General features: G+C 41.0%; 1 non-coding gene across 1 annotated transcript; it reads left to right on the forward strand.

Moving 5' to 3' along the window:
• The first annotated feature begins 47492 nt into the window (after positions 1 to 47492).
• On the forward strand, positions 47493 to 47599 carry LOC133067488 (U6 spliceosomal RNA). Its single transcript, XR_009695280.1, has one exon. It is a non-coding gene; the product is annotated as a U6 spliceosomal RNA (small nuclear RNA).
• Positions 47600 to 288358: the final 240759 nt, after the last annotated feature.

The raw sequence follows: 288358 nt of genomic DNA on the forward strand, positions 1-288358 counted from the left end.
GAATGGAGAAGTTTTACAACTTTTACATATAAATTAAAAAGGCAAATATTTCTTAAGCAGACATTGATAATGGAGGGCAGAGAAGCTTGGCATGCTACAGTCCATGGGGTTTGCTACAGTCCTGGCAAAGAGTCAGATATGACTAAGTAACTGAATCACAACAGACACTGATACAGGAGATGACTTACAACCATAATAATGAGTGATATTTAAGTGATAAGTACTTTAAATGTCATATTGAATTTTCAAAACATATTGAATTAGGGTTCTTAGTGAAATGGAGCAACTTGTCCACATCACATAACCAGAGGCAGAACCCACAATTAAAACTACATCAGTCTGACTTCAGTACCACACTTTTAAAAATCAGTGCCTCTTCCCCACCACATTCTCAACTGAAATGAAGGAGTCTTGTTTGTCTCAATCTTGTTTATATATTTTGAGATACAGTAAAAGTTGCTTCCTATCCCTTTTCTTTTTAGAATTCACCTAGAATAAGAGAATTTAGTCAAAACTGCTGAGACAGTCTCCCCTGGCTGAGCGAGAGAGTCTGAAAGTTTCTGCTCCTTTTGAGTTGTGCTTGTGTTGTTTCTTCTCACCATCAACAGTTAAGGCAAAAATGATTAGGTATGTTTCAGGATGCATGGTTTCCGTGGACACTCCTAAAGCAAGGAAGAGGAGGGACTGTAAATAAAGCAAACACACAGATGGTGAGAAGCACTGGTTCTTTCCCTAGCGGTGCTCTCCTCACTTCCTCCAGGTACATCCCAGTTTTCACCTGCAGTGGCTGCAGAAACAGGCTGAAAACATGTCCCACAAGAGTGTTTTCTCCTTCTTTCTCTGCTTCTTCATCTCTAAGAGAAGACTCGTTGACAAAGTGTGTGTGTGTGTGTGTGTGTGTGTGTGTGTGTGTATCCGTGTATATATGTGTGTGTGTTACCTCCTGCTGCATGCTGCTGCTTTTCCTGTTTGTCAGCCTTTCCTAGCAAGAGTTAAGACTGAGAACTGAAAATTTAGGACTAAAGCTACTTCCCAACACCAGTTTCACAACAACAGTTATGACGGTGATTGATGTCTCTTGTCTGTCTCTTGAAACATTTGGGAACATTCAGTTCCTTGCCCACAATCCCACAGTTACTGAGAGACACATGTCTCACACACGGGGCTAGCTAATTCTAATGCCTGAGCTCTTAAACACGACTCATGTTGTCTCAAAATTTTGATGGCAAAGGAGGAAATCAACACAGTGTCACAAGCAGAGAGAATCCCTGTATCCATGAAAAATGGGAAGATGGACTGTCTGCCTTGCTCCATGTCCTGTCTGACCTGTAGCAGCTCCTGTCTCTTCCACCTGATGCTCCTCATTGGGGTTCTAGTGACTGCCCACTCCCTTTGTCCTTTCACACTGGGGAGCAAATGCTCCCCACCCTCCATGGTCCCCTGTGGCTTCCCTGCACTCTGGCCACACCTTTGAGCAATGTCTCTTCATTAAACTCTCCCGTGTTCATCTGTTTAATGCCAGTCCCCTACCTGATTCACTTTTACAACATTACATTAAAAATAGAAAACTATATGACATCTATATTCTGACAGTCAAGAAATTTCATATGGGGAATCTGGAGAAGGGAATGGCAATCCATTCCAGTATTCTCGCCTGGAGAATTCCATGGGCAGAGGAGGCTGGCGGGCTACAGTCTGTTGGGTCTCGGACATAACTGAGCAGCTAACTCTACTACAATAAAGTCTTCCCTCCCAGTTATTTAATCCTCCCTTCCACACTCTGCCTTCCCCTCTCAGATTCATTATACTCCAGACTTCACACTCACACCTTTCTGCTCAGCTCTGTGGCTTTGAATCTAGATAATGATGTTCCTCCATTCCCTGCCCATTCCCACCATGGTATACCACCTCTACCCCTTACTCCTAGAACTTCCCATAGAACCATCTACATGAACTAATTTTGTTCACATCTCTTTCAGCTTCAGAGTGCTACCTTAGTGGGGAGTATATTCTTTCAGTATTGATTTCATTTCCCCCTACTCCTACCAAATTATAATGATTCCATCCTTTAAATTCCAAATGAAATTTTACTTCATTTACAAAGCCTTTATTACAGAAACAGTTTCTATAAAACATTAGATTGTTTCACAAAAACTTCAACACAATCAGATAATCTTCTCCAGCAATTCATGCATGTTCCTAATTTGTACACTTGAATGAGTTCTAAATGTGAATTCAAATATGTCCATTTACCTATATGATGCCATATACCATTATGTGAGTTCAAATATGTCCATTTGAGTTATGGACATAAATACGCCCTATACCATCATCTGTTCTTATGATAGCAGTGTGTTTTTTATGTTGTACACTGTCACTGGCAAAGGGTGCTTAGTATCTGTTTAAGAGAAAAATATATAGTTCAGGTTTCATTTCTCTCTCCCATCTCTCTTCCTCTCTCTCTTTTTCTCTCTCCCTCTCCTTCTCCCTTCCTCCCTCCCTTCCCCCGCCCCAACCCATTCTCTTATTAAAAGTGAGTCCCTAAAAACTTCCCCTCACTAGGTTCAGTTTTCAATACATAGGTCATTCAAATGCTTATTCTATGTGTGAATTCAGCATGGAGTGTGTAGTAACAAGAAAGAGAAATATACAGACTCTCCGCGCCTAGCGTGGCAAAGTATTGTGTGGCTTGGGTAGGTATGTCTGGGAGTATCATATGACAGTTACTCAACCCAGACACAGAAGAGCTTTGTATGGCATCCCTCACTGTCTAGCCCCCAATAACAGACCTTCAACTGAGCTGGCTCACATCAACTGTGAGAAGTTTCAGTCTAGTTCCTGAAATATTTTTTCAACTGCAAAATATTCTCTTTTTTTCCAAAAAAAAAAAAAAATCAATTACTCCTTTATCCTCATCTCCAGTCCTACATCATTTTTTGCCTCATGGGATGCAAGTTTACACCATGAATTTAATGATTCAGCTGCCCTGGTTCTCACAACACATGAGAGTGGATGCAGTGCTGGCTTTTAAATATATTTTCATTTCATAATTAGCTACTGTTAATTGTTTATAAATGCCTCAGCAACCTATGAAGTATTATTGTGTCCCATTTCATAAGTGTTAATAACAAGGCTTAGAATGTTGAAAAAATTTGTCTAAGTTCACAGAGTTAATATGTGGGGATTTTGAATTTAAACTCAGGGCTATCTAATTCCAGATACCCAAGTTCTTTACCACCATGATATACTAGCATTCTAGCATAGACCAGTGTTGGTTTTTTAATGAAATGCAAAGCCAAGACAGTTCATTCCAAAAGTGCTCTTAAAACTCTTATTATTCTAAGAAAGTCACCAAGAAAGCCATACCACATAGCAATGGGGTGGATTCATGAGCCAAGAACAGTACTTGTATCACTTCATGACAAAGATAAGCAGAAAATTCTTAGACTTCTTTGTAGACCTTTAGCCAGGAATAGCAAATCTGCCCTGTCTGCTTCATATCTGAAGAAGTGAGAGAGTGGCACTACCTTTGGATCGTGTACCCCAGAAGATTTTCAGTAATAAGGATTTTCCACAATGGAGTCAACTTCAAATATCAGATGTTTAACCAAACATCTCACTTGTCAAGCTTTGTTGAAGAGTTCTGTCAAGTTTAACTGGTCTGGGTGATGGACAAAGTCATCAAAGCCAGTGGGACCAGTCACTTGGAGACAACATTGGCTGGGAGGCTGCACATGAGTAAAGGCCATGACATATGTGACTCTTTGGATTACTGACCAGCCCTTGTGAGTTTTCTCTTCAAACAACACAGCCACAGCCATGAGGAAAAGGACCCAAATACAACAGCCGCAGGAGAATATAAGTTGCCCTCAAACTTGGCTTCCTAACACCAGTGAACGGGAACCAAATCCCATCTATCTCATGTCACTCCAAAAAAAAAAGGGTTTTTTTGCAACTTGTGAGTTTCTTTCCTTTGCCTAGAGATGTGAGAGCACTATATTCAGAGGCTATGTGGTTAATCCCCCCGGCACTTCCCGTTTTGCACAAATGTGGCTATGGATTCCGCTAAAGTATCAGTTGGGACCATTTCATCATGTGCTTTATCATGACAACTTGGGGGAATGGCAAAAATAGCTATATGGTGGTCCTAAATCTTTACCCTAGCTATTTATAAGTCAGCTGCTTTAACTTTCACTGAATAAAAACTTTAAGCATGAGAAATAATTGGAAGGGACCAATCACTATTACTCTCTTCCTGATAATGTATATAATCATATGCATCCATTGTACATGAATGATGGTGCTCTGGATGAAGACATCCAGATTGTGTGATGGAGCAAGGGAACCAGCCCCACTCCACTACCTGGTGCTGTCTTGCTCCTCCAGGAAGCCTGGCCACAGTTCTGTGGTCAGGTTTTTACTCTAATATTGGAGCACCAGGCATGTTAGAGAGGAAGGTGATGTGGTTCTAGGCTGATGGTGCTGATTATACTTTGGGACCAGTGTGAGCCTATAATATGCTTGGAGAATACCTTGTGTGACTACCTCAGTTGTGACAGATGCTGGTTGTTGAACATTTTATCATCCCCAGTGAAATATTTAATTAGTATATTCTCCCCAATGTTTAAGTTTTGGAAAGGAACCAGGCTCTGCCAAGAAAGAACCTTGAAAGGATATTTTTGTAAGAGAGGCCTTGTTGCTGATTGCTATGGGCAAAGATAGCTCTAAGCACAGCTTTCAAGAAGCAAGAACAGAGTCATCCCAGGATTTGTTTCCTGCCCCTGAGAAGAAGGTGGTCAGTGAGTCTTCCAAGAAACAAAAGAATCAGCTGGGAAAGAATCCTAGTGCTTGAAGGACTCCACCAGCATCCCCTGAGACCTAATACATTATCTGCCAAGGAGCCTGACACATGCTGGTCCTTCAAGAAACAGAAGTTCCCTTTATTTCTTATACATTGAAAAAATAATGGAGGAGGTTTTACATGATGATTTATACATGAAGTGCTTAGTAAGTTTTCATTGATCAACATACATCATGTGAGCACCTAGAGAGAAATAAATCCTAGATGAATATTAAAGGACCAAGGAAATAAAAGTAGTCATCTAAAAGTGAAAGTCACTCAGTCATGTCTGACTCTTTGTGACCCCGTGGACTATACAGTCCATGGAATTCTGTATAGAATGAAACTACACAGGCCAGAAAACTGGAGTTCACTTCTCCAGGGGATCTTCCCAACTCAGGGGTCAAACCCAGGTCTCCTGCATTGCAGTTGGACCAGCTGAGCCACCAGGGAAGCCCTGAACCACCAAGGGACTAAATGTTGTCTAAATAAATTAAATAAATAAATCTAAATGTCATCTCTATCTCCTTCCACTCTCATATCATCATGTGTACTTATATAGCATCTATCACAATCTTAAATTATCTGTTTACTGTTCTATCCCAGAATCGAGAACAATGCCTGTCTAGCATATAGTATGTGTTTAATAAATATGTGTTGAATAAATACATACATATGTATAGTATGACTGAATATACATTAAATCAATCAATGAAAGTAAACTATTAAAGGTCCTTTGATACAATAGGTAAGTTCAGAATATGAGTTCAAACAGTCTCTTTCAGGACCCAGCTAAGCCACACTCGGACTATGTAACCTTAAATGGATGACTTGATGTCTCTGATTAAGTTCATCTTATAAACTAACTGTAATACCTTTCTCACCAGATTGCTATAAAATTAAACCATTTAGTACACATGAAAGTAATACATAAATCATAGACACCACTAAAATGATGAATGAACTATAGATATCATGCAAATATTGAGACCTTTAGTGGTAGTAGTGCCTGCACCAAGTCATGTCCCATGTGCACTAAGTCATGTCCGACTCTTTGTGACCCCACAGACATACCAGGCTCCTCTGTCCATGGGCTTTCCCAGGCAAGATTACTGGAGAATGTTGCCATTTTCTTCTCCAGGGGCTCTTTCTGACCCGGGGATTGAACACACATCTTCTGCTTGGAAGGTGAATTCTTTTACCACTGAACCACTGGGGAAGTCCTACTAAGACTTTTAGGGTGAGATAATAAGACTATTATGTATTTAAGAGCCAGGTTTACCATGACTTATAGCCTGGGAAGGAGACCCTCATTCTGACTTCTACTATTCCAAGTGGTCCTTTCAGTGTACGCCTTCCTGCTCTCAGAACGTATATGTGTTCTTCCTCCACCTACATTAGTGATGTGCACAAATAACAGTCTTAACATTTCTTTACCTCTTACTCATCCTTAAGACCCACCTCAGGTGTTGCCGCCTCCCAGAAGCCTTCGCTAATGTTCCCCTGTGTGAATATCCTGAGTACATTGTACCTTCAGCAAGAGTTTCTCATTAGTAATCAGATAGCAAGCTATGCATAGGTCTTTGTTTAGTCATCTGGGACTGAACCATAAACTCCTTGAGAATTATGTCTTCTAATTATCACCTGTACCTAGAACAGTGTCTGATTAAAAAAATTCAGTAACTATAGAATGAATTAATAATGCATGAATGAGTCTTAGGCCAGTGTTCCCATTGGTTGACATTGCAGAAAATCTCCTTACTCAGATCAGTTAATAGTTAATCTTCTAAAGACATTCTAAAGTCTGACTCACAGAACTTCAGGAATGTGTGTCCTTGAAGGGTTAGAAAAATGTCAAGCTGGGCATAACTGTTTATCTATTAAATGATATTTCCCTCCCTTAATTTTCCTTATATGTCTCTTGTAGCAATAAACAGGGTCTCTCTTCTTACTGTGAAGTGAACACAGACTACAACCACAAACTCCACACATTCCTCTTACTGAGGCAACTGTACATGTTTTCCAAATTAAAAAAAAAAAAATAGATGCAAGATGTAGAAGTCATCAGCAGTTTTTTTCTAAGGTCCCAAAAATCCCTGGAGAAATTAACATTTGCAAAATCACTTTGAACTCTGGTGTTCAACAGCTCTTTGAAAGTTCCATACAATGAAAAGTTCCAGTCCCATAAGAGCAGAAGTACCTTTCTGGGCTCATTTCATATCAGAACGCAATAAGGTTCATAAATGCCTCTGTGAAGTTTTAGTGTAATAAAGTTCAGCCATAAAACATTTAATATGTGACAGGCTTCTCAACTCACTGAAGCACTGACTGTGTTTAACAGGGCTCCCTTCACAGCATACTTCATCAGCAACAAGAAGAAACATAAAACAGAGCAAGAAAAATCTATAAATATCTGCAAAACAACCATCAAAGGCTTTTTTACTCTTTTACAGATCAGGCTGAGGCAAACACTTTCACCATCACTCCACCCAGAGTACTTTCATAGAAAGCATGTTACTTCTGTCCCCAAGGAGCGTGTAAAATCCAATTTTTATTTGGATTTGTCATTCAGCAAGTGGTAGATACTCTTCAAGAGCTTCAGCAGTAGCCTTCCCTACAAAACAACTTTTTTTTCCCTTTGGGAACCAAAGAAACAGGTTTTTCCCACCTGTCCCCACCTGTCTGTATACCTCCCCTTCAACTCAGACCCAGTCCACCGCTGAGCCACTACACCCTGGCTGGAGCAATTACATGAACAAAGGTCACTGTGTAATTCCAGTTCGCAAGCTGGGCCTGCAGGCTCAAGGGTCTCTCTTTCCTAGAAATGACCACATCAGTCACCGAGGGGATTCCCTGTTTATTCATACTTCTTCCAGACTAACAGAACAAGATCCACAGGGTTAAAAGGAAAACTCCGGAATTACACCCAAATCGCACTTTCTCTCTTCATTCAGCTTTCTCCTGAAATGCCTTCACCACGTACAGCCATTTCCTGACCACCCTGATTAAAATAGCAACCCCCCCCTCCCGCAATTTCTCTATATCCTCTTCCCATATTTTATCTTTTTTATCACCCCTTGTCATATTGCTGTCTGTCTCTCCTCACTGGGATGTAAGCCTCCTGAGGGCAGGGACTTTGTTTTACCCACAACAGTGTGGGTAAAATTATTATCTCAGGGGTTAAAATTATTAATATTTCTGACACCTGACTGATGCTTAGGACATAATCATAGACTTTAGTGTGAATGATAGATGGTTGGATGAAAAAGACAGGAAGCTGTGGACAAAGAGTCCAAGGGAAGGCTCAGGAAACCCATATTGTAGTCAGCCCATTTTGAAACACAACATACAGTCACAAGCCTCTCTATGACTGTTCATGTTGGTCCCTCTGCCCATGACGTCCTACTCTCTATCTAAGAAGGCCTTGTCCTTAAACACCCAGTGCCAGTTTCACCTTCTCTCTGGACCAGCTTCAGCCCTCACAAGGCAGAATCAATCCTCTTTTCCTCTGTGTTTCAAGTGCAAGCTAGATTTCCTCCTTCCCCATTTGCCTCCTCTGTGTTTTCTAAAGATGTGGCCAAGCAGTTACACACAGATGTTGATCGTCTGAGGTTCAGTTCAGTTCAGTCACTCAGTCATGTCTGACTCTTTGCAACCCCATGGACTGCAGTATGCTGGGCTTCCCTGTCCATCACCAACTCCCAGAGCTTACTCAAACTCATGTCCATTGAGTTGGTGATGCCATCCAACCATCTCATCCTCTGTCGTCCCCTTCTCCTCCCATCTTCAGTCATTCCCAGCATCAGGATCTTTTCAAATGAATCAGTTATTCGCATCAGGTGGCCAAAGTATTGGAGTTTCAGCTTCAGCATCAGTCATTTCAAAGACTATTCAGGACTGATTTCCTTTAGGATGGACTGGTTGGATCTCATTGCTGTCCAAGGGATTCTGATTGTCTGAGGAACCTAGGATATATCTGGGGGCAAAGTAGTTAAACATTCCTAATTTCATTAAAATTATATTCTAATAAATGTGTTTTAAATATTTTCTTTGAAAAATGAATTTGCTTCAGTTTATCTGTCAGTCTTCCCATCCATGAGCCTCAGTGTTTCACTCCCTACTCTCGTTTCCCAAGAAGGGATTTGTTTATTGAATGGACAGCGAGAAAAATGAGTCTTCCTTTTCAGGGGCTTCTGCAAGTAAGTGCCATCACTGAGGTTAGACTAAGAAATCCAGATTTTAGTTGCCCCAAAAATTAAATAATTATTAATAAATAAAGGGAAGGGAGAAGATCAAAGAATTCCTTAGGAACAAGAGTGAGGTCAGTAGCATAAAACTCTCCCACAATTTTAGGGCCACAAGAGGACTCTGAGGTAGACAGCCTTGATCATTCTAGCATTGCTCATTCTAGCTCTGTCCCTCCACTGTGGAAATAAGCATCATGGCTGGTCCCACAACAGCTGTGGAAATTGGCCTGAGAATTTACTACATCATGTGGGTATGAGACGGAAAACTCACTCCTCAGTAATGGCAACTAGTAATTAATGGATGTTGTCACTTGTTTGATATGGAGCTATTTTCATAAAGAAGAAAACATCAAAGAAAGAGGTTTTGTTTTGTCTTGTTTTGTTTTTTTGGTCTGCAGTATTTGAAAGCCAATGGAACTCAACATTATCCAAGAGGTTAGGAAATCAAATCTCTCTTGCATGACATCTACACATCATGGCTCCTTCTTTTCATCACTGACACCTCCTTCCCCTGTCATTAAACTGTCAATACTCATTAAATCTCAAATCAGAACAGATTATGCGTCAAGCAGAAGTGGACTCAAGACAAAAAGTGAAGTTTGAAATCAGAACTGTCTCATAAAATATAGGAAGACGGGCACCCTACCAATAAAAGAATGATCAATCTTATAACCAGCTCTTCAGAGGAACATGAGGAACAGGATTAATGCTTTACCCCGCATCTATCTCCACATCCATTAAAAAAGTGAGGCACTAGTTTCTAAATATTCAAGCAGACATAAACTAAATAAAATAACAAGATTTTAGGACTAGGAGGGATATTAACTCAGTCATCCTTCCAACTAGAGCTTTCATCTTCCTTCTGAGTGAATACCCAGCTTCTTCTTAAACATCTGCAGTAGAGTTACCCTTTGTTCATTTATCTGCAAACTTCTTCTGACATGCCCTGAGGACATTTCATAGCTGATGTTCAGAATCTGCAATGACATAGCTGTTGAAAAAAATGACGGAAAGAAGGAAATTTAAAAGTCTGATTTCCAAATGTTTCTTGAACAGAGAAGCAGGCAGTGAGACTGAATGGTTCACAGCACTGACAAGGTTGGGGCTGTGCAAGAAGCTGGAATCAGGATGGCCATACACAGTACCCCCTGCTCTGTCTCATAATCAGAAGGAGAATTCATAGGGGTTAATGCGATCTGTGTAATGTTCTCAGAGGAGGAAAGGAATAACTTTCCCCCTGTTTTTCTAGCTATTTACCTTCATGTCCACTGGAACCTTTTAAATAACATTGCTTGAAAATCCAGTCTGTAAGCTTCCCTTGGCTCCAAGAATCGTTAAAGAATTTATAAGCTGTTTTCTCTCTTATCCCAGGAGCTACTGCCAGGGGAAGCAAAATCCAGACGTTTGCAACTCAACACCAGTGAGTGCCTGGCTAATCTGATCAGTGAGGAGGCAGCAGTCACAGTCACCTCTAACACAGGGACTCTGACAGGCGTCAATATTCCGCTCTAGCCATTGCTACTTCAGGGCGCTCACCCAGCCCTTTTCCATCATGGTGGGGCTCTGGGCTTTAGAGACTTTCAGGCCCAGGTACCAATCCAGACAAAGCTGACTTCTCGTGTCTGCCAGGACCTCTCTGGAAAGCTCCGGAGTACAGACTGTCTTGGGAGGCTTCTGATATTTCCTGCCAGTGACGTCCAAGTGATGATGGCAATGGAGTGCAATGTCCACCTGAGGCCCTCAGGGTAGTATATAACCTTGTTGATGCAGTTCAAACAAACATCCCAGTTTAATCATCTACTGCTAGTAGTGGCATTTGGGATCTCGTAAATCCTGGGGGAAAAAAAAAAAAGCTTTTTATGCATGAACTCCTCAGAGACTTTCCAACAACAGAACTTCAGCCAGGTCAATGCAAAGCCAAAGAATTCTCTTTAGTCACCTGCTTGTGATGGCAAACCTGAGGAATCCCAAGTTTTGGGCAAAGTTCAGCTGGTACAATTACAACAGCAGTGCAGGCAGTCATTTGTGCCTGAGGGTCATCCTTTTCCCCACCCTCCTGACCCTCAGGGAGGGAAGGGTTTCTCTATGAGGGCAGAAAGGGTACAGGCCACAATGGCTACAGGTCTACAGTCTTTTTAGTTCTTTTATTCCTTTTATATTTTTAATTTTTCTTTCTTCTTTTCTTCACCTAAAGTTTGTCTAAGAATTCATGTGTAAAGTAAGGACTTCTTGGAAGCTTAGAAATTAAAATAAGGCAGTATTCTTTACTCCTCTCCCTGACAAAAAATAAAAGCATGTGCATTAAAGTATGCATACACATGTACACACACACACACACAATTGATTGGCTTGCATCAGCTCTCTGATTTTCACCAGCCATTTGCCTGATTTGTAGTCTTCATGAGGAGGCAAAAGATTGGATTCCTCAGCTGTAAGAACAACAATCCAGCCACAAGATTGTTAAACCAATTTATTTTATTCAATAGGAAGAAAAAAGTGGTTAAAATAGCTCATTTAGTTATTTCAGTAACACACAGTCAAGAGCTTACAGGGGGCTGGGCATGTTTCAAAGAGAAGTATCAAAATACTCCTCAAGAACTAACACCCCATCTTTGTACAAGAAAGTTGTAATGCACTGTAGCTGTCATGATATAAATGTCCCATACCATAAAGACCATTAGGTCCCCAAACCTTGGTCATTCACTATTATGGGCTATTCTCTGCCTGCTTCATGTATAGTCATCTTGTCAAAGCAACTGCACAGCTGGGCTGAAAGTAGGAGCATTCTTCTGCTTTCCTATTTCTGGTAGCGAAATATGACAGTGATGTGTATTCATATCATCCTCCATCAGCCATATTAGGGACTCAGTAAAGGAAAACCCCATCTGTGAAGGGCACATGGCTCTCTGAGATGGATTAAATGCATTCCTAGCTAGAAGAGTGTGTTAACATGTAGAATCAAAACCAAGAGCTAAAAGAGAAATGAAAGTATGTACTAATGATGTAGTAGCTTAAATAGTTAGCTTGTTGACACTCTTTTGTTTCTATGATTATCCTAAAAAAACGGTCTTCATTCTCTGAAATGAAGACCGTGTTCATATGAACTCATTTCCTTTTCCTCCTGGACATACAGTAAACTGTATTTTCCAGGCTCCCTTGTGATTACATGTGGCCATGTGATGGAATTTTAACCAGTGGAGTGTTGGCAGAAGTGATGTGTATCAGACCCAGCTGATGAAACCCTCCCAGTTACAATCCTCTAATTCTTCCCCCAGTCATCAGAAGAATAGAGAAGATTCTATGGATGTCAAAGAGATTGGCATCCAGAGACAGGAGGAACCTAGGTTCTTGAGTTACAACTGGAATTTTCTCTACCACATACCAAAAACTTTCATGAATGAGAAATAATCTCCTGTAATTTTAAGTTTATTGTTTTAAAAATTGGGGTTGTGTGATATATCAGTTAGCCTACCCTGACATCCAATGAAAGCAGATTTCTCTTCTCTGGTCAATGACATGAGCATATATACATTCTGGATGCAGCTCAATTTGCATTGCTTTCTGTTTTCCAATGTTTCATCTGGCTCTTATCCAATTATTTTCATTTATGTCTTCCCTGGTGGCTCAGACAGTAAAGCATCTGCCTATAATGCGAGAGCCCTGGGTTCGATCCCTGGGTCAGGATGATCCCCTGGCGAAGGAAATAGCAACCCACTCCAGGACTCTTGCCTGGAAAATCCCATGGATGGAGGAACCTGGTAGGTTACAGTCCATGGGGTCGCAAAGAGTCGGACACGACTGAGCAACTTTACTTTCACTTTCATTTTCACTCTACATAAAACCCTCGTCCTTTCTTCTAGGCATTACTACAGCTTTCTTAAAACTAAATATGGTTATGAATAACATGTTTTAAATGTCTATGTTCTGTAAGTCTCATTATAAAACTATTCGTAGGGAGGAAGTGGTTCGGAGTAGAGGTGGGAGAAGGAGACTGGAGGCGTAAAAAGTCATACAGAAGAGTCATTCCTGAGAGAAATTAAAAAAACTCTCCTAATCTTTACATTAGAAGTCAGTGATGAACTTCTCTTCTTACTAAAAGAAACTATGGATCAGAAGCCAATATTCAGCACAACACTACTGAAAAATGACTTGGCCTGTCCTTCTACTTGGACAGAGGAAGGAACAGACACATGTCTTCTACTTGGAGAACAACTGGAATTCCACATCCTATTTCAGGAGGCAAATCATCATTTGATTTAAAAGAGAAAGATGAAAACAGGGACCATTTGGGCTTGTGAAGACTGCAGTTGTTACCCAGAACCCACCATTTACTCAGTTTTCTAGGACAGAGCGTGCATATCACTTGTAGGCATAGAAGATGGGAGGAAACAAAAATAGACTGGGGCTTTTGTAACTATGAAGAAGTGCCAGTAAAATTGACTCTCAATCCAGTTTGCTGCAAACTTCATGTCCTTAACACCATCATAAATGAGGAACAGGTGAACAGAATGTCTATAAACATTAAATCCTCAGAAAACAATATTTTTTTCAGTTGCAGAGAACTCAGATTCTTGGACAGAATTCTCACTGGGAGCCAAATCAGCCTGATATGTTGGCATCTCTCAAACATCACGAGTCAATAAAGTAGTTTGTCTTAAAGACTTGGCCAGAGCTGCAGCTGAAGTTCATCAGGCTTTGGGGGAGATTGTTTGTCTAAGAAAACCAAATTCAGAATGCTCCCATTGTGAAACAATGCAAAATAACACAAGGAAAAACCTTGCTTTCCCTTTAATTCCCATGGGGAAAAAAGTGACCTGTCCTATTATTTTGCTATTTTTTTTCAGTGTTTGCAAACTTATTCCATTGTCAGTGGGGGAGGAAAGGGTAACATGAATTAGACTTTCATTTGGTGAGATGGATGTTTTCTACACACACATCTTCTTCATTTTGTCATGACACAGAGTCTGTTTATATCTAAGTCCAGCTCTGGGGAAGGTTGATGTGAATTTATCTCCAGGTATCTCCATACCTCTTTATGGTTCTTAGAAAATGTTTCAATTTGATAATAAACTAATTGGGACACCAATGATAGAAAGAGAATCCAAGCAATCCAAAGTTCTGAGGGGTCTTTCCTAAAGAATTAGATACACAGACATTTCCCTCCAGGTGTGTTATCAGCAGTCATGTTGGACATGAGTGGCATCTTCTCTGAGACACACATTTTTCTTCATTGATAAACCCAAGGATTGCATTGCATGAGGCTAAGAATCAGAAGATGACTTAAGAAAAATGGTTCTGCTGAACTATAAACTGAGGCATTTAAAATTTTTTAAAGTTATCTGAACAAAAGTCACTTAGAATCTAGTGGCACCCAACTGGAAGTAATTAAGAGTTCTCCACCAATAAGAGTTAGGGAGAAACTTGTATAGAAAAAGTAAACCAAAATAAGAAAATTATTGATTGCCTGTTATTTAAAGACTAGTTGGCTGTCTGTGATTGGTTGTCCTTAGTGTTTTGATTTCTCAATCTTGAGGCATTTATAGGTTTAGATTTTAGTTTGCTTATGTTGGTAGCCAAAGCATTAGAGCCACATCAAATCTGATAGCCTCCTTGTTTAATTAATTTTACGCTATACCCAGAAAAAAATGAGTTTAATGGTGGGTTGTTCCTGAGAGGAAGGGTTATCAGTAGGTTTTATTTCCTTCTTTTTGCTGATCAGTATTTTGTTATTAAGCAATGAAAATATATTATTTGAACAATAATATTGGTATTATAAAGAGAGCAAATGTTGCTTTATTTTGTACTTTTCTAAGAGGAAACTTGAGATATTAGTGCTTATTAACTGAAACCTGCAGCCTCTTAGCTCAGGAAAAGGCAGCGTGCTTAAGAAGGGTGAGACATAGATGGCTTTAATAGTGTAGTTAAGGTCAATGTACCTTGGTGGGCTCAGGCTGCAGATCAGAGTCTTTGTCTGTGCTGGCAGCAGGATGTGGTTTGGAATTGTCTGCTACCTTAAGGAAAACTTGGTTGTTTCTCTAAATACTTGCAGGTACATCAGTCGTCCAAACTGAAATCACATCCAGAGGGGAAGACAGCCTGGAAAATGTCATTTTAGGCCCTATAGGTTCCAAAGTCACACACACACACACACACACACACACACACCATTTTTGAAGGAAAATTAAATATATATATATGATTTAGAAAGGAACAGAAAAGACTGGCCCCATTTGAAGATGGTGTGATAGTGAACATAGACAATCCACCTATAAACAAGTACAAGTAATAAGAGAATGAGATAATAAGACAATGCATCAAAATTGATAGATATAAATCAACCTGTAAAAATCAAGTTTTTTTAAAATAGTATTTTTAAGTAGACTTATTGTGGTGATCATTTCACAGTGTATGCAAATATTAAGTGATTACATTGGATACTTGAAACTAATGTAATATCATATCTCAATTATGCTCAATAAAAAACCAACAGTAGTGCTATTCATTACCAATAACTAGAAAATGGCATCAAGATAATATACCTGGTAGTTAAGAAATACTCTAAGCATACTAAAAATGCAGGCAATAAAAGATGTGTAAGATTGGTGGGAAAAATTGTAAAAAGACAAAATTAAAAATGAAAATTAAAAAAATCTAACTCAGATAGAGAGTCTACCTGAAAAGGAATTCAGAATAATAATAGTAAAGATGATTCAAAATTTTAAAAACAAAACAGAGTTACAGATAAATAGACTAGAGACAAGGATTGAGAAGATGCAAGAAATGTTTAACAAGGACCTAGAAGAAATAAAGAAGAGTCGGTCAATAATGAATAATGCAATAACTGAGATCAAAAGCACTCTGGAGGGAACCAACAGTAGAATAACTGCAGCAGAAGAGAGGATAAGTGAGGTGGAAGATAGAATGGTGAAAATAAATGAATCAGAGAGGAAAAAAGAATTAAAAGAAATGAGGACAATCTCAGAGACCTCTGGGACAATATTAAATGCCCCAACATTCGAATCATAGGTGTCCCAGAAGACGACAAAAAGAAAGCGCATGAGAAAATACTTGAAGAGATAATAGTTGAAAACTTCCCTAAAATGGGGAAGGAAATAGCCACTCAAGTCTAACAAACCCAGAGTCCCAAACAGGCTAAACCCAAGGTGAAACAGCCCAAGACACATATTAATCAAACTAACAAAGATCAAATACAAAGAGCAAATATTAAAAGTAGCAAGGGAAAAGCAACAAATAACACACAAGGGGACCCCCATAAGGATAACAGTTGATCTTTCAATAGAAACTCTTCAGGCCAGAAGGGAATGGCAGGACATATTTAAAGTGATGAGAGAGAAAAACTTACAATGCAGATTACTATACCTAGCAAAGATATCATTCAAATGTGAAGGAGAAATCAAAAACTTTAGAGATAAGCAAAATCTGAGAGAATTCAGCACCACCAAGCCAGCTCTTCAACAAATGCTAAAGTATATTCTCTAGACAGGAAACACAGAAAAGTTTTATAAAATTGAACTCAAAACAACAAAGTAAATGGCAATGGGATCATACTTATCAATAATCACCTTAAATGTAAATGGGTTGAATTCTCCAACCAAAAGACAAAGACTGGCTAAATGGATACAAAAACAAGACCGCTATATATGCTGTCTACAAAAGACCCACCTCAAACCAAGGGACACATACAGACTGAAAGTGAAGGCCTGGAAAAAGATATTTCAAAAGAGACCAAAAGAAAGCAGGAGTAGCAATACTCATATCAGATAAAATAGACTTTGAAACAAAGACCATGAAAAGAGATAAAGAAGGACCCTACATAATGATCAAAGGATCAATCCAAGAAGAAGCTACAACAATTATAAATATATATACACCCAACATAGGACCACCACAATATGTAAGGCAAATGCTAACAAGTATGAAAGGGGAAATTAACAGTGACACATGAACAGTGGGAGATTTTAATTCCCCACTTACACCTATGGATAAATCAACCAAACAGAAAATTAGCAAGGAAACAAAAGCTTTAAATGATATAATGGACCAGTTAGACTTAATTGATATCTATAGGACATTTCACGTCAAAACATTGAATTTCACCTTTTTCTCAAGTGCTCATGGAACATTCTCCAGGATAGATCATATCCTGGGCCATAAATCTAGCCTTGGTAAATTCAAAAAAGTCAAAATCATTTCACGCATTTTTTCTGATCACAGTGAGGTAAGATTAGATGTCAACTATAGGGGGGATAAAAGCTATTAAAAATACAAACATATGGAGGCTAAATAACATGCTTCTGAATAACCAGCAAATCATGGAAGAAGTCAAAAAAGAAATAAAAATATGCATAGAAACAAATGAAAATGAAAACATGACAATCCAAAACCTATGAGATTCAATAAAAGCAGTGCTAAGATGAAGGTTCATAGCAATGTAAGCTTACCTCAAGAAACAAGAGTAAAATCAAATAAATAACGTAACTTTACACCTAAAGCAACTAAAAAAGAGTAAATGAAGAACCCCAAAGTTAGTAGAAGGAAAGAAATCATAAAAAAACAGAGCAGAAATAAGTGAAAAATAAACAAAAGAGACTAGCAAAATTCAACAAAACTAAAAGCTGGTTCTTTGAGAAGATAAATAAAATAGACAAACCATTAGCCAGATTCATCAAGAAAAAAGAGAGAAGAATAAAATCAACAAAATTAGAAATGAAAATGGAGAAATCACAACAGACAACACAGAAATATAAAGGACCATAAGAGACTACTATCAGCAGCTATATGCCAATAAAATGGGCAATTTGAAAGAAATGGATGAATTCTTAGAAAAGCATAACCTTCCAAAACTGAACCAGGAAGAAATATAAAATCTTAACAGACCCATCACAAGCATGGAAATCAAAACTGTAATAAAAAATCTTCCAACAAACAAAAGTCCAGCACCAGATGCCTTCACAAGTGAATTGTACCAAAAATTTAGAAAAGAGCTAACACCTATCTTGCTCAAACTCTTCCAGAAAATTGCAGAGGAAGGCAAACTCCCAAACTCATTCTATGAGGCCAGCATCACCATGATACCAAAACCAGACAAAGATGCCACACATACACACACACAAAAAAAAACTACAGGTCAATATCACTGATGAACATAGGTGCAAAAATCCTTAACAAAATTCTAGCAAACAGAATCCAACAACATATTAAAAAGATCATACATCATGACCAAGTGGGCTTTATCCCATGGATGTAAGGATTCTTCAATATTTGCAAATCAATCAGTGTTATACACCACACTAACAAAATAAAAGATAAAACCATATGATTATCTCAATAGATGCAGAGAAAGCCTTTGACAATATTCAACACCCATTTATGATTAAAATAAAAAAAAACTCTTCAGAAAGCAGGCATACAAGGAACATACCTCAACATAATAAAAGTTATATATGGCAAACCCACAGCAAACCTTATCCTCAATGGCAAAAAATTGAAAGCATTTCCCCTAAAGTCAGGAACAAGACAAAGGTGCCCACTCTCACCACTGCTATTCAACATAGTTTTAGAAGTTTTAGCCACAGCAATAAGAGGAGAAGAGGAAATAAAAGTAATGCAGATTGGAAAACAAGTAAAACTCTCAGTTTGCAGATGACATGATCCTCTACATAGAAAACCCTAAAGCCACCACCATAAAATTAGTAGAGCTAATCAATCAATATAGTAAAGTTGCAGGGTATAAAATTAACACACAGAAATTCCTTGCATTCCTATACACTAACAATGAAAAAACAGAAGGAGAAATTAAGGAAACAATCCCATTCACCACTGCAACGAAAATAATAAAATATTTAGGAATAAATTTACCTAAGAAACAAAAGGCCTATATAAAGGAAACTATAAAACACTGATGAAATAAAGATGACACAAATAGATGCAGAAATATACCATATTCATGCATCAATATAGTGAAAATGAGTATACTACCCAAAGTAATCTATAGATTCAATGCAATTCCTATCAAGCTACCAACGGTATTTTTCACAGAACTAGAACAATAATTTCACAATATGGAAACATAAAAAACCTTGGATAGCTAAAGCAATCTTGAGAAAGAAGAGTGGAACTGGAGGAATCAACCTGCCTGACTTCAGACTATACTACAAAGCTACAGTCATCAAGACAGTATGGTACTGGCACAAAGACAGAAATATAGATCAATGGAACAGAATAGAAAGCCCAGAGATAAATCCATGCACCTACGGACACCTTATCTTTGACAAAGGAGGCAAGAATATACAATGGAGAAAAAGACAATCTCTTCAACAAGTGGTGCTGGGAAAACTGGTCAACCACCTGTAAAAGAATGAAACTAGAACACTTTCTAACATCACACACAAAAATAAACTCAAAATGGATTAAAGATCTAAATGTAAGACCAAAAACTATAAAACTCTTAGAGGAAAACATAGGCAGAACCCTCTCTGATATAAATCACAGCAAGATCCTCTATGACCCACCTCTCAGAGTAATGGAAATAAAACCAAAAATAAACAAATGGGACTGAATTAAACTTAGAAGCTTTTGCACAATGAAGGAAACTATAAGCAAGGTGAAAAGACAGCCTTCAGAATGAGAGAAAATAATAGCAAATGAAGCAACTGACAAAGAATTTAGCTCAAAAATATACAAGAAGCTCATGCAGCTCAATTCCAGAATAATAAATGACCCAATCAAAAACAGGGCCAAGGAATTAAACAGACATTTCTCCAAGGAAGAAATGCACATGGCTAACAAACACATGAAAACATGCTCAATATCACTCATTAGCAGAGAAATGCAAATCAAAACCACAATGAGGTACCATCTCATACCAGTCAGCATGACCATTATCAAAAATTCTACAAATAAATGCTGGAGAGGGTGACGAGAAAAGGGAACCCTCTTACACTGTTGGTGGGAATGCAAACTAGTACAGCCACTATGGAGAACAGTGTGGAGATTCCTTAAAAAACTGGAAATAGAACTGCCATATGACCCAGCAATCCCACAGCTGGGCATACACACCAAGGAAACCAGAATTGAAAGAGACACATGTATCTCAGTGTTCATCACAGCACTGTTTACAATAGCCAGGACATGGAAGCAACCTAGATGTCCATTGGCAGATGAATGGATAAGAAAGCTGTGGTACATATACACAATGGAATATTACTCAGCTATTAAAAAAACACATTTGAGTCAGTTCTAATAAGGTGGATGAAACTGGAGCCTATTATATAGAGTGAAGTAAGTCAAGGGAAAAAAAAAAAAACACCAATACAGTACACTAACACGTATATATGGAATTTAGAAAGATGGTAATGATGACCCTATGTGCGAGACGGCAAAAAGAGACACAGATATTAAGAACAGAGTTTTGGTTTCTGTGGGAGGAGGTGAGGGTGGGATGATTTGAGAGAATAGCACTGAAACATGTATATTACCATATAGATGACCAGTCCAAGTTCGATGCATGAAACAAGGCACTCAAAACCCATGCACTGTTTTGCACAACCCAGAAGGATGGGATGGGGAGGAAGTGGGAGGGCAGTTCAGGATGGGTGGACACATGTACACTCATGGCTGATTCATGTCAATGTACAGCAAAAGCGCCCACAAAATTGTAAAGTAATTAGCCTCCAATTAAATAAACTAATTTAAAAATCCTAATTAAATGGGGAGAGTAAATCATGCATGTTGGGCCAAGGTACATATCATAATTTAGATTATAAAATACAGAGCTAAATGGTAAATAACACTGCACTTCAAAATGTGTTGGATGCAGCTAAAGTAGCACTTAAAGAGCAGTGTATAGTTTTTTTTTAACTAATTAATTTTTTAATTGAAAGACAACTACTTTACAGAATTGTGTTGGTTTCTGCCAAACATCAACATGAATCAGCCATAAGTATATATATATATGTCCCCTCCCTCTTCAACTTCCCTCTCATCTTGAAAAATTTTTAGTCTTCAGTGCATGTATTGAGAGAAAAAGAAATAAAACTTAATGTGGTGGTAAGCACCCACCTAAGAAAGAATAGAAAATGAAAATTATAGCAGAAATTAGTGCAATATGAATAAACATATGTAAGAGAGGATCATCGGTTTTCACCAGTTCCATAATTGGTTTTTGGACTTTGCACTTTTTTTCAACTTGAAAGTAACCTCTGCCAAATTAAACAAGAAAAAAGAAAGAAGGCCCTAATATTAGGAATGGATAATTGTATATAACTAAAATTACTGCAGATATTTAAAAGAGAGAGTATTATGAATAATTTTATGACAACATACCTGAAAGCTGAGTTGAAATAGTCAAGTTTCTAGGAAAAAAATATCTCACCAAAACTGCCTGACTTCAGACTCTACTACAAAGCCACAGTCATCAAGACAGTATGGTACCGGCACAAAGACAGAAATATAGATCAATGGAACAGAATAGAAAGCCCAGAGATAAATCCACGAACCTATGGACACCTTATCTTTGACAAAGGAGGCAAGGATATACAATGGAAAAAAGACAACCTCTTTAACAAGTGGTGCTGGGAAAACTGGTCAACCACTTGTAAAAGAATGAAACTAGAACACTTTCTAACACCATACACAAAAATAAACTCAAAACGGATTAAAGATCTAAATGTAAGACCAGAAACTATAAAACTCCTAGAGGAGAACATAGGCAAAACACTCTCCGACATAAATCACAGCAAGATCCTCTATGACCCACCTCCCAGAATATTGGAAATAAAAGCAAAACTAAACAAATGGGACCTAATGAAACTTAAAAGCTTTTGCACTACAAAGGAAACTATAAGTAAGGTGAAAAGACAGCCCTCAGATTGGGAGAAAATAATAGCAAATGAAGAAACAGACAAAGGATTAATCTCAAAAATATACAAGCAACTCCTGAAGCTCAATTCCAGAAAAATAAATGACCCAATCAAAAAATGGGGCAAAGAACTAAACAGACATTTCTCCAAGGAAGACATACAGATGGCTAACAAGCACATGAAAAGATGCTCAACATCACTCATTATTAGAGAAATGCAAATCAAAACCACAATGAGGTACCATTACACGCCAGTCAGGATGGCTGCTATCCAAAAGTCTACAAGCAATAAATGCTGGAGAGGGTGTGGAGAAAAGGGAACCCTCTTACACTGTTGGTGGGAATGCAAACTAGTACAGCCGCTATGGAAAACAGTGTGGAGATTTCTTAAAAAACTGGAAAGAGAACTGCCATATGACCCAGCAATCCCACTTCTGGGCATACACACTGAGGAAACCAGATCTGAAAGAGACACGTGCACCCCAATGTTCATCGCAGCACTGTTTATAATAGCCAGGACATGGAAGCAACCTAGATGCCCATCAGCAGATGAATGGATAAGGAAGCTGTGGTACATATACACCATGGAATATTACTCAGCCATTAAAAAGAATTCATTTGAACCAGTCCTAATGAGATGGATGAAGCTGGAGCCCCTTATACAGAGTGAAGTAAGCCAGAAAGATAAAGAACATTACAGCATACTAACACATATATATGGAATTTAGAAAGGTGTTAACGATAACCCTATATGCAAAACAGAAAAAGAGACACAGAAATACAGAACAGACTTTTGAACTCTGTGGGAGAATGTGAGGGTGGGATATTTCAAAAGAATAGCATGTATACTATCTATGGTGAAACAGATCACCAGCCCAGGTGGGATGCATGAGACAAGTGCTCCGGCCTGGTGCACTGGGAAGACCCAGAGGAATTGGGTGGAGAGGGAGGTGGGAGGGGGGATCAGGATTGGGAATACATGTAAATCCATGGCTGATTCATATCAATGTATGACAAAACCCACTGGAAAAAAATAATAATAATAATAAAAATAAAAAAAAAAGAAAAGTAAATCAGCAGGTACAATTTTTTGAAAAATAAACAAACAAAAAAAAACCCATCAAATGGTTTTACCAGCAAGTTCTGTCAAGTGTTCAAGAAATAAGTAAGTTCAACCTTAAATTCTTCCAGAGAATAGAAAAGAGGGGGAGAGGCTGTTTCTCGTCTTATTTTATGAAGCTAAAAACTGTTGATGTCAGCATTTGAAAAGTCAGTCCCTCTCATGAATAGAGGTGGAAAATTTCTAAACAAATATTTGCCAACCAAATCCAAATATAAAAGGACTGTGGGTCATGATTAAGTTGGGTTTATCCTAGGAATGCATCCTTATGGTAATCTACAAGAAAGCAAAATATATGGGTACAGATGCAGGAAGGTAGGAAATTTGGTGTTAGGAGTCTCTGGAAATTCTCTTCTGAGTGCTTCAATTTTTTTCCAGTCAATTAGGGCAAAATGTTACCGGGTAAATGTGCAGTTAGAGGAGTAAATCTTGAAGATTTAAGAAGAAAAAAGGTACAAAATAGCCTTTAGGAGAGTGGGAGAGTAAATGGGAGAGATATAGTGTAGTAATTGCATTGAAGCCCATCTGAGATTCATGGTCATAAATTTCAAGATTAGTTACTAGAGCCCCAACTTGTTCTGTTTAGAACAAAAAAGGTTTAAGGATTTAAAAGGAAGAAACAAAAGTCTCATTACTTAACAGATGATATGGTTATTCCTGTATAAAAGTGTGTTAGTCGCTTCAGTTGTGTCTGACTTTTGCGACCCCTTGGACTGTAGCTCGCCAGGTTCCTCTGTTCATGGAATTCTCCAGGCAAGAATACTGGAGTGGGTAGCCATTCCCTTCTCCAGGGGATCTTCCTGACCCAGGGATTGAACCTGGGTCTCCTGCATTGCAAGTAGATTCTTTACTGCCTGAGCCATCAGGGAAGCCCAGATTATTCCTATAGAAAACCCAAAGATTACAACAGCAACATATAAAAGTCAGTTGCATGTCTGTATACTAACAGCAAATAGATGGAAAACGTTATCTTACATCAGTTCAGTTCAGTTCAGCCGCTCAGTCATGTCCAACTCTACGACCCCACAGATTGCAGCATGCCAGTCCTCCCTGTCCATCACCAACTCCTGGAGTTTACTCAAACTCATGTCCATTGAGTCAGTGATGCCATCCAACCATCTCATCCTCTGTTATCTCCTTCTCCTCTCACGTTGGATCTTTCCCAGTATCAGGGTCTTTTCAAATCAGTCAGCTCTTCACATCAGGTGGCCAAAGTATTGGAGTTTCAATTTCTCTTTTTTTTTTTTTTTTTTTTTTAATTTTTTTTATTAGTTGGAAGCTAATTACTTCACAACATTTCAGTGGGTTTTGTCATACATTGATATGAATCAGCCATGGATTTACGTGTATTCCCCATCCTGATCCCCCCTCCCACCTCCCTCTCCACCCAATTCCTCTGGGTCTTCCCAGTGCACCAGGCCGGAGCACTTGTCTCATGCATCCCACCTGGGCTGGTGATCTGTTTCACCATAGATAGTATACATGCTGTTCTTTTGAAATATCCCACCCTCACATTCTCCCACAGAGTTCAAAAGTCTGTTCTGTACATCTGTGTCTCTTTTTCTGTTTTGCATATAGGGTTGTCGTTACCATCTTTCTAAATTCCATATATATGTGTCAGTATGCTGTTATGTTCTTTATCTTTCTGGCTTACTTCACTCTGTATAAGCGGCTCCAGCTTCATCCATCTCATTAGGACTGGTTCAAATGAATTCTTTTTAATGGCTGAGTAATATTCCATGGTGTATATGTACCACAGCTTCCTTATCCATTCATCTGCTGATGGGCCTCTAGGTTGCTTCCATGACCTGGCTATTATAAACAGTGCTGCGATGAACATTGGGGTGCACGTGTCTCTTTCAGGTCTGGTTTCCTCAGTGTGTATGCCCAGAAGTGGGATTGCTGGGTCATATGGCAGTTCTCTTTCCAGTTTTTTAAGAAATCTCCACACTGTTTTCCATAGCGGCTGTACTAGTTTGCATTCCCACCAACAGTGTAAGAGGGTTCCCTTTTCTCCACACCCTCTCCAGCATTTATTGCTTGTAGACTTTTGGATAGCAGCCATCCTGACTGGCGTGTAATGGTACCTCATTGTGGTTTTGATTTGCATTTCTCTAATAATGAGTGATGTTGAGCATCTTTTCATGTGTTTGTTAGCCATCTGTATGTCTTCCTTGGAGAAATGTCTGTTTAGTTCTTTGCCCCATTTTTTGATTGGCTCATTTATTTTTCTGGAATTGAGCTTCAGGAGTTGCTTGTATATTTTTGAGATTAATCCTTTGTCTGTTTCTTCATTTGCTATTATTTTCTCCCAATCTGAGGGCTGTCTTTTCACCTTACTTATAGTTTCCTTTGTAGTGCAAAAGCTTTTAAGTTTCATTAGGTCCCATTTGTTTAGTTTTGCTTTTATTTCCAATATTCTGGGAGGTGGGTCATAGAGGATCTTGCTGTGATTTATGTCGGAGAGTGTTTTGCCTATGTTCTCCTCTAGGAGTTTTATAGTTTCTGGTCTTACATTTAGATCTTTAATCCATTTTGAGTTTATTTTTGTGTATGGTGTTAGAAAGTGTTCTAGTTTCATTCTTTTACAAGTGGTTGACCAGTTTTCCCAGCACCACTTGTTAAAGAGGTTGTCTTTTTTCCATTGTATATCCTTGCCTCCTTTGTCAAAGATAAGGTGTCCATAGGTTCGTGGATTTATCTCTGGGCTTTCTATTCTGTTCCATTGATCTATATTTCTGTCTTTGTGCCAGTACCATACTGTCTTGATGACTGTGGCTTTGTAGTAGAGTCTGAAGTCAATCAATCAATGTAATACACCACATTAACAAATTGAAAGATAATAACCATATGATTATCTCAATAGATGCAGAGAAAGCCTTTGACAAAATTCAACACTCATTTATGATTAAAACTCTCCAAAAAGCAGGAATAGAAGGAACATACCTCAACATAATAAAAGCTATATATGACAAACCCACAGCAAGCATCACCCTCAATGGTGAAAAATTGAAAGCATTTCCCCTGAAATCAGGAACAAGACAAGGGTGCCCACTCTCACCACTACTATTTAACATAGTGTTGGAAGTTTTGGCCACAGCAATCAGAGCAGAAAAAGAAGTAAAAGGAATCCAGATAGGAAAAGAAGAAGTGAAACTCTCACTGTTTGCAGATGACATGATCCTCTACATAGAAAACCCTAAAGACTCTACCAGAAAATTACTAGAGCTAATCAATGAATATAGTAAAGTTGCAGGATATAAAATTAACACACAGAAATCCCTTGCATTCCTATATACTAACAATGAAAAAACAGAAAGAGAAATTAAGGAAACAATACCATTCACCATTGCAACAAAAAGAATAAAATACTTAGGAGTATATCTACCTAAAGAAACAAAAGACCTATACGGAGTTTCAATTTCAACATCAGTATATTCCAATGAATACTCAGGACTAATTCGTTTTAGGATGGACTGGTTGGGTCTTCTTGAAGTCCAAGGTACTCTCAAGAGTCTTCTCCAACACCACCGTTCAAAAGCATCAATTCTTTGGTGCTCAGCTTTCTTTATAGTCCAACTTTCACATCCATACATGACTACTGGGAAAACTATAGCCTTGACTAGACAGATCTTTGTTGGAAAAGTAATGTCTCTGCTTTTTAATATACTGTCTAAGTTGGTCATAACTTTCCTTCCAAGGAGCAAGCGTCTTTTAATTTCATAGCTGCAGTAACCATCTGCAGTGATTTTGGAGACCCCAAAATAAAAGTCTGCCACCGTTTCCACTGTTTCTCCATCTATTTGCCATGAAGTGATGGCACCAGATGCCATGATCTTTGTTTTCTGAATGTTGAGCTTTAAGCCAACTTTTTCACTCTCCTCTTTCACTTTCATCAAGAGATTCTTTAGTTCTTCTTCACTTTCTGCCATAAAGGTGGTGTCATTTGCATATCTGAGGTTATTCATATTTCTACCAGAAATCTTGATTCCAGCTTGTGCTTCATCCAGTCCAATGTTTCTCATGACATACTCTGCATAGAAGTTAAATAAGCAGGGTGACAATATAGAGCCTTGACCTACTCCTTTCCCTATTTGGAACCAGTCTATTGTTCCATGTCCAGTTCTAACTGTTGCTTCCTGACCTGCATACAGGTTTCTCAAGAGGCAGGTCAGGTGGCCTGGTATTCCCATCTCTTTCATAATTTTCCACAGTTTATTGTGACCCACACAGTCAGAAGCTTTGGCATAATCAATAAAGCAGAAATAGATGTTTTTCTAGAAATCTTTTGCTTTTTCAATGATCCAGCGGATGTTGGCAATTTGATTTCTGGTTCCTCTGCCTTTTCTTAAACCAGCTTAAAGATCTGGAAGTTCACGGCTCACATATTGTTGAAGCCTGGCTTGGAGAATTTTGAGCATTACTTTATTAGCATGTGAGATGAGTGCAATTTTGCAGTAGTTTGAGCATTCTTTGGCATTGCCTTTCTTAGGGATTGGAAAGAAAACTGACCTTTTCCAGTCCTGTGGCCATTGCTGAGTTATCTTACATAAGATCCCATTAAACAAAACAATAACTATATATATATATATATATATATATGTATGTATATATATATACACACAAAACCTTACAATAAATCTAACAAAAGTGTAGATTTTCATGGAGAAATATAAAGCTTTATTGACTGATATTAGAGAAGACTGGGAGTGCCATAACATACCCGTGAATAGGAAGAATCAGTGTCATTAAGAAGTCAATTCACCTCTACGTTAATGTATAAATTCAGTGAAATGCTAATTAAATCCCTGTAAGGAAACATTGTTGGTGAAAAGGCAAGAGATAGACCTTATCAGAAGTGAGGTTTATTTTCATGGTATAGTAGTTAAAAGGATGTGGTTCTGGTCCAGGGATAGACAAATAGATCAACAGAATGAAAGATAGTTTGAAACCAAACACAGACATATAAGCAGCCTTAATTTATAGTAGATGACAGGAGAAAGGAAGGCACAGTTCAAAAATGGTGCTGTGATAGCTAGCAATCCAGATTAAAAGAAAATTTAATTTCCTATATTATACCATATATAAAAACAGCCACATAAAGATTTTAATGTAAAAACAAAATATTTAAATGTATTATGGAAAGTATAATATCATTTTAATGACACTAAGATACAGAATTTTTTTCTAAATAAGATGGATAATGCACCAAAAGGAAAATATTTGAATTTACTAAAATTATACAGAAATTTCACATATTAATATAAGATAATATGTCTGGGTTCCAGCGTTCAATATAGTTGAATCGAAAGACTAAGATAAGGAAAATGGAAATAGGCTGTAATTCTAGTTTATGTTAGAATCTATACTAAAATAGATCTATGGATGCAATAGAAATGTTTTTTCTGCCTCCTTTTGTTAAGATTGAAGAGCTGTGTTCCAAAAAGCCATGTGTTAAAGACATAGGAGAGTTAGAGAAAGAAATATTGATGTACCTTAGTAGAGGTTGAGAAGATATAGTGATATCCTTGAGAATCCAATTAAGGAAACCAGATCTAAACCATGAACACACTGACAGCTGAAAGAGATGACTTTCAAGGAACAACCAAAGAGAAGCGGACAGATAATAGGCTTAGAATGAATCAGTTCAATTCAGTTGCTCGGTCGTGTGTGACTCTTTGCAACCCCATGGACTGCAGCTCACCAGGCCTTCTTGCCTGTCACTAACTCCTGAGGTTTAGTCAAACTCATGTCCATTGAGTCTGTGATGCCATCCAACCATCTCATCCTCTGTCATCCCCTTCTCCTCCCACCTTCAATCTTTCCCAGCATCAAGGTCTTCTCAAATGAACCAGTTCTTCACATTAGGTGGCCAAAGTGTTGGAGTTTCAGTTTTAGCATGAATAGATGGAAAATAAATCCAGGACAGATTGATCAGCCCTTTATTCAGGTCTTCCTCTGTATTTCCTAACTTCTCATAGCTGACAGCCCCAGGACACACCAAAAGAATGTTAATTTGTGGCAGTTTTCTGCAGTAATTCTAGCAAAGGCAGAGAAGGGTTAACCTCAACTCCACCATTCCTCAAGGCTTAGACTTAAACCATTTACTCAGCCATAACCAATGAGCTTTGTTTTTCATTTAGGAATTTTTATTGGCAGCTAAGAGCTAGAAGGACTATTCTTCAGTGTTTCCAGAAGATATTTTTAACTTTTTATTTTATATTGGAATATAGCCAATTAACAATGTTGCAATAGTTTCAGGTGGACAACAAAGGAACTCAGTCATATATATACATGCATCCATTCTCTCCCAAAGTCCCCTCCCATCCAGGCTGCCACATAACATTGAGCAGAGTTCCCTGTGCTATACAGTAGGACTTTGTTGGCTATCCATTTTAAATATAGTAGTGTGTACATGTCAATCCTAAACCCTCTAACTATTCCTTCCCCCGGTTCTTCCCCCTCTGGCAACCATAAGTTCATTCTCTAAGTCTGTGAGTCTCTTTCTATTTTGTAAATAAGTTCATTTGTATCATTTCTTTTTAGATTCCACATATAAGGGAAAGGGATGCCGTATAATATTTTTCCTCAGTCTGACATACTTCACTTAGTATGTCCATCTCTGGGTCCATCCATGTTGCTGCAAATGGCATCATTTCATTCTTTTTAATGACTGAGAAATATTCCATTGTAGGTATGTACCACATCTTCTTTATCCATTTCTCAGTCAATGGACATTTAGGTTGCTCCTATGTGTTGGCTATTGTAAACAGTGCTACTGTGAACATTAGGGCGCATGTGTCATTTCCACCTACATTTTTCTCTGGGTATATGCCCAGGACTGGGATTGCAGGGACGTGTGGTAGCTATATTTTAGTTTTTTAAGGAACCTCCTTAACTATTCTACGTGGCTTTTTAAGTCAGCTTTACTGCTCAGACCCGGAACCCAACCAGCCCCACAGCTAAATCAGTCCACTCTTCCTTCTGCCACCATCTCCCCTCACCGCTCTGTAGTTCTGACCGGCTCCCAGTATTGGTAGCCAAGCCCTCCTGGGGCCCACTGCCCCACCTACCATCTAGTCTAAAGCTGAATCCTGTCTCCTTCTCTTGCTGCTGGCATATACCACATGGACCCTCTTAACTATCCCCAATGTCTCATTACTCATGGAAGAACTTTCCATTAAGGGGAGCACTTGCTTTAAGGAGGAATACATTTAAGCAAAAAGGAGACACTGCATCTCTGACACAGTTGTCCAAGGCAGCAGTGATAAAACTCATAGATCCCAAAACTCAGTTAGTCCCAGAGCATCCCACTGCTTATAAGAGAACTGATCCAGCAGATCAAGGTATTTGCCTGGGATAAAGACGTCTGATTCAAGCATTTGGGAATGCAGATGCAGTATACCACAGCTGACTCAACAGGTTATCTTCAGAGTTGGAATATCTCACCTTGTGTGTCCACAAACTTTCTGCCAGCTCATCGAGACTATTTATCAGAGGAAAAAACATATTTTCCAAAACCTTTTATAAGTATTCACATGGATAGCTACCCTTGCTTGATCTTATGACTGTTCAGGACATGAGGAGCCATAAAAACTAGCTGGGGCCACTTCAGTGATTGGCTTTTCAGGGAAACTGATGGTATAAAAAGGTAAAAAGAAAACTATGTAACAGGCTGAGTCTTCATGGAAGTATCACCCTGGATCTGTACCAAGAGTTAGGCATTTGCCAAAGTATATAAATTACTCTCCAGCCACCAAGTCAAACACATCAGCTTAAGAGCTGAGTTGGCCCTAACCAATCGAGTGAAATAAGCAAAGTGTGATTGCTTACTATGAGTTGGCCCCTCCTCCACTGTTCTTTATATCATGGGGTCCAGTGTAACCATGTTGATCCTACAAGCCAAATCTCATGTTGCATTATCCCACATGGGTCTGCCCTCTTCTGAACCTTTTATTTCTACTCTACAAACTTACAAGTTTTGGGTTTTCCTTGCTTTTGGTTCATTTCAGCATAATTTTTTTGGCCACCTACTATGATCCAGGCACCATACTAGAGTCCAAAGTACAATAAATTAGATATGCCCCTTGTTCTCAGGAATTAAAGTAGTTCTATTTCTTAAGAAACATGTGGACATCTAAACCTATACTAATCCTTTCATTCATATTTCAGGGTTTATTTATTCCACAAATATTATTTCTATCTTCCACATCTAGGTGGCTCAGCTTGGGAAATATTGGACTCTGGAGTGCTTGACTGGGGCAGGGTGAGGGTTCAGAGACATAGCAAGTAGCAATATCTAGAAATTAGCTGGAAATTCAAATAGAGATTTTAAGGGAAAGTCAGGTCTGGATATGACAATGAGTGTGGCTTCCCTGGAAGAGAAAATAGCTGAGAGCTGTACCATGGACACATTCAACATTCAAAGTGTACAAAGAAAAAGCTAATTCAAAGATTACTGAGCAAAAGTACCAGTCACAGCAGGAGACTCACATGAGTACAGTTATAAGACAGCATCAGCACCCCCAATTAATAACATGTGGCCTTTCTAACAAGGTATTCCCACCTTCTAGGGCACATGGGCCTTGACATCCCTTAAATAATAGCCCATAGGTGAGCAACTGCCTGATCTAGAAGTGAGTTGGGCCTGCATGCCTCCATTGCTAATGAGGATGTGACCAGAGGATGAGGATTCAGGAGTGGGCCGGATGGACTCCCCAGGGAACTAGGCCTCTGGATGGAGGGCAAGGTTGGCCATGTGCCAGGAGTCTGGATTTTAGCTGCTGGCTGAAAATGTGTGCTGCTTCCCCATGGAATGCTACAGTTCTCTGACCTACCCTCAACTCATAACACAGGTCACAATTCACTGCAGTTTTCCATCATGTATTTCTGCGGATGTTTGGAATCAAGAAGCGCAGAGTCAGAGAATAACTGTGCAAGATTTATAGAGATTGCCAGCATTCAAGCTTCTCATTTCTCACAGGAGGAGGCTGAGTCCAGAGATTATGAATTTGGCCAGGGTGGCATGACAGTTTAGCAGAGTGGTTAAACAGGCTTCAGACTCACAGTGCCTGGGAACTTAAGCTGTGTGCCTTGGGCAGGTCCACTAACCCATTAATGTCACTATGTCTCAGTTAACTCTTCTTTAAAATGGAATGAGAACAATATCTGTATCACAGTTTGTAACATAAATGAGGAAATGAATGCAAAGTGGCATAAAGTGGCACTGCTGACTCTCAGAGCTAAGTCTTTTGACTCATGGATCAGAGCTACTTCCCCAAGTCCCACTTCCTCCTTTTTAAAGATAAGTTAGAAATAAATTTACAGAGGCATTGCCAGTGTACAAACTCATCACTACACACCTGGATTATGCATTCATTTTTTTTTAACAAACATCAGTTGGGCATCTGTGTCCTGGGTACTGGGACGTCCATAGCAAACAAAACCCACTAAGGAGAGAGAAGAATATACCTTATGGTACACAGGGGTGAGATGGTTTTGCATAAAGAGTAGCAAGAGTCTATAGAGGCAAAGAGATGAGATGGGAGATTCTTGCCATAGTCTAAACATTGGGGCACTGAGGTCCTGGATGAGTGTGGTGTGAATGGGGATTAAGGGAAAGTAATGAGGTAGAAGGAGCCTTACCCAGACTCATGGTTATGGTTACTATACTATAGTGACTACACTACGATACTACAGTTATTATGGTAATGTGTCATGAAATCTTAGATTTATGTGTTTCTGAAAAGCAGTTTGCTTCCAGAATTCCAAAGTGAAGCCAGCTGGAATTCCATATTCAAGGCAACACTGCTTACAGCTTGATGCTCAGAGAGGACCACTCATTCACATGAAGCTCTAGTCTGTGATCTTACACATAATGGAGGGAGGCCCACAGTAACTACTTTTGGCGCTTCAGCAGTAGACTCATTGTAGCCAGACTATCTAAGGCCATCTGCCTTTCTCTCCTGCCAGATTCATTGAGGGCATGATGGATCTGGTTTAGAGGGTAACAAAGTGAGGAAAGCAGGGCTGAACAAATGCACAAATGTTTCTCTTCTGTAGAAATGTGTATTCGGCTCTGGGGGCTGTGGATTTTCCATTAAAATGTATGCTTGGTCTCAGTCAACACCACAAGTTCCTCAGCCTCTGTGGGCCTAGCTCCATGAGCCAGGAGGCCAGGATAAAACATGGTCATGCTAATGGCATCAAGCAGAAATGTCCACTGGTCCATTAAGACTTGACACCTAAACACTGCCTACCCTGGTCACCCTGTCTCTATTATGGCCCTGCCTTTCCCCCTAGGCCTGCTCTCCTCTCCAAGAAAGGGAGAATGGTTAGCAACTTTCAGAAACTAAAACAAACACCAACATTTGCCAACATTAAACTCTGCTGCACAGTTAAATGGACCATAAAATTTCAGAATTTGGAACAAAACTTCAATTCAACCCCCTCCTACAGGTGCTGTGGGCACAAAGACTGTACAGTATATTCTGCCCTGAAAAACAGTCTCAAATTATTTTTGTAAAAAATTTAAAAAAAAAAGTTTGCCTGGAAGAAAGTTTCATCTTGTACTTAGAAAAATAAGCCCAGAGGCAGTGCAGCCTCCTTCTCTCCAAACTGTTTCCTGCACTCCCAAGAGACAATCCCATCCTACCTCCTGGAAGCCCTCTGGAGATGCTTAAGAAGTAGGACATCTTCTCCTGGGTTTTCAGATGAGCCTCCAGGGAGAGGTGCATGTGCCCCATTCCTGCCTGCAGCCCACCACCTTCTGCAAGTCTCACAGTCAGGATACAAGTGATGTTAGTGGAAAGCACAATCTGAGACCCAGAGGTCTGAGCTCTAGTGCAGGTCCAGCATCACCTTCTTGGTGACCTTTGCATGTCACTTCACCTCCTGGGTCTTACTTTCCTCATGCAAAATGCTCAGGATTTGGACTTAGATCCCTCCTGGCCCTAAAAATCTAAGCAGGAGTAGCATTAATAGAGCAAGCAGATACATGTTTTGCCTCAAGCAGGAGAGATGTGTGAATGCAAAAGTGGCTATTAATAATTATGGCTGGCATTAACCAAGACTATTCTGGGGAACAAGAACCCATGGCTGCTACAGTCCTTGGCACCCCACATTGGGGACTGTCCAGAGATTGCCACTGGCCCTTTCCCCTACTAAAGATTTTGCACCCAAGGGTCCAGTAAAAGAGGAACCAAGAGAGTTCTGAATGTCCAGTGCTCTTCCTCCATTCTCTAGCTGCTTTTCACCCATTCTCTTCCCGCTCTTCACTCATCCCATCCTGGGCTCACCATGTTCTAAGTTAACTTGGCAGCAATGCAAAATGGCTGAGGACCCAGTTCTGGTCTCAGGCTACATAGATCCAAATTGCAATTTCATAATATACCATGACCTTGGGCAAGTTAGTTGAACTCTTAAAACTATAGGCTTTCAAATGCTTCTAAACTGCAATTCACAATAAGAAATATATTTAGTGTAGTATTCTAACAAGCACACATATACTTATATAAATTGAACCAAAAGTTTAATAAAAACAATAGTTATTTTTTATTTGTTCTAAGCACTTACCGACTCATACTTACTAACTTGTCAAACTCGATGGACATGAGTTTAAGTAAGATCTGGGAGTTGGTGATAGACAGGGAAGCCTGGTGTGCTACAGTACATGAAGTCGCAAGGAATCGTACATGACTGAGTGACTGAACTGAAGCACTTACCACTTATTTGATTGATTCTGTTATATATATATACACATATATATTTGCTAGTCATGACCCACTCAATCTAGTTCATGGTCTACTAATGGATTGAGACCCACTTTTTGAAAGGTTCTAAACTTTCGTTTCCTTATATGTAAAATGAGGATAATAATAATATTATCTTTCTCATGAAGTTGTTATGAAGAATGATGAAAATATTCATATAAAAGTGTTTGACTTGGAATGTAATAAGTGCTCCATGAATATTAGATGATATTATGACTCAAAGCACAGCATTGGCAGGAAATTAATCTTGTCATACTTCAAGTACAGGGGGAGAGTCTTGGAAATCATATCTCTCAGGAACCTGAATCAAATGGATTTCCCCATGGGGCATGCATAATGTCAAACAAGTGTGGTTTCAAGCTTCTGTCATGAAGGCAGTTGGGTGAAGATATGATGGTTGGCACTGTGGCAGCAGCCATTTTGCAACCATGACGTGACACATCTGAGGAAGAAAGAATAAAATGATGGAAAGGGCCTGGGTTTTAATGATATTATTGAGTTGCCAAACCAATCCTAAATCTACTACTTCATTCTTTCTTGTTTTTAAATCAATAGAATCCTCTAATATTGAGACTTCATTTTTATGTGTACTGGCTAATAACCTCCAGTGATATCCTTTCTCTCACCAGCAGGAAGTGTCCTGACATGGAAATGGGCCCTCAGCCTGAGAATGAGCATTCCCTAAAACTACATTGTGGAGTCAGGACTCAAACCACAAAGATGCTGCACAGTAGAGAATTCTCCTTCAGTTCCTAGAGATTCTCTCTCTCTCTCTATCATGCCTGCAAGGCTCTTGAGAATGCAAGGAACACCTCAGGCCACTCAGTTAGCCATGGTCAAAGGTACCCCTGTGCTCCCTCAGGGGAAAGATGAGGGACTCCAGAACCTGACCTCCTCTCTCCGGTGGAGGTACCACTGACTTCCTTGATTGCTGACAGCTTATTGAACTCGTCCATGGAGAGAAGACCATTTCAAGATGCAGGGCTAGGCTCACCCTGGCCAGCACTCAGTGGATAGCAGAGGAAAACAACTTATAAATTCTCCAATGTTGCTTGGCCCAGAAGGCAATTAGCTTGCTGGCTGGCTGGCTGACTCTGCAACTACTTTCAGTTAAGAGTTCCAAGGGACTGAAAGGTTAATAACCAGCAAGATATCCTAACACTCAGGACAGAGGAGAATGTTATTTCCACCCTCCTGTGCCTTTGATGGCTGCCTTACAACTCCAGGGCAAGTTCGCACATGACCATGAGTGGTATCTGACGGCTGATCCTGGCACAGAATATGAGTGGATGGCAGCTGAGGGCTTGAGCCTTCCATCTGAATCGTTAGTGATTCCTGCCACTGATTCCAGCCAGGGAAGTCCAAATCTGTCTGTCCTTTCTTTCCCTTATGCTTTAAAATTTCCCTTATTTTAGTCAAACTATGCCAGCTCAGTAATTCTGACAAGCTGAATTTTAAGCCTCTTCAATTTCCAAATAATTAGGACAGAGAATGGGTTTGGTGAAATATGGTGAGCTTAAAATAACTAATTCAGTGTTGCAGGAAAAGAATTCAATCCAAGTCTAAGTGCTTAGCCTAGGACCTTCAGAGGACATATGCCAAGTATTAAGTTATTTTTAAAGGTACACTTAGAGGGGCATTTGATAAAGAAAGGGGAGATGGAAACAAATATTTATCAAACACAGGCTATCAGGCCCTACATTCACTTTCTTTCATGTATATATTAGAAAATACATACACCTTGGTGTTGTCATTGCCAGTTTTGAAAAATGAAAAAGAAAAAGAACTTGACTAAGACCATAAAGCAAGTAAATGTCATAAGGATTTAATGCTTGGCCTTCCTCATACTCCTTCAGTCATACTACTCTGTACCCCTCACCCCCCAGGAAGAGTGAGTAGTGGAAGAGAAAGTAAAGGGGTGGGAAAAGGAGAAAGGGGGAGAATAAAAAAAAGACAAGGAAAAGGAAAGAAATGGTTAGAAATAAGAAACGAGAAAGGGAAGGGGTACAAAGGAAAAGGAAGAATGGGTGATGACTTCAGTTCAGTTCAGTTGCTCAGTCGTGTCCGACTCTTTGCGACCCCATGAACCACAGCACGTCAGGCCTCCCTGTCCATCACCAGCTCCCGGAGTTCACCCAAACCCATGTTCATTGAGTCAGTGATACCATCCAACCATCTCATCCTCTGTCATCCCCTTCTCCTCCTGCCCTCAATCTTTCCCAGCATCAGGGTCTTTTCAAATGAGTCAGTTCTTCATATCAGGTGGCCAAATATTGGAGTTTCAGTTTCAGCATTAGTCCTTCCAATGACTATTCAGGACTGATCTCCTTTAGGATGGACTGGTTGGGTCTCCTTGCAGTCCAAGGGACTCTCAAGAGTCTTCTCCAATACCACAGTTCAGCTCTGCACTCAGCTTTCTTTATAGTCCAACTCTCACATCTATACATGATCACTGGAAAAACCATGGCCTTGACTAGACGGACCTTTGTTGACAAAGTAATGTCGCTGCTTTTTAATATGCTATCTACCTACCTTGGCTTTTTAGAAGAATTTAATGATGCAGAACTTAGAATGTGAAGTAAGTCCCTCTGAATTCTCTGGGGGAGTCAGGATGGTTGTAGGACTGTTCTTCCCCGTGTCCCAAGTGCAAATGCATCCAGGAAATCTTCCAGCCACTGGAAGTAAGAACTGGGAACCCAGCCTATTTTCTTGCTCAGTCATGACCCAAATAAAGGCTCACAGAGTTTCTGATGGTACTGAAGGGGTGACCCTTTGGCTTTCAGTTACCAAAATGGAAACATTTTCAGACCTGCCAATACTGGATCTCATTTCTTCTCTGGCCCCAGGCCTTTGGTTGAGTCTTTTAGCTGCAATGAGCAGGTATTTAGGATTTAACAAAAAGGAGCGGGGACCAAATGCATGTTTACTTTCTGGGTTAACCTAGTTCAGATCTAAGCTCCAAAGTCACCCCTCATTCTTGGCCTTGTGATACTGGGGCTCAGCCTCTGCAAGCTACATTTCTGCTTTACCTGCTGTATTGCCATTAGGGTCTGTCAATAGAGGGCACTAGAAGATGAGAAGGGGAAGCAGGGGTTTGCTCCTTTCTGTTTTCTTGCTGGTCCTGTCAGCATCACCCCAGCAGTAGTTAGTACCATTTTTTTGTGTTCACTTCCAGAACCAGCTTCAGTTTATTCCAGGGACAGTATCTGCTGGCTGGCACCCTTTCCCCAGGTGTTAATTCCTGGCTCTGAGGGTCCCTCCTCTAAGTTCCCAAGAAGCCTGCTCCAGCAAGCCAGGCAGCACCCCTCCTGGTTCTAGTTTTCAGCTGCAAGGCCCACCTCCAAGCTTCCAGATCCTACTTACCATATCCTTTCCCCTTTGTTCGCTCAGTCCCATGACAGTGGTTGCTTCCTCAGTTTGCTACCTTCATGATACTTCTGTGTTCCTCCTTCACATTTTCAGTCCTCAATTCCCTATATTAAACATCCTTTATTAGAAAAACCAGTAGAGACTTCCCTTGGTGGTCCAATGGCTAAGACTTCACACACCCAATGCAGGGGGCCTGGGTTTGATCCGTGGTCCAGGAACTAGATCCCACATGCCACAGCTCAGAGTCTACATACCGCAATGGAGACTGAAGATCCCATGTGCTGCAGCTAAGACCCGGCCAGCCAAATAAATAATTTTTAAAAAAAAAAAGCCATAGGTTCGTGGATTTATCTCTGGGCTTTCTATTCTGTTCCATTGATCTATATTTCTGTCTTTGTGCCAGTACCATACTGTCTTGATGACTGTGGCTTTGTAGTAGAGTCTGAAGTCAGGCAGGTTGATTCCTCCAGTTCCATTCTTCTTTCTCAAGATTACTTTGGCTATTCGAGGTTTTTTGTATTTCCATACAAATTGTGAAATTATTTATTCTAGTTCTGTGAAAAATACCGTTGGTAGCTTGATAGGGATTGCATTGAATCTATAGACTGCTTTGGGTAGAATAGCCATTTTGACAATATTAATTCTTCCAATCCATGAACACGGTATGTTTCTCCATCTGTTTGTGTCCTCTTTGATTTCTTTCATCAGTGTTTTATAGTTTTCTATGTATAGGTCCTTTGTTTCTTTAGGTAGATATACTCCTAAGTATTTTATTCTTTTTGTTGCAATGGTGAATGGTATTGTTTCCTTAATTTCTCTTTCTGTTTTTTCATTGTTAGTATATAGGAATGCAAGGGATTTCTGTGTGTTAATTTTATATCCTGCAACTTTACTATATTCATTGATTAGCTCTACAAAGGAGGCAAGGATATACAATGGAAAAAAGACAACCTCTTTAACAAGTGGTGCTGGGAAAACTGGTCAACCACTTGTAAAAGAATGAAACTAGAACACTTTCTAACACCATACACAAAAATAAACTCAAAATGGATTAAAGATCTAAATGTAAGACCAGAAACTATAAAACTCCTAGAGGAGAACATAGGCAAAACACTCTCCGACATAAATCACAGCAAGATCCTCTATGACCCACCTCCCAGAATATTGGAAATAAAAGCAAAACTAAACAAATGGGACCTAATGAAACTTAAAAGCTTTTGCACTACAAAGGAAACTATAAGTAAGGTGAAAAGACAGCCCTCAGATTGGGAGAAAATAATAGCAAATGAAGAAACAGACAAAGGATTAATCTCAAAAATATACAAGCAACTCCTGAAGCTCAATTCCAGAAAAATAAATGACCCAATCAAAAAATGGGCCAAAGAACTAAACAGACATTTCTCCAAGGAAGACATACAGATGGCTAACAAGCACATGAAAAGATGCTCAACATCACTCATTATTAGAGAAATGCAAATCAAAACCACAATGAGGTACCATTACATGCCAGTCAGGATGGCTGCTATCCAAAAGTCTACAAGCAATAAATGCTGGAGAGGGTGTGGAGAAAAGGGAACCCTCTTACACTGTTGGTGGGAATGCAAACTAGTACAGCCGCTATGGAAAACAGTGTGGAGATTTCTTAAAAAACTGGAAATAGAACTGCCATATAACCCAGCAATCCCACTTCTGGGCATACACATTGAGGAAACCAGATCTGAAAGAGACACGTGCACCCCAATGTTCATCGCAGCACTGTTTATAATAGCCAGGACATGGAAGCAACCTAGATGCCCATCAGCAGATGAATGGATAAGGAAGCTGTGGTACATATACACCATGGAATATTACTCAGCCATTAAAAAGAATTCATTTGAACCAGTCCTAATGAGATGGATGAAGCTGGAGCCCCTTATACAGAGTGAAGTAAGCCAGAAAGATAAAGAACATTACAGCATACTAACACATATATATGGAATTTAGAAAGATGGTAACGATAACCCTATATTGCAAAACAGAAAAAGAGACACAGAAATACAGAACAGACTTTTGAACTTTGTGGGAGAATGTGAGGGTGGGATATTTCAAAAGAACAGCATGTATACTATCTATGGTGAAACAGATCACCAGCCCAGGTGGGATGCATGAGACAAGTGCTCCGGCCTGGTGCACTGGGAGGACCCGGGGGGGTCGGGTGGGGAGTGGGGGTGGGAGGGGGGATCGGGATTGGGAGTGCATGTGGATCCATGGCTGATTCATGTTGATGTGTGACAAAACCCACTGGAAAAAAAAAATTATAATAATAATAAAAATAAATTAAAAAAAAAAAAAAGCCAATGGATATATATTTTCTGAACTGATCCTTGCCTGATTTATTATCCTTTTTGTCTCCATCCAAGATAATGTTAAGTGATATTCTGAGATTGCACTGCATATAACTTCTGATAAGGATATGATTCCTTTAGGAAACCAAAAGCATCATTACTCATGTGTTTTTGTAGCTATCTCCTCAGGCAAGGGAAACAGAAGCAAAAACAAGCAAATATAACCTAATCAAACTGAAAAGCTTTGGCAAACAAAAGGAAATCATCAAAAAATGAAAAGACAACCTAGTGAATGGGAGAATATATTTGCAAACAGTATGTCTGATAAGAAGCTAATATCCAAAAATGTATAAAGAACTCATACAACTCAGTATAAAAAGACAACCCAATTAAAAAATGGGCAGAAGACCTGAATAGGCATTTTTCCAAAGAAGATATACAGATGGCCAATAGCACAGGAAAAGAGACTCAACATCACTGATCACAATAAGTAGAAATTTGTTTATCAAATTTTGGTTGTGTGCCCCAAATTTTATCTTTTGTCAATTGTTTAACGTGTTTGTTTTTGTTAAGTGATTAATTATTCTTTGGAATTTAATACATCAACTAAAATGCCAGGAAATGCTATTCTAAACCAATGGAACTTAAATTTTAAAATAACCTTTGAAAGGAAAGAAAACTATATACATAAATAAAATCAAACAGAGTCTTTCTCCCTCCTTTGTGGAGTGTATATGATCGGACTGGTATGTGCATTCTCTCACACAGGCTGCATGCTTAGGGTTCATTTCTGCAAATTAGATGTGATCAACCATTATTTCTGTGATCTTCTGCCCCTCCTAAAGCTCTCCTGCTCTAGCACCTATGTCAACGAATTACTGGTTCTATGTTTTGGTGCACTTAACATCTTTGCCCCCATCCTGACCATCCTCAGCTCCTACATCTTCATCATCTCCAACATCCTCCACATTCGTTCCTTGGAGGGTAGGTCCAAAGCCTTCAGCACATGCAGCTCCCACACCTCAGTTGTTGCTACTTTGTATGGATCTGCAGCATTTATGTACCTGCAGCCATCATCTGTGAACTCCCTGGACCAAGGGAAAGTGTCCTCTGTGTTTTATACTATTGTTGTGCCCATGTTGAATCCCCTGATCTACAGCCTCAGAAATAAAGATGTTAATGTTGCCCTGAAGAAAACGCTTAAGAGAATATTTTTGTGACCAGACATGAAATGAGCATGATATTTTAGATCTGGTCTTTGCTCATTACATTGCATGGATTTATGGTTCTGAGAGAGCCAATTCCTAGACAGGTTGATGAGAAGTCTGGGGGTCCCCAAGGAGAGAGGAGTCTGGAATTCTCAAGGAGGAGGAAAGGACAATTTTTTTTTTCCTTTACATTCCTTAGTCCTAGTCACATAAAACATTTTTATCTTTAAGCCTGGAACCGATAATTACACAACAAACAACTCAGTTTAAACTCTGTACTAAGGACTATATAACAACAATGCATCCTGCTTGAGGACAGTTTCTCCTTCCTGACAACCTTCTGGCTAATCCTGTTATCTTAAAATATAAATTGTGGGAGTGGGTCTAGTAAAATTTTCACAAACTTGAGACATTCTTTTGATTCATTGTAATAACTAATTAAAAGGCATATAACTCCATTGCTAACACTAGCAAGGGGGCACTCCCCATCCCCCTTCTGATATCTGTGTCAGAAGTGTTCTCTCTTTTATATGTTAATAAAACTTTATTACCCCAAAAAAAAAAAAAAAAAAAAAAAAACCAAACAGAGTCATAGAAGCTTTATGGGCAAATTTCTATCTGAGGAAAAAAAATGATGCAGCTAACTGAAAGAATGCAAACAAACATCATTACACAAAATTGCCTTGTCTGGATCTTATTTTTAACAGCTCCAAAAGTGTTCTCAGGGCCCCTTGCAGTCCATCTCTCCTTCTGCCCCTGTATCCAGGCAACTACTGATCTACTTTCTATCATTTTATGTTACTTTCCATTTTCTATGTTTCCATATATATGGAATCATATAGCATATATTTCTTTTTTGTTTAGCTTCTTTCTTGAAGCATAATGATTTTTAGATTCATCCATATTGTGTGTGTATTAGTGGTTTTTATTGCTAAATGGCTAGTGCTAAGTAGCTAGATGCCATGATATTAATGTTTTGAAAGTTGAGTTTTAAGCTAGATTTTCACTCTCCTCTTTTACCCTCATCAAGAGGGTCTTTAGTTCCTCTGTTTTCTGCCACTAGAGTGGTATCATCTGCAAATATGAGGTTGTTGATATTTCACCTGACAGTCTTGATTTCAGCTTATGACTCTTCCAGGCCGGCACTTCACATGATGTACTTTGCATATAAGTTAAATAAGCAGAGTGACAACATACAGCCTTGTCATACTCCTTTCCCAATTTTGAATCAGTCAGCTGTTCCATGTGAGGCTCTAGCTGTTGCTTCTTGACATAACATCACTATTATGTTGTTACAGCCTCCCTGGTGGTTCAGGCTGTAAAGAATCTGCCTGCAGTATGAGAGACCCAGGTTCCAGCCCTGGGTAGGGAAGATCCTCTGGAGAAGGGAGTGGCAATCCACTCCAGTGTTCTTGCATGGAGAATTCTATAGACAGAGGAGCCTTGTGGGCTACAGTTCATGGGGTTACAAAGAGTCAGATATGACTGAGTGACTAAACTTTCACTTTCAGCCTCGGTTCACACTCAAACACATTTGCATTAATGACTTACATGAAGTTTAAAGATAGTGATGAAAAGTGACAAAAATCTAACTCAAAATCACTTTGCAAATAGAAGATTAAAGCTGTTGGTAAAGTTAACTTATGAGGGTGATGAGTTAGACAAGCAATTTGAGCAAGAAAAGTATGAGCAGAAAAAAATGACAGTGAATTTCCAGACATTTAATTTTAGTAACTTATGAATCCTTTTTCCTATTTGCATTTTTAGTCATGAGTCCCAGTGGGCATAAAAGTGTCAAGGCTTTTGTAACATTATTCAAATAAAGCCCAACAACTTATCTGTAAAATCAATGGAATTTTTCCAACAAAAGATACAAAATAACACTTCATTTTGAAATTAACTTACTCACTAAAGGCTCAGAGAGAATAAAAGTACAAATATGACTTTCACAGTTGCATACCTGACAGCAAAAATAAATAGAACTGACACTATTGGTAAGAAGTATACAAAGCCAACCAGAAAGATCAGTTCAGTTCAGTTCAGTCACTCAGTCTGTCCAACTCTTTGCAACCCCATGGACTGAAGCTAGCCAGACTTCTCTGTCCATCACCAACTCCTGGAGCTTGCTCAAACTCATGTCCATCAAATTGGTGATGCTATCCAACCACTTCATCCTCTGTCCCCTTCTCCTGCCTTCAATCTTTCCCAGCATCAGATCTTTTCCTATGAGTCAGTTATTTGCATCAGGTAGCCAAAGTATTGGAGTTTCTGCTTCAGCATCAGTCCTTCCAAAGAATATTCAGGATCGATTTCCCTTAGGATTGAATGATTTGATCTCCTTGAAGTCCAAGGGACTCTCAAGAGTCTTCTCCAACACTACAGTTCAAAACTATCAATTCTTTGGCACACAGCCTTCTTTGTAGTCCAACTTTCACAACCATACATGACTACTGGAAAAACCATAGCTTTGACTAAATGGACCTTTGTCAGCAAAGTAATGTCTCTGATTTTTAATATGCTGTCTAGGTTGGACATTATTTTTCATCCAAGGAGCAAGCGTCTTTTAATTTCATGGCTGCAGTCACGATCTGCAGTGATTTTGGAGCCCCAAAAAAGAAAGTCTGTCACTGTTTCCATTGTTTCCCTATCTATTTGCCATAAAGTGATGAGACCGGATGCCATGATCTTCATTTTTTTGAATGTTGAGTTTTAAGCCAGCTTTTTCACTCTCCTCTTTCACTTTCAACAAGAGGCTCTTTAGTTCTTCTCTTTCTGACATAAGGGTGGTGTTACCTGGCTATCTGAGGTTATTGATATTTCTCCCAGAAATCTTGATTCCAGCTTATGCTTCATCCAGTCCGGCATTTTACATGTACTCTGCACATAATTTAAATAAGCAGGGTGAAAATATACAGCCTTGACCTACTCCTTTTCCTGTTTGGAACCAGTCTGTTGTTCCATGTCCGGTTCTAACTGTTGCTTCTTGACCTGCATACAGATTTATCAGGAGGCAGGTCAGGTGGACTGGTATTCCCATCCCTTTAAGAATTTTCCAGTTTGTTGTAATCCACACAGTCAAAGGCTTTGGCGTAGTCAATAAAGCAGAGGTAGATGTTTTTCTCTAACTCTCACTTTTTCTATGATCCAAAGGATGTTGGCAATTTGATCTCTGGTTCCTCTGCCTTTTCTAAATCCAGCTTGGATATCTGAAAGTTCTCGGTTCAAGTACTATTGAAGCCTGGCTTGGAGAACTTTGAGTATTACTTTGCTAGAGTGTGAGATAAGTACAATTGTGCAGAAGCTTTAATATTCTTTGGCATTGCCTTTCTTTGAAAACTGATATTTTTCAGTCCTGTGGCCACTGCTGAGTTTTCCAAATTTGCTGGCATATTGAGTGCAGCGCTTTAACAGCATCATCTTTTAGGATATGAAATAGCTCACCTGGAATTCCTTTGCCTCCACTAGCTTTGTTTGCAGTGATGCTTCCTAAGGCTCACTTGACTTCGCATTCCAGGATGTCTGGCTCTAGGTGAGTGATCACACCATCGTGGTTATCCTTTTTGTAGGATGTATCCATAAAAATCCTTTTCGTATAGTTCTTCTGTGTATTCTTGCCACACCTTCTAAATATCTTCTGCTTCTGTTAGGTCCATACCATTTCTGTCCTTTGTTGTGCCCATTTTGCATGGAGTGTTCCCTTGGTTTCTCTGATTTTCTTGAAGAGATCTCTAGTCTTTCCCATTCTATCGTTTTCCTCTATTTCTTTGCATTGATCACTGAGGAAGGCTTTCTTATCTCTCCTTGCTATTCTTTGGAGCTCTGTATTCAGATGGATATATCTTTCCTTTTCTCCTTTGCCCATCACCTCTCTTCTTTTCTCAGCTACTTGTAAGGCCTCCTCAGAGAACCATTTTACCTATTTGCTTTTCTTTTTCTTGGGGGTGGTCTTGATCACTGCCTCCTATACAATGTCACGAACCTCCATCCATAGTTCTTCAGGCACTCTGTCTATCAGATCTAACCCCTTAAATCTGTTTGTCACTTCCACTATATAATCATAAGGGGTTTGATTTAGGTCATACCTGAATGGTCTAGTGGTTTTCCCTACTTTCTTCAATTTAGTCTGAATTTTGCAAGAAGGAGTTCATGATCTGAGCCATGAACTCAGAGTTCATGATCTGAGTCAGCTCCCAGTCTCATTTTTGCTGACTGTATAGAGCTTCTCCATCTTCAGCTGCCAAGAATATAATCCATCTGATTTTGGTATTGATCATCTGGTGATATCTATGTGTAGAGTCTTCTCTTGTGTTGTTGGCCAAGGGTGTTTGCTATGACCAGTGCGTTCTCTTGGCAAAACTCTGTTAGCCTTTGCCCTGCTTCATTTTGTACTCCAAGGTCAAACTTGCTTGTTACTCCAGGTGTCTCTTGACTTCCTATTTTTGCATTCCAATCCCCTATGATGAAAAGGACATCTTTTGTGGTGTTAGTTCTAGAAGGTCTTGTAGGTGTTCATAGAACTGTTCAGCTTCAGCTTCTTAACCAGCTTCTTCAACTTCTTAACAGTTCAACTTAACCAGAAAGATAATGTCTATTAAATGTTCAGAAATAAATAAGAATGAACTATGAAACCAATTACTTTTGCAAATGACTCTATTACCTGTTGCCTAATATCCATGTCATGTGTTGTTTAAAAAAAATTGTTAATTCCTGGTGTATAATAGAATTGCATAAAACATAGTGATGTTAAATATAAAAAATTAAATAGGATTCTCATATGAAGGAGAAGTGCATGAAAAATTTCTCAATTTTTAATTACTGAAATCCCAGGCTACTGAATTAGAATTTTTTTCCTTAGTTGATTCTTGTTTTATGTGATTTATATTGGTATGTAAATGAGAAAGTTTGTAGCAACTTCAGGAAAAGAAGTGGCTTCTGAATGTCTGCCTGCATGTGGTTTACTGACAGAGAATAATCACTGGCCAAGAAAGAAAGAATTTCCTGATCTTCCTTCAGTGTTGACAGAAGTGGTGAGGATGTTTAATGTTATCAACTTTCAGGCACTGAATGTACTTACATTGAGAGCATCATTCAAAGAAAGGAATGCCAGATGTAAACATTCCTTTTTCCACACTTAAATATTCTGCTCTTGAGGAGAAATCTCATTCTTCATTTCATATACATTTTTGAAATGAAGAAAAAGATATAAATATTGTCTCAAGACTACAAAGTCAGTTAAGAATAATACTGATTACAAGGAACATATAGAAATAACATATCCCAGTAATATACTCAGTAGAGTGAACCATCTAAATCCATCTCTCCAAGAAGTGTCAGGATTAAGATTGAAGATAAGTAGTAGAGATTTCTTAAGAAGCCAGATATGAGGGCAAAGAGTTGATTGCCCAATGCCTCTTCCATGGAGTCTGGAGATTTCTTTCACTCTTCAGAAAACGTACTCAGTGACTCTATAGGAGCTTTTAAATACCATATCCAAATACTGCAGCAGATGGTGGCATTTCTGGGGCAAACACAAGCAAACAGTGTATTCCGAATCCATTGCCTCTCTTTCTCAGGGGGAATTAGTTTACCTTCCAACTTTGAGGGTGATATCCTTACCAATCCATGATTTAAAGGAACTCTGACCATCCCAGTGGAAAAAGACTCATTTGAAAACACTAGGAAGACATAAGATTCAAGATATATATACTTGAGCTGGATAGAAATTCCTTATTAGTGCTCGCTTTGGCAGCACATATACTAAAATTGGAATAATATAGAGAAGATTAGCATGGCCCCTGTGCAAGGATGACACACACATTCATGAAGCATTCCATATTTTTTGCAAATCAAAACCACAATGAGGTACCACTACACACCAGTCAGAACGGCTGCTATCCAAAAGTCTACAAGCAATAAATGCCAGAGAGGGTGTGGAGAAAAGGGAACCCTCTTACACTGTTGGTGGGAATGCAAACTAGTACAGCCACTATGGAGAACAGTGTGGAGATTCCTTAAAAAACTGGAAATAGAACTGCCATATGACCCAGCAATCCCACTTCTGGGCATACACACCGAGGAAACCAGATCTGAAAGAGACACGTGTACCCCAGTGTTCATCGCAGCACTGTTTATAATAGCCAGGACATGGAAGCAACCTAGATGCCCATCAGCAGATGAATGGATAAGGAAGCTATGGTACATATACACAATGGAATATTACTCAGCCATTAAAAAGAATACATTTGAATCAGTTCTAATGAGATGGATGAAACTGGAGCCCATTATACAGAGTGAAGTAAGCCAGAAAGATAAAGACCAATACAGTATACTAATGTATATATATGGAATTTAAAAAGATGGTAATGATAACCCTATATTCAGGACAGAAAAAGAGACACAGATGTATAGAACAGACTTTTGGACTCTGTGGGAGAAGGCGAGGGTGGGATGATCTGAGAAAATAACATTGAAACATGCATATTATCAAGTGTGAAACAGATCACCAGCCCAGGTTGGATGCATGAGACAAGTGCTCGGGGCTGGTGCACTGGGATGACCCAGAGGGATGGGATGGGGAGGGAGGTGGGAGTGGGGATCAGGATGGGGAACACACGTAAATCCATGGCTGATTCATGTCAATGTATGGCAAAAACCACTACAATATTATAAAGTAATTCGCTTCCAACTAATAAAAATAAATGGGAAAACAAAAAAAACAAACAAACAAAAAAAAGAAATTCCTTGTTAAAAGGTTATCAAATAAAACAATTATTTTTAATAAATTTTTAAGAAGTTATTTTTATTATTTGTAAATGCTCATATTTTTCAAAATTTGCTTAAAATCAACAGGTTATTAATAAATAGTTAAGTGATTTGGAGATGCTGACTATTTGGAAAGCACTAGTGTCAGGCTTTATTTTGGGGGGCTCCAAAATCACTGGAGATGGTGATTGCAGCCATGAAATTAAAAGACGCTTACTCCTTGGAAGGAAAGTTATGACCAACCTAGATAGCATATTAAAAAGCAGAGACATTACTTTGCCAACAAAGGTTCGACTAGTCAAGGCTATGGTTTCTCCAGTGGTCATGTATGGATGTGAGAGTTGGACTGTGAAGAAAGCTGAGCGCTGAAGAATTGATGCTTTTGAACTGTGGTGTTGGAGAAGACTCTTGAGAGTCCCTTGGACTGCAAGGAGATCCAACCAGTCCATCCTAAAGGAGATCAGTCCTGGGTGTTCATTGGAAGGACTGATGTTGAAGCTGAAACTCCAGTACTTTGGGCACCTCATGCGAAGAGTTGACTCATTGGAAAAGACCCTGATGCTGGCAGGAATTGGGGGCAGGAGGGGGAGGGGACGACAGAAGATGAGATGGCTGGAGGGCATCACCGACTCAATGGACATGAGTTTGAGTAAACTCTGGGAGTTGGTGATGGACAGGGAGGCCTGGCATGCTGTGATTCGTGGGGTCGCAAAGAGTTGGACATGACTGAGCAACTGAACTGAAAGTACTCCAGTGTTGCTGGCTGTTGGGGAAATAAAAGAGATTAATCTGAGATGTTTTAGGGAGTAAAAGAATGTGAAATACAATATTCTTCAATCATAAAGGAATGTCAGGTCACAGTCATACCACTTGACTGGTGACTGTCTCGAGTTTGAGTACCTGGGTTTGCAGATGTTCAGTAAGGGTATGATTTCCTGTTACTCCACATAATGGATGACCCCGGACTGGATCTACTAGGGTGCACATTACTCTTTCATCTGAGCAAACACAGATGAGCCCTTTGGTGCTGCTTAAGCTCCATGAGCCTTCTTAATATCAAACTGAACTCAGCTAAGTTCAGGTGGCTAAAACTGTGCTTTTGTTATGAAAGCAGTAGCCAGAAAATGCGAACTCTTTGAGTCACCCAGCCTAGCTATTTCCTTCAGAATCCAACCCTGAGCCAAGCATTTTTTATTTTGTCTTCTCAGACTAGGTAGCACTCCCTTGTTGCAGACTCTTGGAGAACTGCAGGCAGCTGGGGGCATAGCCCACTTTTGAAGGGGAGTTTTCAGACCAGATTTAAAACTGATTACTGGTCTTATGAAAGTGAGGGCACTGGTAGAGCCCAGCATGAATGGAGTAGGAGGCATTTAGGAAAAGAAGCACAAGCAGCAAAATAAAAGGAAGCCATGGAAGAAACCAGAAGAAGCAGCAACTGGCGCCAAATAGAATTGTTTTCTGACAGAATTTATGGATGTCTTTTTAAAAAAGAAAGAAAAGAGCAAAAGCAGTGTCTTCTTTTGTCTTGGCCCAGTCACATGGCAGTCACACAGGATCCATCCAACCACGGATGTTAATTATTTCCTTTCCTTCATGTCTGCTAGTGTATTCTTCTGCTCAGCCTGGGGTCCTTTTCTGATTTTGTTTGTTCACTAAGGCACAGAGGAAATCAAAGTCTCTGTTCTCAGGCTCTCCTTGAAGGATTGTGAAGAAAGCCGACTCAGGGAAGAAGAACCACCTCACCTTAATAACTTCCCTGCCAGCTGCCTGTCACGCCGCGGGGCCTCAGATGCAGTACTCTGCCTCTTGCTGTAAAAGAAGTTCCAGTCCTCCTCAAAAGCCTTCATTATTATAATCAACCTATAAAGAAGCCGCTTTTCAGTGGCTCTGTAGACATTTAATATTTAAGCTAATTTTCCCATGTTTTGAGGTTGTAAGAATGCTATGCTGCTGCTAAGTCACTTCAGTCGTGTCTGACTCTGTGCGACCCCATCCCTGGGATTCTCCAGGCAAGAACACTGGAGTGGGTTGCCATTTCCTTCTCCAATGCATAAAAATGAAAAGTGAAAGTGAAGTCGTTCAGTTGTGTCCAACTCTTCGCGACCCCATGGACTGCAGCCTAGCAGGCTCCTCCATCCATGGGATTTTCCAGGCAAGAGTACTGGAGTGGGGTGCCATTGCCTTCTCTGTAAGAATGCTATAGGGGTCCACTATTTTCCAGGTTTCCAGCAAATAGCCCCAAAGGGAAGGACCTGATCTTTCATGCTTATCATTAAACAAATCCCACCCTGTGGCGTCTTCTTTCCTAGAAATCTCTAAAACAAGCTATTGTGATAAAGACGATGTGGTTATGACAGAAGGTTGGTATTTTTCCACATCTCTTTACTCTCAGCAATACCGTCTTTCACTTTTGGGCAACATAACATAATGGATGGGAGATAGTTTGATGGGTGAACCAGAAAATCGGGTGAGTTTTTTCAAAACATGGGTTTTTTGCTGCTATTAAAAAAAAGAAAAAAAAAACTTCATCACTAAATATTCAGCATGCATGTGCTCCAAGATAGCTATAAAAGATTCTGATTCTGTATTCTCCAGCAAGTAGGTCAAAGGGTTGGCTTTGAAGCAGAAATACTGGCAGGAAGTCGCCAAGGTTGATTTTCAAAGTCAAAAAGTTCACAGTGTCATTTGCTGAGGATTTTTCAAGATAAGAATGCAAAAATGTGAAAGAGAAAAATCCACCTGTTCAAACTGGCCAGTGGAGGGAGTTTTTTTCACACCTGCCTTCTTTGAGTAAGCATTTCTTTTTTTTTTTTTTTTTTCCATTTATTATTTTTTTTTTTAATTTTTTTTATTAGTTGGAGGCTAATTACTTCACAACACTTCAGTGGGTTTTGTCATACATTGATATGAATCAGCCATAGATTTACACGTATTCCCCATCCCGATCCCCCCTCCCACCTCCCTCTCCACCCGATTCCTCTGGGTCTTCCCAGTGCACCAGGCCCGAGCACTTGTCTCATGCATCCCACCTGGGCTGGCGATCTGTTTCACCATAGATAGTATACATGCTGTTCTTTTGAAACATCCCACCCTCACCTTCTCCCACAGAGTTCAAAAGTCTGTTCTGTATTTCTGTGTCTCTTTTTCTGTTTTGCATATAGGGTTATCGTTACCATCTTTCTAAATTCCATATATATGTGTCAGTATGCTGTAATGTTCTTTATCTTTCTGGCTTACTTCACTCTGTATAATGGGCTCCAGTTTCATCCATCTCATTAGGACTGATTCAAATGAATTCTTTTTAACGGCTGAGTAATATTCCATGGTGCATATGTACCACAGCTTCCTTATCCATTCATCTGCTGATGGGCATCTAGGTTGCTTCCATGTCCTGGCTATTATAAACAGTGCTGCGATGAACATTGGGGTGCACGTGTCTCTTTCAGATCTGGTTTCCTCAGTGTGTATGCCCAGAAGTGGGATTGCTGGGTCATACGGTAGTTCTATTTCCAGTTTTTTAAGGAATCTCCACACTGTTTTCCATAGTGGCTGTACTAGTTTGCATTCCCACCAACAGTGTAAGAGGGTTCCCTTTTCTCCACACCCTCTCCAGCATTTATTGCTTGTAGACTTTTGGATAGCAGCCATCCTGACTGGCGTGTAATGATACCTCATTGTGGTTTTGATTTGCATTTCTCTAATAATGAGTGATGTTGAGCATCTTTTCATGTGTTTGTTAGCCATCTGTAGTTGGAGGCTAATTACTTTACAATATTGTAGTGGTTTTTGCCATACATTGACATGAATCAGCCATGGATTTACATGTATTCCCCATCCCAATCCCTCCTCCCGCCTCCCTCCCCACCCCATCCCTCTGGGTCTTCCCAGTGCACCAGCCCCGAGCACTTGTCTCATGCATCCAACCTGGGCTGGTGATCTGTTTCACACTTGATAATATACATGTTTCAATGCTCTTCTCTCAAAACATCCCACCCTCGCCTTCTCCCACAGAGTCCAATAGCCATTAAAAGGAATTCATTTGAATCAGTTCTAATGAGATGGATGAAACTGGAGCCCATTATGAAGTAAGCCAGAAAGATAAAGACCAATACAGTATACTAACACATATATATGGAATTTAGAAAGATGGTAATGATAACCCTATATGCAAAACAGAAAAAGAGTAAGCATTTCTTAAGCATGCTCAGAGAGAGCATAGGAGTTCTTGCCCTATGCGTCTCTTACATCTGGCTTTTCCTAAGTTGTTTCCTTTCTAATGAACCAGTAATAGTAAGTAAACTATTCCTGAATCTGTGAGCCATTCTACCAAGTTTTCAAGGGGGCATGTGAACTCCCAATTTATAGTCGGTTGATCAGAAGTACAGGAGACTGGCAACGTGCAATTGGCATCTGAAGTGATGGCAGTCTTAACGGGACTGAGACCTCAACCTGTGGGGTCTGCAGTTATTCTAGTTACTGGCAGAATTGAATTGACTTGTAGGATGGTCAATTGGTATCTGGAGAGGTGGAGAATAGATTGGTGTGGGAGAAAAGTCCCACAGACTTGGTATCAAAAGTGGTATTGGAAAGAGTTCAAGAAATACGGACTTGTACCTGGAAGTAATCATCAGGAAGGCTATCAGTAAGGATATTGATTTGTAAGAATGAATTGATTTGTGGCAACAGGAAAGGGACCAAGTTGAGAAAGACATGGAGGTTTGGGGGAGCTTGTCACATGGGAGGAAAACTGAGTAGGGTGGATTAGGGCTGCCTGCCATGGGAACCCACTGGGGAGAGGCAGGTAGAGAATCTGAGAAGGAATCAGGGACTTGAGCATGACCGACTTTCCATGTCACTGAAGAGCATGCAGTACTAGAGGAATGACATGAAATTTGAGAAGCAGAAAACTCTTCCTGGTTGGCCACGTGGAATAACTGGAGAGGGACTTATTTAGGAAACCACTATACTAGTCCAGGTCCCACTCTTTGCTTTTAATGGTAAGGGCTTGAACTAAGGTAGTAGTCATAGGATTGACATGAGGAGATAGCTCAGGAGATATTAATGAGTCAGAATTGATCGTACCTTTGTGGCTGGATGGATGTGGGAGTAAAAGGGAAGACGAAGTCCAGGATGGTTCATTTCAGGCTCGAGTGCTAGGCAAATGGTACCATGCCCAGAGAGAGGGAACATGAGAAATGTGTGTTCTGAGAGGCTGTGAGCATGAGTTGCATATATCAAGTTTAATGCATTGGTGATACATTTAGGAGCAGAAGTTTCAAATCTGGACTAGAGATTCAGATCTGAAAGATACTTGAATATGAAGGCCCCCCGAGCTGATGAAATAGACCCAGGGGCTCAGGAGATGGCAGACAGCCAGCATAACTTCTGATATTTGAACACTGTGTGTGGAGGGGGAAGGGGGAGCAGGGAGGGATTTTCTCAGTCACTGAAAGAAGCTTGATCAGTGTCTCGAACAAGTTCTGAGATGAAACAAGGAGAACCCTGCTCTGAGTTTGTGGATCCCCACTCCCCGGCTGTGAGCATAAGGGATAGATGGATGGTCAGTGCACATGTTGAAACCACACTTGCCCCCAAAGTAGATCATCAGGTATGTTTTTGGAACAGTTGTGCCCATTCTCCCATGCCCCATTTTCTTGCTGGGATGTCCCTTGGACATTTGGAACTCTTTTCTGTCTACTTAGTCTTCCCAGGCCCCTCAGCCAGGAGCCGCTGTTTTCCCTGTCTTCCAGATCCCCTGGGTAAGAGAAGGGATTCGTTTTCAGGCAGGTCTGTCTCCATCTGACTTCAGAGAAATGGCTCATCAGTCTCAGGTCCTCTGATTTTCTAAACCAGGACTACAATCTGTTGAAACCAGAAGCAGCAATCTCTTCTTTCACAAAGTTTATTTTCTAGGGGAAATGAGAGGAATTCATAAAAGATTTACCTCTTCATTTTGACTCACTGTCCTGACTGCAGGACATGATCTCCTTGAAAGGTTGATTCTTACCCTCACAGCCAGATCAATCAGCAGGCAGATCAATCACCATGCGGGAATAACTTGACCCAGGCTCCGAGCATGCAGTGGCCTTAAGCCCTGGGATGAAGGGTACGGCGTGTGATTTCTATTTCTAGAATCATAGCACTCGTGTACAGAAGACCCCAGGAGAATGATTTTAAAGGCACATCTCTTGTCAGGAGTCCTTGCCCTCTAACTTTCCTAAAATTAATCTTATGTGGACAGATGACTCTGCTTTCCCAGTGGGAGTGGCCCTCAGACTTCTAACATGGGTCCACACTATGGAAGAAGCCAGCTCAGGCTGACCATGGTGAGTGCCTGGCAGACGTGGCTGCTGGCTTTGGGTGAGAAAGTATTCCTGATCCATCAGAATAATGACTTAAGCATGTTCTCGGCAGGTTCCCAGTGTGATCTCACAAGGGTACCCCATCCCCTCTGCACGATGTGTTGTACTTGGAGTCCTTCCCCGTTTCAATTTCAGTATCAGTCGGAGGGAAAGAGCAAAACAGCATTCCTTCATGTAGATAACCAGTAGGCTGCTGGCTACTCCTGGTTGGTAACATAACTCCACCAGTGTATTCTGGCAGCTGGGTTTACTTAAGGGAGAAGACAGACATTTCACTGCTCAGACACAGAGCTGCTAGACACGACTCCAGTAGCCTCCTTGCTGCCTGTAAAAATAAAATCCTTGAGGAGAAACAGCAGTAATGGACTGGTGTCTTAAGCACAAACCCCAGATCTGCCTCTTACAAGCTGTGTGGCCTTATTCACTCATTTGTTCATTTAAGAAATATTTGTGGAATACATACCACATGGCAGGCAGGCTCCTTAGACCAGCTAGCTGATTTTGTTATGCCTCAGTTTCCTCATTTGAAAAATGGAGTTAATAATACATACCTCCCAGAGTTTTGTGAGGAAAACATGAGATAGTGGGCATAAAGCCTGTGGCACAGGTGTCAGACAAAGGAAGTCCTCAATTAAGGGTGACTGTGATAGGGATTATTCCCTGTACCCCAGCCCATGCTAACCTCCTACCCCATGAGGAACTCCTGACAATACCTGCACATCTTTCTCAGCCCTCATCTGGTACAGAGCTCACCTTTTTATTCCTTCTGTCCTATGCGATATTCACTGATTTGGAGCTCATTGTCAATGACAGAAGTCACACCTCTGTCCTGGCTTCTGAGCTCACCTTTGCTGGCCATTGCTCACTGTATTCTTCCCATTGATTTTCTCTAGGATCAGGATCTTATTTATATGATAAATTAAATATAAACTAAATATAAAGATAATATGTATCTGCAAGAGACATCTGTAAAGTATACATATACTTCATTTGTGATTCCCAATTAGCACTAATGGTAAAGAACCCACCTGTCAATGCAGGAGGTGTAAGAGACGCAGGTTCAATCCCTGGGTCAGGAAGATCCCCCGGAGGAGGTCATGGCAACCCACTGCAGTATTCTTGCCTGGAGAATCCCAGGGACAGAGGAGGCAGGTGGGCTGTGGTCCTTAGGGTCACGAAGAGTTGGACACAACTGAAGCGACAGTGCGTACATATATATATTTATGGTTTTTACTCACCCAAATTTGAATAGATTTCTCAGTGATGAGCAGGAGAAAGTGATAACTTTGACACAGACATTTGGTAAGGAGAAGTTGACCTGATTAGTACAATCAATACAGAAGCTGAATTAGGCTCCAGCAGATTCTAGCTTTATCCAAAAATCTTCTCCAGCTATTCACCAGTTTATCTGGGCTTAGATTCTAATGTAGAAAGAATAGCAGATGGTACTGAAAACAATATCTATAGTCCTGACCTCCCTTCAGATCATCCAGTTTCACTAGGAGGGATACTCAGGTAAATCCAGGTAGGATAGCAGTGGTGATGCCTGTTAAACCAGAGAGCAGGCCAGACATCACACCAGGCAATGCCAGCCTTCCTACAAACCTCACCAGTCTTCACAGTGGGGTCAGTTGACTTCTGCTTCAGGCACAGGTCTCCCCAAAGCCCTGGACAAAATCCTGGCTCTAATGAGAGGACTTGAAAGCTCTGGTCCAGTGGTTCTGATACAAGTATCAATGGCATTTGTTGTAAAATTCCTCTGTCCTTCTATTCATTAAGCAAATAGTTCTTGAGCTTTTACTATGCACCAGGCACTAGATTTAGTCCCACAGTTCTAGTTGTCTGTCCCACTTCTAGACACCCAATTCGGGGACCTGGGTCCTGTTTCCCCAAGACTGTCTGCCTCAAATCTTTTCTCCAAACCCTGGCTCCCCAAAGGCTTGCTCTCACCCACCTACCCCTTTTCATGGTGAACCCCAGTTCGCGTGGGACTCGCATCACATCTGTCAGACCTCTGCTGATACCACCAGCTGGACTACAGTGTCCCCTCCTTCCCCTTGTGTCCAGATTCCCATTCCAAGCCCCCCTCCCATCTACAGGGGCATCACTGCTGACCCTTTGCTGGGCTGCCCCACATTCAATTACCTAGCCAGAGGACCTGCACAGAGTTAGAGCTTAATAAACATTAAGTGCTCCATTTAGACATCTCACTACTAAAGTGACCAACATGAAAATAGGAACATGCCTGACTTGTTGATGGGTCCCCACCACCTCGACCTATGGTTAGCCCATGGTGAATAATGAAAAAATGCTTGGGCTGAAAATTCATTTTAGCCTTATTTTACTTAAAAGTGTGGAAATGTAACCCTTTGCCAGCCAGTGATAATGCTGAGCTAAAAGCAATAACTGTTGCCTCAGATGCTGCTTTAGATTTAAGGCATCCCTGAAAGATGTGACCTCATGCAGCCCAGAAAACTGGAGGTTCCCATCTGATTCCAAATGAACCACAGGTCTGAGTATTGCAATGCCTCCCTCAGGAGCAGAACAACCCTGAAAATGTGTTTTCATGTTCAGATAACCGGAAATGTGCTTTCCTATTCAGTTAACCAGAATAAAAAGGTGTGTAGATAATAATGTGAACTATTTCTAATGGAATATTGCTCTCCCGTGACTTTTCTCACTGCCAATGTATACAAAAATTACAGAGAGTAATTTCCCTTACCCAGAAACTACCATTTGAAATATATCCTACAGAAGAACATTCCTCTCCATTTCTTTTCTCCCCTCAACTGTCAGAAGTTCTTTGATAATAGGAAGCCATGCGCGAGAAGATAGTAGTTGAAGACTTAAAAGGATTGTACTCATTCATTGATGTGTCACTGTATTTGGAAGATATTTAAAGAGCAGGTAGACTATATCAGGTATTTCTCTGAAGACCTAATAGAGAGTTGGGTAAAGTTTCAAGGTAATAGGGGAAGATAGAATAGATTGGTTTTTGTAGATAAGCCTAATTTTCCTCCATCCAAATGAAATTCCCATTCATTCTCTTCTCTGGCTCATCAACCTGAATTATCCAATTAAATATATGCATTGAGTAGTCTTCATCACCTGTCTGCCTCAAGCATGAGTTGGTCACCAGCTTGTGGAAAAATATACCAAGTCAAGATAGTGCTATATTTCCATGATATTTACACATTAACTATATCTGTTATATTAGTAAGGATGACATTTTAAAAAATAAAAGAAATAGAATAGAGTTTACTATGTGCCAGGCATAGCGCTTGGTACTTTATGTATGACAGTCTTACCTTATTTGCATGATATTCATATGAAGTGGCATTACTCTTCTAGATGTTAAAAAATCAAAAAAGTTTCTGAAAAAGAAAGTAACCTACTTACTATTTCACAGTATTTGTGTTCCTTTCTCCAAAGCAAAATTTTCCGTATTAGTAAAACCACTACTTTCTCTGTATTACCCTGATTCTTTGCCCATAAGTCTACAATAGCAGGTATAAATTCCATTTTATTGTCTGCATACCCATGTCCCTAACTAGGCTTATCTCCCTTTCCTGCTTCATTTTTCTTCACAGAATTGTATCAGGCAGGTTTCTATTGCTTCTGAGAAGCAAAAGCAATAGAAAATAATATGAAGGGGTTTACTACAAGGAATTGGCTTGTGCAATCACGGGGGCTGCCTAAATAATTCCAGTATTTATAGGACAGGTCAGCAGGAAATACAGGGGCTAAAACCAATGTCCACAGAAGAATTTCTTTTTCTCTCAGGGCAGCCTCAGATCTGATTTTAAGGCCTTTCAGCTAATTGAAACTGCTTGCCCATATTTTCTGAGATAATATCTTAAAATCAACAGAATATGGACTTTAATTGTATCTATGGAATACTGGGTTGGCCAAAAGATTCATTCGGTTTTTTTGGTAAGGTGTCTCTAGTGGTATTTAGCTGTCTTTAACTTCATTTGAAACAGTTTTGTTAAATTGCATTGTGACAGCTGTCACATCAGCATGCATTTAAAGAAAATCTTAGCATAACTGGTGACTTTTTTTGTAGCCATTTTAGTATTGAAGATGGAAGGAAAAAAGCAATATTTTCAGTGTATTATGCTTTACTAATTCAAGAAAGATAAAAGCACAACTGAAACACACAACAATGACTTGTGCAGTGTATGGAGAAGGTGCTATGACTGATCGAACATGTCAAAAATGTTTTACAGTTTCATGCTGGAGATTTCTCATTGAGTGATGTGCCACGTTCAGATAAACCAGATAGCAATCAAATCAAGACATTTGTTGTTGTTGTTCAGTCTTTCATTTGTGTTCTACTCTTTGTGAACCTATGGACTGCAACATGCCAGACTTCCCTGTCCTTCACCATCTGCCAGAGTTTGGTCAAAGTCATGTCCATAGTCGGTAATGCCCTCCAACCATCTCATCCTCTGTCATCCCCTTCTCCTCCTGTCTTCAATCGTTCCCAGCATCTGGTTCTTTCCTAATGAGTCAGCTCTTCTCATTAGGTGGCCAAAGTATTGGAGCTTCAGCTTCAACATCAGTCCTTCCAATGAATGTTCAAGATTGATTTCTTTTAGGAATGACTGGCTTGATCTCCTTGCTGTCCAAGGGATGCTCAAGAGCCTTCTCCAACACTGCAGTTCAAAAGCATCAATTCTTCGGTGCTCAGCCTTCTTTATCTTTCAACTCTCACATCCATACATGACTACTGGAAAAACCATAGTTTTGACCATACAGACCTTTGTTGGCAAAGTAATGTCTCGTTTTTTAATATGCTGTCTAAGTTTGCCATAGCTTTTCTTCCAAGGAGCAAGCATCTTTTAATTTTATGGCTGCAAGTCACCATCTGCAGTGATTTTGGAACCCAAGAAAATGCAGTTTCTCACTTTTTCCATTGTTTTCCCATCTATTTGCCATGAAGTGATAGGACCAGATGCCATAATCTTAGTTTTTTGAATGTTGAGTTTTAAGTCAACTTTTTCACTCTCCTTTTCACCTTCATCAAGAGGCTCTTTAGCCTTGATGATATACTCTGCATATAAGTTAAATAAGCAGGGTGACAATATATTGATATTCCTTTCCCAATTTTGAACCAGTCTATTACATTGTTCCATGTTTGGTTCTAACTGTTGCTTCTTGACCTGAAGAACCATCATGCCACACAAGAGATAGCTGACACACTCAGAATATCCAAATCAAGGGTTGAAACTCATTTGCACTAGCTTGGTTATGTTAATTGCTTTGATGTTTGGGTTCCACGAAGGTGAAAAAGAACCTCCTTGACCATATTTTTGCATGCAATTCTCTACTAAAACATAACAAAACCATCCCATTTTTAAAACAAATTGTGATGGCTGAAGAAAAGTGGATACTATACAACAATATGAAAAAGAAGAAATGGTGGGGAAGTGAAGTGACCCACCACCAAGAACACCAAAGGCTGGTCTTCATCCAAAGAAAGTGATGTTGTATATATAGTGGGATCGGAAAAGAGTCCTCTCTTATGAGCTCCTTCCAGAAAACCAAACATTTAATTCCAACAAGTACTCCTCTCAATTAAAGCAACAGAAAATGAAAAGTATCCGAGTTTTATCAAAAGAAAACACATAATCTTCCATCAGGATAGCACAAGACCAGGTGTTTCTTTAATGACCAGGCAAAAACAGGTACAGCTTGATTGTGAAGTTCTGATTCATCTGCCATTTTCATCAGACATTGCACCTTTGGATTTCCACCTACTTCATTTGGTCTTTATAAGATTCTTTTAATGAAAAAATTTCAATTCCCTGGAAAAATATAAAAGTCACCTGGAACAGTTCTTTGCTCAAAAAGATAAAAAGCTTTGGGCAGATGGAATGATGAAGTTGTCTGAAGAAATAGCAGAAACTAGTGGAACAAAATGGTGAATATGTTGTTCGATAAATTCTTGGTGAAAATGAAAAAGGTGTTTTATTTTCACTTAAAAATGGAAGTAACTTTTGGGCCAACCCAATACCTTCACAGCAACATCCAGATTTTAGTGCTTGATTTGGTAACTGGGACTGTAGTCTATCCAAGTTCACAATTATTATTTTTTTTTTTTGGAGGATAATTGCCTTACAATGTGGTGGTCTCTGCTGCACATCAACACAGATCAGTCATAATCACATATATATCCCCTCTCTCTTGTGCATGCCACATTTCACCCCTCTAGCTCATCACCAAGTGCTGGGCTGGGTTTGAGGTAACAATTAAAAGGATAATCACATGCTGGTATCTTTTACTTATTTACTTATTTATTGTCTTCTCACTCGAATGTAAATTTCATGAGGACATCAAATTTTTCAGTTTTGTTTACTGCTGTTTATTTCAGCAACTAGAACACTGATGCATGGTAAGCAGGCAAAAAGTTTGTGCTGAATGAATGAATGGTTTTGTTATAGGAAGGAGCTTCTCATTTCCATATCGTCTCTTCCAGCATCCAACATAGTTCTCCAGAACAGAGCAGATGGTCATAATTATTTTGAATTCACCTGCCAAGAGAAGACTAGCTGGTGATGTGGTGAAGCACATTCTTTCCTTATCTGTAGAATTCCACAGCTCAGGTGGGCTGGTGTGGTAAGGCTGGACATAGGGTCTGGAGGACAGATTACACATCTGAGATTACCAAGAGCTGGGGGATTGGATGGCAGCATCATCACACTGCTGGGGACTCTGACAGCTGAAGACAGGAGGAGATGCAGTCACAATTGGCAGTCATGCTTGGGATGATTTCAAGAGTAGCTTGGTATAGCATTGGCTAAAAAGGAAGCAGGGAAGATCATAGATCATACTGATTCTAGATGTTTCTGCTTCTGAATGAAAGCCCCCTGCTTCTGGGTGACAGTCTGATAGGAGAATCACAATCTTGGACTATGATCCTATGAAGAGGATCCTCATCAACAGAAATGACCATGAGCCCCTAAGGTCAAGCTTCAGTTTCTGCGGCCCCTGGACAATTATCCTTGAAGACAAATAGCATCTGATACCACTGAATTGCTTCTTTGGGAGGCCCAGGGCCATGAGACTCCTTCTCCTAACCACCATGGAGTATTTTTATTTACAGCTGGCATAATTATATGTACCATTCTTTTAATATGGAACACAGTTCCTCCTTTTTACTCTTAAAGAGGAGAAAGTTTTCCTACCAGATCTGTTATTACCAAGTGGTATTTTCTACTTCCCGATGCACACTGGACCTGACAGTCTGCCAGCTCAGCAGATGCACATGGATATGTGCATGCCACACACATACAAACACACACATTCTCTCTCTTTCTTTCTCTCTCCTCTCTCTCTCTCTCTCTCTCTCTCTCTCTCTCTCTCTTACAGGCAGTAGTGGAAAAGTAAGTAAGAATAAAGATGGAAACAAAGGAATGACCAAGGAATAGAGTGCTTATTTAATTAACACACGATCTGATGTGTTCTGGACTGTAAGGAAAATATAGCCAGAAAGGTTAAAAAGTGGGTTGACTGAAACATTTGAAGACATGAGACTACGAATTTGGTACTTAAGGAGGCAATCATATGGAAGTACGAGAGAAGCAGTATACTGAAATATCAGACCAGAGTCAGGCTGTGAATGTCTCTCCTTGTAAAACTCTAGGAAGGAACTAGAGTCAGAACCAGAACTCTGGGAGAAGATATGGTTAGCACCCAACACAGCAGTTACCAAATAATGAAGGCTGGCTACAGGCGAAGTCACAAAACACCTTTTAGAACTGATAGAAATAGGCTGCAAACAGAGAGCACTGTGGGACTGAATGACTTTTCTTATTGAAGTATAGTTGATTGACAGTGTTGTATTAGTTTCTGGTGTACAACAGAGTGATTCAGTTTTATATATATATATATATATATATATATATATATATATATATATATATATATATATATGTAATGTTTCATGTACCTCTCCATTATGATTTGTTGCAGGATATTGAGTATAATTCTTTGTGCTATACAGTAGATCCTTGCTTATCTATTTTATGTATAGTAGTTTGTATCTATTAATCTCATACTCCTAATTTATTCCTTCATTCACTCCCTCTCCACTTTGGTAACCATAAGTTTGTTTTCTATGTCTGTGAGTTTGATTCTATTTCATAAATGAGTTCATTTGTGTCATATTTCAGATTCCATATATAAGTGATATCATATGGTATTTGTCTTTCTCTTTCTGACTTAGCATAATCATGGCTAGGTCCATCCAGGTTGCTGAAAATGGCATTATTTCCTGAATGATTTTTAAACACAGGATAGATGACACCTTTGAAGAAGTGTTGGTTTCTGAGCTCAGTGAAATCTGAGCTGCTATCACCACCATCACAATAATGCCATCGTTCTTTCTCAGACTACTCTGTTGATTGGTTTTTATAGCAGTCTAATACTCAGAAGGGTCTGCTTGTTCTACCCCTTCCTCAAGCAAAATATGATTATCTAACATTATTCTTCAAAATCTAGAGAAACGCTTCAGTGAAGCATTGAATCAATTAATAGAGTGTTTAGACTTTACCCAGAGATATTTAGGAAGACAATACTAATTAGGTTGAGCCTTGATGCTCAAGAATCAGTAGAAGCTGGTCTCTGAATGTTTCAGAGACAATGTAGCGGTTAAAAATTGTTGAATTAATTTAAACATAAATTGAAAATAAAAACAGATCTAAAAACTCAGTATTAGTAGAGGTGGCAGTGATGCAAATCATATTTTAAAATCATTTATGTTGGACTTTGCCATGTTTTCATTGATTGTGAACCAGAGTATTTCTAAATTATAAAACTCTGTGTCAGAGCAGATTGTGCAGCCAAGCAGATCTAAAAAGACTTGAATATTTTGGGAAGTTATTATTTATTTATCTATTCCATACCTTATGGATAAAATGATTTAATAAATTTATAAAGATGCATGCAGTGAAGTAAGACAGTAAATTTAAGCAACTAAGAAAATAAGAGAAAGGGAAAATAAGGCTAACCAGAATAAGATGGAGCTTGGAATGAGGTTAATAGCCAAAAACTAATTCCCTAGACATGTAGAAGGGTAAGAAGACTCTCCAGATTTTTTCTCCACCTCCTGCCATAGTTCTCCAAATGCTGTGGATGGAGCATAAAGCCACAATACCATCCCCAAGCTGACCAGTTCTCTCATTTCTTTCTTTGGGGAAGAGATAGAAATTAATTGGTAGTTACATGAATGTGCAAGGAGAAGGGGGTCTCAAGGGACTTTCTCCCTGTCCAGATTTGTCCCACTGTATAGACTGCCTTCTCATAGCAGTTAATAAATTGGATCAATAAGGATGAGTCTTCCATCACAATCAAGATAGTAGTTGAGACAAGACGAAAAACCAGCAATCCAAGTGTAGATAAGGAAAAGTCAGTGATGCTATCACTTCTAAATATTCCAAGGATTAAGTGATAACATTGTTTCTTCCCTGCGTGAGTTCAGAACCCAGTGAGAGATGGATATAAGAATCAGAAAGATAGAGACCAAAGCATCAGCTTTATTACTGGATCTGAGAATGCAGCATGATCTACAACCAGAATATGAGGCTTAATGAGTTCCCTATAAGTAGAATCTACAGCCTAAAGCTGTATTAAGAAGGGCTATATTAAGAGGAGGTGGCAAGAATACACAGCACAACGGTACAAAAAAGATCTTCACGACCCAGATAATTATGATGGTGTGATCACTCACCTAGAGCCAGACATCCTGGAATGTGAAGTCAAGTGGGCCTTAGAAAGCATCACTATGAACAAAGCTAGTGGAGGTGATGGAATTCCAGTTGAGCTATTTCAAATCCTGAAAGATGATGCTGTGAAAGTGCTACACTCAACATGCCAACAAATTTGGAAAACTCAGCAGTGGCCACAAGACTGGAAAAGGTCAGTTTTCATTCCAATTCCAAAGAAAGGCAATGCCAAAGAATGCTCCAACTACTGCAAAATTGCACTCATCTCACACGCTAGTAAAATAATGCTCAAAATTCTCCAGGCCAGGCTTCAGCAATACGTGAACCGTGAACTTCCAGATGTTCAAGCTGGTTTTAGAAAAGGCAAAGGAACCAGAGATCAAATTGCCAATATCAGCTGGATCACCAAAAGAGCAAGAGACTTCCAGAAAAACATCTATTTCTGCTTTATTGACTATGCCAAAGCCTTTGACTGTGTGGATCACAATAAACTGTGGAAAATTCTGAAAGAGATGGGAATACCAGACCTCCTGACCTGCCTCTTGAGAAACCTGTATGCAGGTCAGGAGGCAACAGTTAGAACTCAACATGGAACAACAGACTGGTTCCAAATAGGAAAAGGAGTACGTCAAGGCTGTATATTGTCACCCTGCTTATTTAACTTATATGCAGGGTACATCATGAGAAATGCTGGGCTGGAAGAAGCACAAGCTGGAATCATGATTGCTGGGAGAAATATCAATAACCTCAGATATGCAGATGACACTACCGTTATGGCAGAAAGTGAAGAAGAACTAAAGAGCCTCTTGATGAAAGTGAAAGAGGAGAGTGAAAAAGTTGGCTTAAAGCTCAACAGAAAACTAAGATCATGGCATCTGATCCCATCACTTCATGGCAAATAGATGGGGAAACAGTGAAAACAGTGGCTGACTTTATTTTGGGGGCTCCAAAATCACTGCAGATGGTGATTGCAGTCATGAGATTAAAAGATGCTTACTCCTTGGAAGGAAAGTTATGACCAACCTAGACAGCATATTAAAAAGCAGAGACATTACTTTATCAACAAAGGTCCATCTAGTCAAGGCTATGGTTTTTCCAATAGTCATGTATCAATATGAGAGTTGAACTATAAAGAAAGCTGAGGGCCGAAGAATTGATGCTTTTGAACTGTGGTGTTGGAGAAGACTCTTGAGAGTCCCTTGGGCAGCAAGGAGATCCAACCAGCCCATCCTAAAGGAGATCAGTCCTGGGTGTCATTGGAAGGACTGATGCTGAAGCCGAAACTCCAATACTTTGGCCACCTGATGCAAAGAGCTGACTCATCTGAAAAGTCCCTGATGCTGGGAGGGATTTGGGGGCAGGAGGAGAAGGGGATGACAGAGGATGAGATGGTTGGATGGCATCCCCGACTCGATGGACATGGGTTTGGGTGGACACCAGGAGTTCGTGATGGACAGGGAGGCCTGGTATGCTGTGGTTCATGGGGTCACAAAGAGTCAGACATGACTGAGCAGCTGAACTGAACTGAACTGACAGCCTGAAGCAGAAGTCTCTCTACTGCAGAAGCAGAGCTCTCCCTGGTACCTCCGAAGGCATGGACAGAGCAGTGGGAGCCTGATGAGAAATGGCTCCCCAGAGAGAGGACTGAGAAGAGGCTGAGTCACATGTGTTCAGCATTGCCTCTCTATCTCACCAATCAGATGAGACTCTCATCTCATGGGAGTTGGTTAACGAATGAGGCAAGAGAAGAAAGAGCCCACACATGTATCTCCCATGATTTTCTATCCTGGATGGGGTGGGACATGAACATTGTCCCTGAAGGACCTCCAAGTAGCAATATCATCCTCACCTACACCAGATGATTTACACTGGGGTGCATAGAAAAGGATGAAAAAACTATGCAAGTCCATATCCAAAACCATGGGTAACATGCACCTGTGTGTGGGCCTGGACAGGTATATGGGGCAGAATGGTTCTGGCTTCTTCTGTCATTAACAGTCTAAAAGGCATGCTGCTGCTGCTGCTAAGTTGCTTCAGTTGTGTCCGACTCTGTGAGACCCCATAGACGGCAGCCCACCAGGCTCCCCTGTCCCTGGGATTCTCCAGGCAAGAACAGTGGAGTGGGTTGCCATTTCTTTCTCCAATGCATGAAAGTGAAAAGTGAAAGTGAAGTTGCTCAGTCGTGTCTGACTCTCAGTGACCCCATGGACTGCAGCCTACCAGGCTCCTCTGTCCATGGGATTTTCTAGTCAAGAGTACAGGAGTGGGTTGCCATTGCCTTCTCCATAAAAGGCATAAGTATGTGGCAAATAGCATATTAATGTGAGACAACTGTCTAGCTCTTTCTTCCTTGTGCTGTCATCTCAGGCTGAATGAAGCATTGGGTCATCCCCCACCCCACCCCCCGCATCAACACTTCAATGCTCTTCCTTATCCTCAGGTTTAAGTTCCAACCTCAGAATATTCTATACAGCCTTATCTTGTGGTCCAGGACCTGCCTACAATTAGTATCTCATCTCTCTTACAGCTCCCTCCTTCACCTCACCTTCAGTCAATGTGTCTAAAGCGTCAGCACTGTCACATGGACAATCCCCATCTCCGGAAACACTCTGATCTGATCCTCTCTCTTCCCCTGGTTAACATCAACTGTCTTTCAAGTCTCCATTTACTTTGTGGGAAGCATCTCCACAAATTTGGTTAGGATGCCTCCCCGTGGGGTTCCCCTGTGTCACACAAGTGATCAGTTCACTGGTCAACTGCTCTTACTAGAATTTATACTTCCTGAAGTCAGAGGTCATGTCCCTCATTGTGTCCTTTATTCCCAGCGTATAACATAGGGCTTGTCATGTCAGAGGTGCTGAGTAAATATTTACTAATTACCTAGTGAATGAGACAGACTGTTTCCCAACCATGGGACCCCAACCCCCACCCAAGTCTCCTTTACCCTCTGCTAAGGAAACTCAAAGTCATGAGAAATATAAATTCCAAGACCCTGCTTCTTAATTAAGTGTTTTTATTGTTGCTGCTGCTATTAGATGAGGTCTCTAAGGACAAGAGAATTTGGAAATCAGCAGTTTCTCCTTCTTTCCTGTCAGGTTAGGGGAATTTCAACTCACTTCTCCCAAAAGGACACCCTCCCAGGTGGCTTATTAGCTCAGACAGAATCCAGGAGCCAACAAGATTGTCTTTGTTTAATTGCACAGTCACTCTCTGTTTCAACCCTTATTAGCCTTGCTCTTAATGGACTGATTTAAGCCCTCCCCCCCTCCAAGGGAGACTTTGATTGAGAGGTGAGTGCAGTTTGTTTGTTTGTTTGTTTTTATCAAAGTGCATCCTCCTAAAATATTTAAAATCCAAAATTTGTTGCTCCACCCTTTGGATTGACTTTTAGGACAACCCCTTTCTACTCCCAGCCCTACAACTCCCAGGGTAGTTCTTATTCTGAGATCAGTGTAAAATGTATTGAGAAAGATTACATTCGCAAAAATCCTCTCTGAGCCTTTCATATTTGGCAGTTAGAGACCCATCTTCTTAATTCAAGAAGAAGTTATCTTCAATTAATAACACAAGTCAAAGCGGTTATTTTCAGATATTTTGACTTTTCTATGCTAAAATAATGAGTGGATAATTCCTTTAAAAAATACAAAGTGCTTCAAGACTTTTTACATACATGAAAATGTTACTAGCAAAGAAACACCATTGCAATGTCCTAGCAGGTAAAGACACAATCCCTTTGCCTTGGAAACTCATCTGAGCTCAGGAGGAAGGTACGAGGCTGTGATGCTGACCACGTCTCTGCAGGCTGACAGTTAGTTCTGAGTTTGGATTTATCCACACACTCAGACAATATGCTACTTTGTACAGTTCTGACTGTGACCACAGACCACAGGCAGCTCCTGTGATGCCGCTCCTCGGGGGCATCACAAGGAAAACAAGCTCTTGAATTGAAACTACACTGACACTCATTATTCTGACACCAGGAAAAGAAATATTAATTCAGGAGTGTCAAGTTTTGAAAAGACCCAAAGTACAAAACCTGAGATTTAACATTTGAGAAAAGAAATAAATAGTACCTTTGCAGGGGCATATTATATACCGCCTGAAGAGAAGTTGAAAAATGACAAATACAGGACCTGACACATCTGGGTCAACAGAATGTATGGCTGGTCTCTTGTACCACCTCAAACATTTTCTTGCAAAGAGAAGAAAGAGTAGAAACTGTCTCTCTGCCACCACAGTACACCATTTATATCTTAGCAATATTCTTGACTTAGGAATGAAGAACATATTTTTGACTCTACAGTTCTGTTTTTTAGGTAAACAAGCTGAAGCATACAAACTTTGTCTATGATAGTGTTTATTATCACTTCCTTTATTTTAAAAAAATTGAGTTTTCTCATTAAATATTACATAATGACTTCAGCCTTGTGAGATTTTGTAAGGCAACTGAATCCCCTTCCCATATCCACTTCCATCCCCCTCTCCGAAAAAAAGTGACCAAAATAGCCCATCATGTCAGGAGAGTTCCTAGTAATGGGAAATGTTAATGAGAATTAAATATTTGTGAAAGTACCTTCAAAATATAAATTGATTATTATCATGTCCCCAAAAATGGAACTTTCCCTGCCCAAGTGGTCACTTTCATCTTGAGGAGTAAGGGAAGGCAACCATGAGACAGAAAGGAAGATATCCTGCAAAGAGTCAGAACCAGGCAGAAGAGAAGCCTCCTTCAGGGAGATGCTGGGAGCTGGCACAGGCGTGGTCTCAGCATTCTGGGGTAATGTTTGTGCAGACAAGGATCAGCATCTCAGCAAAGCCCCACCAACGGTCAGAGACACAGCTGGAACAGAACTACAGTTTCAGGCTGGAGATGCCCCAGACCCAAACTAATGAGTGCACGTTTCCTGCCCAAGTGTTCAAAGATCCTGGCGTTAGACTGAAGAACTGGGTACACCCATCCTGGTTGACTTCCTCCACCAAAAACACTTTCTCCTTGAGGCCTGGCACTGGGATCAGGTTATTTTTCTTATTTAAAAATGTTCTTGTTACTTTCATTACTGAAGTTGTGCTTTGCATATGGTACGTGGTCTTAGTGCTTATGATCACTCATTTTGTAATGACCATAATGAAAATATTCTAAACTTGATTTTTGAAAATAATTGTCTTCTTTGTACCATAACACTATTTTGTAGGGTTTTCAATTTGAAAACAATTTGATTATTTTCTGTCATGGCAGTACCTATGGAATTTTTTGTCAGTGGTTCCTGCCCTCAATTCTACAATAAATACTCCCCTGGATCTAGCAGCTTATCCAAAAATATTTCTTTAAAACTAACTTAAAAGTTGCTCTTCCTATAAAATGCATCTGGTATGTGACTATCTCTCACCACTTCCAGCAGTGCTGTCAGAAACAAGCCACCCTCACCTCCTGTTCTCCTTTGTTTCCTTCTGTTTCCTTTTGTTTCTCCTGTTTCAATCTTTCTTTCTTGACAGGGTTGCTGGAACAATCTCTTTAAAATATTAGTGGAATATTTCCTGCCACTGTTCCCAACCACCCACTCCTAGCCAGTCTATCTCATTCAAAAGAAAGATCAGGGTCTTTACCATAGTGCACAAATCCTGCACTTGGGATTTTCTTTTAATGGAGAATATAGTTGATTTACAATGTTGTGTTAATTTCTGCTGTACGGCAAAGTGATTCAGTTATACATATATACATATTCATTTTTATATTATTTTCCATTAAGATTTATCTCAGGATATAGAATATTGTTCCCTGGTCTATACAATAGGACCTTTTTTTATGCATTCTATATAAACTAGTTTACATCTGCTGTCCCCATACTCCCTCTCCATTTGTCCTTGAATGTCCCTCCCCTTTCTGGGCAACCACAGGTCTGTTCTCTCTGTCTGCAAGTCTGTTTCTGTTTCATAGATATTAGTTCATTTGTATCATAGTTTAGATTCCACATATAAGTGATATCATATGGTATTTATCATTCTCTTTCTGACTTCACTTACTATGATAATCTCTAGGCCCATCCATGTTGCTACAAATGGTATTGTTTCCTTTTTATGGCTAATATTCCATTGTCTGTGTGCACCACATCATCTTCATCTATTCATCTGTCGATATACATTTAGGTTGTTTCCTTGTCTTGACTATTATGAATAGTTCTGTTATGAAGATAGGGGTGCATGTATCTTTTTGAATTATAGTTTTCTCCAAATATATATCCAGAAGTGGGATGGCTGGATCATATTGTAGCTCTACTTTTAGATTTCAAGCAACCTCCATAGTATTCTCTATACTGGCTGCACCAATTTACATTCCCACCAACAGTATAGGAAGGTTCCCTTTTCTCCATACCCTCTCCAGTATTTGTTATTTGTAGACTTCTTAATGATGCCCATTCTGACCAGTGTGAGGTAATATCTCATTGAGGTTTTGATTTGCATTTCTCTAATAATTAGTGCTTTTGAACTGTGGTGTTGGAGAAGACTCTTGAGAGTCCCTTGAACTGCAAGGAGATCCAACCAGTCCATCCTAAAGGAGATCAGTCCTGGGTGTTCATTGGAAGGACTAATGCTGAAGCTGAAACTCCAATACTTTGGTCACCTCATGTGAAGAGTTGACTCATTGGAAAAGACCCTGATGCTGGGAGGGATTGGGGGCAGGAGGAGAAGGGGACGACAGAGGATGAGATGGCTGGATGGCATCACTATCTCGATGGACATGAGTTTGAGTAACTCTGGGAGCTGATGATGGACAGGGAGGTCTGGCGTGCTGAGATTCATAGGGTCACAGAGTCAGACACGACTGAGCGACTGAACTGAACTGAACTGAATAATTAGTTATGTTGAGCATCTTCTCATGTGCTTGATGACCATCTGTATGTCTTCTTTGGAGAAATGTCTATTTAGGTCCTGGATTGAGATTTAATGCTCTACAGTTGACGTTCTGAAATAACAATTTTATCTTTGAATTTGAATTTTGTAAATGCAATCCAGTGAGGCAGTAGAACTTGTGCTCAGGGCTGGGAGCCTCAGCTCTTGCAGAATCCTACCTCCCACCACTTCCCTGCCTCCCAGGACTGGTTTTGGCTGCCCAATCCCTTTTCCCTGGTGTCCCAGGCCCCACTGGCCTCACACTCCTGCCCCTGACACATGACCACTGATGCCTTCCACCAGGGTAATGACCAAATCAGGTGACAAGGTTGACAATGAGAGTCCTACATTCTGCCATGGCCCTCAACATCACCCAGCTGGGCTAGCATCCACAGCACTTCGACAGATGATAGGTGGTGATGTGGGTGACAGGGCAAGCCTTTCGCTCATGCCTAATTCAGGTACCAGGCATGTCCCAAAACAGCAGTTGCCATCCTTTGGGGCTACCAATCCACCACGGTGTGGGTTCATGGGGAGGGGAAACAGCCTGTCCATACTGAGTAGCAGGGCAGGCTCCCCAGGCTCCCATGAGGGTCTGTAGTCACTCCCGAGGATGCCCATAGCCAAGAAAGTGGAATATAAATATCAGACAAAATCATCATGAAGGGTTGAGAGAGACCATGAAAGAACGGAAAAAGGTATGTATTTTCAAACTTATAAAATCACTTTTTAAACTGCTTTTCAAATAAAGGACCCTACCTTTCCATTTTGCACTGAGCTTCCTAAACCATGTTGTCAGCCTTGCCTGTGCAGGGTCAGACCCGTCGGCCTGTGGAGCTTCACCTCCGCTCTTTCTCTCCTATGCTCTGCTCAGCCAGCCTGGAGCTCTTGCAGGACAGGGAGCATGCTAGGCTCCATCCTGCCACTTGGTCCCTGCCTTGCTGTTTCCTCTGCTGGGAACACTTTCCCCAGATCTCTCCGTGGTCACTTCCTCGTGCTGATTTTCTCCTCAAATGTCACTTCCTGATCCTAACACCAAATGATTGCCACCTTTCTATTCACCCCATGAAAATGCCACTCTTTGTTAATCACTCATTGTCTCCTGCGTCAGCCTTATTTATTCTTCTAAACCCTTAGAGTTGGCCAATATATGTTAAGATATGGGTTTGTTTTTTAATTACTTGTTTTTCTCACTAGAATGTATACTCTAGGAGGTTAGGGACTTGTTGGTGTTCATCTCTACCTTCAATGACTAGAATGGTGCCAAGCATACAACTGGTGCTTAATAAATGTGTGTTAATGAATGAATGAACTAACCTATATCCATCATTCTACATTCCTCTTGCTCATAATTTCTCTTTAGAGAAGGCAGAAAACTAGCTCCTAAAGAGAGAGCCTCCCCAAACTGCAGCCTACGGTCCATGAAGTTATTTGTTATAAAGGATCGTTAGACACTGACCATCGACAATGATTTCTCAGTGCCTGTCTTGTGTGAGGCTCTATGTTAGACCCTATGAAGACTCCTCATTAAGACTACCCTCAGTTTTCATTCATCAAAATTGTCCAGAGCCTTCAGTTAATTTTCTAATGCTTCCCTTCCATCGCTCAGATTATGAATTCACAATGTCCTAGGTTCTCTATACACTCACTTTAAGAATAGAGCAGAGTGCTATTAGTCAATTTTGGGGATGGAGACTTTGTTTTCAATTATAACAACTTCTTTTTTTAATATATCATCTATAAAACTCTGCTCTCATCTTGGAGTTACCACCAAAATGCTCCACAAATTCTCCAGGGATGAAATGCCCCAACTGTGTCCGTTTGGGGTAATAATGCCATTAATCTTGGCTCCTTTGCTCCTTTTCAGTGCTGTGACTAGTGGCTGCCCAGCGGCCTCACTTTCCCTTGGCACTCCCCCAGCAGGTTCTGTTCACCATTGTAGATGTCTGCCCCTGGAAAGGAGCCCAAGCTGGGGACTAGAGTCCCTCTGAGAACCTTCTTGGCATCCCGTGCTCTCTGCGTGTTTCCTTGGCATTAGCTGGTACTGGCACCAATAGGTGCTTGTAATGAAATTAGTAAATGACACAAGCAGCCTCTTCCAGAAGCCCCATGGTTCGTTTAAACAGACATGACCCTTCCCTCATACCTCTGGCGCCACATAAGCCAACACCCCCAAGTTTGGAAGCCTGGATTCCACTTGGTGCTTCCCACTGTTTATAGTTTCCTGGCCAAACTCTCAGACCCTGTGAACTTGTTTTCATCCAAGCCAACTGAATCCAGTTTAGCAGGAAACATTTCATGACGTAAAGGAGATCTCTAAATACCTGTTGCCCTCTGCCAGAGCTGGGTGAATTCTTTTGAAATCGGGCCACTTCACGACTCTTGCTGTTATTTAAAGACAAAATGAGTAAAGAAAGATAAATCACCAATCCTGTGGGAAGACAGGAGGAAGCATTCTTGTTTCCTTGCTGGCTTTTAGTGTCTTCTAGTGAAAGAGACTTTTTGCTTGAGACCATTGATATGGTAAACAGAATCTCATAAATACGTCAATTATAAAAATAAATCCACAGCAAGAAAAAAGAGATTAATCTGTATGAGAAAGTAGCCACCCAAAGGACCATAGTCCAGTTTGCTCCATTAATTTTTAAAAGATATTAGTTTATTTATTTGACTGTACTGGGTTATTATTTTAGCTGGGGCACACTGCATCTTCAGTCTTCCTTTCAGCATGTGGGGTCTTTAGTTGTGGCATGAGGACTCTTAGTTGTAGCATGCAGGATCTAGTTTCCTGATCAGGGATCCAAACTGGGACCCCTGCATTGGGAGCATGGAGTCTTAGCCACCTGATCAACAGGGAAGTCCTTCCATTACTTTCTGAAGTCATCAAATGATTACTGTTTAATTCTCAAATAAGGCAATGTAGTGGAACCTAAGTCGTCTTCTTGAGCCATCTCACTGGGATGTGTCTTCTTAAGCCCTGAAGAAGGCCCTCTGCCAAATAGAGCCTGGGAGATTAAGATCACTCTTACAGGCCATTCTGTTAGTGTTTCACTGGTTGATAATCACAGGCTGAGTGGGAGAATTCCCTTGCCAGTCACCATGTACATTGACACCACTGGGCACAAAAGGGATGAAGCTGCAGAGTATGAACTGCAAAGATACAGCATGGAAATAGGACAACTGGTCCAGCAGGTGTGCTCCACTCACAGAGACATCTTGTTGAAGAGCCCTGAGGTAGGAAAAATGGTGATTACTCCTAACATTCCCGCCAGCACTTGAACCTGCCTTGTTTTTTCACTGACCCAGATGGGATAGGTGGGGTCTGCATAATTCCATGCAAGAGAAATCTCCATGAAGGAAAAGAGCAACATTGACCTAAAAATGAGCAGATTGTAATTTCATATCCTTCTTGTATTTATCAGGATCATGATTTCCTGAGCATATGCTTTTGTTGTTGTTCAGTCACTACGTGGTGTCCACTCTTCACAAACCCACGGACTGTAGCAGACCAGGCTTCCCTGTCCTTCACTATCTCCCTGAGTTTGCTCAAACTCATGTCCATTGAGTTGATGATACCATCCAAACATCTCAAACTCTGTTGCCCCCTTCTCCTCCTGACCTCAGTTTTCCCCAGCATTAGGGTCTTTTCCAATGAGTTGGCGCTTTGCATCAGGTGGCCAAAGTATTGGCGCTTCAGCTTCAGCATCAGTCCTTTCAATGAATATTTAGGACTGATTTCCTTCAGGATTAACTGGTTTGATCTCCTTGTTGTCCAACGGCCTCTCAGGAATTTTCTCCAGCACCACATTTCCAAGGCATCTTCAACGCTCAGCCTTTTTTATGATCCAACTCTCACATCCATACATGACTACTGAAAAAATCATAGCTTTGACTATACAGACTTTTGTCAGTAAAGTGACGTCTCTACTTTTTAATATGCTGTCTAGGTTTATCATAGCTTTTCTTCCAAAGAACAAGTGTATTTTAATTTTGTGGCTGCGGTCATCATCTGCAGTGATTTTGGAGTCCAATAAAATAAAATCTGTCGCTGCTTCCACTTTTCCCCCATCTATTTGCTACGAATTGCTGGATGCCAGGATTTTCATTTTTTGAATGTTAAGTTTTAAACCAGCTTTTTCACTCTTCTCTTTCACCTTCATCAAGAGACTCTTTAGTTCCTCTTCACCTTCTGCCCTTAGAATGGTATCATCTGCATATCTGAATATTTCTCCCAGAAATCTTGATTCCAGCTTGTGATTAATCCAGCGTGGCATTTCACATGATGTCCTCTGCATATAAATTAAATAAACAGGGTGACAATATACAGTGTTGTCATATTCCTTGACCAATTTTGAACCAGTCAATTGCTCCATGTCCAGTTCTAACTGTTGCTTCTTGACCTGTATACAGGTTTCTCATGACCAAGTGACTGAACAACAGGAAGCACGTAAGGTCTGGTATTCCCATCTCTTTAAGAATTTTCCATAGTTTGTTGTGATCCACACAGTCAAAAGCTTAGCATAGTCAATGAAGTAGAAGTAGATGTTTTTCTGGCATTCTTTTGCTTTTTCTATGATCCAACAGATGTTGGCAATTTGATCTCTGGTTCCTCTGCCTTTTCTAAATCCAGCTTGAACATCTGGGAGTTCTTGGTTCACATACTGCTGAAGCCTGGCTTGAAGGGCCATAACCTTTGTGCATAACCTTACTAGCATGTGAAATGAGCAGAATTCTACAGTAGATTGTACATTCTTTGGCATTGCCTTTATTTGGGATTGAAATGAAAACTGACCTTTTCTAGTCCTGCGGCCACTGCTGAATTTTCCAAATTTTTTGTCATGCTGAGTGCAGCGCTTTAACAACATCATCTTTTAGGATTTGAGATAGTTCAGCTGGAATTCCATCACTTCTACTACCCTTGTTCATAGTAATGCTTCCTAAGGCCCACTTGACTTCAGACTCCAGGATTCTGGCTCCAGGTGTGAGACCACACCATTGTGGTTATCTGAATCATTAAGATCTTTTTGTGTAGTTCTTCTGTGTATCCTTGCTACCTCTTCTTAATCTCTTCTGCTTCTATTAGGTCCTTACTATTTCTGTCCTTTATTGTGCCCATACTTGCATGAAATACTTCCTTGATATTTCTATTTTCTTGAAGAGGTCTCTAGCCTTTCCCATTCTATTATTTTCCTCTACTTGTTTGCACTGTTCATTGAAGAAGGCCTTCTAATCTCCTCTTGCTATTCTCTGGAACTCTGCATTCAGTTGGATTTATCTTCCCCTTTCTCCCTTGCTTTTCTTCTCCTCTTTCCTCCGCTATGTGTAAAGCCTCCTCAGATAAACACTTTGCATTCTTAGTGTCATGCTAGTGGTCACACTTTTTTTTTTTGCTAAGGTCCCTAGACCACAGGTTTGACTTTGCCTATTAAGAATGAAGTTGTCACCAATGTCCATTTGAACCTGTCTTAAAACCTGGGGCAGTGACATAAGTTGGATTAGAAATCCATAACTTTGTAGGTCTTACACACTCTGATGACGCATTTCTCTTGCCTTTTATTTTTAACAAGAAATCTCACCCCTCATCAGTATAGTAATCCACCTTAGAGATGCATTATTCCTCCAGCCAGCTACCTTTCACAAAAGAATCTGGTATTTAACTGTTGTGAGGTTTCTCACAAAGTGTGTCTGGATACTCTTTGGGTTTGTGCATTTATGTTGGGGCTGGGGCTGCAGATGGAGGATGAAGCAATGGGCAGGGTCATCGGCAGCTTGCCTTGTGTTTAAAGGAGCCTGGTTGTACCTGTGCCTGTGATGGAATTCTCTCTGCTCATTAATCACAGCCGTGTTTTTTAATTCAAACTCTGTTTTTCCCCCGATGAGTGTTAAATAAGATATTTTCCATCCTAACATGAGCAATTAAGTTTTGAGTTGTTTATATATCCTTGTTTTACCTCATTTTATTGGAAAAGGTGAATGACGTGGAATCTGGTTCAAGGATCAAAACAATTGTGTTAATTGAGGCATCCGCTCAGTGGCAAAACTAAAAACTGAAAGTGGAAAACTTGTTTTCACTGTCTCTTACTGGATTCATTTAGAGTGTAGAAAAAATTAAGCAATAAATATCAATATAAGATTAAATTCAATAAAATATTAATGATACTAAATCTCTTTTATAGATAGAAACTTTGTAAAAGATTCAAAATAGACTCATTTAGAGTGTGTCCTTGATCTATCCACCACACCAGAAAGTACATTCCTACTACCCCTTTTCTAAACACAAAGTTCAGCTCCTTCTTTTTCCCTTATTGGTCACAAAAGTCTGGATCTATTCTGTCTCAATAATTTCAACATCTGTTGTATATTTCTACTTTTGCTACCATGAAATATTTTATTGACCCGGGGTTCTCTGTTATCTCTGTATCCAACATGGAGAAGTAATAGAGATCCAAATAACCAACCCTGAAACCTTAGAAGGTAGCTCAAGAAATCAGCAGGGTCTCATTTGCAAGTGCTAATTTGGATCTTTGTTGTGGTTCTGTCACATTACAGTGACCCATCCAGCATCTACAGAAGTTTTCCAGCATCAAACTGACCCAGCCACTGCCCGATGGAAAGGCTTATGCCTTTTTTCCTCCTAGAGAGAAGAATTTGAGATTAGATGTTATGGGAAGAACATGATTATTGTTCTCCCAAAGTGTACAGGTCATTGCGTCTATTTCTCCAGAAGTGTTTGTACCAGTTCATGGCTTTCTGTCATTGTTGTTCCTGCTTGTTCCTTGTCATACTTGTTCCTAAAAGAACAAGTCAGCAAGCGACTAGGGACTTCTGAGACATATGTTCTCCTGAGCATCTCATTCTCAATTTGACCTGTGGTCAGTTTTGAAATTTAATTTACTTTTTTTAAGGTACTTTTTTTTTTTTAGATTAGGGACTAAGATGAAAGCACTAAATTGGGTGGGATAAAATGTGTAATAAACAAGGATGATTCTGATTTGCTTGTTGAGGGAGCTGTGTCCAAAGCTTCATAGAGTTATGACAAGGATGATAGTCACAAGTTGTACATATTCTTTGAGCATCAAGTAAAAGTAATGGATTAACTTTTAGCTGAAAACCAACTAAAAATAAGCAAGAACCTTCTTACTTTAAATTGTCAGACTTTTAATTATGTTAAAGATAAATTTCCCTTTCCTTATTTTTTATTTTTTTTTAACTTTTTTTTTTTTTTTTTTTTTAGTTGGAGGCCAATCACTTCACAACATTTCAGTGGGTTTTGTCATACATTGATATGAATCAGCCATGAATTTACACGTATTCCCCATCCCGATCCCCCCTCCCACCTCCCTCTCCACCCGATTCCTCTGGGTCTTCCCAGTGCACCAGGCCGGAGCACTTGTCTCATGCATCCCACCTGGGCTGGTGATCTGTTTCACCATAGATAGTATACATGCTGTTCTTTTGAAATATCCCACCCTCACATTCTCCCACAGAATTCAAAAGTCTGTTCTGTACATCTGTGTCTCTTTTTCTGTTTTGCATATAGGGTTATCATTACCATCTTTCTAAATTCCATATATATGTGTTAGTATGCTGTTATGTTCTTTATCTTTCTGGCTTACTTCACTCTGTATAAGGGGCTCCAGCTTCATCCATCTCATTAGGACTGGTTCAAATGAATTCTTTTTAATGGCTGAGTAATATTCCATGGTGTATATGTACCACAGCTTCCTTATCCATTCATCTGCTGATGGGCATCTAGGTTGCTTCCATGTCCTGGCTATTATAAACAGTGCTGCGATGAACATTGGGGTGCACGTGTCTCTTTCAGATCTGGTTTCCTCAATGTGTATGCCCAGAAGTGGGATTGCTGGGTCATATGGCAGTTCTATTTCCAGTTTTTTAAGAAATCTCCACACTGTTTTCCATAGCGGCTGTACTAGTTTGCATTCCCACCAACAGTGTAAGAGGGTTCCCTTTTCTCCACACCCTCTCCAGCATTTATTGCTTGTAGACTTTTGGATAGCAGCCATCCTGACTGGCGTGTAATGGTACCTCATTGTGGTTTTGATTTGCATTTCTCTAATAATGAGTGATGTTGAGCATCTTTTCATGTGTTTGTTAGCCATCTGTATGTCTTCTTTGGAGAAATGTCTGTTTAGTTCTTTGCCCCATTTTTTGATTGGGTCATTTATTTTTCTGGAATTGAGCTTCAGGAGTTGCTTGTATATTATTGAGATTAATCCTTTGTCTGTTTCTTCATTTGCTATTATTTTCTCCCAATCTGAGGGCTGTCTTTTCACCTTACTTGTAGTTTCCTTTGTAGTGCAAAAGCTTTTAAGTTTCATAACCCTTTCCTTATTTTTTAAATTTAAATTAATTTATTTTAATTGGGGGCTAATTACTTTACAATATTGTAGTGGCTTTCGCCATACATCGACATGAATCAACCACGGGTGCACATGTGTTCCCCATCCTGAACCCTCCTCCCACCTCCCTCCCCATCCCATCCCTCAGGTCATCCCAGTGCACCAGCCCTGAGCGCCATCTCGTGCATCGAACCTGGACTGGTGATCTGTTTCACATATGGTAATATACATGTTTCAGTGCTATTCTTTCAAATCATCCCACTGTCACCTTCTCCCACAGAGTCCAAAGCTCTGTTCTTTATCTCTGCGTCTCTTTTGCTGTCTCGCATGTAGGGTCATCGTTACTACCTTTCTAAATTCCATATATATGTGTTAATATACTGTATTGGTATTTTTCTTTCTGACTTACTTCACTCTGTATAATAGGCTCCAGTTTCATCCACCTCATTAGAACTGATTCAAATGTATTATTTTTAATAGCTGAGTAATACTCCATTGTGTATATGTACCACAGCTTTCTTAGCCATTCGTCTGCCAATGGACATCTAGGTTGCTTCCATGTCCTGGCTATTGTAAACAGTGCTGTGATGAATATTGGGGTACACGTATCTCTTTTAATTCTGGTTTCCTCGGTATGTATGCCCAGCAGTGGGATTGCTAGGTCGTATGGCAGTTCTATTTCCAGTTTTTTAAGGAATCTCCACACTGTTCTCCATAGTAGCTGTACTAGCTTGCATTCCCACCAACAGTGTAAGAGGGTTCCCTTTTCTCATCACCCTCTCCAACATTTATTGTTTTGATAGCAGCCATTCTGACTGTGTGAGATGGTACCTCATTGTGATTTTGATTTGCATTTCTCTGATAATGAGTGATGTTGAGCATTTTTTCATGTATTTGTTAGCCATCTGTATGTCTTCTTTGGAGAAATGTCTGTTTAGTTCTTTGGCCCATTTTTTTTTTTATTGGGTTGTTTATTTTTCTGGTATTGAGCCACATGAGCTGCTTGTATATTTTTGAGATTAATTCTTTGTCAGTTGCTTCATTTGCTATTATTTTCTCCCATTCTGAAGGTTGTCTTTCCTCCTTGCTTATAGTTTCCTTCGTTGTGCAAAAGCTTTGATGTTTAACTGGGTCCCATTTGTTTATTTTTGCTTTTATTTCCATTACTCTGGGAGGTGGGTCATCGAGGATCCTGCTGTGATTTATGTCAGAGAGTGTTTTGCCTATGTTTTCCTCTAAGAGTTTTATAGTTTTTGGTCTTACATTTAGATCTTTAATCCATTTTGAGTTTATTTTTGTGTATGGTGTTAGAAAGTGTTCTAGTTTCATTCTTTTACAAGTAGTTGACCAGTTTTCCCAGCACCACTTGTTAAAGAGGTTGTCTTTTCTCCATTGTATATTCTTGCCTCCTTTGTCAAAGATAAGGTGTCCATAGGTGCATGGATTTATCTCTGGGCTTTCTATTTTGTTCCATTGATCTGTATTTCTATCTTTGTGCCAGTACTATACTGTCTTGATGACTGTAGCTTTGTAGTATAGTCTAAAGTCGGGCAGGTTGATTCTTCCAGTTCCATTCTTCTTTCTCAAGATTGCTTTGGGTATTCGTGGTTTTCTGTATTTCCATACAAATTGTGATATTATTTGTTCTAGTTCTCTGAAAAATACCATTGGTAGCTTGATAGGGATTGCATTGAATCTATAGATTGCTTTGGGCAGTATATTCAATTTCACTATATTGTTTATTTGATCCATGAACATCTGTATTCTTTTCTTCTCAGTCATTTCTCCATTTAAGATGAACTGGAGGACTTTTCAGATTTCTCTTCTGCTAACCCTGAGAAATATTTATACTATTGTCACTAAAGATTTTGAGAAGCAAGTGAAAAGTAAGAAGGATCCTGAGCCCAGATACAGGCAGATGCCTCTCCCACCAGCTCCCTGGCTAAGTCTAACCATTGGAAGCTTTCTCTAGATGGGATTTTGGAGTTTCTTTGTCCCAGTCGGATAGCTGCCAGCCTGAGCTGTAGAGCTGACCTGGAGAAACACTAGTTTCCATTCTTTTTCACCATTGTTATGAACAGACAATAAAATAAATTCAGGCCAGTTCTTGAAACCTAGCATTCCAAGGCACTTCTCTCACAGTGGGGCCCCTCAGTTTTCATCACACCAGGGTTAGGTGGCAGAAGGTCAATATACAGCTGTTTTTAGGACTAAACGATGCTGAGCCCTTGGAAATTGCAGACTAGTTACTGTTGTCCCATGGTAATTGTGGGAAGAGTTTTGGAAGATCTTCTGAGAAATCCACTGTAGTAGGAACGGAGAGGAAAAGCCACAATTTGAATAAAGGAAACCCAAGAGGGCTCCAGGAAGTAAAGAAAGGATGGGAATCCATGCTCCTTTGTGGCGTACTAAGTCCCTTCAGTCGACTCTTTGTGACCCTACGGACTGTAGCCGACCAGGCTCCTCTGTCCATGGAGTTCTCCAGAGAAGGATACTGGAGTGGGTTGCCATGTCTTTCTCTAGGGAATCCTCCCAACCCACGGATCAACCCTGCGTCTCTTGTGTCTCTTGCTTTGGCAGGTGGATTCTTTACCATTAGTGCCACCTGGGAAGCCCAGAATTTTTTAAATTTCCCGAACTTACAGAAAGCTTGTAAGCCCTTGTGGCAGGGCGTGCAAATAGCCAGGCTTTCCAGTCCTCACGGACAAGATCTCAGGATTTGGACAATCATTCAACAGCTTTGTTCACGTCAGCAGGCAAGGATGAGTTCTGGGTACCATGCCAGCTTCCAGGGACACAGTCGTGAATTATATCCAGTACCTCTCCTTGCATGACTTACACACTTACTTGAGGCCACGGGTGTGTAAGCAAGCGTTTCCATAATCATTCTTTCCCTCTCTCTCCACCTGAGTAAGTCCAGCTTGGCCTTCCAGTTACAGCTTATATGTCACCTCATCTGCAGACAGCTTGGTTTGATCTCTCAGTGTTTCTGTTTCACAGCACTTTTCAAATTTGTCACTTAAGAATTTATTTGTGTAAATATTTTCTAACACATATGTCCTCCATAAAGGATATAATCTGGCTTTGTCAATACATTCTTCCTTTTGCCTAGGGCAATGTGTGGCACATAGTAGGTATTTAAAAGTAAGCTTGATGAATGAATGAATGAGATGCATTAAAATAATGAATGAATGAGATGTATTAAAAGCAATGATGGGAGTATGCAAGGGACCTCACCCCTGTTAAGAAGCTCTGGAAAGGAGAGTTATTTCCTGAGGGAAATAACTTATCTGAGTCTTGAAGGGTGAGGAGATGTTCACCAGGCAAGAAAAGAGGGAACAGGTCCATGCAACAGTGAAAGTAGCACAATAAACCCCAGAAGCATGAACCAGCTTATGCTGTGGGAACAATGACAAGTGAGGACATGTATGGTAGGGAAGGCATAACAGGAAAAGAACATGGAAGACTTTGTAAGTCATTCCCCCAAAGCTTTGACTTTCTCTGTAAAAGAGAAAGTAAGTGTGGAGTTCTGAAGAGTTTGAAGTCAAGAAGTAACCTAGTCACATGGGCTCAAAGCAGGGCATCAGAGTCTGAGCAGGGTGACAGGGCTTCTCCGCAGAAGCACCTGGGACAGGTTCTCTCAGTTGGAGAGCAAACATATTAGGACAGCGTGTCAACAGTTTCCCTCAGATGGCTTGGGGTGGGGTGGGGGACAAGGTTTTGTATGAAGCTTACAATCTTTCTGTAAGTTTGGGGAATTTTTTAAAAACTTAAAGACTGGTAACTTACAGGTTCTTGTCCATAAATTTGAGCTAAATCATAGATGTACCACACACACTTAAAGGCTTTTAAATATAGAAGATATTTGCTTATATTATTTTAAATTCTATTATGTGCAAAAATTGAAAAGGAAAGCAAAAGAAGGAGAACAGAAAGATGATAAAGAGAAAAGCCTTAGCATCCAAGCTGTAAGTACTTAGATAGTCCCAGAAATGCCTTGGTCCCTGGGCTTTGTCATATCAAGTGACATCAGTCTTCATTTCCCACTCCTATTCATTCAGTTACTGAATGGTGACAGCCCTTCCACGTGCCCAGAACTGTGCTAGGCATCAAGGACACAGTGGAGGGTGGGGAGAGAGAGTCCTCTACCTCTGAGGCAGTTTGTTATTATTGTTACAGTCTAACCTGTCATTAAACAATAACAATAGCATCTGAAAAAATCCCCCAGGGTGCCCAGCAGAGCCCTTTGTGCTGACAGATTCCAGACTCGCAAAGCTCTTCCCTGGGACACCTGCCATGCTGCCTGTCCCCTCATGCTTTTAGCCCATGCATGACCACTGTCACTATCAATTTCTTTATTCTGTTTTATTCATATTGCTTCTTCATCTTGCCCTGAGAGAACAGGGACATTGGTTTTTTTTACTGGTATATTTCCACCCCTAAACATTAGCTGACACTTCAGGGCTCAATAGGTGTGGTGAATGAGTGAATGAATTAATTAGTGCCATACAGGGGGAACAGAGCTTCCCTGATAGCTCAATTGGTAAAGAATCAGCCTGCAATGCAAGAGACCCTGGTTCAATTCCTGGGTTGGGAAGATCCACTAGAGAAGGGATAGGCTACCCACTCCAGTATTCTTGGGCTTTCCTGTGGCTCAGCTTGCAAAGAATCCACCTGCAATGCAGGAGACCTGGGTTTGATCCCTGGGTTGGGGAGATCCCCTGGAGAAGGGAAAGGCTACTCACTCCAGTATTCTGGCCTGGAGAATTCCATGGACTGTATAGTCCATGGAGTCGCAAAGAGTCAGACACGACTGAGAGACTTCCACTTACACTTTCACATACAGGCGAAAAGATTGGATGCTTGGGAATGTGAAGTTGCACCCTATATATGCCTAGGGCAAGGAGGTGTGAAGGACAGGCTTTCCTGAGGAAGTAAGATTTACACAGACACCTAAAAATCCAGTAAGAAATGCCAAATGAAGTGTTTTAAGGTAAGCCTACGATGTGCAGGGGGATCAAACTGGCCTTGACTCATCAAAAGTCACTGCTTTCCTCAGCATGTCTTTTGGTAACATGCTCCTATTCTGTGACATATCCCTATGTCTTCCTTTTCTACCAAAAATGTCAATACTGATATGACCCAAGAGGCACTTCCTTATTTTAATCTCTTTGCAAGTCCCTAGAGCTGACTAGGGGCTGTTCCCTACAACATAAGGTTAGAAGCCTGACATAGGGGGTCAAACCCCAGTTATACCACTGACTGGCTGTATACCTTAGGTAAATCTCTTCAGCATCTGAGACTCTTTCCTCACCTAAGAAAAGCTGTCTAGTTAGAATTATTATTCTTTTCAGTCTTTATTGAATGAGGACTTTATTTTTAACATTATAAACTAATTCTCCCTCTCAGAAAAGGTAGATCTTACACTCAAAGCCAATCTTCAAGCATTTTTTAAAAAGAAACTGGGGAAGAAATCCATAGTTCATTAACAAGAAGATTCACAACTTCTTTTTACAGTAGTGATGGGAAGATACCAATATACTTCGCAACCTACAGTGGTTCAAACTAAGTATCTATAGAAGATTTTTAAATCTCAGAAAGATGACATAAAGTGGACAATTATGAAAGCTATTCATAATACAAAATCTGGCTCTTAACAACATAGGACAAATGCTTGCTTTGCACTGTACCTAAGAAGCTTCCTTGACGGCTCAGTGGGTAAAGAACCTGACTGCGATGCAGGAGACAAAGGAGACTTGTATTCAGTCCCTGGGTCAGGAAGATTCCCTGGAGAAGGAAATGGCAACTCACTCCAGTGTTCTGGCCTGGAAAATCCCATGGACAGAGGAGCCTAAGGGGCTACAGTCCATGGGGTCACAAAGAGTCAGACATGACTAAGCGACTAACACACTTAAGGCAGAGAGTTGGAGCAAAGAGAAATTCATGTGAACACAGTTTGTTGTGGTTGTTGTTCAGTCACTAAGTCACATCTGACTCCTTGCATCCCCACGGACTGTGGCATGCCAAGTTCCCCTGTCCTCTACTGTCTTCTGGAGTTTGCTCAAATTCATTGAATCAGTGATGCCATCCAACCATCTCATCCTCTGTCTCCCCCTTCTCCTCCTGCCCTCAATCACAGACATTGGTTTTCAATATTTCCCAGCATAAGAGTCTTTCCCAATGAGTCCACTCTTTGCATCAGGTGGCCAAAGTATTGGAGCTTCAGCATCAGTCCTTCAATGAATATTCAGGGTTGATTTCTTTTAGGATTCACTGGTTTCATCTCCTTGCTATCCAAGGGACTCTCGAGTCTTCTCCAGCATCACAATTCAAAAGCATCAGTTCTTCAGCCCTCAGCCTTCTTTATGGACCAACTCTCACGTATATTATAGTCTGCCATTATTTTGACCACACCACCCAGACATATGGCCTGAAATAAAAGATGGTGACCACTGGCAATGAAGGTTGTCTTTGTACACAAAACAACTACTCCCTAGACCTAGAGAGAAGATTCAGCTCCACACTTAGAGGTTTCTCTGTTTCTTTCTATCTCAGCCCAGATAGAACCTACCATATTTGTTAAGGATCATGTCTTCTGCCACATTCTGCAGTATTCCAGAGCAGCACCCACAGTCCTCACTGACGTAGCTGTTTCTTCAGAGGGTGATGTATAAGAGTGAGCGTGCTTGTGCCTTCATCTTGGAACTAGCAATTACTGTCTGCAGTGCCTCAGTTTCCTCTGCTGGAAAAGGATGGCATTTGTACCTACTTCAAAAGGTTTTTGTAAAGATTAAATGAGTTAATGTTCATCAGTTATTTAGAGAAGCATCTGGCAAATGGATGTGCCATTTTAGCTATTATCCTCTGTAGTCATTTTTCTATACAAACCAAGTTTCAGCTGGTTCCTTGAAGTTAATTCACCCTGGCCCAGACTAGGTGTCAAGGGCACCCACTGCCCCACTGCACTGCACAGAGGAAGGGACTATCCCCATCTGAACTTGGAAGGAGGCAATTGTAAGGAATTGGAGTCTCTTGTCCAGAACAGGTGACTAGGAAGCCAAATAGAGTGAACCTGCTACTGTGTCACCTGGGCTTTCCCATCTTTACAAGGGGGCTGGCATTTGTCAGTCACATGAAAGAGGAGAATAACATTCAAAGATCAGTCACCCTAGTATGAAAGTTAAAATCATATCAACTTTCTTAGATCTCTCTCATACTCTTCTTTGCAAAATTACTTGAAACGTAATTTTGTCAATAACTGGCCAAAGGGAGAAATGTGACCATTGCAATTTGTGATTCATCCAGTGATAGTTACAGTAAATGTAGCAATAGCAGCAATAGACATAGCTAGTATTCATTACATATCTATTGTAGGCATTGTTTTACTATAAGTACTTTACATCAATAAGTCATTATAAACCTTTCAGAAACCCTATGAGGTACTATCCCACTTTATAGAAGAGAAGACTGTCTCCTCAGTTCCAATAACAGGAAATCAGGGAGATTTCAGTAGAAGAGTCAAGCCAAGGAAAACATGAATTCAGCAGACAGTAGGAAATCTGTCAGGAAATAACACCCTGCCCCTAGTCACTCTATCACTTGGCACTTCAATTTACTGTATGAATTTCTAAAAATGAAACAACCATTTCAGTCCTTAGAAATATTTAAATAAAAGCGAGTCATGTGAAAGGTCACTTAAGATTGAGTCACTTTTCAAAAAGTTTTATTTTATATTGAAATATAGTTGATGTGTTAGTTTCAGGTGTACGGCAAAGTGATTCAGTTATACATGTATCTACTCTTTTTCAAATTCTTTTGATCACTTCAAAATTTATATCCATCTTTAAGGGTAGCTTCTGGCCATGTCTATAGTAAGGGGAGTTGTATTCTTCAACTTATTTAGAAGTGGTATTGGTGATAGACATCTATATGTTTTCAATGTACAAAACACTTTCAACACATTATTTCATCTGATCCTTTCAACAAAGGCGTGTAACAGAAATTTTAACTTTTTTATATAAAAAATTGAAGCTCAAGGATGTCCCCCAGCCTCCGACCCAGGCAGCAGAACTGAGGCAAAAGCCATGTACTCTGGTGAAACCCACCTCCTTTCCAATGTATCATCTTTCATCTTTTTAAAAAACGGACAACCCAGATCTCTACACAGCAAAATTCAAGTTGATAACCATACACTAGATACCCTAACAGGCCAATGAACTTATAGAAGTATGTCTGTTGCTATATAAAACAGAGACTATGAACCAGTGTTCAAACTGGGACAAATCCCCCCAACCCCAAAACTCTCCTGCCGACAGACAATGGTGTCATCACAGTTTATAGATGCTCTTTATGTGCTAGAAACACAGACCTTGGGAAAACTCAAAATTCTGTTGATGTTGTTTTCTTTCTGTTGCTTTAATCCAAGTTGGCTTGTAGCCAGAAGAATGAGTTGGTTACCTCTCCTTCTGATCCTCAACATTTTAACTGAAAAGAGAAGCATGTTCCTCCTGTCTTACAAAATAACACTCAGTGATCTGGGGCTTTGAGACCTTCCCTGAGGTCTAGTAGAGAGAAGGAATGAAGGCTCCTGAGCCTGGCGTCAAGCCCCAATTCACTCATCCCTGATAAGTAAGCGGAAAAGAGTTCAGGTCAGAGCCTTTCAGTTTCCCTCTGGAATGTCCCTGAGGCCGTGGCTGAGTATGGGGAAATCCATGTCATCGCCTTCCCACCACTAAATAGTAACCGCTCTTAGTGGCTTCCAGAGGCATTCAGAGTGAGATTAAGGTCAAGTGGGGCCAAACAATGGGATTCCTGCCCTCATGGACAGAGGAAGAGGCTAGTTTCATTTCATAGTTCACACGTATACTACTTCCTCTGGAGACACTTTTAGACCCATAGCACTGCCCAAACTGAAGGCCATGGTAGCAAATAGCTATCTCTGATGTTCTGGGCCATCTAGAGGTCTGGGCTATGGCCCCACCTGCTTTTGAGCTCAACAGACAAGGACATTCAGCCGTGAGATCCGCTGGCTTCCAACTTGAGGGCAAATCCCTAGAAAGACCCGGCTCCTCCATGCTTGTGGTACTGTGACGTGTCAGACAAAGCTTCACTGCAATCAGGACTCGGATCTCTAAGCACTTTACAACAGAGATATTAGGGCTTTTTTAGATGGGGAACAATTAGGAGGGTTTGGAGAGGTTGAAGAGACAAATGCAGTTCCAGGAAAAAAGAAAAAAAAAACTGCATGATCTTATATTAGAGGTGTTTAAAAAAAGAGTCTTGAAAATAAAGCCCCAAAGACAGAGGATGAGATGGTTGGATGGCATCACCGACTCAATGGACATGGGTTTGGGTGAACTCTGGGAGTTGGTGATGGACAGGGAGGCCTGGCGTGCTGCAGTTCATGGGATAGCAAAGAGTCAGACAAGACTGAGCGACTGAACTGAACTGAAAACAAGAGTCTTGAAAAGACAAAGCCCCAAAGACAAAGCATCACACTGCTACTGCAAAGACATCTTCCCTGGTTGCATGTGATCTCACAGTACCCTCCTCCCTCCATACCCTCTGCTTTTTTAAAATTTATTTATTTATTTTAATTGGAGGCTAATAACTTTACAATATTGTACTGGTTTTTGCCATACATTGACATGAATCAGCCATGGGACACCCTCTGCTTTGATGCCACATCATACTGGCTGATGGCAGTCCTGGTAGTGTACTGCTTCGTTGCTGGAGCATATCACTCCAATACAAGCTGTCCTCACTAATTTAGTTGACACTCGGGATCTTGATATCACAAAGAATGATACTGCCTCTGTGAGTCTCTTCTGTTATGGGCAAGTCCACTTTGTCTAGATGACATCCCTTTAACTGGCTGAGCACATCATCCAACACAGATATTCCCAGCCTACCTTGCAGTTCCCCTTCATTGTGTTCTTTCTCCTGTGAGTCCAAGTTAGAAATTATTAGTGGCTACTGATTACTTTTTCAGTCCCATCAAGCTAGTCCCTAGTGCAAAAAAAGAAACAGCCCTCCATTCAACTGCTAGTGAAAAGCCTTCTGTTAGGCAGACCCTCTCCATATATATTTAACTCACATTGCTTTCCATCTCTGGCAGCAGTAACAAATAGACCATTTCAAATATGGAGACTTTAAGAAAGAACATGGAAAATGAGGGTGGGAGGACAGGGCTGTTGGTGGAGACATTCACTTCCACATACTCCACAAAGTGTGCATCTTGTCACTTTATCTGAGAATAGGCAGAGAACCAAGAAACAGACATGTCATCTGGATCTGAATTGCAGCCATACTTAAAAAAAAAAAAACTTGCCAAAGAGATTGACTGCATCATAATAAGGGGTCCTGTTCTCCCACCAGCATAATCAGAGCTGTTCTTAGCACACCACACATGTAAAGCTTTTGCTTCCATATACCATGCCAGAGTCTTCCTCCAGGCCCTCTTATCTTTCTAGAAAGACCCACAGGGCCACTTTGTCATAAAGCAGAGCACCCACAATCCCCAATGCTGCATCCAACCTTTAACCTAAAGGAGTTTTAGGACATCCAAACTCAACCAAGGTTTGTCAGGGTCCATTTCGGACCAGCAAGCTCAGCTAAAGATGGAGGGAGGAGGGAAAGGAACTCTCTTCTGAGACACTAATCTGACAAGCTGCCAGAGCTACAGGAGTATTGTTCCAAGGAATCTTCATAGCCAACCAACAGGTAGCTTCTTCTCCATTTACACGTGATGAAACTAATAGTGAAAAGAGTTTCATAATCTGGCCAGTGTCACATGATTCAAGCCTGGTTCTAAGGGTCAGATGCTGTCTCTCTGCACGGTACCACACAGCCCCAGTTCTGGAGCTCAGGGCATAGTACATGAGAAAATGAGAAATGCTTAGCTGTTTGAATTTTCTCTTAAAAGCAAGAATAAGTCAGCATTTACTTAAAACCTTTTATCTCACATATAATACTCTGGTAGGAACATGGAGAGCTTACAGAAGGAGAGTAAAATGGAAGATAAGGAGACTAATAAGAAGGCTACTGCAGTATTCCAGGAGAGTGATGACCAGGTTGGAAGTTAGGCATGTATTAGTTAGAATTCCATGGTTTCAAGCAACATAAACAAACAAAAATAGACACTCAGACCCTATGGCTACATTGGAAGGGTCTTCGCTAGAAGGACTTGGTGGGCTTACATGACTGCCAGGAGACTGGAGAGCAGGATTGGAGAATGTATCGTAACCAAGAGCTCCAACAGTCTAGTGAACAGGAGGAAGAGCAGCCCTCAAGTAGTAGGTTGGGGTGGGATGTTGCCCCAACCCTGCGTGAGTGGCCACCCACCACTTCTCTGTTGTCCAGCCCCTCACTCAAGTGTCAGAGACCTGGGACAGAGCAGCTACTTGGCCAAGCTTAAGTCACACACCAGAGATCTACTTTGGAACATAAGCAGGAAGAGGAAAGATTTTGTATTCTTAGATTCCACAGTGGGATGCAGGCACCTTGAATTACCTCCTAACAAGAGGATATACCACGAGAGAGAGGTAATTAGCCCCACTGGAAATCCAGGCACTAGCCAGAAATTAGAATAGGAGATGGGCAGTCCCAGAGTGATCAATGTTTGTGAGAAATACAAACAGCAAATTTAAGGAGGATATGATGGTGTTTGAAGTGCCATAAGTATCGAACACTTCCCAAGTCTTCAGTGTTCAGGGCAGGGGGCTCAGGCCTATTTGAGATATTTGGAAGCATAAGATGCACATGGAATGTGAGACCTCAACACAAGGAGATAAGTTATAAAAAGGCACATATATCTTATGTAAATGCAGATAATAAGACATAAAATTCAGAAATGGAAGGATTAACAAATATAAAATAATTAGGAAAGTCATCTTGAGCACCGTGGAACTTGAGGAGTATGTAGAATTTGGGCCAACAGACAGGAAAGGAGAGCATTTTAGGCAGGGTGGGTGATCTGAGCAGAGGTGCGGGAGTGTAACATGCAAGATGCCTGTAGGAATTGATTCATGTGCAGCGGTCAAGGGCAGAGTTAATAGGAGGAACTATGCCTGACTGAGGGGCAGTGATACTAAGATGCCCTTATTGCTTCAGTCATGTCCGACTCTGTGTGAGCCTGTGAACTGTAGCCTGGCAGGCTCCTCTGTCCATGGGATTCTCCAGGCAACAGTACTGGAGTAGGTTGCCATGCCCTCCTCCAGGAGATCTCACTGACCCCTGCATTGGCAGGCCGGTTCTTTGACACTAGTGCCGTGTGGGAAATCCAAGATGCAAAAGATGGGCAACTTTCCCTATATCTCCTTGTTTAACTGGCCTTGGTCAGTCACTAAGCAGTTCCATTTCAGCAGTTCCACTAGTGAAGAAAATAAGGAAGGTATATTTGCAAAACTGAGAGTTTAGGCTCAGAGATGTCATTGGTAGTGAGAGAAGAAAGAAAACAGCCCTGACAGAGACTGGCATTGAGCTTCAAGTCCCTGACTCCCCTTCCCAAACCAGGGCCACCTGGGTGGGCTGAACTCATCCGCTCATTATCAGGTGGCCCCACCATGGTCCCTGCTGCTCCTCCTCCTTACCTTTCAGCAGCACTGTCTCTCACCAACCTGCAGAGCCAAGACCCGGGGAGAGGGCTGGGTCCCAAACAGGGAGTGGAAGCCTGGATCCTCCTGGACCCTGGCTCCACAGCAGCAGGAGTCTTTTCCTCCAACAGCTGCTTTAATATCAGAATAGACCTATTGGAGCCACCACTCCACCCGCAGGCTTTCCCATCCTCACATTTCCACTTTCCTAAAGTGGGAAAGCAGATGGTATAAGAGGACAATATACTATTACACCACCAGCTGACACTTGCAGGAGTCAGGCCTCCAGAGCCCTGCCAGCAATTCTGGATGCTTTCGTTTTCAGACCCCTGCAGACTCCAGGAGGGATCCGTCTGCTGTCGTTCTCCTGCCCTCTCCAGATCCTGGGGAATGATACACCTAGCTTACTACAGGATTGAGAAGGCCAAGACATGGCACCACCATGCAACACAGAGAGAGGTTTTTCCTTTAAGGAGACTCAGAGAAGTGGGAGAATGCATACTTCCCATCAGAGAGGATTGGCCAGGCAGCTTTGTTTGCTTTCACAATCCTATTTTCCCCAAGGGTCATGGTGACATTAATCATCTTCAAAACCTAAGCCTAAACTGACAGTCAGTGCTAACAGTATCTAAACACTTTCCACATTCGTAGTTTAACGCGTCCAGCGACTGACCAAAAAAAGCCAGAGATATGGTCCAGGCCCTCAAGAAGCTCAATGCAGAGACAAAAATCACACCACATGAAATTTACCATTGAGATCAGCATGGGGCTCTCAACTCCTTTCAATGACTATTTGGTACATTATCCAGGAGGAGTCACAGACCTCTTGGGCACACTTGGAATGGAAACAAAGCAAGACATGTACAGTTCACCATACCGTTACTACTGAATGTAGTAACCATACTACTGAGTGTAGATATGGCTATCATACATACAGGCATAAATATATACATTTATGCATGCACACATACATACATAGATTTTTTAGCACAGCACCCTAAATATCCTTTGCACTATGCTAGATATTATTACAAAAATGGCCTCAATTGCCTTACCTTCACAATGTGACTTTGTAGCTCTTCCCATGAAGAAGTGGGGTCTAACTTGCTGAATTCAGATTTAGCAATCTGACTTGGTTTGCCTAATAAATGAGGTGAAAGTGTTGGAATTCCCATTCAATGCCTAGGTTTCAGGGGCTGTGCATGTTTCTGCTAGCCCTTTCAGAACACTGTCTCCATCATGAAAATAATCCTAGGCTTTACTGTTGGATAATGAGAGACTAGGTAGAAAATCTGAGATGACAAGTTGTGGCATCTCAGGCCAGCAGCCCCCAACTGACTTGGCAGCTGACCACAGATATGAGAGTGAGCCCCGCCAGGACCAGAAAGACCATACAGCTCATATTTCCAACCCACAGAAACATGAGCTAGATAAATGGTTGTTTTAAGGCAGTGAGTTATGGGTTGGTTTGTTACACAGCAATAGGTAACTGATACACCCATCCTTAAGTTTTTGGACACATTATTTCTTTTGGACATCAGGCAATCAATGCAATTGTTCCAACCACAAGCTAAACTATCACCACTTTGCAAACTTTTCCATATACCCTGGAGATATATCCAGATCATTTTCTAAACTTTATAGTTAATATATCTCAGACATCTACTTAGTCTAAGCTGCCTTTGCTTTCCATTCCCACTATTATCAAGCCTTCATTTTCTGTGCTGACCACAGGAAATAGGGTCTTAATTGGTCCTTGCATATTTTACCCTGTTCTTTTTGTGACTTCTCATTGTCCAAAGAATTATACCCAAATATCTTATTTCAGGTCAGGACAAAAAAACAATAACAGATGCTGTTGGATACCCACTATGTGTCATACCAAGCTGAAGAAGATAGAGAAGCTTAAGTCTCCTGGGAGTGACAGAGACCCTCTTTAATCTATCCCATTCTACTCCTGCACATTCTCACTCACAACTCATCTACCTAAGATATCTGCCCCGTCCCTGAAACATGTCCCTGTATTAGCATTTTTGCTTATGTTACTTATGTTACTATTCCCCAAACTCTTCTGCCTAAAATGCCCTCTCTACTTTTTCCAGCTTCTCTAACTTTTTACCACCTTTCAAGGGTCCAACTTAAGTCCTGACTCCTCTGAAACCTTCCCCTACTGCCCCTGCCCAGGTCATCTCTCTCTTCTCTCTCTCATCTCAATCCCTTAGAGCTCTCTTAGCTGTAGGCTATAGCATCTGCACAACTGGTTATATACCAGCCCGGAGACTGGGGGCTGTGGAGTGCCCAGCATCTAGCACAGTGCCAGACACATGTGCCTGCAGGTGCTACTAATCCTGGATAAAGATGGGTTCAGTTAAGCAGCTCTCTCCCAAGACACTATGGCATGTTGGCTCTCCTTCCTTTTAAATAAAAGTCTTTTACCCTTAATTTGGGGTACTGGATCTGAGGAATACATAACCATCCATGCCATGACTCACAAGGACTCAGGGGAAAATACAGAACTCTTCCTGACATGTCACTATCCTTTACTGAACACTCACCAAGTACCAGGTACCACCTTGGATTTTTCATTTGCATTATCTCACTTAAATCTTACAACTGCCCTATATAGTACAGATTACTGCCTTCATTTTAGAGTAATGGGAGCTCATCAGCATGACTGAGTGCTCCATCTAAAATCCCAAAGCCAGCAAGCAACAGAGATAAGATATGACTCCAGGTCTCTGAGCCCAAAGCATGTGTTTTCAGTCAGTGAGCTATCATGCCTGACTTACCCAGTTATTCTGCTCTCAGGATATATGAACAGCCTTTCATCATCGTTATGCTCTCCTATCAAGAGTCCTTAACTCCAGCCTAGATGTCAGTTCCACAGACTGTAGCTAATCTAGTGTCTTCTATGCTGAGCAGAAAAATGCCCTCACCCAAAGATTTCCATGTCTTCATCCCCAGAACCAGTGAATATATTGCATTACAGGGTGTAGGGAGATTAAGATGGCAGATGGAATTATGTTTGCTACTCAGCTGACTTTGAGATGGAGATATTTTGCTGAATCATCCAGGTAGGGTCCTGAAAACATTCAGTGCAATCCCAGGTGTCTTTAAGATGGAAAAAGGGAGGCAGGAGAGGCAGAGAAGGAGATGTAACAACAGAAGCAGAGATCAGTATGATGCTGTTGCTAGAAGGGGGCTCCAGGCCATAGCATGCAGGCAGCCTCTGGAAGCTAGAAAAGGCAAGGAAATAGATTCTCCCCTAGAACTCCAGGAAGAATCTGGAGAATCTCCAGTTTTAGTGCAGTGAGATTCATTTTGGGCTTCTGACCTCCAGAGATGTAAGATAAGAATAAAATTAGTGTTGTTTTGAACCATCAGGTGTGTAGTATTTGGTATAACACAATAGGAAACTAATATACCTTCTCATAGAAACAATTAGGTCCAGTTTAACCCTCTCCAGTATTCTTGCCTGGAAAATCCCAGGGACAGAGAAGCCTGACGGGCTACAGTCCATAGCGTTGCAAGAGAGTCAGACATGACTCAACAACTAAATAACAATAACCATACGGTCCAATAACTTGCAAGACTTCTCACAGCTCAGAAACTTCAGTTCAAATATTTATAGTGTTAGCCATTCAATCTTGGACTCTTCGCAATCCCATGGGCTGTAGCCCACCAGGTTCCTCCATCCATGGAATTTCTGAAGCAAGATTGCTGGAGTGGGTCACCATTTCCTTCTCCAGAGGAGAACTTCCCAACCCAGGGATCGAACTCAGGTCTCCTGCTCTTTACTGTCTCAGTAACCAGGGGAACTGGTAGTTACAAGGAGTGTCTATTATGGAGGCATTATAAATTGTTCCCACAAATAAACTGAGGGAAGTCCTGAAGAGCCTCTTCAAATTGCTAAAGAAGAAAAGAAGACAGCCAACCCCTGTCCCCTCTCCCAGGTTTCTGACCTCTAGGACCATGTTCCATTAAAGTTCTGACTGGCTGAGATTTCCTGTGGAACTCATGTGTTCTTTCTAATTTCTAAATAATGTTTCTTTCCTCTCAGTAAAATCAGGAATTGTCAATAAAGGTGCAAGCCAGCTGCTGGGCCCTCTTTTCCTCATACATACCACATACACAAATAGGAAGATGGTCTCCAAGGCTGTAATTTCCTGGCTAGCAAGTGTCTTGGGTTTCACTTGAGTGGTTAATGGTGATGTCACCCGAGTGCCTTAGTATGGGGCATTTCCAACCTTCAATTAAAGGACTATCATTTACTCTATATATTAACATCCAGAACAATAAACACAGTGGAACATAATCATTAGAGTCAGCCATAATCCATGGCCTGCTGTGTATTGATGTCAACCTTGCTGTGTTTGACATCTGAAATAAGTCCAAAGAAAGCATAGCCTTTTCAAAGCTGGGACTACATTGAGGATATCCACCCCTGGCTATGTTCCATCTTCCTATCTCCATCTACTAACATGTAGATGTTCAACTCTTGGGTTCAAGTCCAGAGTTAAAAACCTCTTATTTTTTTTACAAAAAGACATCTAAGCCAACCTTCTCCCTGAGGAGGAATAATGCCATCAGATTTCAGTTCATTGAACCTAGTGGACCTTCACTATAAGATAATAAACCAATCCAAGATGTTATGATTCTTAAAGACTGTCACAATATTGTAGACCTGAAGACATTTAAAAACACCATACACAATAACAATAACAATGAAAAAGTGATTTTATGATGCACAAACATACATAGAAAACCAGGAAAGCAAAAAACAATTTTACTCAAACTCAGCTGTATTATCTTGTCTCAAAATCCTCTTCAGTTGGTTTCCTACATTTGTTTCCCATGTTCATCTAATGCATACTGATTGATTGCTGACTGGTACTAGAATCATTGTTGAGGTATGAATATTAATAGGATAGCAGAGTCTGATGGACGAGACAAAGAATCAGCCAATATCAATACCTCTTATTTATCTGGCACTTTCTTTGCTGGGCAAGAGCTATTCCAAGTGCTGTGCATACACGATCTCATTTCATCAATACTACAGCCTCCTGAGGTAAGTATTAAAAGCCCTGTTTTGCAAATGAGGAAACGGAGCCTTATAGCACTGAGGTCCCTTTGGCCAAGGCTAGAATGAGAATTCAACCTCACCCTGGCTCCATCTCTCATAGGAGCTACATGAAGTATGCAGCTATTGTCCCTATACCACAGGGCCCATGCTGGTCTCATTCTGTTGACACTAATTTCTAGAGGTCCAGCCACCTAGATTTCTGAGCTCAACACTATAGGAGATGCAAAATTAAAACAGGACCAAAAGCCTCCTCTGTCGGGTAGTGGGGTGGTAGGGTAGGGAAATCTCCTGATGTTTGTTATACACTTTGGGTTGCATGGGGAGATATGCTTGGGTCATAGAGGCAAGGGAAAGATGCTGTAGAGGTAAGAGGGAATATGAGGACACAAAGAAACCTCAGCAGACTCGGCACTCTGAGACCCAACAATTGAGTCCTTGACTAGGTAAAAAGCAGGCCTTATTTCTTCAGTTGCCAAGAGCAACTCCCTACTGCCTTACTGAGTGAATCCTACACACCCGTATAGTTTCCCAGAGCGCATCTCACATGGTTAGTCATCACACTGAATCGGGACTGTCCCAGTGTGGGAAGCGCCGTTAGACCTGATCAGTTTGCAGGTTGGGGTTGCCCATGTCCACCTAGGACCTGCCTTTGGCTGAGTCCCCAGCCCCAAGCCTGTGAGCTCTCTAGACACAGACCAGACAAACTTGCTGCTTCTAGGGCAGCATTCCTTAGAAGGAGGTGTATAGATACCCTGTGTGCATGTATCTGTAAAGTCAAATCTAAGTGATTTACTGCAGACCTGAATGACCTGTGCCAGTGTTCCTCTCCACCAAGCGTTTTTGCTTTTGTTTCACTTCCCTTTGTTTTTGTACAGTGCTATTCACTATGTTTGGGTTTGTAGAAGCAGATCAGCAAGAGTTTGATTCTCTTAGCCTCGGTTCTGGAAATGACTGTGCCCTAGTGCCCTCTTCGATGGGAGGATTTTCCAAGTTGCTGCATGTACTTTTCCTAATAGCCAGGAGCCTGATGGGGTGGGCATGGAGGAAGTGAGAGGCTCTCTGATGGAGGCTTCGTGGGCTCTCCTGTGGGGCATGCCTACTAGACTTGTGCATGCCCTGCAAGGGTCACTATATCCTCCCAAACCTGGTAGACTTGTTTTGTCAAACCATTCTAATAGACCCACAGACAGAGGTAAAAAAACATGGTTACCACAGGGCGATGAGGGGAATGGATGAATCAGGAGCTTGGGAATTAACACATACACACTACAATGTATACAATAATCAACAAGGACCTACTATATAGCACAGAGAACTATGTTTAATATTTTGTAATAACCTATAAGGGGAAAGAATCTGAAAAATAATAGAGATGGATAGATGTATGCATGTATAACCGAATCACTTTGCTGTATCCCTGAAACTAACACAACGTTGTAAATCAACTTATACTCGAGCTTCAAAAAACAAAACCTTCTGGTTGCCTACCCCGCGGGGCTTTCTCTGCCCTTGGCCGCCACCTGCTGGAACAACCTGGAACTGACTGCTGAGCCACGAAAGGCTGACATCTAGCCAGGACAGGAGGCGTGAGGGAACAGATTGTCAAGATCATTCCACGGCATTCATTCCAGAGCGAGCCTCGAAACTGGCCTTGACACACAAGAATCTGTTTTTTAATAGTCTTTTGGAGACCTAAAGTCTACAAATCTCTTGATAACTCATCTGAGAGTTCAATCACCGTCTCTCAGAAATATTTTCCCTATTTGTGATCTCAATGATGCTTCTGTTTAGGTTAATTTCCTACTGATCTGTCTTGATCAGAGATGGAACACAGCTGTTGTCAATTCTCTGGGTAAAAGCTCTTTATGGGCCTGGGGAAAGATCAGTGAGTATGCCTCACTTCTCTGTAGAGGTCCCACATTTTACTCTCCTTTAAATTGACTTCCTTTAGCCTACTTTAAAACTTATTTATTATCTCTGTGGCTTTCCTATGGATCCTCTCAATTTCTAGGCATATCTCTTTACTTGGGGACATGCTGATACTCTTAGTAAGGATGTGGCTAAAGCCAAGTACAGTGCTTCCAATATTGTGTATACCCTCCAGATGATCACTCGTTTGTCAAAAATTTTCTCAGCACCTACTATGTGTAAGCACCCAAGTAAGACCTGTGTGGGATAGAAGATTCATTATTCATGGACTTTTCCAAAAGGAGGGAAGAGAGAAAGCTACAATACCTGCACATAGATCACTCTAACAGTGAATGAGAGGTACAAGCACTGGTCGCCACCAGCGGGAGGACTCTGCCAGCCTGGGCTCGCGGAAGGTTCCCTGTAGGAAACTTCCCTGCCTTCCTTGTGGACAGTGGGCCCTGAACCAGCCTCCGAAGGTGTGATGTGATACTTTATAACAAATGTGTATTTGGTCTTTGACCCCTTTTCCAGCACAGAGCTCCTAAAATCCTTGGAATCAGCCTTGAGGAGAGTGATCAGGTGTCTCTTGTTATGTTAATGAGGTGACTCTTAGAGCGCCTAACGTTGGAGACTGGTTGCCAGGAAGACCGAGTATGCATCTGGAGGGTTGGACTTTCAGTCCCACCCCCAACCTCTGAGGGGAGAGGGGGTTGGAGGTTGAGTCTCTGGCCAATGGCCAATGATGCACTCAATCATAACTATGTAGTGAAGCATCTGAAAACCCAGAAAGTGCAGGGTTTGGAGAGCTTCTGGTTTGGTGAGTGCACTGGGATTTGGGGAGAGTGGTCACTTAGCATGCAAGCTCCCTGCCCTTTCCCCCTGCCTTGCCCTCTGCATCTCTTCCATCTGGTTCTTCCTGTGTGTGCCTGTGCTCAGCAACCTCCAATTCTTTTGTGACTCCACAGACTGTAGCTCATCAGGCTCCTCTGTTCACGGGATTTCCCAGCAAGAAATTGCTTTGTATTTGCATGGGTTAAGGGAGAGCAAGGGAGAAAGACTGGGCGAGATTGTGGGGTCTCCCCAACAATGGGGAGCCTTTACACAATCCAGGTATTGAGTCTATTTTCTAGAACTCCTGTTTGACTTTATCAGCTTGAAAACAACTTATTTTTCATCATGCCGACCCCAAATCATTCTCAATCGTTTTTAGTGTCACGTGTCCTCTAGGATTGGCTCTTGCTTTGACTTGTTTGCTCCAAGCCACAGTTTCGTTTTTACTCTTTTGTTCCTCTGTTCCTGAGAAATCTGTCTTGCCCTGGTATTACTGACTCCGATTCCCCCAGCCTAACCTTTGATAGTATCAGTTTCAGCTAGCCAGTCCTGCCTCAGTCACTCCTCATTCCTTCCTGATGCAGTAGGTCTTTTATACTTCTCTCCCCTTTTAGGAGACTTAGGAAGGCAGGGCAGCTGGAAGTGAGACCCCGAGCAAGTCACCTGTCCACTCTGGCCTCAGCATCTACTTTAAAAAGAGGCTGTGGGTACCTACATGACCTCTTGGTCTTTTCTCAAGCTCATGTGCTATAAGGGTCAACTATCCCTGTTCACAAGCCATAACACCCTCACCCCAACTATTTCCATGAGCTAATTTTAGCATTCCTGGAAGACTTTGCTATGAAATGGGCTAAAAAGGGAATTTGAAACAAATTGGGTCTGCTAGGAAGTCAACCAGCTTTGAGTTATGTTTCCAAACTGGAATGAGGATAAAGGGAAAGATGAGAAGTATGCCTGGCTTCCCTCGTGCCAAAGAACCTCCCCTCCAGGAGCTATTTTCAAAAACAGAGAGACAATGATGGATGATGAAGCACAAAAATGAGCTGCAGGTGGCACTCAGCACCCTGCTCCCTTCTTGAATAAACCAAACTCCCTCTTCACCTCTTTATCATGACTGGTCCCGTTTGATTCAGCCTGTCTGCAAAGCCAAGACTTTGCCTCTGGCATGGTTATAGTAAGCTGCCTGGCAGGTCCTAATTTTCTCAAGTCTGCAGGTGACAAGTCTCCTGAGTAGCCACTTTTAGCCCTTTGCTACTCTAATTCTCATTCACCTTATGTAGGGAAAGAGCAAATTAGCCAAGATGGCAGTGGTCAGGCTTTCACACCCCATGGCCTCTCACTCTCACCCCACATTTTGTAAATAATTGGTTAGGTAACAGCTGAGATCATTTATAGTACTGTGTATGCACAATGACCTATATAAGCACCACCTGAAAAGCTCTTATAGGTGAGGTGAGCTGTCTTGCGGTTCTGTCTGCTCGGTCAACCACGAAAGAATACAGCATGGCTGCCGCCGCCACCTTGCTACTCAGGAGAGAATAAATGTATTTGCAGTTCCTATGGCTGCTTGCATCTTCTTCCAGCTTCCCCGCTCTTGCCTTGCCTACCCTGAGTTCAGTGAACAGCAAGATACAGCAAGACACCTTAGCATCAATTGCCTTAAGCATCTAACCAGCAGGAGCATGAGATGAAAAGTGGTCACAATCAGCAAATGGGTAAACTCTAGCCTCAGTGCCTGTCAGGTACTAGAATAAACAGGAGCCTGGGCATCAGGGAAAATCTATAAGGTCATGCGGATCACAGAAGGAGGGCAGACCTAGGGTCTAGGACAGGGAGTAGAAGCCAGAGTTAAGAACTATACCTTGTCTTACTACTTCAATATTGCTTTATTACTTTACTTCATAAAACTATTTCACATCAGTTATTTTAGTTAATTCTTAGAATAGCCGTATAATGTTAGGTGTTCTCAATCCTATTTGTACATGGAGAAACTAAAGTTTCCATTTTTATGCCTTATATAAGTGAATGAACTTGACAACAATTTGATTGTTTCCTTGTATTGAAGGAAGAAAACCTCTGTTGTTGAGATCCCAGAGTCAAATGTTAAATTAACTCGGGGGTTTCTAAGCAGAGCGCTTTAAGAAGTAATGGGGAAAACAATGTGTAGGATTGTTGCCCTGGACCATGACGCCATGCAAGCCTGCAGCTACTTAACAGTAATTTCCATTCCCAGCCATGAGGCTTAGCCACAGAGTGCCTTAGAAAGATGAAAATGGGAAGGTCACTTACCACAGGGTGGTGAGAAGTGAGGGCAGATGGATAATCAGGAACGGTCTGCTGGAGGGGATAACTTTCATCTGAATTGGGTATTTTGCACACTTTTAAAGAGGGGAGATGAAAAACACACGGGTGAAGTCTTCAGGTGATACCAACCTGACTCAAACACCAGGGAAATTTTTAAAAATGCTAACCCAGGAAGAAGAAAAACCTTGGATTACAAGAGAGGACCCACAGGCATGTGAAATATGTGCCTCTAATTTTGTTTCTGTTTGCTTAAGTACTGCAGACTTTTTTTTATTGGTATCTGATGATTTAAGTGGCTTTTACAAGTAGTCAGAGCAGATTCCAGGATCTCCCCCAAGCCTTGGCTTTCTCTTTGCGTGACCCATAGAAGACAAGTAAAGATTTGTTAACTGAGTTCCAGCATCAGAGCTTTAGCCCTCAGCATTCTCCATGCCCAGAAAAGCCTTTTCCTTATTTTGGTCAACATTGTGTTTATCCTTCAGGCCCAACTCGAATCCAGCCTCTTTCCTGGTCACTTCAATTCACAGTATTCACTTGACATTGAATCCAATTACAAAGATTATGCAAGCGACACTTTGTTCTGAAATAATACCAGCAGTACAGAATCCCTTCTTTAATGGAAGAAACTGTTTCTTTTATTACAGTTAGTCATTTTGATTGCACTTTAGGTTTTTTAAAAATTGCACTGTCTTATCTAACCCACTCAGTGATGCTGAGAGGCAGACAGAGGTAGTAGTCAGGACTCCTTTGGTTGCAAGTGACAGAAGCCCAGCTGGCTAGAGATTAAGTACAAATGGAAATGTAATTCAATCACAGACTCAAAGGAAGAATCCAGGACAGATTTGGTGAGCTCAGGGACTGGAATAAGGGATTTAATGTCTCCAGTTATTCTATAATATAATGTCTTGCCTACTTCTGTGTGCTGCCTCCATTCTCTGTTGTTTGGTTTGCTCTGGGATGGGGTATGGATGTTTTCTTCCTGTGTCAATATGTATAAATTCTACAACCTCAACAGAAGTGCAAGATTGGACCAAAGGAAGGCAAGCGCTGCCCTGGGAGAACTCAAAAAGCATACAGAAAGCAAATATCCACTCCAGCAGGTATGACTGCTATTATCCTCTGAAAACTGCTCTAACACCAAAGTTCAAGCAAAGCCATACTGCTACTCTTAAGCAGACTCAGGATGAAAAATCAAGTTTCCCAGAGCTCGCTCTCTCTGTGATACATTATTTCAGTAGCTAACGTGGGATCTTGCTCATAATAAACACTCAGCAAAAATTAGTCACTAATACATGCTTCCCGTCCAAATTTTCATTTTCAAGGGTTGTAAGAGAAAAATCACTATGAGAAAATGAAGTCACCACTAAATTATGGTGAAATACAATTTGAAAACTGAAAAAGAATGATTACAACATCAAAAACAATACCAGCCAATGATCAGGTGCTTAATACAGGCCAGAGATCATTCTATGAGATTTGCATGTGTGAACTCAGTTATTCAGGTACTATTATCCCAGTTCAGGTACTACTTCCATTTTATGGAAGAGAAAACTGAGGCTTAAACAAGGTATCAAGTTAAGTCATTCCTGAAATCACACAGATGGCTGGTGGCAGGACAGGAATTCAACCCTGGACTCTCTGACAGAGAGCAGACCTGGGCTCTTGGACACTTGGAGCAGGGCACCCCACAGGACTGGTTGCCATCCTGTTCCACTCATTCCTAGAGCTTGACATGTCCTCAAGACATTTAAACCTCAACCTTTTTTAACTTGAGTTTTTACTACATTTATGCCCATATCATGTGGAGGAAATTGCAAGGAAATCTTTGAGAAAGACCAGTACATCAGAGATGAACTGGGAATAGATGTTCCCCAAACAGTTACATCTGCAGACATACCTCATTTTATTGAACTTCTCTTTATTACACTTAGAAAATATTGCATTTTGTGGCTTTTTTCTGGTGTTTGTTTTTTAACAAATTGAAGATTTGTGGCAACCCTGTATTGGGCAAGTCTATTGGCACCGTTTTCCCAACAGCGTTTGCTTACTTCGTGTCTCTTTCCCATTGTGGTAATTCTCACAATATTTCAAACATTTTCCTTGTTATATTTCTTATGGTGATGTGATCAGTGATCTTTTCTGTTGTTATTTGATTTTGTTATTTTTTTTTTTGTAATTGTTTTTTTTTTACATTATTTTTTTTCTTCATTTATTTTTATTAGTTGGAAGCTAATTACTTTACAATATTGTAGTGGTTTTTGTCATACGTTGACATGAATCAGCCATGGATTTACACGTATTCCCCATCCCGATCCTCCCTCCCACCTCCCTCCCCACCCAATTCCTCTGGGTCTTCCCAGTGCACCAGGCCCGAGCACTTGTCTCATGCATCCAGCCTGGGCGAGGATGGGATGTTTTGAGAGAACAGCCTCGAAACATGTATATTATCTAGGGTGGTTTTTTTTTTTTTATTTTGTGTATACATTGTTCCTTTAGACATAATGGTATTGCACACTTAATGGACTATAGCACAGTGTGAACACACTTCTCTTTTATATGTGCTGAGAATCCAGAACATTCATGTGACTGGCTTCATTGCAGTGATCTGGAATTGAGCGCTCAATATCTCCAAGGTCTGCCTGCATTTGCTTTTGTTCCTTTGCCCATTCTGCTCCCTCTGCCTCAATCTTGAACCCCTTCCTGAACTTCTCTGCCTGGCAAAAGCCACTCAGGTGAAGGGCCACTCACACATGGCTTCCCTTCTGTAGTTTTTTTTGACTCACTGAAGAAATCAGTCACTGACTCCAGTTTACTGTAGCATTGGCCGTGCACCTCTAGCACAAAGCTGCCCTCTTCCTCTCTATCCCGACAAGATTGTGAGGGACTCTGGGTCCAGGACTCATTCTCCTGTAACTTCTTGGTGTTTGGGCCTTCAGTGCCCAGCGCAGAGCCTGGTACATAGAAGGTGCTCAGGGAATGCTGATTGAATGAGTGGAGAAGTGAATGAAAGTTAGAGAGCACTCTGAGTTTATTCACTTGCTGATTGAAGGATCCACAAGTGGATTCCAGAGAAGTTTCCCACTCAGTCTTGCTACTTAAAGGTCTATCAAGAGGGAAGTCCTCGAAAGGAAACCAGTGGTCTTGGAGAGGGATCAAAAGAAACAGTCCATGTATAGTCCCTGGCAGTGTTATGTCTAGAATGCCAAAGGAAAGAAGAATAAATATAACTTAAGCTGTGTAACTAGCAGGATGCTATCATCAAATTATTTTGATCACTGCCTCTTAGTCCTAACAATGGGAGTCCACAAAGAAGATAATCTGACCTGTGTCAAACACAGTAGAATTCTGGTGGGTATATTTCTCCTCGGCCTTGTGCACAAGTAACTCATTAGCTCCCTTGTAGGTGTGGACCATATAATTGTTTTTACTTTTTTTGACCTTTCCATTCAGGCATCTAAAGCCAGATGCTTCCCATACGTGTACATGCATTTCTATGTGATCTCCATAGAGCATCCCATGAACACAGCATGCCAGGCCTCCCTGTCCATCACCAACTCCCGGAGTCCACCCAAACCCATGTCCATTGAGTTGGTGATGTCATCCAACCATCTCATCCTCTATCATCCCCTTCTCCTCCTGCCCTCAATCTTTCCTAGCATCAGGGTCTTTTCAAGTGAATCAGCTCTTCGCATCAGGTGGCCAAAGTATTGGAGTTACAGCTTCAGCATCAGTCCTTCCAATGAACACCCAGGACTGATCTCCTTTAGGATGGGCTGGTTGGATCTCCTTGCAGTCCAAGGGACTCTCAAGAGTCTTCTCCAACACCACAGTTCAAAAGCATCATTTCTTCGGCACTCAGCTTTCTTTATAGTCCAACTCTCACATCCATACATGACCACTGGAAAAACCATAGCCTTGACTAGATGGACTTTTGTTGACAAAGTAATGTCTCTGCTTTTTAATATGCTGTCTAGGTTGGTTATAACTTTCCTTCCAAGGAGTAAGCGTCTTTTAATTTCATGGCTGTCCCTTAGAGAAGTTTAATCTTGTGCTTGACACAAGAGTACATTTTTTTGGTAAGTATGATCCAGCATTGTGACATCCATTCAAAATGAAATCTGTAAAATACACTCTAAGGTTACCAAACTTTCTAATATGGGTCAAATTAGGAATCGTTCATCAAAAGTTAGAGTTAAGTTCTATAATTAATCTCCATGCCATATTTTAACCTCTCAGGGAATCTGGATAAGCAAAATGTGCTAGAAATAAAAAAAATTCAAGAGTCTTAGGACATAGGAACTTGAAAGGGGAAGAACCATCCTGCAAGCTAGAGAAGTTTCTGAACAGAGAAGGGGTGGAATGGATGAGAGGTGAGCCCAGCATTGAGAGAGCATATTGTCCAATATATGCTCCGCAGCCAAGGGGAAAGAGTATGATTGCTTTATTAAGGTTGTGTGTTAGTTGCTCAGTCATGTCCAACTCTTTATGACCCCATGAAACTATAGCCCACCAGACAGGCTCCTCTGTCCATGGAATTCTCCAGGCAAGAACACTGGAGTGGGAGAGGAAGGTGAGAGGGGGGGTTCAAGAGGTAGGGAGCATAGGTATACCTGTGGCTGATTCATGTTGATGTTTGGCAGAAATCAATACAATATTTTAATGCAATTATCCTTCAAATTAAAAATTAATTAATTAAAATAAAAATACTGGAGTGGCAACATCACTCATTATCAGAGAAATGCAAATCAAAACCACAATGAGGTACCATTACACGCCAGTCAGGATGGCTGCTATCCAAAAGTCTACAAGCAATAAATGCTGGAGAGGGTGTGGAGAAAAGGGAACCCTCTTACACTGTTGGTGGGAATGCAAACTAGTACAGCCACTATGGAAAACAGTGTGGAGATTCCTTAAAAAACTGGAAATAGAACTGCCATATGACCCAGCAATCCCACTCCTGGGCATACACACCGAGGAAACCAGATCTGAAAGAGACACGTGCACCCCAATGTTCATCGCAGCACTGTTTATAATAGCCAGGACATGGAAGCAACCTAGATGCCCATCAGCAGATGAATGGATAAGGAAGCTGTGGTACATATACACCATGGAATATTACTCAGCCATTAAAAAGAATTCATTTGAATCAGTTCTAATGAGATGGATGAAACTGGAGCCCTTTATACAGAGTGAAGTAAGCCAGAAAGATAAAAAACATTACAGCATACTAACACATATATATGGAATTTAGAAAGATGGTAATGATAACCCTATATGCAAAACAGAAAAAGAGACACAGAAGTACAGAACAGACTTTTGAACTCTGTGGGAGAAGGTGAGGGTGGGATGTTTCAAAAGAACAGCATGTATATTATCTATAGTGAAACAGACCACCAGCCCAGGTGGGATGCATGAGACAAGTGTTCGGGCCTGGTGCACTGGGAAGACACAGAGGAATTGGGTGGAGAGGGAGGTGGGAGGGGGGATCAGGATGGGGAATACATGTAACTCCATGGCTGATTCATATCAATGTATGACAAAACCCACTGAAATGTTGTGAAGTAATTTGCCTCCAACTAATAAAGAAAAAAAAAAAAAAATACTGGAGTGGGTAGCCATTCCCTTTTCCAGGGGATCGTTCTGACCCAGGGATGGAACTTGAGTCTCCTGCATGGTAGGCAGATTCTTTACCCTCTGAGCCACCATTATTAATCTTAGGCTTAAGCAAATGACCTGCTTTAGTCAAAGATATTAATACACCAGTGGAAGTGCTGTGTGTTATGTCCAGGCAGCAGTTTTAATAGCAAGTATAGGGTTCACCATGTTCTCATTTGCCTGACTTTGGAATCATGGAATTCTGTGTTTGATTTAGCTTCTGTGTGCAAGATCCCAAGTGGCTACAGAGAATAGTTCTAGGCCAGTCCCTAGTGGATATGTAATGTGAGCAAGAAATGCAGCTTGCTACTTTAGGCTTCTAGGATTTAAGGATCAAGATTGCACACAGTATAACTTATTTAGTCTAAAAAAGCCTAGGAAGTCAAAAGGGGATTTCTGTACTGAGAAGCATGGCTTATGAATCAAATTGAATGAGTCAAATTCCACCTTGACAGCATACCTATTACTTGCCTGCATGTAAACCATTCTTACCTTGAATTTTCTGGCACGATAATGCGTTTTCTAAAGTCATTGCAGTGTCTCAAGCTGAATGATGACCCACAAGAGAGAAAGGGGACCAGAAAGGACAGTGGAGAAAAGCTGGGCCCCCTGCTTTCCCAGGCAAAGCCCCTGGACTCCAAAAGCAGAGAAGACTAGTGTCCATGCAAGAAGCCACACAACCCCATTTATATTCTTCGCGTCACATTTTCATTCCCACTTCTCATGCCAGTTTCCTGTCCACCTTCCCTACAGTGGCATCTGCTGGGCCTGATCAGGCAAGTGTGCTCATCTGACTGACTATAATACATAAAGAGGGTATATGTGCACCTGTGTGTGTGCACACACCTGTACTCAGATATTCCTAAAGGATGTGCTGGATACAAAGGATAATACTGTGTACTCTTCTCTATGTACTCTAGACTACCCAGCCTCTCCCTGGAAGCATTAACATAGATCTAACATGCAATAATGGATCACCATTAGACCTGGAGACATGGTCACAGCTGCTACCAGGGCCCAAACCAGGCTATTATCTCAAAATAGGTGCCAGCATCATGGAGGAAGGAGGTGAAGGCTTTAACTCCCATTTCTTCAGTCTACACCCTCTTCCAAAGAGCAGGTACAATATGCTAGGTTATGCAGCACTGGAAGTTTCTAAATTGAATGTTTTTAAGTATGAATAAAAAAGAACTAACTGTTCAATAGCATCCAGAAGCCAAAGCTGAAATGCACCTCCTGGTGAATCCTTTCCTTATATTTTTATTATCTTCACTTCCTCTGTGTAGATGAGAATCCCAAAGAGCATTAGAAGGTACACTGGTCCTGTATCCTTGTTTTATTGAGGAAGGTGAAGCCTGGAGAAGCTCAGTGCTATTACAGCTCTGGCAGCTACATCCACAGGGGTCTGGGAGAAGTCGCAGTACCAGAAGAGCCGCAGGCTGGTTGGTATAGAAAGAGGTCAACCTTTGAAGCTGTGTCTTGATCAGGATGAACTTGCTCCTTTCCCTCTGGCCTTTTCATCAGCGCAGCCACCATCAGCCTTTCATCATGTGCCTGTTTACTTTGTGTTTCACTAAATGCCCTTTACAGGCCTCAAAGAAGCTATTTTGGTAGCTTCCTGGACAGAGACAATGTTTTGTTTAGTCCCCACCTTGTATTCAGGGTGTCTGGGGCCTGTTGAACTTGATTGAATTTGAGAGAGAAAGAGACAAGTATTCAGACAGAGATAGTTACAGATCTGGCTTCAGATCTTTCCACTCTGTCCCCCAAATGCCTCTCTCTCTCTGTTCCTTCCTTATTCCTCACAGTTAGAACTCTATACTAACCCTTGAAACTGTTCTGGAATCAAATTAAATCTTTGAAATAAAGTTCACACTCTGGAGAGTCAACGTGATATCAGAGTTTCATCCATGATTACAGTCTTAAATCAGAGAGCCCTTAAGAAACATCTCTGTACCACAAATTATAATATAGCCATAAAATCTTTTCTGTAATAAGTAATTTTCCATGAAAAAAATACTTCTCAGTCTTCCAGGACATAGCTGAAATATGACTTAGATTGCAGTTGGTTTTTGTGCATTTTTTAAATGGAAAGAAGACTTCAAATTCTCTAAGCATGATGCATTTTTAATCTTACAGAGCTTGTCTTCTCAGTAAAAACCCATGCTAGGGAAGGGAGCTTATTTCCCAGAGGAGCTTTCCTGACCTTACCCTCCAGAATGCTAAGCACTGATTTATAAACTGTTTGCATGGATAGGAAGGCTTTGGGCAGAGTAAAGGAGCCAGCCACTTTCCCCTTTTCCTGGAGACAAGACAAGGTATATTTGGGTCCAAACTGGAGCTGAAAAATTAAGATCAAATGTTAGGAAAACTACTCTTATGACAAGTATACACACACTCCAAAAAAAAAAAAAAATGGGGCTTCCCAGGTGGTGCTGGTGGTAAAGAATCTACCTGCCAATGTAGGAGACACAAGAGCTGTGGGTTCGATCCCTGGGTCAGTAAAATCCCCTGGAGCAGGCAATGGCAACCCACTCCAGTATCCTTGCCTGGAAAATTACATGGACAGAAGAATCTGGCAGGCAGAAGAGCCTGATGACTAAGGTCCACGGGGCCACAGAGTCAGACATGACTGAGTGTATATATACACACACACACACACACACACACAAATAGATCTCCTGTGTTGAAGGACATTAGAAAATGTTTTCTTATACTCTACAATTTAGACTTCTTTAATCTGAATTAGTTCAAATAGAGTCTTGCCTAGAGGCAAGGATATGCATTAGACATGCTTGCATGCTATGGCCATCCCCAAAGTCCCTGCTACTCTGATCCCAGATCAAAATGATAGAAATCAATCCCCCAAGGTTGAAAACCTCACTGAAGTAGAACCAAAAAGGCCAGTCCTCATCCAGTCAACAAGAAACATGGATTCTTCTGAAGAAACTCTAAACACTCTGAGTATGTAAGTCTTCTTACTCAATATGGACACCAAGAGGCAGATGACAGAGTTCAGGACTTTATATTTTGTTGTTGTTCAGTTGCTAAGTCTTGTCTGACTCTTTGTGACCTCATGAACTGCAACACACCAGGCTTCCCTGTCCTTTACCATCTCCTGGAGTTTGCTCAAACTCATGTCCATGGAGTCAGTGATGCCATCCAACCATCTCATCCTCTGTCACCCTCTTCTCTTGCTCTCAATCTTTCCCAACATCCGCGTCTTTTCCAATGAGTTGGCTCTTCGCATCATGTGGCCTACTTATTGGAGCTTCAACATCAGTCCTTCCATTGAATACTCAGGGTTGATTTCCTCTAGGATTGACTGGTTTGATCTCCTTGCTGTCCAAGGGACTCTCAAGTGTCAGTCATTGACTTTTTAAGATTTTGGAGACTGGCAAGATTCAACTGCCTCTTCAAAAAATAAGAGTTGTGTATAGTATCATGTCATCTGCAAATAGAATTTTACTTCTTTTCCGATCTGGATTCCTTTTATTTCTTTTTCTTCTCTAATTGTTGTAGCTAGAACTTCCAAAACTATGTTGAATAACAGTGGTGAGAATGGACACCCTTGTCTTGTTCCTGATCTTAGAATGCTTTTAGTTTTTCACCATTGAGAATAATGTTTGTTGTGGGCTTATCATATATGGCCTTTACTATGTTGAGGTAGGTTCCTTCTACAGCCATTTTTTTAAGTGTTTTTATCATAAATGGGTGCTGAATCTTGTCAAAGGCATTTTCTGCATCTATTGAGGTGATCATATGGCTTTCATCTTTCAATTTGTTCATATAGTGTATCACACTGATTGATTTGCATATATTGAAGAATCCTTGCATCCCTGGAATAAACCTGACTTGATCATGGTGTATGAGCTTTTTAATGTGTTGAAGTCTCTTTGCTAGAATATTGTTGAGGATTTTTGCATCTATGTTCATAAGTGAAATTGCCCTGTAATTTTATTTTTTTCTGTTGTCTTTGCCTGGTTTTGGTATCAGCATGATTGTGGCCTCGTAGAATGAGTTTGGAAATATTCCTTCCTCTGCAATATTTTGGAAGATTTTCAGAAAAACAGGCCTTAGCTCTTCTCTTGGTGTTTGATAGAATTCCCCTGTGAAGCCATCTGGCCATGGGCTTTTTATTTTGGGGAGATTTTTTATTATAATTTCTATATCAGGGTTTGTAATTGGCTTGTTCATAATTTCAATTTCTTCCCAGTTCAGTCTTGGGAGGTTGAACTTTCCTAAGAATCCATCCATTTCCTCTAGGTTGTCCATTTTATTAGCATGTAATTGCTCATAATATTCTCTTATGACCCTTTGTATTTCTGTGTTGTCTGTTGTAACCTCTCCTTGTTCATTTCTAATTTTGTTGATTTGATTTTTCTCCCTTTTTTTTCTTGATGAGTCTGGCTAGTGTTTTGTCAATTTTGTTTATCCTCTCAAAGAATCAGCTTTTAGTTTTGTTAATCTTTGCTATTGTTTCCTTCATTTCTTTTTCATTTATTTCTGCTTTTATCTTTATGATTTCTCTCCTGCTGAATTTGGGGTTTACAGGTAAATGGATAAAGAAACTGTGGTACATATATACAATGGAATACTACTCAGCCATAAAAAAGGAACGCTTTTGAGTCCATTCTAATGAGATGGATGAACCTAGAGCCTATTATATAGAGTGAAGTAAGTCAGAAAGAGAAATATAAATGTTGTATTCTGATGCATATATATGGAATCTAGAAAGATGGTACTGATGAATTTATTTTCCAGGCAGCAATGGAGAAACAGACATAGAAAACAAACCTAAGGACATGCGGGGGAGGGGAGGAGGGAGAGGGTGAGTTGTATGGAGAGAGTAACGTGGAAATTTATAATGCCATGTGTAAAATAGATAGCAATGGTTATTTGCTATATGACGAAGGGAACTCAAACAGGGGCACTGTGACAATATAGAAGGGTGAGATGGGGAGGGAGGTTTGGGAGGACATGGGTGTACCTATGGCTGATTCTTGTTGATGTATGACAGAAAACCACAAAATTCTATAAAGCAAATTTTTAAAAAATTTTAAAAATTAGGCAACGTCTTTTCAGATTCAACAGTCATTTGTTGAGCACAGTAAGACACTGAAGACTGAGTAACAGACATCTTTCCTGTCTTCATGGTACTTGCAGTTATGCACTGTAGGGATTTTCAATCTGTATGTGGCTGTGGTACAAAGAGGAGAAGTAGGCTACACTGAAATACCTAATACAGTGTATGTCCTGATCTAAAGAGCCAGAAAGGGGCCTGCCTGGGGAAATACCTTTTAGAGTAAGCCCCTTAAATGAGACTTAAGGGAGAGGTAGGAGTTAGGTGGCAAACAAGTCACTAAGTGAGGAAGTGTCCCTAGCATTAGTGGTCTAGGGATGCAAGAATATGGAATGTCTTAGGAACATCTTATTTTGGGCTGCCATAACAAAATCCCTTAGACTGGGTGGCTTAAAGAATAAAAAAAAAAAAAAAAATTCTCACAATTCTGGAGGGTGGAAAGTCCAAGAGGAAAGTGCCTGCAGATTCAGCATCAGGTAAGCGATCTCTTGCTGGTTTGCAGATGGCCACCTTCTTCCTATATCCTCACATGTTAGCTAATCCCATTTCAGGGGCTCTACCCTCATGATCTAAGTACCTCCCAGAGGCCCCATCTCTAAAGATCATTACACTGGTGATTAGGTTACAGTATAATTTGGGGAGCACACAAACATACACCTAACAAGGGTTGAAAGGCTAGAGTGTAGAAAATGAGGGTGAAGTTGGTGGAAGGTTAGACTGGAGAGATAGAGCTAGATAAGAAGTACACTACAGGCTATGATAAGAAATTTAGCTTAAGAACAGTAAGAAGCCATTTGCAGATTTTAAGAAGGAAAGTGACATGCTTAAATTAGCATTTTTAAAAACTTGTCGTGGTCACAATGTAGAGAATACCTTACAGGGGAGTAAGGGTGATGCTGGGAGATGAGTTATGAGACTGTTGAGAAGTCCAGGTGGGAGATTCTGGTATATGAACTGAGATGGTAGCAAGAGGCCTGAGGAAAAGTAAGCAGATGGATTTATGTGCTCTTTAGGGAGAAGAATGGAGGAAATGTGATGACAGGTTGGATGTGATAGATAGGAGGTGAGGAAGAAGGCTAGGGTGGTCCATGGGGCTTTTATTTGAATAGTAAGTTATATAGTGCTAACATGTGCTGAGACAGGAAATAACTGCTGGAAGAAAAATCAGGTTCCAGGAGACATGGAGTCAAGGTAATGAGTTCAGTCACAAATAAATGGTAGTTGAAGCCATGGCAGAGGAGAGATCTCCCAGAGATAGAATGAATATACATTCTAGGTTGCCCAGGACACTTCTGGTTTATGTATGCTGTTCCAATATTCTGCTCAGTTTCACATTTGTTCCAGATGTTTTGGTTTTTTTTTTTTTTTTATTAGTTGGAGGCTAATTACTTCACAACATTTCAATGGGTTTTGATGTTTTGTTTTTTAACAAACTGTTTTAATTATTGCATTAAAATGGACAGTGATGAGCTAGATAGACTTCTGTATCATATGCTTCATTTCTGCCATGGTTTGATTAGATTCTTTTAAATTTTTATTTTACATTGGAGTATAGTTGATCACTAACATTGTGTTAGTTTCAGGTGTATAGCAAAGTGATTCAGTTATACATGTATCTATTCTTTCTCAAATTCTTTTCACATTTAGTTTATTAAAGAATATTGAGCAGAGTTCCCTATGCTATACAGTAGGCCCTTAGTGATTACCTATTTTATATTTATAGTAATGTGTATATGTCAACCCCAAACTCCCATTTTATCCCACCCCCTCCCCCACCTTTCCCCTTTGGTAACCCTAAGTTTGTTTTCTACGTCTGTGAGTCTGTTTCTGGTTTACATATATTTCACATGTAAGTGATATCATAGGATTTTTGCCATTCTCTATCCAACTTGCTTCACTTAGTATGATGGTCTCTAGTTCCATCCTTGTTGTTATAAGTGGCATTATTTCATTCTTTGGTCTGATTAGTTATTGAGAAGACATTTTGCACAGAATCCTGTGTTGGTTCCTTTTTGTATCCCCTCTTACATGTTAGATTTCCTCAGAGCCCAGCCACCGGACTTTTTTATTTTTTTTACACTGACTCCCTTGGAGATCTCATCCAGACTGACATCCATAAATACCTTAGACTGATAACTTACTTGTTTCTATCTTCAGCCCAGATATGAATTCTGGTTTCACATATCCACCCATCTACTTGACATCTTTTCTTGGATGAATCATAGGTTTCTCAAACTAAGATCTATAAGACTGAGTTTCTGACCTTTCCCCCAAAACTGTTCCTGTCATCCACATTTTAGTGAATGTCAATTCCATGTTTTCTAGTTGCTCAGCCCCCAAATCTTTTAATCGTCCTTGACTCCCCTCTTCCTTTCTCATGCCACATCCAGTTCATCAGTAAAGAAACTCATAACTTCTCACCCCCTCTGCATCTATTAATCTGGCATAAACCACCTTTACCTTTGTCTATATTATTTCAATAGCCTTCTACTAGGTCTCCTTTCTTCCACCTTGCCTTCCTACAGTCTGTATTAGCACCAACATCCTCTTAAAATATTTACCAGATCATGACATTTCTCTGCTCAAAACTAGCTATGGCTTCTGTATACTAAGATGGCTACATATCTAATAGAATGGCTAAAGTAATTTCTTAACCTGACTACTTACTAAATGACTACTTACTAAATGACTACTTACTAAACACTGATGAGGAAGAGGAGCAACTAGTCATCTTATACTTTGTCACTGAGAACACAGACTAGTTCAGACATTCTAGAAATCGGTTTGGTAGTTCCTAGAAAGCTAAGTGCACCCTTTTAATATTACCCAGCAATCTTACTTCTAGGGATTTATGCTAGAGAAATGAGAACTTATGTTCATACACACACAAACACACACACACACACACACACACACACACACACACACCCTATACACAAATATTTATTGAATTATTCATAATTGCCAAATATTAAAAACAAATCAAATATCCTTCACTGAGTAAAAGTGTATTCCGTAAAATGGAATGCACTCAGCATTAAAAAAGAAAATGGTGCTGCGATGAACATTGGGGTGCACGTGTCTCTTTCAGATCTGGTTTCCTCAGTGTGTATGCCCAGAAGTGGGATTGCTGGGTCATATGGCAGTTCTATGTCCAGTTTTTTAAGGAATCTCCACACTGTTTTCCATAGCGGCTGTACTAGTTTGCATTCCCACCAACAGTGTAAGAGGGTTCCCTTTTCTCCACACCCTCTCCAGCATTTATTGCTTGTAGACTTTTGGATAGCAGCCATCCTGGCTGGCGTGTAATGGTACCTCATTGTGGTTTTGATTTGCATTTCTCTAATAATGAGTGATGTTGAGCATCTTTTCATGTGTTTGTTAGCCATCTGTATGTCTTCTTTGGAGAAGTGTCTGTATAGTTCTTTGACCCATTTTTTGATTGGGTCATTTATTTTTCTGGAATTGAGCTGCAGGAGTTGCTTGTATATTTTTGAGATTAATCCTTTGTCTGTTTCTTCATTTGCTATTATTTTCTCCCAATCTGAGGGCTGTCTTTTCACCTTACTTATAGTTTCCTTTGTAGTGCAAAAGCTTTTAAGTTTCATTAGGTCCCATTTGTTTAGTTTTGCTTTTATTTCCAATATTCTGGGAGGTGGGTCATAGAGGATCTTGCTTTGATTTATGTCGGAGAGTGTTTTGCCTATGTTCTCCTCTAGGAGTTTTATAGTTTCTGGTCTTACATTTAGATCTTTAATCCATTTTGAGTTTATTTTTGTGTATGGTGTTAGAAAGTGTTCTAGTTTCATTCTTTTACAAGTGGTTGACCAGTTTTCCCATGGAAGCAACCTAGATGCCCATCAGCAGATGAATGGATAAGGAAGCTGTGGTACATATACACCATGGAATATTACTCAGCCATTAAAAAGAATTCATTTGAACCAGTCCTAATGAGATGGATGAAGCTGGAGCCCATTATACAGAGTGAAGTAAGCCAGAAAGATAAAGAACATTACAGCATACTGACACATGTATATGGAATTTAGAAAGGTGATAACGATAACCCTATATGCAGAACAGAAAAAGAGACACAGAAATACAGAACAGACTTTTGAACTTTGTGGGAGAATGTGAGGGTGGGATATTTCAAAAGAACAGCATGTATACTATCTATGGTGAAACAGATCACCAGCCCAGGAGGGATGCACGAGACAAGTGCTCCGGCCTGGTGCACTGGGAAGACCAGGAGGAATCGGGTGGAGAGGGAGGTGGGAGGGGGGATCGGGATTGGGAATACATGTAAATCCATGGCTGATTCATATCAATGTATGACAAAACCCACTGGGAAAAAATAATAATAATAATATATATTATACAAGAAAAAAAATTAAAAAATAAAAAAATAAAAAAAAAGAAAATGGTATATTAATGTATACAACATGCTCCATATAAAGTGAAAGAAATCTGTCCCAATGGTCACCTATTGTAGAGTTCCATATATGTGACATTCTGGAAAAAGGCAAAGCTATCAGGGCAGAAAAAAAATGAGTTGTAGGGGTAGGGGGAAAGTATGACTACAAAGGACAGTGCAAGGGAATTTGGGGGGATGGCAAAACTGGCTTTTTCTAGTAGTGTTTGCACAAGTCTATGCCTGTGTTAAAACTTGTAGAGTTGTACAACAAAGTATTTCACTGTATATAATTTTTTAGTATTTATTTATTTATTTGGCTGCACTGTGTCTTAGTTGCTACATGTGGGATCTTTAGTTTTGGCATGTGGGATCCAGTTCCCTGACCAGGGATTATACCCAGACCCCCTGCATTAGGAGCCCGGAGTCTTAGCCACTGGACCACCAGGGAAGTCCCTGTTTTTTTAAATAAAATAGTGATGATAACCAATAGGATAATCTAAAGGAAATAGCATTTATAAAATATTATTGTCTTTATTATTTACTTGGTCAGCAGGTCTTTCAATTAGTTTCTATATTTTATCACATTTGAAATACATCCTGAGTAAAAATTTTGAAGTTAAAAATTAATGTTAGCATGTTCTCAGTCACCTGAGAACTGTGTACTGCCACTTATTCATTACCTGTGGCTGAGCTGTAATATTTATGACCATGCTGGTGCCAAGTGATCACCTAAGTTGTAGTGTTTAACCTTCAGTGTACAAATAAGCATATCTGATTGCTTTTAAATTGATGTCCTGATGTCAAAATGACATTAACTAGCCCACAACTGCCATTCTTCCTCATGCTAAATTATATCGTGTATTAGAAAGTCAAAACTTACATTGGGCATTTATAATTAAAAGATGTTTTTATCAAATATAATTTTAGTGTCTTTAGTGATTTAATAAATTGTGATTTGATCTGACATTATGCAGTACATTAATTACCACTGATGAATAAGAAAAGAAGAGAAGTGGATATAACTCAAATGATGCATTAAAACCAACCAAAGTCCTCATGACTTCATAGTACACTGTACAAAATGTGTTGGGAGTTAAAATAGAGGAAAGTAGTGGGAAAATTGTCATCACATAGCACATTATAATAAAGCACATGCATGCCAAATTTAATGAATCTGAATTTAATTTGAAATTGAATTTGGTTGTAGAAGGATGTAAGATTTTTAAACGTAGTTTGTTCCTAGCTTTATATTTGTACATAGATATTTAAGTAACATTATCCTAAAAACAATTTGTTATAGCAGGGATTCAGAAGAATTCTTTTCTTCCTAATATGTCAGAGTAAAAATGCTTCATGCTTTGGAAATATAAGTCCTTTTTTCTCCAGTGTTATGAGCCCAGGTGCAAGTAGACAGCCAGATCTGGACTGCCTACTGATGTAAGGATAATACACAGGGAGCGCTTCTCGGGCCACAGCTTCTGTAGAGAAAGGAGCAACGGCTTTGTTTCCTGATCTCCAGGCATCCACAGTCCCTGCTGGGCCAACGCACCACTTTACTGCCTGAGGTCTACTTTCCCTGAAAGTCTACCCAGAACACTAACTGACTAATTTCCCTACTGGCACCGTTAACACCAGCCAACAAAGACCAGAAATTTGAGTCTGTATTATCTTTGTTAGCATCTTCTGAAAAAATCAAGCTGCTTCCTCAAAACTCACAGGATGAGATTTTTAGATTCTTTGATGCAGCTCTTCTCCACTCCCAGCTCTTAGTTTTCCTCACATTCATTCATTCAACACGTATTTATAGAGCACCTACTGTGTTCTAGACACAGTGCTAATGGGATTTCTGAAACTTGCAGTTTCTCCCTTCTTCTAACTGGTTTGCAAACTCTCCTTAGTGACTGTTGGTACCTCCTGGTTGTTTTGCTGTTTCCTCATCTTATGGCTTTTATCGTTGGCTGCCACGTGACTCACCATGTTTGTCTCCTGGTCCCATTGCTCTTTTTTCATATTATTTTTTTATTTATTTGGCTGCACTGAGTATTAATTGTGGCATGTGGGACATTTAGTTGCAGCATGTGAACTCTTAGTTGTGGCATGTGGGATCTAGTTCCCTGACCAGGGATCAAATCTATGCCCCTGCATTGGGAGCACAGAGTCTTAGCCACTGACCACCACGGAAGTTCTTGGTCCCATTGCTCTTGATGAAGCAAGAAGGACCCGCTCACTAACAAGATTTTACCTATTAACTCCCAAAGAGAAGAATCTTAGCATCAGTTCTCTTAAATGACTTATGTTTCAACTATTTCATTATTGTCTAAAACATGTTCCTTTTGCCCATTAAAAAAAACATAATTTTCCTGAGTACTTACTGGAGTACCATTTTAAATGGTACCCAATAATTTCACATCCAAGAATCTTCACTCCAGATCCATATCTGAATCCTTAAATGTAATCTAAGCAGGGCCACTTTAGGACTATATTGTAACTTTAATTACCTGCCCTATTTGGTTATTGCCCCAGAGGGTCAAGAATGATTAGTTCAAGAATCTTTGTTCCTGGGCCAACCAGAAGCCCCAAATGGTTATTACCTTATGTGAGTCTTCTTAAACACTTGTCACTCAATACACTTTGTATAATAGGAGATAATTTATAGAAGCATAAAAAGAACATCTGAGTTACAATCAAACTGTTCAATTTGTATCTGCTCAACTTTCACATGACTATTGTTTCTTAACCTCCTTTACACTTTCTAACCTCAAAAAATGCTTCACAAACAAAGCATTTGGATGCTTAAAATATCCAGCATGATTTCTTTACAGAAAATACAAGTCAACCAATCAATTGAAGTAGCCACCTGTAAAAGGTAGCCAGGAGGCAATGTTAGGAACTTTTTACATACCTTTCTACTTTCCCTTTGGAGGTTGAAAGCACTTTTTTCTCTCATTTCTATTTTATTGAAGTTGGAAATCAACTGTTTCAATCTACTGAAAATTAATGATGCCATTTCTAGTGGCTTTTTTTGTAGTAATGTTTGCATTCTCCAAAAAGAAGGGGGAAAAACAGGGAATATGTGTCTTAGACATAATATACATATATACAGACAATTGCAACATCCTATGAAATGCCACAGGGGCTTTCCAGGTGGCGCTAGTGGTAAAGAACCTGCCTGCCAATGCAGAAGACATAAGAGATGCAGGTTCGATCCCTGGGTCAGGAAGATCCCCTGGAGGAGGGCATGGCATTCCACTCCAGTATTCTTGCCTGGAGAATCCCATGGACAGAGGAGCCTGGTGGGCTACAGTCCATAGGGTCACAGAGAGTCGAACACAGCTGAAGCAACTTTGCACACATACATGCATTAAATGCAATATGATGGGTATCACCTAAAATTTCTGTATCTTTTCTAAGTTACTAAATGCTACTTTTTCAACTAGAGGAGAAACTGTTTCTCTGTCAGTACCTTCTCCTTTCATATCCCACCCCAAAAAGGAAAAAATAGCATCTGTGTAGAGGCTCAGGACAAGAAATCTATTACTCCAATAACTGGGTTCACAGGTCTCCCTAGCTGACTTTTCAAACCCTCTGTCATCAGTCTGACTGCAGTTTTAGTGTATTTTGGCCCATTCCACTGGCTTCAGCTCAGCTCATGCTGACACATACAGAGAGGGCTGAATTCAATATTGGGGTAGACAATTTACGAGCACTTATAATCGTACACCACCCACACGCAATTAAACCTGAAAAGAAACGATGGATATCCTCTACAGCAATGTGAAAATCCCCGCCCTCCCCGCACCTCACTTTTTCCAGATTACCTTTTCCAAGGCCTGAGTGCTCACAGCCTTGAGCCAGGAAATGGCAGGCTGTTTTTCATAGCCTCAAGCATTCCTTTGATTTCAGTTCTCCTGTGTGGGCAAGATTTTTCCCCTATGGTCATTCTCCTCCTACCCCATATCACAGTGAGTACACCAAAAACAAATTACAAAGAGCTGAAAAACCCTGACCATGCACCAGCCACCCTGACACTGAAACAAGACAACTGAGTTAGCAGTCACGTTTTAAAATTTGCCCTTGCACTGGAAAAAAACAACAACAATATAAGGAGGAAATGCTATTGCAGAGACCTACAGGGAACAAGGTATATCTGGAATAAATGACTTTGCTTTCCATCTCTTACTTTGTTGTTTTAGGTTTCTTCCAATTTCCATTTTACAAAATGGGTCTGTTGACATGCCACCTAGCTGTCCATCAACAGGACTCCCAGTAGGCTGATTGTAGCATCATGATGTGGAGAAGGCAGTGGCAACCCATTCCAGTACTCTTGCCTGGAAAATCCCATGGACGGAGGAGCCGGACAGGCTGCAGTCCATGGGGTCACAAAGAGTCAGACATGACTGAGCAACTTCACTTTCACTTTTCACTTTCATGCATTGGAGAAGGAAATGGCAACCCACTCCAGTGTTCTTGTCTGGAGAATCCCAGGGACAGGGGAGCCTGGTGGGCTCCTGTCTATGGGGTGGCACAGAGTCGGACACGGCTGAAGCAACTTAGCAGCAGCAGCAGCAGCAGCCCAAGGAAGAGAAGCTATCTTTGAATCGTCTCTGCTCTCAGCAGATGTGCATAGAACCATGGATAAGCTGGTCTTGATAAATGTGGGTTGTGAGGTGGGTGAGGGTGGAGAAGGAGGAATTCCCTAGCCTAAACAGAAGAGCACAGCCTTGGGTGTTGTGCTAGCCAGACCCTGGTGAGATAGTGATGGCTCACTCAAGTGGGTGACCAGAGAGTTTCATGAAAGGGCTATTTTCTTTACACTTCTATTTATTTATTAATTTATTTTTGGCTGCACTGGGTCTTCATTGCTGCACATGGGCTTTTCTCTAATTGTGCCAAGTGGGGGCCACTCTTCTTTGTGATGCACAGGCTTCTCATTCCAGAGAACGAGTTCACAGTTCACAGGTTCACAGTTGTGGTGCACAGGCATGTGGGATCCTCCCAGACCACGGATTGAACCCACATTCCCTGCATTGGCAGGCAGATTCTTAACCCCTGGATCACCAGGGAAGTCCAGAAGGGCTATCTTTAAAGAGAGGGCAAATTAAGGGAAACCAACAAGGGATGATGTTGGGAGCCTTTAACTTAGAGACTGAAGACATAAAGAGTGGAGGGCTTGCTGAGATCTGACAGTACTTGGAACTATGGGGAAGGACTACCCAAGAGGCTCCCTGGCCTGAGCAAGTAGAAAGTGGCCACTGCCAAACCACAGCCCAGGCAGGAGGGGTTCAGGGAAGGCAGGCTTGGTCTTTCGGTCCCCCGGCTCTCTCCTCTGCCATCACCACTGCAACTAAAAGTCACGGGGCTAGGGAGCCTGACTGAAAGAGTTTATGGATAAAACTCTGGGTAGTAAAGGGTGGAAGGCAGATCTAGAGGGACAGAGAATATCTAACACATGTTTGTGTCTCAGTATCTACTTTTTCCTTTTGTCTGGTTAAAAAACATATGTCCCCAACATAGGAAGCACATAGTTCCTATCAGCGGATATAGCATAGGGAGCTGTTGTGAATTCACTCCCACTTCCATGGGAAACATAACATGTAGGACAACATCAGTCCTCTCCATATAACATAACCATAACACAGGATGAAAAACATGGAGTGAGGGAGAATGGCCCAAAGCATGGCTTCTAGTGTCCCTGCTGTTGTTCTTGATCTCAGGCCAAATCAGATACCCACAGCTTCCTCCTCCTACCCTTTCCCCACACCTCTTACCCTCTATAAGTTCCCTAGCTGGAGAAAGCCTTTAGCTGGAGGTGAGGATCGAACCTTATTTATCCAAAATCTGATTCTATGATTGCCTTATGTTTATTGGGATGCTGCAATTTCCCATAGGTTAGGGTAATAGAAAAAACTAAGAGGAGCTCCAGTAAATTCTCTGGGCTGCAGGCATGGCCCTCATCCCTCCCATCAGGTATCAGCAACCCACATTTTCCTTTATGAGCAAGTTCAAATACCCAGGCCAGTAGAGTGATCCCATCTTTGCCTGGTGGTTTAGCAGCATGTGGAGACAGTCTGTCCTGATTTCCAACTGAGTGGAATCATGATGGTCCCCTCTCATAGACAGTCTTCCCTTGGGCACTAGAATCTCCAAAACCACCAATCCCAAGACTGTGGAGACATGAATCAAAAATTCTTTAAGTGCATTATTAGGTGTAAGAGTGAGAAGAACCTCTTCTACCTTGACACCTTGATTCCCAGGTCCATGAATTCTGTCAGGAGAGATGTCAGGGAGATGGCAGTATTATTTTGACCTCTAGTTTTAGGTTATTTACCCTAACCACACCATTCCCAGTCTCCTGTAATTGCAAGGGAGTCTGTAGTAGTTCATTCCACAAGTATATGAAAGATGGGGTAGTGAATTTAGTGGATAAGAACCCATTTTCATACTTTATTTGCATTAAGTGAGTTATACAATGGATAAAATAAGGCATCCTATAAGTCTAGGAATGGTGGTGCTGGCAGGAGAATGGGGGCAAGGAAGAAAATACCTTTTTAGAATATATAGGTAATCTTTGGAGGAAAAACAGCTGCTTCTTCCATGATGGAAGGGCTCCTACAATATGGTAATAAGTTGGCCCCTCTAAGAAATGGTGCTATCTCAGAAGCTCAGCATTGATCTCTGCCATTAGAGATATTGAGATATAGACATGAGATGCTGAACAGTGGTGGTAGCTAGGTCAGTCTTGATGAGGGAGATCACAATCATGAGCCTCAATTTCTGCTGCCATAGCAGATTTGCTTAAAGGGCCCATTAAAAAAGCACCTGGAGTTGTATTCTGACTGATAGCCACAGGGTGAGTTCATAGTGTCCACCTGATTACCAAGAGTCTCTCCACAACATAATGCTTGCTGGTGAGCATTTACATGGTGAAAGAATATTCTGTACCATTATGAAAAATCTGTCCTTGTATAGTTCCCCTTGTCACCAGAATTCATATTATGTTCTTCTAAAGTGTCAGACCAGCTGGTTAAGTCTTCAGTCACTTCCCAGGTAGATATAGATACAAACCTTGAGCCATCTTATGATGGCCTAAGTAAACAAATATATTGCTTAATGTTCTCCTGATTGGAATAATTTCCCTTCACCATGGTCTTTCAGAGCCACCCTGACTGGGACTAAAATGCAGTGGCCATGCATCTGGCTTGTTCCCACATATCACAAAGTCAAGCCCAGGTCACATGGTTATAAGGAACTTCACTCAAGGCGTAGATATGAATTGAGATAGAAGGGGCAATGCACCAGAAGTGGGTATTAAAAGAGTGAGCAGCTTGTTCATGTTGAAGCCTAACTCTTATATGTCATTTCAAGTTGCTGGGTTGCTGTTGTACATTCCCAATTTTGCAGATGGTGGGTCAGATTACACCCAGTTCGTTAGGAGCAGCTCAGGTCACATGGTCACTTGATTTCCCATAGTCAGTATAATGTTTGAATGGTGACCCTTCAAAAATATATGTCTCCTAGTACCTGTGAAGATGAACTTATTTCACATTTTTTGAAATGTGTCTGAAAAAAGTGCTTTTTGCAGATGGAATTTAGCTAAGGATTTTGAAATGAGATCAACCTGAGTTACTGATGCATGCATGCTAAGTCACTTCAGCTCTGTCCAACTCTTTTGTGACTCCATGGTCTGTATCCTACCAGGCTCCTCTGTCCATGGGATTTCCCAGGCAAGAGTACTGAAGTGGGTTGCCATTTCCTTCTCTAAGGGATCGTCCTGATCCAGGGATTAAACCTGCATCTTTTGTGTCTCCTGCATTGGCGGGCCGGTCTTTTACCATTTGTGCCACCTGGGGTGTGCCCTAAATCCAGCAAAAAGTGGTGTTCTTAGAGGCAGGAGAGGAGGAGACACAGAGGAGAAGCCCATGCAAAGATAGAGGGAGAGATTCGAGTGATGCAATTACAAGCCAAGGAGCTTCTGAAACAACAGAAGCTGGGCTAGGAAAGGAAGGATTCTCTTCCAGAGCCTTTAGAGCAGGGATCCCCAGCCTCCAGGATCGAATGCCTGGTGATCTGAGGTGGAGCTGATGTTAATAATAATAGAAATAAAGTGCACAATAAATGTATTAATAATGTGCTTAAATCATCCCCAAACTGCTTCCCTGCCCCCAGTCTGTGGAAAAATCATCTTCCGCAAAACTGGGCCTTGGTGCCAAACGGTTGGAAACCACTGAAGGAACCATGGCCCTACTGACACCTTACTTCAGATGTCTAGCCTCCAGAATGGTGAGAGAGCAAATTTCTGTTGTTTTAAGGCACCAAGTTTGTGACCATTTGTTACAAGAGCCACAGAAAACTGACATGGTTGGGCATTTAGTTTCTACAAGTGCCTGTAGCAAGGCAGAAGCTATTTAAAGGGTTAGGTTATCTGCAGAAGGGGTCATGGTTATACTCCAGCACACTTGTCTGTACTGATTCTGCTCATGGGCCTTGATATGACCAGAGGGGGGCCCCAGTCATCTTGGGTTGCCCCAGATGAAGCTGGGATGGGCAACGTGATGAAAGATCAGGGGAACTGGGACATTTCAGTTCTCAATCTTCTCTGTATCTGCTTCAGATAGTCCTCATTTATATCTCAGGAATCCCTCTTTTTCCACTTATGCCTTATAGAAAAACAAGCAGTGCTGCATGTTTACTGATGAAGCAACTTGTCTCTCAGTGAATAAGCAATTTGCCCAATGCCAGGTAGGTGCTTCCTGCCAAAGCTGAGAGTCACGCCCAGGTAGACTTGAATCCTCAGCATGTGCACCTTCTCTTCCACCAGGGTTGCAAGTTCCTAGAAATCTATGTAATGGAGGAAAGGTGGATGGAGATAGTATACATGTTTAGCCACAGATGACTTTCAGTCATATTTGCCCTGCAGCTATAGTCAATAAAAGATTCTTTAAAAGCTGTCCTGAGTTAGATCTATTTGCCCTACAGCTACAGAGGGCAAAAGAGTCTCTAAACACTTCCAAAGAAGTTATTCAATTTTTCACCTATGCCCTGAGTTGGGCTTTCAAGGCTAATGATATTTCGTTCTTTTCTCTCTTTATGCCATCTATCTCGATTTTTAGGTAGTCAGCCCATGGTACACTCTGTATAATCTGAATCATCTGACAAAACACCTCATACCACACTGACACATTTCTGCCATCCACCTGCACACCACCTCGTGTGACAGCTGTTGATAATTTGAGTAACTGTAATTCTACCACATACTAAGATATCCATGTCACCTTGGCAAAGGGATTCTCTGTGCCCTCATCAAATATGTGAGCAACCTGATCACAGAATCCCATTTTGAGGTTCTGTTTTCAGAAACAAATCCTGGTTTCATTTACTGGATCAGCCAGGTTCCCAACAGCAAACAGATGATAGAGTCAAAAGGAATAATTAAAGAGAATTAAATGAAGAGGCATTTCCAAAAGAGGGGGCAAGGTTATGTTAACCCAACAAGAAATGGTAAAGTACCTGGCTAGTAAGAGTAGAATGCTATTAACCACCCTTAGGTTCACAGGTACCAGGGGAGGAACTGTTTGCTGGAATGTGCAGAAAATGGAATATGTAGCGAAGGCTGTCCAGCAGGAGCTGTGGCTTCAGTATAGGGATGCAGTCACTGCAAAGCAGCTGGGACAGGAAAGCAGCCAGGGAGCTAAGTCCCTGACACTTTCTTTCCTCATACCTTGCAGTCTCCTGCCGATTCCTCCCACTGGACAAACCCAATCAGAAGCCAGAAGTATGACTTCTGAATTGGTAGTGTGTTACTGCCTGGCTTAGGGAGCCAAAAAAATCTCTACAGCAACAATCAGTAAGTCATCCCCTGGTCTGACTTATTTTTCAGTTGTGATGAGTAAGGTATGGTGGAACCAGAGCATCTGGCCCTCCAACTCCCGGTTATTCCCTCTGTGATCACTGAACGGAAGAAAGGAAACGTCATGCCCCATCAAGAGTCTAAGTATTTGTGCACCGTTCCACTATTAAACTGACTTCCTGGAGCTGGAATGTGCATGGGCTTAAGAGTCAAATACAAGGATACCTGACTCTCAGCTCTGACATTTACAACCTGCATGACAATGGGCAAGTTAGTTACCTCGAACATCAGTTGCTCTCTCTACATAATTTGGAATAATATCCACCCTAACAAGTGTTGCAAAGAGTAAATGAAATAATGGAAAGTTCTTAATAGGACTTTTCACACATGGCAAATACTCTTTAAGTGTTCTTTTCCATATTGACCTTTTTCTTGTGCAGCTGCAACCATCGTGTAAAACATATTAGTAGCTCATTTTATGAGCAAACACATTCCAATCAGCTTATAAAACAAAAACCTTTAGAACACAACTTATTTTTAAGTTGAGGAAGGCCTATATTTAGGCAAAATTGTGAAGGAATGATTGATAATCCTGTTTTCAGAAATGATAGAATCACTCTAACTGGGATAAAGCAAGTTTACTTTATAAGAAATAGACAATTATATGAGGAAAGCTACTTAACAAAGAGAAATAACCTCAAATCTATACACATACCTTAAGGAAAATGCTCTGGAAGGTTATCTACAAGCTCGTAACACTGGTTAATTCCAGAGACCAGAGTGGGATTGAAGGATTGTGAGAAATGGAAACAGTCTCTCACTTCTTTCTCTGTATGGTTCTATATTGCTTAAATATTTTACAGTGAACATACATGCTCGTTCTGCCTAACTTTTAAAACACTTAAGCACACACTGAACCTCCAATTATTTATTATATCAAGTAAAGATATAAAAAAATCACCATCCACTGTTACTTTTACTTCATAAACCAAAGCACAGTTTAACACACCAAAAAAGTAAGAGAGACATAATTCAAGATAAAGAACAGTTCTTCCTAAAAAAGGACAGTGAGCAGTACATACACACACACACTCTCTCTCTTACAAATGTATGCAAAATTATTTGACAAAGATTCACAGCAGATTTTGAGCCAGAGTGCCCAATGAACTTTGAATTTTCTTCATCTCTAAGATTGTGAATACTTTTCATCTCTAAGATTGTGAATACTTTTTAATTTTTCTAAATTTTACTTAATATTTTTATTTTCCAATTAGAAAATATGCTCTTATTTTTAAAAAACTGATGTATATTAAGTAGAAAATGAAACTCACCTCAAGCCCCTCCCCCAAGTGAACCATAATTAAAGTGTAGTATATCATCTTCTACCCTATTTTCTATGAAGATATAAACATACTTATATTGGAATAGCTTATTTTAAAGGAAAAGAGCTTATTCAAGCTTTCTATCAATTTGCAGAGTAGAGAGATACTGATATGTATGTTGTAATGAGCAGTTGAAATGGATGTTGATAATCTTTAGGGAAAATATTTTTGGGGCTCAATTAAGGAGACTGGCTGTTTGCAAAATGTTCTTCATAGTTGGACAGGAGGCTTGACTTGAAAACCTTTTTGATTTCAGCAGGCAGTTCATGCCTATGTGTTACATGTAAGATCTCAGGGTCTTTTCTCAGGATAAAGATCTGTCAAAGCAGAAGTTAAAAGCTAAGGAATGTCCAGAGACAGAAGATCAGGGGAATATTTGGAACAGAACTAGAAAGGTCAGTGACATTACCCCCAAGGCTAGCCAGAGGCAAGGGGAAGAAACCAGGGTCTTGGAGTGGCTACTGGCCCCCATCAGAGAGCCATCTTTGTGGCTGTGTTTGGGGCACAAACATAGTAAATGGAAGTACTTTCCTCTCTGGAGTCTCCCGTCATGTTCTAATTCTCTACAGCACATGTCAGGACTAGAAAGCATCTGAAGGGCAGGACTTCAGAGGTCTTGGGAAAGTGGGAACAGTGGCTCCCAAATTCCAGTGAATGCTAGCCTTTTCCTAGACTTCAGAATGTGACAGCAGCAAAATCCGAATGTTTTCAAACCACCAAGCTAGTGTCCCATATTTGGTCAGAAACACTGGCCATGTTTGCATAAACTATTAAAGGCAAAGTGGAGGCAATTACTCTGAATTGGAATATGAATGATCCATATTAGCTCTCACTATTTATTCATATTTAGCAAATGAACATGTACATTGACTGGGTTGAGATAACCTCAAAGTATATAGTCCATAGACTTTTACCCTTTAAATATCAAAAATATTGTTCGTGCTCAATAAGTGAGAAGGGAGGCAGAAAAAAGAAGTCTTTTAATATGAGTTTGAGCAAGTATATTTTCCTCTCTACAAATGATTTCTTCATCTTCATAAGGAATGGCAAACACTCACATGACGCTGTACCACCACCTTAGATAGGGCAGTCATCATTAGGAGTCAGGATGTAACTCCAACGTCCTCTACTCAGCGCTCCAGGCAACCTCTGTTAGTCAGAGCTGGCCCCATATGTTACACAGGTTTGCCATATTTGAACCAAGCAATCTCTGAGATCTCTCCTAGATCCACCCTACTTTTATTCAATATACTGTTACTCAAGAAAAGCCTGTCAAAAGAGGAAAAACTATATCCTTGAAGCAGTGTCCATATCAATATGTTTAATCAAAGGGCATGATTAACAAAGAAAGGGAGCTAATTTTGCCTTTCCTGTGGTCTTACTGTCTCTAGTCCCCTACCTTCTCAGCTGTCTTAGCCCCTGAAAGTTCTCTCTTCTCTGCCGACTTGTATTATTAAGTGAATTCTGCAGAGAATGCATCCTCTCCCTCCATTCTTGTTCACAGGTGGTCTATAACCTCCCCAGATATGCTTAACCAACTACAGAGGTTCATAAGCTTTGAGCTTTGAGGCTGGGAAGTGATAGACCTACAGAAGGGGTGATGTAGACTTCAGTTGACATCAGCGTCAGCACCCTCCCAAAGAGAATGGGGTGGGTGGGAGTCACCATATCGAAACCATCACTGATCATAGGAATACCCAAGGCTTCCTGTAAGCCACAGGGCAGCAAGCTGCATTTCCCTATGTGTGTTCCTTGAACTCTGGATGTTAATTAGTTGCTCAAACAAGTACCTCGCTTCCATGTGAAACTGCATTAAACAACATTAAGATTTCTTTACAAGTCCTGTACAATGCTTTTCACACTAGTATGTATTTTGAATCATGAAGAGGAGGGTTAGATTGTGCCCCATTTCTCAAATGTATTGGACTCCCGTGCCTTTTTATCAAGGCCTAACTTGTGAGACTAGGGTTCCACAGGACACACATTGGGAAACAAAGTCCTAGCACTCTAAAGGAAGCTTACTCATTTTATACCGATAAGAAATGTTTTAATTAGTCTTCCCCAGAAGGTTTATAGGCAGAGCTGGGACAAGCATCCAGGTAGTTGAAAGGTAGGCTTTGATCTCTTAATGCAATAAGCCCTGAAGACAGTTCCTAAAAATTAGGCAAGAGGTTAGTTCTAGCACATATGTGAAAAAGAGCTTCCTTTTCTTCTGCAGGTCTTGCTCTGTGATGTTTAGCAGTGAATACGAATGTTACCCATGGACACTAGAGCTGAAAATCACCTGGAGGACACCTGCCCTTGTGCCTTCATTTCACAGGTAAGGAAACCATGGCTCAAAGAGAATATACAAGACTTACCCAGTATCACATAATAGAGTTCAGGTTAGAAATAAGTCTGCTGATGCCTAGTTTCCAGTATAGAACCCAACATACTGCTGCCACTAACTGCTGAACTATCCAACACAGAAAAGATGGTTTCTTGAAGTCAAGGTAAGCCCTGTGCCAGTGAAACCTTACACAAATTACATATAAGTTTCGTGTGTGTGTGTGTGTGTAGATAAATAGTTAGAAATAGATCACTATTTTAACTCCTGAAGGGGCTGAGGATAGGAGTTAGGGAAATAATGGAGAGTATATGTTATAAACAACTAACAAGTACCCTAAAACGTCTTCTATAGAAGTGAAAGGAAAAATCTCAGTCAAGATGCTCAGAAGAAAATCTGACTCGTCTGTCACTCTCACTAGTCAGTGGTTCTCCATCCTGGCTGCATGTACTGAATCCCCTAGAGATTTTTTCAAAAAAACACCCACGCTTAGGGCATGGCCCAGACACTGGCAGCTTTTGACAACCTCACAGGTGATTTCACTGGGGAGCTAGAGGTGAGAAATACTCACTAAACACAGGGAATCCAAGGCAAATTCTCTTCACTGCTACATCATCCAGCCTCGGAGTCTACTGGTGGAATGTCCAGCAGAGAGGTTTTCCAGACGTTCTTTCACAGCTGAGGCTTGCTCACAGCCTCACCCTGAACCTGGAGCTGGAGCCAATAACTCTCAACTTCCTCCTAGGTTTCTAGCTACCCCAGACTGCCTTATTGGCTTCTGTATCCCTCTTACCATTTGTTGTCAATCCAAAAACCTGGGGAAGCTAAAGTGAAATCCTTCTATGTGTTTATGTGGCAACAAGCTTGGAGTCTATGCTGAAAAAATGTCCTTGGCCTTTGACAAATCCGCCGTGGAGGTGCCTCTGTCTGTTTTTAAATAGGCCATAAAAGAGTTGGGAAACCAGTGCCCGCCAACAGGAGCCAATCTGCTGAATCAGCCCATAGGAGCAGAGGGAGACTGGGGTGACTCAAACGCAAGGGTGTTTCTGACATTTTTTTGGTATCATTTAGCTTCAGAGGAATGCAGACCTTTTAAGGGAGGTGTTTGGTTTTGACTGTAGAGAATAGGTCAAATGGAGATTGATTTGTAAGACTGATATTTTCATTTTTCTGGAATACTTGAACTACAATGATGAAGCCTGGTGTATGGAAAGGAATCAATGGTTTATGACGTTCATTTAAAGAAAATTTCTCATTATTAAGAGACTAATATGTTATCTACCTTAAAAAGTCCTGGAGGAGAGCTTAGGGCTAGATCTTTGAGACCTCAGAGAGGTGTCTAAAAAGCAAAGAAAAACATAGCCTCATTTTTACATGTAAAGAGAAGAGACATATAATCTTTCTGAAAGTAACATAAATGCAAATTTAGAAGACTCATCTATACTATGATCAAAAGAAGCAGAGTGATGAACTGTAGTAAAAAATCAGTAATAATTAAGAGTAGTAAGGATGTGAGAAGACAACCCTACAATGGGAACAGATGAAAAATGTAAAATTATTTCTTACCATGGATTCTGCCCACAAGTGGAGGCTTGCTATGTTTCAGTTCAGTTCAGTCACTCAATCATGTCCGACTCTTTGAAACCCCATGAATCACAGCACTCCAGGCCTCCCTGTCCATCACCAACTCCCAGAGTTTACTCAAACTCATGTCCATCGAGTTGGTGATGCCATCCAGTCATCTCATCCTCTGTCATCCCCTTCTCCTTCTGCCCCCAATCCCTGCCAGCATCAGGGTCTTTCCAATGAGTCAACTCTTCGCATGAGATGGCCAAAGTATTGGAGTTTCATCTTCAGCATCAGTCCTTCCAATGAACACCCAGGACTGGTCTCCTTTAGGATGGACTGGTTGGATCTCCTTGCAGTCCCAGGGACTCTCAAGAGTCTTCTCCAACACCGCAGTTCAAAAGTATCAATTATTCGGCACTCAGCTTTCTTCACAGTCCAACTCTCACATCCATACATGACCACTGGAAAAACCATAGCCTTGACTAGATGGACATTTGTTGGCAAAGTAATCTCTGTTTTTAATATGCTATCTAGGTTGGTCATAACTTTCCTTCCAAGGAGTAAGTGTCTTTTAATTTCATGGCTGCAATCACCATCTGTATGTTTAGGGAGCTGTAAAAACACAAGCTTTCTGCCCTCAAGTAATCTGCCCTCTAGATAGACACCAGAGAAAGGTATAATGGTAATAGCAAAAAGATATATAAATACCAATAGCAATTTGAAATACAAAGGATATTTCACAATGTAAGTGAAAAGTAGACTCAGAAAGGAAAGATGACAGGACTCCAGACATGGAAGAGGGTCCTTTTGATGAGAGTAAACAGGGAAACATCCACGAAAGTGGGGACTAGGGAGTCAGCCTCAAGTAGGGGATAAGACTCAGGAGGTAGAGAGAGCTCTGGAGGCGGTGGGTGGCAGGAGGGAAGAACTTGCACCAGTCTGTAGCATCTCCCTGTCTCTCACCTGCACAGCTTTAGGACGTGCAAAGAACACACAGAAAGTTGTCGCTTTATCATATTCCTGCTCTGAAAAGCATTAGTGATACTCTTTTTCATTTTCTATTGTAGTTGATTTACAATGTGTTAATTCCAGGTGTATAGCAAAGTGATTATTTATATATATTATTTTCCCTTATAGTTTATTACAAAATACTGGGTATAGTTCCCTGTGATATTCAGTAGATCCTTGTTGTTTATCTCTTTATCTATAGTAAAGTATATATATTAATCCCAAATTCCTGATTTTCCTTCTTTGCCCTGCCTTTCACTTTGGCAGCCATGTTTCCTATGTCTTGGGTCTATTTCTGTTTTGTATACAAGTTGATTTGTATCCTTTTTTTTTTAGATTCCACATGTAAGTGATATCACATGATATTTGTCTTTGTCTCTCTGATTTACTTGACTTAGTAAGTTCATCTCTAGGCTTATCCATGTTGCTGCAAATGACATTCTATTTAATGTCTGAGTAATATTCCACTGTATATATGTACCACATCTTCTTTATCCATTCATCTGTTGGCCAACATTTAGGTTGCTTCCATGTCTTGGTTATTATAAATAGTACTACAATGAATATTGGAGTACATGTATTTTTGAAACATGGTTTTCTCTAGGTATAGGCACAGGAGTGAGATTGCTGGATACACATGGTAGCTCTGTTTTTTAAGGAGCCTCCATACTGTTCTCCATAGTGGCTGTACTGGTTTACATTCGCACCGATATTGTGGGAGGGGCCCCTTTTCTCTACACTCTCCACCATTTATTTTTGTAGACTTTTGATGATGGCCATTCCGACTGATGTGAAGTGATACTTCATTGGAGCTTTTATTTGTATTTCTCTAATAATTGGTGATGTTGAACCTGTTTTCATGTGGCTTTTGGCCATCCGTATGTCTTCTTTGGAGAAAAGTCTACTTAGGTCTTCTGCCTATTTTTTGATTGAGTTGTTTGGTTTTTTGATATTGAGCTGTGTGAGCTGTTTGTATATTTTGGAGAATAATATGTTGTTGGTTGCATCATTTGTGGATATTGCCTCCCATTATGAGGGTTGTCTTTTCATTTTGTTTATGGTTCCCTTAGCTGTGCAAAAGTTTGTAAGTTTAATTAGGTCCCATTTGCTTATTTTTGTTTTTATTTCATTACTCTGAGGATGAATCCAAAAAGATATTGCTGAAATTTATGTTGGAGTGTTCTGCCTTGTTTTCCTGTAGGAGTTTTATAGTATCCAGTCTTAAATTTAGGTCTTTAATCCATTTTTTAAAATTTATTTTTTATTGAATGATAATTGCTTTACAGAATTTTGTTGTTTTCTGTCAAACCTCAATATGAATCAGCCATAAGTATATATATATCCCCTCCCTTTTGAACCTCCCTCCCATCTCTCGCCCCATTCCACCCTTCTAGATTGATACAGAGACCCTGTTTGAGTTTCCTGAGCTATACAGCAAATTTCCATTGACTATCTGTTTTACATATGGTAATGTAAGTTTCCATGTTACTCTTTCATACATTTCACCCTCTCCTCCCCTCTCCCCATGTCCATAAGTCTATTCTCTATGTCTGTTTCTCCATTGCTGCCCTGTAAATAAATTCTTCAGTACCATTTTGCTAGATTCCGTATACGTGCATTGGAATATGATAATTTTCTTTCTCTTTCTGACTCACTTCATTCTGTATAATAGGTTCTAGGTTTATCCAGCTCATCAGAACTGACTCAAATGCGATCCTTTTTATGGTTGAGTAATAACCCATTGTGTATATGTGCCACAACTTCTTTATCCATTCATCTGTCGATGAGCATCTAGGCTGCTTCCATGTTCTAGCTATTGTAAATACTGCTGCAATGAACAATGGGATACATATGTCTTTTTCAATTTTGGTTTCCTCAGGGTATATGCCTAGGAGTGGGATTGTTGGGTTATATGGTGGCTTTATTCCTAGTTTTTTAAGGAATCTCCATACCATCTTCCATAGTGGCTGTATCATTTTACATTCCCACCAACGGTGCAAGAGCATTCCCTTTTCTCCACACCCTCTCCAGCATTTATTGTTTGTAGACTTTTTAATGATGGCCATTCTGACTGGTGTGAGGTGATATTTCATTGTGGTTTTGATTTGCATTTCCCCAATAATGAGTAATGCTGAGCATCTTTTCTTGTGTTTGTTAGCCATCTGTATGTCTTCTTTGGAGAAATGTCTGTTTAAGTCTTTTTCCCACTTTTTGATTGGGTTGTTTGTTTTTCTGGCATTGAGTTGTATGAGCTGCTTGTATGTTTTGGAAATTAATCCTTTGTGAGTTGTTTCATTTGCTATTTTCTCCCATTCTGAGGGTTGTCTTTTCACCTTGCTTAGTTTCCTTTGCTCTGAAAAAACTTTTAAGTTTAGTCAGGTCCCACTTGTTTACTTTTGTTTTTATTTCCTTTACTCTAGGAGGTGGGTCATAGAGGATCTTGCTTTGATTTATGTCATTGAGTGTTTTACCTATGTTTTCCTCTAAGAGTTTTATAGTTTCTGGTCTTATATTTAGGTCTTTAATTCATTTTGAGTTTATCTTTATATATGGTATTAAGAAGTGTTCCAATTTCATTGTTTTACATATAGCTGTCCAGTATTCCCAGCACCATTTATTGAAGAGGCTGTCTTTGCCCTATTGTATAGTCTTGCCTCCTTTGTCAAAAATAAGGTACCCATAGGTGCATGGGTTTACTTCTGGGCTTTCTATCTTGTTCCATTGGTCTATATTTATGTTTTTGTGCCAGTACCATAGTGTCTTGATGACTGTGGCTTCGTGGTATAATCTGAAGTCAGGAAGGTTGATTCCTCCAGCTTCATTCTTCTTTCTCAGGACTGCTTTGGCTACTTGGGGTCTTTTTTTTCCCCATATAAATTATGAAATTTTTTGTTCTAGTTCTGTGGAAAATGCCATTGGTAATTTGATAGGGATTGCATTGAATCTGTAGATTGCATTTGGTAGTATAGTCATTTTCACAATATTGATTCTTCCTACCCTGGCACATGGAATATCTCTCCATCTGTTTTTGTTGTCTTTGATTTCTTTCATTAGTGTCTTACAATTTTCTGTGTACAGTTCTTTTGTCTCCTTAGGTAAGTTTATTCCTAGATATTTAATTGTTTTTGTTGCAATAGTGAGTGGTATTGATTCCTTAATTTCTCTTTCTGATTTTTCAATGTTAGTATATAGAAATGCAAGTGATTTATGTGTGTTGATTGTGTATCCTGCAACTTTGCTAAATTCACTGATTAGCTCTAGTAATTTTCTGATACCATCTTTAGGGTTTTCTATGTACACTATCATATCATCTACAAACAGTGAGAGCTTTACTTCTTTTCCAATCTGGATTCCTTTTATTTCTTTTCCTTCTCTAATTGCTATAGCTAGGGCGTTCAGAACTGTGTTGAATAATAGTGGTGAAAGTGGACACCCTTGTCTTGTTCCTGATCATAGGGGGAATGCTTTCAGTTTTTCTCCCTTGAGAATGTTTGCTGTGGGCTTATCATATATGGCCTTTACTATGTTGAGTAAGTACCTTCTATGCCCATTTTTTGAAGAGTTTTAATCATAAATGAGTGCTAAATTTTGTCAAAGGCTTTTTCTGCATCTATTGAGATGATCTTATGGCTTTTATCTTTCAATTTGTTAATCTAGTGTATCACATTGATTGATTTATGTATATTGAAGAATCCTTGCATTCCTGGAATAAACCCAACTTGATCATGATGTATGAGCTTTTTGACATGTTGCTGAATTCTGTTTGCTAAAATTTTGTTGGGGTTTTTTGCATCTATGTTCATCAGTTATATTGGCCTGTAGTTTTCTTTTTTTTTGTATTGTCTTTGTCTGGTTTTGATATAGGGGTGATGTGTTGAAGGAAGTGTTCCTTCCTCTGCAATTTTCTGAAAGAGTTTTAGAAGGATAGGCATTAGCTCTTCTCTAAATGTTTGATAGAATTCTCCTGTGAAGCCATCTGGTTCTGAGTTTTTGTTTTGGGGGAGATTTTTTATCACAGCTTCCATTTCAGTGCTTGTAATTGGGTTGTTCATATTTCTAATTCTTCCTGGTTCAGTCTTGGAAGATTGAACTTTTCTAAGAATCTGTCCATTTCCTCCAGGTCATCCATTTTATTGCCGTATAGTTGTTCATAACGGTCTCTTATAATCCTTTGTATTTCTACACTGTCTGTTGTAACCTCTCCTTTTTCTTTTCTAATTTTGTTGATTTGATTATTCTCTCTTTTTTTTCTTGATGAGTCTGGCTAAAGGCTTGTCAATTTTGTTTATCTTCTCAAAGAACCAGCTTTTAGTTTTATTCATCTTTACTGTTGTTTCTTTCATTTATTTTTCATTTATTTCTGCTCAGATCTTTGTGATTTCTTTCCTTCTACTAATTTTGGAGGGTCTTTTCCTTCTTTTTCCAGTTATTTTAGGTGTAAAGTTAGGTTGTCTATTCAATGTTTTTCTTGTTTCTTGAGGTAGGATTGTATTGCTATAAACTTCCCTCTTAGAACTGCTTTTGTTGCATCCCATAGATTTTGAGTTGTCATTTTTCATTGTCATTTGTTTCTAGAAATTTTTTGATTTCCCTTTTGATTTCTTCGGCAACCTGTTGATTATTTAGAAACATGTTGTTTAGTCTCCATGTGTTTGTGTTTCTTACAGTTTTTTCTTGTATTTGATATCTAGTCTCATAGCATTGTGGTCAGAGAAGATGCTTGACACAATTTTGATTTTCTTAAATTTACTGAGGTTTGATTTATGACCCAAGATGTGGTCTATCCTGGAGAATGTTCATGTGCACTTGAGAAGAAGGTGTATTCTTCTGCATTTGGATGGAATGTCCTGAAGATATCAATGAGATCTGTCTCATTTAATGCATCATTTAAGACTTTCCTTATTAATTTTCTGTTTTGATGATCTGTCCATTGGTGTGAGTGGGGTGTTAAAGTCTCCTACTATTATTGTGTTACTGTCAATTTATCCTCTTATGTCTGTTAGTGTTTGTCTTATGTGTTGAGGTGATCCTATGTTGGGTGCATAGATATTTACAATTGCTTCATCTTCCTCTTGGATTGATCCCTTGATCATTATGTAGTGTCTTTCCTTATCTCTTGTAATCTTCTTTATTTTAAGGTCTATTTTGTCTGATATGAGGATTGCTACTCCAGCTTTCTTTTGCTTCTCATTTTCATGGAGTGTATTTTTCCATCCTCTCACTTTCACTCTTACATGTGTCTTGAGGTCTGAACTGGGTTTCTTGTAGACAGCATATATATAGGTCTTATTTTTGTATACATTCAGCCAGTCTGTATCTTTTGGTTGGAGCATTTAATCCATTTGCATTTAAAGTAATTATTGATATAGATGTTCCTATTGCCATTTTCCTAATTGTTTTGGGTTGATTTTGTAGATCTTTTTTCTTTTCTTGTATTTCTTGAATATATAAGTCCCTTTAACATTTGTTGTAAAGCTGGTTGGTGGTACTGAATTCTCTTAACTCTTGCTTGTCTGAAAAACTTTTATTTCTCCATCAATTTTGAATGAGATCTTTGCCAGGTACTATAGTCTTGGTTGTAGATTTTTCCCTTTCAATACTCTAAATATATCCTGCCATTCCCTTCTGGCCTGCAGAGTTTCTGCTGAAAAATCAGCTGTTAAGCATATGGGGTTTCCCTTGTATGTTACTTGTTGCTTTCCCTTGCTGCTTTTCATATTCTTTCTTTGTGTTTAGTCTTTGTTAGTTTGATTAGTATGTGTCTTGGTGTGTTTCTCCTTGGGTTTATCCTGTATGGGATTCTTTGTGCCTCTTGGACTTGATTGGCTGTTTCTTTTCCATGTTGGAGAAATTTTCAACTATAATCTCTTCAAAAATTTTCTCATACCCTTTCTTTTTCTCTTCTTCTCCTGGGACCCCTTTAATTTCATTGTTGTTGCATTTGATATTGTCCCAGAGGTCTCTGAGACTATCCTCAGTTCTTTTCATTCTTTTTACTTTATTCTGCTCTTCAGAATTTATTTCCACCATTTTATCTTCCAGCTCACTGATTCATTCTTCTGCTTCAGATATTCTGCTATTGATTCCTTCTAGAGTATTTTTAATTTCAGTCATTGTGTTGTTTATCTCTGTATGTTTATTCTTTAATTCTTCTATGTCTTTGTTAATTGATTTTGCATTTTCTCCATTTTGTTTTCAAGGTTTTTTATCATCTTTACTATCATTATTCTGAATTCTTTTTCAGGTAGTTTTCCTATTTCCTCTTCATTTATTTGAATTTCTGTATTTCTAGTTTGTTCCTTCATTTGTGTAGTATTTATCTGCCTTTTCATCATTTTTTTTTAACTTATTGTGTTTGAGGTCTCCTTTTCCCAGACTTCAAGGTTGAATTCTTTCTTCCTTTTGGTTTCTGCCCTCCTAAGGTTGGTCCATTGGTTTGTTTAAGCTTTATATGGGGTGAGATTTGTGCTGAGTTTTTATTCATTTGTTTGTTTTTCCTCTGATGGGCAAGACTGAGTGAGGTGGTAATCCTGTCTTCTGATAATTGGGTTTGTATTTTTGTTTTGTTTGTTGTTTAGGTGAGGCATCCTGCACAGGGTGCTACTGGTGGTTGGGTGATGCATTCTTGTATTCAAGTGGTTTCCTTTGTGTGAGTTCTCACTATTTGATATTCCCTAGGGTTAGCTCTTTGGTAGTCTAGGGTCTTGGAGTCAGTGCTTCCACTCCAAAGGCTCAGGGCTTGACCTCTGGTCAGGAATGAAGATTCTACAAGTGGTTTGTTATGGCATTAAGTGAAATTAAAACAAATATCCAAAAACGAGAAACCAAAGTTGAACCCCAGACAAATGACAGCTATAAAATCAGGCAAATAATAATTAAAATAATGGAATATACACATATACATTTACACCCATGAGCAAAGTGAAAACAGCCCAACAAAAATAAAGTACAGTAGAATGACCTGGGGAACAAAGGAAATCAAAAATTATATTTACCAGTTAACAAAACTAACTAAAACACAAACTGAAAAACAAAACTAAAACAAGGTGTCAAGTGGGTAATAAAGCAATGAAAACAAAACTAGCAAATATGTTGAGCAGAAAGGAAAGAAAGAAAAGAAAGAAAGAATAGATATGTAAAGTTAAATATAGGGTAGATGAAGAAGATTTATATACATTAAAGATTAACTGCAAGGGGAAAAGAATAGCAGGAAAGGCAAACAAAAGAATATATATAGCAAAAATATAATAGGCTTTTTAAAAAGTAAAATTATAAAAAAGAGGGGGGAAAAAAACGGAAGAAGAAAGAAAAAAGGATAAAAAAAGGAAAACTCCACAGAACTGCAAAAACCCAATGTAGAGGCAGAGGTTTATAGTAACAATAAAAAGTGTGACTGAATATACACATATACATATACACCCATAAGCAAAATCAAAACTGTCCAACAAAAATAAAGTACAATAGATTGACCCAGTGAACAAAGGAAACCAAAAATCATGTCTACCAGAAAATAACTAACTAAAGCACAAACAGAAAGCAAAACTAGAGCAAAGAGCCAATTGGGGAATAAAGGAATGAAAATAGAACTAACAAATATGTTGAGAGGAAAAGAAAGAAAGAACAGATATGCAAAGTTAAATAGAGGTAGATAAAGAAGATTTACATACATTAAAGATTAACTGCAAGGGGAAAAGAACAGTAGGAAAAGCAAGGAAAGGAATAAATGTAGAAAAAATAACAATAGATTTAAAAAATTAAAGAAAAAGGAAAACTCCACAAAACTGTAAAAGCCCAACATAGAGGCAGAGGTTTATAACATTAATAAAAAAATGTGACTGAGAAAAAAACAAAGCTCAAAAGCTTAATTAGATTTCATAATGCCAATAACATTGACAACTACAAAAGAGAGGGGAAGGAAAGGGGGAAAAGAATCTCCAGAGCAAGTCAAAACATAAGAATAACAAATATTTTTCTTGAGTCACTGCTGTCCGAGTCCTTTCCCTCGCTGGGAGTCACAGTCCACCTCACCTCCCTAGGATGCCCTCCAACACTGTGCTGATCTCTGGACCTCTTGTGGGGGCAGCTCAGATTCTAATCTGGTCCTACTCCTGTGTGTTCTTGCCTCCAATGTCCACAGCTATCAGAACTAGTGCGTTTTCTTTTGTGGGAGCTCTCAGTGACCTTTTATGTATTCCACAGAGACAGAGTCTGCCTAGTTGATCATGTGGATTTAATCTGCAGCTTGTAGAGCTGGTGGGAAGGTTTTGGGTCTTCTTCCTTCGCCACACTGCCCTTGGGTTTCAATTGTGGTTTTATTTCTACCTCTGCACATGAGTTGTCCACTGGGGTTTGCTCCTGAGGCTGCCCTGGAGGACTTGGGTTTGCCCCTGTGAGGGCCAGGTGTGGAGGTGGTGCAGCTGCTTGGGTCACAGGGGTTCTGGCAGCACCAGGTACTCAGGGGAGTTGGCAGCTAGGGCAGCAGGAAATACAGTGCTCTAGAAGGGTATGGCAACCAGTATTGGCCAATATGCTCCAGTAATCTTACCTGGAGAATCCCACTCCCTGAACAGAGAAGCCCGGTAGGCCACAGTCTACAGGGTCGAAAAGAGTCAGACAATACCGAAGTGACCCTGCATGCATAGACGCAAGACATTTTTTGTCTGTGGCAGCTCTGCCCCAGGGAGAGTTGAGCATGGAGGTGGTGCAGCTGCTTGGCTTGCAGGGACCCTGGCGGCGCCAAGTGTTCAGGGACACAAACTGCCTCTGCCGCGGGAGTTATGGCCCTCTCAGAGTCTTTCTTTCAAGCCTCTTGTAGCTGGTGATCAGAAGGCCTCTTTGGCCAGTCTTTCTCTGTAGCTCCCCCATTCAGGCACTTAGAGGGCTCCCTTGCCTGAGGTCCTTCTCTGTTGTTCTGCACGCCAGGCACATAGAGGGCGCCCCCCCTGGCTGGGGTCCTACTGTGTAGATGGGTGCATCAGGCACTTAAAGGGGCCCCCTGGGGGGGGTTCCACTCTGTAGCTCATAGTATCAGGCACTTAAAGGGGCCCCCTGGGTGGGGTTCTACTCTGTAGTTCAGTGCGTCAGGCATTCCATAGGTCAGCCTCTTTATTGTTCAGCTGCCACTGCTGGTGTGTGGGGGGATGGTGATGACTCCACCCCTTACGTGTGACTCAGCAGTATCACCTTGCTTCCATGGCTGCCTGGCTTTCCTTCACAGGCATTTTCCGTCACAATCTCCTCCCTCACCTCCCCTTCAATCCATCTCTCTGCAGTCAACAGCAGCCCTCGCCCTGGGATCGCTCCACACTCCCCAAACTCCAGCTCCCAGCTGCTGCACCTTCCAGGGGACCCTCGCCCCTGTCCAGGGTGTGTATGGCTGCGGCAAGGACTGTCTGATTCTCATTCCATTTAGGCTGCCACAGAGCAGCTGTTTCACTCTCAGCCTTAAATGTTTCTCCTGTGACTCAGACAATTGCCCCAATGTGGTGATTGGACCCGCACTTCAATTCCCCCAGCTGCTGAGGACAGGTCCAGTCCTACTAACATTCTTGTTTTTCCCCCAGTTCCTTCCTCATACCAAGTTTTGCGTGGTTCTATGTGTTCTTTTCCACTGGTCAGGTACTTCTGTCCACTTTCAGCTGGTGTTCTGCATGCACTTCTGTCTGAAGGTGTATTCCTGATGTATCCGTGGAGAGAGATGTACTCCACATCTACCTACCCCTCCACCATCTTGTTCTCCTCTTCTTTAATCCAGTTTATTTTTGTGTATGGCATTGGGAAAGTGGAGAATATTCACCTTTATTGAGCACTCGTACCTGAGCATGCCCTATGCTAGGTGCTTTAAACATATAACCATTTAGTTCTCAAAGTAAAGATACCCAAATCCACAACCCCATATGGCTGGTGGCATTGCTACCCATTTCTAGAAGAAGTAACAGTGATCTAGAGGGTCTAAGCAATTTGCTGAAGGTAGCAGAGCAAAGAAGTAGAAGTTCTAGGAAGTGATGGAGGTGTTGAGTGTAATCAAAGGCAAAAATGAAGAGGCCTGAATTGACCTTAAAGATTTGTATTTTCATTCCAAGATCCTCCACCTATGGACACCTTCCTTTCCCCATCTCACAATTCAATCACGTCATAGAATTTGAGTTAAAAGTATCCTTAGAAAAGTATCCAATACTCTCTTTTATGAGGAAACAGAAGCTGAGAGGTGAGCTTGTGTGAGTGCCAGGGGTTATACCCTGCAAGGAGCAGAGCTCAGAAGCCAGCCTACCTTGTTACTGATGCATGTGCCAGCCTGACAAGGGCCTGGGTAAACAGAAGCAAGGGTATGCAATGTCTCTGGGCAGTTGTAGGAAGGATTCACTTTCCTATAAGTTGTCTGACCAACCCCTTGTTAGAAATGCAGAAGTATCTGCCAATTCCAAATCCTCATAGACTCCTCCCCCCTCTTTCTCTCTGGCTGTTGAGGAAGTTTGAACAGGGGGCAGAGCATGCCATTTCCTGTTTGACTCCTCTTCTTTCCCCTGAGAAAGAGGGAGAAAGGACTCATCAAAAATCAGAATGGGCCACAGAACTCACAGCTTTTCACCTCCATACCTCCCTTAGACCACAGGGAGAGAGGCAGAGGAGAGACATCTCTAGCAGTTGTGGCTATTTTCTCAGGATTACAAATCAAATGTTGTCAAGAAACAAGACTCAGTAGATGTGTAACATCTATTTTTACTCAAAGACAGATTGACAATGGATCATTGATGTCTGTGTTCTTGGGTTCCCAACATCTAAGTTGAGACTGAAAGAAATGGAAAGAAATGGACCAGAGGCCTGATGGGAGAGTCAGAGCAGACCTCCTGACTTTATCTCTCATTAGTGTCTCTGGTCGTCAAATGAGGAATAGACAAATCACTCTTCACCATGGGAGAGAGGGGCCCCAGTCTCTATTGCTTTTGAGGGTAAGCTGCTAATGACTTTTGAGGCCAGTGAGACTAGCAAATAGTACATGGGTTCATTTTCTTCAGCCCAAATGTCAATTGCTTCCAAATCTCACTCCCTGGAACTTGACCAACAATGCTGCTATTGACAAAAACTACTCTAAATGGGCACTGGTTCCCTTCCAAACTTGTACATACACAGAGAGAGAGAGAAACACCCACAATCACACACTCACACGCACACACACACCCCATGAGGTAAAACTGAGCATGCCACATTAAAATAATTAAAGCTTTCTTAATCCTGTCATCTAAAACTACTATTAATAAAACTCCTGAAATTCCTGTTAAATAAGAAGACCATGTTGACAGTTTCATTTGAAGCCAAGTCTGAAACATTAAAACTGACTCCCATCCAGTTTTTGCTTTTCCCCTTGGGGGCTTACTCTTCTCGGCAGTATTACAAGTCTCCTACCAGCTAAAAGAAGATGTTTAATCAACCTGCCAGCCAACTCCACTAGCAGTAAGTACAGAAACAGGATGCTGCATTAAAGCCAAGAGTTCTTTCCTTTTTCTAAATTTAGAAATGAGAACCAGATCAGCCAAAAAATAAACATCTACCAGTCAAATTCCGATTTCCAGCTCTGCCCCAATTCAGAATGGACTTGCGTCACATAGTTATTATTCAATAAGTTGAGCCATATAGAAAAAGTCTAGAGCAGAGCTCCCAACTGCTATACTGAAGTTAGCTGATGAATGGAAAAACCTCTACGTAGTCTCTAACTACTATTACACACTATTCACAAAATATGTGGGTACTCTCAATGGGAAAAGGATATGTACTTTAATGGCCCTGAGCCACCCACACCCTGTCCTGCTGTATGTCATCACTGGGGCCTGGATGAGAGTGACCAAAGCTAATGAGAATAAATAACATCTTCCTATAATATGGAGAGGGACTCATTGACCTTTGCCATTCAGATAAAAACTAGTTATCAACTACCTCCAGAGTTAATTTTCAATAAATAAGTTTTAAGTCTGACCCAGGATGATCTCGCTAACCACCTCTGTTTCTCACTTCTTACTGTATCGGCAGGTAAATTCTTTCTAGAGTTTTCTACAAATCTCAGTCTCTTTGGATCTCAGTTTCAATGTCATTCAGTGGGAAATCTCTTACCAAACCACATGTTGGAGACCATCTAATAAAATACTGTGTTTTTCTCAAGACCATGTTTCTCAAAGTATGTAGTGCGTAATTGGTTTTACTCAAAATCACCAATAAACAGTATCCAAGATCATCAACTTACTCAAATATTTGGAGGAACATTTATTTTTGTATGAAAATAATTACAAATATGTACTTTGATGTGGAAACAGAGTGTTTATGACTGTCAAGACAAAAATGAATATTTCAGAGGAATTTATAATGGGTCACTTTGAGGCTGTGCAGCAAACACCCTGGGGAGAATGTCCACTCTTGTATGATGGAGGGAGATGATGGTGGGGCTTTGAGGAAAGGCTGGAGAGCACATCTACTCTCTTCTGCCATGTAAAGTACTGCGGTGGAGATATACCTGAAATACTGATGACATGCCTGATAGTAAGGACACTTTAGGGGAAGGAAATGGTGACTTCGTGAAAGCCCTGCAGCAATGTTTCCAGAGAGTGCTCCGTTTACCCCCAGTCGTATAAATAAGCACTCACATTTCAATGCATTTGGATGCTTATCCTCTATTTATGGCAGGTTATGTACATGTTCTGAATTTTCTTAAATTTCTTTCAAACTAAAAGAAATGAGTTAAGCTAAAGGAAAAAAGATTAAATATTAGTACATGTGGTAAAAGATACAGTAAAATCATGAAGTAAGTAAATGACTGAACCTATACAACCTACATCCATCTCTACCTCTGTAAAATCTCTCTACTCAAGAACATTAAGAAATGCCATACTGGAGCAGCCCCTTGATCCTTCTAATAGATCAAAATTGGCCCCAAGAATACGTTTTCCCTCATAAATTTATTGAGCACTGCTACATACTGTAGATAGCCTTGCTTAAAGGAGATACAAGCCACGTGAGAAGATATACCCATCCCAAACCACTGTAATGCAAGGTCATCATTGTCATGATGAATGAATCCAAAAGGTTCAAGGAGAGAGCAGATGCAACAAGCAATAACAGTGCTGGATTTGGGTCAGAGAAGGCTTTACAGAAGAGGTGATAATTGAGTTGAAGCTTAAAGGGGAGTAGAAATTTGCAAAGAGCATTTAATGAAAAAGCATGGCTGTCTTCCATAAAAACAATCCCAAATTTATTTAATGGATAAAACAAACATATGTAGATTACTTTAAAAGTTCCTGCTTTTAGTTCCAGAATAGATTAGCTTGCATATCTGGTCAATACTTTAAGGGTCTAGACGGTCCTCTTGGTAGCTCTGCAGATAAACCCATTGGCAAGGGGCTCTAGCGGAGACACCACCTTAACAGGAGGTTTTCCCCTTAAACATGATCTGTGGTCACCCCCTGCCCACACGAAAGAGCATCCACAAAGTACATCCTTATTTCTCACTGAGGATTTGCTCAGTACCAAAAAGGTTAAGAGATTAAGCCTTCCTTAATGACTTCCTCCTTAGAAACAATTACAGGTAGAATGAGTTCTGTTTCCAAAGACCCTTGGAAAAAGTTTCTTGATGAACCGCAAGAGTTGGAGAAATCAAATGAGTTTGAATGCTGTCCTTATCACTTTGGAGGGGGGCGGATCAAACCTGCCTCCTTCTTTCCTAAATCTCTTACTGAAGGTCAGACACCGGCATTTTATGTTTCTACATTTCTTTCATTTTCAGTGGCTACCTTAAAGACATGATAACAGTGGGACCTCTGACGACTTAAGCCCACCTCATTAATTCTCCAAAGAGAGACCTCCTTTCCAGGAATTATCCCTAAGGAAATTCCTATTATATGGGCATATAAATCTGGGTTATTGACCTGGCATCCAACTCTACCTGCCACTGACTCTAACCTAATGCTAAGCAGCTCACAAATTGAAAACTCATTTAGATTTTCTCTAGACATCTTTGTTCTCTGTGTATGAAAGATATCAGAGAATAGTCTAAATATCAGTCCTTATAGGCAGTCACAACCCCATCCACTATAACCATGCCCAATGAATATCTGCAAAATTACAAGCCAGGAAGCATCTAGAAATGCCTCTTTGGACACAGCCATCTGTGTCCACCTACTGTCTTCCTTACTGGATGTCCAGCTCTTCATCATCCTTAGCCTCCACACCAGAACAATGTGCCTGACAGATAGCAGGGGCTCAAGAAATGTAAGTGACTGAGGGATGATTCGATTCTACTAACTCTTTTTCTGCTCTATTTCCCCAAATTCAGTTTAGTTTAACTTCTGCATTTCCAACATATGTGTGCGTGTATGTGTATTCTAAAATCTACTTCATCCAGTGAAACTTAGTTAAATCTACTTGATCCAGACCAAACCAGAGACAGGACAGTATTGAAGATGGTGCTAAGTCATAATCAACAGCAAAATTATAGACAGAAGCCAGTGGAAGAATTGGCATCTCTAGAAATTGCTGCTATAGTATTGTGTGAACCCATCTAATAAAATCCGTAGCTCAATACCATATGTGTGTGTACAAATAAGTTAATAGTAAGAACTCTTATTTTAGGTTCTCAAAACAAGCTAAAATAGCTTGGCACTAGAACCAGTTTGATTTCTCTGCCTTAATATGGCCCTTGACAATTTCTCTGTGTATACGTTTCAAAGACTATGTACCACACCTGGGATTGTGTGTCCAAACAGGTCTGGTGCATATTAGGTATGGAGAGTGGAGGAATAGAACCTGGCTCTATTCAGAAAGGAGGATCATAGAATTAAGATATTAGCAGTGGAGATAGTTCTAATAATGGTCATGCAGTTAAGCAGATACACTGAAATAAAAGTAAATAAATAGAAGACAAAGAATTATAATGCCAAAGTATTGGAAGATCAAAATGGTTGCTGAAATCCCAAAGAACAATGGCAGTATATGGAATAGAGGGGATGACTAAACCCAAGGATCAAAATCAAAGTAGAACTATCTGGGAATTGGCAAGAGGTTGAGATACTAAGATATGAAATCCTAAGGTGGAAAGAGTGCCAAAAGTTACAATGTGATGAAAGTTTAAAAGCAATAATGTATCTATTAACATGTAATATTGTATGTGCACCCTCTTTCTTGCCTGGAAAATTTCCTTAAAAATAGGTGTAAGAATAGAGAGGAAAAGTGGCCTTTATTACCTGCCTACTGTATTCTCAAACCCTGAACCAGTAGCTTTTACCATTATTATTTCATTTAAGTTTTTATAGAGTTGGCATGATTTGTTTGATTTGCAAATGTGAATAGGAATTTTTTAGTGTGTAGTATTTTAATCTAACTTCTGATAGCAATTTAGCATTGTTATTCCTCTCTGAAATTGAGGAAATGTATTAAATAAAAACCAGCAATATCAACACCTAGCATACAGCTATTATATTCCTGATACATATCTATGTTGTTGTTCAGTTGCCAGGTTGTGCCCAACTCTTCACGACCCCATGGACTGCAGCACACCAACCTTCCCTGTCCCTTACCTTCTCCCAGAGTTTGTCCAAATTCATCTCCATTGAATCGGTGATGCCATCCAACCACCTCATCCTCTGTCGCCCTCTTCTCCTTCTGCCTTCAATCTTTCCCAGCATCAGGGTCTTTTCCAGTGAGTCCACTAAGCAGAAAACAGACACATATTTAACCTACATTTAATTTCATAACCGCTCAAAAATACCTTTGAAGATAAGTATCACTGTTCCCGTTTTATAGATGATGAAACTGAGACTCAGATTAAGAAACCTTGCCAAGAGTCACAGAATTCATTAACAGATGACGGAATCAAACAATTCTGTTTGATCCCTACCCATGTTTTTTCACGACATCATGCAGTCTTTCAACTGGAGAGACTTTCAAAGAAAATGTTAATGGTGCCACATAAAGCTACAATGAATGGCAGAAATAACTTTCAAAGAAAAAATTGAAAATGTAAACTCTTCTTCACAATGGAACAGGACTAGGGTTCATAGGAGGAGGGAGAGAGCTGAGGTAATTGACATTCTTATTTTCAAGGTTAGAAAAGAAAGGCCAAAGGATGAGGGGTATTCTGGAGGTATATGTCTGTGATGGATTAAAAAAAGAAGGCTTATTTCTAATATTGCTTACTCTATCCTGTCTACATTGCTTTAATACTTCTAGACAGGTCTTAATACCTATGGTTCTAACAGGAAATTAATTTGTTGTCAATACACGTAATTGATAGTCTGTTAAAAAAGATACATAAAATGCACATTCTTCAGGTCCCTAAAATTATACACCTTCCTTTATTTCAGGATTAACTATAATCTTGTATCACTTCTCCCAGAGATATTACCAGGAAAATGGTTTATTTCTGGGCCTGGTCTGGCTACCTCTCTCAAGGTTGGTTGTTTCAACCCCAGATACACATGAAAATGACCTGAAGGATTTTTTAAAAATACTCCCTAGGCACCACTGCAAGAGATTCTGATTCATTTGGTCCTGGGCATTGGTATTTTTTAATTCTCCCCAGATTATTTTCATGTGTAGCCAGGATTGAGAATCACAGGCCCATGCCCATTGCTCACCCATGCCAATGACACATGTACTCCCACCATCTAATAACTGAAGTCTCTGGAAAATATCAGAGATTAATGAAGGACCAAGTATCAATTACCCTTCACCTCAAACATTTCCCTTTTTCTGTCTTTCACTTGCCACATCTCTCTTTTTTTTTACTAAAACACTTCACTCGAAAACAACAAACATTATTAAAGGCAAGTCGCTCAGAGAGGCAAGAAATACCTTACTTACCTGCCTCTGGATAAGTCTCCACTCTTGCCTATTTTATAATATTTTTGTTTAGCTGACAGAAAGATTAAAGTCCCAGAAATCTTTGAAGAAAATTATCCAAGTTGTTGAGAAACGTGTTTGATTATTCTTTGTACTTAATTCCCTGGAATGGTGATACTGTAGCTACAAGCTTCCATTTGGGGAGAAATGGAATCAAGGTTAGACTTCCTCAATTTCAGAGGATTGACAGTATATCATGATGCCAGACTAATAGACGTATTCCAAAAGGAGAGAAAGACAAAATAATTATCAAAAATGAAGTCATCCCACCATTAATATGTGCTGTGTGACACCTGTAGAATCTGTGTAAGATAGAGCCACCATATCCAGAAAATTCAGGATCTGGGTAGAAATGTAGTTTTTAAACATCAGAAGAGAAATAATAACATATGATAAAGCTCTAATTAATGAAGGAAGGACTACATATTTACGTGTTTTGAATCCAGCACTTCAGGCTTTCTCATTGGATCACTGCAATTGCCCAACTATTTATCGTTAAAATATGATGTAACTAAGACTCAGAAAAGTTAACCTGGACTCAATACAGCACAATAAGTAGAAAATTCAGATTCATTTCTTTTTTGTTTGTTTGTTTTTTCCATTTATTTTTATTAGTTGGAGGCTAATTACTTTACAATATTGTAGTGGTTTTTGCCATACATTGACATGAATCAGCCATGGATTTACATGTGTTCCCCAACCCCATCCCCCCTCCCGCCTCCCCCTCCATCCCATCCCTCTGGGTCTTCCCAGTGCACCAGCCCCGAGCACTTGTCTCATGCATCCAACCTGGGCTGGTGATCTGTTTCACACTTGATAGTATACTTGTTTCAATGCTATTCTCTCAGAACATCCCACCCTCGTCTTCTCCCACAGAGTTTGAAAGTCTGTTCTGTACATCTGTGTCTCTTTTTCTGTTTTGCATATAGGGTTATCACTACCATCTTTCTAAATTCCATATATATGCATTAGTATACTGTATTGGTGTTTATCTTTCTGGCTTACTTCACTCTGTATAATGGGCTCCAGTTTCATCCATCTCATTAGAACTGATTCAAATGTATTCTTTTTAATGGCTGAGTAATATTCCATGGTGTATATGTACCACAGCTTCCTTATCCATTTGTCTGCTGATGGGCATCTAGGTTGCTTCCATGTCCTGCCTATTATAAATAGTGCTGCGATGAACATTGGGGTGCACGTGTCTCTTTCAGATCTGGTTTCCTCGGTGTGTATGCCCAGGAGTGGGATTGCTGGGTCATATGGCAGTTCTATTTTCAGTTTTTTAAGGAATCTCCACACTGTTCTCCATAGCATCTGTACTAGTTTGCATTCCCACCAACAGTGTAAGAGGGTTCCCTTTTCTCCACACCCTCTCCAGCGTTTATTGCTTGTAGACTTTTGGATAGCAGCCATCCTGACTGGCATGTAATGGTACCTCATTGTGGTTTTGATTTGCATTTCTCTGATAATGAGTGATCTTGAGCATCTTTTCATGTGTTTGTTAGCCATCTGTATGTCTTCTTTGGAGAAATGTCTGTTTAGATCTTTGGCCCATTTTTTTATTGGGTCATTTATTTTTCTGAAATTGAGCTGCAGGAGTTGCTTGTATGTTTTTTAGATTAATCCTTTGTTTCTTCATTTGCTATTATTTTCTTCCATTCAGAGGGCTGTCTTTTCACCTTGCTTATAGTTTCCTTTGTTGTGCAAAAGCTTTTAAGTTTCATTAGGTCCCATTTGTTTATTTTTGCTTTTATTTCCAATATTCTGGGAGGTGGTTCATAGAGGATCCTGCTGTGATTTATGTCGGAGAGTGTTTTGCCTATGTTCTCCTCTAGGAGTTTTATAGTTTCTGGTCTTACATTTAGATCTTTAATCCATTTTGAGTTTATTTTTGTGTGTGGTATTAGATCAGATTCATTTCTGACAAGACTGTTACCTATGAGCCGTGGAATCTCAGGCAAGTTCTTTTCCCTGAACTTCTGCTTCCTCACCCATAACATGTCAAGGTAATAAGAGGTCCTATCAATTGCAGTTCTTCAGGTACTCTGTCTATCAGATCTAATCCCTTGAATCTATTTCTCATTTCCACTGTATAATCGTAAGGGATTTGATTTAGGTTATACCTGAATGGTCCAGTTGTATTGCCTACTTTCTTCAATTTAAGTCTGAATTTGGCAGTTCCCTCTTAAAGAGATGGGAATACCAGACCACCTGATCTCCTTCTTGAGAAATCTGTATGCAGGTCAGGAAGCAACAGTTAGAAATGGACATGGAACAACAGACTGGCTCCAAATAGAGAAAGGAGTACATCAAGGCTGTATATTGTCACCCTGCTTATTTAACTTATATGTGGAGTACATCATGAGAAACGCTGGATGAAGCACAAACTGGAATCAAGATTGCTGGGAGAAATATCAATAACCTCAGATATGCAGATGACACCAACCTTATGGTAGGTAAAAAGTGAAGAACTAAATAGTCTCTTGAGGAAAGGGAAAGAAAAGAGTGAACAAGTTGGCTTAAAACTCAACATTCAGAAAACTAAGATCATGGCATCTGGTCCCATCACTTCACAGCAAATAGACGGGGAAACAATGGAAACAGTGACAGACTTTATTTTGGGGGTGCTCCCAAATCACTGCAGATGGTGACTGCAGCCATTAAATTCAAAGACGCTTGCTCCTTGGAAGAAAAATTATTCCAAATAACTTTTTTTAATAGCATATTAAAAAGCAGAGGCATTATTTTGCCAACAAACATCCATCTAGTCAAAGCTATGGTTTTTCCAGTAGTCATGTATGGATGTGAATGTTGGACTCTAAAGAAAGCTGAGCACTGAAGAATTGATGCTTTTGAACTGTGGTGTTGGAGAAAACTCTTAAGAGTCCCTTGGACTGCAAGGAGATCCAACCAGTCCATCCTAAAGAAAATCAGTCCTGAATATTCATTGGAAGACTGATGCTGAAGCTGAAACTCCAATATTTTGGCCACCTGATGTGAAGAACTGACTCATTTGAAAAGACTCTGATGCTGGGAAAGATTGAGGGCAGGAGGAGAAGAGGGCGACAGAGGATGAGGTGGTTGGATGGCATCACCAACTCAATGTACATGAGTTTGAGTAAACCCCAGGAGTTGGGATGGACAGGGAGGCCTGGTGTGCTGCATGCAGTCCATGGGGTCGCAAAGAGTCAGACATGACTGACTGAACTGAACTGATCAATTGCAGAGAAAATTAAATTAATATGTAAAGGTATTGTAGAAATCACTGGTCATTTAGTAATCCCTGTCTAAATGGTAGCTGATATTTATTCAAGGTGACATAATGGGAGTCTCAGCCAAAATATGAACTTAGGTTATGAAACACCATTTCCTCTTCACAGCACAAGGGTTACAGACCAAAAGATTTCAAAAAAGGAATGAATGATGAGGTAGACTGAGAAATTCAGAGAAGACTTTAAATCTAGAGAGATAATAGGTTAGATGGATTTCAAAGAAAAAAAATGCAGATAAGTAAGAAGACTTGTATGTTCTCCACTTGGGGGCTGGGCTAAGACCAGTAATGTTCCTTTCTGATATTCATCATCAGCAATGATCTTTTAATTGTTCTTTAATACACAGCTGCTAACTTTAGCATGACATTAAGTGGCCTCTGAGCAAGAGCAGAGAATAAAAATTAGGATAGCAAATCCACCAGTCCCTATTCCAAATTCCTCTGTTAGATCTATCAACAGAGCAGACATTTGTTCTGAAGTGCTGGTCCCTCTGAGCCAGGCCAAGGCAAAAGGCAAGGTGTGGCCACACTTCCCTGTGTGGCAGACACGGAGAACAGAGCCCTGGAAACTCTTGACATCTCTAAGGCTGAGTGAAAAGGGCACATCTTGGAGCATGCCTGCCCTCGCAGCCACCTTCCAAGGTGCCCGAACCACACCTCTGACTTGATGAACTCCACATGCGGCCACAGTTATTTATAGTATCAGCCCGTGTGTGTTTTGTTAAAGCCTCAAGATCGTATTTCTTAGCTTTGCAAATTTATTTCCTACAATCGGTCCATTAAATTTTGCCTCCCTTTCCTCCTCCACCACATTCTTGGAAATCCACAGTCAACTACACAGACAAATATACAGGATTATCAAAATATTTGAAGCCATTGTTTTCTTGCCCTGTTTTTCTTATGTTCCCATAAGTGTGAACTGCTATAGCATCACCCTTCCTGGAAACTTAGATGTGGCAGAAGATTCATTCAGCTGAAGGGGAGGGAAGAAGAGGCCTAGGAGATTGGCAAGCTTGCCATAAAGCCTTTGCTCCTAAGTGAAAACCAATCCCAACAGGGAAACAAGAAAAATCTTCAGGAAAAACAAAACAAAAGTACAAACAAAATAGAAGCTAAAGGAAAACAGTCTAATCAAGAAATGAAAAAATTTTGAGCTGAATCTCTATACTGCACCAAAGAAGGAAAAACTAAATTAACCAATAAAAAGGAATGAAACATTTACTTGCCGATATTGAAGAAAGTGAAAATGAAGAATCCAGTCTGATAAGGCAGGAGAGAAGGGAGCCAAGTCTGAGGACTAGAGTAGACCATGTCTTATGAGTGGCCCCTGCCTCTGTTCTTCTACCAGCTAAAGGATTAATTTTATCAACAGTTTGCTAAATGCAAGTATATTAGTGGGGCCTCCCAGGTGGCTCAGTGGTAAAGAATCTGCCTGTCAATGCAGGAGACACGGAAGATGTGGGTTCTATCCCTGGGTCAGGAAGATCCCCTGAAGAAAGACATGGGAACCCACTCCAGTATTTTTGCCTGGAGAATCCCATGGACAGAGGAGCCTGGAGGGATACAGTCTATGGGGTCTCAAAGAGTCAAACATGACTCAGTGACTGAGCACACAGGCACAAGTATTTTAGAATTTTAGGAGCTCTAGAAACCCATTTCTCAGGAGGAAAACCCACTTCATCCCACTTGGTAAAACATACTTCAGTTCAGTTCAGTTCAGTTCAGTCACTCAGTCATGTCCGACTCTTCGCAACCCCATGAATCGCAGCACGCCAGGCCTCTCTGTCCATCACCAACTCCCGGAGTTTACCCAAACTCATGCCCATCGAGTCGGTGATGCCATCCAGCCATCTCATCCTCTGTCATCCCCTTCTCCTTCTTCCCCCAATCCATCCAAGCATCAGGGTCTTTTCCAATGAGTCAACTCTTCGCATGAGGTGGCCAAAGTATTGGAGTTTCAGCTTCAACATCAGTCCTTGCAATGAACACCCAGGATTTATCTCCTTCAGGATGGACTTAGATGAGTACAAATACTTTAAGATATGAAACCATATGCTGATTATTTATTTTTCTTCACAATCCGAGAATAGTATGATACTGGCTCATGGCTTGACTATTAACTGTCAACCTTTTCTAAGTTGGGCTGGGGTGATTTTATGGACCTATCATACAAAGCATGCTAAATGGTGACTTAAAGTCGCTATCCTGTCTTAAATATTTTAAATTATTTCTTTACCCATGTTGGGTTTTAATAGAGTTGGTTCCTAAAGAAAACTACTCCCTGATCTTGGTTCTCCTTGTCAGAACTGTGTGCTCCTCCATAATATCCTTGGTTATGGTTATCTATTTTTTCATAATAACTTTGTTAATGTGTTATGAAAGATTGAAATTTTGAGCAAGTAGGCTATACAGGATGTATGATGTTAATTGTTAACTAGTGGAGCTTACATTCCATATAGATTGTTCATATCTGTACACTAATCCTCAAACACAAGTCAGTACAATCTCAATTTTTAAAAAATCCAAGTGCAAATAAGGCTTAATTTCCTCTATGTCCTTGTGTTAATAGAATATGAAGAATAGGATTTCCTGGAAGAAAATAAATTCTTAACCTAATGATCAGAAAAGCAAGTTTTTGTTTTCATTTGGTTTTGATTTATGCTAACATTAACTGAAAATTTTCTTTATTCTAAGCATGAGTGACCTTTCTCATTTAATTCATATGAAAATCCTGTTAGCTATTATCCCAGGTTATAATAAAGTGCGGCTTATGTAGCTAGAGTAACTCATCCAGGGTCACAAAGACACTGGACAGCTAAGCATGAGCCATATTCAGGAGAGCCTGAGCTTGTAACCCCTTCCCATCTGCGGCTCAGAGTTCACATTTCTGGCTGCTATAAGGATAGAGTTGTGCATGCATAGCAGCTCCTAACTCTTTGAGCATAAAACTAAATGAATCCTTTTCCCTAAAGCCCCTATTAATGACCCTTACTCTGTGCAGTGAGCCCATGATGTTGGCCATCATCTCTGCCTCTTTCTGAGTATTCACCAACCACCACATCCTAACAGTTCAGTCCCACGGCATGCATCTCCACAGTTTCCTCCATCCACCCCCTTCCCTTCATTCTTCCCCCTGCTCTACAGCAGGCTCTCCTAAGTCCTCACCTGGACCATTACAATAGCTCCTATCTTTGAGAAAAGTCTCTGGGTCTCAAGAGACACAAACTTACCTCCAGGTAGGCAAGGCAACAGAGAACTTGACTGGAAAGATGCTGGGTCACTCACCAACAGAAGGCTGATGTCACCTTTGGGCCTTGGAGAAACCTGGAAACAAGAAACCTGAATGCTCCCTCCCACTTTGTATCTGCTTCTCTGCCTGTCACCATCCTCTTCACGGATATGGCATCCCCTACATGCTGAGAAACACTACCATCTATGGTGCCTAAGAGCGCCAGCCTCAGCTTGTACAACACAGACACCTCATTCTCAGAATCTGTTTGGAAAAGAGGAAAAAATGTATCCCAGAGAAGCATACCTCTTGATCAGTCAGTCGTGGCCAAGAAGGGTCAGGTAAGGACTTGGAAACGTGTTTGAACTGGAAGAGAGACAGTTCCCACAACAGGCTGCATGCTTTCCCAACCACTATGGGTTTACCCTTGCTACTCTCTCCCCACAGCCATCATATGCAAATCCCTACCCGTTCTCCAGGGCCATCTTAAATAGCACCCGGCCAAGAACTTTTGTTCTGTCACCTCCAGGAGGCCTCTCTTCTTTGAACCCCCTACTCCTCCCCAGTTGTTGTTTTTCCCTTAGATCCTTTTCGTTACTGACCTTGCATTAAGGAGAGTGTTGGCGAGTTTTCTGGCCCAGATAAATTCCTAGAGGGGAGCAGTCAGATTGTATCGCATTTATATTGCAAAAAAAATGCAAGCAGCGTTCTTCCTTGTGACAGATAATTGTTTGCTGAATGGTTTAGTTGAAAATAAATGCCTGAGGAGATTCAGTAACCATTTTGGGTGTTAGATTCCTCATCAGATAATGAAGACTCTCAATAATATTGCTGGAATAATGTTCTTTGTTAGAGGGAGAGGGTCTTGTGACTTTTTTCTTGAGGAAGTTAGCAGTACCTGAGTATTTTCTAATCTAGGCCAGATGAGGGTATGATTCAACAGCCCAATTCACACATTCACTGATTCCAGAGAGATTCTGTTGGATTCATTTCAGTTGTGCCCAGGTTCAGGGCTTCCTAGGTGGTGCAGTGTTTAAGAATCTACCTGCCAGTGCAGGAGATGCAAGAGATGTGGGTTTCATCCCTGGGTTGGGAGGATCTTTGGAGTAGGATATGGCAACCCACTCTAGTATTCTTGCCTGGAAAATTCCATGGAGAGAGAAGCCTAGTGGGCTACAGTTCACAGGGTTACAGAGTTGTACTTGACTGAGAATGTACACAGACACAGATGCAGACAGACGCCCTGGTTCAGATGTTATCTCTGCTTTCCCAGGGCTTGACACAAGCTACATAAGGCTTTGGTTTCTTCTGTTGCTGAATGAGAGTAAAAATAGCTCCCTTGTAGAATTTCCCTGAAGCCTCTTGAGATAATCACGTGGGCTGGCTCCGGGCCCCGGGACCTGCATAGCCACACAGAACCTGGTGCTCACAAGGGGACCCCACGCTTGAGGTTTAATGCCCTGCAGTCACAGTCCCAGAATCTGAGTTTTGTAAGTGAAATCCAACAGATCAATGGCACGTGATGTAAAAACTCAGAGACTCAGTTCACTTGTGGTTCTGCTTCCCCACTCTCTGGTGCCCTAGGCCTCGCCTGATCCCTTCTCACATCACCACGAAACAAATGCTGTCACCCTCCCCCACGCCCCCTAGCAGGGTCCTGTGAGCTGGCACAGGGTGGGTCAGGACCAGGGCCAGAGTTCAGGAGGAGCTCATGGTAATACCATCTCCAGCCCAGGCTAGCAGAACCAGAGTACATTTTTCAGGGTCCAGCCTTTCACCCACCCATCTCTTTCACCTGGCCACCATTGGTTGAGGAAGGGGAGATGCCTGACTCCCCTCCCACCTGACCCAAGTAGGGCATGCATGTCAGCCCAGCAGTGACTAGAAGCCACATACACATGAAGTGGCAGAGAAGGAACTTGGGAGTTTATGAGGGTCTACACTTAGCTCTAATGGCTTTCTTATGTTCATGGGAGTGCAACATTAAATAGCAAATAAAAAACCACATTGATAGATAGAGAGCCCATAGATGGCAGGAAAACTTTTATTATTTTTTAAAACTGAGATATAATTGACATGCAACATATTAGTTTGGGGTGTACAATATAATGATTTGATATTTGTGTACATTGTGAAATGATGACAATAGTTAAGTTTAATTAACGTCTATCACCACACATAGTGACACAGTTTTTTCTTGTGATGAGAACTTTCAAGATCTACTCTTAACTTTTAAATATGTAATAACAGTATTGTTAACTGTTTTATATTTTAATAACTTTAATGGCACTTTTTCCTTCTTTTTGAACAATGAGCCTCACATTTATTTTGTGCTGAGCCAAGAAGATTATGTAGCCAACCCTATAGATCATTTGGCATTGTGCTAAGTACTAAAAAGTGCTTACTGATTGATAGCTATCATTTTCTTGTCATTAACAAATGTTCACACACAGTCTGATAGTTTCATAAGGCATGGGGCTTCTAAAAATTTGATATCTCCCATCTCATTTACTCCTCTGAGGTAGATAGGTGATGAATATTGTGTCCATTTTGTAAAAATTCAGAGAAATCAGGAGGCCTAAAATCACGTCACAGATTAGAGGCAAATTGGGATCTGGAGTCCGGGTGCTCTGACTCGTGGCCCTGTGTTTTCTCCAGAGAACGTGCCCGCCCGTGACCCATGGGGCAACTCTGTGGCCTTTTCCTCACTTCTCTGGAGGGAGAAGCAGCCAACAGCTCTGAGCGGTCTGGAAACTCTGCTAGGTGCCATGGTGCTGTGAGCAGTTGCCTGGCCACTGCAAGAAGGAGCCCCACCCTTGTCCTACATTTATTTTCTTTCCCAGACCTCACAAAACCACAAAAATCAAAGATGACTCCCAAGAAGCCAGTCATCAGACTCTGCAAACCCAGCCCAAGGCTATGGATGGGCCACAGAGCTGTTTCTCTGCTCCTGTTGACTCAGGTCTGTTTACCTGGCTCCCGAGTTCCAGTTTCCTTGCCTCGGAACCTGTGTAGCCCTCAGATTTATGCTCTGGGCAGACAGGGGATTTATGGCACATTCATCACCCATCCCACCCCAGGACTCAACACCTCTCCCTGCAGCTGTCAAAACCACCCACTCGTACCCAGCAGAGCATCAAGTAGTTCACCGAGGGGAACTACTCAGAAATAGTGCCCAGTTCTGGCCCAAAGGCTTTGCTAGTTGCCCAAGTCCTGGTGATAAAAATGCCAAATATAATGCAGAGTGAAAAACAGAGGTCACACTGGCCCAGAGGGCCGCAGTAGTCACAGGCTGGGACTAGGGGTCAGAGGAGGTTTGGCAAATGGTGTGCTCCTGGACTTGCCCTGAGGCACCCTGACCTTGAAAATGCAGGGAGTAGATGGAGTCCTTCTCTGGGAGCTGTGCTGGAAGCAGAGGTGTTCTGGGGATTGTGCTAAAACCAGAAGCTAGCTCCCATTCTCTCAGGAGAATTTTTTTTTCAATAGCTTTGACATTCATTTGAGGAAAATTAAGTGAGAGGAATATAGAGTCTGGGGCTAGAATGTGACTGAAGCCACCAGCTGTATCAGTCCTTAAGCTGTGAAATGTACAGGTCAGTAATACCTACATATATTGAATGTAAGCCATGTGTCATCCACTGGAATTTGAATATATCTTTCACACATTTATTTCTGAACCTCACAGCAGCTCTGAGATCACATTTATTATTAAGCCCATTTTAAAGATGCAGAATATGAGATTCAAGTAGTAGCAGAACTTGGCAAGTTCACATAGTAAGTTGCTGGTATTGGAACCCAGATACAGTACTCCTTTACAAAGCAAATTCAAGTCATGCTGTGTCCGCTGGGTCTCTCATTGCTAAGCCCAAGAGAGGAGTAACCATGGTCACCACTCCTGGCATCATGAAGTAACCCAACTTGCTTCACCTCATGATAGCCATTTTCTAGCACAAATGATGGTTCTGGGCCTCTCTCTGAATAAAGGAAGTATAGAGTAGTCCTCTCTGTTACCTCCTGAAGGAGAATGGACACAGAGCTTGGCAGTTTACCAGTTCATCCTTTTTTCTTCTCTGCACTTCAAATCATTTTTTCTTACATTTGTTAACATCTCTTCCAATGACATACAAACTAAAGCCAAAGAAATTGATTGAAATCCTATGATTCTGTGACTATGTCTGCTAGGAACTTGGCCAAAAGGGAATCAAAATAAATATCACAACACCACTACCGCTGGGAAGAAATCTGCTGAAAAAAATTCTATTTTAAAGTCATCTGAATCTTATTAATCCCTGTTCTTGTGTACTTCATCAGATTAGACTATTGAGAGATTTTTTTTTTAATTATGGAAACTGTCAATAAGGAAGATCCCTGCAGAAAAATGGACTTTAAAAAAGACTTTAAAGCCTCACAGTTTCCAAGGAAAATATTTTTTTGGTTTTCATTAATTATGTAATGTTCACTTTCTTCAACTGTAAAAGAGGAATCCAATTAAACAAATACTCATTAAGAGATCATAATGTAAAAGATTTCCGGGTGGCTCAGAGGGTAAAGAGTCTGCCTACAATGCGGGAGACCCAAGTTCGATCCCTGGGTCGGGAAGATCCCCTGGAGAAGGAAATGCAACCCACTCCAGTATTCTTGCCTGGAGAATCCCATGGACAGAGGAGCCTGGTGGGCTACAGTCCATAGGGTTACAAATAGTCAGACATGACTGAGCAACTTACTTTCACTTTTTTACTTTCATGGAAAAGATAAGACATCACAGGAAAGAGAACAGTAGAGAAGATGTGCTCTCTGCCCTCCAGACTATGACAGGCCCACAGGCAAGGCTGATACCTACGTCAGTAATTGTAGCACTGTCTCGACTGTGATCAGGCTATAGCAGAAGCCCACACCAAGTTGTTGAGCCTCCAGGAATGGTAGTACTTGTGTGGATCACAAGGGCCATTAGGATGTGATTGTGACATGCATGAAAGTGCTGTGCAAAGAAATATACAGAGCTAAGGGATTTTTCATCATTCTTATTACCAAGCATGGTAATTAAAAATATCACATCAATGAAGCCTCCTATACTCCTGTTGGGAATGTAAATTTGTGCAGCCACTGTGAAGAAAGTATGGCAACTCCTTAAAAAACTAAAAATAAAGCTACCATATGACCCAGCAATCTGCCTCCTTGACATATATATCTGGATAAAAGTCTAATTTGAAAAAATACATGTACCCCAAGGTTCATAGTAGCACTATTTACAATAGCCAAGACATGGAAGCAACGTAAGTATCCATCAATAGGTGAATGGATAAAGAAGATGTGGTACATGCATTCAATGGAATACTACTCAGCCGTAAAAAAAGAATGAAATAATGCCATTTGCAGCAATGTGGTTGGACCTAAAGATTATCATACTAAATGAAGTAAGTCAAAGAAAGACAAATATCATATGGTATCATTTACATGTGGTTTCTTAAAATACGACACAAATAAATTTATTTACAAACAGAAAAATACAGACACGGGAAATAAGCTTATGGTTTACCAAATGGGGAATGTAGGGGGAGAGATAAATTAGGAGTTGGAGATTAACAGATACAAATTATAATATGTAAAATAAACAGTAAAGCCCAACTATATGGCACAGGGAACTATATCCAATATCTTGTAATAACCTATAACTGGAAGGAATCTGAAAAAGAATATGTGTGCGTGTGTGTGTCACACACACACATATATATTAGATACATACATACCTGAATCACTCTGCAGCACAGCAGAAACTATCATAACATTGTAAATTGATCATGCTTCAATTTAAAAAAAAAAAAAAGAATATAGCCTCAATAATCAACCTGCCTGGATTGGTCTCCCTGCTTTGCTACTTATACTATGTAATCTTATATAAATCGATTAAACACTTGAAGATTCATCTTCTCAGCTATAAAAGGGGAATAACAATAGGATATACCTATATAGACACTGTAGGCATTAAATAAGTCAGTGTATCTAAATGAGGTTTGCACATTGCTCAGCGCAACACAAGGCCACAGACATGTTATTGATGTTGTTATTTACCCAAGTTTATGGTACTTCTCAAAACTGTCATCAAAAACAAGGTGCGGGGCTGAATGAAAAGCACAAGCTGGAATCAAGATTGCTGGGAGAACTATCAACAACCTCAGATATGCAGATGACACCACATTGATAGCAAAGAGGAACTAACGAGCCTCTTGAAGGTGAAAGACGAAAATGAAAAAGCTGACATAAAACTCAACATTCAGAAAACTAAGATCATGACATCTGGTTCCATCACTTCATGGCAAATAGATGGGGAAAAACTGAAAAAGGTGATAGATTTCATTTTCTTGGGCTCCCAAATCACTGTGGATGCTGACTGTAGCCACAAAATTAAAAGCCGTTTGCTCCTGGGAAAAACAGAGCAAACTTAGACAGCATATTAAAAAGCAGAGAAGTCACTTTGCTGACAAAGATCTGTATAGTTAAAACTATGGTTTTTCCAGTACTCATGTACGGATGTGAGAGTTGGACCATAAAGAAGGCTGGGCACCAAAAAATTGATAGTTGTGAACTGCAGTGGTGGAGAAGACTCTTGAGAGTCCCTTAGACTGCAAGGAGATCAAACCAGTAAATTCTAAAGGAAATCAACCCTGAATAATCATTGAAAGGACTGATGCTGAAGCTGAAGCTTCAATACTTTGGCCTCCTGATGCGAAGAGCTGATTCATTGGAAAAGACCCTGATGCTGGGAAAGATTGAGGGCAGGAGGAGAAGGGAGTGACAGAGGATGAGATGGTTGGATGTCTTCACCGACTCAGTGGACATGAATTTGAGCAAACTTAGAGAGACAGTGAAGGGCAGGCAAGCTTGGGGTGCTGCGGTTCATGGGGTTGCAAAAGGTCAGACACGACTTAGCAACTGAACAATAACAGTACTTCTCAAAACTGTCATCAAAAACAATGTGAGTTTGAAAAAAATCTCATAGCCAAGAGGAGCTGAAAGAGATATAATGAGTAAATGTAGTATAGTTCCCTGGATGGGATCTTGGAACAGATAAAAGCATTTGAGGATAATCTGAATGAAAAATGGGCTATAGCAAATAATAATGTATCAAAATTGGTTCTTTAGAATTGTGACAGCATACCATATAAAAATGCAGAATGTTACCAATACAGGAGATTGGGTCTAAGGTATATGGAAACTTTCCATACCATCAATACAACTTGTTTGTAAATCTAAAACTATTCTAAAATTGAAAGTTTATTTTTTTTGAAAAAAGATCGTAATCATAACAAGAGTGCTAAAGAACTAAAATCAGTTGAGTTAACCTTAGCATGCATCAAAATTTTTCAAAAAAACTAGCAACTGGCCAGGAGAATTTTCATTAAGAAACAAAAGACAAAATTCAGTGGTCAGTATTTACCTATGTTGTTTTTTAAAAAAAAGCAGCAGCTATCATGAGCAATTTGATTAATAGCCAAAGCTAAGTCTAGTATTACAGTGTGTTACCAGTGGGTATTTGATGGCCAATAACACCGAGAATGATTAAGAAATATTTTCCTCTAACATCATTAAACTCTCTACTCAAGAGGTTAGGGTCTGTGCTAGCTAAAAGTCTACCTCCAATTGGAGAGAGATACTGAGTACATCTTTCACCCTATTTTTCAAGAAATAAAGAGACAAGTTTCAAAAACATTTTATCACACGGGCCAAAAACAGCCCATTCACCTCCCATCCCTCCTTGTTTTTGCCCTTAGAATGGGGCTGTCAAAACACGATGATTTTAACCACATTATTAGCATCTGCATCATCTCTTTTCCCATAACTGCCTCCAGCTGGCACCTTGGCTGGCTCCCTGGGAAAGACAACTGAACATCTCATGGAAAAATCAAGGAAATAACCTCAGAAATAATTCTGCATGAAGTTGCTGAACCAGGACTCAATCCCTTTTTGCTCTGGATCATCCTTGTCATTGTCAAATAAGAGACTCATGGAGGGGTTTATATATTTCCAAATGGGATTGTAAATTCTTAAATTTCATAGAATGTTGGGTCTGGGAGGAATCTGAGAGATTCTCAATTCAACTTTATTAATACATCCCACGAGAAGGAAACAGAAATCCAGAAAGTCACGCAGTTAGATGTAATCAAGATGGAAACTGGAATCCTGTTTCCCAACTTCCAGAGAAACAAGGTTGGCTCCAAGGATAGGCTTATCCCCTTGAATTCTTGAGCTAATAACCAGGGGAGCCTCTTCACTATGTAGAAGTCACTGAGTGATGATTTACTACTACAGATACATTCCTACAGCCCCTACAACATTCAAGACAGAGGTGGTACCAGAGGGAGATAAACTATGAGAGATGGGCAAATCTGTGTTGAGGACAACCATGCCAGCTGAGATGTGGATTGGGCAATTTGTGTGTAAAATGATATTCCAGGTCCTAACTTCTAAGTGCCCCAGTGGCTCGAACTGAATGGCATTCTAGCCACATTGTCATCACTCCTTGATCCTAGGTTAAACACAGCAATTCTTACCACTAATTCTTCCAGTGTTATGAGAAAGTAAGGGCTGAGGCAAGGGAGTGCCGATGGTAGACAAAAGAGTGGATCATTTGGCCTGTTTATGAGCCATTGTAAGGTCTCAAGTCTCAGCACTAACCTGTCTGCCAACATTACAGGTTACATGTGACATGAATTCCTCTACTGTTCTGAGTCACCGGTTTCCCTAAATCCTAGCACACCTCCTGCCCAGACCAACTTGACTCCTGTTGATCCATCAGTTGCTATCATCACCAGGAGTCAAAGTAAGCAGGTGTTTTCAAGGTTTTTTTTTTTTCTTTAATCTTTGTTAATACCAAGAATTCTTCCAATAAAAATCTTAGGCAGCAAGCATGTTGTTTTCCTTGTTTTGTTTTTAATGGTTTGTAAATGCGATAATAATCCGCCCAACTTTGATTTTCTGTCAAATTTTCTGTTTCTATAAATACACAACCATGTGTCCTGATTAAGTTCCTATGTGGATCATGTTAAATATGTGAGTTTGGGTGACTGTTAAAGTGCTCTGTGGTTTTGTCCTTTTATTTCAGGAAATATTTTCCCTCGTTATCCTCTCTGTGGTTTATATTCATGTGCGCAGGAAGCTCATTCTGTGACAGGCTGCTCTTACTTGTTTTCCTCTTGCCTGGAGGAAGATGGCTTGAGTATTCATTTGTGAGATATGAAAGCGGGAGGCATCTGTTCCCTGCCAAAAGGACGAACAATACCAACGTAATATCAGTTATCAGTTTCCCAATAGATTGTCACTGATAGTTGTTCCTGATAGTAGAGGGGGCTGTCAACTGTCTCATCTGGAGACACATAAATATCACAGCTTTCAGTTACAGGCTTCCTTGGTTTGGTTTAGTTGCTAAGTTGTGTCCTACTCTTGCTGCCGCATGTACTGTAGTCTGCCAGACTCCTGTGTCCATGTAATTTCCCAGGCAAGAATACTGGAGTGGGTTGCGATTTCCTTCTCCAGGGGATCTTCCAGAGCCAGGGATCAAACCCAAGGCTCCTGCACTGCAAGTGGGTTTTTTACCACTGAACCACCAGGAAAGCCAGTTACAGGCTATGCAGCCTCAAAAGATTGGTCAATCTTCAGGGCTTCAGGCCCCATTTTTTAAAACTTCTAGATTTCAGTATATTCTGCTTAATCATCATATATATGGACTTTCAACTTAGAGTTGTCAACTCTAAGACTCTGACAACAGATACAAAGTTATGTTCACTATCCCCTTGTATGTTTTGCCCAGTCTCCCATAAAGCAGACTTGCACAAAGGGGGTGGGGATGATATTGATGAAGTAATGAACTATTGAACATTTATTACTAAACAAACTCAAACTTTTCCAAACTCATTTCTTCATTTCTGCTTCTGTGTGGCATTGGCACCCCTTGATGCTTTTCTAAAACGTCATTGATTAACAGAGGGTAGAGGAAATCCATTTTTATCAAGTCTAAGCCTCTTAAGTCTCTGCCTCTTCATGTCTTTGATCAACAGTTGATAGAGGCTATAGCTTTCACCAATTTTGGCTGTACTGCTAGGGCTGAAGTCAGCCTTGCTTCTGTTATGTCCTTGTGTTTGGTGGCCAAGGGTACTCAGAACCTTGAATGGGCTGACAAACATGCTGAGCCCTCAGGCTATTAAAGTAACAATATAGATAATAGTGTAGAGAGAGAACAAGAGGCTAGAAGGGGGAATAAGTCATTTTTTGGGGATAATAGAATTAAAGGAATTTCCCTACTCAGGGTGCCTAAGTGCCCAGCGAGTGATGAGGGTCTTTCATAAAGAATCCTAAGCATGCCTCCCATGAAGCCACTAATTTACGGCCAAGTAAATTGGGCAGGGAGGTTTCTATTCAAACCGAAGCTTGGGAAGTGGAGAATCAAGATATAGTTCATAATTCAAATCTTCCATTATCTCCCAAACCATTCAAATAAATTTATGTGTGGTAACAGAAGCAAGAGCACTCTACCCTCTAATTTCCACTAGTAGGGTGACCAACCTTCCTGGTTTGCCCAGAACTGTCCTTTTTTTTTTTTTTTTTTTTTAAATCACTGAAAGTCCTGCTTTCCAGAAACCCACACAAACCAGATAAGTAGGTGACCCTAAGAGACAGAGAGTGTGCATACCTTTTAACAACACAGTCCTCACTGGCAAGAAAATATAGCAGCCTTACAGCTGGTCCCAGCCCACCCTAGTGTCTGTAGGGAGGTCAGCATCTTGGTCCAGCAGGTCGCAGAAGGTCATGAGCCTGAAGACGTGCATGTGGGGCTGGGGGGAGGGGCACAGCACCTGTCTTTTCTAGAACTCCAGGTATTTGGTATATCCTCTCATTTAGACTCATGAGGGAGAAGGCGGCAGGGATAACTGTCCCTTTTGTCTATTTTATGGATAAGGAAATTGCAAGAGGGAAGCAGGGCAGCCTGCTTAAGATCTCACAGGTGGTAGCAGGGCCCACGTGTGAAACACAGTTCTGATTCCTAGCGACATGGCATAGACTTTTAGCACCTACAAAAATCCTACCTGGCATGATTTAAGGCATGAAATGAGGCTGAATATTCTACTTCTATCTTCTCAATCACAAGTTGGGATAAGAATCATTTGCCTAGAGGGGTAGGTAGCCTAAGAAGCTCCCACTCCAATTTTCCTGGAACAGGCTCTGACTCAAGTTTTAAGTCATATTTGCACACTGTATGAGCCGGTCATTGTCCTGCCCTGAGGCTGAAGCCTTAAAGCTGCAGATGGTTTTGCAAGAGCAGAGTCCTCTGGGAACTGACAACCTGGGGAGTCAATACCCTGGACAATTCAGCCTCTTCCATTTACCCACTGAGCCCAAGATGCATCAGAACCACAGGGTCAGGGGTCAGTGCAGGTAAACAGACTGCCAGATACTTCTCCAGTAAAGATGGGTTTATTCAGTATCAGCAGAAGACTGCAATTCAGGGTCTGCAACCATGGTGGGCCACATGTAAGTCTCCAGACCATGAGGGAAGGAGAACATTTTTATAGAGAGGAGAAGGAAGCTGGGAGGCTACAGTAAACAAAGAGAGCAAAGCTTTTCATTGGCCAAGTCCTTGCCAGGAAAGAAGAGGGGTCTTTTTCTTCCCTTCCTGGCCTCCTAACTCTATTTCATTGAGGTTTCTGTTTATTTTCACACATCTCTCCAAACCTGAGATGGCCTCCCTGCTGGGCACCACGCTGGCATCCCGCCAGCTGAGCTGTGTGGGGCACGAGTGAGCCACTCACACAGTCTCTGGCATAGCCACCCCGCTGGCCCATGGACTGTTTTGCCTCAATTTTCCATTGGCACATTCTCCTCCCTTTATCTGTGTTTTCGCAAAACTGACACTGAGAGGGACACGATGTTCTTCCATAGAGGTTAAGCAGAGGTTTTTCACTTTTGGAATTCACTTGCAGAAGAAGCTGGTGGCTTCCTACACTCAGGGTCCGGCAAAAACCCCTGTACACAGCATCTAAGGTGGAGGCCATAATGGTCCTTGAAAGGCTTGAAGGGGAGGGACCAACAGAGTGTATGTGACCCTAGGAATGGGAGAGGGGTTCCATATGAAAGCAGACTATGCTCAAAGAGGAAATTAAACATTTTTAAAGAGTTCCCTGTGTGTAGAGCCACAAAAAACTTGTGCTGAGCTGAACTGAAAGAATTAGGCAGTGCATTCTCTTGAAGAGCTTTGAGTCAGATATTGGGAAAAAAAACAGGGAGGGAATAAACATAGAAAGGATTTGAGAATAATGAAAGTAATGCAGATTGACTTTGAGGATTGTGATGTCAAACAACATAGGCCAAAACTAACAATTGAATTTACCTCAAATGTAGGCTCCTCGGTGTCTTGGGCTCCCAGGGAACTCAATCCAAACTGGAAAGTGCTGAGAGTTCCTTTGAATATTCAAGCCTCTGCCCTACTCTTTCTGTTTCAAGCTGCTTTTCCCAAGAGATATTTGAAGCTAAGAGGAGACTGGGATTCTCAGGCATCCCGCCCCTGCCACAGAAGAGAACTTCTCTGAGAGGAGAGCCTGTTTGTCACTGCTTCCCCACACAGGCACATTGAAATACCATCATTTTACTTCACGCACAGCTCTTCAACACGCACTTACCTCATTTGCTCAGCAATCATTGTGCATGCATCTTCTGGGACAGGTTCTATGCTATCCAAGGCCAGTAGAGATGAAAGGACCAAATTCCTGCTCTTCATGAAGTTTACCATCAGCTTCTCTGCCCAGGGCCCAGGGTCTCCCTGGTTCAGGATCATAAGAATATGAATGAAAAATGTGCCTGCAGCATCAGTAAACAAGCAATGTTGCAGCCATCAAGCCTCTACAGCCTCCCTCAATAGTGAGCCCTGAGGGGATTCAGGATGGGCGAGAACAAGGTACTGGCCCCAGATAGCTGAGGTGCATATCAAAGGGATGATTTCAGTCTCTTGCATCTTCTTAAACACAGAAAAGTGCTAAATTTTTAACTTGAGATATCCAGTTTTCTTTGTGTGTGTGTGTGTGTGTTAGTTGCTCAGTCATATCTTACTCTTTGCAACCGCATGGACTGTAGCTTGCCAGGCTCCTCTGTCCATGGAATTCTCCAGATAAGAATACTGCAGTGGGTAATCACTCCCTTCTCCAGGGGATCTTCCAGGCCCAGGAATCGAACCTGGATCTTCCACATTGCAGACAGATTCTTTACCATCTGAGCCATCGTTTTGTTTTGTTTTGCTTTGTTTTGTTTTAATTAGCAGTAATCTTTTGATGATTTGACTGTCTGGTCATTGTCACAAAAACCATAAAGATCCTGACTCTTCCCTTACCTATTGGGAACAGTCCCTCAGAACTAGCTGAAAGGCTGTCTTTTAGTCTTGAAGTCTTCAGAAAGCCCACCAAATAACACAATTCTCAGCTTTTAGATAGTGCATCTTTTTTTTTCAGGTGGCAAGACCTTAAAACTTACTAAGGTGGAGGGTAAAGAGAAAGAAGGGTGAAAGGACAGGAAAGGATGTCCATGGGGACAAACTCCTGGAAGCTCTAGACCTGATCGTGCCTTCCATCCCACTAAGAGTTTTCAAGCTATTGAAGGGTTCAGATTTGTTACTAATATGAATGTGTGGTCATCCCTTAGGCTCAGTTGTAATATAAGGGGCATGTGATATTGTGACGTATAATAAGACATTTATTTGGTCTTTGTCCCTGGGTCTCATATGGAGCTTCTAAAACCCTTGTAATTTCCTGAGTGAAGAGAAGCATCTTTTATGTTTCATAATGAGCCTCTTTCACACATATTTGAGTTTATGCTAATGAGGTGACTTTTAAAGCATTCATCGATAGTATCTGGATGTGAGGATGTTAAAGAGAACAATAGTGTGATTAGAAGGTTGGAATTTCAGCCCCACTCTCCCAGCCCTTAACCTCCATGGAGAAGAGGACTGGATATAGAATTAATCACCAAAGACCAATGATTTGATCAATATATATAAATTGGAACCTCCATAAAAGTCCTAAATGAAAGGGCTCAGAGAGTTTCCAGGTTGGTGAATGTATCTCGCAACAGGAGGGTGAAAGTGAAAAGTGAAAGTTGCTCATTCATGTCCAACTCTTTGCGATCCCATTGACTATACAGTCCAGGGAATCCTCTAGGACAGAATATTGGAGTGGGTAGCCTTTCCCTTCTTCAGGGAATCTTCTCAAACCAGGGATCAAATCAAGATCTCCCATATTGCAGGAGGATTCTTTGCCAGCTGAGCCACAAGGGAAGCCCAAGAATACTAGAGTGGGTAGCCTATCCCTTCTCCAGGGGGTCTTCCTGACCCAGAAATTGAACCAGGGTCTCCTGCATTGCAGGCAGGTTCTTTACCAACTGAGCTATCAGGGAAGCCCTGATAGGAGGGTGGCACACCCCAAATTCCATGGCGACAAAAAGCTTCTGTACTTGGTACCCTTCCAGACCTGGCCTATGTACCTCTATTCATTTATATCTTTATAATATTCTTTATAGTAAACTGGTAATAGTGTTGAGTGAAAAGTAAAGCACAGCCTAAAAGTTGAGAATTATGTTTTATTTGGTGGATTTACTGAGAACTTAAGCCCAGGATATAGCCTCTGTGATAGCTCTGAGAGACTTCTGAAGAAATTAAGGGAGGGGCCTAGATATATAGGAGTATTTGGGAAAAAAAACAAACAGGTAATAGAATATCAAAAGATTACCACTAGTTTAAAAAAAAAAAAAACAGATATTTCAAGTTAATTTAGCACTTTTCGGTATATGGGAAGATGCAAGAGTCTAGGCTTATTGAAATTATTCCATTGATCTACACCTTAACTGTCTAGGGCCAGTATCTTGTTTTTTCCTCCATCTTGAATCCTCTCTGGGTGCAGCCCACTGTGGCTGATGGCTTGATGAGTGCAATATCCTTTGTTTACTGAAATGACAGGTGACATTCTTTGTCCAAGTATGTCAAGTGTTTCCCTGGGTCCTGTGAGCAATAATAGCAAAAGATCAAACCTGAGGAGGAGGGAGCCATGGGGACCCCCAGTCTGCAGAGTCAGAAGTGTGGTAACCTGGGAACTTGTTGCTTACAATTGGCATCTGAATGGGGCGGGGGGGGGGGCGGGCAGTCTTGAGGGGCTGAGCTCTTATCCTATGGGATCTGCACTGTTAGTGACAGAATTGAAGTAAATTGTAGCACACCCAGCTGGTGTCTGAAGAGAATTACTTGATGTGAAAACTCATACATTTGGTGTGAGAAGTGTTATAAGTAGGGCCAGATTTCCATCCGTGACTGTGTCATTTGCTCTCCTAAGAAAGATTCTTCCATAAATGTTCCAACCCAGTTTAATAAATAAAATTTGAGTTCTGATGCCACCTTCTAGTACAGGTAAGCACTTTGTACTCGGTAACATAATAGTGATGGCAGTTGTCACCTTCATAATGTCAACTGAGAAATAAGATGAGAGCTGTATGGCAGCAAAAACATTTATTTGGAATCTTAGGAACTGCAATTTGGGAGACACAGATACAAATAGAAACCCAGCTGTACTCTGAGGAGGGTTGAAAACCAAAGGGTTTTTAAAGGGAAAAGGAGGAAGCTTACATAAGCTGTTTTGTAAGAATTATGTTTGGTGCTGGCAGACTGAACCATTCTTGTCTATATGTGATTGGTTGCTAGGGCTGTTACCATGCAAGAATTTATGTGTAAATGTTCTTTCAGGATGTGGTGGCCCAGGTCAAATTCATGTTCCATTTAATGGAGAGGTGCATAGGCCCCACTTTGCCCATGGCCTTCTAGTTCCATTTTAGTGCTCTGTTGGCATGACAGTCTCCATTTTATTCATTCCTTCATAATAACATAGCTTAAATACAAAACTTGTACACTGAACATACCTGATCTGATTAACAAGGACTGTAAGCTCAGGCAAATCTGTTACCACCCACCCCTGAAGACCACAGGAAAGGAATCCTCACTGCACACCTCACACTCCAGGCCTCCCTGTCAGGCTACAGGTGAGCTCAGTGATGCCTGCTTGCCTGTGACCCACCAGGAGACTGTGGGAATTCCAGCCATCATGTCCCATGGTCTCTTGTAATGACTTGTTTCCATCAGAGCATTTATTCTGGTTTTTAATAAAACTTTGTCAGAGCAGGGCTAGATCTATTTTATTCTGTCTCTTCTTTATTCCATTTATTTTTATTAGTTGGAGGCTAATTACTTTACAATATTGTTGTGGTTTTTGCCATACATTGACATGAATCAGCCATGGATTTACATGTGTTCCCCATCCTGTACCTCCCTCCCACCTCCGTCCCCATCCCATCCCTCTGGGTCATCCCAGTGCACCAGCCCTGAGCACTTGTCTCATGCATCCAACCTGGACTGGCGAACTGTTTTGCACTTGATAATATACATATTTCAATGACATTTTCTCAGATCATCCCACCCTCGCCTTCTCCCATAGAGTCCAGCCTTTATTCTCTCTTGTATTCTAAGCCCAGGTCCTCAGGAAGAGTATACTCACACAGAGGCTTAATAAATATATGTTGAATGAACAAGCAAGAATGAATGAATGATCAAATGAGCTGCCCCAAAGGCAATTTAGTAGGAGATGGAGGAATAATCCAGGAAAACTCTCATCAGCCAAGAGTTAGTAGGGTCTGTTTATCACAGAATGTATGGCTTGGCAAATGTGGATCAGAAAAAGAAAATATCCAAACGTGCTAGTGAGAAGTAGTGATGAGCGTGTTTTCCTTTTTATAAAATCAGCCTAACCAAGGAGCCCCCAGATAGTGAGATGAAGCCAGAGAATAACTGCAGGAATAGCCAATGGGATGGTTTTAGTCCCACAGAAGCTCCAATCCAACACACCAACCTAATTACAGCATACACTCTGCCCAGCACCCTGCAGTTTGTCACCCAAGCCATTGGCTGGATCAATTTAGGGACATGAAAAACATTACCGCGTTTTTGCCCAAGCCCTTGAATTTCCCGGCCTGTGGTTTCCATTCAGACCATCCGTAGACTGTAGGCTTCCATTGCTTTTGTTGTTTCAATCTGTGGTGAGTCCAACAAAAAGAGAAACCTCAAGCTCTCGCCAGCTGAGACTGGGGAAGGAACGCCTGGGCCTGGGCCTGGGCCCGTGGGCAGGAGGGATGGGGCCTCAGCTGGAAGTCGTGTGCTTCCATTTCAGCCTGGGTGGCCCCAGCCAGGGCCTCTGCAGCTCTTTCCTCTGCTATTAGCCTGGAGAAATGAAAGCAAGGTTTGCCATGGAGATCCTCTCTAAGGCAAACTGTGTGATTTAATGAACCTTTGGAAAAAGTTTTACTTCTCACACCTGCGAATGGCCCTTCAGTGTTTGTCTCATGCCTCAGGACTCCCCATAATTCTTCTAATACCAAGTCAACTCCACTAGAGCCTCCCTCCCACAAATCTTAAGGTCTGAGGGTCTTGTCAGTTGGGGTCCTTTATCCTTGGATTTTCTATCCTGCTTATCTGATGAAGGACGGGGCCTCTTTGTTGGACTGTCCAACAGTCCATTGGACTGGACCTCCCAATATTGGACAATAAAAGTTTTCTTCAAAGGTGGACTCAGTTTATGTCAATCATGGATAACTTTTGCCAATGCCATCCCATAAGACAGGAAAGAAGAAACACTAATTCTAGGCCATTCCTTCCCAACTAATGCTCTGGTCACTATCCATGTCCTTGAGGTTTAGATTCTTTCTTTCCCTTTGACCATGGTAGACACATGCTGACCACACTACCGAAGGGTCTCTAATTCCACAGATGTGTTCTGGAGTCTCATTCAGAAACAGATTTCATAGTTGTTGATCAAACCTTAGTGGGGAATGCTTGAGTAAATGATGAGGAATTTATGTGACTTTGTTTTGGAATAGCTTTTAATGACTCAGGTAAATATTTATGTGCTAACTAAAAAAGTCTCAGAATAAATATTGCATAGATGCTATGATCTCAACCATATCCTTTGAAGAAAGAAAAGCTTCAACCATATCCTTTGAAAGAAAAATAAGATCACAATTGATTTTCATTCTCTTGTCTGCTCTTTTTCGTACTTTTGAATTTTCCATAGTAAACATGTATAACTTTTATCGGAAAATTTTGATTACAGAAAAAAATGAAAGCATTTTTATAATTTATTTGTGAAAGCAGTATGTCAGCAGTGAGTTTCAAAGATAGTAGAATCTGTATTCAGTATACTTTGAGAATTTAAACAATCTCAAAAAATGCAAAAACATATGAGTTAATAAATATTTAGACTATATATTTAAATATTAAGGTTAGTTTTAGTATATTTTATATATTAAATATTTCTTTTTAACACATTATCTCACCACCTGAAACTCTCTTCTCAAAAGTAACCACTGTTAACAGTTTGAGCTAAAAACTTTTCCATAAATTTGCATAGGTGTATATTTTGTATTTACACATATATAGGTTTGGGATTTTTGCATTAATTAAATCATATTACATGTATTACTCCATAACTTCTTTTTCTCACTTAGAAATGTATTTTAGAAGTTGAACTTGAATCTCTGTATAAGGAGATCTATCTCATTTATTTTTAACTGACATATCATTACATAGCATAGATGTGTCATAACGTCCATTCCCTTGTTAGTATACATTTGACACTATTTCCAAGTTATCGAACTTCAAAACAACTGTATGATTAATGATGCTTGCTAAGGTATTGTAATGGACGTCTCTTTTAAAGAATTTCTTTTCAATGGTTAGCTTTATGCACGTATGAAAGTATCTCTGAAGGTTAGATTTCTGGAAATAGAAATAATTAAATGTCTTGTAATTGGCCTTGCCAAATTATCTTGCCAAAAAGATTGTATTAACTGACTCTCCAATTAATTGCATAAGCATGTTATCATAAGAAAAATTTCCTTTTCAGATTTAGAATGAGCGCTTTTTCCCAGATTCCTCCTGATTAGTGTGATTTGGAGATCACCAAGATAATAGTTGAAACAGAAGGCAATGCAGAAACCATTATCAAGTTCCCTGAAAGATGAAATTACAGTAAACTCCAGTGTTAAGACGGAGAAGGTGATGATACCCCATTCCAGTACTCTCACCTGGAAAATTCCATTGACGGAGGAGGCTGGTAGGCTGCAGTCCATGGGGTCACAGAGTCGGACACAACTGAGCGACTTCACTTTCACTTTTCTCTTTCATGCATTAGAGAAGGAAATGGGTGATGGTGGCCTCATAGAATGAGTTTGGAAGTTTACCTTCTTCTGCAATTTTCTGGAAGAGTTTGAGTAAGATAGGTGTTAGCTCTTCTCTAAATTTTTGGTAGAATTCAGCTGTGAAGCCATCTTGTACTGGGCTTTTGTTTGCTGGAAGATTTCTGATTACAGTTTCGATTTCCGTGCTTGTGATGGGTCTGTTAAGATCTTCTATTTTTTCCTGGTTCAATTTTGAAAAGCTATACTTTTCTAAGAATTTGTCCATTTCTTCCAAGTTGTCTATTTTATTGGCATAGAGCTGCTGGTAGTAGTCTCTTATGATCCTTTGTATTTCAGTGTTGTCTGTTGTGATCTCTCCATTTTCATTGCTAATGTTGTTGATTTGGTTCTTCTGCCTTTGGTTCTTAATGAGTCTGGCTAACGGTTTGTCAATTTTGTTTATCGTTTCAAAAAACCAGCTTTTAACTGTTTATTTTTGCTATGGTCTCTTTAGTTTCTTTTGCATTTATTTCTGCCCTAATTTTTAAGATTTCTTTCCTTCTACTAATCCTGGGGTTCTTCATTTCTTCCTTCTCTAGTTGCTTTAGGTGTAGAGTTAGGTTATTTATTTGACTTTTTTCTTGTTTCTTGAGGTAAGCCTGTATTGCTATGAACCTTCCCCTTAGCACTGCTTTTACAGTGTCCCATAGGTTTTGGGTTGTTGTGTTTTCATTTTCATTCGTTTCTATGCATATTTTGATTTCTTTTTTTTATTTCTTCTATGATTCGTTGGTTATTCAGAAGTGTGTTATTTAGCCTCCATATGTTGAAATTTTTAATAGTTTTTTTCCTGTAATTGAGATCTAATCTTACTGCATTGTGGTCAGAAAAGATGACTGGAATGATTTCAATTTTTTTGAATTTACCAAGGCTAGATTTATGGCCCAGGATGTGATCTATTCTGGAGAAGGTTCTGTGTGCACTTGAGAAAAAGGTGAAATTGATTGTTTTGGGGTGAAATGTCCTATAGATATTATGTCTAGCTGGTCCATTGTGTCATTTAAAGTTTGTGTTTCCTTGTTAATTTTCTGTTTAGTTGATCTATCCATAGGTGTGAGTGGGGTATTAAAGTCTCCCACTATTAATGTGTTATTGTTAATTTCCCCTTTCATACTCATTAGCATTTGCCTTACATATTGTGGTGCTCCTATGTTGGGTGCATATATATTTATAATAGTTATATCTTCTTCTTGGATTGATTCTTTGATCATTATGTAGTGTCCTTCTTTGTCTCTTTTCACAGCCTTTTTTTTAAAGTCTATTTTATCTGATATGAGTATTGCAATTCCTGCTTTCTTTTGGTCTCCATTTGCGTGAAATATTTTTTTCCAGCCCTTCACTTTCAGTCTGTATGTGTCCCTTGTTTTGAGGTGGGTCTCTTGTAAACAGCATATATAGGGCTCTTGTTTTTGTATCCATTCAGGTGGCTAATAAATACATGAAAAGATGCTCAACATCACTCATTATCAGAGAAATGCAAACCAAAACCATAATGAGGTACCATTACACGCCAGTCAGAATGGCTGCTATCCAAAAGTCTACAAGCAATAAATGCTGGAGAGGGTGTGAAGAAAAGGGAACCCTCTCACACTGTTGGTGGGAATGCAAACTAGTACAACCACTATGGAGAACAGTGTGGAGATTCCTTAAAAAACTAGAAATAGAACTGCCATATGACTCAGCAATCCCACTTCTGGGCATACACACCGAGGAAACCAGAATTGAAAGAGACACGTGTACCCCAATGTTCATCGCAGCACTATTTATAATAGGCAGGACATGGAAGCAACCTAGATGCCCATCAGCAGACAAATGGATAAGGAAGCTGTGACATGTATACACAATGTAATATTACTCAGCCATTAAAAAGAATACATTTGAATCAGTTCTAATGAGATGGATGAAACTGGAGCCCATTATACAAGTGAAGTAAGCCAGAAAGATAAAGACCAATACAGTATACTAATGTATATATATGGAATTTAGAAAGAAGGTAACAATAATCCTATATGCAAGACAGAAAAAGAGACAGAGATGTATAGAACAGACTTTTGGACTCTGTGGGAGAAGGTGAGGGTGGGATGATCTGAGAGAACAGCATTGAAACATGTATATTATCAAGTGTGAAACAGATCGCCAGTCCAGGTTGGATGCAGGAGACAAGTGCTCGGGGCTGGTGCACTGGGATGACCCAGAGGGATGGGATGGGGAGGGAGGTGGGAGGGGGGTTCAGGATGGAGAACACATGTAAATCCATGGCTGATTCATGTCAACGTATGGCAAAACCCACTACAACACTGTAAAGTAATTAGCCTCCAATTAATAAAAATAAATGAAGAAAAGAGAGAGAGAGAGAGACAAGGAAATGGCAACCCACTCCAGTGTTCTTGCCTGGAGAATCTCAGGGACAGGGCAGCCCAGTGGGCTGCCGTCTATGGGGTCACACAGAGTTGGACACGACTGAAGCAACTTAGCAGCAGCAGCAAGTATTAAGAACAAAGCTCTGTTCTGGGAATGACTAAGAATTGTTAACTTTTGAAGAATTATAATACAATAATCAACACTTGTTCTACCAATCATGATTTAATGCTTCTTAAATGATTCAGAAAATATTTTTTTGTTATTTTATAATGTCTCAAAGGAATACATAGCTATTTGCATTTCCTCATTGTGTGTGTTTTGGATAAATGGGCAGAATCTATCACCCTGATGATTAAAAGCAGCTGTGTAATTTTGCAGCAAGGTCATCACTGCCACTAGAATAAAGCAGTCACAAGAAGTCTGGGACAGCCCTGATGAGGACCTGTACATCAGCTTCCTATTCTAGCACCTCTCCATTTAGAAAGCATAGCGTTTCTCTGCTCTTTTTCATGGCCAGACTTCCTCAGAGTGCTCATAATGTACTTTATGTGCCTTTCTTCACCTTCTATTCACTTTTTTTCAGCTGTGGTGTTAGAGAAGACTCTTGAGAGTCCCTTGGATTGCAAGGACATCAAACCAGTCAATCCTAAAGGAAATCAGTCCTGAATGTTCATTGGAAGGACTGATGCTAAAGCCAAAGCTCCAAAACTGTGGTCACCTGATGCAAAGAACTGGCTCATTCAAAAAGACCCTGATGCTGGGAAAGATTGAAGGCAGAAGGAGAAGGGGAATGACAGAGGATGAGATGGTTGGATGGCATCGCTGACTCAATGGACATGAATTTGAACAAGCTCCAGAAAATGGTAAAGGACAGGGAACAGAGAACCCTGGCGTGCTGAAGTCCATGGGGTCCCAAAGAGTGAGACACGACCATACAGCAACAGCAATTCACTTTTTACTTTCTTAAAATGCAAATATGCAATGAATTAAACACATAACACTAACAAAACAAACACCCTGCTGCCTATTCTTCAGATTTAGAAAAATATATCATTTTGCTTAATTTGCTTCAGGTGTTTTTTTAAAAGAAGTGTTATTGTTGAGTCCAGTTCTCATTCTGTTCCTCCCTGTCCCTCCCAAGAGGTAACCTCCATCCTGAAGTTGGTATGGTATCTTTGCCACCTGTGTTTAATACTTTCACAACCTATGTCCACTTGCAATAGATGTCATTATTTTGTGCATTTTTAAAATTTGCAACGATAGAATCAAACTACAGATATTCTGAAAGCTGATATTTTCACTCAAAAAATTTTTCAGATTACTTTTTTCAGCCTTGATATACTTCAATTCTTTCTCATTAACTGTTGAATTATAATCAAAAGTATGATTGTTCAGTTCAGTTCAGTTCAGTCACTCAGTTGTGTCCAACTCTCTGCAACCCCATGAACCACAGCACGCCAGGCCTCCCTGTCCAATACCAACTCCCGGAGTTTACCCAAACTCATGTCCATTGAGTCGGTGATGCCATCCAACCATCTCATCCTCTGTCGTCCCCTTCTCCTCCTGCCCTCAATCTTTCGCAGCATCAGGGTCTTTTCAAATGAGTCTGTTCTTCCCATCAGGTGGCCAAAGTATTGGAGTTTTGTCTTCAACATCAGTCCTTCCAATGAACACCCAGGACTGATCTCCTTTAGGATGGAATGGTTGGATCTCCTTGCAGTCCAAAGGACTCTCAAGAATCTTCTCCAACACCACAGTTCAAAAGCTTCAATTTCTTGGCACTCAGCTTTCTTTAGAGTCCAACTCTCAGATCCATAGATGATTACTGGAAAAACCATAGCCTTGACTAGACAGACCTTTGTTGGCAAAGTAATGTCTCTGCTTTTCAATATGCTGTCTAGGTTGGTCACAACTTTCCTTTCAAGGAGTAAGCGTCTTTTAATTTCATGGTTGTAATCACTATCTGCAGTGATTTTGGAGCCCAAAAATAAAGTCAGCCACTGTTTCCACTGTTTCCCATCTATTTGCCATGAAGTGATGGGACCGGATGCCATGATCCTTGTTTTCTGAAGGTTGAGCTTTAAGCCAACTTTTTCACTCTCCTCTTTCACTTTCAAGTATTTAATTATTGTCCACTGGTTCACATCTAATTGGCTTCCAAGATTTTATAAGCCTTGTAGATTTTATTGCTATTTTGAATGAGTTAGAACACTTTTTTAATTGATACCCATTAATTTATAGGAGTGAAAGTAACTTCTCAGTGGTAGTTGTTTATAGGTTCTCTTGAATTTTGAATGTAAACTCTTATAATGTCTTGAATTATACAATTATTTCTTCCATATCAACCTTTATACCTCTTTTCTTTTTTCATCTCATCGCACTGTCTTGAACCTCCAATAAAATTTTGAATAGAAGCACTGATAACAAGTCATATTACTAACTTTAAAGAGAATGTGTCTAACATTCACACATTAGATATGATGTTTGTTAGAGGTTGTTAGGAATGATTCAGTTTCTTTTAAGCTTATGGATTAAGATTGCCTTTGGTAGTACAGTCATTGTAATAGTATTATTTCTTGCAGTCCATGAACAATGTATATCTTTCCATCCATTTGCGTCATCTTCAACTTCTTTCATCAGTGTCTTGAGTTTTCCAAGTATAGGTGTTTTACCTCCATTTTTAGGTTTATTCCTAGATATTTTATTCTTTTTTGATGCAATTGTAAATTTTATTGTTTTCTTAATTTCTCTTTCTGTCTAATAAATTGTTGTTAGTGTTGAGAAATGCAACAGATTTCTTAATATTAGTTTTGTATTCTGCAACTTTAATATATTCACCGGTGAGCTCCAAGGGGGAAAAAAATGATTTATAGGTTTCTTCAGATTACCTATTCCTTGAGTCAAGGTCAATAAATTATGTTTTCCTGTAAAAGCATGCATACTGTCTGCATTTTCAAATTTTTTACATTATGAGTAGTCAGTCTCACTATTATTTTCAACCTATATGCTATGTATAGTATGCTTAACTTTTCATTTTATTTAATCCCTTATCTTTTATTGAAGTATAGTTGATTTACAGTATTATAATATTTCATGTGTACAACATAGAGATTCACTTTTTTTTATATCATACTTCATTAAAAGTTATTACAAAATAATAGCTCTAATCCTCTGTGCTATACAATATATCCTTGTTGCTTATCTATTGTACAAGTAGTAGTTTGTATCTCTTAATTCCATAGCCCTAACTTGCCAAAGCCTTTGACTGGGTGGATCACAATAAACTGGAAAATTCTGAAGGAGATGGGAATACCAGACCACCTGACCTGCCTCTTGAGAAACCTATATGCAGGTCAGGAAGCAGCAGTTAGAACTGGACATGGAACAACAGACTGGTTCCAAATAGGAAAAGGAGTACATCAAGACTGTCTATTATCACCCTGCTTATTTAACTTATATGCAGAGTACATCATAAGAAACACTGGGTTGGAAGAAGCACAAGCTGGAATCAAGATTGCCAGGAGATATATCAATAACCTCAGATATGCAGATGATACCACCCTTATGAAAAAGTCAAGAGGAACTAAAAAGCCTCTTGATGAAAGTGAAAGAGGAGAGTGAAAAAGTCGGCTTAAAGCTCAACATTCAGAAAACTAAGATCATGGCATTTGGTCCCATCACTAGATGGGGAAACAGTGGAAACCATGTCAGACTTTATTTTGGGGGGCTCCAAAATCACTGCAGATGGTGATTGCAGCCATGAAATGAAAAGACGCTTACTCCTTGAAAGGAAAGTTATGACGAACCTTGATAGCATTTTAAAAAGCAGAGACATTGCTTTGCCAACAAAGGTCTGTCTAGTCAAGGCTATGGTTTTTCCAGTGGTCATGTATGGATGTGAGAGAAAGCTGAGTGCCGAAAAATTGATACTTTTGAACTGCGGTGTTGGAGAAGACTCTTGAGAGTCCCTTGGACTGCAAGGAGATCCAACCAGTCCATCCTAAAGGAGATCAGTCCTGGGTGTTCATTGGAAGGACTGATGCTGAAGCTGAAACTCCAATACTTTGGCCACCTCATGTGAAGAGTTGACTCATTGGAAAAGACCCTGATGCTGGAAGGGATTGGAGGCAGGAGGAGAAGGGGATGACAGAGGATGAGATGGCTGGATGGCATCACCAACTCGATGGACACAAGTCTAAGTAAACTCTGGGAGTTGGTGATGGACAGGGAGGCCTGGCATGCTGCGATTCATGGGCTCGCAAAGAGTCGGACACGACTGAGCAACTGAACTGAACTGAACTTGCCCCTACCCGCTTTCCTGTCTGCCCTGGTAACCATTAGTTTGTTTTCTATGTCTGTGAGTTTGTTTCCATTTTGCTATATACATTTGTTTGTTTTAATTTTTAGATTCCACATTTAAATGACATCATACAATATTTGTCTTCCTTTGACTTATTTAACTAAGTATAATATTCTATAGGTCCATTAAAAACTGCCACAAATGGCAGAATTTCATTCTTTTGTATGGCAGAGTAATACTTTATTATGTGTATACACAGTACACACACACACACCACTCTGAGGTGATACCTCATTGTAGTTTTGATTTGTATTTCTCTAAAAATTAGCAATGTTGAGCATTTTTTCACATTCCTGTTATTCATCTTTGTGTCTTCTTTGAAAAAGATGTCTATTCAGACCTTCTGCCCATTTTTTGATTGAGTCATTTATTAATTTTATATTGAGTTGTACTTGCTATTAAAATTTATGTATTTGATATTAATCCCTTGTCAGTCATATCATTTGCAAATATTTTCTCCCATTCAGCAGATTATCTTTTGGTTGATGGTTTCCTTTGCTGTGCAGAAGCTTTTAAGTTTAAATAGGTCCAATTTATTATTTTTATTTTTTTTTTTTTTGCTTTTCTGTAACTATAAAAAACCTCCCAGCTAACAAAAGTCCAAGACCAGACAGATTCACAGGGAAATTCTATAAAACACATAAAGAAGAGTTAATACCTTTCCTCAAACTTTTCCAAAAAATTAAAGAGGATGAAACACCCAAATTCATTCTATAAAGCCACCATTACCCTACCAGACAAAGACACTACAAAAATGAAAATTAAGGCCAACAACTTCAGTGAATATAGATGCAAAGATCATCAAAAAAACATTAGGCTGAATCCAACAATATGTAAAAGTATTATGTACCATGATCAAGTGGGATTTATTGCACAGATTCAAAGATAGTTCTATATTCACAAATCAGTCAATGTGATACACCACATTAGCAAAAAGAAGGGTAAAAATTATATGATCATCTCAGTAGACACAGAAAAACTTTTGACAAAATTCAACATCCATTTGTGACAAAAAAAAAAAAAAATCTCATCAGCGTGGGTATAGAGGAAATTATATCTCAACATCAGTTCAGTTCAGTTCAGTCACTCAAGTCGTGTCCGACTCTTTGCGACCCCATGAATCACAGCAGGCCAGGCGTCCCTGTCCATCACCAACTCCCAGAATTTACTCAGACTCTCCATCGAGTTGGTGATGCCATGCAGCCATCTCATCCTCTGTCGTCCCTTTCTCCTCCTGTCCCCAATCCCTCCCAGCATCAGGGTCTTTTCAAATGAGTCAACTTTTCACATGAGGTGGCCAAAGTATTGGAGTTTCAGCTTCAGCGTCAGTCCTTCCAATGAACACCCAGGACTGATCTCCTTTAGGATAGGCTGGTTGGATCTCCTTGCAGTCCAAGGGACTCTCAAGAGTCTTCTCCAACACCGCAGTTCAAAAGTATCAATTTTTCAGCACTCTTCACTTTCTGCCATAAGCGTGGTGTCATCTGCATATCTGAGGTTATTGATATGATAAAGTGAAAGTGAAAAGTGAAAGTGAAGTCGCTCAGTTATGTCTGACTCTTCGCAACCCCATGGACTGCAGCCTACCAGGCTCCTCCATCCATGGGATTTTCCAGGCAAGAGTACTGGAGTGGGGTGCCATTGCCTTCTCTGGATATAATAAAGGGCAATTACAAAATATCTACAACTAAGATCATATTCAGTGGTGGAAAACTGAAAGCCTTTCCTCTAAATTTAGGAATAAGACTCTCACTGCTTCTATTTAATATGGTATTCCTAGTCAGAATAATCAGACAATAAAGAGAAAAAGAAGTCATCCAGATTGGAAGAGAAGAAATAAAACTGTCACTATTTGCAGATGACATGATATTTTACATAGTACCCTAAGGTCTCCATCAAAAAACCATTAAAACTGATAAATGAATTCAGTAAATTTGCAAGATACAAGATTAATATATATAAATATGTTTCTTTTCTTTACACAAATAATGACTATCAGAAATAGAAATCAAATAAATTTCATTTAGAATTTCACCCAAAAGAATAAGATACTTGGGAATAAATTTAACTAAAAGGTAAAAGACCTATACTCTGGTAACTAAAGAACACTGATTAAGTAAACTGAAGATGATACAAAAAAAAAAAGATATCCCATGCTCTTGGATTAGAAGAATTAATAATGTTAAAATGGCCATACTGCTCAAAGCGATATCTGTCTTTTAAAGGATTTTCATTGTCAGGCCATTCATAGTAATGATAACTGATATATCTTTACTTATACTATTACAGCTTGTGTTTATATTACAGTACTTTGCTGCCTGTTTCTTCCCATTCTATTGAGATATTTTTGTGTAAGATTAAGGTTACAGCATAATGATTTGACTTACCTTCATCATGAAATGAGTATCACAGTAAGTTTAGTGAACATCCATTAACTCATACAGATACAGAATTTTTTAAATAGGAAAAAAAATTTTCATGTAATGAGCATTCTTAGGATTTACTCTCTTAATAACGTTCATGTATAACATACAGCAATATTTATTATATTAATCATGATGTTAGTTACATCCCTAGGACGTATTTATCTTACAACTGGAAGTTTGTGCCTTTTGACTGCCTACGTTCAGTTTCCCTCCCCCCAACTCATTATCCCTGGTAACCACAGATTTGATCTCTTTTTCTCTGAGTTTGTTTTTGAAGTATATTTGACCTACAATACCATGTTAATTCCTGTTAACAACGTTAGTGATTTGCTATTTCTGTATTGTTCAAAATGATCAACCACTATAAGTCCAGTTACATATGTAACCATACAAACATGTCACAGTTATTGACTGGACTCTTCATACTGTATCTCTCAGGCTTAAGATTCATTATTTTATAACTAGAAATTTGTGCCTCTCTATCTCATTTATTTCTTCCCTCCCCCCACCAACTTCCCCTCTGGCAACCATCTGTTGTTCACTGTATCTGTAACTCTGTTCCCATTTTGTTTGTCCATTTGTTTTTTTAGTTTCCAAATATAAGTGAAATCATACGATATTTCTCTTTTTCTCTCTGATTTAATACCCTATAGATCCATTCTTGTTTTTGCAAATGCAAGATTTCACTCTCTTTTTTGCTGAGTAATATTCCATTGACAGAGGCCGAGATGGTTGGATGGCATCACTGATTCAATGGACATGAGTTTGAGCAAACTTTGGGAGATGGTGAAGAACAGGGAAGCCTGGCATACTGCAGTCCATGGGGTTGCAAAGAGTCAGACACAATTGAGCAACTGAACAACAAAACTATTCCATTGTACTTATAACACTGCATTTCCTTTATCCATTGATGATGAGCACTTAGATTGCTTCCACATAGTGGCTATTGTAAATAATGCTAAAGTGAACATAGGGATGCATATATATATTCTAGTTAGTGTTTTTATTTTCTTTGAAAACATACCCAGAATTTGAATTGCTGGATAGTATGGTAATTCTATTTTTAATTTTTTGAGGAATCTCCATATTGTTTTTTATAGTAGCTGCACCAGTTTGAGAGATTTTGCCTCTACATTCATCAGTGATATTGACCGGTGATTTACTTTTTGGTGATGTCTTTGTCCAGTTTGGATATTAGGTTGATACTGGCCTCATAGGAGTACGAAAGCATTCTTTCCTCTTCAATTTTTTTAAACTAGTGTTAGGAGGGTAGGTGTTAATTCTTCTTTAAGTGTTTGGTAGGATTCACTTGTGAAGCTATCTGGTTCTGGACTTTTGTTTGTTGGAGTTTTTGTTTTTTTTTTTTTAATTACTGACTCAGTTTCATTACTAGTTATTGGTCTGTTTATATTATCTATTTCTTCCTGGTTCAGGCTTGGATGATTGTACCTTTCTGAGAATTTGTCCATTTGTCCTAGATCATCTATTTTATGGACATGTAATTGCTTATAGTAATCTCTTATGATCCTTTACATTTCTGTGCTGTTGGTTATAACTTCCCTTTTCATTTCTGATTTCATTGGTTAGGGCCTTCTCTTTTTCTCCATGTGCCTGACTGACAGTTTATCTATTTTGTTTATCTTTTCAAAGAACCAGCTTTTAGTTTCATTGACCTTTTCTATTGTTTTTAATCTCTGTTTAATTTGTTTCTGCTCAGATCTTTATGATTTCTTTCCTTCTACTAACTTTGGATTTTGTTTGTTTTTCTTTTATTATTTCCTCTAGGTACAAAGTTAGGTTATTTGAGATTTTTCTTATTTCCTGAGCCTTGTATCACTATAAACTTCCCTCTTAGGCCTGTTTTTGCTTCATCCCATAGATTTTGGATGGTTGTGTTTTCACTTTCATTTCTCTCCAGGTATTTTTCATTTCTCCTTTGGTTTCTTCAGTGATCCATGGTTGTTAGGAATGTACTGTTTAGTCTTCATGCTTTTGTGGGTTTTTGCAGGTTTTTTTTCCTTGTAGTTTATTTCTAGTTTCATAGTTTTGTGGTTGGGAAGGATGCTCAATATGATTTCAGTTGTCTCAAATTTACTGAAACATTTTTTGTGGCCTAACATGATGGAGGATATCCCATGTGCACTTGAAAAGAATGTGTATTCTGCCTGCTTTGGAATTGAATTGTCCTATATAGATCTCTTAAGTTATTCTGGTTTAATATGTCATTTAAGGCCAATGTTTCCTTAGATTCTGTCTGGATGGTTTTTAATTGATATAAGTGAACTGTACCATTATTGTGTTCTGTCAGTTTATCCCTTATGTCTGTTAATTTTGCTTGATATTTTTAGGTGCTCCTATGTTGGGTGCATATATATTTACAATTGTTATATCTTCTTGAATTAGTCCCTGATCATTATGTAAAGTTCTTCTTTGTTTCTGGTTAGTGTCTTTGTTTAAAGTATATTTTGTCTGATGCAAGTATTGCTACCTCAGTTTTCTTTTCATTTCAATTTGCATAGAATACTCTTTTCTGTCACCACACTTTCAGTCTGTATGTCTCTTGCAGCATATATGTGAGTCTGGCTTTTGTATCCATCAGCCACTCTTTGTCTTTCAGTTGGAGCATTTAATCCATTTTATGTTTAATGATTGATCGATTTGTTCTTATTGCCATGCTGTTAATTGTTTTGATATTGTTTTGTAGTTCTTTTTTATTCTTTTTTATTTACTTTCTTCCCTTGTTATTTGATAACTATCCTTAGTATTATGTTTGGATTCCTTTCTCATTGTGTGTGTATCAATTATAGATTTTTGGCTTGAGTTTACAATGGCATTTATATACAGTAATTTGTATATTATACATAATTATTTTAAGTTGCTGATCTCTTAAGTTCAAACACATTTTGACAACCCTACATTTTGCTTCCTCTTCCAACATTTACTGTTTTGATATATTTTACATCTTCTTCTTTTGTTTATCACTTAACTTATTGTGGATATAGATGATTTTTAAATGATGGTAATTATTATATCTACCTCCCAAGGTTTTTGTGATGATTAAATGAGCTAACAATCAAAAAGTGCATAAAACAATGTCTAGTCCTTAGTGAGCTTTCAATAAAATTAGCTACTGTTGTTAAGTACAGGAGAAACCCAGTCTTCAATTCAGATAATGTACACTTTATCCATGGTTATCCATGGCTTCATTCATAAACTAGAGGATGACAAGGATAAATGAGGAAGTTCAGTCTCATCAGACTCTGCCAGTGAATTCTCTGAACGAGGGCATCTGAATATTGCTCAAGAAACCAGAATGCATGATGATTTGAGAAGGGATATTAAGTATTATTGACATGATGGAATCCAGAGGAGACCTCACCTTCAGAAAGATGAGTAAGATGAGTAGTGTGCTATTCTATCAACCAGGTTGTTAGCATGATTCTTATAGTCCCAGTCAGCTCTTCTTTGAGGTATCTATATTTCTTTCTATGTTTGCCCATAATGGACAAGAGAAGAGATTATCCTAGGGTTTGAGATGAAGCCATAATGTAAACAAGCTATGTAGTTCTCTCAGAATATTTATAAATGTTACTCTTTACATTGGAAGACCTTTAGGGAATGACTCTTAGTTTATTGGGGACAGTAGGGCTTCTCTATGCCATTTCTGAAACTTGTAATTCTTTGCATCTCCTAATGAAGGTGGCAGTGATAGGTACCCAAGGCATGATGGAAAGGAGTCATGGACTTCAAGTTGGAAAGCCTGAGTTCCAAATCTGGCTGCTACAGTGGCTTCAAAGTCACTTAGTTTCTCTAGCTGTCAATCTCCACACATGTCAAATGTGGAGTAAGATTAAATACTTACTAATGGTGCTTGCAGCTGTAATATTTTACCCCTCTTTGTGTAATACCTCCATGGTTGCTCAGACGGTAAAGAATCTGCCTACAATGTGGGAGACCTGGGTTCCATCCCTGGGTCGGGAAGATCCCCTGGGGAAGGGAAATGCTACCCACCCTAGTATTCTTGCCTGGAAAATTCCATGGACAGAGGAGCCTGGCGGGCTAGAGTCCATGGGGTTGCAAAGACTCAGATATGACTGAGCGACTTTCAGTCACTCACTCACTTTGTATAATATGCCACAATATCTGGGGAGCTCATTCATCATTAATTTATTCACATATTGATCTGTTCCTTTATTTAATATTTATATTTAATATTTTGCTTAATTTACAAAAATGTTCACTACACACAAAAAGATTACAAATATTTATGTATCTACTACCCAGATTTAACAGATGTTAATACCTTGCTATATTTGATTCAGATTTTTTATTTAAATGAGATGAAACTTAACAGTTAATAAACTACCATTTCTTCCCTCCCCAAAAATAACTAGTCTTTAAACTAGTATATATTTTCAATATATAGTATTGTTTTGGATTCTTTTAATACATACAAGTAGTATACTATAAATTTCCTTATTTTTGCTGAAATTTATATTTTCCAAGTATAGTCACATTACTGCCTATGGAATTATTTATTCACTCATTTTAACAGTGGCTTAGTATTCCATTATATGAATATACCACAGTTTGTTTAGCCATTCACTGTTGATGGTATTTTAAATTGGTTCCAATACTTTGCTGTTAAAAATAACATCTCAACAACACACTATGTAGATGTCTCCTTGAGCACATGTGCAAGAGTTTACACAAGGTTAATTACCTAGAAGCAAAATTACTTGGTGGCAGAGTGTGCTTATTTTCAGTTTTTCTAGATAATGCAAAATTGCTCTCCAAAGTTCTTGTAGATATTTATACTCTCACCAGGGCTATATAACATCTTGTTTCCCCACATCCTTGCCAACATGTGTTGTAAGACTTACATTTTTTCAAATCTGATGGGTATGAAATAATATTTTCTTTATGTTTTCATCTATTGGCTATTCAGATTTCTTCTTTGTAAATTTTCTGTTCATATCCTTTGCTTATATTTTTTCTTTGTAATTATTGACTTGAAGGGTCAATTTTTATATATCAATTTTATATTATATATATATCATTAATTGTATTCTGAATACTAGTTCCTTTTTGGTTTTAAGAGTAGGAAATATCTTCTCTTAGTTTGTGGCTTGTCTTTTAAATAAATGTTGTTTGTTTTTTCACCCTAAAGTTTTTAACTTTATTATAGCTAAATTTATCCATTTTTCCTTCAATGGTTGGTACTGGTGCCTTGTATAAGAAATCCTTCCTTTCTCCAATGTTATAAAGATATACTTTTTATATTCTTCTAAAAGTTTTACATTATTTTGTTTCAACACCTAAAATTTTAATCCATATGGAATTTATTTTTGCCTAGTAAGCTAATTTTAATTATTTTATTCTATGGAAATAATGAATTGTCCTGGCATTATTTGTTAAACAGTTTATTCTTTCTCCATTGATTGGTATTGCCACCACTGACATTCACAAAGTTTCTGTATAGATGTGGGTCTATTCCATTGTTGTGTTGAGCTAACCCTGTTTTAACTACTGTAGTTCTAGAGCAATCATTGACAGCTAGTTACAGTAAGAATTGTTTTTATTCTTTTCTTCAAAATTGTTCTCGCTATTCATCAAGAGTGTTATTATGCAATCAGCTTGTCAATTTCCACAAATAGTATCAAGATAGTGTTTGGAATTGCACTGAATCTGTAGATAGACCTGAGCAAAATTATTACCCTAAAGATATAAAAGCTTCCCTACTATGACTAGCATCTCTCTTTATTTAGAACTTTTTTTCTTGTTTTTAAAATGTTATAAGCTTTCCATAAAGTTTTATCCATCTTATGTTAATATATTCTGTTTACCTTATAATTTTTGTTGCTATAGTAAATGGGATCTTTTACTAAAACTACACATACTATTTCTTTTCTAAAAAGGACTACACTTACTATTTTTTTTTCTAAAATTAAAGTGTCCAATTTGCTGCCATTAGAGTAGAGGAATATAACTGATTTTGTTTACGTATAGTTTTTAACTTGCAAGTTTGTCATTCTCTATGCCAATGTTTTTGTCTATAAAATCGTTTGACTCTTCTACTTAGAAAATAACATCATCTGTCAATAATGAAAATTTTTTTCCTTTCCATATCTTGTACTTCTCATTTTTCAATTTGTCTTTTACACTGGCTGGGACCTCTCGTATTGTTACAATGTTGAGGAAACAGGGTGAGCAGGAGACACATCATTTTCTTGGTTCCAGTGGACCCTTGGCTATTGCTCCATCCTTAAGTGTGTGATTTACTGTAGTTTCTTGACTGAGAGTCTTTTAAAAAAATTCTAAGCCTGTTATTGTCCTGATCCTTTCTCAACAGTTGTTCATGATAGAAAATGAGTTCTGCTGTAGGCATATATTTGACTTCTTAAGTTGTGGAGCTATTTATCAACTAAGCAATTGTTGACTTGGTTCTTTTATTCATCATTTGAGGTAATTACAGTCAGGACAGATGGGACTCCCACTATGATATCCATTATCACAAAGGAGATATTTTTCTGACTGATGTAGCTAAGGATAAATGTAGATCACAAGCAACAGCAATCTGTTATCTCCCCATGAGGCTTCTCTTATTTTAAAGAGAATTTTTCAGGGAGTGGTGGTATTGTTGTTTAGTTGCTAAGTAATGTCCAGCTCTTTGATATCCCGTGATGGTGTGATTATTTCTATAATGTATATTGAATCATACAGCTAAGGAGTAAACTCTTTCCAGAGATCTAGCATCTTGAGCAATGAGGTGTAGGGAAAAGACCATCTTGATTACAAATAAGCATAAATCCAACATTTAAAAAAATTCCTGAACATAACTACCTGGCCAAAACAAACAAACAAAAAAAAAAGCAGGGGAGGTGGGAGGCGGGGCAGACCTGGACTTGGGTTAAGGGTGCAGAAAAATAATTTCTACAGTAAAAACTCATACAATCATATACAATCATGAGAGCATATAGTATTAAAGTCAAAATGATGCAGAAGACCTAGATGAAAGGAGAAGTTTATTATAAAACAATTTCACTTGTAATCCAGTTTGGGAGGAGTGAGTTCATGAGTGGCATTTTAAGGACTTTACAGTGAAGTAAATTAAAATTACCCAAAGAGAGAGATCAGGCCAATGGATTCTGAGGACAGAGACTTACAAGGGACCCAGCAAATTATTCTCTCATAGAATAGACACCTAGAACACGAATCCTTTTTGTGTTAGGATTCTCCTAATATCCTCTTCTACTGGGGAGCCACTGGGAGGGAAGAGAGGAAGGGAGGAGGGAGGAAGGAAAGGAGCATTGTTTACAGAAAATCCGGAAATGGAATTGCAAATTGCTGCTGATTTTGTGTCAGGTGTCACCTAAGTCACATAATTCTCTGGTCAATGGGGGCAGTAGATCTTACCTGAGTCATGTGTGGCCCTGTCTCAGTGGTGACATAAGGGGGCTTAATAGCAACACTTTCTCATTAGTGGGGTTGATCATATAGGCTAATTCACTCATGATGGACCTGGTATGTGCATTTCTTTAGATTTATTAGTTAACACCATGACTCTAAAAAATGTCCTGGCTTGTACTGCAAGCTATGTGATTATCCCATCAAAAATCTTAGTCATTCTTGTAAATATGTTACAACTTTCTGTTCACTTACTTGAAAGTGAAAGTCACTCAGTTGTATCCAACTCTTTGCGACCCCATGGACTATAACCTGCCAGGCTCCTCTGTCCATGGAATTGTCCAGGCAAGAGTACTCGAGTGGATTGCCATCCCCTTCTCTAGGGGATCTGCCCAACCCAGAGATCGAATCCAGGATCTCCTGCATTGCAGGCAGATTCTTTATCACCTGGGCCACAAGAAAACTTGATTTCTCTTGATTTCTTTACTTGATTTCCCTGCTAAAGAGTGAACTCTTTGAGGGTAGGCACTTTATCTTATTCATCTTTGTGTGTACCCAGTGTTTATCACTGTGCCTGGTACTTAATATTCAAGAATGAATAGATAAAATGGTACCTGAAGGAGTTCTTATCTGAGTATTCCAATGAATGAAAGTACTCTAGGGAGATGACATTTTGTGTCACTTGTAAGCACCTGAATGAAGTGATTCATACTAGATCATAGGATAGACGCCCACCCCCCACCCCTGCAACCTTACACCAACCACCCAAGGAGAAAGAGCATGAGAGCAATGTAAGCAAATCCTTTAAAAAGCTGTCATGCAAAGAAATAGACACAAACCCTATGCTTCACAGTTTTAGCCAGTCCTGGCTTTGAGCCTATCTCCTTGGTGATGCTATAAAAAGAAGTTTCACAGTAAACATGATTCAGACAGCCATTTTAAAGCGAGCTCTGCAGTTCTTGAGGAGCCCCAGCTCTCAGTCCCACCTTCATTGCCTCTGCAGTAAGAACATCCACTGGGAAGGACACTTTCTTTTCTGGACTCTGTGCAGTTCTTCAGATAGACTCACAGATCTGTATCTGGCCTTAGACTCTCAAGTTCTCATCTTTTACCATAAGACTGAGAAAATTAGCTCAAGCAGGTGGAGCAATTGGCCAGACCCACAGAGGTGGTTGATGTCAGAAGCCAATTCAGGCAGAGAACTCTCTCCAGGGCTCCTTCTACCCACAAATCTCATTTTAAAATCTAATTTGCCTCTTTTTCTTGAGCATCCTGATTTCAACCCTTTTCCTGCTTTCCAAGACCTACATGGAACTAGGCTTTGCCAGTTGGCAAAGTCGGGTCTTGATCAGCAGGACTCTGCATGAAGTGAGAACTCAGGGGCTCAGTGGTGGAGGAAAACACTACAGACCAATTTCGAAGTAATTTTAGAAGGACTGAAAGGCTTTGGTTCCCTGCTGACTCTCCTGAAGGGAGATTGCTTATTCTGTACAACAGTAAAAGAAGAGTGAAGGGTACCCTCGGAACAATTTGGAGGTATAGAACGGAATGTGATTTCCCACAGGGCTAGAGAGAGAGGATTGTGTTTCCATATTGAACATATTAAACTGACAACAATCTCCCACGTGGCTCTTGAGGTGAAGGCAAACCCTTTTTTGGGGGGTGTGACCCCAGCATAAAAACTGACAGCAACAGCTGTTCTATGTGTGAATTCTGAAATGTGACAGTTAATAAAGGGTCCTGAGACGTGGCATAAATGAAGGCAGAGCATATTGGCTGCCATCCTGTCACATGGATGGAAAAATGTGCTGGGTGGAAGGAAACGGCCCTCAGGACGCTGGGCTGGCTCCAGAGGGTGGGCTCTGGGGGTACACAGGAGAAGTGGCCTTCCCTCCCATCTCACTCAGACCTGTCTTTACTAACAGCCTCAGGGAGTAGCTTGAAAATGAAATTCACAGATGATTCTGAGTGGAGAAATATGACAAACACCGAGCACAAGCAGAGGAATAACCTAAAGGAATTAGGAAAATGGGAAAGGCAGGGACAAAAATGCGAATCATCATGGAAAAATGCAAATGGATATGTCTGGGGCCAAATAATCCACAAACCAGATATTCACTGGGCAGGAAACTTTTGAAGCACTTTAAGGTTAGGAAAATTGGCTGTAAAATGGTTGCTTCTGACAGTTGCAGAGACTATGGTGTAGTGGGCAGGCAGGGATGAAGCGGACTTGGAAGATGGTGGTGGTCCTGCTAGGAGGCCTACACATAGGTGGATGGTGACCTCATTTGAGGGCTCCCCCATCTTTCTCCTTACCTGACAGGCCCATTCTCATGTCCCTCAGGGTTGGCTGGGGTGAGGTACATTATGAGATGGGGGTTTGGAGGAAGCAGGTAACATTCTAGCCACGAGGCATCTGCTATGGAGTGAGCCTCCCAGACTGGATTCTTTTTTATTTTTTAATTTTATTTGTACACATGCTTTCTTTTAATTTGCTTTAACAACATAGATTTAATCAATCAAAAAAATAGGGCTTCCGCAATGACTCAGCAGGTAGAGAATCTGCCTGCAATGCAGGAGATACAGGAGATGTGGATGTGATCCCCTGGTCAGTCGGGAAGATCCCTTGGAGAAGGGAATGGCTCCCCACTCCAGAATTCTGACCCAGACAATTCCATAGACAGGGAAGCCTGGCAGGCTACAGTCAATAGGGTCACAACACAATCGAGGAATCTGACCACAGCACAGCACATAAAAAAAGAAAACCCATCCAGGCTTCCCCTTTAGAAGAAAATACGAGACTGAGAAAGAATTTCTGTCAAACAGCATGTTCTATTTATGTCATCAAGAATAACAAATTGGGGATAATTTTGTCCTTGTTATTTTGATTTGAGAAAGCTGTTACCAAAATTCTTCCTTTTAACCTCACTTGTAAAATTCAACAACTACAAACTGATGGTGACCAGGGATTCTCACATTTTCCAAAACAGCCAGCATGTTTATACCTTTGGAAATTGCTTTGGAAAGTCCTGCCTGGGCCCTCACTGAAGTGCTCTGTATTGATGAGGCCTTCAGCAGGAGGAATTCTGAAGGAAGCCAGAGCCCGCCACTCCTTTCCTATTATAGTGCACTCAGGGGCCTACTTTCCCTGAAAGTTCATCATCTTGTTTTGAGGAGTCCTTCAGTCTGAAATGCTAGGCCAGAAATCAAGGTCTTATGACTACTGACCAAAATCACCAAAGAAAGTATGAGAAGAGCGGAGCAGATTCCTGGGAACGTCTTTTATCCTCTGTGTGGATTATCCAGGAGAATTATTCCAAAACTAGAAGCTGAAATGGCACAGTTAAGTCTGCATTATTGGGGAATATGCTTCTTGTTGCAATAGAAAACCACTTTACATTGCGGGGAGAGGGGCTGGTGTTGTTCTCAGATATCTTGCCATCTTCTTTTCATGACAGTAATTCTGGGCAGCAGGTCAGAAGCACCTGAGGAGCTTGTTAACGATGCAGGACTTGGTGCCCTCCCTGGACAGGTCTAGGGCGGGGGGCCTGTTGGTCTGGGATGTCGTAATGCAGAGATGCGAGGGAGGCAGAGTTGCCATGTGTAGCTGAAACTTGCCAAAGCTCTTTGACATCTCCATGGATGACCTGACCTGAGCTTAGATCTAACTACCTACTGACAAATGAGCTTGAGTGGAGTAGAAATGCTGTTTCAGGGGGCCCCACTGTTAAGACTCACTTGTAAATCTGAACCTTTGGTGTGTCAGTGGAGGAGACCTGGAGTCACCTGACTCAGCTTTCTAGCTCTCATCCCAGCCTCTTGGCCAGTGGCCAGGTTGGCCCAAGCTAGGGCAGGCTCTCGGGACTGGACTGGGTTCTGGTGAGTCTGGAGGAGAAAGAGATTTCTAGGAACTGAAACCTGTTGCCAGTTCCAAGGGGCCAGAAAAGACAGCAGGGTCTGAATAAGGCAGACACTGCAGTTCTTGTGGGAATGAAGTAAGACATAAAGAGAACTGCTTCAAATAGGGAAGCAAGACCTAAAACACAGTTCTGTGTTTTCTAGTGACTGGCTGGATACCCAGAAATTGGCTCTGGGGTACTTAACTGCACATGTCTAATTTTAAATTTCCAGGGTTAAGACATTGCAGCTAACTGCATCTCAGCTGAAAGCCCAGTTTTGCTTCTGGGGTCCCACTTGGCATGGCCTGTCTGATAGAAAGTTTTGGACCCCCAGTCCCCAAAGAAAGAAGTGAGAGACACCCAAAAGGGTCCGTACCAAATAGTCCAATATCCATGAAATAACCCACGCAGGGTTCACACCCTAGGACCAGTCTAAGAGGAATGGGTAAAACTCAGCTCCCTGGGCTCCTGGAATGAATGGCATCTGGCTGGGCGGAACATGGGAGCTCAGAGGTTCACTGTGTTCACTCTGGGAGGTGGCAGTTGTTTGGACTGAGGTGGGGTCAGGAGAAAGGTGACTGTGGATGGAAGCACAGAAAGGAAAGAGCTGGGACGGGGAGAGGCATGAAGACGCACAAGGGCCTGATTGACTCCAGCCTTCAGCAGGAGACTGCTCCATCCATCATGTTTTTTCTCAATTAGTTTACTTGTTGGTTTTCTTCTCTCAAGATTAAAAGCACTCATTATGGCCCTTAACAGATTTACAAGCTTTAGTTTTTCAATCCAGAGAAGTGGTATCCATGGGAGACAGTCTCAACCATCATTTTGTCTTATTCTCAGAGTAACACCTACAGCTATCTTGATATTGTATTTGTATCTGTTTCTCTACTGTGCCCTCCCTGCACCGGAATGTTATGTCCCTGGAAGAGGAATTGTGACACTTTTCTCCCACTGGGTCCCTGGTACACAGCACAGGGCCTGACCCATAACTGACTCTTAATAGTATGTTAGGTGAATGGTTTGATGCCTTGTGTAATGGTATGTACAGAACATTAGCTTCTTTAGTGCAGCTGAGTGAGGGGTACTCTCCTGCAACCAAAGGTGGCTAATAAAATGGACATATGAGGGGCTTTCTTAGGGTTTTAAACTACTTTCTTCTCTTTGGTTCTGTGAGTGTTCAGTTCAGTACAGTTGCTCAGTTGTGTCTGACCCTTTGTGACCCCATGGACTGCAGCACACCAGGTTTCCCTGTCCATCACAAACTCCTGGAGTTTGCTCAAACTCCCATCCATTCAGTTGGTGATGCCATCCAACCATCTCATCCTCTGTCATGCCCTTTGCCCCCTGCCTTCAATCTTTCCCGGCATCAGGGTCTTTTCCAATGAGTTGGCTCTTCACATCAGGTGGCCAAAGTATTGGAGCGTCAGCTTCAGCATTAGTCCTTCCAATGAATATTCAGGACTGATTTCCTTTAGGATTGACGGTTTTAGCTCCTTGCAATCCAAGGGACTCTCAAGGATCTTCTCCAACATCACAGTTCAAAAGCATCCATTCTTTGTGCTCAGCTTTCTTTATGGTCCAACTCTCACATCCATTCATGACTACTGGAATAACCAAAGCTCTGACTAGATGGACCTTTGTTGGCAATGTCTCTGCTTTTTAATATGCTGTCTAGGTTTGTTGTAGTTTTTTTTCCAAGGAACAAGTGTCTTTTAATTTCATGGCTGCAGTCATCTTCTGCAGTGAATTTGGAGTATTAGTCAACAGTTTTTTAATGACCCAGGAGAAACCTATTTCCATAGACAACATTGAGCTAGTGGACATTTTTTGGCCTGAAGTCTTGATGACACCCAGATTCACATTTCCTCTGCTGGATCAGTCTTCAGCTCTTGGAGAGGCAAAGAGCATGGTGGGTCTGAGTGCAGACTTCCTAGGTTCAGTCCAGGTTCTGCTTCTCATGGCATGTCCACCTGAACTCTATATCCAGTTCCCTCATCTGTAACACAGGATGGGAAACAAAACAACACCAACTTCTAAGACTGATCATGGAAATTACATAGCAGTTTGCCTAAAGTACCAGACCACAGAAAGCACTATATGTGCTTTAGCTCTTATTTTCATTATTGATATGTGGTTATAAAGAATATGGGCTTTCTAATAAAAGTCAGAGGTTGTGAGACTTATGACTGTTATGTATTGAAAAGACTCTGATGCCTGACACTATCATTTATGCACATTCGTTTTGTAGCCTTTATGTCACTGGGTGGAAAAGGCTTGAACAGGAACAACTTTGGAGCTTCTGTAGCCAGGAAAGCAATTTAATGGCCTTATGTTTTTTAAAATTCATGGTGTTTCTTTTTCTTAGTAGAAAACCCGTTTTCAGCTAGTATCATGTAGCAGACACATCTAAGAAAGCTTCCAATAGCTCATGCCCTTGCATGACTCCCTCCACTTGAGTGTGGATGGGACCTGTAACTTGCTTGTAGCCAACAGAGTATGACAGAAGTGAAGGAGTTTTGCAGTGTAAGTGAAGTCCCAAATCAACTGACGTGCATTAATCAAAAGGGAGAGCATGAGATGGGCCTGACTTAATCAAGTGAGAGTCTCTCTTCTACTGACCTTGAAGAAGCAAGAGGCTCTGAGTCCCATTTGTTGTTGTTCAGTTGCTAAGTCATGTCAGACTCTTTGCATCCCCATGAACTGCAGCACACCAGGCTCTCCTGTCCTTCACATCTCCCAGAGTTTTCTCAAATTCATCAAAAATTTGAGTCGGTGATACTATCTAAACATCTCATCCTCTGTCATCCCCTTCTCCTCCTGCCTTCAGTCTCTCACAGCATCAGGGTCTTTTCCAAAGAGTCGGCTCTTCGTATCATATGGCCAAAGTACTGGAGCTTCAGCTTCAGCATCAGTCCTTCCAATGAATATTCAGGACTGATTCCCTTTAGGATGGATTGGCTGGATCTCCTTGTAGTCCAAGGGACTCTCAAGAGTCTTCTCCAGTACCACAGTTTGAAAGTGTCCATTCTTTGGTGCTCAGCCTTTTTATGGTCCAACTCTCACATCTGTACATGCCTATTGGAAAAACCATACCTTTGACTAGACAGACCTTTGTCGGCAAAGTGACATCTCTGCTTTTTAATATGTTGTCTAGGTTTGTCATGGCTTGTCTTCCAAGCAGCAAGAATCTTTTAATTTCATAGCTGCAGTCACCATTCACAATGATTTGGGAGACCAAAAAAAGAAAATCTGTCACTACTTCCACTTTTTCTCCTTCTCTTTGCCATGGAGTGATAGGACTGAATGCTATGATCTTAGTTTTTTTTTTAATGTTGAGTTTTAAGCCAGCTTTTTCACTCTCCTTTGTCACCTTCATCAGGAGGCTCTTTAATTCCTCTTCACTTTCTGCCATTAGAGTGGTATCATCTGCATATCTGAGGTTGTTGATATTTCTCCTGGCAATCTTGACTCCAGTTTGGGATTCATCCAGCCTGGCATTTCACATGATGTAGTCTGCATAGAAGTTAGATAAACAAGGTGGCAATATACCGCCTTGTTGTACCCCTTTCTGAATTTTGAACCAGTCAGTTGTTCCATGTCTGGTTCTAACTGTTGCTTCGTGACCTTCATCAGATTTCTCAGGAGACAGGTAAAGGTGGTCTGGTATCCCATCTCTATAAGAATTTTCCACAGTTTATTGTGATCCACACAGTCAAAAGCTTTAGCATAGTCAATGAAGCAGAAGTAGATGTTTTTCCAAAATTTCCTTGCTTTTCCATGACCCAACAACTGTTGGCAATTTGATCTCAGGTTCTTATGCCTTTTCTAAACCCAGTTTGTACACATGGAATTCCTTGATTCATGTACTACTGAAGCGTATCTTGAAGGATTTTCAGCATAACCTTACTAGAATGTGAAATGAGTGCAATTGCCACCTTAGCTTGAACATTCTTTGACATTGCCCTTTTTTGGGTTGCAGTGAAGACTGACCTTTTCCTGTTCAATGGCCACTGCTGAGTTTTCCAAATTTGCTGACATGTTGAGTACAGCACTTTAACAGCATCATCTTTTAGGATTTGAGATAGCTCAGCTGAAATTCTATCACCTCCACCAGCTTTGTTCATAGTGATGCTTCCTAAGGCCCAGTTATCTTCACACTCCAGGGCATCTAACTTTAGGTGAGTGACCACAGCATCATGGTTATCCAGGTCATTAAGACCTTTCTTGTATAGTTCCTCTGTGTAGTCTTGTCATGTCTTCTTGATCTCTTCTGCTTCTGTTAGGTCCTTACCATTTCTGTCCTTTTGCAAGGAAGTCTGTTCTGCTATTCCTCATGCCAGGCTGAGGGAGTGTAGAAGTGGATCTTCTCTAGCTGAGCCCCTGATGAGAACATAACACTTCTGATTGCAAGCTTGTGTGATTCTGGGCAAAGGACCCAGCTTAGCGGTGCCCAGACTCCTGAACCTTGGAAACATTGACATAATAAATGTGTGTTGCTTTAAGCCTCTACATTTGTGATAATTTGTTATGCACCAATAAAAATTAATACAGATCCAATTAGGAAATGGTTCTTTTCTCTTCCCAAAGTGGCATGCCATCCTTTTTAATACACAGATATAGAGCCTGTGAACTGCAACTGCTGAGCCTGTATGCTACAACTACTGAGCCTGTGAGCTACAACTACTGAAGCCCTTGCGTCTAGAGCCTGTGCTCCACAACACAAGAAGCCCCTGCAATGAGAAGCCCGTGCACTGCAAGTAGGGAGTAGCCCCTGCTCATCTATAACTAGAGAAGGTCCCACATAGCAAAGCAGCCAAAAATAAATAAATAATTGAAAAAGAAATAGTGCAGAACATCAGCATGCTAAGGACTGTATATTGTAGTAAATATACAACTACTGTGGTAAATAATTGATAGACATGTGATAAAAGTGAATTTTGTAATTATAGGTAGAGCTCTTGCAACTCAATACCAGGAGGAAAATAACCCAATTTTTAAATGGGCCAAAAATTTGAGTAGACATCTCTCCAAAGAAGATATATAAATGGTCCATAAACATATGAAAAATTGCTCAACATTATTAAGGAAATGCAAATCAAAACCACAATGAAACACCACTCACACACACTAGGATGGCTATAATCCAAAAGACAGATAGAAATATTGGTGAGACTATGGAGAAATGGTGGGAATATAAAACATTGCAGTAACTTTGGAAAACAGTTCCCCAGAAAGTTAATAGTGAGTGGTCAGTTGACCCAGCAATTCCTTTCACAGGAAAATTTAAAACAAATGTCCACAAAAAAGGAAAAAATTACTCGTATGGCTTTTATAGCAGCTTTATTCATAATAGCCAAAAAGTGGAAACAATCCAAATATCCATCAACTGACGAATGGATAAAAAATGTGGTATATCCATACAATAAAATATTATTCAGCCATTAAAAGGAATGTAGTACTGATTCACATTGCAATATGGATGAACCTTGGAGACATTATCCAAAGTGAAAGGAGCCAAACATAAATGGCTGTAAATTGTGTCATTGCTTTTCAGTGAAATGTCCAGAATAGGCAACTCCATAGAGATATAAAGTAGTAGATTCATGGTTTTGCATAGCTGAGGGGACAGGAGAATAGGACATAGTCTACTAATGGGCATGATTTTTCTTTGCAAGGTGATGAAAAAGATTCTGTCATCAGCAGTAATAGCTGTTGAACTCTGTGAGTATACTAAAACCCTCTGAATTGTACATTTAAAACAGGTGTGTTTTATTAGCATGTGAATTATATCTCAGTACAAAAAGGGAATTTTGAGTTACTTACAAGGTAAGGACCGCCAAACAAGGAAGTAGTCAAGTTCACTGTGAATGGCTTTAAATGTGAACAAGAGCTACCTAGGGGAAGATTAGCTGAGGCAACAGGAATTATAGATGGAAACAGCAACTGCACCCCAGGGACCCTGTAGTTCCACAGCCCTAACCATTAGGCAGTCACCACCGGCCAGCCCCCACCTTTGCCGGACCTCAGGGACCTGGCACCCCCCACCCGTACGCACGTATCCAGATCGCCGCAGCCACATCTCCCTCGCAGCCAGGGGCGATTTACCGGCCTCCGTATCAAGCTCATCTGCAAAAAACATTTAGGCAGAACCCAGAGCCGGGTTCCAGAGGCGTCTTCTGAGAGGTGGGGCTCCGCGGGGGTGGGGAATTCTCTCCCACTCGCCGCCGGCGGGCTCCAATCGCCTTGCTTCATTCAATCCCAAACCTTCCCGGGGATTCTTCATCTTGACCAAAGGTTTCCTCCATATCTCAGTGGACTAGAACCAGAGAGACCCCAAATTAATGTCCAGGCTGGCCACTCCCACAGTAACCTATGATGACCTCCATCTCAACCTCCTGGGAATATGCTTCTTTCTTCTCTTTCCCTTTGTATCCATCACTATACCAATCATTGGCTATATTTCTTTTGGCTCAGATGTTCAGTACACAAACTCTGAATCACAAATTCAGTATGTCTTGGGTTTAGTAAGAAACCAAAAGAACTTCACAAGCATGAAGCCTAGGCATGATTTCTTGATGTCTTATGGAGTAGTATTTTGGTTCTAGCTGATTTCTTCAGTGAATCCTTCAAACTCCAAATAACTTACCTCTTAAATGCGTCTACATTGATCTAGAGAACCAATATGTGTCTAGAAATTAAACACAAAGAAATTTGAATTTCAAGGCATAAAAAAATGAGTCATGCATGACCCATCCCTTCCACCTCTCCAAGCTTTTGGGTTAATTAGGGGGTTAACTCACAGATGATCATTACAGGAGGCGGCATGTCACACATAATGCTGCTGTCTTTAGTTAAAGTCACTCAGCAAAGCCATGGTGGCCAAAGGGCAGGAAACTTTCAACAAGGCTGCGGTGATCAAGGAAGTTGTTCTGAGTAAGAGACATTTGAGATGAATCTTGAAAGCTGGATTTGATTTAGGATAACCAGGGAGACAAGAAAGAACCCCAGGCCAAGGAGAATGGCAGGCAAAAGGGTATGGAAGCCGGGAGGCTGACAGCATGGCCTGGAAGCGTGACTTGAGCACCTTTGCTTCGGGAAGTAATGAGACAGATGGAGTTTGGAAAGGGATGAAAGGTGAGAGGGAGCCCTTGTTTTCCAGTGAGAGTCATGTTCTGTAACTTCTGTAGGTTAGGGCTAGATTGGAAACGCCCTAGCAAGTTCACCCATTTGGTTCACTCTTCTCTCTCACCATATGAAGGAAAAAGGAACCTAAGGTTTCCAGGACCTGAGAATTAAGTATATTTCACCAGAGGATCCTTCCCCACATCTGCCAGGAAGAGAAAACCTCAGCAGCACAAACAGAGCCATGTCTGATGTTCACGGTGATGGATGTTGAAAGCTTTCTTTGGAAAAGTCTTGGGCTGTGGTGGTATTTGAGTCCAGTATTGATTCTCTGACGCAGTCGCTGTCACCCAGGATGCTCTTGATGGCCAGCTTTGTGCACGGTGATGCTGTGCCCACGTGTTGGCATGGATATCTATTGAGGATAGGTTTTCCTCACTGCTGGCTTACACTTGGCTGCCAGTCAAATTCACAATCCAGCTCCAGCACAAGCAGCTCTACAGATCTCAGACAGAACAGCTTTGTACCTCCTGCATCACCTCGACAGAGAATGTACCTTTTATGGTCTTGTCTTGGCTTCAGTTCTTGGCAGTCCAAGGCCTTTCTCTTTGCAGACAGGTCACGTGGCTGTGGCCATTAGGAGAACTCTGCTTTTCCATTCTGATGCATGAAGAGTGCCATGGAACACTGGGGGATTTGAGTACTAGTGTGTGATCATTTCCTTCAACCTGTTGTTTATTAAAGAAACTCCTCTATCCCTTAGCACAGGAAAATTCTTTGTTTACAAAATTGCCCCTGGAAAATGGATGCTTTCAGCAAAGGATGAGGAAATGAGCTGTTTTCTCCTAATTTCTGTCTTGATGGTTTTCTGGTAGTGGCAGTGATGGGCAAAAGGCCATGTGAGTTGCTTTCTCCACAAGGAAAGTTCTTTCTGAGCCATGGAGATCCCTGGGTGACATCCCTGGACAGAGCAGCTGGGTTTCTATCCAAACAAAACCTGGAGCTCCAGGTGGGCATCTCCTCCTTGCCATCATACATACCACAAATACTTCTTTCTCTACACCTGTACACATATTTTTCCTCTAATAAAAATGCCTCCCTCAGCCACATTTCATTTCTCTTTCATGCTTCAGATCCCATGTCATCCCTTTCGGAAACAGTCCCTGGTTATTTCAGCCCCAAAGAATGACCTCTTGTCTGACCCCTGCTGCCTCGCATGGCCCTCTCCCTAGATGCTCCATGTTTGTATTTATTTCCTTATCCATGGAGCCAATTCCCTGGCATAGGACCCTTGGTGGATTGAATGATAACGATTAGAAGGAAAGTAAAAAATTGGGACTTTTTTTGAGCACAGGAAGAGCATTTACAGGTTCATTTTGCTTCTTGGAGTGAATCTAAGTCACATAGGTTTTGCTGAAACTATTAGAATATCATCAAATGGTGGTCAAAAGTGGGTGGCCTAGAGAATTGCATTCTGGTTTGGGAAACCGCTTCTTTGTCCTGCCCAAACATCTCTCTTAGAAAAGCCGAAAATGGAAGGACTGGAACCAAGGTCAGGGCTGCTGCAGCTACTCCTTGTTGACTGAAGGGGAAAAAAAAAAAAAAAGCACAACCTAAAAGTTGAGAATTATGTTTTATTTGGCAAACAAAACTGAAGACTTAAGCCCAGGATGCAGACTCTCAGCTAGCTCTGAGGGACTGCTCCAAAGAGGTAAGAGAGGATCCAGGACATATAGGAGTTTTTGCAACAAAGACTAGATAGTCGGAATCTCAAAAAATTACCACCAGTTAAGGAAAACCAGATATCTCAAGTTAATGGATTTAACACCTTTCTATGGATGAGTAGATGCAAGAGTCTGGGCTTATTGAAATTATTCCTTTGATATGCACCTTAGCTGTCTAGGGGCAGTACCCTGTCCTTTCCCATCCTGAGTCCCTGGGGGCCAGCTGCAGTGGCTGAGGGCTCGGCAGCTGGCATGCCTGTTTGTCTCCATCGTGAATTCCCTCAGGGCTCACCGTAGAAGGGTAGGGGTGCCTGTAGTGGTTTGATGGCTGTAACATCCTTTATTTACTGATATGGCAGGTGACACTTTTTATTTGCATCCTGAAGCCACAATATCAAGAGGGAGGGATGGACAAGACAAGCAGTATCTTCTGGGCTCTGGAGCCTGTGCCCATCAGCGTGGCATCAGAGGGACTTTCTTTCCTGCTTGATGGGGATTTTACACTTTTGAGGGGCAGGGACCTGGGACTATCTCCCTCATGATTATTTCCCCACTACCTAATAAAGGATATGGCACATGCAGAATGAATAATTTTTTAAGTGGATCAATAGCAACAGAACGATGTGATCTCTGAGAAAGAAATGTGCTAATACTACTGACAGTTAAGGAAAGTGGTGGCATGCATGAAAGGTTTCTGTGCATGCATGTGTATGCTTGATAGTGGCTTCGGTGAGAGTGGCCTTTACTATCCATCTCAAAAGGAGAGCACAGAAGGCCATTTCTGAGCTTTCTCTTGGAGGAATTTAGGTCTAGCATTGGCTAGGAAAGTCAACTAAGTCTCTATTCAGAACATCAACTGTTCAACCACTGTTTTGTGTCTTGGCCTATGAGACCTTGGGAATTCCAATGAGCCCCATAAGGCCTTTACCTTTCAACTTCAAAGAGAACTAAGAAAATGATTATTGATCTTGTAGTCACATGGCCTGTACCCACAAATACTAAAAGCTGACTTTGAGAGTGAGCCAAAGACAAGTGAGAGCTGCCTGTATATCTCTAGCTTGATTGAGAATTAGGCCTTCTCTGCCACAGCCTAGAACTTTTATAGTTGGGAATTGAAGGCTCGAAAGTGTGCAAAGGTTTTCTGCAACTCACTTTTACACAAATGTCTTTGTCACTCACAGAAGGCAAGCATCCCTAAAGCTGGCTAGTGATCTCAGCATCCAGGTCTGTCAGGAAATTCCAGGTTACCCACAAGCATTTCAAGAGTCCTGGAAATTCTCTCATGGACTAACCCAAACACACAGGGGAGGAGTTTTAACAGAGCCAGATGGACCCAGAAGGCATGTTGGTATTTACTCTGTTGGGCCCATGTGTGTGCTGGATGTCCATGGGGTGGGGGGGGGCGGGGGGCGGTTGGAACTCATGTAGTTTTGGGGGGACCTTTCTTCCTCTCTGAGGAGGAGCTGTGTCTGCTTGGCACTCTCCCATGCTCCCAGCACCTCCAGAAAATGTTCTGAATCCCTGCCTCAGAGCACAGAGCAGGCAGCAAGAGGCAACAAGGTTCCCCTGTCTCTCCTGGCCACCAGTCCTGTGCTCCCCGCCCCCAGCCTGAAGGTGTACTGCACCAGGAGGGTGTCTTGGGGGGGACGGGAGAGAAGGAGGAGCCTCACTCACTGTTGGCTTCACCTCTAACCACAGAATTTTTCACCATTTCCATTATTCCTGGCAGACAGCCACACTGTAGGGAGACAGACTCTCTGTTCAGAGAAGAGGAAAGATGGGATCTAGTGAGGGCATAAGTGAGGGAGGCAGGCAGGGAAGGAAGGAGAGCAGGAAAGCGAAAGAGAGAAACAGAGACAGGCAGAGAAACAGTAAGCGCTGGTCAGTAATGGGCAGGGCCGAAATGTCTGGGCAGGTCTCTGAAGAGCAAGGTGTGTGTGATGAAGCTAAATTTGTACAATTAATTATGGATCATGTTCAATCTATACATTTTTTTAAGTTTATAGTTAGTTTTGTCTGTGCTGGGTCTTCATTGCCTTGCATGCTTTTCTCGAGTTGTAGAGAACAGGTGTAGTGTGCTGGCTTCTCTTTGGGGTGGCATTTTTTGCCGCAGAGCACAGGCTCTAGGGAGCTCAGACTCAACAGTCACGGCACACGCCACAGCCCGGGAGCAACGAAGCCTGTGCATCACAACGACTGAGCCTGTGCTGTAGAGCCTGGAAGCCAGTCCATACATTTTCACATACCTACACTAAGGGGGGTTTCCCTGGTGATTCAGACAGTAAAGAATCTGCCTGTAATGTGGGAGACCCAGGTTCAATCCCTGGATCTTCTCCAGGAAGATCCCCTGGAGAAGGGAATGGCCACCCCCTCCAGTATTCTTGCCTGGAGAATCCCATGGGCAGAGGAGCCTGGCAGGCTACAGTCCATAAGGTCGCAAAGAGTCAGACACAACTGAGCAACTAACACTTTCACACTAAAGTAGAAATTTCTCTTCATTCTCCGTTACTCAGAAAAACTTCAGTATTCGTGAGGGAAGACATCTGGACCTCAGAGTTGCTTGATTCATTATTAAATCTGGATTTTCACCCCCAGATAGTTCCATGAGGCAGTTCCCACTTCCTACCCTTAAAAATAATAATAATATATAAAAACACTTTGAACACACAGACTCATGGGTACCCAAATTGACTGTGGGTTATATTCCTTTCTGATTCACTTCTGCAGCTTTGTGGGTTTCTCCTCTATGCCAGAAAGCACAGGAATGCAAAGAGTGAGGATGACTGATTTTAGGGATAACTTGTCATCTTCTCTGATTTTTTCTGAGAATTACCATTCACATACTTGAGGGTTAAGATTATTAGTGGTTGAAAATTATTCACAGTGCACTTCAGAAAAGATTGAGATGTGCTGCTATAACTTAAGACCCAAAGTTCCCAGAGCTGACCTTCTCAGCTGTTCCAGGCACAAAGATTATTGTTGTCTATACATGGGGGACACAGTGAGACACTTTTCACCCATTCCCAACAGGAAGTATAGCATAAAGTAATGCTATTTTGAGCGTTAAAATTCACAGTAAAACCATAATGGGTCAGGGAAGACAGAAGCAAAATTCTAACAGTCTCTGTGTCCTGGGAAAGAAAAGCAAGAGAAGGCTAGAGAGATATATAGTTAAAGAGAGGGAAGAGGAAGCCCCAGGGTACTGAGCATCTCCACAGACAAGAAGGGAAAGATCTGTCTCTCTCTCTCTCACACATACACACACACACACAATTATACAGAAAGAAGAACGGGGAGTTGTCAGAACAAAGAAGGCTATGGAGAATAGCTGCCCTTGAGGGATCTAGAAATTTCTTCAGCTCACCCGTCAGTGCAGTCTTTCAAAGAGTAAACTTCTACAATTCTTCTCATTACACATCTCTAAGAAGAAATTTCTGGAAAAGACTATTAAGAACTTCAGTTATTAAGACAATTTTTTCCATTATAAAATCGCTTCTTAAAAAGATTTGTATTTTGGCCATACTGTGCAGCATATGCGGTCAGTTCCCTGACCAGGGATTGAAGGTCAGGTTCCCTGACCTGCACTCCCTGCTGTGGAAGCACAGAGTCCTAAAGCACTGTATTGCCAGGGAAGGTCTATAGATTTGCTTTTAACATTTAATCTTTTACCTGTATGATCTACATTGTGATGGCTTCTGGGAGTTTTTTAGGGGGTTCAAATATAACAGAATTAAAATTATATTATAATTTCAAGGCTTTGAAAATGTCAGTCAATGCCAATTTTAGTATGTATTAACTTTCAAAAAGATTTTCTCTTAACCTCTGACAACTACTTTTACTGTTTAATCAGGAGATTGTGGGGTGTTCTCAAGCCTGCCCTTAAATTCTTAAATCTTTTAGGAGCTCATTGGTCAAAATGTCCTCATCTACCCAAAGGCCAGTCCAAGCTTGGATTAAAACCATGTAGGAAAAAAAAAGAGCATTTAGCATTTACCATCACCTGGTGGAGCAGCGTGAAGAATCTTGGCAAGTGAAACCAACCAAAGGGACTATTGCTGGCTCAGTGGGCAGAGGATTTTTTTTACATATAGTTAGAGTCTGTCACCTTTAATCTTTGGTCAGTGGACACATTTACCCTATTGGCAGTCCATTCAATCATTCATTCTATTCACTTGAATGTTAGAGAATTCACTGGTGAGGACAAGCTTAAATCATTGATTTAAATAAAAAGAAATGAGAAGGGAAACGGTTGTAAAACTTGTCAGACAATGTATTTAAAACTCATAACCTGTTAATACTGTAAAACAAAGAATGTTGTTCGCAATCTGGTTCTACAAAGGTTAAGTCACCAGCACTGACTACAGGGCACCCTGAAAGGAATTCAGGATGAAGGACAGGATGAGACACTCTGTGTTTTGGGGAAACAGGCAAAACAAGTCCTTAGTTAGATATGTTTCAGAAGAAAGATTTTATGAACCTGGGTTCTTGCATCATCCCATACTTAGAAAAGCATTACAATGATTTACTGAAATACCTGTTCCTCATAACTAACCCTAATCTACCGAGATATGTGCTGGATTGAGCTGCCAAGAAGTCACCCTCCAAGCACCATGCTGCCGATGGTGACAAGGCAGGCCTTTCACCTAAGCCCATATTTCCCCCATCAGAAAACTTTAGAATGAAAGCTCCAGAGGGTCCCAGTCCAAGCACATCTTGTTTACCGAGTACCTGGCACATGGCTTAGAGTACACGTTCATTAAGTACTCACTGCATGAATGAATGAATGGTTATTTCCAGTTATCTATCACCAAGTCTGTTCACCAAACATATCCAGACGCAGATTCTCCCCCTCTTGCCCTCCTGACACTATTCAGCAAGAGGCTCAAACCTGAAACTTGCAGTCAGCTTATGATTCTCCTCTGAGTCCTATATTGGGTCCTATCAATTTCTGCTTTAATATATCTCAGTATTTCCTTTGTCCCCAGGCCAACAACTAAGGCCACGGTTCCCACATCAAGCATTTTTTTTTTTTTTTGAGGTATAATTTTTTTCTTCCAGTTTACCAAGAAATAATTGACATAATCTTCTGTATAAATTCAAGGTGTATAGGTTCAGAGTGAAAGTCGCTCAGTCATGTCCAACTCTTTGCGACCCCATGGACTGTGGAGTTCTCCAGGCCAGAATGCTAGAATGGGTAGTTGTTCCCTTCTCCAAGGGATCTTCCCAACCCATTGATCAAACCCAGGTCTCCAACATTGCAGGTAGATTCTTTACCAGCTGAGCCACCAGGGAAGCCCATAGTTCAGAGGTTCAAAGCATACAGAAAAAATGATTTGATTTACGTACATTATGAAGTGATTATCACAATAAATTTAGTGAACATCCAACTCAGGTAAAAAAATTTTAAAAATAGAAAACCTTTTTTTCCTTGTGATGAGAACTCTTAGGATTCACTCTTAACAGCTTTAATATATAACATACAGCAATGTGAATTATATTTATCATGTTGTAAATTTTACGTGTTGTGCTGTGCTAAGTCACTCAGTCCTGTCTGACTCTGTGACTCTATGGACTGTATCCTGCCAGGCTCCTCAGTCCATGGGATTTCCCAGGCAAGAATATTGGAATGGGTTGCCATTTCCTTCTTTAGGGGATCTTCCTGACCCAGGGATCGAACTCGAATCTCTTATATCTGCAGTATTGGCAGGTGGATTCTTTACCACTAGTGCCACCTGAGAAGCCCCTGTAAATTACATTAGTTCAGTTCAGTTCAGTCGCTCAGTCATGTCTGACTCTGCAACCCCACGGACTGCAGCACGTCAGGCTTCCCTATCCATCACCACCTCCTGAAGTTTGCTCAAACTCATGTCCATCGAGTCAGTGATGCCATCCAACCATCTCATCCTCTGTCATCCCCTTCTCCTCCTGCCCTCAATCTTTCCCAGCATCAGGGTCTTTTCCAGTGAGTCAGTTCTTCGCATCAGGTGGCCAAAGTATTGGAGTTTCAGCTTCAGCATCAGTCCTTCCAATGAATATTCAGGACTGATTTCCTTTAGGATGGACTGGTTGGATCTCCTTGCTATCCAAGGGACTCTCAGGAGTCTTCTCCAACACCACAGTTCAAAAGCATCAATTCTTCAGCACTCAGCTTTCTTTATGGTCCAACTCTCACATCCATACATGACTACTGGAAAAACCATAGCTTTGACTAGACAGACCTTTGTTGGCAAAGTAATGTCTCTGCTTTTTAATATGCTGTCTAGATTGGTCATAACTTCTCCTCCAAGGAGCAAGTGTCTTTTAATTTCATAGCGGCAGTAACCATCTGCAGTGATTTTGGAGCCCAAAAAAATAAAGTCTGTCACTGTTTCCATTGTTTCCCCATCTATTTGCCATGAAGTGATGTGACTGGATGTCATGATCTTTGTTTTCTGAATATTGAATTTTAAGCCAACTTTTTCACTCTCCTCTTTCACTTTCATCAAGAGGCTCTTTAGTACTTCTTTGTTTTCTGCCGTAAGGGTGGTGTCATCTGCATATCTGAGGTTATTGATATTTCTCCCAGCAAACTTGATTCCAGCTTGTGCTTCATCCAGCCCAGCATTTCTCATGATGTACTCTGCATATAAGTTAAATAAGCAGGGTGACAATATACAGCCTTGATGTACTCCTTTCCTGATTTGGAAACAGTCTGTTGTTCCATGACCAGTTCTAACTATTGCTTCCTGACCTGCATACAGGTTTCTCAAGAGGCAGGTCAGGTGGTCTGGTATTCCCATCTCTTGAAGAATTTTCCAGAGTTTGTTGTGCTCCACACAGTCAAAGGTTTTGGTATAGTCAATAAAGCAGAAGTAGATATTTTTCTGGAACTCTCTTGCTTTTTTGATGATCCAACCAATGTTGGCAATTTGATCTCTGGTTCCTTTGCCTTTTCTAAATCCAGCTTGAACATCTGGAAGTTCAAGGTTCAATTACTGTTGTAGTCTGGCTTGTAGAATTTTGAGCATTACTTTACTAGGGTGTGAGATGAGTGCAATTGTGCAGTAGTTTGAGCATTCTTTGGCATTGCCTTTCTTTGGGATCAGTATGAAAACTGACCTTTTACAGTCCTGTGGCCACTGCTGAGTTTTCCAAATTGGCTGGCATATTAAGTGCAGCACTTTAACAGCATCATCTTTTAGGATTTGAAGTAGCTCAACTGAAATTTCATCACCTCCACTAGCTTTGTTCGTAGTGATGCTTTCTAAGGCCCACTTGACTTCACATTCCAGGATGCCTGGCTCCAGGTGAGTGATCACACCATCGTGGTTATCTGGTTCGTGAAGATATTTTTTCTATAGTTCTTCTGTGTATTGTTGCCACCTCTTCTTAATATCTCCTGCTTCTGTTAGGTCCATACCATTTCTGTCCCTTATTGTGCCCATCTTTGCATGAAATGTTCCTTTGGTATCTCTAATTTTTTGAAGAGATCTCTAGTCTTTCTCATTCTATTGTTTTCCTCTATTTCTTTACATTGATCACTGAGGAAGGCTTTCTTATCTCTCCTTGCTATTCTTTGGAACTCTACATTCAAATGAGTGTATCTTTCCTTTCCTCCTTTGCCTTTCATGTCTTTTCTTTTTTTTACATTACATACCTAGTACTTATTTATCTTTTAACTGGAAGTGTGTACCTCTTAATCACCCTCACCAATTTCCTTCCTTCCCCAGCTCCCTCTTCTCTGGAAGATGCCTGTTTGTTCTCTGTATTTATGCTTTGCTTTTTCAGATTCTCCATATGAGTAGTACCGTGCAGCACTTGTCTTTCTCTGTCTGACTTATTCCATTTAGCATTGCGTTTGTGCTTGGGTGGCTGTGCTTAGTCACTCTTTTAGCATAAGACCCCCTCACCCCATCCATGTTGTTGCAAATGGCAAGATTTAATTCTTTTTTATGGCTTAGTAATAGTTCATTTTATATATGCAGACCACATCTTCTTATCTATTTGTCTACTGATGCACACTTAGGCTGCTTCCATATCTTGGCTATTGTAAATAATCTGTAGTGAACATAGGTGTGTATATGTCATTTCTATTTTTTTTCTTATTTTTTTTCCAATTACTTTTATTAGTTGGAGGCTAATTACTTTACAGTGTTGTAGTGGTTTTTGCCATACATTGACATGAATCAGCCATGGATTTACATGTGTTCCCCATCCCGGTCCCCCCTCCCGCCTCCCTCCCCATCCCATCCCTCTGGGTCTTCCCAGTGCACGAGCCCTGAGCACTTGTCTCCTGCATCCAACCTGGACTGGCGATCTGTTTCACACTTGATAATATACATGTTTCGATGCTGTTCTCTCAGATCATCCCACCCTCACCTTCTCCCATAGAGTCCAAAATTCTGTTCTATACATCTCTGTCTCTTTTTCTGTCTTGCATATAGGGTTATCATTATCATCTTTCTAAATTCCATATATATGCATTAGTATACTGTATTGGTGTTTATCTTTCTGGCTTACTTCACTCTGTATAATGGGCTCCAGTTTTATCCACCTCACTAGAACAGATTCAAGTGTATTCTTTGTAATGGCTGAGTAATATTCCATTGTGTATATGACCACAGCTTTCTTATCCATCCGTCTGCTCATGGGCTTCTAGGTTGCTTCCATGTCCTGCCTATTATAAACAGTGCTGCGATGAACACTGGGGTGCACATGTCTCTTTCAATTCTGGTTTCCTCGGTGTGTATGCCCAGGAGTGGGATTGCTGGGTCATATGGCAGTTCTATTTCCAGTTTTTTAAGAAATCTCCACACTGTTCTCCACAGTGGCTATACTAGTTTGCATTCCCACCAACAGTGTAAGAGGGTTCCCTTTTCTCCACACCCTCTCCAGCATTTATTGCTTGTAGACTTTTGGATAGCAGCCATCCTGACTGGCGTGTAATGGTACCTCAATGAGGTTTTGATTAGCATTTCTCTGATAATGAGTGATCTTGAGCATCTTTTCATGTGTTTGTTAGCCATCTGTATGTCTTCTTTGGAGAAATGTCTGTTTAGATCTTTGGCCCATTTTTTGATTGGGCCATTTATTTTTCTGGAATTGAGCTGCAGGAGTTGCTTGTATATTTTTGAGATTAATCCTTTGTCTGTTTCTTCATTTGCTATTATTTTCTCCCATTCTGAAGGCTGTCTTTTCACCTTGCTTATAGTTTCCTTTGTTGCGCAAAAGCTTTTAAGTTTCATTAGGTCCCATTTGTTTATTTTTGCTTTTATTTCCAATATTCTGGGAGGTGGGTCATAGAGGATCCTGCTGTGATTTATGTCAGAGAGTGTTTTGCCTATGTTCTCCTCTAGGAGTTTTATAGTTTCTGGTCTTACATTTAGATCTTTAATCCATTTTGAGTTTATTTTTGTGTATGGTGTTAGAAAGTGTTCTAGTTTCATTCTTTTACAAGTGGTTGAGCAGTTTTCCCAGCACCACTTGTTAAAGAGGTTGTCTTTTTTGCATTGTATATTCTTATCTCCTTTGTCAAAGATAAGGTGTCCATAGGTATGTGGATTTATCTCTGGGCTTTCTATTTTCTTCCATTGATCTATATTTCTGTCTTTGTGCCAGTACCATACTGTCTTGATGTCTGTGGCTTTGTAGTAGAGCCTGAAGTCAGGCAAGTTGATTCCTCCAGTTCCATTCTTCTTTCTCATATGTGTCATTTCTAATTTGTGTTTTTGTTTTCTTCTGATTAATATCCAGGAGTGGAATTCCTGGATCATATGATCGTTCTATGTTTTCTTTTTTGAGGAACTTCCATACTGTTTTCCATAGTGACTGCATCAATTTATAGTCATACCAGCAGCCTATGAAGTATCCTTTTCTCCACATCCTCACCAATGCTTGTTATTCATTCTCTTTTCCATAGATGCTTTTCATATAATAATAGTTCTCCTTCTGATTTTCTCCCTGTTCAACACCTCCAACAAACTAACACTGACCCGTGGAAGGGCTTCTTACTTCCTGGCCTACAATGGCTTCATGTTTATGCTCAGGCCAAGCCCAGAATCAGGAATGCACCAAGGAGCAAGTGCTAAATGACCCCTCTGCCACTGACACCCTGTGAGAGCCTGGGAAGTTCACCTCATCACCTTGCATCTCCATGGCTTCCTCTGCAAGATGCCACCTTTGGAGTAGGTGGTTTCCAAAGACATGTCCACACTAAAATACTGCCATTGGTATTCTGCCAACCCCACTGACTCCTCCATTAATTGTACATTCCTCATCCTTTCAGGCTATGTCCCCACCCCCACAGCCACACCATATAGACAAGTTACCATCTACTTCTATCAGGCTTCCTAGTCTAAACCAATAGGTTCAGTTTCAGCATTTAATCTTGGCTCATCCTTCTTTTTTCTGCATGATAAACCCCACCTCTTTATCTGTCCAAATTCTGCACTTCCGTCAAGATCTAACTCAAATTCAACTTCTAGGAAACTTCTGCTGTCTATAGTGACATCCCCTTTATCCAAGCCCCTATAGCAAAATGCCATGCTGTCTTCCCAAGGCAGATGCCCTTAGAGAGGAGGCCCCACAGGGAAATAACAAGGAACCTCCAAGTGAAGGGAGGGGAAGTTAAGTTTTAAACCTTTAAAAGTATGTGTTCAAGATAAACATTAAAAACCAGTTCTTTATGTTTTGTTTTAAAGTTACATGTATAAATGCTAGGAAGAAAATTTTATTCTTGATAATTACTGAAGGATTTTCCTTTATAAAAATGCTGTACGTATTGTCAGAGATAAAGGGGATACTTTGAATGGATGAAACCCCAGAGAATATGCTCAAGTATCAACAGATAGATGCTTGGGTGCATGGTCAGGAGGATATTTCCTATTAACTACAGAACTTTCTTTCTTTTTTTTTTTTGAGCACTGAAATGACTGGAGTATTCCATTGTAACAGGATACCAAATGGGTGTTATCTCATCAAAATTTTTGACATAGTTCCAACCTGGGCGCAATAGAGGAAAGGTAGCCTCCCATTCCAAGGAGAGATGTTAAACACACAAAGGACTTAATAAAAATCAGGCACACTGACCCTGGGATTCCTAACCTCACTGCATACCTGCAGCCTATTGAAGAGAAATATGGAAGGAGGCATATGTGAACACGGAAGTTGGGACCTACTTCCCAATTATAGAATTACAAGTATGTCATCCTGCTTTTGGGAAAAATATAGGATTCAGACTGTAATTAGATTGCCTCTGATAAGCTATAGGCCAAATAAGATAGCACAGTGTTTAAGAATATGCCCTTGGAATTATATGGCCTGGATTCACATTATGGCCCTGCCATTAACTAACAGGGAACTTCAGGGAATTCATTTAAACTTCAAGGACCTATTTCTTTATCCTAAAAAGTGCTGATAATAACAGTACCTACTTCACAAGGTTTTGTGAGGATTCAAAGATGTATCCTAGGTGGCTCAGTGGTTAAGGATCTGCCTGTAATGCAAGAGACATAAGCAATCTCTGAGTTGGAAAGATCACCTGGAGAAGGAAATGGCAATCCACTTCAGCATTCTTGCCTGGAGAATCCCATGGACACAGAGTCTGAAAGGCTACAGTCCACAGGATCACAAAAGAGCTGGACACGACTTAGTGACTAAACAACAACAAAGAAGTCAAAGTGATCTTGTGCTCAGCACACAGCCTGTCCTTCAGTAATGAATGTGAGCTATTGCTGTGTGCCAGCCATTCAACGCCGCCAGCAACAGAAACTTAGCTCAGAAAGACTTTCTTCATCTCAACCACAAATATTTATTCTTTATCTGAAAAATCCATTTTCTGTTTCAGATGAGTTTTTGCTTTCCAAGTAAACAACTGTAAATCTTAAGAACACATCTGGATCATAGTAGCTAATAGACATAGTAGAAAGCAGGCATAAATGACGGGAAATCTGTTTTGCACAATTTCCCTAAAATTTTGCAGCTAATGGGAAAATTAGCTGCAGTGGGGAAAATCATCCCTTCTTTTAAACTGTTTCCTGATGCTATCAACAAGCAGATTTATCTTCCCATTTCTTCCTAAATGTTGTGTGTAGAGGTAAAATATTTAGGAGACATAGGGAGCTGTGTGAAAAGTCACAAAATAAAAGCCCTCAGTCAGGAATCATGGGCTTCCTGAGAACTTCATTCTTAGGAAGGCGGTGGCCCTGTATAGACAAAAAGGGCTCTGCTGTCAGTGATGATGTCATTGAGTTAAGCGCCTGTTCTGTTAGCCATCAAGGGACACAGCCATGCTCATTATAAATTTCCATGTCACCAGGAACTCACATTTTGCTGGGTTAGAGCATTCCTCTTGGTGTGGAGACTACACAGGCTGTCTCTTCTCTAACTTGGTTAATCTTGCCACAGATGGTTACTGTGACCTTGGATGTCTTATAGCCAGGCTGAAACCAACTGAGCTAATTGGCTTAGACACTCTTAGGGATGGTGCAGGGACCCCACCTCTGGGATAACAACACCCTGTGTCTAAAGTGGCCTGTGGGAAATGTACAGGGTCATGGTCATGTTATTTACATGCAAGTAGGAGAGGAAAATCCATTCCAGCAGGCTGCATTCTAACTGCAAATACCAGAAGTTATAAATACACAAGAGGAAAGCCAGTCTGCTAGTTTTTTCTCAGAATGCCTAGGAAAGTGAGCCAACTGCATTAGTGGTTACAAAGGGCTTGGGCAAAATCCTATGGGCCTTAGTATCAGATGTTTTCCTTATGCTAATTTTGCAGGTAGCAGCTTTTGCCTAACATTTTCATGGTTGTGTTTTCAAGGACAACATAAAATACATGTATTTTTTTAAAGCTCTGTTTATATTGCAATCATTTCTCTCTGGAAGCCCTAGATTGGCCTCTTGGCTTCCTCAAAAGTCTTCCCTGACCCATTTCTTAACAACCAGAAGTTACCAGTAAACACTCAACTCACTACCTCCTCCTGGTTCAAGTTTAGATATGATGCCTTTAGAGCAAGGTTTCAAGTCAGTCCATTGTCATCTCTCATGTGTAGTTAAAAGTTTAAATTTAATTTTAAAGATTTCATTTAGCTTGCAGATTTGGGCAGTTTCATTAGCCCCAGTAGGAAAGGAATGAAAACTTTGTCTCTGGATTTTTCACCTGGGTTCTTGGAGAAAACCGACAGACAGTACAGATTGTGGGGGAAAAGTTGACCCACAGCGCCATCTCCTGGTATGCCTTGTTTGTTACACAGGGTGAGAAACATCAGGGAACCTGATGAACACTTCTAAGAGTAACTTTCAGGTCGTTAAAGTACATCAAGCCAATACTGGAGTCAATGAATGGTCCTCAAAATACGGAGGTGTAAGCGTGGGCTTCCCAGAAACCCCCAGGACATTTATTGGGACAAAGTATTAAAATTCACCCAGATTTTGAGAGAACAGCATTGAAACATCTATATTATCAAAGGTGAAACAGATCACCAGCCCAGGTTGGATGCATGAGACAAGTGCTCTCGGGGCTGGTGCACTGGGAAGATCCAGAGGGATGGGGTGGGGGAGGGAGGTGGGAGGGGGGATCGGGATGGGGAACACATGTAAATCCATGGCTGATTCATGTCAATGTATGGCAAAACCACTACAATATTGTAAAGTAATTAGCCTCCAACTAATAAAAATAAATGGAAAAAAATAAATAAATAATAAAAAAAAATAAAATAAAATTCACCCAGATACACTGAAAGCTGGCCAGAGCAGACACATGTTAAAAGGGAAAGTGAGGGACTTCCCTGATTGGTGGCCCAGTGGTTGGGAATACGCCCTGCAATGCAGGGGGTGCAGGTTCAATGCCTGGTTGGGGAACAGGAGCCCATATGCCACAGAGCCACCACGGGCAACCACTAAGCCACAACTAGCGAGTCCTACACTGTGTAATCCCTCATGACACAATGAAGATCCCACATACTGCAACTAAGACCCAATGCAATCAAATAAATAAGTTCTTAAAAGGGGAGGGGGAATGCAAAAAGCCTCTGTAACAATCTGAGAAAGCTTCCAGGATGATAAAAGAGTACCAGTTATGATCACAAGCATAAAAAGAAAAAAGTGAGGAATAGTGAAAAATGGAATGTGTAAAGATAGCAACAGTATGGTTGATTTCTTTTTCCAGCGTCACTTAATACTATGCTTTGTATATGCGACCTCACTTTGTGATGGTGTATCATACTCACAGAAAACATTCTCCCACATAGAAGAAAAAAAATGCAACCAACACACACGTGGTGCCCACTACCAATCTTGCCCAACAACCATTCTTTTCCTTCCCTGAATCAGCTGCAGATCTTGTGTGCAAGGACCTTGAAACTGGAATCATGGGAGAGCATTAATCCAGTATCACTAATCACCAGGAATTTAACAGACCAACAAACATCCCCTCCAATAGTCACTTCCAAACCTGGCTTATACAGGTTTTTTAAAGCAATTTTCTCTTCCCTACTCAGATCTACTACAACAGAAACTCTAGAGATGGAACTCAAGAAATGGCGGGTTCAAAATGCTGCCCCAGTGATTCTAAAAAGCAGCCAGCCCATGAGCTCACAACTGTGACCCCTGGAGGTTTCACAGCTGTATCTTGTTGAGTAAGGGAACGCAGAGTGGATAAAATCCCTGCCTATGCTGCCTCCAGGAGATGTAGGTTTGGTTCCAGATCGTCAAGGATAAGCAAGTTTTACTGCAAATGTTTGCTTACAGTTAACTGATTTTCTCTGGGGCAGACTATTTTTAAATGAAGAAATAGCCCAATTTGTATATAATCTATGGCTGATTTCTTTCCAAATCTTTTCTATATGAACTATGAAAGTTAAGATTATTTTATTGTTCACCAAAGTCTAAGTCCAGAAAGGAAAAATGACTTGGGTGATGGGGAGTGAGGTGCATGGTTACCCAAGAAAGAAACCCTTCTGGTCCAAGACTGGGTAACTCTGGAACTTTAACTGTGGCGATGAGCTAATAGGCGTCTCGTGGAGCAAAACTGGAAGTTGGAAGATTAATAAGTGCACTTACGGCAACTTTGGAGTGAGTTAATAAATGATGGAACTAAGATGGGAATTGAAAGGAAGCGTGTTTTCTTCAAAGTGATCTGTGAATCCTGTTTCCAACGAAAAACCACCCTAAATACCCTCATCAAAATTCACCTGTCCCACTCTGAATTTATCCCACTCTCGAATTCTTTATCAGAGTCCGTGTATCACAGTATTAGAGTTGATCGGGTGGTGTGTATCTTAATTCCCTGTCAACACATTCCAATCTGCCCAGGGGACAGACCTGTATTCTCACCTTTTCATGCCCTGATGCACCTAGGAGAGAACTCTACCCACAATTGAAACTTATATTGGCTACATTTTTTAAAGAAATTGGTGACTGATTTGGTTGAAGAGCAAGGCTATATTGCCAATGTCAGTGATTAGAAACCACACTTCATTTAAAACAGAGACTGTAATTCCTAATGGTAGAAATTACAAAAAAAGAGAACAGATAGCCTCAGCACGTGTTGTCACCAGCTCACTCTGAGAATCCTTTTGGCTGTGACCGCTTGGCCCTGACTGAAGGAGGGACGTGAGTCCAGGATGGTCTCCCCAGAAGTGTGACCTCAACTGGACATAAAGCGAAGCAAGAATCATGGGACCTGAAGAAGCCTCTAGACTTCCCACCATATCCTGAAATCTCACAACTCACCCTTCTGACAGTGAGAAACACAGGGCTGTATGCAGATGGTGGAGGCTCTCTGAGGCTCCCAGGGAGCAGAATGGAATAGACTTTAAAACAGAGACTGAAGACCATGGCCTCCCGAAAGCTAAGGTGTTTTGTTTTAAATACATACATATATTGTTTATTTTTGTTGCACTGGGTCTTTGTTGCTGAGCACGGCCTTTTCTCTAGTTGCAGAGAGCAGGGACTACTCCTGATTTCTGTCCTGAGGCCTCTCATTGTGTTGGCTTCTCCTGTCGCGGAGCACAGTCTCTAGGCACACGGCTCCATAGTTGTGGCTCATGGATCCCAGAGCACAGGCTCAGAGGTTGCAGCGCAAGGGCTTCGTTGTTCAGCGGCACATGGAGTCTTCCCGGGCCAGGGATCAAACCCGTGTCCCCCCACTGGCAGGCAGATTCTGAACCACTGTCCCACCAGGGAAGTCCGGCTAAAGTGTTTTGACTGTGAAAGAAGCTCTGAGAGGGGAGGGGGTCTGTTGAATGATCTGCTAAAACTTTCTACTTTTCTGCTTTTGCTCATGCTGGTGGGAAGGGACAAAAGGAGAAGGAAGTCTCCTACAAACCGGAAATACAAAAGAAGCAAAACAGAGAAAGAAGCTTTAGAGCCAGAAATACTATTGGTGTTCTTCCCATTCATGAAAACATTTGAGGAGCTTATATATATGTACCAGTAGTCCATTTTACAGAACACTATTTTCATTTTATCCCATTTCTTTCCAGAGTCTCTGCTGAGCTATAAGACCTTGGCTGTAGCCCTGTTAATCAATCTACAAGCACATGTTCTAAGTCATTAGTTTCAGAATGAGCTCATTTATTATAAACTCACACTATAGGTATGCCCCTCCACACATTAAGCAAGCCTGATGTGTGTAAAAATTTAGATTTACACCTACCATAAATTAGGGAGATGTAGCCCTGTTTAAAAAATAAGTATGCACTTTAAAAGAGGATTTATCACAGCTCCTTTGAAACTGTGAGTTTATGGTACAATTTGAAGACAACTGTTGGTTATGAAGAGCTCATACTCCAGAGTTTGACAGCTGAGTTCATTGTGAGCTCTGCTAATTGAGAGCTCTCTCTGTGAGCCTTAGAGCAAATGAGGCAACCTCTCTTTACTTCTGTGTCTTTATCCATAAAAAGGAGATATGATACAGGTCTTGGCACTGTGCCCGGCCCTCCTCTGCTGCAGAGAGTGTGGCACAGCGCTGAGGGCCAGATGAGGGGGCAGTGCCTGAACTAGGTAGAAAATCTGACACTCAATAGAAATTTATTTTCTCCAGAAAGATCCCATCATAATGGTCATGTGTCTTTTTGAAAAGCAAATAAAAGTCATTCTATTGGGAGCTGCAGGAAGAAATCACAAGTGCTATTATTTAGATACAGATTTTTCCATTTTATCTTCATCTTACTTTCTCTGGCATCAAGTTGATAGGATCTTCCCAGCTACCTCAGAATCAATCCAACGCAGCTACGAGGAGAAGGAAGTATCCACAGCAGGAAAACCATACAAGTCACATTTCTGATTAGTTGCTGTACTTCTTCCCATCAGGAATGAAGACAAATAGATGGTGGGTTGCTCAGTGATAGACAGTTGGTCAATAGATGGTTAATGAATTGCTCCTCAAACAATCAATGCTAAATGATAATCATATCTAATTTCTATGCATAAAAAAGTCATGCTTTCTGATCTTACACGTTAGCAGTAACGTTATGGCTGAAAAAACAATGATCATAAAAATTATTCTTTTCATTGAAAGCTGGCTGATTTAAAGCTAACTGTAAAGGTGAATTTAGCAAAAATTCAAAGCAAATGAAATGCTAGTTCAGAAAGCATTCTTATGTTTTAATTTTGTCTGGGCCTAATGAACTTAAAAATAATGATGCAAATAATGCTAGGTGTTTTGTTATATGTAATTGTGGGTAGAGTTCAAAATAACTAACTACACAGATTTTCTGAATACTCTAGTAAGTAAGTTGTACAGGTGCAGGGTCCATTTCTTTTCCTTACTGAAAATGCTGAAATTTTGTTCACCATGGGTTTTTTGCATTATTTTTTTTTAATATTGCATTAAGATCTTTTTGACTACTGAGGGTTTTGATGACCCCTCAAATTCAGTGTCCAGGGTAACTAAACGCCTTGCTTGTCTCGCCCTCATCCTGGCCCTGTGGGGGAGTGTGCTCCATGTCCTCAGCGAGAGGAGCTGTGGTCATACGGCACAGGACGAAGGTATCAGGAAGGATGAAGAATCAGAGCTAGGAAAGCGATCAGTAGTCATAATCAGTTTTGGCCATTTTTGTCCTTTATTAATGGAAATTGTATAGTGTGTATTCTGGCTTCTTTCCTTTGATTTATGTTTGTGAAACGCATCCAGACGGTTGTGTGTACTTGTAGATCATTCACACTCGCCGTATAGAATTCCATATTGCAAAGACATCACAGGGTTGATGGGCATTTGAATGGTCACAATCTAGAGCTATTTTGAATAGTGCTTCCTTGAATGATCTAGTATAAATTTCTGTTAAATATCTATGCATTTTCGTTTGGGCACACACCTGGGAGTGGAATGGCTGGGTCAGTGGGTACACGTATGTTCATTTTCAGTAGATATTGCCAGTTTTCTAATGATTCATTTATTTAGTTTTATCAAGTCTTTAGTAAGATAAGGCTTGCAGTTTGTTCTTTTTCAAGATGGTCTTAGCTGTTCTTGGCCCTTTGTATTTCTAAATGAAATTTAGAAGTAGCTTGTCCATTTGCACAATAAGAAAAAAAATGATAGGACTTTCATTGGGTTTGTTTTAAATCTATAAGCTCAAAGTGGTGAGAACTGATATCTTTACAGCATGCTTCCATGTCTTCTTAAATTTCTCTGTCTTATACTTTTTTTTCCCCATTTATTTTTATTAGTTGGAGGCTAATTACTTTACAATATTGTAGTGGTTTTTGCCATACATTGACATGAATCAGCCATGGATTTACATGTGTTCCCCATTCCGATCCCCCCTCCCACCTCCCTCCCCACCCCATCCCTCTGGGTCTTCCCATTGCACCAGCCCCGAGCACTTGTCTCATGCATCCAACCTGGGCTGGTGATCTGTTTCACCCTAGATAATATACATGTTTCGATGCTGTTCTCTCGAAACATGCCACCCTCGCCTTCTCCCACAGAGTCAGTGTCTTATACATACTTAGAAAACATAAGTAGCTGATAAATAGATAAAATAGGCAATCAAGAAATGTTTTGTTGGCACAAGACTTTAGGCTGCATTATATTTTTCAGCCACACTATTCATCCCACCAACACCTGAACTCATATGTCTCGTCCATCCTCTGGGAAGAGCCTGAGTGGGCCCTTCCTTCAGTTTGGTAGAACCCCCTCCTGCCTCTGTCGCTCCTACCTGACAACACCTAGTCATCCTGAGGAATCAGTTCAGGTTGCGCTCTCTGTAGAGTCAGCAGGTCTCCTTGTGGCCTCCCACTACATTCTCCTGTACTTGGTTTTAAATCACATAGTGTGTTGTGATGAGCTGCTCCAGGGCCCACTAAACTTCTGGGCACTGACCAGAGCCAGCCAGCACTTGGAAGATGTGTGTGGGGTATATGAAAAATATGAAAAGCTATTCCTCTTTTTTTTTTTTTTTTGAGCTGTTTGGTTTAGGTATTTTATTGCCTGGTTTGCTTGTTTTATCTTTGTGGGACTTCATTTGGGTTTAAGTTTAGTCAAAGGTGGGCTTCCCAGGTGGTGCAGTAAAGAATCCACCTGCCAATTCAGGAGACACAAGAGACACAGGTTCAATTCCTGAGTTGGGAAGATCCTCTGGAGGAGGGCATGGCAACCCACTCCAGTGTTCTTGCCTGGAGAATCCCCATGGACACAGGATCCTGGTGGGCTATAGTCCAGGGGGTTGCAAAGAGTCAGCCAGGACTGAGCACACACATACACGTCTTAGTCAAAGAAAAGAATGTCTTACTTTGACCCTTTGGTGCATGTCAATCTGATTTTTGTTTCATGAATCATTTTGATTTGAAAATACCCATATATACCTAGCCTCTTTACTATAACGTTTTAAAGTGGATACATTTCTTAGTGTGATTCACCCCACAAGTTCTAAGTTAGTTTAAAAGAAAACTGTGAACTGAATGTTTTCCAAATACTCTTATCAGTAACCAGAGAGTTCATGGAAAGGTAGTCACACCTCTAATGACCACTAGATGGCAGTTTCACTCTCAGTATGACCAGCTTGACTCTGCCTTGCACTGTCCTTCAAGTAGTCTAGGGATGCAACATGAACCACGAGGTGAAGCTCGCTTAACAAGGCCTGTTGGTGGAAAAATGATGGCCAAAAATCATCTATGAAGAAAATGGAATTATGGGGAATACAGTATGTGTATTGAAATTGAATGCCGTTAGACATTATTTCACTGAAAGTTTAGCAAATAACTAAATTGACCACATCCACAAAATTAATAAGAAAGATGTGTAATCCCAGGCACAGGTCAGACAATACTGAAAGGTAAAGGAGTCTCTTGTTGGCCCTCCCCCGCTAGAATCCGGCCTACTGGGGTGGCAGGGAGGGGGGACGGGTGGAGATAGGGAAAAGGGCTAAGGCCCTGGTAATGTTTTCAAGTCTTCCTGTTTAGAGGCTTTCGACAAAACTGGGTGGGACTCTACCCAACTGTTTATGGTTGAAACTGCTGAATGCTGTTTGCTCTGTGTTTGAGGGGTGGGGGCAAAGGACATGTAGTAAGTTCCTATTCTATGCAAGCAAGTTTATAGATTTTATTTGACTTAATGCTTACAACTTTATGATTCAGGTAACCCTTATCCCCATTTTACAGACAAGAAAGCTGAGGCCCAGGGCAAATATATACCTGAAGAGGCTGGGGATTGAAACCCAGCATTCTGTTACCATCACCCCAGGCCGATTCCCAAGAAATCCCCTCTTCCTCTCCTGGGAATGATGAGAGCATCTTCCTCCTCAGCTTGCCGGGGGATGAAGGGAGGTGGAGCCCACAGAGAGCCCAGCACACCGTCTGGGACACGGTCAGCACCAGTAAACAGAGGTGCCTTCCTCACCGAGGCCCCCCAGGCTGGAAGTTACAGTCATTTTCTCTGGACCTCAGAAAAGACAGCGGCCTGGAAACGGGAAAAACTACTTTCCCCTTGTTGATCCTCATCACTCAAAGAGGAACCTCTCAGAGGTCCTGGTGGAGGGCAACTGAGACGGGAGCCGTGACCGAACTGAAGTACCTCCCCTCGGTTGTCTGCAACCGGGACTGGCTGGCTCCCCTCTTCTGGGTTAACCGCGAAAGGAGCCTTCGGGGGCTCTGTTTAGTCTTGCTAGTTCTGAGTTTGATAAGTGTTTTTACAGGCCCAAAGTGTGAATCAGGGCCGTCACTTGTCACCACAGAAACCTAAGGAGGCTCCTACAATAGCAAGTCCAGGCATTTCATGCGTTTTTCCCTACAAGCCACAATGGATCCTGAGGAAACTGAATAATAAGCTTGGAGGAGACTTCAGGCTGAAAGTCTCAATCATCCTCTACCAGGACTGAACTTCTTTTATACCACAAATTCCTCCTGGCCTAGAATAGGGAAATGGAGGCCCATAGGAAGCAAGGCCTTGAGACCTTAGCTGGGCCTGAGGAGACAGAAGCCCTGGGCAGCTGTCCTGCTGACATCCTGGTTGTTAAGACCCCAAACCACTCCTAAGCTTGTGGTAGGGTTTTGGTGTTTGCACACAAAGAACCTGAGGAATCGAAGTACCTTTGTTCTTTCTCTGCTCCCAGTCCCACAAAGACTGCTCAGAAGGAAGACTCTCAAGGCTAGACCAAACTGCTAGACTCAGAGGACGCGGCACCAGCCACGAGCTAATAACCACGAGGGGCTACAGGCTTTGTGAACAGGAGCAGTTTCTTTACTGGAGTGTGAGCTGGGAAAGGCTGAGGAGGAGAGGGAGAACAAGGTTTGAAAGAAGAGCTAGTGGGAAGGGCTGCTCCCCTGCCGTCTCCACCACTGAGAGGCCCATCCCAAGGCAGGTGGGGAAGGAAAGAAATAAGTGGGACTCCCCACCGAACATCTAAGAAGAAGAGAGGTTGTATGCTCACCCCCCACCCCACCCCACCCCTTGCAGCTGGAGTTTCCTGAGCAGCAGTCCCAGTAGACACATCTGCCCCTGGGTCACCAGGAGGGAGGAAGTGGGGAGAAGACAGGCGGGGTGGGTGGGTGGTGGAAGGGGCCTGAGGCCACTTCCGGGCTTCCCTGGAGTCAAGTGCTGTAGTGGAGGAAAGCCAGGAATTTGCTTGGACCCAGCATGCTCTGGAGGCCTTAGCTACAACCTGAGACAACTTACCTGCTCTAGGAGGACACTTGGAGGAGAGAAGAGGAGCTTGGAGGCTGTGTGTGAACCACCGGCCTAGGGTCAGGGGTCAGGGGCTGCCTCTCTGAAGCAGCAAAGATGACAGGAAGCAGTAAGAGGTCCTATGTGCTTCCTGCAAAGGCCAGCCTCTAGCAACATCTTTCCCAGGGGCCAGGCTGGGGCAATGCCAGCAACAATAGAGCAGAGAAGTAAACTCAGACGTGCCAAGAAAGGCATAGGACCAGAAGGAAGGATGCCTGCCTTCCACCAGCACACAGCCAGCCATGGAAAGGGACTTCTCCAACACTGGCAGCTACCACGGAAGTTAGGGTGCCACAGGCAAGAAAATTATATTCATTTATAAAATATATTCTACTCTGTAGCCGTTTGTGTTAGTTTTCTATTGCTGCTATAACACACTGCCATACATAAGCAGTTTTAAACCCAAATATATCATATCTTGGTTCTATGGTCCAGAAGTCCCCTGAGGCTCATGGGGCTGAAATCGAGGCATCAGCACGGCTATTTCTCTGCTTAGACTCTGAGCGAGAGTCCTTTCTTTGCTCTTTCGGGTGTTGGCAGTTCATGGGTTGTGGGACTGAGGTCCCCATTTCCTTGCTGGCTGTCATCTGGGGTCACCCTTAGCTCCAGGAGGGCTCTCTCTGGTCATTCACACAGCCCCTGACACCTCAGCACCAGCGGGACCACAAGTCCTTCTTACCCTGCCGTCTCTTTGACCTTCTTCCACACTCACATTTCTCTCTCTGGGCACACCCAAGGAAGGTTGTTCGCTTTTAAGAATTCCCATGATTAGAATGGGCCCACTGGATAATCTGGGGCTTCCCTGGTGGTTCAGTGGTAAAGAATCCACCTGCCAAAGCAACAGACCCAGGTTCGATCCCTGAGTCAGGAAGATCCCCCGGAGAAGGAAATGGCAACCCACTTCAGTATTCTTGCCTGGAAAATCCCATGGACAGAGGAGCCTGGTGGGCTGCAGTCCATGGGGTTGCAGAGAGTCAGACACGACTGAGTGCCTAAACAACAATAGCTGGTTAGTCCTCTCTATCTCAAGGTCTACAATGCTAATCACACCTGCAAAACCCCTTTTTGCCAAGTCAGGTCACATATTCAAAGGCTCTGGGGATTAGGCTGTGAACATCTTTGGGTAGCCATTGTTCTGTCTACCACACTGTTCTGTATTTTAACGAGCACACTGCTAGGTGCTGGCTTCAGATGCTGGCATCAGATGCTGGCATCAGGGGTGTTAGGCTGGGGAGGAAGCTGGGGGTGGGGTGGGCAGGCAGCACAGGGGGACCTCTGTCTTATGACTCCTTTGGAGCACCCCAGAGAGCATCATTTGTGAAAATATACTATGAATTGAACCCCCACCCCATTCACGCCCTTGGATCCCCAGCCCTCACCCCTGAGCCGTGCAGGCTGCAGCCTGGTCCAGAGTTTGCTGGAGGTCTCCGGAAAGGGTCGTGCCAGTTCTCTGGGAAGCTGAAGAGTGAAGCTCCCCAGAGGACTGAGACGGGGAACCTGCCAGATGCAGGCTCAGCCACAGCAGAGAGACTGATGAGGCCCCGGAGGCCTGGACACAGACGCTGCTTCTGCCCCTTTACCCATTTCCTGACCTGGTTTGCCGTCCCCATGGGGCTGGAGGGGGAAATGCCCCGGATCCTCTAGGTCCCTTGTGGCCCCATACCATCAAAGAGATGGGGAGAGGGCAGAAAAAAAACCTTGGTTTCTCACTGCCCAAGCCCCATCTGACTGAGGCTCCCTGGCCTATATTTTATAGCTCCCGAGCTCCTGAGAGCCACCATCTTGCTGGGTTTTTCTCAGCCACAGTCACGATGAGTCAGCACAGTGGTTAGCTCTCAGCCGCAGGCCCCAGCAGAGCCCCAGGTGGAGCAGGCTCCTGAGCAGCTGGGCCCCGGGGTCCCGCCGCAGTCTTCCCTTCAGGCCGAGGCCTCCCTGGGCTGAGTGCCCACCGGGGCACACCCAAGCATCAGGCTGGGGGCAGGGCTTCCACAGCCACGGTGTGAAAGGTGAAGGTGTCGTCACCACAGAAAAGGTGTCGTCAGCTGGGTCCGACCAGTCCAGGCTGGCGTTTGGCCAACAGCATCTCTCTGCTTCGGGCCAGACTTGGGGAGGGAGGGAGTTGATGAGGCATTCTGCCTTCCTCGGCTCTAGCGTCCACATCTGGGAGCCAGGCCCTGACAACTAGCATCCTGCACACAGAGTCCACCTCACAGCACCACATTCTGGCCACACGAGCTTCCAGTGGCAGGAACAGCGGCTGGGAAGGGGTGCTCAACGCCCGTCACTTAAAAGACTCTTTGCTACTCATGCAACTTCGCTGGTGGCTCAGACAGTAAAAGCGACTGCCTGCAATGAGGGAGACCCGGGTTCGATCCCTGGGTCAGGAAGATCTCCTGGAGAAGGAAACGGCAACCCACTCTAGTATTCTTGCCTGGAAAATCCCATGGACGGAGGAGCCTGGTAGGCTACAATCCATGGGGTCGCAAAGAGTCGGACATGATTGAGTGACTTCACTTTCTTTTCTCTCCTTTAATACTCACACCACAAAACGCAAAATGCTTCTGCCCCTGCCACTTAAAACTTGCTAGCAGGGGAGATCTTTAGGGGGTGATGCTTTCAAAACATTACATTTCTCCCTTTATCTTTTCTGTACCCTGCTTGAGGGCTCTTCAAGTCCCTGACACTTGCCCTGGGTGATACAAAAGCAGTTGGGCGCAGGGAGGACACTCGTCAGCAATTATTAGCTCTGCCGCTTGGAAGGAGAGTCTTACTCTAAAGAGTCCCCACAGCACCCCAGCCCTGAATTACTGCAGCAGCTCTGGCAGGGTATGTATGCCCTGGGTTTCTGTTGAAGGACACTGACCTCCAGCTCAGCGTTCAAGGAAGCTTTCCTCTCAAATCTTTCCTCAAAGAGAGCCATGACGATGACCAGAATAACCAGCAGTTCTCATCACATCCGTGCTGAACTTCAAGAACCAAGTGCAACAGAACTCGACTGCTGCTTATTACCAAGAAGACACAAGCTTACTTGACCTCCCCACTCTCCCATTGGCTTCCCAATTGGCACAGTGGTAAAGAATCCGTCTGTGGTGTAGGAAGCCCAAGAGACACGGGTTTGGTGCCCAGGTCAGGAAGAGTCCCTGGAGAAAGAAATGGCAACCCATTCCAGTATTCTTGCCTGGGAAATCACACGGACAGAGGAGCCTGGCAGGCTACAGTCCATGGGGTCGCAGAGTGTTGGAAGTGACTGAGCACAATCTCCCATTTCTGATCACATATAGATGTGGCTTCTCTTAGCAAGTGAAGTGAAATTCGCTCAGTCATGTCCTACTCTTTGAGACCCCGTGAACTGTAGCCTGCCAGGCTCCTCTGTCATGGAATTCTCCAGGCAAGAATACTGGAGTGGGTTGCCACACCCTCCTCCAGGAGATCTTCCCAACCCAGGGATCAAACCCATATCTCCCACATTACATGTGGACTCTTTACCACCTGAATCATGAGGGAGACCTCTTAGCAAAGACACATTATTTCCTTCTTGTTCCTGATCTATTTTTAGTGAAATATCCCTGGAAAACTCTGCACCTCCTTAAAATATCCAACATATGGGTATTTTCACAAGTCCTAATGACTGCCCGCATTTAAGCTTTGGTGGGTTCATAAAGTTCAACAATCTGACAAACTCTTACCTAAAGGGGTTGTAGACCCCCCACCAGAAGGAGAAATCATTACCCTCACCCTCATGTTTTTTGTGATGCCTCAAAACTACCAGTGTCATCTCTGCCACCTGCCTTTTGGGAAGTGGGATAAATCCTCTTGTCCTGCTCACTGTGGTTAGCCCAGGTCACGGACCCATCTCTTTACCAGGAATGTAGTCTAATCATCTTGAGCGCACAAGTCAGTAGCAAAAGTAAAGTCATTTGTTGCAGATCTTCAGCTCAAGAGAGGACTTGGCTGAGCATGTCTGCAGTGCTGTGCGCCATCCAGGAATATACAAGATGTCCATCAGCTCTTATCCATCAGTTCCTGTCACCTGAGGATGGAAGATGGCTCTTGGAGTACAGGGGGAAAGTCCCACGTACGGTCATGAGGATAGAGATTCTACATGAAGTATTTCAGAAAGTGATAGATTTGTAATGAACTAGACCCAGGGTGCCATGAGGGCTTCCCAGATGGCGCTAGTGGTAAAGAACTGGCCTGCTAATGCAGGAGACATGGGATACGTGGGTTCGATCCCTGGGTTGGAAAGATCACCTGGAGGAGGAAATGGCAAGGCACTCCAGTATTCTTGCCTCGGAAATCCCCTGGACAGAGGAGCCAGAAGGGCTATAGTGCATAGGGTCACAGAGTCGGACGTACCGGAGCGCACACACAGGGTGCCAGGAAAAGGCAGGTGGGGCAGGTGGTTAGGACTGTCTCTGGGAGAGACTCACGTGCTCTGGGAAGACAGGGTTTCTGTCATAGAACATCTGGCAAACTTCTCAACTAGCCCATCCCCTCCTTGGGACCTTGAACACGGGCTTCTGTTCATGTCCTACATGAGCACGTGCGTGCTCAGACACTGAGCTGTGTCTGACTCTGTGACCCCATGGACTGCAGCCCACCAGGCTCCTCTGTCCATGGGATTTCCCAGGCAAGAATACAGGAGCAGGTTGCCGTTTCCCTCTCCAGAGGATCTTGCCGACCCAGGGATCGAACTCAGATCTCCTGCTTGGCAGGCAGATTCTTTACCACCGAGACACTAGGGAAGCTCCATTCATGTTCTGAGACTGGATTGAGTCCCAAGTGTGCCCTTGAGACAAAGTGGGTGCCTGAGACCCCTGTTGCACCCCACCAGCTTTCTCACTCTCTCTCCCACATCCCAAGGCAGCTCCCACCTCATTGCCTTTCCGGCTCTTCCCTCTGTCTGGAACATTCCTCCTGTGGTTGTCTGCATGGCTGGGTCACTCTTAGGGTTCAGGCCTCTTTTCTACCATCTTCTCTCAGAGAGGCCTTCCCTGACACCCTCTCTGAAGTAGCCCAACCGCCCCACCCACCCAAGGCTTTCCTCTCCTACCATCCTCTCTCATTTTCTTATTGTCACCATCCGGCGTGACCTGATCTGGTTTGCTTTTTTTGCTGCCTTGCATCACCTGGCAAGCCTTCTGGAAGCAGGGCTCTTGTCCATCTTGTTCATTGCCATGTTCCCAGGGCCTCCGAAGGTGCCTGGAACACAGCTGGCAGCCAACAGACAGTTGGTGAAGAAATATTGAAAGTCATATTCAGACAGATGTGTGGGATGGTCTGGGCATCCCTGTGGGGTCGGACTTGAGGAAGAGAGCAGGGTCGTGGGACTCTGCAGGAAACCCCTGAGTGGACCAGGACTCTGGCAAAGAGGCAGGACCAGGCGGCTGGATGCCCTGAGGAATGGCTGGTCCAGATCAAACATAAGGCTGTGTTAGGTCATTCCCACCCTTACCCCCACCCCAGGGAAGAAAAGTGTATCCCAAGTGTAAGATAATTAGGACCCTCCAGGCCTGGGATAGAAACCCTTTGTTGTTGTCGTTCAGTCACTAAGTTGTGTCCAACTCTTTGCAACCCCGTGGACTGCAGCACGCCAGGCTTATCTCTCAGAGTTTGCTCAGATTCATGTCCATTGAGTCACTGATGCCATCCAACTATCTCTCCCCTATCACCCCCTTCTCCTACCCTTTGGGAGGGTCTTATTTCCAGAGAGCTTCCGTGAAGACCTCTGGAAACAAAGACACAGCATTTTCAGAACATCCTCAAGTCAAGAAACTCAAGAGAGTGGCCCAAGTGTGAGAAGTAACTCTTAGGGAGGACAGTTTAATTGGGTACAAACACTGCTCGGAACTACCGTCTCACCGGGCTTCCTAAATGATATGCTGCTCAGTGGTGTCAGACTCTTTGCAGCCCCATGAATGCCAGTCTCCTCTGTCCATGGAATTTTCCAGGCAAGAATACTAGATGGGTTGCCATTTTCCTCCTCCAGGGGATCTTCCCGCCCCAGGGACCAAACCTGCAGCTCTTGCAGCTCCTGTATTGGCAGGCAGATTCTTTACCCCTAGTGCCACCTGGGAAGCCCCTAAATGATGTAGTCCTACAGAAAGTAGCAGAGCTGAGGCAAGTCAAGTCTAACTTGAAGGCAGTCAATAGAAGCCAAGAGATGACTGGGAGGCTATTTGATTTAGATCATTGGATTTCTTAACAGTTTCCACTAATGAAAGGTAGTTTGTTAAAGTTATGATGTGGCACCTCAATTTTCTTTATTTTTCCTGTTCATCAGAATCCCTGTCTGAAAATGAAAAATATCACCTAGATAGTTAATTGCCAGCTTCTAGTTTAAAAAAAAAAATTAGAAAGAAAAGCCAGGTTTGAAGTTTGGAAAATTGTCAAAATTCATATCTAAAATAAGGAATCTGAATTGTCTTGGATCTTGGTTAAATATCTAGTAAATCTACTCATCCAACCGGTAATCTCAGGCTTCCTTGGTAGCTTAGATGGTAAAGAATTTGCCTGCATTGCAGGAGACCTGGGTTCGATCCCTGGGTCAGGGAGATCCCCTGGAGAAGGAGGAGGCAACCCACTCCAGTATACTTGCCTGAGAAATCCCAAGGACAGAGGAGCCTGACGGGCTACAGTCCATGGGGTCGCAAAGGTTTGAACACAACTGATTGACTAATACTTTGACTTTTCACTTCAGCCAGTAATCTCAGTGAGTTATGAGTCTAACCAGGTTTTCAACTGAATTGAGTCTTCAGTAGTTTTCAGTAGTCTTCAGTAGTTTTCTATTAACAGGGCACCCAAGTTAACCATTAGAAAGGCCCCTTCACTATTTAGTCACTGTAAAATAATCAAAGCTCCAGTGCAAATCAGTCATCAGAAATACAAGTGTTTCTGGGGAAGTTCTTGGGCCCTATCCCTACAGGCAGCTTAAGGAGAGGGGGGTCATTTGCTTATGCTCACCTGCAAAATTGAGATGGTTAGAAATTTCCACAAGAACACTAAGCAACTGCCCAAAGAAAGATAGACACAGAGCATCTGTCAGTTTCACCATCTGGAAAGAGAAAAGTCAAGTCCAGTCTTTCTTTTCTTCCTGATAAAACTAATTGCCTTAGGTTAATGCAACGCATTAGACTTAGTGGCACAAAAAGAATAGCAAAGTTCCAGAAGGTATAAAATGGAGCTCTGTAGAAAGCTATGATGAGCACACCCTAGGCAGGCAGTATAAATCCTCTGAAGCTCTGATGTTCAGTGACAAGGAGCACTGTCTGGAGCAGGAACAATGCCTGCATTCACATTCAGGCTCCAGAGAGGACAAAGCTCTTAGGTCAGCAGTTACCAGTCTGATCTTCTTGATTTTTGAACACATCCACTTGATGCTTGCTACTTTCTCAGGCATAATTTTCCCACGATGGTTTCACATGTACGTACATATGAGTAAAATACCATAGTCCTCCATTATCCGTGGTTTAACTTTCTGCAGTTTCAGCTCCCCATGGTCAACCACAGTCCGGAAATATTACATGGAAAGTTTCAGAAATAACTCAGAATTTTTCAATTGTCCGCCATTCTGAGCAGCGTGAGGAAATCCTATGCTGCCCTCCTCAGACCTCCTGGGAGTGTCGGTCCTCCTCGATCCTCCTGGGAGGGTCAGTCCTCCTCGGTCCTCCTGAGAGTGTCAGTGTGTCCTCCTCGGTCCTCCTGAGAGTGTCAGTGTGTCCTCCTCGGTCCTCCTGGGAGGGTCAGTCCTCCTAGGTCCTCCTGGGAGTGTCAGTCCGTCCTCTCGGTCCTTCTCGGAGGGTCATTAGATCCTGTCCATGAGTCACATGGTGGCTGCCTGGGTCATCTGATTGTGCTGGTGTCATAGGGCTTGTGTTCAAGTCACCCTTACTTTGCTTAACATCAACCCCAAAACGCAAGTGGAGTGATGCTGGCAATTCAGATAAGCCAAGGAAAAGCCATGAAAGGCTTCCTTTAAGAGAAAAGTAAATGTCCTCAACTTAATAAGGAAAGAGGCAGGGGAGCTTACACTGAGGCTGTTCTCCAGTAAGAATGAGTCTTCTATCCATAAAGTTGTGAAGAAGGATAAAGAAATTCTTGCTAGTTTTTCTACTGTTGTACCTCAAACTACAAGTTATAGCCACAGTGTGTATTAAGTGCTTCGTTGAGGTGGGAAAGGCATTACCTTGTACAGTAAGGTATTTTGAGAAAGACCACATTCATGTAATTTTTAATATAGTATATCATTATAATTATCGTATTTTATTATTATTGTTAGTCCCTCACTGTGCCTAATTTATAAATTAAAATTTATCATAGGCATGTGTGTACAGGAAAAACGCTATATATAGGGTTTGGTGTTACTCATGGTTTCAAGCATCCACTGAGGATCTTACAATGTATCCTCAAGGATAAGGGGGGACTACTGCATGCTTTTTACACTTTGCTGGGTGTCGAAGTTGCTGCCTGATGGATGGCAAATCTTAGCCCTTCTCCTTACAGTGGCTTTCTCTAATACAGGTTTGTGAAGCTCCAATGAGCAAAACACACACATTACACAGTATCATAAGGCAGCCAAGTTTGCATTTTCTGCCCTACTTCCCCAGCCTGCATCCTCATGGGAAACTCTACTACAGTGTGGCCTTGCTTCCCTGGAGAGTCAGCAGCTTCCAGAGCAGAAACTACTTACTTAATCTTCAATTGCTTTGGCAGTAACAGACCTCCTACCTCCCTTCTTGGTTCCATATCACCACATCCAACACACCAGTACCTTCCCACCTTGAACTAAGACCAGCATAGAATCTGTCTTTCATGGTGTATGCCCCTGTTTTTAGAAGACCCCAAACCCTGAGTTAAGGTTGCTCTGGTTCTTAATGTGTACCTTTGAAGATAAGGCCATACCCTACTGAACTCTCCGGAGGAAGAGATCAGAGTTTACCTTCTTAGAGCGTCCCAGCCCAGGTCTGAGAACATTCTTTCTGACTCCTTCTCCCCTCAGACAGTAGAGACAATTGCCACTAAGCTCTGGTCCAGCCTCACCCCTCCATGGCTCCTAGAGCCAGCCACAGCTCCCTGTGAGAATGAAGATCTTCCCTTCATTCTCTCTCCACCCCACAGCCTGATGGCCTGGCCTGACTTTTTCCACCTGCCCCCTTGGGTTTCCTTCTCCCAGGGTTAGTCATCCTCCCAGAGTTGCTTCTGGAGGGAAGTGGTTCAAAAAGAGGGACTTCCAAGGGCTGACTGTTTGAAAGGTGGTGAGCCACAGAGGGGGCCTGAGAAACCAAGAGGGCTTTTGTTGAGGCATGCATTTTCCCCCGGAAGCCTCAACCCATTCCCTTTATCCACATGTATGTTTTAAGTCAGATAGATGTCAACACAATCTCCAACATCTCTTCTTTCTGATCAGTGTTCAATACCCAGACTAACTCTGGGGCATTGAAAGGGTGTGTGTGTGTGTGTGTGTGTGTACACTCAGCTGTTTCTGACTCTTTGCAACTCCGTGGACTGTAGCCCACCAGGCTCCTCTGTCCATGGGATTCTCCAGGCAAGAATACTGGAGTGGGTTGCCACTTCCTCCTCCAGGGAATCTTCCTGACCCAGGGATTGAACCCTTGTCTCCTACATTGGCAGACAGATTCTTTACCAGCTGTGTCACCTGGAAGCCCATAATTGGCTGCAGTGATCCACACCTTTACTTTTACTTGGGAGGCTCTTTGGAGAAGGAATCTTTCCCAGAGTCTCCCATCCTCAAGCAATTTTACAGGAGAGAAAGCTAACACAACCCCTGGCCTGTCCCATATGATATGTAATGTTTTTCACAACCTTTACATTTGAATTCCTATTGCCTCTCCATAAATTTCCTAATCCAACCCAAGAGATAAGCAAAGCCTGCAAGACTCCCAGCTCACAGGCTCCTTGAGGTTGTGCCGCTAATCAGCCGCCTGTGGATGCCCACCTATCACAGGCTGGTGGGGTACTGGCTACACTTCTCCATATCCTCGCTAGAGGGCGCCCTAACATTTATGTTCTCCCAAACCTGCGACTATTCCTGATGCTTTTGAGGCCCACTCTTCCCTGTTGCGAGACTTGCTAACAACAAATGTCTGTAACAGCCACATCTTTTGGCTGAATGTAAAGAGAGCTTTCACGTAGTATCTCAGCTTGTCTTCTCATGACCAAAGATGAACACTATTCTCATTCCCGTCTTACAGATGAGGACACTGAGGCGCAAAGCAGGTAAGCAACTCCCCTCCAAATAAATGACATAATAAATTATGTATAAAGCACTATGGGAGCATTGATGAAACAAAATAATCATCATCACGTTTCTTGAGCTCTGTGTCCAGACTTGGACTAGAAGTTGCATGACCTCTGCTTAGCCTTCCCACCAGCTGGTCTAGAGATGACATCAGGAGCATGGGCAGGTGTTACTATCAGGAGAAGGAACATGTTTTTTAAAAGTCCCTGTCTTTTGACCATCTCCTCTGTTGCCTCCTGTTCTGACCACAAATGTTTTAAATGCATTTGAACAAACCCAGCTTTTCCATCCGAGTCTTTTTGGCATTCATGTCTGGGGTAACTTCACTTCCTCTCACTCCCCCCGGGACCTCTAGCTACACCACTGGGAATTACTGTTAGTCCCAGTTTGGAGATGAGGAGACCAGGGCTCAGATAAACCAAGCAACTTGTATGAGTTCATTCTGCTGATAAAAGAAGAATCCCAGTGTCTGAGGAGGGAGATATGCATAGACATTGGTTAATGTCAAACTCCAGAGCAAGCAAGAAAATTTAGAGCATCACAGGCAAAGGAAACAGCCTGGACAGAAGTACAAAGAGGCGTGTTTGATTAAGATCTCTAGAAAGATGTGTTTAGTGGGAGTACAGTTGGCCCTCTATATCCACAGGTTCCGTATGCATGGATTCAAGCAACTAAAATTGAAGATAATTGAAAAAAAGAATCCCAGACACTTCCAAAAAGCAAAACTTGAATTTGCATTGCACTGGCCACTATTTACATGGCATTTACATTGCATTAAGTATGATAAGCGGTCTAGAGATGATTTAAAGTATATGGGGGGATATGCTTAGGTTTATATGCAAATACTACACCATTTTCATAAGGAACTTGAGCATCCACAGATTTTGGTATCCATGGGGCTCCTGAGACCAATCCCTCATGGATACCAAGGAAAAACTGTATAGGGAGTGGAGGGACGTGACCTTGTAGCTGGATGGTGAGGGAACTGGTCTGCCAAGCTGAAAGGTGACACTCTACTGTGAGCCAAAGGTTTTTTTCTTAATTGAAGTATAGTTGATTTACAATGTTATTAGTTTCAAGTGCACAACAAAGTGATTCAGTTTTTCTACATTCATTTTTAGTTCATTTTTCATTATAGTTCAGTTCAGTTCAGTCACTCAGTCGTGTCTGACTCTGCAACCCCATGGAAGGCAGTACGCCAGGCCTCCCTGTCCATCAAAAACTCCTGGAGCTTACTCAAACTCATGTCCATAGAGTCAGTGATGCCATCCAACCATCTTATCCTCTGTCATCCCCTTCTCCTCCTGCCTTCAATCTTTCCCAGCATCAAGGTCTTTTCAAATGAGTCAGTTCTTTGCATCAGGTGGCCAAAGTATTGGAGTTTCAGCTTCAACATCAGTCCTTCCAATGAATATTCAGGACAGATTTCCTTTAGGATGGACTGGTTGGATCTCCTTGCAGTCCAAGGGACTCTCAAGAGTCTTTTCCAACACCACAGTTCAAAAGCATCAATTCTTCGGAGCTCAGCTTTCTTTATAGTCCAGCTCTCACATGCATACATGACTAATGGAAAAACCATAGCTTTGACTAGATGGACCTTTGTTGGCAAAGGAATGTCTCTGCTTTTTAATATGCTGTCTAGGTTAGTCATAGCTTTTCTTCCAAGGAGCAAGCATCTTTTAATTTCATGGCTGCAGTCACCATCTGCAGTGATTTTGGAGCCCCGAAAAATAAAGTCTGACACTGTTTCCCCATCTATTTGCCATGAAGTGATGGGACCAGATGCCATGATCTTAGTTTTCTGAATGTTGAGCTTTAAGCCAACTTTTTCACTCTCCTCTTTCACTTTCATCAAGAGGCTCTTTAGTTCTTTGTTTTCTGCCATAAGTGTGGTGTCATCTGCATGTCTGAGGTTATTGATATTTCTCCCAGCAATCTTGATTCCAGCTTGTGTTTCATACAGCCCAACATTTCACATAATGTGCTCTACATATAAGTTAAATAAGCAAGGTGACAATATATAGCTTTGGTGTACTCCTTTCCCAATTTGGAACCAGTCTGTTGTTCCATGTCCAGTTCTAACTGTTGTTTCTTGACCTGCATACAGATTCCTCAGGAGGCAGGTCATGTGGTCCATCTCTTTAAGAGTTTTCCACAGTTTGTTGTGATCCACACAGTCAAAGGTTTTGGCGTAGTCAATAAAGCAGAAGTAGATGTTTTTTGGAACTCTCTTGCTTTTTTGATGATCCAACATATGTTGGCAATTTGATCTCTGGTTCCTCTGCCTTTTCTAAACCCAGCTTGAACATCTGGAAGTTCATGGTTCACATACTGTTGAAGCCTGGCTTGGAGAATTTTGAGCATTACTTTGCTAGCTTGTGAGATGAGTGCAATTGTGTGGTAGTTCAATATAGTTAATTACAAGATATTGAATATAGTTCCCTGTGCTGTACAGTACGTCCAGTTTATCTGTTTTACATATAGTTGTGTGTACCTGTTAATCCAAAATTTCAAATTTATCCCTTTTCCTCTTTCCCCTTTGATAATCATAAGTTTATTTTCAATGTCTGTGAGTCTCTTTCTGTTTTGTAAATAAGTTCATTTGTATTACTTTTCGACTCCACATGTAGGTGATATTTGTTTTTGCCTGATTTACTTCACTTAGTATGATAATTAGGTCCAACCATGTAGCTGCAAATGGTATTATATCATTCTTTTTTATGGCTGAGTAATACATATTGGCATATAGATAAATATATCACATCTTCTTTATCCAGTCATCTGTTGATGGACATTTACATTGTTCCATGTCTTGACTATTATAAAGAGTGCTGCAGTGACCATTGAGGTTCATGTGTCTTTCATATTAGAGTCTTCATATTTTCCAGATATATGCTCAGGAGTGGGATTGCTAGATCATATGGCAGCTCAATTTTTCCTTTTTAGAAACCGCCGTACTGTTTTCCATAGTGGCCGCCCCAGTTTACATTTCCACCTACAGTGTAAGTTCCCTTCTCTCCACACCTTCTCCAGTTTTGTTATTTGTAGACTTCTTGATGGTGGCCATTCTGACTGGTATGAGGTGGTATCTCATTATAGTTTTGATTTGCATTTCTCTAATAATTAGTGATATTGAGCATCTTTTCACGTGCCTTTCGGCTATCTGTATGTGTTTGGAGAAACGCCTAGAAACATCTTCTACCCACTCTTTGATTAGGTTGTTTGTTTCTTTTGATACTTAGCTGTATGAACTGTTTGTATATTTTGGATGTTAATCCAATGTTGGTTACATTTCCAGATATTTTCTGTCTGTAGGTTGTCTTTTCGTTTTGTTTATGGTTTCCTTTGATGTGAAAAAACTTTTAAGTTTAATTAGGTCCCATTTGTTTATTTTTGCCTTTGTCTCCATTACTCTGGGAAACAAATCCAAAAACATAATTGTTTCTATTTATGTTAAGGAGTGTTCTGCCTGTGCTTCCCTCTAGGAATTTGATAGTAAACAGTCCTACAATTAGATCTGTAATGAATTTTGACCTTATTTCTGTGTATAGAGAATGTTCTAACATCATTCTTTTACATGTAACTGTCCAGTTTTCCCTGCCCCACCTGTTGAAGAAAGTTTTTTCTCCACTGTATATTCTGGCCTTCTTTGTCATAGATTGATAATAAGTGCAGGAGTTTAGTTCTGGGCTCTCTATACTATTCCATTGGTCTATGTGTCTGCTTTTGTGCCAGTAGTATACTGTTTTGATTATTCTGTGGTATAGTCTGAAGTCAGTACAATTTTTCCAGCTCCATTCCCCTTTCTCAAGATTGCTTTGGCTATTTGAGGCCTTCTTTGTTTTGCAAGTTTTAAAACTATTTGTTCCAGTTCTGTAAAAACTGCCACTGGTAATTTGATAGGCACTGCACTGAATCTATAGATTACCTTGGAGAGTACAGTCATTTTAATAACATGGATTGTTCCACTCCAAGAACATGGTAGGTTTTTAAGCAGAGTTTTCATGTGATCAGATCTACTTATTACTTGAAACTTTAACCAGAGCATTTCAAAATAATTTATTAGTTTTGATCGATTTTAGTTAATTTAAAAAACCCATGAGACGGGATGTCATGCCCTCTGTACAGATAAGGAAACTTGGGCAGAGAAGTTAAATGATGTGTTTAGGATCTTAGATCATCAGTGACAGGGCAAAACCTTCTTCCCTAATCTTTCAGCTCCTGGTCCTAAACTCTGACTCTACCAGTGACCCAATGTTTGAGTCCAAGAAGACGGCCAGCCCAGCACACTTACCTATGCTAAAAGTACAGAGACCTCTGAGTCCCACCCACGCCCACGGCCCCAGTCAGGGCCCCCTCACACTGCACACTTTCCCACCATTCTGCGGAGAAGTTTGTCCCCTTTGGTCCGTCTCTTTCATGTTTGTAGGTGCAAACATTTATTTACACAGAAAGAAGGAAAATTCAGAGCCCAGAAGACCTTTTTCACTTTGAATTGCCTTTCATACCTTCCCTGTCTAGGTCAAATCAAAAACTAATAATCCTCAAAAAACAGAGTTTCAACCGGTTTAAAGCCTTCCACTGAAGAAGATATATTTCAATGTGGTATTTAGCTCCTCACTGATAGCCTGTAACCCTCTAACACTGGGTAAACCCTTTGAAGAATTCTAAGAATCTTCTCACAGGAAAGGGCTCTGGGGCCTCAAGCTGTTCTCTCTGGGTTCCTTTGAGCTCAGAGCTTTGAAATGTGGGTGGGGCCAAGGAAGGATGGGGGAGGAGAGGGAGAGGGGAGGAGGGGCGACCAAGGGACAGAAGAACCAGCCGAGCAAAACCTGGGTTAGACAAATATATCACTTCTGGGGCCAGAGGGCCCCTCCTTCGCACATGGCTATGTCCCCTGCCCCAAGCACAGCAGAATAAATACATTTTGATGATGCTGATTATGGCTCTTCTTTAGGCAAAGAAGAAAGGAGGTCATTGTGCAGGAAAGGCAGCATTGAGAGACAAAATGAATCAGGAGGAATACTAGTAATACTAGGAGCTAGGACTCAAGGGACAGAAAAGGACAAAGTGGTGGCTTTGTAAACCTGCCATGAAAGCCAGGACTCTGGAAAGTGGAATGCTGGTCCCACCCATCCTAGCTGCTTGATTTGGGGCAAGTTACAGAACCTTCTTGAGCCCATTTCTCCTCTGTAAATGGGGATCATAGCAACCTCTACCACACAGAGTGCCTGTAAGAATTGAGGGATAAACCATGTAGAAGCACTTCGCCTGGTACCCAGCACCTACCAAGTGTGCCATAAATATTTTATTATTAATTAAAAATTCAGGATTGTCCTCCTTCATTAAAAAAAAGAAAGTCTGTCACCTCCATGAACTTGTCTTGTTTCTTCTTTATTATGTCTACAAATGGTATTTGTTACATGTATACATGTTAATTCTTCCTTCATCACCATAGCCACATTCAGTTAATCAGTTTCTTATGAACAGAGCAAACCTCCCAGTCTGCTCTATGGTTAGGAAAGCCTGCCTCCTCTTTCTTCATCATTAACTAAGTTTTGCTTTGTTTCTTATTTTCTGAAATGCTGTTGGCCCCAGGTTCCTCCTCCCCAGAGGCAGCAGCAGGGCACCGCAGTTTCCATCTCACCAAGCAGGTAACGGGGCATCCTGGGGAGATAATGGACTGCAAAGAGCCAGGGGCCACTTACACAGAAGGGTCCACAGTCTCTGGGTAGAGGGTGATGGAGCAGAAACCATACAAATGCACGCCTCCCATTACTGTCCTCCAATTTTTCCTGTCTCCCACAATTAACTTCAATTAAGCTTTGCTTTTCGAACCCTTTGTCTGCCCTGTGGGGTCATTAGCATTCATCCAGCGCAGCAGTTGGCAGCTAGAGCCGGCCCTGTTACTTCTCAGAAACCTCAAAGTCCAGAGGCAGATAATTTTTTAGAAATCTTAACACGGCTCTTTATCTTGAATGCTTTCGGCTCTGACAGAAGCCCCTGGAACATGGATTCTGAAGAAGTGATATTGATGGGCTGGGGGAGGCAGGGAAGATCACTAGCTTTGTCTGTTTTCTGTCCCAGGTGCTGAGGGTGGGCAGGCCAGCATTGAGACAGACCAGTAAACCAATTTATTCTGCAAGTAATTTAGCAGCTATAAGCAGATGGCTCAGACGGTAAAGAATCTACCTGCAATGAGGGAAATCTGAGTTTGATCCCCGGGTTGGAAATATCTACTGGAAAAGAGAATGGCAACCCACTCCAGTATTCTTCTTGGAGAATCCCATGGACAAAGGAGTCTGGCAGTCCATGGGGTCACAGAGAGCCAGACCCAACTGAGAGACTAACCCTTTCAAGCAGATTTTTAAAATTTTATTTGGCATGTAATTTTAACTCATTTTGTCTCCTTCCAACTCTGAAACCCCACAGCTGTTTTACCAGCTTAAGTGGGGAAGGGGTAAAACTGGGATGGGATCCTCACTGATAGGCTAACTACCAAATGACATCTGGAGATTCTTATTCTAAAGCATTTGTCTACTGAAATCTTGAAAATCTCTCCTTTTCTAACACTCTGTTCCACCTCCTCACACTCTCACTTGCACTGTTCCCCGCCCCCACCCCCCATGCTAAGTCACTTCAGTCGTGTCCAACGCTTCGTGATCCTATGGACTGCAGCCTCCCAGGCTCCTCTATTCATGGAATTCTCCAGGCAAGAATACTGGAGTGGGTTACCAAGACCTCCTCCAGAGGATCTTCCTGACCCAGGGATTGAACCCAAGTCTCTTATGTCTCCTGCATTGGCAGGCAGCTTCTTTACTACTAGCACCACCTGGGAAGCCCCTTCCACCCCCACCCTGACCCCAAAATAGAACTGAAGGCAGAGTCCCTAGCTGGTACATCAAAGTAACAACTCCTGTAGTATATGTGTGTTGCCACTAGATGGAATTAAAGGTCCCAGTCCTATTGCTGTACTTTTGTGCCAGATGCCTGGCTGGACATGAAGAATGCGACGGTGAGCAAAAAAGACGGAGTCCCAACCCCACCAAAAACTCCAGATCTAGCAAGAAACAGACAGTGGGCAAAATATTACAAATAGTTAAATTACATTGCTGGAAGGAAGTGTCCAGAGCCTAATGCCAGGAGTGGGCAGACATGGGAAAACTCACCCCATATTCTAGGGGCTTCTGCACATGCTCCAGCCACTTTGCACGTTGGTAGGGCCTTGTGACTGGTTCAGGGTAATGGGTGTGAGTGCAAACCATATGTGACACTTTACAGCCAAAGCGGAGAAAAGTGAGTGTAATTTCTCCATGCTTCTCTCTCCCTTTGCTGTGGTAACTGGTGCTATGACAGACGGTCAAGCCTTTATCAGTCTGAACTGCAGGGGTGACTCTCTGGAGCAGAGCCCTCACTAACCCCCATGCCTGACCCCAGACCTTCACTGCTCACACTGGGTCAGTAGCAGGAGATTTTATTGAATTAAGCCATAGAGATGGGAAGTGGTAACTTGTTTCTGCAGCCTAACCTAGAAGGTATGTTTGTCTGACTGAGGACTGGGGATGGAGCTAAGAGTGAGATCCTTTTTCCCTAAGTGAGCAGACTTTACATGAGGAGCACAGACTTTGTGAGGACAGAGAAAACACCTCCAATCCTCCTGAGACCAGTGGGAAGGAAGGAAAGCTCCCTAACCTTTCCTTACCATTCCAAGCCAGGTACTGAGCATATGACAGCAAAGCCGAGGGTACGATTGTTCCAGCAGACCTGATCAGGCCAGCGAAGGGCACAGCTGTAGGCAGCTGGTCTCGGCAGGACCAGCTCACGCTCTGTTGTCTCAGACTGGCCACAGACATGGCTGTCTTTCTTGAATTAAGATGTGGGATGTCTTTTTACACCTGCCACACATATAATGAAGGAGAGCAGTCAGGTATTTTGCAGCTGGGCTTAACCAGGCACCAGTAACCCACCAGCCAACTTTCTTTTCAGGTATGGATTTTGGGGCAACTTCTTACTTTGATATAATTTCATACTTACAGGGGAAAAAATGGGAAAAGAGAGAAAAGAACACTCATTTACCCTTCGCCCAGATTCACTAGTGCACTTCTGAAGAGTTTCTAGAAAACAACTGATCCCTTCCATATCAAACTTAGCCTGACTCAAACTTCAATATCACATTCAAGTTTCATAAGCTAGTTTTATATTTATGACTTGAAAAATTTTCAGAGTATCCTTAAGAAATAAAAAGTCCTTTCAAACTCATAAAGAAAAACAGAAACTCCTGGGAAAAGTAGGTAAAGGTTTTAAGTAGCCAGTTGCAAAAGAGGTAGAACTGACAAACAGAATTTGGAAAAAAAAAAAAAACTCAGCCTCTCTCGTAACTAAATAAATACACATAGAAGCCTCACTTTCTACCAACTGGCCAGGCTGTCCATGGGTGTCAGTGCTAATGATGGAGACAGTCTGAGGCAATGGGCACTCTCATACCTCAGTGCTGGTTCTGAACATTGCTGCAGCTTTCTGACTGGCCTATCTGGCAACAATTAAAAAAACAAACAAACAATTTTTTTTGTTTTTAAATGCACTTTCCTTTTAAACACAGCAGTTTTTAAAATTTTCTTTTATTGTGGTAAAAGTCACATAACCAAAACATACCATTTTAACTATACTCAGTGATACCGAGCACACCTGTATTGCGGTGCAACTCTCACCATTATCTATCCCGCGGACCTCTCACTCTCCCAGACTGAAGCCGTATTCCCACCAAACACCAGCTCCCCATCCCCACCCCTCCGCCCCCCGCTGCCCCCCCAACCCTCCCCACCCCCCATCTCCACCCCCACCTCCAACATAGCAATCTTAATTCTCGGAATTTATCTGAGGAAAATAAGCAAATAGGTACCCCCGATCCGCCCCTGAGAAGAAGACAACAGGAGACATTATGTTTACCAGAGGAAATGTCAAAAAGTGGAGACTTTGGTAAAATAAACAACAGTATTTCATACAAAGCTTGAGCACCACGTACATTGCATTTACCAAATGCCAGGCTCTGTTCTCAACACTGTGTGTATTAACTCGCCCAATCCCTCCAACAAATAGGCACTACTATAGCATTTTACACATGATGAAACTCAACTGCAGAGGGGCTCACTATTTCAACCCGGGTCATAAAACTGATAAATGTGGAGCCGGCCTTGGCACCCCCCCGGCAGGCTGCCCTGTTAGACAAGCATCATCCAGCCTCCCACAGAGTGTGGAAGCCTCTCTCTGCTGTTGCTGAGATGACAGAATAGATTTATATTCACTGTCATGGATAAGTGTTCCTAATATATGATGGAGAAATGCAGACTAAGAAATATTACGTACAGTATGAAAACCATTTTTAATAAGGAATTATGTACACATTTATCTAACAATGTGTAAAACATATTTCTCAAGCAGAAGATTAGTAGTGTTAGCATGGTGGGAGATTTTTGCTTCACTTTGCTTCTTTTTATCTGCTATACTTTCTACAATGATAGTGTAATTCTTGTAATGCAAAATTTTAAATGACTTTTTCCACTCCCCAGTCCTGCCTTCTCCTCTTTCCTTCTATGGGTATGGGTCCCGGGGCACTCCCTAATAAACAGTCTGCACACTGAACTCCATCTTGGAGTCAGCTTCCCAAAGACCCAGCCTGGGAAAGTTGATGCCCCCAGTGGCCCAAGGAAGCAGGCAGTAGACTTATGTGTAGCAGCTGGATCTCTCACCAGCCAGCTGGCAGTGGGGACCGTCCCTGAGCGTGGCTGGAGAACAGACAGCCTCTGATACAATCACTAAATCTTGCCAGTGGTGAAACAGAAATAGTACAGAGGAGGGAAAGTGAAAGTCGCTTGGTCGTGTCCATCTCTTTGCAACCTCATGGACTAACAGTCCATGGAATTCTTCAGGCCAAAATACTGGAGTGGGTAGGCCTTCCCTTCTCCAGGGGATCTTCCCAACCCAGAGATTGAACCCAGGTCTCCCGCATTGCAGGTGGATTCTTTACCAGCTGAGCTACAACTTGTGCTATGTATTGGTGTTATTAAAGTGTCACCTGGGCATACACACCGAGGAAACCAGATCTGAAAGAGACACGTGCACCCCAATGTTCATCGCAGCACTGTTTATAATAGCCAGGACATGGAAGCAACCTAGATGCCCATCAGCAGACAAATGGATAAGGAAGCTGTGGTACATATACACCATGGAATATTACTCAGCCATTAAAAAGAATTCATTTGAATCAGTTCTAATGAGATGAATGAAACTGGAGCCCATTATACAGAGTGAAGTAAGCCAGAAAGAAAAACACCAATACAGTATATATAACGCATATGTATGGAATTTAAAAAGATGGTAACGATAACCCTATATGCAAAACAGAAAAAGAGACACAGATGTACAGAACAGACTTTTAGACTCTGTGGGAGAAGGCGAGGGTGGGATGTTCTGAGAGAACAGCATTGAAACAAGTATACTATCAAGGGTGAAACAGACCACCAGCCCAGGTTGGATGCATGAGACAAGTGCTCAGGGCTGGTGCACTGGGAAGACCCAGAGGGATGGGATGGAGAGGGAAGTGGGAGAGGGGATCGGGACTGGGAACACATGTAAACCCATGGCTGATTCATGTCAATGTATGGCAAAAACCACTACAATATTGTAAAGTAATTAGCCTCCAATTAAAATAAATAAATTTTTAAAAAATGAAAAAATAAAAATAAAGTGTCACAAAAAGAGTAACCGTGGGACTTCTGTGGTGGTCCAATGGCTAAGACTTCATGCTCCCAAGGCAGGGGGCCTGGGTTCAATCACTGATCAGGGAACTAAATCCCACATGCCATAAATAAGAGTTTACATGCCACAGCGAAAGATCCCACGTGCAGCAAAGGAGACATGGCATAGCCAAATAAGTAAAAATTTTAAAAATTTTTTAAAAAGAAAGAGTAACCTTGAGGGCAGTGAGAGAGGATGTCTATTGCTACACTGTTGGAGTTCCATAGAAAGAATATAGTTCAAAGTACGGCTGAGAGCAATTAACAAGCAGTTGAAAGTCAGGTGACAACATCAGAAGCTCTCCATAAAAGTACGTGAAGAAGTTTTCCTCACTTGGAGATGGAGGACAAGGAGAATGGAGTCTTAATAGGAAGTGTAGCCCAAACTCCAGTGAAGGTTAAAACTCCCAGTCCAGGCAGGTCTGTTCTACCAAAGCTGGAAGCAATTTGGTTAGGGGAAATGAACTCTGACCCATGGGGTGGAATATCTGGGTTGATTTCTCCCAAACATTTGAAGTAATTCCCAGATTCCTCTAAACTCTCTGAGCCTGAAGCGTGATCCACCTCTCTCATGACGAGCTGGGATCACTCCCTCACTTAAAGACAATGCAGAGGCGTCTACCTCCCCTCCTGGCTACCTGGTCTAAAACTAGGATTAAGTTGCAGCTCTACCCAGCTGCATATATGCTGGACTGCTAAGGAAAAAACGGCTACAACCCCCAGTGGAGCACCAAGCCCTCCCGAGCAGGTACACACATGGGACTGGATCCTGAGGGCTCTTAATTAAAGAGGCTAGAACACAACCCTGAATGAGAGGACATTTCTTGGTCTGGAAGTACTTTTCTGAAATACAGAATTTAACATCCTGGCAAGGACCCCAAGAAATGGCATGTACTTGCTACGAGGCTGTATTCTATTTCTTTTTTTTTTTTTTTTTTCCAGTGGGTTTTGTCATACATTGATATGAATCAGCCATGGATTTACATGTATTCCCAATCCCGATCCCCCCTCCCACCTCCCTCTCCACCTGATTCCTCTGGGTCTTCCCAGTGCACCAGGCCGGAGCACTTGTCTCGTGCATCCCACCTGGGCTGGTAATCTGTTTCACCGTAGATAGTATACATGCTGTTCTTTTGAAATATCCCACCCTCACATTCTCCCACAAAGTTCAAAAGTCTGTTCTGTATTTCTGTGTCTCTTTTTCTGTTCTGCATATAGGGTTATCGTTATCACCTTTCTAAATTCCATATACATGTGTCAGTATGCTGTAATGTTCTTTATCTTTCTGGCTTACTTCACTCTGTATAAGGGGCTCCAGCTTCATCCATCTCATTAGGACTGGTTCAAATGAATTCTTTTTAATGGCTGAGTAATATTCCATGGTGTATATGTACCACAGCTTCCTTATCCATTCATCTGCTGATGGGCATCTAGGTTGCTTCCATGTCCTGGCTATTATAAACAGTGCTGCGATGAACATTGGGGTGCACGTGTCTCTTTCAGATCTGGTTTCCTCAGTGTGTATGCCCAGAAGTGGGATTGCTGGGTCATATGGCAGTTCTATTTTCAGTTTTGTAAGAAATCTCCACACTGTTCTCCATAGTGGCTGTACTAGTTTGCATTCCCACCAACAGTGTAAGAGGGTTCCCTTTTCTCCACACCCTCTCCAGCATTTATTGCTTGTAGACTTTTGGATAGCAGCCATCCTGACTGGCGTGTAATGGTACCTCATTGTGGTTTTGATTTGCATTTCTCTAATAATGAGTGATGTTGAGCATCTTTTCATGTGTTTGTTAGCCATCTGTATGTCTTCTTTGGAGAAATGTCTGTTTAGTTCTTTGGCCCATTTTTTGATTGGGTCATTTATTTTTCTGGAATTGAGCTGCAGAAGTTGCTTGTATATTTTTGAGATTAATCCTTTGTCTGTTTCTTCATTTGCTATTATTTTCTCCCAATCTGAGGGCTTTCTTTTCACCTTACTTATAGTTTCCTTTGTAGTGCAAAAGCTTTTAAGTTTCATTAGGTCCCATTTGTTTAGTTTTGCTTTTATTTCCAATATTCTGGGAGGTGGGTCATAGAGGATCTTGCTGTGATTTATGTCGGAGAGTGTTTTGCCTATGTTCTCCTCTAGGAGTTTTATAGTTTCTGGTCTTACATTTAGATCTTTAATCCATTTTGAGTTTATTTTTGTGTATGGTGTTAGAAAGTGTTCTAGTTTCATTCTTTTACAAGTGGTTGACCAGTTTTCCCAGCACCACTTGTTAAAGAGGTTGTCTTTTTTCCATTGTATATCCTTGCCTCCTTTGTCAAAGATAAGGTGTCCATAGGTGCATGGATTTATCTCTGGGCTTTCTATTCTGTTCCATTGATCTATATTTCTGTCTTTGTGCCAGTACCATACTGTCTTGATGACTGTGGCTTTGTAGTAGAGTCTGAAGTCAGGCAGGTTGATTCCTCCAGTTCCATTCTTCTTTCTCAAGATTACTTTGGCTATTTGAGGTTTTTTGTATTTCCATACAAATTGTGAAATTCTTTGGTCTAGTTCTGTGAAAAATACCGTTGGTAGCTTGATAGGGATTGCATTGAATCTATAGACTGCTTTGGGTAGAATAGCCATTTTGACAATATTAATTCTTCCAATCCATGAACACGGTATGTTTCTCCATCTGTTTGTGTCCTCTTTGATTTCTTTCATCAGTGTTTTATAGTTTTCTATGTATAGGTCCTTTGTTTCTTTAGGTAGATATACTCCTAAGTATTTTATTCTTTTTGTTGCAATGGTGAATGGTATTGTTTCCTTAATTTCTCTGTCTGTTTTTTCATTGTTAGTATATAGGAATGCAAGGGATTTCTGTGTGTTAATTTTATATCCTGCAACTTTACTATATTCATTGATTAGCTCTAGTAATTTTCTGGTAGAGTCTTTAGGGTTTTCTATGTAGAGGATCATGTCATCTGCAAACAGTGAGAGTTTTACTTCTTCTTTTCCTATCTGGATTCCTTTTACTTCTTTTTCTGCTCTGATTGCTGTGGCCAGAACTTCCAACACTATGTTGAATAGTAGTGGTGAGAGTGGGCACCCTTGTCTTGTTCCTGATTTCAGGGGAAACGAGACTGTATTCTAGATGCACAGAAAAAGCAATGGCTTCCGGTAAGTGAAAGGGTAAAAGGCCAGAATTTTACCCTCAGCAGATGCTGGAGGAAAGGCTCAGAGAAGTGGGCTCCCTGGAATAGACACATTATATATGGCCAGAATACCCACCAAACAATTATATTTCACAGAAAGACAGAGTACAGATGTGTGAGGCATACTGGAGTCACTCAGAAGTTTGGTGGTGACTCTTCTTTCAAGACCATTGGGGATAGTAGGAAAGGAGGTTGTTACTATTAGTTAGCTTAATTCTATAAAGATAATAGGAACCCCACCCCTTAAAAATAGAAGCCAGATAATGATGCTTAACTCTCAAAATTGGTCTGATTATCATGAGTGGCAAGGTTGGAATAAGAGCCAAGAGGGTTTGGCCAGGATATTTATAGAAATCGTTAATAGAACTCAGCATCCTTAGGGGCAAAAAAAAAAAAAACAACTGCTCTCTGACTTAACATCAGAATAAACTGAAAATGAATGATCGAGAAGCTGAGGCCAGTTGTCCCAATAAAAATCCGACATCACTTACCCAGTTATTGGACTTAACCAAGGTTTCAGATTTGGAGCCAACAATGGAAGGAAAGGCTACCAGAAGTTCCCAGAAGAAAGAACTTTGCAGAAGATCTACAAATGGCCAATAATAATTCATGGAAACCTGCTGAGTACCAGTTGTCTTCAGAAACGTGCAAATTAAAACCATGATGAGACATCATTTCACACCCATTAAAATGACTGTTACCTGAAAGACTGGCATTATCAAATGTTGAACAGAATGTAGAACGTTCGATTTGGGGATCCAATTTCAGTCTCATTATCATCAGGTGGTAGACCTAGTGTAGTCAAAGCACATGACCAAAAGCCAGCACTTCCCTCCCCTAGACCCAAAGAAGGACATAAAAGGTACAGGTTCTGAAGGCTTCCTTTCATGGCTTTTTAAAAATCTTTAGTCCCGTCATGAAGATATATTGTTGTTTTTCAGTCACTCAGTCATGTCTGACTCTCTGCAACCCCATGGACTGCAGCATGAAAAGCTTTTCTGTCGTTCACTATCTCTTGGAGTTTGCTCAAATTCGTGTCTATTGAATTGGTGATGCTATCCAACCATCTTATCCTCTGCCACCCCTTTCTCCTTTTGCCTTCAATCTTTCCCAGCATCATGGTCTTTTCCAGTGAGTCAACACTTCATATCAGGTGGCCAAAGTATAGGAACATCGGCTTCAGCAACAGTCCTTGCAGTGAACACTCAGGGTTGATTTCCTTTAGGATTGACTGGTTTGATGTCCTTGCAGTTCAAGGGACTCTCAAGAGTCTTCTCCAGCACCACAATTTGAGATCATCAATTCTTTGGCACTCAGCCATCATGAAGATATTTTACCTCTGAAAATCTCAGTGTGGAACTTCCTGGATTTTTTCCCCCATGCTCTACAAGCTGTGTAGTAACCTATTCTTTAGACTTAATTTTAGATTTACAGAAAAATCAAGAAGATAGTATGGAGCATTCCATTATACCCCTCTCCAGTTTCCCCTATTACTAACATCTTACATTATATGGCTCATTTTTTATAATTAATGCATCAACATTTATAATTATTTTTAACAAAAGTTTGTTTTATTCAGTCTCCATAGTTTTTACCTAATGTCCTTTTTCTGTTCCAGAATCCCATCTAGGACACCCCATTACACTTAGCTGTCATGTCTCCTCAGGTGCCCCTTGACTGTGGCAGTTTCTTAGACTTTCCTTGTTCTTGATGACCTTGACAGTTTGGGGGAGTACTGGTCAGGTGTAGAGTAGGATGCCTTTATATTGGAATTTGTCAGATAGCTTCCTTGTGGTAAGACTGAGATTATGGGGCTTTGTTGGCTTTTTTCTTTTATTCTGTTTTGGATAACTTTGAAAATGATCCCAATTACTGACTGAAGAGAGTTCTTTCTGATGCCTAGAAAACCTCAGTTTTTTCTTGCTTCAGTGGGTTGTACTAATGTTCAAATTGTGAGTTGAGTCAGAAATAGTAGAAACAAAAGTTTTGGAGCATTTTTGCTTTTAAAAAGACCTACTCTTTGCACCACCAAACCTATAAAGAAACTAGCAATTAACATTAGCTTTTATTTAATTAGCATTTGTTTGAGTGGTACCACCTTCCTCATCACAAGGGTGCCTAAGTCTTATTTCAGCTCAATAAAGATGTTTTTCTAATTGTTTTATTATCCTTGCATTTTTAGAAAATAGAAAGGATCAATTAGTTTTTGTGAAGGTAACTGACATTGAAATATTACTTGTGCTTGAGATTTAGTTGCTTTTTTTCTTTCAATACATAAAAGTAGAATCACATAATGAAGAAAGCAAATTTGTGCATGCTTAATTGACTAACAATAGAAAAGCTGGCAGCTGCACTTCTTGATATACATTTGTGGCATTTTGCTGTCTTATAAATACCTCACACTGAACAAATGGAAGGAAAATTTGAGGGCAAAAGAAGGTGGTTTGCTATATGAAAATTTTCTGAATTTTCTTTGTATTGAAGTATAACTTACACACAGTAAGGACACAGATCAGAGATTGATGGTTTTTGACAACTATACACCTATTTTCCACTATCCCAAATAAAGTAAGAAGCTTTTCCATCACCCCAGAAATTTCCCTTGTGCTCCCGTCCAATGAATTCATCCAGCCTCAGTTTCTGATTTCCATCGGGGATTCGTTTTGCTTATTCTGAGACTTTATATAAATGGAACCATACTGTTTCTGATTTTTTATGTTTAGCTTCTTTCTTTTAATGTATTTTGTATGGCTATTAGCCATAATAGCAATTCATCCCCGATCAAGGGAAATCACAGCCGCACTAGGCTCTATGCAAGGCAACCCCATCTGTAATATATTTTCCTCTCAGATAATTCTCCTTAGTTGGGACACTGGCAATATAGGGTGTCCCAGAAGAGTCTGGAAGTCAGTGAAGACCGAGGAACAGTTGAGCGAATTCAGACCTAGAAAACAGACTTTTTTGAGGAAGAACAGAGAAGTAAAAGAGCGACAAGATAATGGTCGCACTGTATTGGAAAGGCTGTCATCTGAAAGAGGAAATAGATTTATGTAGTTCCAGAATTAGAATCTGTGGGTGGAAATTACTGGGAGGCAGTTTTCAGCTCTATGTAAAGAGGAATGTTTTTCAACAATAGGCCATTGGGGTACCTTGAATAGCAGTTAGTTTCTCAGCACAGAGGATGTTGAAGAAGAGGCTCATAACCATGTATCTTGGATGCTGTTCAAGGACATCCCATTTGGTGGGAGAGGACATCTTCCTGTGACTCTGTGGGTTTTGATTTAGACAAAGCTGGGCTTTACCTCCTCTAAACTAGTTGGTCAGTGTGGTTTGTCATCTTGTATATTTCTCATTGGCAACAAGTCCCGAGGTTTTCACTGCAAATATCTCAGAACCAGCTGCTGCCATGAAAACTTTCAGGAACCAGGCTCGATTTTGTGTTCTTTCTTTCAAAGCGTTCTTTGTTAAAAAAAAAAAAGAGAGAGAGAGAGAGGGCGGGCGGGGTCAGTGGGGGGAACCTTCCCAGCCTTGTTCTGCAAGCACCTTTTTGAATGGCCACAGACAGTATGAGATCTTCATCTCTAACAAACAAGAACACAGCATCCACAAGGGCAGATGCGACCAAAGAGTCTGCCTTATCCTCCTTCAAGGCCCAACTTGCAACTAAAATGAAAGCTTGTTAAGTCGTGCTTGACTCTTTTGTGACCCCAAGGACTGTAGCCCACCAGGGTCCTCTCTCCATGGGATTTCCCAGGCAAGACTACTGGAGTGAGTTACCATTTCCTTCTCCAGGGGACCTTCCTGACCCAGGAATTGAACCCACATCTCATGCATTAAAGGTGGATTCTTTACCACGGAACCACCAGGGAAGCCCAAAATGAAAACTTGAGGCTCTGCAAATCTTTTGTAAGTTGCCATCAGTGAATTGGGTAAATACAGAAAAGGAGTGATGAGAAAAGAAGAAATATTTGTAAGAGAAGGTGGCTGTCCTTCAGGGAGCTGAAAGGTCTCCTTAATGGGCCTCCGACATCTGCACACACCCTTCCTCCTCCATCTCCCAGCCCACTGCCAGTTAGCTGAGGCCCAGTCACCTGCTGTAGATATCTGAATGCAGGTTCCATGCTGCGCAGCTGCCCTAGAAGGAAAGAAAGCAGAGGAAATCAGTGATCACCTTCTAGCACACCCCAAGTTGACCTCTTATTACGTTCTGCAAATCCCAATTCTAGCAAGCATCTTCGATATCCTCATAGTTTGTCCTTTGCCTTTTTGCTTCCCCCAGCTGCTTTCCAAGCTCCCAGACAAAAGGAAATGGTTTCTGTACCATGCCTAGATTTGCCCCTCTCTCTCTTTTTTTTTTTTTTTTTTTCCCTCAAAACCACTGATCTCTGAGAAGCCTGCCAGGGAATCTCACCCACTTACTTCACTCCCTGACTCCACCTCTCACAGTTTGTAAACAGCCAGTATGCCAGTGTGATCTCATTTATATATTGCCTTATAGGCACAGCAAAGTCATTTTTAGAGATACCTGTAAGATTTCCTAACATGTAAGGTTTCCTCAACAAAAATTCTCCTCGATTTTTCAGTCCACAGACATTTGACAGTGTGATATTGGGGTTGCAAACATCACAGCCCAAGGTGTTCACCAAGAGCGCTCTTCCAGTGCTGCGTGCAGAGGAGGCGTGGCCGGTGGTGGCTCTCTGGGCCAAGAAAGATCTGATTTTTTACAGTGGTTCCTTCCTCCCAAGACATTTGTGCGAACTCTGCCCCAGTCACATGCCTTCAGCAGAACTAATGGGCAGGATGAGGCTAAAGAAGCATTCAGCTGGGCACACAAAATAACTGAAGCAACCTCAGCTCTTCCACAACAATTCTGCTTCCAGAGACTGTCTAGCCGGTCCATTCACCCAGAGAGGGGAAGTGGCTTATCCAACCCTTCCCTGTTAATGAGGGGCAGAGCTAGGGCAGGAACTCACATTTCCCAGTTTGGGCATGACTTATCTTGCGCAGGGAGCTAAGATAGGTCATAGATAAGCTAAGATAGGCTAAGATAGGTCATTGCGTCAGCAGGAAGCCACTGTAACACGTTTAGAACTGGAATCGACTTGGTAAATTACATGTCTGACATTGACTCTGTGAACCTGTTTTCTCATCTGTGAGGTGGGATGGTAATACTTCCCTTACAGCTTCTGTACAGGAAGAAAACGACAGGCAAATGGTCTGTGCTTCTTGACACCCACCATATAAAGATTTCTGTGGCTTTTGTAGTCCTTTAGCCAGGTTCTGACATTAATTTCAGGTTTAATGTCACCCCAAAACATACTCAAATTTGCCTCAAATATTTGAAATATGAAGCTTTAGCTAATTCTACACCCAACATCAAAGTACTTTCTAAGGCGATTTTTTTTTTTTTTAAGATTTTTGTCTAGATTATCTGTGCTAGAGTTAAAGTTAGAGAAAATTTTCTAAAGTGTTTTGTGGCTCTTAACTGCTGTTGGAAACGTCTGGGGCTTGTTTTTCAGATTTGAAGAAGATATCGCCTTGTAATTTTACATCTTATGGGCCATCAGACACGTTGGCATGCTGGCGGGAGGTAATGCACATGAAAAACCAATTCTGATTGAATGATGGAAACTTCTCCCTGAGAATCTCTTCACATTCCAAATACTCTCATAGAGCATAAAGGTCCTGGCAGTATTGAGAGGGGATGGTGGGAAGAGAGAAACAGAGAGAGAGAGAGAAAAAAAAACTGTGCTTTGTTGATAGGATGTGGGAAATAGTGGGAGTCAGAGGTATGGTCATCATCCTTTGGGTGGGGAGGATTGGCCCAGAGCCTAGCCTGGGTTTGAGATGTTCCCACTGGTTCCCAGGCTGAGTGGGGAGCCAGAAAGGCAGGAGGTGTGGAGGAGGTAAGGCCCTCCTTAATGACCTGGTATGCCATCAGGCAAGGTCAAGGAGGCAAGTCTGCTCCCTTCCCCTCCCCCAAGGAGCACAAAGCATGCACTCGTGTGCCCAAGCTGTTGCCTGTCCTTTTGTGACTTCCTCTTCAAAGCTGCCTTGATGCTCTTCATAACCTGATTTCAGTTCTAAAAAACATGTTGTGGAGGAGGAAACACCCAGAGGGATCTGCCCCAACCCTCCCTCCCCCCTCCAGATGGTTCTTATTGCAAGAGTTTACATTTCTGGGCTTTCAGATATGTTTATGTTCTGACTTGAAAAGCTACTGTGTCTCATATCCCCTCTCTGCTGGGCCTTTCAGAAACACCCTGCTGTTCCCTCAAGAGGACCTCTATTTTTGCACTCTCAAGGATAGGGTTATTTACTTTGCCCCAACATCCTACATATATTATCTCTTTTTAATCCTGACCCTAAGAAATAGGTACTATTATTCTAATTTTAAAGATGGAAAACAGAGACATTGGAGAGATTACTCTCTTGGTACAAAGTAGGATTTGCAACAGTTTTGTCTCCATAATGGTGCCCGTTCTATAATAATTTCTTTCGAAATTGATTACTCAATTAAGAGAAAATTTCTAAGATTTTTATTTTATATTGGAGTATACTTGATTAATAATGTTATGTTAGTTCCAGGTATACAGAAAAGTGATTCAGTTATACATATACATGTATATAGTCTTCTTTTTTGAATTCTTTTCTCATTTAGGCTATTACCAAATATTGAGCAGAGTTCCCCATGCTATACAGTAGGTCCTTTTTGGTTATCTATTTTAGTTATAGTAGTGTCTATATGTCAATCCCAAACTCCCAATTTATCCCTCTTTGCCACCTTTCTCCTTCGGGAACCATAAGTTTGTTTTCTAATTCTGTGAGTCTGTTTCTGTTTTGTGAGTTCATTTGTATCATATTTTTTAGATTCCACATATAAGCAATATCATATAATATTTGTCTTTGTCTGACTTCCTTAGTATGATAACCTCTAGGTCCATGCATGTTGCTGCAAATGGCATTCTCTTTATGGCTGAGTAATATTCCTTGTATTGATATGTACCACATCTTTGTCCATACCTCTGTGGATGGACATTTAGGTTGCCTCCATGTCTTGGCTATTGTAAACAGTGCTACAATGAACACTGGAGTGCCTGTATCTTTCGAACCTTAGCTTTCTCTGGAAACATGCCCAGGAATGAGATTACTGGGTCATATGATAGCTCTATTTTTAGTTTTTTAAGGAAACTCCATACTATTCTCCATAGTGGCTGTACCAGTTTATGTTCCCACCAACAGTTAGGAGGGTTCCATTTTCTCCACACCCTCTCCAGCATTTATTGTTGTAGGATTTTTGATGATGGCCATTCTTACTGGTGTGAGGTGATATCTCACTATAGTTTTGATTTGCATTTCTCTAGTAATTAGTGATGTGGGACATCTTTTCAGGTGCCTCTTGGTAATCTGTATGTCTTTGGGGAAATGTCTATTTAGGTCTTCTGCCCATTTTATTACTGAGTTGTTTCTTATTGAGTCACATGAGCTGTTTATAAATTTTGGAGCTTGATCTCTTGTCAGTCTCATCATTTGCAAATATTTTCTCCCATTCTGTGGGTTGTCTTTCTGTTCTGTTTATGGTTTCTGTTGCTGTGCAAAAACTTTTGAGTTTAATTAGGTACCATGTATTCATTTTTGGTTTTATTTTCATTATTCTGGGATACGGATCTAAAAAGATAATGCTGAGGTTTATGTCAAACAGTGTTCTGCCTGTGTTTTTCTCTAGTTTTATAGCATCAGGTCTTACATTTAGGTCTTTAATCCATTTATTAAAGGGACTGTCTTTACTATATAGACTTGCCTCCTTTGTCATAGATTAATTGACCATAGGTGCGTGGATTTATCTCTGGGCTTTCTATCCTATTCCATTGATCTATAGTTCTAGTTTTATGCCAGTACCATACTGTTTTGATGACTGTAATTGTAGTCTGAAGTCAGGGAGCCTGATTCTTCTAGCTCCATTTTTCTTTCTCAAGATTGTTTTCACTATTTGGGGTCTTTTGTGTCTCAAAAGGAATTTTTACTTTCTAGCTCAAGAAAAATTGATGCCATGGATTTATCTTTAAAGCAATGCAATAACCTTCTTGGCTGCCTATCCAAAAATTGTCATCTTCCTTCTTCCTAATATAGCCCCAACTTTTTTTTTTAATTCTACATAGCCAATATATCTTAGGGAAACCACCTCCACTTTCAAGTTCAGGTTGAGACATACTGGTATAAGAATAATCCCATGCCTCTTGTCAGTAATCGTTTCAGAAATGAGCATGGGACCCAATTCTGGCCAGTAAGACATGAGGAGAAATTTGATGGGGTCTTCTGAAAACTTGTTCTCACTTTTAAGCAAAAGACAGAAATAGTGTTTCTCTCTCTCTCTCCCACTTAACGTGAACAAGGAAGCAAGCAGCCAGTCTCCACTGGCAGCCACCCAGCCATAAGCAGAGGAGCTTAGGATGAAGCCAGCATGGGGACTGTCACAGAAGAGAGATGAGAGTAATAAGACATCACTCAATGGTATCACTGAAGTACCGTATAAACCAACCCTGAAGGCAACCTTCCACCTCTGGACTTTCTGCTTCTTAAGCAAATACATTTTTACATAACATTATCAGATTTGATTTAGGCTGTCTGTTCTTCACAGCTGAAATCATCTTTAGCTGGTGCTGGGATCTGTCACATCTCCAGCATTCACATAACTGTGCACTCCTCATTCGTATCTTGAATGATGGTTGAGAGACCCTCATACGGCACTCAATCAATCAATAAAAGTCAGACTTTGGACGTGGCAAGCTGGTGTGACACTTTAAAGATGGGGCAAATTTTTGTGATTGGGTGGCCACTGAGAGAAGAAGTCAGTTTTCCCTTCTTTTGAGACTAGGCTGGCCATGTAGCCTCTTCTGACTAACCCAATGCAGTGGAAGTGACTGGATAACTTCTGAGACTGGGCCTTAAAAGATTTGCAACTTCCATCATGCCATTTGAAACACTTCTTCTTAGAACCCAGCAACCCTGTAAGATATCCACCTATCCTATGACATTCTTGCTGTGAAGAAGCCCAAACTAGCTATAAGAGAAAGAGATAGACAGGCAGATAGACCCTGTGGAGTAGACTGAGGCATCAGACATAATATGACAGAACTTTCTTGAATGCAGTCAGATGAACCCCAGCAGACTCCATAGAGAGCTAAGCATCACCGAACTGAACCCTATCCAAATTAGTGACTAACAAATAAAACAATTGTTATTTTAAGCCACCGAGTTTTTGAGGGCTTGTTGTACAGCCATAGATAACTGAAACAAGAAGAAAATATAAAAACTCTTTTTTTCACAAGCTTCAGAAACAGAAACAAAAAGTTTTCTGCTGAACCCTTCTCTGTCTAGATACTTCATTAGTCAGTATGCTCCATTCCACCCCTGCCTCAGCTAATCCTGGATTTAAGAATGTATGACCACAGAGTAAGATAGAGGTACGTAGCAGGGGAAAGGACAGTGTTGTTTTACTTCTGCTCACCTCTACCACGATCAGATCTTGGGTTCTCATCAAAGTTTTCAAAAGACTAAAGAAAATATGTGGGAGAGTGGTATGCACCCAAGGGGAGCCCACTTGCTTCATTTCGTGAGCATTCTCCATCTACATACACACACATACATCCCCCTAAGTGCAAGTTCTGGCCAGTTTCTAGTCTCCATGCATGGACTGGCAGGACAGCAATTATTACAGCATTTGTCTCATAAAAAGTCAGTAGAATTGGAATTAACCACCAGTTTCTTTTTAAGCTAAACTGACATTTTGAGCTAAATTTATTTTAACTAGGGATTTATGACAGGAAAGGAATAGTTCTAATTAAATAAGTATTAGCCTCAAACAGTGTGAATAATGACTCGTTGGAAGTTTCCCAGTCCTCTAATAGCTAATTAACAGCTCATAACTGGGTTTCCTTTGTGTCCCAAGGCAAGTGTGAAAAGGAGGCCTTGACTGACTAATGAGACAGGCTCACACCAGATTAAAAATGAAAATTGGCTTTACAGACTCCAGACCTGCTACTTCACTCCACGTGAAAAGAAAGGATTATTTTTAAGGCATCCTGAGCAACTGCTGCGGGAACAGCGGAAGGCGCTGAGCAGTTCACACCGTTGGGGTAGAGCCTCTCGCAGCCCTCGGGACAGAGGACCCAATGGCCCGCTGAGAGGGAAATGGCGTCCCCATGGTGGTGCTGTCTCGGGGTTTAAGAGAGGAAGCCAAATAGGCTTTGCAGAGGCCAGTTCTTCCTTGGTCATGTTTGTACTTCAGATAAATATTAAGGTGGATAGACAGCAAATTAGAAGCCAGTAAATACCAATTTCCACCTCTGCAAATCCATATGAGAAACTCTCATTCCTTTGTCAGAGCTGAAGACCAGCTCTTCACTATTACAGAGGAGCTTGGCTCTCCTGAGACAGTAAGCCTGTACGGTGGCCACCTCTCACAAAACAGTTATTGGAAAGTGTTCTTGAATAGGCAGTCAGGGATTCTGGGAAAATGCTGTGTGTATTTTCAGGAGCCCCTCTGCTGGGGATGACCACAACCCTTTTTTATGGCTGATAGCTGTGGTCATGCTGGCTAAGCCCAAGGCAAGTCCTTGTTTTGACCTCCACCACCCAATACTAAAATAGTACATAGAACCAGTATTTACTCGCTCAATAGAATTATTCCATTCAGCGCATGGGAGTTGTTTTGTCATGATGAAGCAGTGGTGGGGAGGGGCTCCGCTATTACCATGAATACAGAGTAGCAAGCTCACTCTCCCCTCACCCCATTTGAACTGAGAACATGACCTCAGTGTGGGCCAGTGTGGACCCTCAGTTAAAAGGGGATTGATTTGGGGTCACCACAGAGCAGTTGGGAATCTTCATCACTTGGTTGAGCCACAAGCAGTAGATTAAATGTAGAGGGTGGAGGAGAAACAACTTCCTTTCTGAGTTTATAAATAAAATATATGACCCACCCTAGTCAGGAAATGGGATGTTTTCTATTAGGCAAATAGATTGTCACTGTTCAAAATACTTATGACCATATTGAATTGAGTTGAATTTTTATTTGATTATTTTTAAAAGGCATCGAAGGCTCTCATATTTTCAGTTCTTCATAACAAACTTAACCAAAAAATGAATAGGAGCTTTTTAATAAAGTGACCAGAAGATTGGAAAGCCAGTTTTACCAAGTTAATTTGAATGTATTATACCGATTCTGCATCCCTAGGAATATAGGTTAGGAAGAAGATTCCTAACCTTTCAGTAGTTCAGTATCTTGAGTTCCTCCCGCCCTGCCACCATCTTACCATGGTGAGGATAGAACCACCGCAAAGTTGCTCAGCATTTTCGCACTTTCCTAAGGACATCACCTCCAATGTGTGTTCCTCACTTCCATCCAATCAGATCAAAAAATTAATCAGAAACCAAGAACCATCAAACCTTATACCTAACAACACAAAAACCAAGTCCATGTCCAAAAATATATATGGGTTATACCTGGTCTTTATCTACTCCTTTTAAGGCTTAATGCCAGCCAATTTGATTTATTACCAAGAAAGGGGGTAACTCTCAAGGGATGCTGCAGATGTACTAGGTATCAGTTAATTAACACTCTCTCGGGGCGAACAGAAGTACTCTTCTAGGCTGGAAAGAATCTCTCTCTTTTTTTTTTTTTTCAAAACTGTGACTTGGCACTGACAGTTCAAAATTGTCAACAGTAACTTGGGGGATGGGAATGTGTCTTTAGTTATTTTAATCAGCAGCATGAACTGAACACACTTTCACTGCAGAGCTCTGTCTGCGTAAGCTTCTATCAGAAGATTAGAAATAATGATCATGTCTACCATCAATTAATTGATTGGATTAAGAAGTTAGGACCAGCACAGAAACCATTATAAAGGATATAGGTAAGCACATAAAAAGTAATATTATGTTAATGTTGTGAATGTATGAAATAAGTGACTAAAGGATGGCCACCTTTTAAACTTGAGTTAAACTCCTCAAGGTTGAGGACATTTAAACCAGTGTATTGGAGGGAGTGGTGGATGAAGATCAATAGCAGGGGGATGAGCAAATAGATCATGTGCAAGGTCTGGCCCAAAAATATGATAGAGTGAGAATATTTAAGAAGTCAATGGTTTTATAGAACAAGAAACAAAAAAAGATTGTAGAATTTAAAGTTATAAAAGTAAGGAAGAGAACAAAAATCAATGTCATCTGTATCAAAAATTGGAAAAGGCATGGGAAGAGGGGAAATAGTGAGAATGACCTAAATCCTCACCTTTTACAGAAAGAAAATGATGGATGTTATCTAAAATAAAGAAATCAAGGCACAAAACCATTAGTACCTTATTTAGCCTCAGAGATAACCCTCAGGAGAGCTAAAGTTATAAATCAATAAAAGGAGAACAAGGAAAAGGAAGGAGTTTAATAATAATTGATTGTTATTTTAAATTTGCTGTACTGATTGATGTTTTACCGTATGTATGTATTACCTGGATGATTTATAATGGACAGTGAAAATTCCTGATGTTCCAGGCACCTTGAAAACTGCACTGCATGTTTTACCGTCTCTATGATGGCCTCCTTGGATGCTAGATATGGCTTGGGGAAAACAATAACTTCTTCAAAATTCAGGACTTACTAAGGAAAAGAGGAGATTCAGGTGTTTTTTGCATCTCATTAATGCTAAACAAGTCCCAGTGTAGGGTGCCTCAGGGTTGATGGTGTATATATATATATATATATGTGTGTACGTATGTATGTATGTATGTACGTATATATGTGTTTTTGGCTGTGTTGAGTCTTCATTGCTGCCCGTGGGCTTTCTCTAGTTGTGGCGATTGAAAGCTACTCTCTAGTTTCAATGCATAGTCTTCTCATTGCAGTGGCTTCTCTTGTTGTGGTGCACAGGCTTAGTTGCTCTGTAGCGTGAAATCTTCCTGAACCAGGGGTTGAACTCGTGTCCCCTGCATTGGCAGGTGGATTCTCAACCACTGAACCACCAGGGAAGTTCCCTCATAGTATGTCTTGAAGCCTTCACTCTTTTTCCCTTTTTAAGCACTCTTGTTTGTGGTCAAATAGTGAAAGTCAGCATTTTCATATGCAGAAAAATCAGCATTTCTGGGGGACCTGGAAATAATACCATTCTGATATCCTTTGTCCTGACTGTTAAAACATGAATCCCAAAGGGAAACAGAATTTTTCATTTTCAAGATCTATAAAGAGTGGATCTGTTGTTCGATGACAGAATTCTAGTATTTAAGAGTTGAGATTAAGAATCATCTGATCTAGTTCCCTTATTTTGAAAGTGAGCTCTCAAGGGACCCTGAGCCTTGCTCAGGGGCATGAACCGATTAGGAAACCTACTTCTTTCTGGGGGCCTTTGATGTCAACAGTTCTCCCCCAAAGGTCTTTTTCCCCAGTGAAATCCTGGGAAGAAAGTTCTTAAGAATAAGAAACTACCTTCACCACAGTAAAGCAGTGAATCATGTACCAAAATTTCTCTCCCACCCATCACTTATGCACTTCATCTTAAAGCTTCATTTTTATTCTATGAAGGCAAAACAGCCTTTAAGGGTTGGATATTCTTAAGTCAGTCAGTGTGGGAAGGGGGAGGTGAAAAAGGAGCTCTCTGAGGATAATCGCAATGAGAACAAAAGCTTTTCCAAATTATGCAATACCTTATAATTATGCTATAAAATTGCTCTTCAACTGGAGGTGTCAATGGAGAGCATTGCAGTTTTTAAATAGTTCTGTTCTTGATGGGGACTCACGAACATTTGAGGTGTTCGTGTGTGCACATACATATTGAGGCAAAGCACAGAGCTATAAGCATTCATCCAGAGCTCTGGTATCCTTTCCTTCATAATAAAAAAAGAGAAGAAAAAGGGGGAAATCTACCTAAGTGTACATGCAAGCATTGCCCTTCTGGAGGGATTCTTGAAGGAAAAGAACTGGAGCTGTCAGTTCAACGTATCTGAAGACTTTCTGGGCTTCATGAAGCTGTGTGGTTTGAGTTGAACTGTTCTAAGCTATCTTCTCACCTGCAGACGAAACCAGCTGAAGAACCAGAGATTGAGTATGTTCCTAAAGAGAACAGAAAAGAATGCTAGAACCTAAGGGATCAAAGTATGAGAAAGTGCAGAGTATCGCTGTTTGTGTAGTTCTCTGAGCACTATGCTGAACATTTTTGGAGGTACAAAAAAGCAGACTTCTATTATCTGTGGAATTGAGACAATCAATGATTCTAGCTGCTGCATCCTGTTGTTGTTCAGTTGCTAAGTCGTGTCTGACTCTGCAACTTCGTGGACTATAGCACGCCAACCTCCTCTGTCCTCTACTGTCTCCCAAAGTTTGCTCAAATTCATGTACATTGAGTCGGAGATGCTAACCTTCTCATCCTCTGCTGTCCCCTTCTCCTTTTGCCTTCATTTTTCCCCAGCATCAGGGTCCTTTCCAATGAGTCAGCTCTTCGTATCAGATGCCTGAAGTATTGGAGCTTCAGCAACAGTTCTTCCAATAAATATTCAGATTGATTTCCTTTAGGATTGACTGATTTGAACTCCTAGCAGCCCAAGGGACTTCTCTTACCATGCCTGTAATAAGAGAGTCATGATTTGCAAAGGTATTATTTTTAAGGGTTGTTCTGAGTTTCAAATTCCTACCTTGACTGATCCCATTTTTCTCTTCCTGGCTGAAAACTCGGGCTGAATTAAGTTTTTTGCTGTTAGTGTTTATGTTCTTATATATCCATGGTTCCCAACCTGGCCTCGTATTAGAATCCACTGGGGAATCTTAAAAACTAACAGGGAATTCCCTGGCAATCCAGTGGTTAAGACATGGGCTTTCACTGCCGTGGGCCTAGATTCAACCCCTGGTCAGGAACTAAGGTTCCTCAAGCCACATGGTGTGGCCAAAAATAAATAAAACAACAACAAAAAGCAAACCAATTATATCAGAATTTTTAAGTCTAGGCATCAATTTTTGAGGAAAGCTCCTTCAGTGTTTCTGATGTGCAGCCATGAGGGAGTCCTTGTTATAGATAGTATATCAAGATCATTCTATAGAAACTTCAGTTTAAACCTATTAATTTGGTCCAAAGTTCTGAATGTGTAAACAGGCCCCAAGTGGAACTTAAAACCAAAGGTTCCTATTCAAAGACCTGTAGATGGCAGCAGATGACTCTAAGGTCCATAGAAAATTCCAGAATTCACTTAAAATCTGGGCTCATTTTCTGATACAGACAATGCTCTCTGGTTTGTCTGTAGCAAATGCTACCTTTCTACTTCATTCTATGGTTTTCTAAGACAGTCTCTTGTCAAAACGTTTTTTACAGATTAGTCTTCCCATTCACAATGGCTCCAATTTGCAAACTGGGCATGTGCTAGCCAGATGTATCTGGTAATGAACCTAAGGCACCCCTTCCCAGAACCTAGGTTTTAGAGCTAGATTGGTGATGTTTTGCATCAAGAAGGGCATAAACTCATGTGATAACAATTTCTGCTTTCAGAAGCATTTCTTTCTCTACCTAGACTCTGCAAACTAAATCTGTACGGAGTGCGAGATGGGAGACTCTGAGATCAGGTGAGGACAGAGCTGAGGACAGGGGGCAGCAGCGTGGAATGGTGACCCATAGGTGAGGGGCATTCTGGGTAGGAGTGACCATGGAAACATAGATTTTAAATCCTTGTACTAGAATCTTTCTTCGGAATATACTTTCATTATATAAATATTTCTTTCTACATATACACATGCAAAAACATACACATGAAATATATATATTCATATAATTTATATAGTTATACATATTATATAAAATATGTATATATATTCTTGCCTGGAGAATCCCCATGGACAGAGGAGCCTGGCGGGCTACAGTCCATGGATTGCAAAGAGTCAGACACGACTGAGCGACTAAGCACACACAGCACAGGTATGCATACATACACACACACACACATACACACACATGTATATAAACTGAGAAAATGGTCAGGGTTCTTGGTCAAATGCAACAGAAACTAATGTTAATTTTAAAAGAAAAACAAAATTTGGGGAGGATATTGGGCACACCAGGGAATTGACAGAAAAGATGAAAACCAGGCTCAGAAAATATACATAAGTCATGTCATCTGCTGTGGTTTTTTTGCTGATGCCACCTGGATCAAGTGCCGCTGGACACTCACTATCACAACTGCTGCTAGACCCTGGATTCTCCGACATGTGAACAACTGTGTGACATCAGGAGTAGGTGTCTTTGCTGAATGCAAGTAAGAGTGGGAAGCATCAGTAGAAATATAACAATAGACTGCAAGTTCTTTGAACCAAAGGAACATACCGTGTCTATCTCTGCATTAAAACATCGCCTGGAACAAAATGATACTCTACAAGTACTTGTAAATTTTAAAAAGGAAAGGAAAGGAATCAGCATGACATGAGATGACATGCAGTGACACAGCATGAAATGCTGGCAACCAAATGTGAGAAGCAGAATGTTATCACAGAATAATTTCTATGAAGAATTTTAGTCCTAACTCAGTTGTTCAGTCGCTAAGTCACATCCGACTCCTTGCAACCCAGTGGACTGCAGCCTGCTGGGCTTCGCTGTCCTTCACTATCTTCCAGAGTTAGTTGTAGAGTCTTAACTCGCCAGTTCAAGAATTTCACACAATGAATCATCATTTATTTCAACTTGGTGTCAGTTTCTCAATGGTAAAAATAAGCATAACAACTATCCTGCCCCTGTCATAGGAGATCAAGACTAGAATAAGTGCTTGGAAGATGGAAGGTGCTGTATTTTATCAGATAGAACTCTATGGGGTGTAAATAATTTCCTTCTAAAAAACACAAATCAGAAGCCTGTTCAAGCAACACCCCACCCAGCTTTCTAGTCCCAATCTAGAAAGACATTGCTTATTTCAGTGTAGACGTGGATTGGTTCCTAACTTTATGATGCAATGGGGATTTCTGGGGGAATGTTCTTAGCTACATTGACGTGGGTACCATGAAAGGAGAAGAAGAAGTAAGAACTGAGACAATTTAAAAGAGGTTTTATTTCCCAAGGTATTTGAATAAATTTAACTCTTTTACACACACTACAACCCAGGCCTCAATAAGATATCCAGCCTGATAACTTAAATTCTGCAGAAGTCCAGCATTTGTTTAGGGGAAAATGATTTGGTGTGCGTAATCAGTATTGAAAGACAGCAAAAGTCATAAACTAGGGCTCCTTGAGGATAGAGAATATTGCTTATAGATGGACATTTTTCATCTCAGTACCTTAAATAATATATAGCACAGATTAGTATTTAATAAGTGTTGCCAAATTAACTAATGAATAAAGAATTAATCAGGTGGATATCTATGGTATGGTGTAGTACCATTTCCTTAGCCTGAATGCTAATATATTGTCTAAGTGAGCACATGGAAACTGTTAAAAAATGGGTCAATAGGTGAAGGATAAATAATAAAACAAAACTTTAGGGGGCTCCCATCCAGACCCCTTCCCCTACCATCCTCAATCCAGTCTAAAATGCCACTCTTAGTTACCACTGATACTTCTGTGCATTAGCCCCTCTCTAAGCACCAATTAAAATGAAATAATTTCCCTGTGCATCTCACTCTCCCTGGGTTCTGACCTATTTCCCAGGATTATAAGAGCAGAAGAATGGAGAACATTTGCAGAAAAGAGGAAATTTGTTAGGACATCTTACATTTGTGTAACACCTTATGCTTTCTTCTTAATAGACTTTATTTTTAGAGCAGTTTTAGGTTCACCCCACAACTGAGAGGAAGGTACAGAAATTTCCCATGTTCCCCTTTCTCCTACACAAGCATAGTCTCCTTCATTAACATCCCCCACCTGAGTGGTACATTCATTATAACTGAAGAAACTATGTTGACAAAGCGTTGTTTCCCTTAGGAAACCATTGTTTCCTGCAGTTTCCCTTAGGGTTCACTCTTGATGTCGTACATTTTATAGCTTTGGACAAATGGATAAGGTTCACAAATGTATGTTTTTCAAAGTATGTTTACTGTACCATTCCTCAATAATCCTGAAAACAAGCTTATGAAGTAGGTACAATTTTTATCTACAATGAAACACACAGACCCATGAAATAACTTATCCACCATGACGAATAGAAAGAATGTGTACAAGGCCATACACAATGTGTCGCCATAGTGAGGGGTCTTTCAATCCCTATCAGTTATTATCAAACTTTACTGAACGCAATGAAGGGCTCAGGTGAGTCTGCCTCCGTCTCACACCAGACGTGAAAGTGCTTAGCGAGGTGCCAATTCTGAGACTCAGGCCAAGAAATGCTACTAACAACAGACTGCACAGAAAATGCTATTTCTGAATTGCTATCCTGGAGAGGGAAGCTGAACAAAATGTAATTTCCCAAGTTGTTTTGTGGGGGTTTTTTAAACTTTGTCAGGTGAGATATTCTGTGCTGCAGAAGGAGCTGGGAGTAGAGGGAGAGAAGGGAGGAGGGAGGAGGGGAGAGCAACAGAGTACAAGAATAGAACATTCTAATTAACAGCTAAAAAGTGAGAACTGCGCAGGGCTTTTAAGTGAGAGCACCCTTCCTTGAAAAGAGATGTAAATTGGGAAATCCAGAGAGAAACAACCATAGATGTTGGTGTCGGATCTAGACTCCATTCTTGTAGGTTGTTTGCATACATCACACTGGGCATGCTGACCACTCAATTAATCTTTGTACCTTAGCTTCTCCTTGACTCAAATGTCATGAAAGAGATGACACAAACAAAGGAGGAAAGAGCTAATGCATGTTAACCAATCCATCAGGAGAGACCAACGACATGGTCATCTCAACTTTCAAGGTGTTGTTAACAACTTGAGAAAGTAAAGAGAAGAGCATATGAAACAGAGCAACTCAAGCCAGTAAGTAATCGAGTGCTTTGGACTATGGATGGGACCACAGTTCTCCAAAAGGGGGTGCAAAGGGAGACACTGGTGTCTTCATCTGCACCATAAGTAAGACAGTCATGTGTCCTGAGAGAAGAGCGGAATTTTTACAGGTAGGAAGAGTTGACAGAGGCTGCTCTACTTTCCAGTAATTGTGATGAATGAACTTGTCCATCCCTACTTCAGTGAATTTACCAACTAGTTAACAAAGACTAGGTAATATAGCTCCCACAAAACGGACAAGTGCCATGGATATTTTTGGTAAATTATCCATTGAAAATAATATGAATGACTTTAGTAGAAATTAACCACAAGAAAGTGACAGGACTGACATTTCTACCTCTCCTGGAGCAAGCTCCTTATCAGCTTCAGGAAAAGGTAATCACAAAGATGATCTTATCAAATATGTCAGGGTATCAACAAAGTTTTTAAATTATCAAAAAAGAAAAAGCATTTGAAGCCTAGACTCACATCCACTGTTATTAACAATGAACTGTGTCCCTAAGTCAATATTTTTCCTTGAGATGTAAGTTAATAAATCACAATAAGCATGATGTTTTAAAATACTGTTTATTTCCTTTTTATTTCATCTTTTAAAGTTTCCCTCTTTTCTAAATAATGTTTTAGTTTATCTATAAACTTCAAAGAATCAGTAAATACATATATTGGGAAATATGCTTAAAAAAAATGCTCTGCTGGTAGGAATATGCAGTCAGATAAACGGGGATCTCTGGCTTAAGAGTAAACAGCAGAGATTCAAAGGAAGATAAATCAGTAAAAGCTGAAATCAGGGAGTGTTCCATAGAATTTGGAATTGAAGGATGGGGGTACACAGAGTAGGTGAGTCTAGAAGAAAGAAAAAGGTGTCAACAAAAACATAAACAAAAGGATATTAGAAAACAGACCTGACATCTGCAGGCTGATAGTGAGGAGAAATAAAAGCCTAATAGCTCAGTTTGAGACCCACGTGCCTTATACTAATAGGAAGTCAGCAAATCTCCTGGACATTCACTTCTTCCACGCTCATCCTGCCCTGCTTCTCTCAACTCCATCTTTCCATGATCTAAGCTACCTCCTCTGAAGATGGCCTCAGAAGCATATCTTCATCCCCAGGCTGACTTTTCCAGGAACCTGTTGGCTGTCTCCTCAGATCTCCACAACTCCTCAGATTCCACAAGTCCAAATGTGTCATCGGCTTGAGAGATTGTCCACCCATAGCCATCATTAAGTATCCTACCTCTTTGCACTTACAGGAAGTAGAGAGATCAGTTGACCTAGTATCTATTTATTGTTCTCAAAATCATATTTTATATCTTTTTAAAGCACTAAGAGCAATTATTCATTCAATAAACACTTATTAAGCACCATTGCCAGGCCCTGATCAGGAAACATCAGTGGGGAAAAAACACACAATGATCCCTGACATAGAGGAGCAAGGACATCAAAATTTAAGAAAATCAATAAATAGGGCTTCCCTGGTGGCTCAGGTAAAGAATTCGCCTGCTAGTGCAGAAGACAGATTTGATCCCTGATCTGGTAGGATCCCACATGGCGTGGAGCAACTAAGCCCATGCGCTATAACTACTGAGCCTGTGCTTTAGAGCCGGGGAGCCCCAGCTACTGAAACCTGCGTGCCCTAGAGCCTCTGCTCTATAACAGAAGAAGCCACCACGATGAGAAGCCCGTGCTCCACAACAAGGAGTAGCCCCCACTTGTCACAGTTCCAAGCAGCAACAAAGACTCAGCACAGCCAAAAATAAATAAATAAATAAATTACCCCCCCAAAAAATCGATAAACCTACAGATAAAATGAAATGTCAAGTCCACCAGTGACTGATCTTTGAGAAAGATCTGAGATCTTTAGCAGCAACATTCGTCACTCTAGAGAAGCAATATGCTGGTTTTTTTTAAATCAGCCAGATCTGGAATCAAATCTCATCTCCGTCACTAACACGTTTGTCCTCTTAGGCGAATTACCTAAAATCTGCTTCCTCACCTGTAAAGTAGGCATAAAGATGTGAAATTGAGATGTAGGTTTCTAAGAAATTAAATCTGTGTCTTACACATCGTTGATGTTCAATAAATGTTAGTTTCTTTTTCATTAATAAATATGCCCGTGTTGGCTTCACTAAGAAACAGTATTTACCAATGACAAACAAAGAAGTCAAACTGAAAGGATAATTTTGGAGGAGAGAGCTGAGGGGGAAAACGCCTATCCAACCACTGCTACCTCCTCTATGGAAGCTTCTCAACGTCCCTGTCAGAGTTCGTTTTTCCTGGACCCACTCTAGTTTATAGAGCACATTGACTTTTACCATGGTCATTTCTGAATCTCTGTTTCTGCATTCATTGAAGGCAGTGTCTTGTCATGCTTCCCATCCCCATCAGCATCTAATTTTATGCCAACCACAGATACAGGCCTTTCTGAATTCAGGTAGCAGCTGAACACTTCAGTGAAATATCTTGCTCATTGTGTCCTAGCAAGTCATTCTATACGACTAGTGCAACGAATTACAGAATAGGTTCTACAGGAGCCAGCTCAGGCCCTCATAATAAAATACTAAACATGGCCTTTCCTCTGTGCATGTGGAGAGCTCTCTTGCTCTTATAAAGACACCAGTCTTCTGGGATTAGGGCCCCACCCTTATGACCTCATTTGACCTATCCCCTTAAAAGCCCTATTTCCAATTACACCTACATAGGGGTTCAGGTTTCAACATATGAACTGGGTGGTGGGAGGGAGAGGGAAGAGGGTACACAGCTTGGTCCAAACAGGTCCCTAGGTTTATTTTTCTCTACAAGCAGAAATGTTAATTAAAGAAAGAGGGAGATTCATTGTCCCTCATTTCATGAAACTCACATCTATCTCCTTCTATCAAGACTGAAAATAGGGTTACAAATGAAGAGAAAGCCATGAAATAGAAAGGCCCCAATTCCACCAGTGTGTAAATTATGTCAATAGGATGGTTAAAGCATTAATCAGGAAGTTAGGAGTCCAAAATTAAATGCCAGTCTCAAGCAATGCATCTAACCTCTCTTACCTAATTTTCCATTCTATTTGTAAAATGAAGTTAAGACATCCTGCTGCCAAAAAAAAAAAAAAAAAAGATTTTGTGATTCAAATATAAACAAGGCAATATTTTCCATTTTTTAAAATAATCTCTTTTCCCCTTATTAACATCTTCACAGTCACTGCCTTTGAAAATATATTTGGTCTTGGCTATTTTTACATTGTATAGTGCTTGGGCTAAATTCGCTCCCCAAACATAGGCAGTCCTTTGTGTTACTGTCTCTCCTTCACAAGGCCTAGTATCTGAGTAGAAATTCTTGTTCTTGTTCCATAGCAAAATAAAAATTTTTGCGTTTCTGATTTCCTGGCAGAGGAACTTAAAAAAAAAAAAGAAAAAGAAAACAAAAACTTCTCGCCTGTGTCTTCTCTTCTATTTGAACCTCATCTGCTTGAAAATTTCTCTTTCTGGGCCTTCCCCTCCACAAAAGCACAAATGCACAGGCAGCATTTTCTTTTTTTTTTTTTTTTTTAAACAAAACAGCTATGGTCCAGCCTCTTTAACACAGTTCAACATGGTACTCCATTCTAGTCCCTGTATATAATTTGAGTCAACTTCACGACTAGCCAAGGTCAGAAAGACAGTGAGACAGAGTCCTATTCACCAAGTATTCCACCTCTCTGTGTACCTTTTGGGTACATTGTAAAATTATGGTTCCTTGTCCTTTTGAAATTAGACTTAGCCGTGAAACTGGTTCTAGTCAATGAAAGAAAATAACTTATGCCACTTCAGTTCAGTTCAGTTGCTCAGTCATGTCCGACTCTTTGCGACCCCATGAACCACAGCACACCAGGCCTCCCTGTTCCTATCTTTTTGTCTTTTCATACTGTTCATGGGGTTCTCAAGGCAAGAATACTGAAGTGGTTTGCCATGCCTGGGTTCATCATTTATTTGGTTGTGAGACTGTCCAGAGCATTCTTCCCCTCTACATTCATGACCAGCAGTGTTCCAGGTAGTAACTTTGTCAGAAGGGATCAGGGGCAATGAGATAGAGAGAGAGTCTCCTCATATCCCCAAAACCCCTTCACCAACCCAGGTTGGACATGTAGCGTGTGAGAAATAAACTTGTATTGGATAAAACACCAATATTTTGGGGTTCTTTGTTCCTAAACAAAACCCAGTCTGTCCTACTGGGAAAGACAGCTACTATTGTTTCTGCCTCTCTCCCACATTCTTACAATCTCCTGAGGGATACAGTCTGTCCACCTTGGACACACAGTTGTTGAAGTGTACACAACTCAATTTTACAAAAGAAAATACACACTCTCAAGTTCAGGTGAAACACATATATTCATATAACTCAGCTTTCTGGACACAAATTTAAAATGTTGAAAGGTTCTGATCTCAGGTGGCCTTGGCCTGCAGCAGCTTGAAGCAGGGTTTCAGTACCAGAGACCGAAGTCAGATCTCAGTGGTGAGAGTGCTGAATCCAAGCCACTAGGCCATTGGCAGGTGACAAGGCCTTGGCCCTTTTGTTTGCAAAAATATGAAACAAGTAAAGTGTTTATTAGGAAGAAAAGAGTACGGGACATGAGGATAGACACGTGGGAAGACTGAGAGTTGCACCCCTGTGGTCGTTTCTCACTTATATGGGGCATTTCTTCCAGGTTTCCTTTGGCTAATCACCTTGCTTTGCCCGGTTCTGAGTCCATATTGGTTTATCTCAGGAACCTCCCATGAGTGCATACACATCTCTCAGCCAAGTTGAATTCTAGCAAAGAAGCCTATGGGTAGACTTGACATCACTCCCTTCTTGACCTCCAAAGAGCTTTACAGTCCAAAAGGTCTCCTTGACTTTGAGAATGAGAAATATGTGGTCTTTATCTTTTATCTGAGTAGGTCTTAGCCTACTCAGAAGTGAATGAGAAGAGTGAAAATGTTGGCTTAAAACTCAACATTCAGAAAACTAAGATCATCTGGTCCCATCACTTAATGGCAAACAGGTGGGGAAACAATGGAAACAGAGATTTATTTGGGGGGGCTCCAAAATCACTGCAGATGGTGATTGCAGCCATGAAATTAAAAGACGCTTGCTCCTTGGAAGAAAAGTGATGACCAACCTAGACAACATATTAAAAAGCAGAGACTACCTTGCCGACAAAGGTCCATCTAGTTAAAGCTATGGTTTTTCCAGTGGTCATGTATGGATGTGAGAGTTGGACTATAAAGAAAGCTGAGTACCGAAGAATTGATGCTTCTGATCTGTGGTGTTGGAGAAGACTCTTGAGAGTCCCTTGGATTGCAAGGAGATCCAACCTGTCAATCCTAAAGAAAATCAGTCCTGAATATTCATTAGAAGGCCTGATGCTGAAGCTGAAACTCCACCACTTTTGCCACCTGATGTGAAGAAAAACTGACTCATCGGAAAAGACCCTGATGCTGGGAAAGATTGAAGGCAAGAGGAGAAGGGGATGACAGAGGATGAGATGGCTGGATGGTATCACTGACTGAAAGGACATGAGTTTGAGCAAGCTTTGGGAGTTGGTGATGGACAGGGAAGCCTGGCGTGCTGCAGTCCATGGGGTCGCAAAGAGTCGGAAATGACTAACTGAACTAATCTGAGGGCTTCACCTCTCCTATTATCTTCCTATTATGGAGTTTCTGTCCACTGTGTAAGAAATTCTATAGGATGGTATTTTGGACTTCCCTTTTGGGAATTTGAAGCAATATGGATATTAGTAACTGGGGGAATAAATTGGTATCCTCTTTAACAAATTAAAGTTCAAAAGTTTGGTAAAAATCAATAATAAATTAAAACCAGGTTTATCTTTTTTATCAGAAGTTGCTAAGATGGATTTTTTCAATATTTTGTATGTGAGCTTTCTTTTTTTAGAATAGATGAATTCCTTTATCTTTAATATTATTATCATTTTTTGGCCACTCCATCTGCTCAGCCTGGAGCCATCTATCTCCTGCCTCAGTTCCGTAATTTGAGAGCTCTTATTCTAGGCCTGCTCTGTTTGACATGGAAGTCACATGTACTGAGCACCAGAATGTACGTAGTTAGTGCAACTGAGGAACCAAATTTTAAAATGTAATCTCATTTAATTAATTCAACATTTAAATTAGTATAAAATATCTCAAATTCTACTGATTTTGAGTATGTGTTGAAAGGGTAGTATTTTAGATATAGTGAGCTAAGTAAAATAGATGAATAAAAAATAGTATTACCTATTTCTTCTTACCTTTTAAAATGTGGCTACTAGACTAGAAAAGTTAAACTTATATATGTGGCTCATATTATATTTCTGTGGAATGGAGCTAGTCTAGAACCTAATGGCTCAGGATTACAAATCTTTATTCAGATTCTGCTTCTGTCTCCCATGCAGAATGGTGCCATCAGCTCCATTTAGTTTCTAGAGGAGTAAGCTTTTCCTCCATAGCCCTAGAAACCCACAGTTATAAGGAGGGTTTCCCCTGATTTGCTAGGTCCTGAGGAAGTCCTCCCTAGGAATCCTACTGTGTGACTCTCATCTCTGAGGCCAGTTCTCAGTCCTGCTGACATACTTTTCTCCAGTCCATGCTCCATGGAGTGCTGCATTCTGGTTTCCTGTTTCCCTGTGTGTCCTTTTTTCAGCACCCTCCACCCAGATCATCCTGCACAGACATTATTTGCATTTGCATGCTGACTCAGTCTGAGACATCTCCCTTACCTCCTTAGATAAGGAAATTACTGAAGACCCCTATATTTATTTACATTTGAATCCTGGGCTTCTTGCATAATGGGCAAGGGGGGCAGGGTTTGAGAAGGGGAAGAGTGCCTATCATTTCACCATCAGGTTTTAGGAAATGAGTGCATTTATTCTCATCTTCTTAAAAGGTTTGACTTAGTCTAATGTTTTCCTTGAATGAGGTCTGAAAAAAAGAGGTTTCTCCTGGATACATTTCCCCCATTAGAATGGCCAGCAGAGAGTTCAAAGTTGGACAGCAAAGTTCTGTTGGGCATCCTAACTTACCAAGGACATCATTCAGCATCTATCCACAGGTCTCTCCTGAAGCTTTCACAGTCTGTTGCTCTTCTTGGTGAAAGTTTGCAGAAGCTTAAATGGTTTAAAGCTAGGTCTTTAGAGCAAGCTTATAGAATCTGCCAGAGCCTGGACTCCTCTCCTTACTCTCTTTTGTGTCATATATTTATCTGGGCTTTGGTGTTTGATTTCCTTTCAGAGCTGCCCCTCTGAATGTCACATAGCTGACCTAGTCTTACATTCTTCAAAGACAAGTAAGAGGTTCCCCTTTGATGTCCCATCACCCAAAGGCCCACTTGATCTGGTTATCATTTTTGGAACCTGCAAGGATCAAACAATTCTTCTGTAGTTGCTCAGACAGACACAGAAAAACCCCACCCCCCTCTCCCCAACCTAACTTCCTGACCCCAAAACCCAGAGTCTGATCACTGAGCCAATAGCTTCACATTTGGGGTTTTGAGAACTACACAAAGCTAGGTTGCAAGAAAGTGGCTTCCAGATAAGGGTAGAGAGGATACAGGAGGGGGCCTGCAAGTCTCCTCACTTTTAATCTGATGCTTCTTTTAATCTGCTTGCTGCTTTGCATATGCTTTCAGTTTGAATTCCTTCTCAATCCAACTCTTGAGGTTAATTAGTTTCAGGGATTAAAATCAAGGAGTCATCTATTTTATGAATTAGTCAGCAGGCAAGACCTACCTGCACCCAGGTGCATCATCTCTGTCCCAGACTGGGGGTCCCAGAATACAGAAGCTGACCCCAGGTAGAGAGTCAGATCCAAACAGGTTACACTGGGCTTTGGACCAAATATAACGTTGAATGGGAATAAAGAAGTGGAGGAAGACTTTTGTGCGGAGAGGTAACACCAAACTTCTAACCTCAGTTCGCTGCTCTGACTTCTTACTACTTAAACCTCAAGGCTTAGAGGCCAGAGCTTACTCAGTATGCTGTGTGTGGACTGAGGGGCTGGCCTGCCTGGGTCTTGATCACTACATAAAAATGCAAGTTTCACTCACATCAAAAGGCCTTTGCTTTTCTGCAGAGGACAGAAGGAACACAGGTCACACAACAATGAGAGTTTTCCACATGTCCAAGTGTGTTCAGTGTTTTTGCCACTCATGTGCTCTGATCTTAGAGTCCAGAGCACACCATCTACCCACCCTAACTCCCATTCAGGAGCCACTGATATCTGAAATGCCCCACTAAGTAATTTGGCTTAAGGGTAAGAAAATCCTTGGAAGGGGTGACACATCAAAGCTCATTAATTATCTACAAGACAGATGATTCTATAGTATCTTCTCTACCATCCTGTAAATGCATTTTTATCAAACCCTTTCTAAGAGTTATTTTGAGAGAAGAAAGAAGTTTCAGGTGCCTGGGAAAGTATTTTAGAAAAAGAAGAGTTTCCCTCCCTTACATCTCTGCCTGGGGCCAGCTCTGGGCAGAGATGGGAATTGGAGGGGCGGGGAGTAGGGAGTGAGGACAGAGGGGTGGGGATGAGTCTGGTTCTGGTTCCTCTTTCTTGTCCAAGGGCCCTTCACATCAGCTTGCTCATGGCTGGAGCATTGAAGGGAGGGTTATCTTTGTCACCTGAAGGGGAAGGAGGTGTGGTTTTATTTTAACTTCAGCTTCCTTTGCTACTCGGGTGCTGCTCTCAGAAGTGTTAGCTTGCTCTGCTTGTCAGAGCTGAGTATTTGCTACCCAAGCCCATGTGTTTCAGCAGAGAGGGGGAAAAAACTATCCCTTTGAAGGGAAGGTTGGGTGAAAGAGAAAGCCACATTAAACAACCAGCCCCGTGTTAAATTTGGACTTGCTCCTATTTGTAAAATGTTTAAAAATACCCTGGGGCCCTTTTCTGCTTTTGCACATTTTTTTTTTTAAATTCAGCAGCCTACCCCATTTCCAAGCAGCCCGGCATAAAGGCACTTCCTTTGACTCTCTTATACCTGCTGAGAGATTTGATACCAATTCTCTCTGAAGGTCTCAGGGGCCCTAGAAATGCCTGTTAGAAGCTGAAAGATTCTGGCCCCAGCTTGGGAAGAAGGTGTGTGTTCAAACAGGACAAACAGTAAAGAAGTATCCACCTGCTCCACCCACCTGACACCCGCCCCAATCCGACCAACCTAAACCCACACTGGAGGGGTGTGTCTCGAAGTGCTTACTCAAAGATCAGTTGATTTAATTGTTGTTGTGAGAGAGTGGTGGAGGGCACTCCTTTGATGTGGGATGGGGCTTTACAAAGTCAGGAAAGTGTCTTGATTTGTCCTTGGCTTGTTATGGAGCCTTGGGGCTCTGTGTCAGAAGTAAAATCCTTTCTGTATTCTATAAGAACCAGTTCTTAATTACTGCACTCAAAATGAAAAAACAAATGGGAACAGACATCAATAGAGCCTGAGTTAAATGTAATAGGGTATAACCATAGATGGAAAACTGAACAGTTGCAAAAACAAAACAAAAAAAAACCCAATGAGGAAGCTGTCTGGGCACTGACATGGAACAATTACCAAGAGATATTATTAAGTTATAAAAAGTAAGGAACAGATTGATGATAGTCTGCTACCACTCTAAAACAATCTCCTTTTTTACACACATAGATTATCTGAGATCCATGAAAGAAGATATATTCTATATTATTTCCCAGAGCTTCTAGAATGTTCAAGCTCCCAGATCCCCTGAGGGACCCATCTGTTGAGTTCTTACTGTATGCCAGGCACTGTCTCAAACAAGATCCAGATATACTCAGCACTATAAAGCTTAAACACTCAGCTACCACAGTCAGTAAGTCATTGTTTCTCTTATTTCAACTCTGACCCCAGCCACCGTCAAACTACCTCCCCTGTACCCACCAAAACATACATACTTGGGATTATTCTGAAGGAAATCACAGACATCATATCATTTTATCCATAAAAAGCATATAAAATATAATTAAGTTTTTAAATGTAACCACAATAAGTGTTACACCTCCCCAAATTAATAGTAATTCTTTAAAATCATCACACATCCAGACCATGTTCACACTCACAAGATGACCAGGAAAATTTGAACACTAACTGCATTTGCATATAATTTTTAATTTTAGATGATTTGTCAAATCAGGATCTATACAGGGTACTTTGGCATTTGGCTGTGATTGACTTTGTCTGTTTTAATCGTTATGGGGTTTTTTTTGGTTTTTTAGTTTTTTGTTTTTTTTCTCTTGAGCTTTATCGGCTGAATAAATTGGGTTGCTTTACTTGCAGAGATTCTCACCTTCTGGATTTGGCTGATTGCATCCTCACAGTTTGGTTTCGGTTTTGTCTATTCAATTTCCTATGTAAACTGATGTTTGACCTAGAAGCCTAGTTTGACTCATATTTAATCTTTTTTAGACTAATGCTTCATAGGTGGTGGTGTGCGCATCCATCAAGAGGTATATGATGTCTGATTGTCTGTCTTAGCAGCCATCGGTCATCATTACCTAGATCCATTATTTTAATTAGGAGTTGCAAAATAGTGTTATCCCATTTCTATCACTCTTCCTTATTAACTGGAATACTCATATATGGAGAGAATTGTTAACTGTTTGGTTACCCTGAGATGGAATTCTCACATGAAAAGAAAGATAAACACTTGACCTTTTCCTTCTGAGTAAGTGAAGTTAGTGAAAGTCGCTCAGTCGTGTCCAACTCTTTGCCACCCCATGGACTGTATAGTCCATGGAATTCTCTAGGTCAGAATACTGGAGTGGGTAACCTTTCCCTTCTCCAGGAGATCTTCCCAACCCAGGGATTGAATTTCACCCAGGTCTCCCGCATTGCAGGCGGATTCTTTTCCAGCTGAGCCACAGGGAAGCCCAAGAACAGTGGAATGGGTTGCCTATCCCTTCTCCAGCAGATATTCCCAACCCAGGAATCAAACTGGGGTCTCCTGCATTGCAGGCGGATTCTTTACCAACTGAGCTATCAGGATAATGAGTTGGTTCTCCAGCATCCTCCAAAGATGATCAGTTAGCTTTTTTCTTAGTATCTTCATGAATTCATGGGTTTTAACATATCTGATATATTTCAATTCATTGTCATTTTTAGCTTTTATGATACTCAGATGGCTATCTTTGGCCAATGTGACATTCAAGTTGGCTCCTGAGAAATTTGACACAAGCCCAACAGTCTTTGATAACTTCTTTGCAATCTGGTATGTCAGATATCCAAACTCCTTTTGTCTGTTGTCTACCTTCAGACCTGGAACATGCATTTTCCCAAAATTCCCTGGCTGCTTTCACTGGGAAATGCTACAATCTAGCCACAAGAGGTGCTTATTGCTAATGGGTTGACTGACTTTTTTTATGGAGGGAAGCAGGAAAGAAATATTTTTTAAAAATACATCATAGGTTCCTACTGATATTTTAAATTTAACCATAGGATTACAGAGTTTTGCTTTGGTAATTTTGTAACTTTTTTGTCTTACATGAAAAAGTCAATGTTTCTAATCTCTTTAACCTAATCACTTATTTGCTTTATACTATAATATATGTAAGGCTTTCCTCATAGCTCAGTCTGTAAAGAGTCCACTTGCAATGCAGGAGACCTGGGTTCAATTTCTGGATCAGGAAGGTCCCCTGGAGAAGGAAATGGCAACCCACTCCAGTATTCTTGCCTGGGAAATCCCATGGAAAGAGGAGCCTGGAGGCCTACAATCCATGGGGTCGCAGAAGTCAGACATGACTTAGTGCTTAGGACAAGCACTGTGGCCAGGCTTAGGTTACAAAATGGCTTAGGGCAACAAATGGCTTCGTTACTTCCATGGTGGCTCAGACGATAAAGAATTTCCCTGCAATATGAGAGACCTGGGTTCGATCCCTGGAGAAAGGATTGGCTACCCACTCCAGTATTCTTGTCTGGAATAACCCATGGACGGAGGAGCCTGGAGGGCTACAGTCCATGGGGTCGCAACGAGTCAGACAGGACCGAGCGACTAAGCACAGCACAGCATAATATTTGTAACCACTCCAGGTAATGGTACAAACAGTACCACCATTGAGTTTTTTGCATGTTTGTTGTTGTTGCTATTGTTTGGTTTCTTTAACAGTCCTTTTTATCTTCAGAGTTTACCACATTAAGACTGTATGGGCACATGACTTTTAAATCATGGACTTTTATATTTAATTATTAAATAATTATATAAGACATTTACACTTGTATCAATTTTATGTACACAAAGCGAAGTACATTCAGGAAAGTCTAGCTTTCACCTCTATTCTCTTTACCTTCCCCCTTCTTATTACTTTAAGTAATTATTTTATTTTATTGTTCCTTAAATGTCATCCATACACACATACCACCCTTCCTGAGATAAATCTTAATTACTATATATATTTTTAAAATATTTATTCATTCATTCATTCATTTATTTGACTGTACTGAGTCTTAGTTGTGGCATGTGAGATCTAGTTCCCTGACCAGGGAGCAAATCCAGGCCCCCTGTACTGGGAGTGTGGAGTCTTAGCCACTGGACCACCAGGGAAGTCCCTGTATATACTTTTTATCTTCATTTGTTTCCCACTAAACATCTTACTGAGCCGATAACTCCATGGCCATGTATAAAAATAGGCTTCTTCCTGTTTATAGCTACACACTAAAAGGATGTTCCATAGTTTATTCAGCTAATTTCCAATCTTTTTCTATTAAAAACAATTATGTAATATATTATTCTACATAAAAGTCTTTCTTTGTTGTTTTATAACATGTTGTAAAACTTGTAAAATATGTTTTACAGTGTGTTTTTTGTATTCTCCAGGCAAGAATACTGTAGTGGTTAGCCATTCCCTTCTCCAGGGACCAAAGCCAGGTCTCCTGCATTGCATGCAGATTCTTTACTGTCTGAGCCACTAGGGAAGCCCCTGGATATTATAGAGGTTAGATTACTGGATCAAAGGAGAAGTACATATGTAATTTTACTAGATACGTTAAATTCCCATCCATTGGGTCTGTACCATTTTGCTTTCCAACCTAGCAATGTACGAGATTGTCTATTTCTCTACAGCTTTACATTCCTAACAAAATGTATTATCAGTGTTTCAGATTTTTGCCAATCTGACACATGGCAAAATTATACCTCAGGGGTTTTTTCATTTTTATTGTGGTCAAGCATCTTTTCAACATGTTTAAAGCCATTTTCCTTTCTTTTTCTGTGAAGCCTCTATTCACATTTCCAGCCCATTTTTCAAAGGTGTATTGTGTATTTCTTCTATGTTTCTAGAAGTTCTTTTACATTGCAGTACTACCTCTTTACAATCAAAGTTGCATGTATTTCTTCCAAGTTCTAAGAACATTTTTAAACATATATTTTGATATCTTCAGATAAAAACACTAAAACACAAAAGAGTTAAGCACCTAAAGACCAGGGGGGAAAAAAGAATGTACATTTCATGGAAAACAAAACATAGGTTCACGATAGTTAATCACAGGAGGTGTATCTCCAGACTCTGGTTCTCTGGGTCAGACTTTGGATAGCAGTACATTTACAGTCAGATGTCAGATTCCACATCTGCCTGGATAATCCACAATAAATTGCCTTAATACTTGGTTCCTTAGGTGTACATTTCTCCAACACACTTAGCAGAGCACACTGTTTCCATTTATATCAAATTCATTTTTCAACAGACACTTCTAGACTTCTTCCATTTAGAATGTAACAGTCAGGCCAAGTCTCTCTGAGGTGGTTATATCTGAACCAGTACCTGAAAAGATAGGCCAGTCCTTGTGAATGAATATCTAGGGAACAGATTCCCAGGCAAAAGGAATGTCAAGTGCTAAGTTGCTCAAACAGAAAAAGTTTAAAATGTCTGAGGAGCACCAGGAGCATGAGTATAGGTGGAGAACTGTGAGTGAAAAGACAAATGTGATGGGTGAGGTTGACACCTGGGGCCAGATAAAAGAGGCCCTTTTTGGAGCCTGAGTTTTAACTGGCTTCCACTCTTGCCTATAGCTGAGTCTTTTGTTGTTGTTGTTGATTTACTTGTTTTGTTTCCCCCTGTGTATTAATTTATTTTCACTATATCTTTCTCACTTTTACAACCTCAGCACTAGCTCTCTCCTACAATTCACTGCCCTTCTCTACCTTGCCCTCTGAGATTTGGAGCTCCGTTCTCAGCACTGGGGACCTGGCAGCCCTTCTTCCTGGAGGAGAAAAGCAGTGTGAATTTTACCAGTTAACACGCAACCACTGCCTTTAGCACAGTCTTTTAAGAGACATACAGTTTCTACATGTAAGGGAAATACATGTTCCCACAGGCTAACACATGCACCTGGTCTTTGCCCAGGTTTGAGTTTATGTGCTCAGTCATGTCCAACTCTTTGCCACCCCGTGGACTGTAACCCACCAGGCTCCTCTGTCTTTGGGATTTTCCAGGCAAGAATACTGGAGTGGGTTGCCATTTGCCCAACAAGTATGGATAATAATCCCTCGTACATTTCCAAGTACCTTCTTGCATAAAGTTTATCCAGGTACTTTGTAAGTTTCTTGTGAAAGCTTTATCTTTTGTGTGATCTGTAAATTCTTGGAACGTTACCACATACTCAGTAAACACTAGTGGCTGCTTGCTTATTAGTTAACTTTCCTTGGAGTTCCAATATTAAAAGGTCCTATTTCAGCTGCCATACCACTATTGTAGGTGGTAACAATGATTAAATTGGCCAAGAAAACTATTCAAAATAAACATTTCCCATGCTTTTCCACACCCACTGCTCCTGCCACCCTACTGCTGAAAGCACGTAAGTCTTTCCTTACCTTAGGAAAACCTATAAAATCTGGAAAGGGCAGTGAAGAGCAAAGTGAAAAATTCTAAAACAAATTATACAGCCTTCTAGGAACATAAGGGACCTAGGACAGGATTTCAAATGCTGACTTTTTCTTAACAGGATGCCTATTTAATTTGGGAGACTAAATATTCTGCTTAGGAAATGTGTTCCCTAGCCACTTTTTATCTTTGGCTGTAAAGCAACATTTCCCTTCTTCTGGATGGCTAATTCTAACTTAGTAATTTAATTTTCATTCCAGCAGACACTTATTCTCACACACAGTTGAAGAAAGTATTTAAAAGAAAACCTAAAATAAAAGCATCTTCCTTAGATTCAATTAATAGTTAATAAATACCTTCTAAATTTCTGGTACTTTTCACAAACTCTCCTTTATTTAATTTTTTCCTGGAGCAGTTTTTCTCTTTTTTTCAGTAAACATTATAAAACATGGTGCAACATAGTTGAGTGTTAAATGCTAGGCCAGAAGGGGAAAGAGACAAGACTGTAGATGTAGGTAGAAGCCAGATCATGCCATTACAGGGAGCCTGAACCTTGGCCCAGGAGAATGGGAACTATTGGAATGTTTAAGGCAGCAAAGTACTGTGGTCAGTGTATCCTCTCTTGGTGCATACAGTTCATTTTCCTTCTTCAGTCCTTCGGAAATAAGAAAATAAGATGATACTTAGAGAAAAATTATGAAATCAACCCAAATTAGATCAAAGCTGAGAAATGGAAAGTTTCCGTGAACACCAGAATATTCCAATTAGTAGATTGGAACATCTATTAAGTTGGCAACCCACTCCAGTATTCTTTCCTGGAAAATCTCATGGACAGAGGAGCCTGGCAGTCCATGGGGTCAAAGGAGTCAGACACAACTTAGCAACTAAACCAACCAACGATTAAGTAATCTAAAGACATTTGGAAGTGGAGTGAAAAGAGAGGTTTTGCTCACCCTTGAAAGCCTGAAAAATGATTTTCACCAAGCCAAATACAGACGCTGCTCATCCAGTTCTGCCTAGAGGAGAGGGAAACTTCACAAATGGACTTTGAAAATTTTCAGTCATATTGCCAAGGTCAACTTAATTATGAGGTTTATTCAAAACCATTGTTTAAACAGTTCTACTATAATCCTTAATCCCTACATTATGTGATACATTATTATATATTATGATAATGTAGTTTTTTTGTTTTAAAGTCTGTTTCATTTTATATTAAGGTATTTATCCCAGATTTCTTTATTCAGTGTCTTCATGATATCCCTTTTACCAGCATTTTATTTTCAACTTTTTGTGACATTACACTTCATGTATTTTGAAGCTATTATATATCTAAACTGTAAGATTGTGAGTTTAAAAAAGAAAAAAAACTGAGCCACTGGTTTGAACCAATGCTGCTGCTGCTGCTAAGTCACTTCAGTCGTGTCCGACTCTGTGCGACCCCATAGACGGAAGCCCACCAGGCTCCCCCGTCCCTGGGATTCTCCAGGCAGGAACACTGGAGTGGGTTGCCATTTCCTCCTCCAGTGCATGAAATTGAAAAGTGAAAGTGAAGTCACTCAGTTATGTCCAACTCTTAGTGACCCCATGGACTGTAGCCCACCAGGCTCCTCCGTCCATGGGATTTTCCAGGCAAGAGTACTGGAGTGGGGTGCCATTGCCTTCTCCGTTGAACCAATGAATTCACCCTGTTTACATTTATCATGATTACTGACCTAATTGGCGGGGTCTGTTTCTAGAATTTTATTTTACGCTTTCTATTTCCCTTTCTTTCTTATTGCTGCTTTTTCTTAAATTTTGTTGGCTTTGTCATATTTTTTATTTTCTATTTTGCTTCTGGTTTTCAAGTTATATTTTTATTTTTGTATTTTGAGGATAACTCAAATTTTACAAGATTAATCAAAAAATCTAAATTTAATCAGCATTTCCAACTTCCTCACACATTATAGAACACATCTGGTGGTGGTGGTGATGGGTTTTGTCGCTAAGTCATGTCCAACTCTTGCAACCCCATGGACTGCAGCCTGCCAGGCTCTTCTGTCTATGGGATTCTCCAGGCAAGAATACCACTAGAACTTTTAAAATTTAGTAAACTCTCTCCTACCCTACATGTTATTGCTTTGTCTACTTTAATTTCTCCTTCAAATTGCATCCCCATGATACTCATCATTTTGTTAGTGCTGTGATTGTCTATATCACTCTTTATCAGTTTCTCACTGTTTCACGTCATTTATTACACATTTTAAATTCCCAGGCCTTGTGGTAATAAAAATTTGGATATCAAGCCCATGCAAAGCATATGTCTGTGATTGAATTTTCTCAGATAAGACTCTTTTTTCACCAAGAACCATATGAAAACAGTGAAGTTTCTTTTTTGAGTCTT

Source organism: Dama dama, chromosome 12 (genome assembly GCF_033118175.1).
Source record: "Dama dama isolate Ldn47 chromosome 12, ASM3311817v1, whole genome shotgun sequence".
Taxonomy (NCBI): Eukaryota; Metazoa; Chordata; class Mammalia; order Artiodactyla; family Cervidae; genus Dama; species Dama dama.